We start from the raw sequence: 282,285 nt of genomic DNA on the forward strand, positions 1-282,285 counted from the left end.
AGAAAGTGATGGTGAGCCACTACCTTAAAGTACTGCAGTCCATGTTGTGTAAGTATACTCATGATGCTTTTAGGGTGGGAATTCCAGCCTTTTAACCCATTAACAGGGAACCGACAACATACTGTTCCAAGTCACGTTGGTATGTGACTTGCCTTAGAACTGATCACTTGTTAGTAGTTTTTCCGTGGGTCTGTTGCCCTGTCCTTTTAGGTAATAGAAGTTATGGTTGTGGAAGGTGCTGTTGAAGGAGCCTGCGTGAGTTACTCCAGTGTATCTTGCTGATGGTACGGACATCACAACAGGAGTTTCATTTTGTTTAAGAATAAAGGGGTGCCAATTTAAAATAAAGCAATACTCCAGTACTCAGCAATTTGTCTTTTCTCAACCTGCACTTCACTGTGTAGGCTTTATGAAATGTTTTGATATCGAAAGTAAATTAAGTGTCGCTTCAATGTCCCTTTCCTTGGGTGGAATTTTGTGGTGTTTAAGCTTGGCCGGCTTGGAGCATTAATTTTTTTGGAGGTGAGTATCACAGAAATAATCAGAGATAAAATCAGGGGCAGTACAGTGGCTCAGTGGTTCGCACTGCTGCCTCACAGCACCAGGGTCCCAGGTTCATTTCCAGCCTCGGGCAACTGCCTGTGTGGAGTTTGCACATTCTCCCCGTGTCTGTGTGGGTTTCCTCCGGGTGCTCCGGTTTCCTCCCACAGTTCAAAGATGTGTAGGTTAGGTGAATTGGCCATGCTAAATTGTCCATTGTGTTAGGTGCATTAGTCAAAGGGAAATGGGTCTGGTTGGGTTACTCTTCAGAGGGTCGGTGTGGACTGGTTGGGCCGAAGGGCCTGTTTCCACACTGTAGGGAATCTAACTGAAGAATCATCCAGTGAGGCTTTGTGGGTGGATGGTGACGCTATTGAGGTTGTACTCTAGGCCCCAAAATAGACAATGGGAATTAAAGGAACAAATATGCAAGGAGATTGGAGAGACTTGCAGGAACAAGAGAGTTGTCATAGTGGGGGAGTTTAATTTTCCTAACTATAGACTGGGACTGCCAGAGCATGAAGGGCTTAGATGGAGTGGAATTTGTTAAGGGCATTCAGGAAAGTTTCCTGAAGCAGTATATAGAGGGTCCTACTCAGGAACCGGCAAAACGTGACCTACTGATGGGAAATAGGGCAGGATCGGTGACAGAAGTGACAGTGGGGGAGCACTTTGAAAATACTTATGGAGAGGGACAAAACTGGTCCACAGGTTCAAGTTCTAAATTGGGGCAAGGCGAATTTTGATGTAATTAGACAGCAGCTTGCAGGGGTTGATTGGAGTAGTTTGTTTGCAGGCAAAGGGACCCCCGGCAACAGGGAGGCCTTTAAAAGTGAGATAGCTAGAGTTCAAGGGTCATATGCTCCTGTGAAAGTGAAAGGCAAGGTTGACAGGAATAGAGAACCTTGGATGACAAGCGATATTGAGGCTTTAACCAGAAAAAGAAGGAAGCATGGCTCAGGTACAGTCTGCTGGGATCAAGGGAATCCCTGGAGGTATATCGGGGATATAAGTGTTTACTGAAGAAGGAAATTCGGAGGGCAAAAAGGGAGATAGCCTTAGCTGAGAAGATTAGGGTGAGTCCAAAGGATTTCTTTAAGTATGTTAAAGGAAAAAGAATAACTAAAGAGAATAGGGCCCATCAAGGTCCAAAGTGGACGTGTGTGTTGAACTCCAGGAGATGGGTGAGGTCCTCAATGAATATTTCTCCTCTGTGTTTACCATGGAGAAAGACATGAAGACTTAGGAACTTGGGGAAGTTAGTGATCATATAACAAAGAAGATTGATGAGGGTAGAGCGATAGATGTGATCTATACGGACTTCAGTAAGGCATTAAACAAAGTTCCCCATGGGAGACTGATTAGCAAGGTTAGATCCCATGGAATACAGGGAGAACTAGCCATTTGGATACAGAACTGACTCAAAGGTAGAAGACAGAGGGTGGTGGTGGAGGGTTGCTTTTCAGACTGGAGGCCTGTGACCAGTGGAGTGCCACAAGGATCCGTGCTGGGTCCACTACTTTTCTTCATTTATATAAATGATTTGAATGTGAGTATAAGAGGTACAGTTAGTAAGTTTGCTGGAGGTGTGGTGGACAGCAGAATTGGAGGTGTAGTGGACAGCAAAGAAGGTTACCTCAGGTTACAATAGGGTATTGATCAGATGGACCAATGGGCTGAGAAGTGGTAGATTGAGTTTAATTTAGATAATTGCGAGATGCTGCATTTTGGGAAAGCAAATCTTAGCAGGACTTTTACACTTAATGGTAAGGTCCTAGGGAGTGTTGCTGAACAAAAAGACCTTGGAGTGCAGGTTCATAGCTCCTTGAAAGTGGAGTCTCAGGTAGATAGGATAGTGAAAAAGGCATTTGGAATGCTTTCCTTTATTGGTCGGAGTATTGAGTACAGGAGTTGGGAGGTCATGTTGCAACTGTACAGGACAGTGGTTAGGCCACTGTTGGAATATTGCATGTAATTCTGGTCTCCTTCCTTTCGAAAAGATTTACAAGGATGTTGCCAGGGTTGGAAGATTTGAGCTGTAGGGAGAGGTTGACTAGGCTAGGGCTGTTTTCCCTGGAGCATTGGAGGCTGAGGGGTGACCTTATAGAGGTTTACAAAATTATAAGGGGCATGGATAGGATAAATGGACAGTCTTTTCCCTGGAGCGGGAGAGTCCAGAACTAGAGGGCATTAGTTTAGGGTGAGAGGGGTAAGATATAAAAGAGACCTAAGATGCAACTTTTTCACTCAGAGGGTGGTACGTGTATGGAATAAGCTGCCAGAGGAAGCGGTGGAGGCTGGTACAATTGCAACATTTAAAAGGCATCTGGATGGGTATATGAATAGGAAGGGTTTGGAGGGATATTGGCCGGGTGCTGGCAGGTGGGACTAGATTGGGTTGGGATATCTGGTCGGCATGGACAGGTTGAACCGAAGGAGACCAGAACTGCACGCAATATTCCAACAGTGGCCTAACCAATGTCCTGTACAGCCGCAACATGGCTCCCAACTCCTGTACTCAATACTCTGACCAATAAAGGAAAGCATACTAAGTGCCTTCTTCACTATCCCATCTACCTGCGACTCCACTTTCAAGGAGCTATGAACCTGCACTCCAAGGTCTCTTTGTTCAGCAACACTCCCTAGGACCTTATCATTAAATGTATAAGTCCTGCGAAGATTTGCTTTCCCAAAATGCAGCACCTCGCGTTTATCAGAGTTGAAAAGCATAGAAGGTCAGCTAACATCCGAGGAGCAGGAGAGTGGATGTTTCAGGTGTAGCTCTTTATCAGGAATTAGGGAGAGGAAGAGGGACTAAGAGATCTCTAAGCCCATCCTCCCCTCCAAATTCCTGATGAAGGGCTTATGCCCAAAGCATCAACCGTCTTGCTCTTCAGATGCTGCCTGACCTGTTGTGCTTTTCCAATGCCACACTTTTTGACTATGATTAGTAAGATTGCAGATGGCACTAAAATAGGAGGCATCGTGGACAGTGAGGAAGGTTATCAGAAATTGCAGCAGGACCTTGACCAGATGGGCAAGTGGGCTGAGAAATGGCAAATGGAGTTTAATATAGATAAGTGTGAGGTCTTGCATTTTGGAAAGTTAAATCATGGTCAGAGTTTCATGGTGAATGGTAGGACCTTAAGGGGTGTCATGGAACAGAGGGACCTTGGAGTCCAGGTGTACACGTCTCTGAAAGTGGAGTCCCAGGTAGACAGGGCAGTGAAGGCTGCTTTTGGCACACTGGCCTTCATCAGTCAGGGCATTGAGTATAGAAGTTGGGAAGTTATGTTGCAGTTGTACAGGATGTTGGTGAGACTGCACTTGGAGTATTGGGTTCAGTTTTGGTCACCTTGCTATAGGACGGATGTTATTAAACTGGAAAAAGTGCAGAAGAAATTTACAAGGATGTTGCCAGGATTCAATGGTCTGAGTTATAGAGAGAGGTTGGACAAGCTAGGACTTTTTGCTTTTAAGTGTACGGGACTGTGCGGGGATCTTACAGAAATGTATAAGATCATGAGAGGCATGGACAGTGTGAATGCACAGTCTTTTTCCCAGGGTTGGGGAATCGAGGACTAGAAGGCATGAGTTTTAAGTTTAGAGGGGAAAGAGTAAAAGTGAACCTGAGGGGCAACTTTCTTACACAGAGGGTGGTACACATATGGAATGAGCTGCTAGCGGAAATGGTTGAGATGGATATATTAACAGCATTTAAAAGACATTTGGACAAATACATGAATAGGAGAGGATTAGAAGGATATGGGCCAAGCGTAGGGAAATGGGGTTAGCGTGGATGGATATTTTGACTGGCATGGACCAGTTTGGGCCAAAGGGCTTGTCTCCGTGCTGTAGGACTCTCTGACTTTATGACAAAAATCTTCTTTCCAGTGGAGGATGGAGCTTTAGTATAAAGTCCTCAGAAATGTGAAGGAGGGTTAAACTTCCAGAAACGGAGTATTGGGAACTCCTTTTTTATTGCTGTACATGCTCTTTATAAAGCAATCACTTCAGAAGTAAATGTAAATCTCCCATTAAATTATCCTCAAGCAAAAAGTATGTGCCTGCCAATTGAAGACGCATGTTGTTTTGTCACATGTATGCATCTAACTCTATTTAACCTCCTAAACAGTCTGATTCCCGCTACAATGGCACTTTTTGTTAAGAACTCTTTACTTACTGCTTTATATGTACCTATATTCTCTCAAGACCCTGCCACAGCTTCTCCACTCTTTCAGTTCCCTTCAGGTGTTCATGAGACACTGTCATCAACATTATGTCATTACGCATCATCAATATTATACACTCTGCTAATGTCTCATTACGCTAGATCTACCCTCAAGTTTTTATCCTGCTGATGAATGTCACCCTAAACTCTCTGACTTCACTGGTTTGACCTTAATGGTGCACAAGCATTCTATTTCCCTTTGTAATTACTGGGTATACCTGCATGCTAACAGTTTTGTGATTCATGTCATGTTCACCCAGATATTTCTGTAACACAGAAATATAACACAGCATTCTGCAGTCTCTCTCCAGTTGAATAATATTCTACCTTTTCAATTCATCCCACCAAACTAAGCAACTTCACATTTTTTCCACATTATGCATCATTTACCAAATTCTTGCCCCACACTTAACCCACGTGTAGACTTTTATCTTATTCTTTATAACTTACTTTGCCTTTGCCCCGACTTCCTCGTTAATGCGGTACATAATTTCAAAACTTTTTAATAAACGAGCATTCACAGAATGTTTACATATGTTATAAATGCGAATGCTCTCTGGGATGGCAAGTGGCTTAATACAACACAAAAGAAAATCCACTGATGTGATCGCAAAGTTTTAACCCACTGTAAGAAAAGTCAAATTTGAGCTCCAGCCTAACGAAGTCACCTTGCCCACCACATTTCCCACTTTGTAGGCTTCAGAACCTCACCCCCACCTTCTATGTTTTTTTTTATGTCAGTTGGCTAACCCTTTATGTAGAAGAAGCCCTTCCTGATGAAGGGCTTATGCTCAAAACGCCAATTCTCCTGCTCCTTGGATGCTGCCTGACCTGCTGCGCTTTTCCAGCAACACATTTTCAGCTCTGATCTCCAGCATCTGCAGTCCTCACTTTCTCCTAACCCTTTATGTAGGCTCATACACCATCCCAACACCCTGTGCCCTTATCTTCAAATCTTTTATGTGGAAATGTCATGTTTCCTTTCTGGTGGAGGGTTAATTAATTTATCACTTCTGCTTCTTATTCCTGTTTCTACTCCTTCAATGGGTTAGAAGCAATGGATTTCGAAGTGTGTCTCTTTAGCTCCATAGTCTGTGCCATTGTGTACTTTTGGTAATAGAGTGTCCAAATGAAGGTGGACAGCAACAGGACATCAGGAATGTAAGGCTGGAATGGTTCCAGAAAGGCAAAAGGGATCTTCTCCATATTATGACCTTTCACACTTCCCATGAGCATATCTCATTATATGTTCCTGAGAAGAATCATAGAGTTATACAGTACAGAACAGACCCTTTGGTCCAACTAATCCATACTGACCAGATATCCGAAACTAACCCACTCCCCTTTCCCAGCATTTAGCCCATAACCCTCTAAGCCCTTTAGAGGGGCAGAACAGTGGCTCAGTGGCTAACACTGTTGCATCATAGCGCCAGAGACCCGGGTTCAATTCCCGCCTCAGGTGATTCTCTGTGTGGAGTTTGCACATTCTCCCTGTGTCTGCGTGGGTTTCCTCTGGGTGCTCTGGTTTCCTCCCGCAATCCAAAAACGTGCAGATGAGGTGTAATGCTGCAAATGTGTTGCTGGTCAAAGCACAGCAGGTTAGGCAGCATCTCAGGAATAGAGAATTCGACGTTTCGAGCATGGGCTTATGCTCGAAACGTCGAATTCTCTATTCCTGAGATGCTGCCTAACCTGCTGTGCTTTGACCAGCAACACATTTGCAGCTGTGATCTCCAGCATCTGCAGACCTCATTTTTTACTAGATGAGGTGTAATGGCCTTGCTAAATTGCCCATAGTGTTGGGTGCATTTGTCAGGGGTAAATATAGGGTAGGGGAATGGGTCTGGGTGGGTTACTCTTCGGAGGGTCAGTGTGAACTTGTTGGGCGAAGGGCCTGTTTCCACACTGTAGGGAATCTAATCTCATCTACTCACGTACCCATCCAGTTGCCTTTTCAACTTAATTGTAATGATACAATTGTACAAAGTGAAGTTGTAACTATATTCACCATCTCTTCTGGCAGCTCATTCCATACACACACCATCCTCTGCATGAATAGTTGCCCCTCAGGTCCCTCTCACCTTAAACCTATGCAAATATTAACTTTGTTTCTCTCTCCATGAATGCTGTCAGACCTGCTGAGTTTCACCAGAATGTTTTTTGTTTCATATTTGCAGCATCTATGGTGTCTTGTTTTCATTTGTGTCGCCTGGAGTCCTTGGTTTGCCAGACTAACTGACACTTCCACATCCTTGTTGTTAGAAGGGTCATTTCAATCAGCAATGTCCTTATTATTCATGCCTCTCCTCTGCAGAATTAGATTTAGAATTAGGTTTTAGTGTGACATGTACAGGTATGCAGTGAAAAGTTTACAATGTCGCCTCTCATGGTGCCATTGGTCACAAAGCTGGTCCCTTTTATTTTCTAAAAGCCAATCCTTGGCTCAAGGAGGCTCTGCCTTGATTTTCTTTTCAGAGGGATAATAAACCAGGCCAGGCTCCGATCAGTCTAGCTTGGTACAGAGATGAAAAGGATTTTGAGAGGCCGTTTGTTTATATGTAAACAGATGAGACTTCAGGCCAAAGTGGTCATGTTTTAGAAGTGACCTGTATAATGAAAGGGGAGTGGTCATCTCTCTAGCTGGGCTGAGCAGTTTAGTTCAGTCTGAACTGGTGAGGAGTTCAACAGGGAGCTGTGTGGATACTCTCGCTCTCTCTCTATCTTTCTGCCCTTCAACTTCAGCCTGTAAGCATGTGTCCCATTTATACTGGATTTTAAAGGGAGTTTGCTTATTGGGTCTGTTGTGTATATTTGGAACAGCATAATTAGGTCTAGTTTGGATAGACTGAATTCTGTACGAGTTCTTTATTCTGTTACTTGCGTTTCATTGTGTAATTTTGTGAACAAAGTTTTGTTTGTTTTAAAATCTAATAGTCAACCTAGCTACCTCACTCCGGGTAATTTTCACTGTACACTTACCGAAACTAATTGCAAAGTTATGGTCTGGGGCTGCCTGTTTAAGAATGTTTTGACTGGTCTGGCCTAGTCCATAACAGATTGAGAGCTCTTCGCAGGATTTTAAACAGCTAATGGTATGTGCTAGTGTCTTTATTTCAGGTACAGGTTTGGTTGGGGAGACACAGCTTGGGATCGTAATGGCTCTTTCAGTTGCCAGTGACTTTGGAAGTGAATAAGACCATGTTGCAAGAATAAGCAGAGAAGCTGGAATTGGAACTGCCTGCTTCTGTGAGGAAAGGAGAGATAATTACAGCAGTAGCTCGGAATTTAAACTTGCCAGGGAAACCATCAGAATCTATAAAGATGGCAAGGATTCAATTGCAAATGAAGCAGCTTGGGTTAGAGGTGGGAGATAAGGAAAAGGGCAGCAGAAATGAAACAGTCTGAGTTACGATTAAAAGCAGAAGAGAGGGAAATAGAGAGAGCAACAGGACAGAGCGAAGGAGAGGGGGAAAGACAGAGAGCAGAGAAAGAAAAAGAGAGAGCTTTTGAACTTCAAAAACTGACACTTGGAAAGGAAAGTCAGTATAAAAGGCTGGAGATAAAGGCTGAGGATAGGCTTAGTGAGGAAGAGAGTGAGGAGGAGCAAGTCTCTGGTTGTCAGAAGCCGAGTGAGAAACTGTTTAAGTGTGTTCAAGCATTGCCTAACTTGGATGAGAAGGTTATAAAAGCCTTTTTCATCTCATTTGAAAAGGTGGCTAAACAAATGCAGTGGCCAATGGCAATGTGGGTTTTGTTGATCCAAACAAAACTTGTAGATCGGACTAACCAAAAGGCTTTGACAAAGGGTCAGTTAGACTCAAAATGTCAGCTCTTTTCTCTCCTTACAGATGCTGCCAGAACTGCTGAGATTTTTCAGCATTTTCTCTTTTGGTTTCAGATTCCAGCATCCACAGTAATTTGCTTTTATTTATTATAGATCGGGCTAGTGAGGTATTAACATCCCTATCAGAGGAGGTATCTGGGGAGTTTGAGGAGGTGGAAAAAGCCATTTTAAATCCATATGAGCTTGTACCAGACAATGTTTCAGGAATCGAAGGACCCAGGTCAAATCTATGTTGAGTTTGAAAGGATCAAACAGAGTAATTTCAATAGATGGATAAGTGTTTTAAAAATCGAGCAAACCTACAATGCCCTTAGAGAGGTAATTATTTTGGAGGAATTCAAAAATTCACTGCCTCAAGTAGTGAAAACTCATGTGGAAGAACAGAGAGTTAATATAGCAAGGTTAGCAGCTGAAGGGGCTGATGGTTATGAGCTGGTCCATAAAACACAGTTTGGCTTCCAGAATCGATTTCAGTTCATGAGGGATAGACATTGGGGCAAAGAGAAATCCTCAAGTGGAAGGGGAAAGGTAGATCTGAGTGAAGATCATAAGGATAACTGACCACAGGATGAAAAAGGAACTCTTGAGGTGGACAAACAAGTTAAAACTCTGTGGTGTTTTCATTGTAATTCGGTGGGCCACACAGAATCACAGTGTTGGTGGGCTAGGAGAAAGCCAGACGTAGGAAAACCAGAAAACCCTAGGAGTTTTGTTGGACTAGTAGCAAAAAGCACAAGGGAAGTTAGACGACTGCCTCAGAGTGTACACGATGATCAGAAGTTGATTGAGAAGGAAGTGCCAGATCTGCTTAAGAAATATACCTGCAAGGGTAAAGGTTATTCACATAGGCCAGGAGTAGCAGGTAAGGAGGTTACAATATTAAGGAACACAGGATAATCTCAGTCTGTAATGCTGAGGGATGAGGAGAATGTATTCCTGAGGGACTATTGCCAGAAAAGGTAATGGTAACAGGAATTCATGGTGAGACAAAAAAGCGCTCAGTTATGTAAAGTGAGGCTAGAGAGTCCAGAGAAGAGTGGAGAATTTGTGGAGGATTACTGGACAAACTCTCAGCTCCTTGCTATTTGTCCTTGCTAATGACATAGCTGATTCATCGGTAGGCATGCGGCCTACTCTAGTTGAAAAGCCAATGGAGACGCAGGCAACTGAAGATATGGAGTATGTTTATCCAGGAATTTTCCCTGATTGTTGATCACAAGATCACAGAGGCATAAGTTGAAGCAGGAGAGATCAAAAGGCACAGATGAGGAAGCTGACATAGCATTAACCAAGACCTTTTTTTGATCAGGTCAGTGGAATAGAGAAGGAGCAAATAGGTAAACATGTAAGTATATTTATCTATGTCAAGCTAGTTGAATTATAGCAGAAAGATGAGAATTTAAAACAGTTATATCAAAAGGCATTTGCAGAGAAAAGAAGTGGATGCATTCCTGTGTGTTATTACTTAACAAATGATGTCTTAATGAGGAAATGGAGAGCATCACACATTCAAGCAGATGAGAAATGGGCAGAGATTCATCAAATTGTTTGATGAGTGGTTCATGAGCTAGCACTTGGAGACCATTTAGGGGTGAGGAAAACACAGGCTAAAATACAAAGACATCTTTGCTGGCCTAGACTACACAAAGATGTAGCTGAATTTTGCCAGACATGTCATACATGTCAGCTAAATGGAAAACCACAGGCATTAATAAAACCTGTACCTTTAATACCTATTCCTGCATTCAAGGTAGCCTTCACTAGAGTCTTGATTGATTGCGTAGGTATCTGCTCTCAAACAAAAAGTGGGAATAAGTATTTATTAACAAACATGGATGTATCAACTAAATTTTCAGAGACAATCCTATTACGCAACATCATAGCAAAAAGGGTTGTAGAAGAATTACTTAATTTTTTTTACTGGATATGGACTACCAATAAAGATCCAGTCAGATCAAACATCAAACTTCATATCCAAACTATTCAAGGAGGTTACGGATAACTTGGGAATAAGGCAATTCAAATCTACTGCATACCTTCCAGACTCGCAGAGAGCACTAGAGAGATGGCATCAAACACTAAAGACCTTGTTGAGGGCTTATGGTCAGGATTATCTAGATGTTGGGATAAGGGAGTTCCATTTGTACTTTTTGTGATTGGAGATGCACTGAATGAATCGACCAAATTCAGTCCATTTGAATTAATTTTTGGGCATGAAGTAAGAGAACCGTTAAAATTGATTAAGGAGAAATTAATAAGTCAGAATTCAGAGATCACCCATTTGGACCATGTGTCAAATTTTAGAGAATGATTAAATAGAGCTGGAGAATTGGCTAGACAGCATTTAAAAGTATCACAGCATACAATGAAACAAGAAGTGGATAAGAAATCACAAATTCGCAATTTTGCAATTAGTAATAAGGTATTGGTGTTACTTCCAGTGACAGGTGAGCCTTTAAAAGCAAGGTTTAGGGGACCTTACCAAATTGAGAAGAAATTGAGTGAGGTGAACTACTTGATAAGGACTCCAGACAGGAAGGCACCTCACAGGGTGTGTCATGTGGATATGCTCAAAAGGTATTTTGATAGGGAAGGAAAGCAAGAGGAGAAGGGGTTAATGATTACAGCACAGAAGGAAGAGCCAAGTTCAGAGGATTCTGAATTGGACATTCCTCAAATCAAATTGGACAATGAGGAAGTTGTCAAAAGTTGGGATAAATTACTGAGTTATCTTCCACAAGAAAATCGAAATGACATGTAAGAGTTATTACGATCACATGGGGTGATATGCGGAAATAAACTGAGAAGTACTAACCTAATTGTGCATGATGTAGATATAGGAGATGCTGTTCCGATTAAGCAACATCCTTATAGGCATAACCCTCTAAAGTTGGCACAGGTCCAGAGGGAGATAGAGTGCATGCTCCAAGATGGCATAATACAGTGACTGGAGCTCACCCATAGTCACGGTGCCAAAGCCAGATGGTACCCAGTGGTTATGTGTGGACTATCGCAAAGTCAACGTCATTACAACGACTGATGCATATCCAATTCCATGGTTGGAGGACTGTGGGGAAAAAGTGGGACAAGCAATTTGCTTTTCTAAGTTGGACTTGTTCAGAAGCAACTGTCAAGTACCTCTGTCAGAGAGAGTAAAGGCACTTGCAGCTTTCGTAATGCCACATGGACTGTATCAGTTCAAAGTCATGCCATTTGGTATGAAAAACGCTCCAGCCACATTTCAGAGACTGACTAATAAGGTCATTGCCAGATTACCCAACTGTGTGGTGTAAATTGATGATCTGATGATTTTTAGTCGCTCATGGAAGGAACATTTACAGCCCATGTCACCTTCCTGGACCATGTTATTGGACATGGACAAATGGTCCCATGGGATATGAAAACAGAAGTAATTAGCAAATTTCCCACACTGTCAATGAAAAAAGCAGTACTACCATTTCTGGGGTTGAGTGGATTTTACAGACAGTTTCTGCCGAATTTAGCAGTTTGGCTGCTCCACTCACCAAACTGTTAAGAAAAGGGCAAGAAATTTTGGTGGACAGCAGACTGCCAAAACGCATTTGACAGCCTAAAAACTGTGTGAACCACTGCCCTGGTATTAGCCACACTGGATTACACAAAGCCTTTCAAGGTGGCTATCGATGTCAGTGATGTGGGTGTCGGTGCGGTGCTCCTGCAGGAAGACGACGAGGAGATAGAAAGACCCACTGGGCATTTTTCCAGGAAGTTAAACGTTCATCAACAGGAATATTCAATGGCAGAGAAAGAGACTTTAAGCGTGGTGTTAGCATTATAGCATTTCAGTGTTTATATTACCAGCAATGCATCTGAGGCAATCAAATACACTGATCACAACCCATTGACATTTGTAGAAAAAAATTAAGGACAAAAATGCCAGACTGTTTAGATGGAGTTGTTGTTGCAGCTGTTCAATTTGACAATTGTACATGTGGCAGGTCGCGAAAACGTGAATGCCGATGCGTTATTGTGACTCGAATGAGATACAGAGGCGTTCGGTGGTAGGTGTATCGCGGCCCGAATTTACACGGGGTTGTGCGTGTTTGCATGTTTATCGTTTGTCTAGTGTATGTGTGTGTTTGGATTACTAACTGGGTTTTGAAGGTTAACTATGAAACCACCTTGTGGTATTGATGGTTCTTTTTTTTTAAGTGGGGAGGTGTCACAAAGCTTTCTTTTTTTTTCCCTAAAAGCAATTTCTTGGCTGTAAGCATGCGCTCCTTTTATATTGGGTTTTAAAGGGAACGCTGCCTACTCCACCTTCACCATCTTTCACTAGGTGTTAGTTTGGGTAGTGTAGTGCAGACCATCCCTATACCCAAGATCCTCCCTGGGTTATGAAGGATTCCACTGAATCAGTAAAGGCACTGGAATTGCATCTCTTGCTCATTGGTTGTCCAGATTGACCAATCACAAGTGCTGTACCATTCATCTACATCCATTTGAGACCTCTTCTCAGGTGTGAGGAGACATCTTTAGTGGGTCACCCTTTTCTCTAAGTATTCATCCGGAAAGTCTGTGATACTGAGAATGCTCCAATATGTAGGCATCTTGGCTGTTTTCCTGGAAACCCTTCACAATGGTCGCAGATGAATTGTACATTGAGTGAATGGGAGCTTCTTTTGAAAATGAAGAGTGCTAGCTAGTATTCTATCTTCATATACTAGGTCTCACGATGCTTTTGCTGAAAAGTGAACACCCCTCAGTCAATCTTGAGCCACCTCCCAGCTTGGTTTCCACTTGTTTCGCTTGGTAGCATTTCCAAAGCATCATAGTCCCATGTGTTACTGATAAAATCCAAGCATTACTTAAGGATGGTTTTTACCTTAATTGGTGTCCCACCACCTCCGTGTCAGAAGTTCACTTTCCATTTATCCCACTGTTGGTAAAATCTGGAAGTAATATCACAATGTAAGACTTACTACAAAATGCTCTCTGAATCTATGCCACCCCCGCACCCAATTCACCCCACTTCAGATCTCACACTTAGTGGCCTAATGAACAATCTGGCCATGGTTTGTTTCAGTTCAATGTTCTGCCTACGATACTTAGGATGGATAAATAAATTTGCGGCTGAATAGGCTGTGATTTTTCTCCCTGGGGCATAGGAGATCGAGGAGTGATCTTATTGAGGTTTATAATATTGCGATGGACATAGATAAGGTGAGTAGGATAGGTCTTTCCTCTCAAGTAGGGGAGTTCAAAACAAGGTGACATTTTTAGCGTGAAAGGAGAAAGATTTAAAAAGGACATGACGGGCAATGTTTTTACACAGAGTGTGGCTTGTGTGTGGATGCAGACACAGTTACAATACATTTTAAAACTGTTTGGGTAAGTTCGTGAATAGGAAAGGTTTAGAGGGGTATGGGCCAAAGGCAGGCAGGAGGTAGTAATTTAGTTTGAGAACATGGGGGTCAGCATGGACTAGTTGGACCAAAATATCCAACTTTTGGGCGGCACAGTGGCACAGTGGTTAGCACTGCTGCCTCACAGCACCAGAGACCTGGGTTCAATTCCCGCCTCCGGCAACTGTCTGTGTGGAGTTTGCACGTTCTCCCCGTGTCTGTGTGGGTTTCCTCCCACAGTCCAAAGATGTGCAGGTCAGGTGAATTGGCCATGCTAAATTGCCCGTAGTGTTAGGTAAGGGATAAATGTAGGGGTATGGGTGGGTTGAGCTTCGGCGGGTCAGTGTGGACTTGTTGGGCCGAAGGGCCTGTTTCCACACTGTAAGTAATCTAATCTATTTCCAAGCTGTACAAATCTATGACTCTATAATCTATCCAATGTAGATTGAACATTTTACCTAAATCACTACTTAGATTTCCAATAGTGTTGTAGTACTTTATAAGATAATTTGACTTTCATCAGGGCCCCAAATCATTATTTGGATTGCATATATGTCAACATGTGGAGTTTGTGGATGCAGTAAACCAGAATAAATGCTAATAAAATCATCAATTTCAAACACCATCCAAGTAAATTATGAAGGGAAAGTTAGGATGCAGTGCAGCGTATTTTACTCAATTTTATAAGTCATAAACCTCGTTGGTAAAATATTGGCCTAATTAATCATTTATGGTATTCAGGATCAGACATAGAGAGAGATAGAAAATCGGAGTAGGGGTCAGCCATTTGGCCCTTCCAGTCTGTTATATCATTCAATATAATCATGGCTTACCACTCTGTTCCTGCATTCTCTCCATAACCCTTAGAGTCCTTTAACACTAAGAACTACCTTCTGACTCGATAACTATACCTAGCTCCTTCTCGAAAACATACAATGTTTTGGTCTCAACTGCTTTTGATGGGAACGAATTTCACAAGCTCACAACTCACTGAGTGAAGAAATTTCTCCTCATCTCAGTCCTAAATGGCCTTAGACTATGACTATTGGTTCAGGATTCTATGGACATTGCGAACATCCTTCTTGTGTTTACCCTATTTATTCATGTTAGAAATTAATAGGTTTCAATGAGATTACCCTCACTCTTCTAAACTCCAGTTAATATAATCCTAACCAATCCAGTCTCTCCTCATGCCTCAGTTCTTCCATCCCAGAGCTTAGTTTGGTAAATCTTAAATGCAACCTCCTCAATGCCAGAAAGTCCTTCCTCAGATAAGGAAAACAAACTGCACGCGATATTCCGGGTGTGGTATCAACAAGGTGCATTATAGACATTACAGTAAGACATTCCTGCTCTGCACTCAAATCCTCTCACTATGAAGGCCAAAACGTCAATTGCCTTCTTCACCACCTGCGGCACTTGCATGATTACTTTCGGTGGCTGGTACACAAGGACACCCAGATTTCCCAATCGCTTGTCATTCAGATGATAACCTGCCTCTCTGTTTTGCTCCCAAAGTTGGATAACTTCACATTTATCTACATTATACATTTGCCATGCATTTACTCACTTATCCAACTTGTCCAGACCATACTGAAGCATTTCTGCTTCCTCCTCACAGCTCATCCTCGTACCCAGCTTTGTTTTGTCTACACCCTTGAAAGATATTACACTCATTTCCCTCATGTAAGTCATTAAAATATGTTGCAAATAGCTGGGGTCCAAACACTGTTCCCTGTTGTATGTCACTAGTCACTGCTTGCTGCTTGAAAAGTGACCATTTTATTCTTATTCTGCTTCCTGTCTGCCAAAATAGTTCTCTATCCACTCAGTACACTATCCCCAATCTGACGCGTTATAACTTTACCTGCTTTGTTGAACGCCTTCAACAAAATAAATGACTACTAAAATGATAATATGAATTGTTATACAGTTTGAGTGACTAGTCTGCTAAACCAAATATTGTGTCGTTTTATTGGGGCAATTTGGTTATTAACCATTTGTAGAATGTACCTGGACTTTGAAGAAATATTGGATCAAATGCCTAAGTCAGACTTTGAAGAGAAACAACAAGTAATTCAAGGAGAATGCAGAAAATGGAAAGATGAACTACAAAGTTACTTTACAAAAGAAAGCAGAAGATATCTATAAAATGGCATAATTTAAGCTGTGGTACTTAGAAATTTTTAGCATTGAAGATTCTGAGCACAAAATTTAATTTAATTGACCAAAAATATTAATGTCAGGTTACTCAAAAGGATTTTAAAAACTTGAATGTACAATTCACCCACCCGAGAAACATAGCCAGGAATTATAGGCGCATTCCCTGTAATAGACAATAGGTGCAGGAGTAGGCCATTCTGTCCTTCGAGCCAGCACCACCATTCATTATGATCATGGCTGATCGTTCTCAATCAGTATCCTGTTCCTGCCTTACCCCCATAACCCTTGATTCCACTACCTTTAGAGCTCTATCCAACTCTTTCTTGAAAGTATCAGAGACTTGGCCTCCACAACCTTCTGGGGCAGAGCATTCCACACACCCACCACACTCTGGGTGAAGAAGTTTCTCCTCAATTCTATTCTAAGTGGCCTTTATTTTTAAACTTTGTCCTCTGGTTCGGGACTCACCTATCAGCAGAAACATGCTTCCTGCCTCCAGAGTGTCCAATCCTTTAAAAATCTTATACGTCTCAATCAGATCCCCTCTCAGCCTTCTAAAGTCAAGCCCAGTCGCTCCAATCTTTCAGCGTAAGATAGTCCCACTATTCTGGGAATTGACCACATGAACCTACACAGCACTCCCTCAATAGCCAGAATGTCTCTCCTCAAATTTGGAGAATATTCCAGGTGCGGTTTCACCAGGGTCCTATACAGCTGCAGAAGGGTCACTTTGCTTCTATACTCAATTCCTCTTGTTATGAAGGCCAGCATGCTATTAGCTTTCTTCACTGCCTGATGTACCTGATGCTTGCTTTCATTGACTGATGTACAAGAACACCTAAATCTCATTGTACTGCCCCTTTACCTAACTTGACTCCATTTAGGTAGTAATCTGCCTTCCTGTTCTTGCCACCAAAGTGGATAACCACACATTTATCCACATTAAACTGCATCTGCCATGCATCCGTCCACTCACCTAGCCTATCCAGGTCCCCCTGTATTCTCCTAACATCCTCCTCACATTTCACCCTGCCACCCAGCTTTGTGTCATCAGCAAATTTGCTAATATTACTTTTAATACCTTCATCTATATCATTAATGTACGTTGTAAAAAGCTGCGGTCCCAGCACTGATCCCTGCGGCACACCACTGGTCACCGCCTGCCATTCCAAAAGGGAGCCGTTTATCACAACTCTTTGTTTCCTGTCAGCCAACCAATTTTCAATCCATGTCAGTATTTTGCCCCTAATACCATGCGCCCTAATTTTGCTCACTAACCTCCTATGTGGGACTTTATCAAAGGCTTTCTGAAAGTCCAGGTATACTACATCTACTGGATCTCCCTTGTCCATCTTCAAAGTTACATCCTCAAAAAATTCCAGAAGATTAGTCAAGCATGATTTCCCCTTCATAAATCCATGCTGACTCTGACCTGTTACTGGTATCCAGATGTGTCGTAATTTCGTCCTTTATAATTGACTCCAGCATTTTTCCCACCACTGAGGTCAGACTAACTGGTCTATAATTCTCTGTTTTCTCTCTCCCTCCTTTCTTAAAAAGTGGGACAACATTAGTGGAAAATGATCACCAATGCATCCACGATTTCTAGAGCCATCTCCTTCAGTACTCTGGGATGTAGACCATCAGATCCCAGGGACTTATCAGCCTTCAGACCTAACAGTCTCTCCAACACCACTTCCTGCCTAATATAAATTCCCTTCAGTTCAGGTCCTTCAGCCACTATTACATCTGGGAGATTGCTCATGTCTTCCTCAGTGAAGACAGATCTAAAGTACCAATTCAACTCTTCTACCATTTCTTTGCTCCTCATAATAAATTCACCCGTTTCTGTCTTCAAGGGCCCAATTTTAGTCTTAACAATTTTTTTTCTTTTCACATACCTAAAAAAGCCTCTAATATTCTCCTTTATATTTTTGGACAATTTACCTTGGTACCTTATTTTTTCTTTGCGTATTTCCTTTTTAGTTATCCTCTGTTGTTCTTTAAAAGCTTCCCAGTCCGATTTCCCATTCATCTTTGTATGTTATACTTTTTCCTTTTATTTTTATATGGTCCTTACTTTCCCTCGTCCATTAATGTTAATTGATGGGAAACCAAAAAAGAAAAGGACTGAGATTTCCCAACATGCAGAAGCTACAGATGACTATGTTTAAAACTAATCCTTGTATATCTATACTGGTGATTGTTAAATGGAGGTCAGCATTGTTAACCCTAAGACAAACTTAAAAATCACTCTGCCCCACTAGTTACCTGGTGAAGAAGCAGTTCTCCAAAAGATAGTGCTTCCAAATAAACCTGTTGAACTGTCACCTGGTGTTGTGTGATTTTTAACTTTGCCCACAGCAGTCCAACACCAACACCTCCACACCAATACCAGGACAGTCAGTCCAAACATTCATAGGCCTTTGAATCCAATTTAAGTACCGGGATCTGCTCTCCAGGAATTACGGCCCTGCTGAGGTATGCCAGATTGAGAAAGTTCAGGTCAGAAGAAAAGAATGGAAACCCATTTTTCCAGTTTTCTGTTCTGTGTTGTTCCAGAATCCCCCGAGTATCAGAAGCAGCTGGTTTAAATGCACTGCTGGAGCACAGAGGGGCAAGAAAACTTGCCAAGGAAATTTAATGAACATATTGTTGGACATGTTAAGGCTGGATCAACAACCAATGAAGTGCACAGAATCAGTGCAAAGCTAGAAATGTTGGTTATCTCATAATATTACATGAATACTTGTTGATCTGAAATTCCTTTATCTGCTATTCTAGTGGAGGCATTAACCTACTTAAGTTGAAACAGCAGTCAAAGGAATTTCAGGGAAACACATTGAGCTATCAGGCCTCATTGGGTAAAGTCCAGAAATTATAAATAAAGTATTTGGAATTTAACTTCAGTTTTAATATATCAAAGTCAACCTTTGCACTTCCTCCATTTATTCAGCTTGCTCAAATGACATTTTTTGTTGCATCACCAGAAACTTGAAATATTAAATTAACCGTCAGATTAACAATGGAGGCCAGAATGCTCTCCCATAAAAATACATTGGGAGTTTCCTTGGAGATTTTCCCACTCCACCTTTATAACCTCAGTGGAAGCTTTAGCAAAACTCCCTTTCCACTTGAAACTCATAATGTCATAAAATCAGTGAGTCAATGCAAAACAAGGCCCATTTGATTTGTTCCAGACCCACATTAGAACTCTCCGTATAATCCAGATTGTAACCTTTCACTCCTAATCACCTGCTGCATAAAGAGATACGTCCTTATGTCACCTTTTGACTCTTTTGAATGTCACTTAAATGGTTTTTTCTTCTTCTTCGAGAGCCTTCTGCAATGGATACAATTATCTACTGTCTCCAGTCCTCTCATTGAGATAAATGTCTCTTTCAAATTCCTATCAGCCTTCTTTTAGGAAAATAACGCAACTATTCTGGAATACCCTTCAAACTAAAATTCCTCATCCTGGGAACTATTCTTCTAACTCCTTTCTGCACCGTCGTGAAAGCCATCATATTCTTCCAAAGGTAGTGTGCAATTCTGGTCTCCTTCCTATCAGAAAGTTGTTGTGAAACTTGAAAGGGTTCAGAAAGATTTACAAGGATATTGCCAGGGTTGGAGGATTTGAGCTATAGGGAGAAGCTGAATAGGCTGGGGCTGTTTTCCCTGGAGCGTTAGAGGCTAAGGGGTAACCTTATAGAGGTTTATAAAATCATGAGGGGCATGGGTGGGGTAAATAAGCAAAGTCTTTTCCCTGGGTTGGGGGGGTCCAGAACTAGAGGGCATAGGTTCAGGGGGAGAGGGGAAAGATATAAAAGAGACATAAGGGGCAACTTTTTCATGCAGAGGGTGGTGCGTGTATGGAATAAGTTGCCAGAGGACGTGGTGGAGGCTGGTACAATTGCAACATTTAAAAGGCATCTGGATGGGTATATGAATAGGAAGGGCTTGGAGGGATATGGGCCGGGTGCTGGCAGGTGGGACTAGATTGGGTTGGGATATCTGGTCAGCATGCACGGGTTGGACCGAAGGGTCTGTTTCCATTTTGTATATCTCTGTGACTCTATAAAAACACCACTCTTTCCTGTAGCATTTGTATCCCGGAACATTGAGCTGCTAGTCCTGCCCATCCCTGAGCCACGTTTCCGTAATTGCTATGATATCCCAGTCCCATGTTCCTAACCATGCCCTGAGTTCATCTGCCTTCCCTGTTAGACCCCTTGCATTGAAATAAATGCAGTTTAATTTATTATTCCTACCTTGTCCCTGCCGGCCCTGACTGTTTGACTCTCTTCAGTTTTCAACTGTACCAGTCACAGATTGATCTCTTTCCTCACAATCTCCCTGGGTCCCCCCCCCCAACCTTACTAGTTTAAATCCTCCCGAGCAGCTCTAGCAAATCTCCCCGCCAGTATATTAGTCCTCTTCCAATTTCGGTACAATCCGTCCTTCATGTAAAGGTCACTTCTACCCCAAAAAAGATTCCAATGATCCAAAAATGGGAATCCTTCTCCCATGCACCAGCTCCTCAGCCATGCATCCATCTGCTCTATCCTCCTATTCCTACCCTCACTAGCTCGTAGCACTTGGCGTAATCCAGATATTACTACTCTCAAGGACCTCCTTTTTAAATTCCTGCCTAACTCTTTGCAATCTCCTTTCAGAATCTCAACCTTTTCCCTTCCTATGTCGTTGGTTCCAATGTGGACGATGACCTCCTGCTGGCCTCTCTCCCCTGTGAGAACATTCTGCACCCTCTCTGAGACATCCTTGATCCTGGCACCAGAGAAGCAACATGGAGGAGAGTGAGATTTGTGTGAAGCATGCTAATATACGACATCATTTTGAGATCAAGAAAGAAGAGGTGTTGGGTCTCTAGAAGAGCATTGAGCTGGATACATCCCCAGGGCCTGATGGTATCTACCCCAGGTTATTAAGAGAGGCAAAAGAGGAAATTGCTGAGGACTTGACCAAGATATTTGTATCATTCTTAGCCGCTGGAGAGGTCCCGGAGGACTGCCGAGTACTTAATGTTGTTCCTCTATTCAAGAAGAGAAATGGGGAAAATCCAAGAACCTACGGACCGGTGAGTGTCAGATCAGTGGAGAGAATTCTTAGGGATAGGATTTACATGCATTTAGAAAAGCGTGGGCTAGTTAGGGACAGTCAGCATGGCTTTGTGGAGGGCAAGTCTTGAGTTGCTAACTTGATTGAACTTTTTGTGGAGGTGACAAAGATGATTGATGAGGGTAGAGCAACAGATGTTGTTTAGCAAGACTTTCAACAAGATCCCTCATGGAAGACTCATCCAGAAAATTAAGGTATATGGGATCCATGGTGATCTAGCCACCTGGATTCAGAATTGGCCTGTCCATAGAAGGCAAAGGGGAATAGTGGAAGCTTATAGAAGAAGGTCTCTAGCGAATGGAGTTCTGCAGGGATCTGTACTAGGAGCTCTGCTGTGATATATATAAATGACTGGATGAAAATGTAGATGGGTGGATTAATATGTTTGCAAAGATCGATGGAGTTGTGGATAGTGTAGAAGGCTGTTAAAGGATACAGCAGGATATAGATCAGTTGCAGATATGGGTGAAAAAATGGCAGGTGGAGTTTAATCCGGATAACTGTGAGGTGCTTCACTTTGGGAGATCAAATGTTAAGGAAAAGTAAGGAACAGTTACTGAACAGCATCAATGTACAGAGGTATCTTGGGGTTCAAGTTCATAGACCCCTGAAAGTGGCCACAAAGTAGATTGGGTGGTAAAGAAGGTTAAAAACAATGACTGCAGATGCTGGAAACCAGATTCTGGATTAGTGGTGCTGGAAGAGCACAGCAGTTCAAGCAGCATCCAAAGTGCAGCGAAATCGACGTTTCGGGCAAAAGCCCTTCATCAGGAATAAAGACAGTGAGCCTGAAGCGTGGAGAGATAAGCTAGAGGAGGGTGGGGGTGGGGGAAAGTAGCATAGAGTACAATGGGTGAGTGGGGGAGGGGATGAAGGTGATAGGTCAGGGAGGAGAGGGTGGAGTGGATAGGTGGAAAAGGAGCTAGGCAGGTCGGACAAGTGCGGACAAGTTATGGGGACAGTGCTGAGCTGGAAGTTTGGAGCTACGGTGAGGTGGGGGAAGGGGAAATGAGGAAACTGTTGAAGTCCACATTGATGCCCTGGGGTTGAAGTGTTCTGAGGCGGAAGATGAGGTGTTCTTCCTCCAGGCGTCTGGTGGTGAGGGAGCAGCGGTGAAGGAGGCCCAGGACCTCCATGTCCTCAGCAGAGTGGGAGGGGGAGTTGAAATGTTGGGCCACGGGGCAGTGTGGTTGATTGGTGCGGGTGTCCCGGAGATGTTCCCTAAAGCGCTCTGCTAGGAGATGTCCAGTCTCCCCAGTGTAGAGGAGACCGCATCGGGAGCAACGGATACAATAAATGATATTGGTGGATGTGCAGGTAAAACTTTGATGGATGTGGAAGGCTCCTTTAGGGCCTTGGATAGAGGTGAGGGAGGAGGTGTGGGCACAGGTTTTACAGTTCCTGCGGTGGTAGGGGTAAGTGCCAGGATGGGAGGGTGGGTTGTAGGGGGGCGTGGACCTGACCAGGTAGTCATGGAGGGAACGGTCTTTGTGGAAGGCGGAAAGGGGTGGAGAAGGAAATATATCCCTGGTGGTGGGGTCTGTTTGGAGGTGACGGAAATGTCGGCGGATGATTTGGTTTATGCAAAGGGTTATAGGGTGGAAGGTGAGCACCAGGGGTGTTCTGTCCTTGTTACGGTCGGAGGGGTGGGGTCTCAGGGCAGAGGTGCAGGATGTGGACGAGATACGTTGGAGGCCATCTTTAACCATGTGGGAAGGGAAATTGCGGTCTCTAAAGAAGGAGGCCATCTGGTGTGTGCTGTGGTGGAACTGGTCCTCCTGGGAGCAGATACGGCAGAGGCGGAGGAATTGGGAATATGGGATGGCATTTTTGCAGGAGGTGGGGTGTTAAAAGGTGTAATCCAGGTAGCTGTGGGAGTCGGTGGGTTTGTAAAAAATGTCAGTGTCAAGCGGTCGTCATTAATGGAGATGGAGAGTTCCAGGAAGGGGAGGGAAGTGTTAGAGATGGTCCAGGTAAATTTAAGGTCAGGGTGGAATGTGCTGGTGAAATTGATGAATTGCTCAACCTCCTCGTGGGAGCATGAGGTGGCGCCAATGCAGTCATCGATGTAGCAGAGGGAGAGGTGGGGAGTGGTGCCGGTGTAATTACGGAAGATCAACTGTTCTACGTAGCCAACAAAGAGACAGGCATAGCTGGGGCCCATACATGTGCCCATGGCTACCAAGGTGTATGGCATGTTTGTATTTATTACTCAGGGAATTGCGGAAACTTGAGGATGTTGTGTTGCAGCTTTCTAACACTTTGGTTAAGCCACACTTCAGAGTGTTGCATTCAATTCTGGTCACCACATTACAGGAAAGATGTGGAGGCTTTGGACAGAGGGCAGAAGAGGTTTAACAGGATGCTGCCTAGATTAGAGGGTATGAGCTATACGGAGAGGCTAGAAACACTCAGGTTGTTTTCTTTGGAGCAGCAGAGGTTGAGTGGAGACTTGATAGAAGTCTATTAAATTATGAGATGCATAGATAGGGTAGATGCTCATTCCACACTCAAACCACTCTCTGTGTAAAAAATCTTGCCCCTCACATCTCCTTTGAATTCTCCCCTTCGCACTTAAATGCATGCCACCCACCCCCTCCACCCCCCCTCCCAGTTTTAGACACATCATCTTTGGGAAAAAGAGTATGAGCATCAACCCTATCTATGCATCTTATAATTTTAAAGACTTCTATCATGTGTATTTTGCTTTAAATCCAGTTGTTTGATCAATCAAATTGCATTTGGAATGCAACACTTTACATTTGCTGTTCAAAAAAGGAAAATCGAGGATCCTGACTATCTTCAGAGTTTATTGAGGGGGGGGGGGGGTTGGTCTTGTCCATAACAATATGTATGATGTTGTTGATCTGAGAAGAATCAAGGCCTGGTAGAGACCTCAGGTGCCTCATTCCCATCGCCTTGTCATGACTGCTCATGGATGCGGCAATGGTTTGCAGGTCTGTCTGCATCTCTAGCATCACCAGCTGGTTGTCTGGATCATGCAATCCATGCCAACCACCAGGTTCTAGGTGGAGGAAGCTAAGAACATACTCAACAGAGTAACAACGAGTTCTAGATGGACTCAAGCAGTAACTGCACAAGGCTACACGTAGTCTTTGGCCATACCTTGAAATGTTCCCTGACCTTACTGTAGTTGTAGAAGATGTTGATGACAATGACTCTACAGCCTGGAGTTCAACAGTGGCATCGCCTTCCACACTCCCCCAGCTGTCAGTAGCATCAGCTGTCATAGGCCTAATCGTCAGTTTGTGATTTGAAGTTAATCAATTGCACACACACTAACATCAGAGAATTAGTGGCGGTGGAGGGGTATGAAGAATGTTGGTGGGAATGGTTGTGGGTGTGGAATGATGTGACACTACACCATCTGAAGTTCCAGTCTTCCCCACAGAGTTGGCTGACTGTCCCCTAATCTCTCAGGCTCTACATCATTTAGAATGACCCTGATTTGTACAAGGAAACATGAGTCTGAAACAAACCAAAAGCCATGAATCTTTCCTCATCTCAACCATGTTGGATGTGGGGCTCCTTGTGCTCACTGTAGGGCACATGACCCTGGGAGGCAGATGCCCTGTGCCTCTGACTCGTTCACTCACTCCCCTGTTATTAACCTGTTATTTCACCATGTACACTCACATGTCAACTCTGAGACCCCCCCCCCAACGCCCCCCCCCCACACCTAAGGGTACGAGGAGGTGATGACAGCATGGCTGCTGATCTCCCATGCAACAATTTGTTTGTGTAAGCTGGCCAGTCTCTTCTTGCCCTGCCAGCCTGCAGGGGAAGCTGCGTTGAGGCATCCCTGAACCTTTGGGCCACCCAGGACCATCCTGGGTGCTGCAGGTTCTCATTGAGCTCCTTGGGGTGTTAGCTGAGTCAGGCAGCAGGAGGAATCTTCAGGCCTGTAAGATAGGCCATGAGTTTTCTGAACATTTCGGCAGGTGGAGAGTCAGGCAGCAATCCATTAAGCAGATAGCAGTGAAAGTAGGGATGCCAACCTTTAAGATATGGTTCCATTAACTGCTTAGGCATTAACTGATGTCACCACTGAGTTTCAGTTCCCATCTCTGCTGTTTATTAGGTCAGGAGCCATACTTCTCTGAGTCATTCGGTCGTCACTTAGAGTCATAGAGATTTACAGCACGGAAACAGATCCTTCAGTCCAACTTGTCCATTCTGAGCAGATATCCTAACCTAATCTTGTCCCATTTTCCAGTACTTGGCCCATATCGCTCTATAGCCTTCCCATTTATGTACCCATCTATATGCCTTTTAAATGTTGTAATTGTACCAGCCTCCACCATTTCTTCTGGCAGCTCATTTCATACACGTACCACCCTCTGCGTGAAAACGTTGCTCCTTATGTTTCTTTTATATCTTTCCCCTCTCACCCTAAACCTACGCTCTCTAGTTCTGGACTCCCCCACGCTAAGAAAAAGACCTTTATCCTATTCATGTCTCTCATGATTTTATAAACCTCTGTACGGACACCTCTCAGCCTCCGATGCTCAAGGGAAAACAGCCCCAGTCTATTCAGCCTTTCCCTATAATTCAAACCCTCCAACCCTGGCAACATCCTTGTAAATCTTTTCTGAACCCTTTCAAGTTTCACAATATCCTTCTTATAGGAGGGAGACAAGAATTGCACACAGTACCCCAAAAGTGGCCTAACCAATGTCCTGTGCACCTGCAACATGACCGCTCAACTCCTATACTGAATGCTCTGACCAATAAAGGAAAGTGTACCAAATGCCTTCTTCACTATCCTATCTACCTGAGACTCCACTTTCAAGGAACTATGAATCTGCACTCCAAGGTCTCTTTGTTCAGTAATACTTTCAGGACCTTGCCATTAAGTGTATATGTCCTGCTCTGATTTGTCTTTCCAAAATGCAGCACCTTGCATTTATCGAAATTAAACTCCATCTGCTACTCCTCAGCCAATTGGCCCATCTGATCAAGATCTCGTTATAATCTGAGGTGGCATTTGTTGGCTGCCCAGGTGGAAGAAGTAACTACTTATAGTGTCATTGCCAGAGCTCAGCCCATCACTTCTGAAGATGTTCCTAATGAGGTGAAACTGACTGGGCTGTAGTTGCTGGGTAATCCTTGGACACATTTCAAACAAGAGTGAAAAGTGTGCATTTACCTAATCATCTAATTCCACCCTTGCATCGAAGAAGGATTGGAAGATTATACCTGGTACTTCCTTAGGTCTCTCACTCACCTTGATGGTGAGTTTGGATTGAACCTTAAATAGAAATTCCCTTACTAAGATGGCCCCCATATCAATTTTTAGCCCTTGAAGTCCCTCAATGAATTTCCTCTTCCTTTTCACCATGAGTTTGGCAGCATCTTCTTCCTTGGTAAAATGAGTAGCAAAATATTCATTTAATAGCTCAGTTATCCACACTGTTTCCCTTTTATCATCCCTAAGCATCCTACCCCTCATTTTACTATTGTTTTACTATTTATATACTTGTAAAATCTTTCTGATTTCTGTCTATATCTATTCTCATTAGAGTCACGTTGCCTAATCTATTTATGTTTTGCCTGGTATGTGGTCTTGTACTCACTTGCATTTACACGCTGACATTTGGCATATAATTTTTTAAAATTCATTTGTCTATCCCTTTTGTCATCCGGGGAGATCTGGCTTTGAATGCCCAACGTTCCTGTCAGAGGAATATGCCTCAACTGTACATGAATCACCTCCACTGTTTTAATAGCCGATATTTTGTGACAGTTTATCTGACAATCTTTGGTTCCAATTTACCTGAGCCAGATATGCATTCACCCACTGAAGGTTTCCTTTCTCAGGCTAAGTATTTTTACACTAGATTTCTCTTTGTCTTATGGTATACGATGACAAAATGAGGTTGGATTGCTCGAAATTAAATAATGTCTTTTGCTACAGCACTTGAAGAACCATCATTTCAACGAATTGTGCTGCTTTGTGAACTGAACAGCGCACAGCACATAGGGTTATCATTTCTGTAACTTTCTTTCTATTTATGACCTTTATCCTCCCAAGAATTGTCCCATCACATGTATCTTCTCTATCACAGCAGATACATAGAAACCTGTTCACTGTCACATTCTATGCTGCGACCTTGGTCCTTCAGTGAAATTGGGGTGCGTCTTTGTTTTAATTCATTCACGGGATATCACGGTCACTAGCTAACCCTAATTGTGTAGAGGGTGGTGAAGAGTCGACTATAATGCCGTGGGTCTGGAGTCAGACCAGGCTGTTTCTTTCCCTAAAAGTACAATAGTGACCCAATTGTATTTTCCCGACAATCATAAATGGTTATTTAGTCATCATTAGAGAATCAATTGCAGATTTTTACATTATTCAAGCCATGTCCAGTTCCCTTTTGACTATATCTAATGAATTGGCCCCAACAGCTTCTTGTGGGAGAGAATTCCATAAGTTCAAGACATCTGGTCAACACAGACTGTGCCCCTGATTCCCACCAACCCTCTCATCCCAAAGTCAATAAGCATGTTTTTAATGAATGGAAGACATAAATGCAATTTATCCTCCAAACAAGAAACAGCTGAAATATAAAAGTAGAAAATTTGTTTGGTATAAACTTGGGTGGAGATATATCTGTCCCCAGATTTCCAGAGGGAGGGTGTGAAATTGGGAAATTAGTAAAAGATTTACAACAACAGCTTTCGGTGATTTGTCCTCTGATTTTCCTTCTCTCTTGTTGGAGGAGTGCCTCTGCCTTTTCCCTTTAGCTTGTCACAGCGTAAATCAGACACTCGCCGCCAGGGAAATCAATTGTGACAATCCCCTTTTTTTTGAATTTTCCAAGTATTTGTCTACTTAGCCAGTCAGTCCAAGTCACCCTGCATCCTCCTAGCATCCCCCTCACAGCACACTGCCACCCAGCTTAGTGTCATCTGCAAATTTGGAGATATTGCATTCAATTCTTTCATCCAAATCAATAATGTATATTGTGACCAGCTGAGGTCCCAGCACTAAACCCTATGGCACCCCACTCATTTCTGCCTGCCATTCTGAAAAGGACCTGTTTATTCCAACTCTCTGGTTCCTGCCTGCCAACCAGTTCTTTATCCATTACCTCCAATACAATGAGCTTTATTTTTTATTACCAATCTCTTGTGTAGAACCTTGTCAAAAACCTTCTGAAAGTCCAAACGCACAACATCTAATGATTCACCCTTAACATCTACTAATTCGCCCTTAACATCTACTAATTTGCCCTTGTGTTTGATTGTTTTGTTTAGTTCAGCTGGAATTATCATTTAGTTGTCCTGTGATCCAGATTTGTAAAATTTCTTAAATAATAAATGGTGGTCTATCTTTATTAAATGTTTCTAAGATTATATTTTGCTAATAGTTTTAGAGCTGCTTATTTTGGCAACCCGGTATTATTTCATTGAAATATTTGTATGAAACCCAATGTTTCTGTAAGAAGGGGCCAGTTTGCTCAGTTGGCTACAGAGCAGTGCAGAAGAATGCCAACAGCACGGGATCTATTCCTTGTGCTGGTGGAGGTAGCTCTTAGGAATTGCCTTTTGCCTTTCCCATGATATCATGGCGTGACCTATGATTAATAACTTTTAGATTCCAAGGAGGCTGCAGGGAGAAAGAATTCTTATGGCCAACATTATAATTTATTTTGGCTAAACCTTCCAAACTCTCTCTTGCCTGTCTAAGGACAAGGTTTGTTTTTATGCTGTTTTTCTGCTGAATGTTCTATTCTTCTCCATGCAACCCTGGCCTACCTTCTCCAGCTATTGTTCATCACTAAATCCAGTGATTCATTGCAATTCTTGTCTTCATCTACTTGGGCTAAGCTGCCACTTATGGATAATTTATGGTATCAACTGTTGATCACATTTCTTCTTCAATTTACTTCAGAATACCAATGCCTAAAGCGAATAACAGGCACTATATATTTTTTTTTTGCTTGATACATAATCGAGTGAGTTAAAGCCATTGTAGATTTATGTGTTGTATTTATTTTTGAAGAAAAGGAATTAATGCATTTACAAAGAGAAGACTTTCTCAGTTGCTACTCAATCAATACAAACATCCAACAAGGTCCCAAGCTTAACTGATCCAAGTAAAAACATTATATTCTTAAAAGTACCAATCATTCCTACCTAGGATTCACAGATCACAATTATAAAATTTATCAATCAAATATTAGAAGATCTCCAATGATACTGCTCCTGGGTAAAGTGTAACCTCAAAAGAGCTGATACGATTTCCCTTTAATTAACTTTGAACACTTCGTTTAAAAGTATGAAACAGTACCAAGTGTTTTCATTTAAATTTTATTAAAAAAATCATGAAGACATGTCCAATTTCCATTTCTACACATGTTTGCTGTAGCTTCCAAATGGAGTATCACAGAATCCCTACAGTGCAAAAAGAGGCTGTTTGGCCCATCAAATCTGCACCAACCTTCCATAGAGCATCCCATTTGACCCACACAATACAAATAAGATCTATGATATTTGACTATTTCTTTCACAGTAGAAATGAAGTCAAGGGCACGAATCTAAATGGTCCAGTTTGATGGAACATACAAGCTTTATCTACATATAGAGTTGAACCTGAAGTGCAGCAGCCATTTGAATTAGAATCCTAGATCATGGAAACAGGCCTTTTGGCACACCATGTCTATGCTGACCAACAAAAACCAAGCTACATTAATTCCATTTACCTACATTTGGTCCATAGCTTACAATGTTCTGGAATTTAAATACCCAACCAGGAACATTTTTAAATGTTGTGAGAGGATCTGCCTCCACCACCCTTTCAGGCAGAATGTCCCATGTTTCGTTGGACGAAAAAAAAATCTTCCTCAGATCTCCTCTAAACCACTTGTTCCTCACCAAAAACTTCAGCCTTCTAGTCTTAGACATGTCTGCCATGGGGAAGAGATTCTCACAATCTACTCTGTCAATATTTTTCATAATTGTGTACATCTCCATCTAATCCTCATCAGCTTCCTCCTCTCCAATGAAAGTAAACACATGACATTTAATGAACACTATATGTGTGTGTGTGTGTGTATATATATATATATATATTATATATATATATCTGTCTGTGTCATGTATCTGAAAAAAAAGTGGTCATTAAATTCAAATACAAGAATCTTCTACCATTGCTATTTTTTATTCTTTTGCAGGATATAAATGCTGATGCCATTTAGTATTTTAGTTACCAGAAGAAGCTGGTGACAATGTTCTTGGACTGTTGGTTTGATATAATTGATATAACAGCTAATCTAAGCTCTAAGAGGCAGGTAGATAACCCAAACAGAATTGGCCATCAATAAACAGCCCAAAAAACACTCTGGGACCTTGTATCAGGTCCAGTCCAATTTAATGCAACAGAGACAACAAAATCGTACATAGCTGTTAGGTGCTGTCAGAGGGGAGGTGGATTACTCTTTGGAGGGTCGGTGTGGGCTGAAGGGCCCGTTTCCACACTGTAGAGAATCTAATCTAATCAAAAATTATTTGGTATATTCCATCTATTGAGGAATATTGTAAAGTTTATGCTACATTGCATCTATCCTACATTAACGTCTCTACTCATTTGCTAATTTGAGATTCCACAAATCTGTTTGCCAGATTCTGACACAGATTTCCCTCCCAAGTTGTGAAAGATGACATGAGAATTTGCGCTTTGAGGAATGAGCTGAACAAACATAATCCATGTTTTTAATTTTAATGTTCATTAATCAAGCTTTGGGGACTAAGATAAGTATTATAGAATGCAATTGTTTGAATTTTCTTTAGATCAATTTTATAAATGGACGGGCAGGTTACCTAATCTGTACCCTGATATTTTTCAAATTTTTATACAATGCCAGAGATTGCAAATTCTCTCCAGCTATCTAAAAATGGTTGTTTCCCTATTTCTGGCTTGATATTAACATTGAATATATTATCTTAAGTCATCCAGTACATGAGGATAGGGGAGAATGCAGATCAAAAGACTTCCTCCTTGGTCTGTCCTTTGGTCTGGTTTAAGACTGCCATCTACTGATTTAGGGTGAATAGAATTGGCTCAACAAATTGATTGCTATCTCACTCTTTGGCCTTGTATTCCCAGGTGTTCTTGGTGAGGGATCACACAATATCCAAGTGCACACTGAAAATATTCTCTAACCAGCCAGCAAATAATGAGGAGTATAGATAGAGTTAATGGTAGTTGTCTTTTCCCTAGGACGGAGAATTTCAATACTTGGTGGGACATACTTAAGGTGAGATGAGAGAGATTTAGAAAAAACATGAAGGGCAAATGTTTTACACAGAGGGTGGTCCGTTTGGGGAATAAGCATCCCGAGGAAGTAATGGATGGAGGTGCAATTATAATGTTTAAAAGATATTTGGATAAATACATGAAGGTTTGGAGAGACAGGGGCCAGATACAGGCAGGTGGGACTAGTTTAGTTTGGGGTTATGTTCGGTATGAGCTGGTTAGACCGAAATGTCTGTTTCTGTGCTGTATGATTCTATGACTCAATGACACAGTAAAGGGTTCCAGTATAACATTGTAATTTAACATATCTTAGTGTTGCTGAAGAAAGATATGTGTTGAGAAAGTTTTTCATTATGCTTTCATCAGGATAGAGTCTCCAGAAAACCAAATATCAAAGGGGACAACAATTTATAATGCATGAGAAAGGGGATGGTGATGGCTGTGTGATCTATAAATTACACTGCAAGTCCTTAGAAGGCAACTTCCAAAATCATAGGTGGATAAGGACAACAGATACCTGGAAACACCACCACCTACAACTTCCCCTCCAACTTTAGAAATTTATCACACTTCCTTCAGTGTTATTGAGTCAAAGTCTTGGAATTTCCTGCCTAGTAGTATTTTGCACATGGACTGCAACAATTCAAGAAGGCAATCTATCATCACATTTTCATGGGCATATAGCAATAAGCAAAAAATGCAGACCAGTGAGTTACTCATCCCTTGAGATTTTTAAAAAATTCTTTCATGGGATGTGGGCATCGCTGGCTAGGCCAGTATTCATTACCTAACCCTAATCGCTCAGAGGGCGGTTGAGAGTCAACCACATTGTTGTGGGTCTGGAATCTCATATAGGCCAGACCAGGTGAGAATGGCAGATTTTATTCCCCGAGGGACATTAGTGAACCAGATAGGTTTCTCTGACAATCAATGATGGTTTCACGGTCATCGTTGTTGCCTAACTCCGGATACTTTTTTCACTGAATTCAAATTCCACAATCTACCTTGGTGGGATTCGAGCACAGGTGCTGGAACACTAGCTGAATCTCTGGATTAACAGTCTACCGATAATACCATAGCATTGGCTCGTCCCATGAGTGAATAGAAAACAAAAACACCCACATCTTTTAAGGCGTAAGAGGAGGCTGTGCACAACACAGGTAGGCAGCCGTCCTTGAGGTCATTCCCACAGAAAACATTCAGGATCACAGTCTGTTACTGCCTTAAGAAACTCCTTAAATCTCACGTCTTCTTCATCCTGGAATCCGGCATGAAGGGGCAAGCTGAGAGTGTATTGCTGTAAAAGCATCCGAAGGAGCAGGAGAGTCGACATTTCAGGCAAGAGCCCTTCTTTGGAATGAGGCTTGTGGGTCAGGAGGCTGAGAGATAAATGGGAGGGAGGTAGGACTGGGGGAGAGGTAGCTGGGACTGCAATAGATAGAAGAAGTGGGGGAAACGGCGATGGGTCAGAGAGGAGGGTGGAGTAGATAGGTGGGAACGACGATGGGCAAGTCAAGAGGATGATGCCAAGTTAGAGGCTTGGGAATGGGATAAAGTAGGTGGAGGGGAAATGAGGAAACTGATGAAATCCAAATTAATCCCGTGTGGTTGCAGGATCCCAAGGCGGAAAATGAGGCATTCTTCCTCCAAGTGTTGGGTGGTAAGGGTTTGGCAATTGAGGCCCAGGAGCTGTATGCCCTTGACAGAGTGGGAGGGGGAGTTGAAGTGTTCAGTCATGGGGTGGTGGGGTTAGTTGGTGTGGGTGTCCCAGAGATGTTCTCTGAAATGATCAAGTCGGTGTCCGATACAGAGACCACATCAGGTGCAACGGATACAGTAGATGACATTGGTGGAGGTACAGGTAAATTTCTGTTGAACGTGGAAGGGTCCTTTGGGGCCTTAGATGAAGGTGAGGGAGTAGGTGTGGCTGCAGGGCGCTTTCAACTACCCCTCCTGCTCCACCAAGGACATGCAAGTCCTGGGCCTGCTCCACCACCAAACCCAAACCACCTGATGCCTGGAGGAAGAACGCCTCATCTTCCACCTTGGGACCCTCCAACCACATGGGACCAATGTGGATTTCACCAGTTTCTTCATTTCCCCTTCCCCCACCTTATCCCAGTCCCAAACCTCCAACTCGGCACTGTCCTCTTGACCTGTCCACTGTCTTTCCAATCGGTCTGCTCCACCCTCCTCTCTGACCTATCACCTTCTCTTCCACCTTCATCAATCTATTGCATTCTCATTTACCTTCCCCCCAACCCCAGGCTTCCCCCACCCATCCCAACTTCTTTTATCTCTCAGCTCCCCCCGGCCCACAAGCCTCATTCCTGATGAAGGGCTTATGCCCGAAACATCAATTCTGCTGCTTGGATGCTGCCTGACCTGCTGTGCTTTTCCAGCACCACACTCTTGACTCTGATTTGCAGCATCTGCAGTCCTCACTTTCTCCTGAAGGTGCAAGCTGTGATGAGAGGCCTTTTGCTTCCCTCCCACTCCTCATGTCCAAACCCACCCCAACCCCTCTCCTTCTGATTTCTGTTTTCACATACACAAGAGTAATTGCCTGGCTGGGCAATCTAATGTGGAGGAATTCTGATGAAGGGCTCTTGCCCGAAACATCGACTCTCCTGCTCCTCGGATGCTGCCTGACCTGCTGTGCTTTTCTAGCACTCTACTCTCGACTCATAAGGAGGGATGACAGATGCTAGAGACCTCTTAAGACTGAAACATTTGTGCTAACACTTGCAGCCACCAGCACAAACATTCACATTGCCAAGGTTAGTATCAAGTCAGGATTCGCACAGGATGAATCACCAGGTATAACTGGGCTGCTGCCAGAAACAAAGGACAACTCATTTCTAAGTTCCTCGAGGGCACATTCACAGAAGGAGACTCAGATGATGCCTTCAGTGAGATGATCTGCAGAGAATGCTGATGTGCAGGCAGAACAAGATACTTTGTGCATTCGCTGCCATTTTACTGTTTGTTGCTGGCATGCAACTAGATAGGAATGTAAGTTGTGAGCAGGACACAAAGAGACTGCAAAGGCAAAGCAGACAAGTTAAGTGACTGAACAGACAGATGGTGGATAGAGCATAAAATGGCCAAGTATTCACTTGCATAAATAGAAAAATAGTGTGTTTTTGAAAATCCATGTAACCTTTTACTGTTATGTTCAGGAAAAAAATGTATACAATGAAATAACAAGTTAGGATGAAGGTACACAAAGTAATTAGGAGGGCAGATGTCAAGTTGATTGTTATTGTTAAGGGGATTGGAATGTAAGGACATGGAAGTCTGCTGACATGTACAGGGTTTGAGCAAGACCACATCTGGAAAAAGCAGAGTAAGTCTCCATATTTCAGCAAGTAATGCTTTCCTTGGAGGTAGTTTACTGGATTGGTTGCTCATGCAATGAGACAGTTATCTTACAATGACTAGGCCAGTGTTTATTGCCTATTCCTAAGTCCCTTGTTAACATGATGGTGAGCTCCCTTCTTGACCTGTTGCAGCCCACGTGCTGTTGGCATAATCACAGACTCCATCACATTCTTTGTTTTGTGTGCTCCAGTCACTTCCTTCAGCATGCTAGATTAGGTGGTACACCCTAAATGAAATGTACTGTGAGACCCTCCCCAGAACAATCCAAGCATTAAAACCTCAGCTTCAGAAGACCCATTGTCTGTTTCATTATGACCGCAGTATGTTGAGCCTCGGTCAAAGAGTTGAGTAATGGCATCATCAGCACAGTTGCAGAAGATAGCCCTTGTCTCTCAACAACCATCCTTATAAGGTATCTTGTCCTTGAAACAAAGCAGGAGAGCTGTCAAGGATATAGGCATCATGGCAGCTTCCAGGGTGTCTGCATAGCTTTTGGAAATGCAACCTTGATGATCACAAATGACCTCCATGCGGATGGAATGGAAGCCTTTTCTGTTGATGAACTCAGCTACATTATGTAATGACCCTCTCAACGCTATGCATAGTCTAAAGCACCTGAATTTGGGGTAAAGCTAACCAAGTTGGCAGACCATAGTGTTCAGGCTGTAGCTTTGTCTTATCACAGGAAAAAGAAATAGAGCGGTGTGATCTGGCACAAGTTACATCAGTAACAGCCACAAGACATTCATAGTTTGTATTAGCGTTCATTAGCAGAGGGATTGAATTCAAGAGTCGTGAAGTGATGTTGCAGCTGTACAGGACTTTGGTTAGGCCACATTTGGAGTACTGTGTGCAGTTCTGGTCGCCTCACTTTAGGAAAGATGTGGAAGCTTTGGAGAGGGTGCCAAGAAGATTTACCAGGATGTTGCCTGGAATGAAGAATAGGTCGTACGAGGGTAGGTTGAGAGTTCTCGGCCTTTTCTCGTTGGAACGGCGAAGGATGAGGGGTGACTTGACAGAGGTTTATAAGATGATCAGAGGAATAGATAGACAGTCAGAAACTTTTTCCCCAGGTACAACAGAGTGTTACAAGGGGACATAAATTTAAGGTGAAGGGTGGAAGGTATAGGGGAGATGTCAGGGGTAGGTTCTTTACCCAGAGAGTGGTGGGGGCATGGAATGCGCTGCCCGTGGGAGTGGTAGAGTCAGAATCATTGGCGACCTTTAAGCGGCAATTGGATAGGTACATGGATGGGTGCTTAATCTAGGATAGATGTTCGGCACAACATCGTGGGCTGAAGGGCCTGTTCTGTGCTGTATTGTTCTATGTTCTATGTTCTATGTTCTACGTTTGAGGGTAGGAGGTCTGACACAGATCTCAGTGAATCCTCGGAGGTAGTCAGTTGCATAAAAGTTTAGCACAGCTGTCACCTTGACGACAAATAGGTTAGGATGACAACTCACCCTTTGAGTTTGCAAGGCCCCCTCCAGCAGTCCGTTCTGTGACAATGAGGAGGAGAAAGTGAGGACTGCAGATGCTGTAGATCAGGGTCAAAAAGTGTGGCGCTGGAAAAGCGCAGCAGGTCAGGCAACATCCAAGAAGCAGGAGAGTTGATGTTTCGGGGTTCCTGATGAAGGGCTTATGCCCGAAACGCCGACTCTCTTGCTTCTCGCATGCTGAGCTTTTCCAGCACCACACTTTTTGATTCTGTGACAATGTCAGTCTAACAGCTATACTGTGCCTTACTCATGTGGAGGAAATGGCATCGAGAATGTGAGATCGTAAAAGTCCCTGCACCTCCTTTACATCTTCAGAGGATTTTCAGTTGTGCCTTCTTCATTGGAGAATGATACTGGTCCTGGGCTTGCTGACAAAACTATTCTTCCTCGAGTTCTCTGTGACAGCTTAGCACCACAGTGGTGATGGTAATCCTTGTTGTGACTAGATCCATTGGGCACAGTTCCTGTGTGGGGAATATCAGAAACAGAACAGGCCATTAGTCATGTGAAGAGTCAGTATTATATCATGCACAAGTGACATTATAACTCTGTCCTCAGTAAGTAGGGCATGGAGGACTCTGCCAAGGACTTGGAATCTTTGTCATGGTCAACCCTATTCTGATGTATGCAGGAAATACAGTGGGTGATTGTAAGTATTGAAGGATTACTAAAACCTTGCCCCCACCCCTGTATCCACCACCAACCCCAACGTTACCTGAGACAGGCAGTATTGCAGTGAGCATGTTGGCAAATTGCAGTTCAAATTAGCTGCACACACATTTTTAAGGTCATTTGTGACTATTTCTGCTTCACAGAGATGACTCTGATCAAATTGTAACGACTATAGACATGGTCAACATTGCTCGCAGTCTGAATTCGTGTACAATGTAGTTGGTCACTGCATGCATTGCTAACGTCGGACCCAATGATTACAAATGGCTTTAGGCTGTACTGTGCCAATGCCTGATTAATAAAATTATCCCTTGAAGGGCCTTGCATCACTCACAAGTACAGGCCATGTGCTTAGACAGGCATAAATATTATTCCAGTTCTGGATATGAGTGGCAACTATGTTTTATTTCCATCACGCATTTGCAGTTTGGAAGATGATGTACAGGTAACATTTCACAACATGTATCTGGTAATCTAAGTGACACCCCCCTTCACGAAATCTTCAAATTCCTTTCTTCCTTGCACTCCCCGTTAGCCTCTATGTTAAACTTACTTATAGAACATAGAACATAGAATATTACAGCGCAGTACAGGCCCTTCGGCCCTCGGTGTTGCGTCGCCCTGTCATACTAATCTGAAGCCCATCTAACCTACACTATTCCATGGACGTCCATATGCCTGTCCAATGACGACTTAAATGCACTTCAACTTGGTGAATCTACTACCGCTACAGGCAAAGCATTCTATACCCTTACTACTCTCTGAGTAAAGAAACTACCTCTGACATCTGTCTTATACCTATCTCCCCTCACTTTAAAGTTGTGTCCCTTCATGTTTGCCGTTCCCATACTTGGAAAAAGGCTCTCCCTGTCCACCCTATCTCACCCTCTGATTATCTTGTATGTCTCTATTAAGCCACCTCTCAACCTTCTTCTCTCTAACGAGAACAGCTTCAAGGCCCTCAGCCTTTCCTCGTAAGACCTTCCCTCCATACCAGGCAATCTCCTCTGGTCCCTTTCCAAAGCTTCCACATCCTTCTTATAATGGGGTGACCAGAACTGTACACAATACTCCAAGTGTGGCCGTACCAGAGCTTTGTACAGCTGCAGCATAACCTCCTGGTTCTGGAACTCAATCCCTCTATTAATAAAGGCCAAAACACTGTATGCCTTTTTAACAACCCTGTCAATCTGGGTGGCAACTTTCAGGGATCTGTGTACATGGATACTGAGATCTCTCTGCTCATCTGCACTCCCAAGAATCTTACCATTAGCCCAGTACTTTGCATTCCAATTACTCCATCCAAAGTGTATCATCTCACACTTGTCCACATTAAACTCCATTTGCCACCTCTCAGCCCAGCTCTACATCCTATCTATTCATTCCTGATGAAGGGCTCTGGCCCGAAGCGTCGAATTTCCTGTTCCTTGGATGCTGCCTAACCTGTTGTGCTTTAACCAGCAACACATTTTCAGCTACATCCTATCTATGTCACTCTGCAACCTATTACATTCATTGTCACTATCCACAACTCCATCGACCTTAGTGTCGTCCACAAACTTACTAACCCACCCTTCTAAGTCCTCATCCAGGTCATTTATAAAAATGACGAACAGCAGTGGACCCAACACCGACCCTTGCGGTACGCCGCTAGTAACTGGACACCAAGATGAACATGTTCCATCAACTACAATCCTCTGTTTTCTTTCAGCAAGCCAATTACTGATCCAAACTGCTATATCTCCCACAATCCCATTCCTCCGCATTTTGTATAATAGCCTATTGTGGGGAACCTTATCGAACGCCTTGCTGAAATCCATATACACCACATCAACCGGTTTACTCTCATCTACCTGTTTGGTCACTTTGTCAAAAAAACTCAATAAGATTTGTTAGACACGACCTACCCTTCACAAAACCATGCTGACTGTCCCTGATCAGATTATTCTTTTCTAGATGGTTATAAATCCTATCTCTTATAACCATTTCCAACACTTTACCAACAACTGAAGTGAGACTCACTGGTCTGTAATTACCAGGGTTGTCTCTACTATCCTTTTTGAACAAGGGAACCACATTTGCCATCCTCCAGTCCTCAGGCACAATTCCTATAGACAATGATGATTTGAAGATCAATGCCAAAGGCTCGTCAATCTCTTCCCTTGCTTCCCAGAGGATCCTAAGATAGATCGTCCTAAGGGGACTTGTCTATTTTCACACTATGCAGTATTCCTAATATCTGTTCCTTGTGAACCTCAATATCTTCTAGTCTAGATGCAAGTATCTCTGTATTTTCCTTGCCAAAATTTTCATTTTCTGTAGTGAACACTGTCGAAAAATATTTAATTAGTGCTTCCCCTATCTCCTCTGACTCCACACACACAACTTCCCACTATTATCCTTGATTGACCCTAACTTAACTCTCGTCATTCTTTTATTCCTGACATACCTATGGAAAGCCTTAGGGTTAATCCTGATCCTATCCACCAACAACTTCTCATGTCCCCTCCTGGCTCTTCTGAGCTCTCTTTTTAGGTCTTTCCTGACTTCCTTGTAACCTTCAAGCGCTCTAACTTCAAGCACTCAAGCATTTTCACATTTTGTCCTAACATAAGCCTTCTTCTTCTTCTTGACCAGCCCCACCTTCCTCTTTCGTTTAAGCCTTTATCCCCCAACATTACTCCCTGAGCCCCTTGCCTACAGCTTAGCCCATCCCAACCATCATGTTGCACTGCATCCCTTCAAAGCTAGGGTGGTTGTGGTGGTCAATTATCCCCTTCCAACAGTATCCCAAATGCACATTATTATATCTTGAGTTGTCCGCTCTGCAACCCAATATGCTTCCTCCGATCTATTCAATTAATTTCCCCAACTTTTCTATCACAGCATTTCCCCAGATAACCTGCCTTGACTCTCATTAAATGGATCCACCCCACCGACTGACGTGTAATAATAGCTCCATATGATGACTGAACAGACCTCGAACCGATCTTTCTGTAACTCACTGCTCATCCACAGACTGATTGTACTAGATCTGCAGAACTGACTGTGGCCCATTTCCTGGACTGTTAGAATACAGAACCACTGACCTTGACTTCTCCAAGTTGCCAAATGACCTTATCCAAAATCCTGGACTAAGATCAGACTTGACTGCCCTTGACTGACTGTTGCGCCATCCCCTGACCAAGGTTTTGACTTGGCTACTCTCCTTAGACTTTGAGATATAGCTATTTGGTTGAAGTACATGCAGTGTAGTTGCTGCACAAGCTCCTGGCACTTGTAGGTGTGACATTAGCATGGTCCTGTCTATACAGTAACATGACCATCCCTTAACTGCTCATTGTTGACAAACATGATTAGCTGCCTGTCTTTGTGATATTGCTCAAAGACAAGTTAAGGCTGAAGCAATGTGAACCTAAACATCCTGACTGAAGCAGTAAAGCACATGAAGGTATACCAAAGAAGAGATGTTTAGATTAGATTAGACTTAGATTAGACTTACAGTGTGGAAACAGGCCCTTCGGCCCAACAAGTCCACACCGACCCGCCGAAGCGCAACCCACCCATACCCCTACATTTACCCCTTACCTAACACTACGGGCAATTTAGCATGGCCAATTCACCTGACCCGCACATCTTTGGACTGTGGGAGGAAACTGGAGCACCCGGAGGAAACCCACGCAGACACGGGGAGAATGTGCAAACTCCACACAGTCAGTCGCCTGAGTCGGGAATTGAACCCGGGTCTCAGGCGCTGTGAGGCAGCAGTGCTAACCACTGTGCCACCGTGCCGCCCCCCACATGCTTAATGTTGTGAGCATTAAAATAGGTGTAAACGGAGTGTAGGCTGAGAAAGCAAGAGAAGAGCCAAGAGGTAAGCTCCTCTCCAATTCATGAGATGTTGCGTATCCCTGTGCACAAAGTAATCTTGCCGCAGCATTATAGTTAAAGGTGTTAGTGCCCTCAAAGTGCAGCATTGAAATGGATAACTATATTCTAAGGGAGACTCATACTTGAAATGTAGCTGTCAGGGAGTATTGTTTGGATGATTACAACTTCTGCTGAATGAAACTTGTTTTTGTTGCTTTCTATGAAGGGTATCCAGTATATGAAGGGCATCCAGCCTTTCTATGAAGGGCTGGTTATTGCCTCCATTCCAAATGAATTGAGCATAGATGCTTTCGACTAGAGATAGTAATATACTTTCTGAGTTTTGAAAAATATTGAGTTGAATCTTCCCGACTCCTTAACAATTGAGCAATGATCAAGTCAGCTGGAAAATATGACCAGGTCTGTGGCTTAGCAGCAAGTCAGTCAGTGAACGACACTGAGATGAGTTTGGAAATTTGCCAAGGCGATGTGTCCTCCTTGGATAGGGATTGCAGGTGGTTGCTAGACATGGAGCATGTCCTCAGAATTTGGTGAATGCTGGCCAAGGTCTAGATCATGGTCATTTGGCAACTTGGGAGTGGTCAACGTCAGTGGTTCTATGTTGTAACAGTCCAGGGAATCGGCCAAAGTCAGTCCTGCAGATTTAGGACAATCAGTCTGCGGATGAGCAGTGGGTCACACAGAGATCAGTTAGGGGGTCTGTTCGGTTATAGAAACACTACAGTGTGGAAACAGGCCCTTCGGCCCAACAAGTCCACTCCGACCCCTTCCCCTATTACCCCACATCTACCCCTGACCAATGCACCTAATCTGGCATTGTGAGGCAGCAGTGCTAATGACTGAGCCACCGTGGCATCATCAGCTTGAGCTGTCATTACACGTCAGCTGGTGGGTGGATGCATTTTAATGAGAGTCAAGGCAGGTTATCCAGGGGAACTGCTGTGATAGAAATGTTGGGGAAACTAAGCATCCAGGCTTGGGCCAATAAGTGGCAAGTATTATTTTCACCACACAAGTGCCAGGCAAAGACTATGTCCAAGAAGAGAGAATATAAAATCCTCCCTTAATATTCAATGGCATTACCATTGCTGAATCTCCCAATTCTAAGATCCTAAGAGATGTAATTGACCAGAAACTGAAATGGACTAGCCATATAGACACGGAGGCTATCAGAGCAGGTCAGAGGCTGGTATTTCATTGATGAGCAATTCACCTCTAACTCTCCAATGCCTTTCCACTATCTAAGTGGTTCAAGTCAGGAGTGTAATGGAATGTTCTCCATTGGCCTGGATAGGAGCAGCTCCGACAATATTCAAGAAGCTAGACACCACAAACCATTTGATTGGCATACTATCCAACACCTTAAAGATTCACTGCCTTTAGTGATAGTAGTGCACACCATCTCCAAGATGTAAGGGGATGGACAATTCCAGATGTTGTGACAATTGAGAATCCCAAACTATTTATGAAAATCCTGATCATTTAGTTACTACATTTTTTTTGAGGAAAAATTACTACAACCAAAAGAATTATGTGGATGTAAATCCATTGGCTGTTTGGAGAGAGACCCTGGAATGTCTCACCTGATGAGGTGTCAAGGAGGCTTTAAAGAGATGAACCACTGACAATTGTAATCTCCTGGAAGTTATGTCATACTGTAGACATAATGGGAGATAGCAATCTGGGTGAGGGACATATTTTGTATTTCACACACTCAAGAATATATAAGAACAGGGTTAAAAGCTATTTCAACCTTCATCTGTGTTTACTAGTGAAAGAAAGTGTGCTAGTGATTAAAGTCTGGTTGAAGATTTGTAGCTCGGGTGTCCGTTGTTGTGGTTCTGTTCGCCGAGCTGGAAGTTTTTGCTGCAAACGTTTCGTTCCCTGGCTAGGGAACATCATCAGTGCAATTGGAGCCTCCTGTGAAGCGTTGCTTTGATGTTTCTTCCGGTATTTATAGTGGTTTGTTCTTGCCGCTTCCGGGTGTCAGTTTCAGCTGTAGTAGTTTGTATGTGGGGTCCAGGTCGATGTGTCTGTTGATGGATGTTCTTGCCGTTTCCAGGTGTGAATTTCAGCTGTAGTGGTTTGTATATGGGGTCCAGGTCTATGTGTCTGCTAATGGAGTTTGTGGATGAATGCCATGCCTCTAGGAATTCCCTGGCTGTTCCCTGTCTGGCTTGTCCTATGATGGTAGTGTTTTCCCAGTCAAATTCATGTTCCTGGTTGTCTGAGCGTATGGCTACTAGGGATAGCTGGTCGTGTCGTTTTGTGGCTAGCTGATGTTCATGGATGCGGATTGTTAGCTGTCTTTCTGTTTGTCCTATATAGTGTTTTGTGCAGTCCTTGCATGGTATTTTGTAAACCACGTTAGTTTGGCTCGTGCTGGCTATTGGGTCCTTTGTTCTAGTGAGTTGTTGTCTGAGTGTGGAAGTTGGCTTGTGTGCTGTTATGAGTCCTAAGGGTCGCAGTAGTCTGGCTGTCAGTTCTGAGACGCTCCTGACGTATGGTAGTGTGGCTAGTCCTTTTGGTTGTGGCATGTCCTCATTCCGTGGTCTATCTCTTAGGCATCTGGTGATAAAGTTGCGTGGGTATCCGTTCTTGGCGAATACCTTGTATAGGTGTTCCTCTTCCTCTTTTCGCAGTTCTGGTGTACTGCAGTGTGTTGTGGCTCTTTTGAATAGTGTCCTGATGCAGCTTCGTTTGTGTGTGTTGGGGTGGTTACTTTCATAGTTTAGGACTTGGTCTCTGTGTGTTGGTTTCCTGTGTACCCTTGTGGTGAATTCTCCGTTGGGTGTTCTCTCTACTAACACGTCTAGGAATGGGAGTTGGCTATCCTTTTCCTCTTCTCTCGTGAATCGTATTCCTGTGAGTGTGGCGTTGATGATTCGGTGTGTTTTTTCTATTTCTGTGTTTTTGATGATTACAAAGGTGTCATCGATATATCTGATCCAGAGTTTGGGTTGGATTTGTGGTAGGGCTGTATGTTCTAACCTTTGTATAACTGCCTCTGCTATGAGTCCCGAGATTGGTGATCCCATCGGTGTTCCGTTGATTTGTTCGTATATCTGATTGTTGAATGTAAAGTGTGCGGTGAGGCACAGGTCTAGTAGTTTAAGTATGCCGTCCTTGTTGATAGGTTCGGCCTCCTGTGTTCTGTTATGTATGTCCAGTAGGTTGGCTATTGTTTCTCTGGCTAGGGTTTTGTCAATTGATGTGAACAGTGCCGTCACGTCGAATGATACCATGGTTTCTTCTTTGTCTATGTGTGTATTCCTGATGATGTCCAAGAATTCCTTTGTTGATTGTATGGAGTGTTTGGATCCGCTGACTAGGTGTTTCAGTTTTTGGTGTAGTTCTTTGGCCAGTTTGTATGCTGGTGTCCCTGGTAGTGATACTATGGGTCTGAGTGGGATGTCTGGTTTGTGTACTTTGGGTAGTCCGTAGAATCTGGGGGTGTTGTTGCTTTCAGGTTTCATTCTTTGCTGGGAAAGAATGACTGGGAAAACACTACCATCATAGGACAAGCCAGACAGAGAACAGCCAGGGAATTCCTAGAGGCATGGCATTCATCCACAAACTCCATTAACAGACACATAGACCTGGACCCCATATACAAACCACTACAGCTGAAACTGACACCCGGAAACGGCAAGAACATCCATCAACAGACACATCGACCTGGACCCCACATACAAACTACTACAGCTGAAACTGACACCCGGAAGCGGCAAGAACAAACCACTATAAATACCGGAAGAAACATCAAAGCAGCGCTTCACAGGAGGATCCAACAGCACTGATGATGTTCCCTAGCCAGGGAACGAAACGTTTGCAGCAAAAACTTCCAGCTCGGCGAACAGAACCACAACAGTGTGCTAGTGAGTTGAGGTGACCCTATGTGGTAGCCCAGGTTTAAGGGTGAATGTCACAATCAAAGTCCCACCAGCAAAACAGAAATTTTATAAAGGAAACAGGACAAAAGAATTTCAATCAATCTACAAAATCAAACATCTTGAAATCAACTGTTCAACTGTTAGTGCTCCACTATCTTCTCTTCACAAAGGGCCCAGAGACTTCACTATATATTTTTTAACTTTCATCTGTTTTATCCCCACTTCTCATTCCTAATCTGTCTGTGTGTGCATTATTTTATTGCCCTTCTCACATTTAATAACTCCCTTTTTGTTAGCTCAAGAAAACTAGTTAGCTTGGTTCCTTTTAAAACAAAAATTCTTTTGGTATGAGGGCAAACATTCAAAAGGCGGAGGATGCATTGTAAATTATCCTATTTACAACTGAGGATGTGGATGAATAATGTTCATCTCTGCTCACCTGGGAGCGTGTAATTGGGATATTTCATCTGGAGCTGTAATAACCTGAGAACTTCACTCAGGGTCAGATTACAACAATGGTTATGCTTGGAGCACTATAACATGCAAGTTTCCCTCCAAGGCTCACATCACAATGACTTGGAACAATTTCATCTTTTCTTCACCATTATTACTCAAAGTCCAGGAGCTCTCTTCCTAACAGAGTACAGAGGAACCTCGGTTATCTGGCATTCGATCATCTGAATTTTGGATTACCCAAAAAAGATCGCAAGGTCCCAATGCTTGACTAAACTGTGTTTTCTGGCAATCGATTATCCGAACATTCAATTATCAGAACGAAAAACTCCTATCCATGTTGTTTGGTTAATTGAGGTTCCTCTGTACTGGGTCACATGGACTGGAGCTGTTCAGCTGGCTCACCAATACCAGAGTAATTAGCAGTGGAAACAAATGCTAGCCTTTACCAGCAACATCCACATCCCCCAAAAGAAGATTTTTAAAAACAAAACTCCTCCTTTAATCAATAAATTGCTGTTCACAACAACTTACTATTTAAAACATGCTTCTCATCTCCTTAGTTCTTCCGTCAATTATCCTACATGTCCGTCCTCCAGTCACTGCTACGGATCGGTTCCTCATGATCTGTTCGACCTGAACCACACATCCTTCTGAGCACTTCTATTAACCTTTCCAGCTTTGAGGAGGACAAGTTCAGATTCTTTAAATTAACTGATACCACTCTTGTAAATGACCCATTTAAATTTGAAGCAGAGTTAATACTGAACTATGGGGGTGGATCACATTTGCTTTCTTCTCCAAGTGAAAGCATTAATTGTGGTACAATGTCAACCAATGCAAAGCCACATCTGAAAAACGCTAAGGTGGCTGCTTAGTATTCCTGAACTTTGTATGAAATCTTTTTTCAATTACAGTGAACAGACACTTCAATTCATTACTCTCCCAACATTAAAAACTAGCCAACTGAGAGCTAGTATCCATCCAAGTTTGTGTGCACAGACCACCATTGTAGTTGACTTCAGCATGACTTGTAACAATGCTCAGAGGTATAACTCCAGAGGGCACATCAGCAACACCATTTTGACAAAGAATTAGTTAATACACTGACCCTCAAGTAAAAAGGAAATCTCATAGCATTGAACAAGACAGAAACGTAGCTACTGAGACTGAAAATGAGACGTATGCAGGGAAAGAGTGAAAGACACGGTCAAAGGGAAGCGAAGGGAAACCAAAAGGTAGAGATGGGGATGTGGCAAATTAGGAACAATTCAGTGTCAGAGGTTAAAGATAACAAATAACACAATGGTCCATAAAACATATAAAGAACTGGACAAGTCTCAAAAGCAGAATCATGGAGGAATCGGAAAGCGACACTAAAGATTTTGAACTGAATGCACTGAACGCAGCACCCCACAAAGGTCTGAAGGTAACGTCAGTTTGGTAGTTTCATGTCTACCATGGAATTCTCAGTTAGCTTGCCAGCAAGAAAGAGTGTTCTGAGGAGCCAACATTCGAACAACGCCGTAGATTATGGGGGTCGAATCGTATGAAATTTTGGTTAAGTGTCAATTTTGTTCAGTTTCATACAGCTTTCTTTCTGTGAGGCACAACAAGGTTTCATGCTATATCATTCCAAGTTAACATCAATACCTACCAAACACGCCCCTGCGGCACCCCTCTTGTTCAATGCAGGCCAGATTCTATGATTCTGCTGCAGACTGAAGATCTCAGCACTCACTGGATAGCCCAGAATAGGTCAGCATCCTGGCTCCAGCGGTACCTTTAAATCTTGGCTGAAGCCTCAACCAAGCACTGGCATTGCCCTTCCCTTCATTTACTGTAATGATCCAGTTGTTCTGAGCATAGGCTGCTCATGGAACATAGCTAACACTTTTGAGCACATTCAGCTCCATTTCTTAACCCTCTCTGTCTTGCCTGTCTTATCAGGCCACAAGCCTACCTGTCTTTAACCACATCCCACCCTACCACCCTCTCTAAGTCATCTCTATTCTAACCCTAATACCTACCACAGATAAAGATATAGTGGCACGGTGGCTATGGTGGTATGTTGGCTCAGTGGTTAGCACTGCTGTCTCGCATGCCAGGGACCCAGGTTCGGTTCCAGCCTTGGGTGACTGTCTGTGTGGAGTTTGCACATTCTCCCTGTGTCTGCGTGGGTTTCCTCTGGGTGCTCCAGCTTCCTCCCACAACCCAAAGATGTGCAGGTCAGGTGAATTGGCTGTGCTAAATTGCTCATAGTGTTTGGAGCATGAGTCAGAGGTTTGGGGAACGGGTCTAGGTGGGTAAAACTTTGGAGGGTCAGTGTGGACTTGTTAGGCTGAAGGGCCTGTTTCCATACTTTAGGGAATCTAATCTAAACAGCTTATCATTATTCAGTAGGTAACTGACACAGACAAGCATTTCCAAAGGTACATCTTGACATAAGTGCGTGGGGAGTACATAAGTAAATGAGGAGCAGAGGGATACAGATGCTTAGGAATTGGGTGATAGGTTAGACAGTGGAATTGGATCGGCTCAGGCTTGGAGGGCCGAAGGGCCTGTTCCTGGGCCGTAAATTTTCTTTGTTCTTTGATGAGCTTTTATTTGTAGTCATCGAAGCGAATACAAACACAGCTAATAGAGGGTCCTCACAATGCTAACAAAAAGCTGGCATATAATGACCAACAACTATTTTACAATACTTGATTGTCTGCTGCACCTGGTCTCATCAAGGACAAAAATACAAGGTAACAGGTTGGAAGATAGGAAATGAAATGTTGCAATAACCAATCTTTTACCAAGTGGCAGCCAGTGATTAGTGGGGTACCACAGCATTCAGGGCTTACACCCCAGCTATTCACAACATATATTAATGCTTTAAATGAGGAAATTAGGTGTAATATCTCCATTTTGCAGATGACACAAAGCTGAGTGGGAGGTGAAATGGGAGGAGGATGTAGAGATGCTTCAGTATGAATTGGACCAGTTGGGTGAGTGGACAAATGCACCACAGATGAAATTTGTTGGGGATAAATATAAGGTTATCCACTTTGTTGGGAGAAACAGGAAGGAAGATTTATTACATGAATGACAATAGATTTGGAAAAGTGGAGGTATGACAAGATCCAAGTGTCTTTATACACCAGTTGCCAAAAGCAAGCATGCAGGGGTAGCATGTACTGAAGAAGACAAATGCTTTGTTGGCCTTCATAGCAAAGGGATTTGCGTACGGGAGCAGGAATGTCTTGCTGCAATTGTACGGAGCTTTGGTTCGACATACTTGGAGTATTGTCTGCAGTTTTAGTCTCCTTATCTGAGGAAGGATATTGTTGTTACAGAGGAAGTGCAACAAAGATTTCCTAATCTGATTCCTGGAATGGGAGAACTGATGTATGAAGAAAGGCTGGATTGATTGGACTACATTTGTTGGAGTTCAGAAGAATGATGGAGAATCTCATATAAGTCTATAAAACTCTTACAGGACTAGACAGGATACACACAGGAAGAATGTTCCCGATGGCCAGGAAGTCCAGAGCCAGGGGCCACAGTCTAAGAATACAGGGTAGGCCATTTAGGGCTCAAATGAGGAGACATTTCTTCACCCAGAGACTCGTGAGCCTAAGTAATTCTCTGCCATAGAAAGGAATTGAGGCCAAAACATTGAATGTTTTCAAGAGGAGTGAGATATCGAGCTTAAAGAACCAAAGGGAATTGAGGAAGAAAGCAAGATCAGAGTTGGATCCATGATTATATTGAACGGGGAAGCAGTCTCGAAGAGACAAATGGCCTACTCCTGCCCCTGTTTTCTATATTTTTATGTTTCTATGCACCAGGTGTCGGCTTGTAGCAACCGACACAGCTCAGTTCTGTCATCGAGTCATAGAGTAATACAGCATAGAAACAGGCCCTTTAGCCCAAACTGGTCCATGCTGACCATAGTACCCACCCAGCTACTTCCAATTGCCTATATTTGGTCCATACTACTCTAAACCATTCCCATCCATGTATCTATCCAAATGTTTTTTAAATGTTGCTATTGTACCTGTCTCAACCACTTCCTCTGCAGCCCATTCCATGTAGACACCACTCGCTGGGTGAAGAACTTGCCCCTCAGGTCCTTCTTAAATCTTTCCACTCGCACCTTAAACCTGTGCCCTCTAGTTTTCAATTCCCTGTCCCTGGGAGAAAGACTATCTGCTTTCATCCTATCTACGCCCCTCATGATTTTATACACCTCAAAAAGGTCACCCCTCATTCTCCTATGTTCCAAGAAATAAGCTCTTATCCTGGCCAATCTCTCCCTATAACTCAGGCTGACTAGTCCTTGCAACATCCTCTTTGCACTCTTTCCAATGTCTCTATTTCTTTCCTATAACAGGGTAACCAAAACTCTCACAATACTCCAAGTGGGGCATCACCAATGACTTGTACAACTGTAGCATAACCATCCCAGTTCCCACACTCAATACCTCGACCAATGAAGGCCAGCGTGCTAAATGCCTTCTTCACCACTCTGTCTACCTGTGATGCCACTTTCATAGAACTATGTCCTTATACTCCTAGGTCCCTCTGCTCCACAACACTCCTCAGGATCTTACCATTTATTATATAAGTCCTACCTTGCTTTGACTTTCCAAAGTGCAGTTGCCAATCCTTAGCCCACTGCCCCATCTGATCAAGATCCCTCTGTAATTTTTGATAACTGTCTTCGCTATCAACAATACCTCCTTATTTTGTATCATCCGCAAACTTACTAATCATGCCTTGTACATTCACATTTCGATCAGTTATGGAAATAACAAATAACAGAGATCCCAGCACCAATCCCTGTGACACACCACTAATCACAGGCCTCCAGTCTGAGAAAAAACCTTCAACATTGCCTTATGCTTCCTACCATTGAGCTAATTTTGGATCCAATTAGCTGGCTCTCCCTGGATCCCACGCAACCTAACTTTCATGACTAAACTGCCACGTGGGACCTTGTCAAAAGCCTTACTAATGTCCATATTGACAATACCCTCTGTCATGCACAAGCAAAGCTTCCTGTAGCTCAATATCCTCAAAGTCCACTCATGTCAGACTGATCCCACTCACTCAGTTCCTCAGCATCCATTACACTACCTTATTGCCTACCCCATTGCACAGAGTACACCATGCTCAATGATGCAGTATATTCTCTCTGGACTAGGCTGGCGGTCCCTCACCAGTCCAGCAGCCCTATCATCTACTCAACTATGACCCTGGTTGAAGTATAGACGGCATTGTATCTGCCATTTGCATCCATTTGGAGTTTGCACAATGATGTCATCAGCCATAGTCAAAGCAGATGGCTATTGCCTCACTGTAACCAGCCTTGTAAGGCACTTTGACCCTGAAAAGCAAGTATATAAGAGTGGCCAAGGATATAGGATTTGTGGCAGCTTCCTCGTAGTGGCCACACATCTTCAGGAAGTGGCAACAGTGATTATTAATGGAATGAAAGGTGTTCCTATTAATGAACTCCACAGCATTGTGATAGGGCCTCTCAGTGTCATATGTGTACAGTCAGTGGTTCCCTGCACCTATGGAAAGCCCATTAAACTGACATTGACTCCATCCATCCTGGGAATTAGCCAAGATATTTTCTAATTGCAGGTCACTTCTAGCAGACAACAAGTGTTAGCAGAGATTGCAGCCCACGGTGGACACCCTCAGAACTAGGCTCCACCTCATTTCCAAGCATTCCATCACAGTCTCCACACAGCCTTTTACTTTGCACTTCCTAGACTGCCCATTTCAAATGGTCTTCCTCATGTAGAAACCCGGTACATAAAACACCTTCCACCTCTAAATTCCTGCTTTACCACCAAACCCTGGCACGACACTTTAATGATGACCCCCATGGACCTGTATGGTCTCCTCCTGGTGGAGGTTACTGCAACTAGATCCCCCTGCCCTTCTCCACTATCTTTGAATGCCCCTTTCCACCGTCACAAAGCACCTCTTCGCTCCCCCACCTCACCCTCACCAGCCTCCATTCTCCTCTCCACCACACAATGATTGCTATACAACTCCGTGACCAACTTTCACGGCACAGTGGCTCAGTGGTTAACATGGCTGCCTCACACGCCAGGGACCTGGGTTTGATTCCCACCTCGGGCAACTGTCTGTGTGGATTTTGCACATTCTCCCCATGTCTCCGTGAGTTTCCTCCGGATGCTCCGGTTTCCTCCCACAATCCAAAGATGTGCAGGTTAGGTGAATTGTCTGCGCTAAATTGTCCATAGTGTTCAGGGTAAATGTAGGGGAATGTGTCTGGGCATGTTACTCTTTGGAGGATCGGTGTGGACTTGTTGGGCCGAAGGGCCTGTTTCCATACTATAAGTAATCTAATCTAAACATCCCCAGGTAAGAACTTATCAGACCACTGTCCTTGCAGCTCCCAACTGATTGTACATGATTCCCCGACAACTTGTAATGGCCTTGGATATCAAGACAACTCCTGGGGCTGCTGTAGGATGTAACCCCTGACAAAGAGACTGCTCCAAGGAGAAAGTGAGGACGACAGATGCTGGAGATTGTTGTGGAAGAATCACTCAATGTTCTGTAAAACAATTACCAGGAGATGCAGAAAATCCTTCATGAAATTAAACTTTAATCTTGCAAAATCAAAGCTGTGGCAGCCAGAAAAATGTCTTCCCTGACTGCCCACAAGCCCTTTGTTCCTCTGCGGTTTATACAGTTGTTCTCCTTGCGTTTATCAGATAACATTAGCATAACCAATCATGCTGGCTTGCTTTGTCTTTCTGAACTAATCATCTTCTGCCCCATTGGTTCACTACATTACACTTAACCTATGACATTACAACACCATCGTCCTCAGTACTAGCTCATCTATCAATCTAGCCAATTGCAGTGCGCAACCATTATCTGTTCCTGGCGCTCCGTAATATGATCCTGTGCATGCATTACAACATTTAGTTAGTTACATAACTGCCAGAGTAACTTCCATAAGATCAGAGTCGAGAGTGTGGTGCTGGAAAAGCACAGCAGGTCAGGCAGCATCCTGTTCCTTGGATGCTGCCTGACCTGCTTTGTCTTTCCAGCACCACACTCAGAGACAGATGACCGACCGCAGTCCAGCTCCTTGACTCTGTCTTTGGTCGATGATATCAGTAGCCCCTGAATAACAGCAGCCCCTATTTAACTTGAGGGTGGGCTAACTTCCTTCCCACCCACTATATACTTTCAGACACGGCCAATAGTTTAAAAAAATCATATGGTGCATGTGCATCGCATGCTGCGGCTACCAAATTGATGTATCACTGTACCATAAAGCAACACGCCCATCATGTCCACCTCCTGGATGGATCACTAATAACAAGCATGCAAGCAAATACTCTGTGCATGCACTAAACAGGAAGTCCTTCACACTAAAGGCATGGAACGACAAGACCAGATAAGGCAGGGGTGCTGTGAGAATTAAACCAGACGGATTCACCTGGCATCAACTTCAGCACCAGAAAAGACAACGGCAGAGCCAGCCCTGTCAACTCTGTGAAATCTTCCTTGTCAAATTTTGGAGCTGGTGCCAAAATTGGGAGAGCTATCTCACAGAGTAGTCAAGCACCAACCTGACAAAGTCATAGTCAAGGAATCATCCCTTGCCAACAATATCCCAGATGCCACCATGACCATCCCTGGGTATGTCCTGTCCCATTGGCAGGATAGACCCAGCTGACGTGGCAGTGCAGTGGTATGCGGTCGAGAGGGAGTTGCCCTAGCAGTTCACTTCCAGTGGTGCCAGCATTACTGAAACCAGTCTTCAGCAAATTCGATTGACTCCGCATGATATTGAGAAATGGTTGGAGACACTGGATACTGCTAAGATTACAGGGCCTGACAACATTCCAGAAGAAGTACTGAAAGCTTTTTCTCCAAAATTTGCTGCTCCCCCAGCCAGGCTGGTCCAGTATAACTAAAACACTGGCATCTACCCAATGATATGGAACATTGCCCAGGTATGAACTGTACAGGCAAAGGAGAACAAAGCCAACCTAGCCAGTTACTGCCCCGTCAATCTACTCTCAATCATCAGTAAAGTGATGGAAGGTGTCATGAACAGTGCTATTAAGCAGCACCCACTCAGCAATAACCTGCTCAGTGACACCCAGTTTGTGTTCTCCCAGGGCCACTCAGCTCCTGACCCCATTACAGCCTTGGTTCAAACATGGACCAAAGAGCTGAATTCCAGAGACAAGACAAGAGTAACAAAGCCTTTGACATCAAGGCTGCATTCAGTTGAGTGTGGCACCAATAAGCCCTGGCAAAACTGGAATCAGTGGGCGTCAGGGGCCAAACTCTCTGCTGATTAGAGTCACACTTGGCACATAGGAAGATCATTGTGGTTGTAAAAGATCAATCATCTCAGCAGCAGGACATCTCTGCAGGAGTTTCATCAGGGTAATGTCCTGGGCCCAACTATCTTCAGCTGCCTCATCAATGATCTTCATCATAAGTTCAGATTAGGGGATGTTCGCCAATGATTGCATAATGTTCAGCACCATTCATGACTCCTCAGATACTAAAGCAGTCCATGGTCAAACGCAACAAGATCCGGACAATAGCCAGACTTAGGCTGCCAAGTAGCAAGTAACTTTCACGCTACACAACGCCACGCAATGACCACCGCCAGGAAGAGACAATCTAACCACCGCCCATTGACATTCAAAGGTGTTACCATCACTTAATCCCGTTATCAATATCCTTGGGTATATCATTGACCAGAAACTCAATGAACTTGCCACAAAACACGATGGTCACAGAGGTAGGTCAGAGACAAGGAATACTGCAACAAATAGCTCACCATCTGCCTCCTCAAAGCCTGTCCACCATCAATAAGGCACAAGTCAGGAGTGTGATGGAAAACTCGCCACTTGGCTGGATGAGTGCAGCCCCAACAACACTCAAGTAACTTAAAATCCCGACAGTGTGGAAACAGGCCCTTCGGCCCAGCAAATTGGCACTGACCCTCCAAAATGTGTCTCCCCCCAAACCCATACCCCATTACTCAACATTTATCCCTGACCCACGCATCCCTGAAAACTATGGGCACTTTAGCATGGCCAATTCCCCCCAACCTGCACATCGTTGTATTGTGGGAGGAAACCGGAGCACCCAGAGACACAGAGCAAATGTGCAAACTCCACACAGGCACAGGGACTGATAGAGAGAGAGGGGCCTGAGGGACCAGCGGCCAGATGAGGTTTGTCAAACATAGAGAGAGTTTGCAGTCCAGCCTCCACCATAACCTCTTCCATCCACTGGCACATTTTAAAGGAGTGAGCCATGACATCGAAGAACTAGGCAGCTAACAGCCGCTCCAACTCGCCAGGATTCACGAAAGATAAGCGTGACACCATCCAGGACAAAGTAGCACACTTGATTGGCACTACATCAATAAGCATTCACTCCCTTTCTCACCGATGCTCAGTAACTGCAATGTGTACTGTCTACCAGATGCACTGCAGAAATTCACCAAAGAGCCTGAGACAGCACCTTTCAAACTCATGAGCCCTTCCACCTAGAAGGATAAGGCAACAGATACATAGGAGCACGACCACTTTCAAGTACCCCTCCAAGCCATTCACAACCATAACTTGAAAATACATCACCGATCCTTCACTGTTGCTGCATCAAAACTGGGAATTCCCTCCCTGATGGCATTGTGGGTCAACCCACAGCAGGGGGACGGCAGTGGTCTCAGAAGGCAGCTCACCACCACCTTCCCAAGGGCAACTCGGGATGGGCAGTAAATGCTGGCCAGCCAGCGACACCAACATCCCACAAATGAATTTTTTAAAAGTATGTGTTAAGAGAGTAAATGTGCAGTCCGGAGATGTAGGCAGATCCAATCAGTGAGCCTGCTGCATGTCCCCGCACAAGGTGTGTATTGCAGTCACCTTTTGCTGCTGGTTGACAGTACACCCCAAAGTGCAGCTTTACATTGCACTAGCACCGGCAAGTGGATGTGAGAGGTATAATAGAACATAGAACATAGAACAATACAGCGCAGAACAGGCCCTTCGGCCCTCAATGTTGCGTCAACCTATGAATTATTCTCAGCTCGTCCTCCTGCACTATCCCATCATCTTCCATGTATTGTGGCATTTCTCAGGGGCTGGCCGTTGTCAGATGCGAATGTACATCTATTGTCATTGGGACGTTGTTGGCAAGTGTCCACAATGGCAGCCCAGAGAAGAAAGATATAGAAGTTGTAGACCAATCAGCCATTGAGTTTCTGTGTCATTCAGTGAGATCATGACTGATCTGATAACCCTCAACTCCACTTTCGTGCCATATCTCCACAACCCTCGATCCCCTTACCAATTAAAAATCTGTCCATCTCAACCTCTAAAGCACTTAAAATCCCAATGTTGGCAGCCCTCTGTCATGAAGAATTCCACAGATTCACCACTCTCTGTGAGAAGAACTTTCTCCTGTCATGACTGGTATTTTATACTGAGGTTTGGGCTCAGTGATTAGCACTGGATTCAATTCCAGCCTCGGGTGACTGTCTGTGTGGTATTCTCCTTGTGTCTGTATGGGTTTCCTCCCACAATCCAAAGATGTGCAGATTTAGGTGGATGGGTCATGTTAAATTGCCCGTAAAGACCAGGGATGTGTAGGCTAGATGGAGTAGCCATGGGAAATCCAGGGATTGGGTGGGATGCTTTTTGGTAAGTAGGTGTGGACTTGATGGACCAAATGGTCTGCTTCCATTCTGTAGGGGTTCTATGCTTATTCCCTCTGGTCCTACACTCTCCCAGAAAGGGAAACATCCTCTCAGTATCTACCCTGTTGTGCTCCCTAAGAATAGTTTATGTTTCAATATCAATCTTCCAAACTCCAATGAATACAAGCCAGGACTACTCACATACTCTTCACAAGAAAATCTTCCATCTATGGAAACCGTGATCCATCCCTGGATGGCCGCAATCCCAGTATATCTTTCCTTAGATAACAGAACTTTAACTGTTCGCACTATTTCAGGTCTTATATAGTGTCAACAAACCTCCCAACTTATATACTCCATGCCCTTTTGAAATAAAAACCGAAAGTCTGGATTGGCCTTCCCTCTGACCTGTTGAACCTAGATATTGGATTTTTGTGATTCTTCCAATGAGGGCACCCAAATCCCACTTTGCTGCAACTTTCTGCAGTCCTTCCCCATTTAAGTAATTTTAATTCTGCTTCATGGCAGGGTGCACAACCTCACGTTTTCCACCATTTTATTCCATATGCCAAGTTTTCATAAGCCTTACTCCATTCCACACCCACAGTCACCAGTTCAGATTCAGAGTACTGACTAGTGCAGGTCCCAGCACACTGCAAGGTAAGGGTTCACTTAAATCTGTTGCATAAGATCAAATGAGGTCAGACATGGGCAAGCTACAGAACAGCCCTGCATTACATGATTACAAATGTACACTACAAAATGCTTGATGCATTGGAAAGGTGGTCAGAAAGCTTATTTAATATAAAAAAGAATGGGCAAGTTCAGCACTACTTTGGCCCAAGGAGCTTAGACTATTAATTCCAATGTAAAAGTAATGGGGCAATGTATGAAACATCAGATGACTATGCTTGACATTCAATTGCTGCAAAAGCATCAGCCTGTGTGAAAGCAGTGGCTCTGCCTAGAAAAACATGAATTCGCAGAAGGAGCCTATTTGGCCTATTGTATCCATGTCAACTAAGAAAGAACTATCCAGTTTAATTCTAGCTTCCAAATCTTGGCCAAATTCTATAGATTATGACAATTAAAATGTACATGGTGATGTAAGGACATCAAGGAGTAAATATGGCTTCAAAGTGTTTTAGCAAAATTGGATTCAATGAGAATTAAGGGAGAAGTTCTTAACCAACACAAAAGGAGATATTTGTAGTTCTTAAACTACAATTGAAAGTGGAGTCGCAGGTGGATAGGATAGTGAAGAAGGCGTTTGGTATGCTTTCCTTTATTGGTCAGAGTATTGAGTACAGGAGTTGGGAGGTCATGTTACGGCTGTACAGGACATTGGTTAGGCCACTGTTGGAATATTGCATGCAATTCTGGTCTCTTTCCTATCGGAAAGATGTTGTGAAAATTGAAACGGTTCAGAAAAGATTTACAAGGGTGTTGCCAGGGTTGGAAGTTCTGAACTATAGGGAGAGGCTGAACAGGCCGGGGCTGTTTTCCCTGGTGCGCTGGAGGGTATGGGGTGACCTTATAGAGGTTTAAATATCATGAGGGGCATGGATAAGGTAAATGGACAAGGTCTTTTTCCTGGGGAGGGGGAGTCCAGAACTAGAGGGCATAGGTTTAGGGTGAGAGGGGAAAGATATAAAAGAGACCTAAGGGGCAACTTTTTCACACAGACGGTGGTGCGTGTATGGAATGAACTGCCTGGGGAAGTGGTGGAGGCTGGTACAATTACAACATTTAAAAGGCATCTAGATGGGGAGATGAACAGGAAGGGTTTAGAGGGATGTGGGCTGGGTGCTGACAGGTGGGACTAGATTGGGTTGGGATATCTGGTTGACATGGACAAGTTGGATCAAAGGGTCTGTTTCTGTGCTGCATGTCTCTATGACTTGATGACTCTACAATTATTTCTGAGGACATCATTGCAGGAGTTCATCAGGACCGGGTCCTGGGCCTAAACATCTTCTGCTGCTGCATCAATGACTGCACCCCCAACACAGGGTCAGGTTTGGAACTGTTCAGTGATGATTAAATAGTATTAAATACCATCCTCAAACCCCACAGCATTCCCAACTCCTCCAGCAAGATGTGGACACATTCAAGCTACTGCTAATAAATGGCAAGTAACAAGCACACCATACAAATGTCAGACAATGATCATCTCCAACAACAGAAATTTTAACCATCCATCCATTGATCAGCATCCGATCCACATCCAATGTGTTGACTTCAGAGCTACTCAAGACCATCTTTCTTGGATGTATATAGTCACATTCACTGAAAGTGAACAACCTTCCATGAACCATTCTGCAGCCACTAGAACAGCACTTCACAGTCACATTACAAGGACCAGGCACTGGGGCAATGTTTATGGGTGATTAGCTTAACATCTTTGTGCAATCTGGCATGATTTCCTTGATAAATTTGGCATGGAATATTTACAGTGTCATACAACATGGAAACAAGCCCATGGTCCAATCAATCCATGCCAACCAAAATCGCAAGGTAAACTAGTCCCACCTGTCTGTCCATTGCCTACATCTGTTCAAACATTTATTATTCATGTACTTATCCAAATGTCTTTTAAATATTGTAACTGTACCTGCATCCAACCCTTCCTCTGGATGTTTATTCCATACATGAACTGCCCTCTGTGTAAAAAAATTGCCTTCACATCTTTTTTAACTCTTTGTCCCCTCACCTTAAAATAATCATGTCTATCTTGAAATCTCCCCACCGTAGGGAAAAGACATCTGCCATTCACCTTATCTATACCCTTCGTCATTTTATAAACCTCTGTGGGATCATGTTTAAATAACAACCATACCAGTGAGTGACAAAATTAACCTCTTTTATTCAGCAATCTAAGCACAAGTTAGGAGCAGCAATAGAATCCCGAAATACAGTTCTTACAAGAACCCCTTTATACACAGTTTTGTATGTATTAAAATTGCATTGGCGAGTTTTGAGAAGATGTGAAGCTCAGGTTGAGGTTTTGGATGTAGGTTTGCTCGCTGAGCTGAAAGGTTCATTTCCAGATGTTTTGTTACCCTACTAGGTAACATCTTCGATGGGCCTCAGGCGAAGCAATGCTGAAAATTCCTGCTTTCTATTTATATGTTTGGGTTTCTTTGGGTTGGTGATGTCATTTCCTGTGGTGAAGTAAATTCCTGTTCCTTTTCTCAGGAGGTGGTAGATGGGATCTAAGTCAATGTGTTTGTTGATAGAGTTCCAGTTGGAATGCCATGCTTCTAGGAATTCTTGTGCATGTCTTTGTTTGGCTTGTCTTAGGATTCACCACAGGAAATGATTACTTCACTACAGGAAATAACATTGCCACAGGAAATGACATCACCGACCCAAAGAAACCCAAACTTATAAATAGAAAGCAGGAATTTTCATCATTGCTTTGCATGAGGTCCACTGAAGATGTTACTATAGTAGGGTATCGAAACGTCTGGAAATGAACCTTTCAGCTCAGCGAGCAAACTTACATCAAAAATGGCATTACTATGATGGTACATTTTTCTATCTCTAGTACACAAAGGTTTGAAGGGCTTCTGTGCTGGGAGAGAGGAGATGGGTTAAAACAAGAGCTAAGTGCTGCCTGATACTTCTGATGGGAGGTCTGTCTAGTCTGCTTGCATAATTAGAATGTGTTAGTCCTTTTGTCTTTTAAGTTAGTAAATACTAGTAAAAATGCTAGGCCTATATGCTCTAACTAAGTTAAAAATTGTATGTATACTTAATAAAACAATAAAGGATATTACACTGATTACTGCGGCTGGGTTGTTTACTATTTGCCAGTATGAGTTTCATTCATTCATGCAATTTCATGGCCCAGTTAAAAGGTATTTAACACGTACTTAATCTATTCAGGACCAGGAGATGGTTGGTAAGGATTGATTAATATTATAATGTTTTGTGGATACTAGATAGGGGTGGTATTGTTCTGTGTGAGATGGTTGATAAATGCTGATTAATATAATGCTCGTGGAGATTTGATGGGGATGGTATTGTTTTGTATGCTGCATTTATTCAGAGGTAAACACTGCTTATAGTGAGGGCTGATAAAATACAGTCATGGGTTTGAAAGGGTTGTTTTTAAATTCAGATACTACACAACTGAGGTTTTATGAATGAATGAATGAAACCGTGTTATTGTAAATTACAGGTTAGTAAAGGGTTATGAATGAATGAACAGGAACCTGGTATTAATGAATATAGCGAGCTGGTGAGTGCGTTCATAAAGATAGCTTATAACTCAATATCTCACAACACAATGTCTCACACCTCGATAAGGTCACCGCTCATATTCTGGTGAAAAGGGTCCAGCCCATCTAGCCTTTCCTTATGACTCAAGCCCTCCATTCCTGCCAAGATCCTGGTAAATCTCTTCTGAACCCTCTTCAACTTTATAATTTCCTTCCTATAACAGTTGTGCATGACCAGAACTGGACACAGTACTCCAGAAGAGGCCTCACCAAAGTTCTGTACAACTTCAACATAACATCCAAACTCTTATGTTCAAAGTTCTGAGCAATGAAAGCAAGTGTGCTAAACATCTTCTTAACCACCCGATCTATATGTGAAGCAAACTTCAAAAATTATGTACCTGAACCTCTAGGTTTCTCTGTTCCATACTACTTTTAATTGTATAAGTCGTGTCTTTGTTCGTTTTACCAAAATGCAATACCTCGCACTTGTCCAAATTAGGGGTGGCATGGTGGCTCAGTGGTTAGCACTGCTGCCTCACAGCACCAGGGAGCCGGGTTCGATTCCCAGCTCGGGTGACTGTTTGTGTGGAGTTTGTACATTCTCCCTGTGTCTGTGTGGGCTTGCTCCAGTTTTATTCCACAGTCCAAAGATGTGCAGGTTAGGTGAATTGGCTATGCTAAATTGCCCAAGTGCTAGGTGCATTAGACAGAGAGGAATGGGTGGGCTACTCTTCAGAGGGTCGGTATGGACTTGCTGGGCTGAAGGGCCTGTTTCCATACAGTAGGAAATCTAATCTAATCTAAACTCCATCTGCCACTCTCCAGCATATTTACCCATTTAATCAATATCTTTTTGCAATCTTAGATAACCTTCTTTACTGCCTGCTATACTACCAATTTTGGTGTCATTGGCAAACCTACTAATCATGCCTTCTATATTCTCATCTAAATCATATATATAAATGACAAATAAAAATGGACCCAGCACTGATCCCTGTGGAACACCACTGGTCACAATGATTTCTGTATTGTTGCGAAGAAGGTATTATGATGGTCAATGACAGAAATTAGTTAAGAAGTGTGGGACTTATAGTGAATGGAGAATTCAGATTGATTACTGGTATTGAACTTGAATTAGTTGTTTCTATATTGTTGAGGAAGCAAAGATTTTCAGCTTCCTTCCCCTTCTACCTCCTCTTTGTGCTTCTGAGTTCCTTAAACAAGGCCTGTTACAATCATGGCAAGCCTGCGCATCTTGAGGCATAATATGACAAGACTTGAGACATTAACGAAGCGAATGGTTATGAGGAAGTCTAGAACTATCCAAGAACCAGAATTATTGCTTCATTCCTTTTCTACAGGCTACACTTGTTTAAATACATTTTGAACCAGAATCATGTGCCGTGTCATCAGCATTGTTGCAAAGTAGCCACCTTTCGGTTGCTCCACAGAATAATGCAGCAGCATGAATACATTATGATAACTACCAGGGTACATTGTCTTTGGCCACACAACAGCAGAACGTTGAGACAATGAGGTACATTGGGTTACATGGAAGAGTTGACATGAGGTGCAAACTGAACGATGTGTGTATTGTCAATAATATCCTGCATTGTGGAGAAGTTGGGAACAATTGCAGACCCTCTTAATCATCCAACTGCTTCACTCTGGTAGCTCAAAACGAAATTATGTCTCTTTGAACAGAAAGTGTTTTTAACCATTCTTATGTGATAGTACACTGCAAACTGATAGATATTATTAATATCTGCCAAAAGCTACCTGAAAGGAGCCAAACATATTAAAGTTCATACCCATGGTTAGCTGCATGTCTGCTGTCCATGTGGCTTTTGCACAGTTCAGTTGATATGACTGATGCAGTTGAGAGATTTCAATGACAATCTCCTCACTGTTTCTGACTGAAACTCAGGTAGTAGAATTGCTCTCTGAAGACGTTGAATAGATACATCTTCCTGCTGAAATTCCTCCCACTGTCCTCTTCATCTTTCTTTGAGCATCTTGTGCACCCAAGACTGCAAACCACTGATTTGTGCAGAAGTCTTAAAATCAACTGTAAGTAACTCTGCACCTGCTACAATATTCTCTGTTGACCTCTAAAATTTGAATGCCGACAGAAAGCACCAAAGAAAATTGCAACAAGAATCGGAAGAAATAAACTAGCAACCAACCTGTAAGTTGTTGATGACTCATTACAAAATGTCGGTGGAGTGTAGGGTTTCTTTATGCTGCTATACATCGTGTTGTACGGTGAAAGGTTAAGAGAGGGTATCAGCTGAACAATGAAACTCCACAATGATACCGTTGGTACCAAATCATTGTCTCATCCTGTTGTCTGCTCAGTGGAATGCACTAATCTTTTTATTATATGGGTCCACGTGCTCTTCATATGAAAAGTGTGTGCATGCCAAGAACATCATTGAGGCTTGTGTATCTCCCTAAGAGTTTAAAGCATCCACAACAACAGTAATGATACTCCACCATAACATCAAAGAAAGCAAAGCATGAATTTCATTAAACAAATTTTTGAGTGGTATCAGCTTTCTTCTCAAATAGCAGAAAGTAACATTAATTGTCTGCTGTGTCAATCCACATGGGGTCCACTGTGTTATGACATTGGAATAATTCTTGGATCTGACCAGGCACAGGACATTTACATCTTATTATGTGGTTACTCCATTTGCTGATTACATGTTGGGCCAAATCCATCTGGTATTCTCCATTTCTTCCTGGAACTATTTTTCAACCACAACACACTTCATGCAAAGCATTTTATAATAATATACATACAGTGGATGGAACAATGGTGCTGAGCATTAAAGTATTAACACATGTGGCGCGTAAGTTTGAGTCTTGCTTTATTCAGTTGCCAAAATGAGCTGAGTCCAAAAGAGAATTGCTGAGTTGAAGATGAAGTGAATCCAGGTAAGCCAGGAAAGAGCGGGAGATTCATGCCTGGCTGTTCCTTGCCACCACCTTGAAGCCAACTCAAGAAAACTGGTGATGGGATATTTTGTGTTCTGCAAGAGCGTCAGGAAAAATAGATTTTAAGTAAAATTGGAACAAAGCAGGATATTTGCTAAACATACTCAACAAAAGGGAACTTTTGTTATTATAGTCTCGTTATGAAATTAGATATCACAAGGTGTTTCACATAGAACCTAATTAAACATTGGGCACATTGGACCTTCCAGCTGCAGCAAGGCCACCAATGGTAAAGCATCTAAGATTGAGAATTCTCAGGAGGCCAGAATTAGACTGACGCTGATTATCTTGGAGGGTGTGGAGCTGGACGAAATTCGAGCAATGGGGAAGCATAAGACCACGGAAGGAAAGATTTTAAAATATGGACAAGAATTTAAAATTTGGTGTTGCTTTACCGGACAAAAATTTCAGTGATTGAGTACAAGAGTGATAAATGAACGAGACATGGTGTAAGTTAGTTTTTGGATGACCAAGTCTACAGAGAGTAGATCTTTAGAAACTGGCCAGGGTTTTATGGAATAATCAAATCTAGAGAAAACAAAGATATGAATGAGGGGTCCAGCAGCAGAGCTGAAATAGGGTGGTGAGGTGGCAATAAGCAGTATTACTAAAGGCACAGATATATATAGTGTGAAACTTATTTCAACATCAAACGCAGCACCAAAGTTATGAACTTTCTGGTTTACTCGTTGCTGCTTGGAAGAGGGAGGGACTCAGTAGGTAAGAAATTGAGTTTGAAAAGGAGGCCAGACACATTGGCCATAACATGGTCTGAAGATGTGCAGGCTAGGTGTCTCCTCCACATTGGGGTGACAGGACACCTACTCACAGAACACTTCAGAGAACGTCTCCAGGACATCTGCACTGACCAACCCCATTGTCCCGTGGCCAAACATTTCAACTCCCCCTCCTACTCCGCTGAGGATATACAGGTCCTGGGCCTCCACCATTGTCAATATTCCAGCAATTGTAATGAAGGCATGTGTTCCAGACCTAGAATATAGAACATAGAACAGTACAGCATAGGAAGAGCCCCCTTGGCCATCGATGTTGTGCTGAGCATGACATCAAATTAAACTAATCCCTTCAGCCTGCCCTTGGTCCATATCCCTCCATGCCTTGCAAATTCATGTCCTTATCTAAAAGTCCCTTAAATGTTCCTATTCTATCTCCCTCCATCACCACCCCTGGCAACACGTTCCAGAGTCTTGCCACTCTGTAAAAAACTCATCCGTCACATCTCCTTTGAGATCCCTCTCAACTTAAATGAATGTCCCATTGCATTAGACATTTCAACTCTGGGAAAAAGATTCTGACCAGCAACCCTATCTATGTATCTCATAACATTACAGACATCTATTACATCACCCCTCAGCCTCCACCTCTCCAGAGAAAACAATCCAAATTTTTATAGCCTCTCCAGGCAGCATGCTGGTAAACCTCTTCTGCACCAGCATAGTTGCCAATTACTCAGGTAGGGTTTTAAACAGCCAATGCATTTCTGCCATCTTGTCAACAATGTGGAAAATGGCCCAGATATGTTCCGTACACAATAAAGAAATTAAACCCAACCTGTGCAATTACTCCCTCACCACTCGACACCAGGAGGAAGATTGCTTCATCTTCCACCTTGAGATCTTCCAATCACACAGGATCAATGTGGATTTCACCAGTTTCCCCATTTCCCCTCGCTCCACCTAATCCCAGATCCCAGCCCCCCAACTTTGCACCATCCTCACAACCTGTCCTACCTATCCATCTTCCTTCCCACCTATCCACTCCACCCTCCTCTCTGACCTATCACCATTACCCCACCTCCACCCACCTATTGCACTCTCAGCTACCTTGCCCCCAGCCCCACCCCCTCCCATTATCTCTCAGCCTCCCAGCCCATATGCCTCATGCGTGATGAAGGGCTCTAGCCCGAAGCGTCAATTCTCCTGTTCCTTGGATGCTGCCTGACCTGCTGTGCTTTTCCAGCACCACATTCTCGACTCTGATCTCCAGCATTTGCAGTCCGCACTTTCTCCTAAGTTGATTGGCCATGCTAAATTGTCCATAGTGTCCAGAGATATGCAGGCTGGAGGGATCAGCCATGGGAAATGCAGGTTATAGGGATAGTTTAGGTGTGTAGGTCTTGGTGGGATGCTCTTCAGAGGGTCAGTGTGGGTTTGATGGGCCAAATAGTCTGCTTCCACACTGTAGAAATTCTATGATTCTGTGATAAGTTTCCATGCTGTTGATCAGAGTGAGCAATGGCAAGAAAGATAAGAAGAATTAGAAGAAGAATAATCAAATTCTCACCTTAAGAATACACTCCATCATGTCACACGTGCATTGCTATTCTAAATGGGATAGTGTTGGAACATATCTAGCACCCCAAACTGGACATACATGAGCTACTGCCTGCCAGCAGTAGCAGAATCCTACTCCAACTCAATCTGTAACCTCATGGCATGGTATGTCCAGGATTCTACCATTACCATCAAGCCAGGAAACTAGACCTGATTCGATGAAGAGTGCAGAACATCTTTCCAGAAGCTACACTGGGCATAACTAAAAAGTAGGAGTTAACTTGTTGAAGCTACATGAATGGTGATGGACAATTAAACAACTCACTGCAGGAGAGATTCGAAACAATCTCTATCCGCAATAATGGGGGTGCCCAGCACACCACTGAAAAAGATAAAGCTGAACCATCTGCAATATTGTTCAGCCAGAAACACTGACTGGATGATCCATCTTGACCTCCCCAGCATCACAGGTGCCAGTCTTCAGTCAATTCACTTCACTCTACACGACATCAAGATACAGAGGGAGAGACTGGATACTGAAAAGGCTATGGGCCCTGTCAACATTCCAGCAATTGTAACAAAGGCATATGTTCCAGACCTAGAATATAGAACATAGAACAGTACAGCATGGGAACTGCCCCCTTGGCCATCGATGTTGTGCTGAGCATGACATCAAATTAAACTAACCCCTTCAGCCTGCCCTTGGTCCATATCCCTCCATGTCCTTATCTAAAAGTCCCTTAAATGTTCCTATTATATCTCCCTCCATCACCACCCCTGGCAACATGTTCCAGAATCTTGCCACTCTGTGTAAAAAACTCGCCTCTCACATCTCCTTTGAACTATCCCCTCTCATCTTAAATGAATATTCTGTAGCATTAGATATTTCAACTCTGGGAAAAAGATTCTGACCAGCAACCCTACCTATGTATCTCATGACATTACAGACATCTATTACATCTCCCCTCAGTCTCCAACTCTCCAGAAGTTATTGGAGGCTCTAGCTTCTCCTAATAGCTCTCCTAATCCAGGCAGCATCCTGGTAAACCTCTTCTGTACCAGCATAGTCGCCAATTACTCAGGCAGTGTTTAAACAGTCAACGCATCACTGAAATCTGGTCAACAATGTGGAAAATTGCCCAGATATGTTCCGTACACAACAAAGAAATTAAAACCAACCCATGCAGTTACTGGGCATCAGTCTACTCTTAATTAGAAGCAAAATGATTGAAGGTATCAACAACAGTATTATATGTCATCAGCATGTAGATAGGGTGGTTAATGAGGCATTTGGCATGCTTGCATTCATTGCTTAGATCTTTGATGAGTATAGGAGTTAGGACATCATGTTGAGGTTGCACAGGACATTGGTGAGGCCTGTTCTGGATAACTGTGTGCAGTTCTGGTGATCCTGCTATAAGAAGGACATGATTAAATTGAAGAGAGTTCAGAAAAGATTTACCGGGATGTTGCTGGGGATATTTGAGTTATGAAAATAGGCTGGAATTCTTTTTTAACTGGAACATACGAGGTTGAAGGATAAGCTTATAGAGGTTGATCAAATCATGAGGGTGGGAGAGGGCTTTTTCCCTGGGGTGGGAGAGTTCAAAACAAGGGGGCAGAGCTTTTAAGGTGAGAAGAGGAAGTTATTAAAAAGAAGCTTGAGGGGACACTTTTTTTTGACACAGGGTGTGGTTCATACGTGGAATGACCTGCCAGAGGAAGTGGTGAATGTAGGTACAGTTACAATATTTAAACAACATTTGGATAAGTAAACAAAAAGGAAAGGTTTGGAGGGATTTTGGCCAAATGCAGGACTAGTTTAGTTGGGAACGTGGTCACAGTAGACTAGTTAGATCAAAGGGTCTGTTTCCATGCTCTATGAGTCTACGAGTCCCTGACTCTCTCAAGCAGCACTTGCTTGTCAATAACCTATTCACTGATATTCATTCAGTTTTTCCACTCAGATCCTGATCTCACAACAGCCTTAGTTTAAGCATGAACAAAAAAGCAGAATTCCAGAGGTGAGGTGATTGTGACTGTCATTGGCATCAAGTCCACATTCAACCAATTGTGGAGTCAAGGAGAGTGAGCAAGATTGGGGTCAATGGGGACCAGGGATAGACTCTCTACTGGATACACACTTAGCTGGCAAAATCAAAGGTGGTCGTGGTTATTGGAGGTTATTCATCTAAACTGCAGAACATCTCTGAAGGTTTTCCTGAAGGTAGTGTCCGAGGACCAACTATTTTCAGTTGTTGCATCAGTAACCTTCCCTCCATCATAAGGTCAAAGTGGGACTGTTTGCTGATGATTTTTACAAAGTTCAGCACTGCTGGCAACTGTTTAGACGGAGAAGTAGTCTATGTGAAATTACAGTATGACCAAGATGATAGCCAGACGATACCCAGGCTTGGGCTGACCAGTGGTAAATAATATTTGTGCCATATAAGTGATAGGTTCCATCTCCAACAAGACAGAATCTAACCATCATCCCTTAACATTCAGTGGCATTAACATCACTGAATCCCCCACAATCAACATCCTAGGAATTACCATTGACCAGAAACTGAACTGACCTACCCATAGGAATGCACAGTGGCTCAGTGGTTAGCACTGCTGCCTCACAGCACCAGTAATCTGGGTTCAATTCAAACCTCGGTCAAATGTCTGTGTGGAGTTGCACATTCTCCCCGTGTCTGTCTAAGTTTCCTCCAGGTGCTCCAATTACTTTCCACAATCAAAAGATGTGCAGGTTAGGTTATTTGGCCATGCTAAACTGCCCATAGTGTTCAGGGATGTGTAGGTTAGGTGCATTAGGCAGGGGTAAATATAGGGTAGGGGGAGTGGGTCTGGGCAGGATAGTCTTCGGATGGGTCGGTGTGGACTTGTCGAACCAAAGGGCCTGTTTCCACACTGTAGGGATTCTATATAAATACAATGGCACAACAGCAGTTCAGAGTCCAGCATGTAACTCACCTCGTGACTCCTCAAAGTGTTCCTACCATCTGCAAGGCACAACTCCAGAATTTGGTGAAATATTTTCTGCTTACCTGGATGAGTTGGCAAGCTAAGTGTCTCGATCTGTGAGGGAAGGGGCTGCAAGATCCATAACATAAGACCCTTTAGAAGACACGCATACACAGATACATGCACTGTACATAACACAAACCTTCAAGTTCTCTGGCAATCCTCAGACTTGGCTGCCTCTGTAATGTCCACCTCCCTGCCCCAGATATTGCTGACCACTTAATTTGACAGCAACACTTTTGCACACAAAGGCTATGGATGTTTGACCAAGAGGGATAATATTGCCCTGTTCATCTTGTTTCTACATGGTGCAGCAAGCTCTCAAGAGATCCATCAAACCATAGAAAATAAGTGCAGGATTAGGCCACACTTTTCAGCTCTGATTCTCCAGCATCTGCAGTCCTCACTTTCTCCAAAATGAGTAGAAATGTGGAAGGTGTGGAGTAGAGGTGTGGGAGATTAGGGGGGCATCAAGAATGAAGGGTGAACAATGTTGCTGTGTGGCGCATCATTATCACACCTACAGCATGTGCTGGCAACTTAGTAGTCTGGCGCACTGACCTCTACACTGCTGAAGCCAAACGCGAACTCGAGGACACCTCTTCCTACTGCCCCCTCGACCATGACCCCACCCCCCCATCACCAAACCATCATCTCCCAGACCATACAGAACCTCATCACCTCAGGAGATCTCCCACCCACAGCTTCCAACCTCATAGTCCGGGATCCCCGCACTGCCCGGTTCTACCTCCTTCCCAAGATCCACAAACCTGCCCACCCCGACCCATTGTCTCAGCATGCTCCTGCCCCACTGAACTCATCTCTACCTACCTTGACACTGTCCTACCCCCCTAGTCCAGGAACTCCCCACATACATTCGAGACACCACCCACGTCCTCCACCTCCTCCAAGACTTCCATTTCCCCGGCCCCCAACGCCTCATCTTCACCATGGATATCCAATCCCTCTACACCTCCATCCGCCATGACCAGGGCCTCCAAGCCCTCTGTTTTTTCCTCTCCAGACGTCCCCAACAGTACCCTTCCACTGACACTCTCATTCGTTTGGCCGAACTGGTCCTCACCCTTAACAATTTCTCCTTTGAATCCTCCTATTTCCTCCAGACCCAAGGGGTAGCCATGGGCACACGTATGGGCCCCAGCTATGCCTGTCGCTTTGTTGGCTACGAAGAACAGTTGATCTTCCGTCATTACACCGGCACCACTCCCCACCTCTTCCTCCGCTACATTGATGACTGCATTGGCACCACCTCATGCTCCCGCGAGGATGTTGAGCAATTCATCAACTTCACCAACGCATTCCACCCTGACCTTAAATTTACCTGGACCATCTCTGACACCTCCCTCCCCTTCCTGGACCTCTCCATCTCCATTAATGACGACCGACTTGACACTGACATTTTTTACAAACCCACCAACTCCCACAGCTACCTAGATTACACCTCTTCCCGCCTTACCTCTTGCAAAAATGCCATCCCGTATTCCCAATTCCTCCGCCTCCGCCGTATCTGCTCTCAGGAGGACCAGTTCCACCACAGAACACACCAGATGGCCTCCTTCTTTAGAGACCGCAATTTCCCTTCCCACGTGGTTAAAGATACCCTCCAATACATCTCGTCCACATCCCGCACCTCTGCCTCAGACCCCACCCCTCCAACTGTAACAAGGACAGAACGCCCCTGGTGCTCACCTTCCACCCTACAAACCTTTGCATAAACCAAATCATCCGCCAACATTTCCACCACCTCCAAAAAGTCCCCACCACCAGGGATATATTTCCCTCCCCACCCCTTTCCACCTTCCACAAAGACCGTTCCCTCCGTGACTACCTGGTCAGGTCCACGCCACCCTACGACCCACCCTCCCATCTTGGCACTTTCCCCTGCCACCGCAGAACTGTAAAACCTGTGCCCACACCTCCTCCCTCACCTCTATCCAAGGCCCTAAAGGAGCCTTCCACATCTATCAAAGTTTTACCTGCACATCCACTAATATCATTTATTGTATCCGTTGCTCCCGATGCGGTCTCCTCTACATTGGGGAGACTGGGCAACCCCCAGCAGAGCGCTTTAGGGAACATCTACGGGACACCTACACCAATCAACCACACCACCCCGTAGCCCAACATTTCAACTCCCCCTCCCACTCTGCCGAGGACACGGAGGTCCTGGGCCTCCTTCACCGCCGTTCACTCACCACCAGACGCCTGGAGGAAGAACGCCTCATCTTCCACCTCGGAACACTTCAACCCCAGGACATCAATGTGGACTTCAACAGTTTCCTCATTTCCCTTTCCCCCACCTCACCCTAGATCCAAACTTCCAGTTCAGCGCTGTCCCCATGACTTGTCCGGACCTGTCCTACCGGCCTATCTCCTTTTCCACCTATCCACTCCACCTTCTCCTCCCTGACCTATCACCTTAATCCCCTCCCCCACTTACCCATTGTACTCCATGCTACTTTCTCCCCACCCCCACCCTCCTCTAGCTTATCTCTCCACGCTTCAGGCTCACTGCCTTTATTCCTGATGAAGGGCTTTTGCCCGAAACGTCGATTTCGCTGCTCGTTGGATGCTGCCTGAACTGCTGGGCTCTTCCAGCACCACTGATCCAGAACTTAAGTAACAAACACACTGCAAGTACTTCAAACAAACAGTCTTTACTGGAGTCAAGGGGGAGTGTGGTTAGTTACGGTATGCCACCACACTCAGTCAAAGGGGTTCATTCAATTCTTGTATCTGGGGTTGGCCATGGTCTGTAAGATGTTGAGTCCTACCAGAGTCCAGGGATCCATGTTCTGGCAGACTATGGATTATACCACAGTCTGTCCTGCAGGTCAAGTACAACTTGTCAGTATGTCAGCCAGGGTGCTGTGGAGTCCTCAGGCTGGGATTGAAAGAATCTTTCCTGTAATAAGACAAAGGAAGAGAGTGAATGCGATGACAGATGGAAGAGAAATTATTGGCGATGCATAAGCTGGAGAGTTGGTATGGTGCCCCTGGGCGTGAGCAAGATATGCAGAGGACAGGAAAGGTTCTGATTTGGGGTTGAGGTCTACTTTGAGAGGATCTAATGCATACAATTCTGCGAGTTGTAGGCCATATGCTTTGGTGAAAAGTATGTGCAATGGTGGAGTTAGAATGTATGGTAGCCCTCTGAGCAGGAGATAGCAGAGGCAACAGATTGGCACTTAAAGTTGTCCAAACGCAGAGATCATTAAACTTCTCCCTGTATTGCTGCACACTTTGTTTCATCCAGGACACTATAAGGACACAGCTCCAGCTCAGTTCAGGCTGGCTGAGTGTAATGAACTGGCCTGCTTGGCCAGTCAACAGAAAAAAGGACTTCTCTCCTCCCCACCAGCCCATCTCCTCAGGAATAACGCTGGAACATCACAGTGTGAGGGGCAATTCTTGGCTTATAGCATCTGAGGTGATGCACAACTGGGTTTTAAATATATCATGGGCATCACAAAGTTCCAGTAACAGTGAGTCCATCAGCTCTCCTGCCACATGATTCCACAAGATGGGTGCTGAAGAGGTTAGCTGTCTATTTAATGTGATGGAGAGTGGGAGATCGCTTGAGAAAGGTTGACCTGGGCTGCCATGATTCACACTCAAGAAAGCACTGTCAAAAAGTGGGAAGACTAAGTCCAACGACTTCAGTTTTCCTGGTGATGTGGAGGTGATGGCGTTTAACTTCACCTGATGAAGGAGGCAGCTCTGCAAAAGCTTGTGATTTCAAATAAACCTATTGGACTATAACTTCGGCTTTCCCAGTATTTAATGGGGGGGGGGGAGGGGGGTAGTCCAGTTAATTGAATATTGGATGTCAGATAAACAGAAAGAGGTAGTGATGAGGTAAGTTAACTATCCGCAATATCTACACAAAAACTAACACTGGTTTACAATGAGGTCATCAGGGAAGCATTAATACAATAAATAGGAAGGCCCAAGGATTAATCCCTGTGGTGTACCATTGATAACATTATATGAGCTGAAAATGTTTTGCTGGAAAAGCGCAGCAGGTCAGGCAGCATCCAAAGAGCAGGAGAATCGAGTTTCCGGCATGAGCCCTTCTTCAGGAATGAAGAAGCCCTGGAGAAGGGCTCATGCCCGAAACATCGATTGTCCTGCTCTTTGGATGCTGCCTGACCTGCTGCGCTTTTCCAGCAACACATTTTCAGCTCTGATCTCCAGCATCTGCAGTCCTCACTTTCTCCATAACATTACATGAGCAAGGTAGTCAGGATACGATTAAACAGACAAAAATGAATGAGATGAGGACTGTCCCACCGAATGATTGACATTGGAAAGGCATTGGAGGAGGCTGGTGTGGTCAGCCATGTTAAAGATTGCAGACAAGTGAGAAATACTATAAGGGAAATTTCATCATTAGCACAGCCGTTTGGGATGTCATTTGTAACTTTGACCAGGGCCTTTTCAGTACCGTGGCACCAGAGGAGACTTGGCTGGGGGCTCAAACATGGAATTCAGAATCAATGGACACAGTTTTAGGAGGCAACAACACTTCTAAGAAAAAGGGAAGAGAGATTTCCTTTGCAACAGTTTCCAAGCATGATCATGTCAAGAGTTATTTACTTGAGGAAAGGGATAATGATGAGATTTAAAGGAGAGAAGGACAACACCTAAGGAGATAGAACTGCGAACATTATCAGTTAGTATAGGACCAGGAAGGAACGTTGGGAGGTTGACACATTAGTTGACTGAAGGAGCAGATGGATCTCAGACCAAAACATGAGGGTAAGTAATGCGTCCATCTAAGTTTGTACATGGTTATGCTTTCCACGAATTTGTATGATCCTACACCTGGCCCCATTCTAGAAACATTTTGCAAATTCTAGCTCATATGTTCCTTCAACAGCAAGACCAATGATTTAGAACTTTAGATTTTACCTCCCAGCATGCCAAACCTGTTCCTCTATATTTACCATTTTTAAAAATATTACACTGCTGGCAGCATGACGCTGAATCAGAAATGTAGGCATGAACGCCAAGCTTATGCGCAAGGTTTTTTTTCTTGAAATTCTTGACAGTTCTTGAAATTACAAAACCTCAGTTGTGAAAATTGAAAATACCTATTTCTTTATAGTAGCCAGCTCAGAATTGGTCAACTTTTCTCAATAATTACATACACATTCATCTCTGTAGCCATCTAACTTTCATTATAGTTGTTATGTAACATTGACAGACTGAAATACTAATTTGAGGATTCTTGAAGGTATAGGTGATAGTGTGCAGATGAGTTTATTTTTCCTTTCAAACTAAGGTCAAATGAAGAAACAAATAGTTCCTTGTAAAATTGATCTGCAAACAAAAGATGGTGTGAGTTAGACAATGGAATACACTGCCTGAAAGTGTTTTGGAGGCAGATTCATTTGAGGCATTCTAGAGGGTATTGGATAATTAGATTAGATTATATTAGATTCCCTACAGGGTGGAAACAGGCACTTCGGTCCAACAAGTCCACACTGACCCTCCGAAGAGTAACCCACCCAGACTCATTTCCCTCTGACTACTGCAGCTAATTTAAGGTCAATTAGGTGGGCAATTTAACATGGCCAATTCACTTAACCTGCACATCTTTGGATTGTGGGAGGAAACCCACGCAAACACGGGGAGAGTATGCAAAACTCCACACAGACAGTTGCCTGAGGCTGGAATTGAACCTGGGACCCTAGCGCTGTGAAGCAGCAGTGCTAACCACTGACCACCCTACCGTCCCCATGGATAAAAATGATATGCAGAGATATGGAGAAAGGCTGGTGATTGGCACTAGGTAACAGAATGTTTCCTGATGATGGGCTTATGCTCGAAATGTTGAATTCCCTATTCCTGAGATGCTGCCTGGCCTGCTGTGCTTTGACCAGCAACACATTTTCAGCTCTGATCTCCAGCATCTGCAGACCTCATTTTTTACACTAGGTAACAGAATCAGTGCAGGCTGAATGACCCCCTTCTGCACCCTGTCATTTTCCGCGGTCACTCGGAGAAATCACATCAGTGCCAACTCACTCATGTCATACCTTGCCTGAGTGATAAGGTTTGACATCAGGTGCCAAAATGTTGGGTCCACTACTTTTCAACGTTTATATAAATGATTTGGGTGTGAGCATAAGAGGTACAGTTAGTAAGTTTGCAGATGACAGCAAAATTGGAGGTGTAGTGGACAGCAAAGAGGGTTACCTTGGATTACAACAGGACCTTGATCAGATGAGCCAGTGGGCTGAGGAGTGGCTGATGGAGTTTAAGTTTGATAAATGGTAGGCGCTGCGTTTTGGGAAAGCAAATCTTAGCAGGATAAAAAATGAGGTCTGCAGATGCTGGAGATCACAGCTGAAAATGTGTTGCTGGTTAAAGCACAGCAGGTTAGGCAGCATCCAAGGAATAGGAAATTCGACGTTTCGGGCATAAGCCCTTCATCAGGAATGAATGAAGGGCTTATGCCCGAAACATTGAATTTCCTATTCCTTGGATGCTGCCCAACCTGCTGTGCTCTAACCAGCAACACATTTTCAGCAAATCTTAGCAGGACTTGTACACTTAATGGTAAGGTCCTAGGGAGTGTTGCTGAACAAAGAGACCTTGGAGTGCAGGTTCATAGCTCCTTGAAAGTGGAGTCGCAGGTAGATAGGATAGTGAAGAAGGCATTTGGTATGCTTTCCTTTATTGGTGAGAGTATTGAGTACAGGAGTTGGGAGGTCATGTTGCGGCTGTACAGGACATTGGTTAGGCCACTGTTGGAATATTGCATGCAATTCTGTTCTCCTTCCTATCGGAAGGATATTGTGGAACTTGAAAGGGTTCAGAAAGGATTTACAAGGATGTTGCCATGGTTGAAGGATTTGAGCGATGGGGAGAGGTTGAACAGGCTGGGGCTGTTTTCTCTGTGGCGTTGGAAGCTGAGGGATGATGTTATAGAGATTTATAAAATCATGAGGGGCATGGATAGGGTAAATAGGCAAGATCTTTTCCCTGGGGTTGGAGCAGTCCAGAACTAGAGGGCATAGGTTTAGGGTGAGAGGAGAGAGATATAAAAAGAGACCTAAGGGGCAACGTTTTCACACAGAGGGTGGTACATGTATGGAATGAGCTGCCAGAGGAAGTTGTGGAGGGTGGTACAATTGCAACATTTAAAAGGCATTAGGATGGGTATATGAATAGGAAGGGTTTGGAGGGATATGAGCCAGGTGCTGGCAGGTGGGACTAGATTGGGTTGCGATATCTGGTCGGCATGGACAGGTTGGACCGAAGGGTCTGTTTCCATGTTGTACATTTCTATGACTCTATAAGTGAAGACAATTATGATCAGTTCGCTCAGTTCGCAAATGGCTTCCCAAAATTTGGTGTCAATGGCACGTACAGTACTGCAAAAATTTAACACTGGGGCCATATGTTGCTGAAGTGGAGCATCTTGTCTTTTATAGTCTGAGAGTTCTTCCCTCTATGGTCAACCCTAAAGGGGTTGCGATGTGACCAGGACACGAGAATTGACTGTGTAACTCAGCTTTGAAATACATAGTGGCGTACACCCATTTAAGAGGGCAGACCAGGGTTCTGCCAGAAACCTGTTGGTCTTCCAGGTCAAGGAGTTGACCCCAACTGAATGTTGCAGAGTGGCCCATTCCCAGGTCCAGGACGTAGTAATGTTTGGGGGACCAGTCTCCAAGGGGGAGTGGGGTTAGACCACTGTCTGAGGTCTCTATGCTGAAGGTAAATGGGAGTCTGTTCAGTTATCGGATTCTCCCAGCGTCTCAAATATATGTAAATATTACTACCGTCTGGCAGAGCCAAAAGTCCAATGGTTTTGATTTTGTTTACTTGATGTGTAACTGTTCAGAACGGATCCGCATTTGTGACAATGTGCACACACACAAAAAAATTATTTATCAGTGAAGTATAGTTTTGAAATAAAACAAACGCAGACAGTACATCAGTTTATTGTCTCATCTGAAATACGGCACCCGTTAGAGCAGTGCTGGGTTTTGGGGAAATTCTTTCCAGAGAGCACCAAAACCTTGTGCTGCCTTTTTTTTTGATCATGAGAAGGTCTACCAGAGCGCGAGTGAATTTCACACCAGTCTGACTTGGCATTAATTACAGTTTGCGTTATATATTCAGTTTCGGTTCACCTCCTTATTTACCCAGCACATGTACCCTCAATAAGGATCCCTGGAATGGTTTGGAGATTCCAATCGTTTTCACCACCTTAACAGCAAGGACTGCGCTTAAATTCTGTCTAACGGCGCTCCCTTTTCCATCTCATATCTCTATTAAAACACACAGATAAACTTCACACGTCCTACTGTCGGAACATCTAGTTGCTAGATCCATCCTGTCATAGTATAAGTAGCTGAAGTTACTCTCTCTCTCTGGTGAACTAACAGGGGAGCACACAGTACTGCGAACATCGCAGTGTACTAGGGAATACACTCCAGGATTATGCTGCACGACTGCTTTAATGAACGGAAACTTGGGGAAATCCTCAGCGCGAAGATGAGAAAGGAAGGGAGCGGGGAGTGAGGGAACATCTCATCGCTGCCTCACAGCGGGAACAACCTTTCTTTTCACCCAATCCGGGACGGGAGAAGGATTTCGGCAACACTTTGTCGCTGAAAGACTCGGGAGGTTGGACTGGAGTCGACAGAATTTAAACATCACTGGTCACAGGCCGGCAGGTTGATTTGAATCGGTGAGCTTTTATTGATAAAAACAAAAATATAAATCGCAATGCCATCTTAAACATGTCAAATGCAAAAAGTTCATTAAAATCCCGAAAACAAAATCACGCTGTCCAGCACCGAGTAAATCATCAGGATGAATAAAGTTAAAAAAAAATCACGCAGCATCAGGTTTATAAGGTCTAACAGGGTTTAACTGGAAGGTTCCAATTAAACCTGTTGGACTATAACCTGGTGTGGTGTGATTTTTAACTTTGTCCAGCCCAGTCCAACACCAGCATCTTCAGATGAATGATATTGTCACATGGACCCAGTTCATCTCTCTCTGTGCAGTTGGAGACATCACCCACTCCCTCACCGTCTGCCGTCCTGTTGCCACTCTCCCTCGGCACCGTCAAACGCCGCTTGAAATTCCCCATTGCTGGGACGACCTGAAAATCAGCGCCAGCTTTTATGTCTCCTCCATGAACCAGTGATGCATTCACAGATGGACCCTCTCCTTTAGATAGAGTGTGAGTGTGTGTGTGAGTGTGAGTTTGCCCCCAGGCAGGTTTATTTGGAAGCGCTGGCTCTCCCTCCCATCCTGAGAAAGGGACAGCTCTCCCATATGAACCCCCACCTTGGCTCACCCTGAGCCCGGCGCTGTGACTGACTGAGAATGTTGTGTGGCAAGTCCCTTTTTATTTTTGCGGGTGTTCACGGCAGGAGCGCGTTCCCGTGTGGGGTGGTGGGGGGCGCGCTGACGTCGCGGGCGCGCGGTTGTGATGGACTTGTTGGAAGGGGTGGGTGGGTGGGTGGGTGGGGGGAGCTGGGGGAAGAGGGTGGGAGATATCATGTGGGGAGAGACTGAGTCCGCCATCCACACGCTCGGGTTACCTGCTCACAGCGTGGCCAGCCCCCAGCGGGAGCGGGAGCGTACGCCAGACCCTCCAACCCTCTTCCTTTCACCCCCCTCCCACCATCTCCATTCAAACAGAAAGGGAGCTGGGGGGGGTTGGAAAGCAGTGCCCTTTCATTTTTGTGACGCCTCTTGCACACTGACATTTTCTGTTCTCAAGAAGTTCGCAGAGAGAGAGAGAGAGAGTGAAGGGATTTTCTGAGCGAGCCTGCAAGGTGAAGATGCACGCCGGGGTGTCCTTCACGCTTGTCCTGGTGCTAGCTGTGGCCGCCAACTCCCTGGACAGTGAGACCAGGCTGCGGGAGAGGAGTGAGACCTCCTCTCCAGTGAGGAGATGCCTGGACGGGGGAGCGCCGCGCCGCCTGAAGAAGAGAGACAGGAGGCTGTTGGCGCTGGACGCCCAGGGCTACATCTGTCACAAGCTGTACAGCCGCCTGTCCTGCTGCCGGAGGAATAGGCAGCTCCTGGACCCCGAGGTAACGCTCTTTCACGCCGGGGCTCTCCATAGAGTGCACGGTTTGCAAACCATGGATCGGTCCCACGCAGCGACTTCGGTTATCAATCACTCTACAGCAGAGCAAGCGAGTGACAGGGTTGGGGTTCAGGGATAACACTTCGACTGGAGTGTGTGTGTGTGTGTGAGGGCTCTGATCATAATCGCGCTGACAGGCTAAACTTAGAGAGTGCACGTGTTACGTTTTCAGGTGATGTTCTCGCCTGAAAATACTCCACTAAGATGTCAAGTGCTGATGAGGGACGCCTCAGGGTTCCTGTTCAAGCGTCTCTGGCCTCAACATAGTAAGAAATACCCCAGACTGAGTCGAATTTTTATGCTCGGTTCACGGTAGATTTCACTCTATTCTCATGTAAACAGCTTCTACGAATCAACATATGTGTCTGGGTGGTATCTTGCACTTTGTTTTGTAACAAAAAAGCCATATTGCATCATTTAATTTGCTCAAGTCATGCAAATAGAAAAAAATCAATAGGACAAAAAGGGGTCGACTTATCCTCCTCCCCACTAAACTGTTGCCCACACACAGAGTCCTGTTGCTTATAGCAAAAGAATAACAACAACACCATTGTGTTTGTTAGTTGGTTCACTAATGGGTGAAACTGGAGAACATCATTCTCCTTCAGTCTAAGTCTGTCCAAATCTTCATGCCCCTTTTGAGTGAGCAATTGTCCCACTATTCCTATTCTCAGATGAGTGAAAACGCCTTGATTGTAAGGTTTCAGCTGTAGATTTTTTTTAGTTCTACCAAATGTAGCTACATTTGAGAGGGGCAAGATAATGTGTTTGCATTGAAATTGCCGGCTTAACTGTCTGTGGAAGTGAATGAGTCAGTAGTGCTGAAGTTTTCCCCTCAATACTTTATGCATACATACAAATCTAAAAAGTGTTCTGAGTGTATTCTCAGAAGTGATGATGCCTCTTGATATATGTTTTCCTTAATTTTTCATCGCAAATGCCTCAAGTGTTTTCCGACCACATGGTTAAGTTAAGGAAGAACTTATTTGTAAATTTAGTCTGGCTGCCTTACAACTCCGTGCCCTTTCCACTTTTAGTGATTTGAGAGCCAAGTTCGCCCAGGGATCATTTTCAAGTGTGTTCCCCTCACACTGATCTGTTTGCTCGTACTATTGTACTAACAGTTCCTTTGTTATACAAATATAACTGAGCAACAAATTCATGCAGTGTTAACGCTGACTGTATGAAAGGATCAAATTAAGTCTTACTTCTGCTTTGAGTGATTTGACGATGAAAGAAGGACTGCACACATGTTTTACGTTAGTCAATAGCAATACTCATCATTCCGAAGCATGTTAGGATAATGTTTGAATTTTTGTAGCATTTCAATGCGTTATGTTTAATCACGTGCAGCTTGACGGTTTAATCTGTTACGCTTAATGAGAAAAAGAGGAAATGAGGCATTATTGGAGAAAGCAAGGTTTTACATTGTTTTCAATTTAAATGTTGCAACAACTTATTTAACAGCCAGAAAAAAAACAAGTACATAACAAGTAGGCTATTTCAAGAAACATATTTGTGTTGAATTGGTTTTGTCAGATTTCTGGTTTGTCGTTATGAGTGTGAGAATTTAAATATAATTAGCGATTAGTTTGAGTACTCAGCATTGCATAGACTGCGTTGCACAGTCCTCATGAGAACACAGTCCTGCAGAAACAAAGCAATTGATGAACGTGTCAGAACTTTGGTACACGCACTTAAGGTTCAGGGGAAATGTGCATTCCATGGGGGAAGAACCCCAATCACATTGGTAGATTGCTCTGTTTGTCTCCCTCAATCACTTGGTTCCCATCATCGTTCTGATTCTTGGTTTCAAAAAAAAAGAATCTTCTTAATTTATTTTTCTCCACAGATATTCTCAACAAAGACCCATCTCACAGCCAAGGTGGGTGGGATAATCTTGGGGCAGCAGCCATCCACATGACCACATTGACACAACTTTGCGGTTTCCAAAGTTGAGTGATGATACTGCAGGGGGGAGTTGAAAAGAGCCAGGGAATTTCGGTGTTTCCTCTTCAACAATTTCTGCACGGTGCACCATCTAATGGCCTTCCCAAGTAATGCTGGAAATGTGTTGCTGGTTAAAGCACAGCAGGTCAGGCAGCATCCAAGGAATAGGAAATTCGACGTTTTGGGCATAAGCCCTTCATCAGGAATGAGGAGAGTGTGCCAAGCAGGCTAAGATAAAAGGTAGGGAGGAGGGGTGATGGAGATGTGATAGGTGGAAGGAGGTCAAGGTGAGGGTGATAGGCCGGAGTGGGGTGGGCGCGGAGAGGTCAGGAAGAAGATTGCAGGTTAGGAGGGCGGTGCTGAGTTGAGGGAACCGACTGAGACAAGGTGGGGGGAGGGGAAATGAGGAAACTGGAGAAATCTGAGTTCATACCTTGTGGTTGGAGGGTTCCCAGGTGGAAGATGAGGCGCTCCTCCTCCAGCCGTCGTGTTGATATGTTCTGCCGGTGGAGGAGTCCAAGGACCTGCATGTCCTCGGTGGAGTGGGAGGGAGAGTTAAAGTGTTGAGCCACGGGGTGGTTGGGTTGGTTGGTCCGGGTGTCCCAGATGTTTTCTCTGAAGCGTTCCGCAAGTAAGCGGCCCGTCTCCCCAATATAGAGGAGGCCACATCGGGTGCAGCGGATGCAATAGATGATGTGTGTGGAGGTACAGGTGAACTTGTGGTGGATATGGAAGGATCCCTTGGGGCCTTGGAGGGAAGTGAGGGAGGAGGTGTGGGCGCAAGTTTTACATTTCCTGCGGTTGCAGGGGAAGTTGCCGGGAGTGGAGGTTGGGTTGGTGGGGGGTGTGGACCTGACGAGGGAGTCACGAAGGGAGTGGTCTTTGCGGAATGCTGATAGGGGACGGGAGGGAAATATATCCCTGGTGGTGGGGTCCGTTTAGAGCCGTCAGCTTCCCAAGTAATGGCAAACCTTACTGAACTGAGGCATAGGATTTGACAGGGAAACTTGAATCTCCTGAACTGGAATTTCATGTGCCATTCCTTCATGAAGAAAAATATGCAGTGAACGTACTTCATGTTGTTCAATGCAATCAATTTCAATGTATGTTATTGCTATGATTATGCAGTAGAAGGCCGTATAATGCAAGCATGTAATTAGTTATACCCACGTTGACTCTTTCATGTTCAGGACTATGATGCTTATTCTCAAACTAACATCTCTATGGGAGCAATCATTGCGCTACTTCATTCTGTATAATTGGAAGCCCTCACTGAACATTTGGAACACTTCAGTTTCCCTAAAAATGTTTCCAGCTATATTATACATTCACAGAGTCATACAACACGGACACAGATCCTTTGGTCCAGCCAGTCCATGCCGAACTTAATTCCAACTAAACTCGTTCCACCTACCTGCTCCTGGCCCATATCCCTCCAAACCTTCCTTTATCCATGCACTTCTCCGAATGCCTTTTAAAAGCTGCGATTGTGCCCACATCCACCACTTTCTCTGGAAGTTCATTCCATACACCCTCTGTGTAACAAAGTATTGCCCCTTCTGTTTTTATTAAATCTTTCTCCTCTCACCTTAAAAATGTGCCCCCGGTCTTGAAATCCCCACCTTCGGTAAAAGATGCCTACCATTAACCCCATCTATACTCCTAATGATTTTACAAACTTCTATAAGGTCACCTCTCAACCTCCTACACTCCAGTGAAATAAACTCCTAGCCTAGCAATCTTCCACACCTGGCAACATGCTCATAAATCTCTTCTGAACCCTCTCGAGTTTAATGATATCCATTCTATAACTGGGTGACCAGAACTGGACACAGTGTTCCAGCAGAGGCCTCACCAATGTCCTGTACAACTTTAACATGACTTCCCAACTCCTGTACTCAAAGGACTGAGCAATGCAGGCAAGCGTGCTAAATGCCTTTTAATCACCCTGTCTATATGTGATGCAAACTTCAAAGAATTATGTACCTGAACCCTCTCTCTACAACACTAGCCAAGGCCCTACCATTAATTGTATGAGTCCTACCCCTCTTTGTTCCTTCAAAGTCCAGTACCTCGCATTAATCCAGATTCAACTCCATCTGCCATTTTTCAGCCAATTAACCTAAGATCCTTCATAATCTTAGAAAATCTTCTTCACTGTTAACTATTCCGCCAATTTTCTTAGTGATAACCTAATTTCTGGCCAGTTATTCCAATAAGAAAACCTATCTTCTCATGAACCAATGTATTGACTGTGGGACTCAGATTTGTTCTGTCTGACAACATGTTGAAATAGCCTTGCAATAGATACAAGCCCCTGTCAGGCTTTCCACTAAGATATTATCAAATCTTACCCATTTGCAATAAGTAAAATCAGTCCTTACGCCTTGTTTATTTGAACCATCAGTGCACCTGTATGTCGATTTGAGTTTTCACCCACCTGTACTGAACTAACAAACTGTTTTTAAACAACCTTAAAAAGTCCACTGTATAAAAAGTCATGTGTTATTAAAAACTATTGGCTTCTGGTAGATTTAGAGATTCTTCAAAATATTTCTGGCGTTAAAGCTTTATACAACTGCATAACTGTCATGCTGGACATCCATGCTAAAAAAGAGCAGTTTAACAGTCTGCAGTTCATAATCACGTACATTGATCAGGGTGGCTATAGAACTGACGGTATGGATTTATTTTGGAACTTGGTAACAGACTGAAACTGTTCAGTTGCATAATTAAATATGGGACATATAATATAAATGAACAATAAATTTCACCTTTTTATCCTAATAACAGAATTCAAATCACAGTGCTTTGCATAATTTGTCATTAATATTAGAGTATTGCAATCTATTTGCATTTTTGGTCATTGATGTGTTCCAAATTTGTTCTTGTCATCTTTTGTACCCCAAGAAAACTACACAGATTCTAATTGACCCTTGAAAGCCTCTACCTATCACATAAGTTATATGCCAAAAGATAGTTAGTTCATGTGGTCCAGTTCTGCTTTTCTTTCCAAGAACCGTAAGCACCTTGTTTTCTTCTTCCTGCAATCATGGGGCTTTTAAAAGTTGAGCTTTGGTTGTGTAAGTTTACTGCCTTGACAGTTTTACTCTTCTCAACTTGCTTGGTGTAGGCATGCTTTGTGTGTGCCGCATTTGGTTTCTCTCAATATAAGTGAAAAGCTGCACAAAGCAGTTACTGAGGATGTAGATATTTTTTGTCCACCTTTGCAAGGGGTTTAGAAAGTGTTGTGTTGAGGGAATACTTCTGTGTTTTATATTTTTCTTTTCAACTAAGACTTGTATGAAAGGAATACTTTAAAAAATCTTTAATTGCCTTGAAATGCTGTGTCCTTTGAAAATTCACACCTTTAACCATCATTCCAGGTAAAATTTTTAAACTGATGTATCATTATAAATTGCAACTTTTAAAGTTCATTTTAGATAATAGTCTGATGTTTATTCTCTAATTGCAATTAGTTTATTCACTACAAGGTATGGTTTGTGCATACATCTCTTTTGATAAAAGGGTATTCACACAGTGCAATAAGACTAGTGATTTAATACATCTGCATCTTTTATCCTTATCACGTTTCCTTTCCTCACGTTATCTCAGAGTAATTTAAACTTTTGAGTCCTACTGGAAATTCTTTACAGCTTAAGACTAATTTTCTTTGCAACCTGATAGCCTAGTAGCCTTATGTTTGTACATCAGTTTCTTATTCAGATGACCATGAACTGCCTTACCAATCATGCAAAGTCTTTTTGTTCTGACTCTGTTCTGAACCATCACATGAAAAGAGAATAGTGACTTTGCAGATTACACAGAGTTGGTTACAGAATAGTGTTATAGATGCAAAAAAAATGCTTAGTTTTTGTTGGTAGAAAGCATCGACTGACTTGTAAAGTTGCTGTTGTTTCACTGTTAAAATCGTATGTGGAGGAATATATAAAGAATGAAGATAATGCTGCACACTCAACCTGGTAAAAACTATATAAAATAAATTCTTGTTTTCAATCTGCAGTTCAGTAGTTACTGATTTTCTGAGCTGAATGCTGTTTTCAGATCTATTACCAGATTCTACCTCATACAATTACTGCATTTTTGTTCTCAATCAGGATTACAATTTTTGGGCTCCAGAGGAGTGACTTGTGTTTTCTTGCAGTTGTAGATGAAATAGTGCAGAAGAAAGAAAGGTTTCATCGTTTTTTCTATCAATGTTACTGAAATATTTGCAAGTGTGTGAAGAAGGTCTGTCATGGAGTGATAATTCAGCTAATAACATTGCTCAACCTCCAATTATGGTGGTGAACACATTCCAGTAGCAGCAGTGATGATGTAAGCTGAATGGTACATAAAAGAAGATTCACTAGTGATATAATCCAAATGGATCACTGCACTAGAAGGGAACTTGAGTTAGAGATGTGATTATTCTCTGATCCATGCTACTTTTAAGCATAACTTTGTACTAGGAGCGTGGATTAGTGAACATATCTATAGATTTTGAACAACTCCAAAGAGGTTAACCAATTAAGGAAAAACAATAGCTCCCATTATCAAAACTCCATCTTTTTCAACAGAAAAGTACTGGTAGCATAGTGCTATTATCATATGTGGAACATACAATCAGTGAAGTTGAAGATGAGAACTACATGGTATGAAGTTCCAGGACTGAGATTGTTTTGTGGAGGACAAGTGAGGCTGGGGGCACCTGTGAAGCTTTATCAAGATAGAAACTGTATTAAACATGATTCGTTTCACTTGGTTCAACTTGTACAAACAAATAAACTTCAGTTTTATGCATGTTTTAATTAGAGTTTGAAATGTATCCTTTGAAGTACTTCACATGATTTATTTGTACTTTCACTCACTAGACAATGGTAACGAGTTCTACTATGCATGCAACAGATGCAAAGAGCCAGTCATTGCATGCTTGTATTGCCCTGTGTGCACTCCCATTGTTTTCAATAAGAGAGAGCATCAGGGGTGTGTTATAATGATGGCTCTATCTATCTCTTCACGGATATGTACTCTGCAGACCTCACACAGAGAAAAATGTGAAAGTTCCACTGTGTGGAAACAGCGTGAAATAAACAGAAAAAAAATACTGTATTTCATTTCAGATAATTTATATAATCCTATTGCCTAATCTATTGTTTAGTTTATATGTGACTCAAAACACATTCCAGAAATTGTAAAAGTGATTGCAGTGATTAGCATCTTCAGCACCAAAAGCCTCTGTAAAAAATAGCTTTCAGTAGTGCAATTAGGATATGTGATGGCCTGAAGAGAAGCCAATAGTTGACAACTGCCGAGCAGGATTAGAATAATATTGGCCGATTTTAATATGCTGCTAGATAATTCATTATGCCTTTTTAAAGAAAAAGCTACAAAAACAAAATGTATAAATCTAGCTTTACAATTTTCAGGGCATGATCGAAACAAGTTTTTAAAGAAGCAGTATTTACCTTTAGATGATTCTGTTAAGAATGTTACAGTTTGTCTCTCTACTGTCTGCCAAATGAAACTTTAAATATGACAGACTTGGACTAAAATTGTGCAACATCAGATTAGGGAAGGCAATTGTGAAAGGAAGGTGGCTTTATTTTCTTATGTCACTACAAACAAACTAAAAATGTGAATGTGCCAGTAAAATCCCTTTTCATAGAATGCCTATGACTGTTCAGTGGTAGGGGGGGATGTGCATTAAATTATTGACATGCTTATTACATTGTTTAATTTAAGAATGCAAGCTGCAAGTTAGTAGCCAGTTTAACATGTTAACTGGGAAAACAGGATCACTTGCATTGCAAAGAGAGTTCAGATTATCAGGCATCCAGGAAAGAAAAGGTTGTGGTTTTAGCAATTTCAGTATAGTTATAAACAAAAACATGTAATCTGCTAACACTTCACTTGTAATTTAATTTAGCTGTATATTTTCTATTGAAAATAACTTGAGTAAATTTATAGTTCTGTGGAGCTGAACAATGTATTTTATGACCATTATTATTTCTTTTGAGTTTTATAATCACACTTCAGAACATTGCAGACCAAAAGGGCATCAGCAGAACTCCCACTGAGAATTCCTGTAGTGGGGGGTTTTGGGGTAGGATTGTAAGATAATGGAAAACATACATATTGTTGTGGCCTGAATAAAGCTTTTCTAATTTGCTGTGACATTTGGAATTTTTCATGTTGATGCTTCCTAGTTTATCTTTTGAAACTTTTATTACACTCATAACAGTTTTTATGTAAGAAAAAAAGTACAGTCAAGAATTTAGAAAGCATTTATTAATTTATCAAGTAGGTTTAAAATCAAGGAAAGATTATAATTTATCTATATTTGTAAGAGAATACAATAATTGTCCTAGGTAAAGCAGGTATTCTCTCCAAGTCAGTGTTGGTTTTCATTTTAAGTCAGTTTGCTTACATCTTTCTGCTATTTGATTTTCAGGTATTTTCTGTTACAAACAACACAGAGTGTGCAAGATTGCTGGAGGAAATAAAGTGTGCTGAATGTTCACCATATGCACAGAATTTATTTCACATATCTGACCGAGAAGGCACATCAGCTAATGAGCTAACTTTTCCCATGTTGTGCAGAGATTATTGTGAACAACTCTACTTTGCCTGCAGAAGCCACATAGCAGGTAATAAAGGCTGCAAGACATCTGTATGAACCCCTGAATTCACATAAATCCTCATACCTTGTTGATTCATGATGAATCAGTGTGGGGGGTATCCATAGCAGAGCCATGTTTCTCTGTTATGCAATGAAAAGTGGTGGTCATGGGTACAATTAAATAAAATTAATGCTTGCTGAAAAGTCATTATTTCAGAACTGGTGACAGATGCTGCTGCCACCTCGTTTGGGACTGGAACATTTGAGAGAAGTGTTGGCCCCCCCTTTACTCACAATTAAAAGCATCTTTATTAAAACAGTGAAAACTTTTTTCAATACGATTCCAGCATGATGGGGGGGGGTGGTGAATGACATTTCATTCTGCATCTCATTCTGTGATAGAGATGAATTCTATGGTAATGAAGCTTACCTTTTTAATATTGTACACAGTATTTGAACTTCAGCACAAGACTTTCTTTGAAGAAAAGCTTCTAAAAGCACCTCTTGCTGTGGTTTCACAGATATTCCAAAGTTTCCTGGAAAATGAAAATATTATTATTTTATCCACAAACTACCGATTTCTTTCCTACAGCTTCCTGCGTACAGCTGGTTTTTGCTCTTTATCACATTCCCTGAAGACTGAGCTGGGATTAGGGGGTGGGATTTTCCAAGCCTGCATGCGAGGCAGTCATAACATTGGATTTTGGTGGATATTATGCACAAACACTAATACATTGGGGACTTTTTGTACTTTTTCTTCCCCGCACTCAAAATTAACTAATCCCTGACCCTGGTGACCTTAGCCTCCCTGTTTTTGGGGAATTGCTACTTAATTTTTAAAAAATGCAGTTGAACTGAGCTAAAGAGTTAATTGGAATGTCTTCAGCAGCACAGGAGCTGGTACCAGAGGAACCTTTCTTTTCAGATCAACATATGTGGTGATGAATGACAAATTTATTTTTCTACAAAGTTTGTGTATATGTAAAACTGCTGAAGTGCATCAAGATGTCAAGTGCTTTGGGTGACCACCCAGGTTGTCTTGGAAGATAACCAGATGAAAGCATAACTTCAGCACTGGGACATGGATGGGGCTCAGGGGTGTGCATAAGTGAACTAGCAGCCTGTTTTTCAGACAAGTGAGACGATTTTCCTATGTTAGACAGATGCTTACAATCAGCATGTGGCACCACTTGCTGTTGCAGAGGTCGGTGCTAATTGAAAGCTTTTGTTTTGATACCAAAAATAGAAAACAAATTTTGTTGACAGAGTGGTCATTGACAAGCACCCTAATTGTATTTGCTTAGAGTACCCAATTAGAATTAAGTTTCCAGAGAATTATGCACCGGGATCTAATCAAATCCAAGAAATTCATCCAAAATGACGATTTTCTTTTAAAGTTTGAACATGATTGTATCCACAATATTAGTAACACTGAAAACAATTTTTTAATTTCAAAGAAGTTATTTGACTTCAAATCAGCAGATATATAATTACAAGTGTATATACATTACTCTAAAAATGTTGAGGTTTTGTCTTCTCATTTGGATGGTTTAGATTATATTTTCATTGTTATAATAGTTGAAATCACAGAGAATAATTACAGAGTGTCATGCAGTTATGCACCACAGACAAGTGCTGTTTACAACGCACAGCTAATTAATGAAACCTGAATCTTTAGATTTATAGTATGTAAGTTAAGTCCCTTTAGTTGTGGGTGGCCTAGTATTTTACTCTGTTAAAACACTAGTGTTCTTGGCCAAAAAATGGTAGGATATTGTTTCTCTACTGTTATTTCCCACAACAGTTATCGATGGCAACTCTTTGTGTGATAAATTCCCAGCATGGATAGACTGTGAGGAAGGAAAGATAATTGGAGGAGAAATCTGTGTGTTTTGTTGTGAACTTTATTCTGGAATGGCTTGCCCTGTCCATAGTGCTGGGCGATGGTGTATTGAACAGCTGAGAGATGACATTGAATGCACGTTAAAAAATGGAGCGATGAAATAGGTGCAATGAAAGAATGCTGAGGATTGGTCGCCGACTTTACTCATCAGTTGTGAAGTAATGTACATTCTGCAAATTAAAATTCAAATTGAGACAAAGTAGATAAACCAAAATTTAAGTCATTCCAAAGACCTTTTTGACACTCTCATGATTTGATAACTTATTGAAAGATAAATTTGGTGTCAGTCTTATTCTCTATTTGATGTATCAATGTTTAATAACACATAAAACATTAGAGTTGGTCTGACTTGTTTTCTCATCATAACCCATAACAGGCAAAATAGATAAAGATGATGAACTGTACACATGTCACACTTTGTGTGTGGTGCATCCGTGATTTATTTGCCTTACATCTATCATAATATGAAAACAGCAAAGCTGGAAACAACAATATTGTTATCTGTTTAGAGAGTGCTATGAAACTAAGTGCGTCATGATATCAGAATTTGTTTAAAACTGACATGCCCATGACTTTGCTACAGTTTCCTATTTGCTTCTGTTTTAAAGTATAGATGAAGTTTCCTCAGTTGATTTGGTTATTGTGAGATCATCCTGGAGCTTGGAGTGTAATGGCAGTTTGTTGACAGAATAAAGCATAAATAGTTAGTTTCAGATTTAAAGAAACAATGCATTTCACCACAAACTGAAATAAAACTTAGAGTTTTAGTATGTTCAAAGTTATGTATTATCACATTGTGTTTATGTGCCTAAAGTAACGCCTTGATTTTACTTTAGTTTTTTTGAAAAGCAAAATAATTTGTTGTTAATCAGTATTTTAACACTTGCCTTCTGTGTGTATCAAGATAATGAAGATGACAATTCTTTTTTAAAATATAATTTTCAAAGCAAGACAATATATTGTTTCTTTCTTGATTCTTTCTTGCGGAAGAAACGTTGCTCATGCAAGCACTTAATAACGTGACTACCAGTAATTTATTTAACATTTGTTTTCCAGGACTATTCCAAACCACTTCAGATGAGTTCTGCAATATGTATTCAGCAAAAGAGAATGGGATATGCTTTCCAGACTTTCCCAGGAAACAACTACAAGGGCCAGTTTCCAATTACTTAAACCAGATGGATGAATATCACAAAATGGAACACATCAACAGGTTCAATAAGATAACTGTTACTTGATTTAGAAGGATTCAGTAGCTGTACTCATGACACTGAATCAATGACATGTCAGCATACATGATACTGCTGTGCCACCAGTTTGTTTGCTATTTAATATTCAAACATTGTTGTAGTTTATTAGCACCATAAGTAATGTTGGGGTAGGGTCTTCCAAGCCCATATTGAGCTGTTTGAATGGAAGATGGGGCAGATTCATTGGGAAGAGGTGAATATTTATTCCCTGATGGCAGGCTAAGCTTCTGGTTTTAAGTTCCCAGGAACGTTCAGGTGGATCAGTTTTCCCAGCTTTCATGCTTGGGAACTCGTTTTGCATTCATTAGTATGTCCTAAAACCCTGGTCCTCTGCAATTACATTTATGGGTGCAATTTTCTTGTTGAGGAACAGGAAACGTGTGTGTTGTATAAACTGACTGTCTATACCAAACCTGTACCTGATGAGGTACACTGCACCCTTCTAGATCTGGTGAGTATAGCACTTAGGAGAAAGTGAGGACTGCAGATGCTGGAGATCAGAGCTGAAAAATGTGTTGCTGGAAAAGCGCAGCAGGTCAGGCAGCATCCAAGGAGCAGGAGATTCGACGTTTCGGGCATGAGCCCTTCTTCAGGAATGAGGAAAGTGTGCCAAGCAGGCTAAGATAAAAGGTAGGGAGGAGGGACTTGGGGGAGGGGCGTTGGAAATGCGATAGATGGAAGGAGGTTAAGGTGAGGGTGATAGGCCAGAGTAGGGGTGGGGCGGAGAGATCAGGAGCTGCTTGGCACACTTTCCTCATTCCTGAAGAAGGGCTCATGTCCGAAACGTCGATTCTCTTGCTCCTTGGATGCTGCCTGACCTGCCGCGCTTTTCCAGCAACACATTTTCAGCTCTGATCTCCACCATCTGCAGTCCTCACTTTCTTCTCGAATACAGGACTGCCTGCCTGCCAAACAACCAATGCAACATGAAAGGGCTAAGAAATTCCACCATTAACAGTTCTGATCTAAGAGCTGGCAATCCTGTAATATCCAGCTGTGAATATTGGTGGACACATAAGATGACAATAGGAAGAGGAGGTGATTATACAAATGTCCCTTCCAGCACTGGGGGGGGGCACAGCTCACTCATACAAAAGAAAAGTCTGAAAGATTTATATGCATCTTCAGCCAGAATTATCAAGTGGATGATTCATTTTGGTCTTCTGGTGAGATCACAGATGACAATCTTCAACCAATGTCATTAGCTCCACATGCTATCAAGAAATGGCTGAAGGCACTGGATACTGCAAAACCTGTTATGGTACAGTTACAGCATTGGCATCTACCTGACTATGTGAAAAAAATGCCAATTACTGCTCATTAATCTACTTTCGATCGTCAGGAAGCTCCCGCAAGATGTTGCACTATCACTGTCAAATGGGATGTACTCAGCATGAACCTGGTCACTGTTCAGCTTCTGCCAGGATCACTCAACTCTGATCTCAATGTGGCTTTGGTCGAGTCGTAGGCGACAGAGTTGACCTCCAGAAGTGAAGGTGACTGCTCTCGCCACCAAAGCTGCATTTGAATGAATATGGCATCAAGGAGCCCAAGACAAACAGAAGTTTATGGGAATCAGTGAGTGAGTGGGGGAGAAGTCTCTGTCTTTGTGACTTCAGCTAGCAAAGGAAGATGACTGTATAAGATAACTCAATCCTGGAGCAACATTGCAGGAGTTATTCAGGATAGTGTCCTTGATCCAGTCATTTGCGGTTACGACATTAATGATCTTCCCTCTATCTTGATGTCAGAAGTGGACATGTTCGCTGATGATTGTACAAAGTTTAGCATCATTTCAAGATTTTTCTCATACTGGAGCAACTGATGGCCACATACAGCAAGACGTGGAGAACACCCATACTTGGGCTGATAATTAACAAGTAACATTTGTGCCACATGTACCAGACAATAGCCATCTCAATAAGGAAGAATCTAACCATTTTGCCTCGATATTAAATGTCACTATCCTCACTGGATCTCCCAAAATCAACATCCTGATATCATGGTATAACTATATCAGAATATAACAGATGTGCGTTGGGAGCTTTCCAGGTCTTTACTTGATGCCAGAACTGTCAGAGAATATTTCAGTAGCAGTATTGTGAACTTGCTGTTAAGTTGAGCGTGATGTCTCATGATATAATCACATATCAGATGTAACGTCACCAGCTTTTAAGCAACATATAACAAACCTGTTCATCAAATTGAGACTCCCTTATGTGGGCCTCCTTCTCCAAATGGATCAATTGGTTCGACTAATACCAGCAGGAAGGATTGGTAGCTGTGAAACTGCCATATTATAAATGGTGCTAGTGGTGATTTTTGAAGCCATAAGAAATAGAAGCAGAAATAGCACATTCCGATTATTGAGTCCACCCTGATATTCAACGAGATTATAAACGGAAATTGCTGGAATAATTCAGCAGCTCTTTCAGCATCTGTGGGGAGAAATCAGAGTTAACGTTTCAGGTCGAGTGATCCTTCTGCAGCGCTGAAGGGACACTAGACCCGAAATGTTAAGTCTGATTTCTGTCCACAGAGGGTGCCAGACCTGCTGGGTTTTTCTAGCAATTTATGTTTTTTATTTCTGATTTTCAGCATCTGCAGTTGTAGAGTCATAGAGATGTACAGCACAGAAACAGACCCTTCGGTCCAACTCGTCTATGCCAACCAGATATCCCAACCCAATCTAGTCCCACCTGCCAGCACTCTATTCCTTCATATACCCATCCAGATGCCTTTTAAATGTTGCAGTTGTACCAGCCTCCACCACTTCCTCTGGCAGCTCATTCCATACACGTATCATGCTCTGCTTGAAAAAGTTGCCCCTTAGGTCTCTTTTATAGTTCTTTCTTTTTTCAATGAAATCATGATTAACTTAATAACCCTCTAACTCCATTTACATGTGTTTTCCCTATAACCCCTCATTCTCTTGCTAATTAAATATCTGTCTGGAATATATTTAACAACCCAGATTCTACAACCTGTAGGGGAATGGGTCTGGGTGGGTTGCGCTTCGGTGGGTCAGTGTGGATTTGTTGGGCCGAAGGGCCTGTTTCCACACTGTAAGTAATCTGTAATCTGTAAATCTGTAAGTAATCTGTAAATCTGTAACCTTCTTGTTAAAGAATTCCAGAAATGCTGTACTCTCCAAGAGAATAGATTTCTCCTTGTCTCTGTCTTAAATAGGCAACTCCTTGTTCTGAGATTAGGCCTTCTGCTCTTAGACTGTTCAGGAAGGGGAACTAGCATCTCTGCATTTACCCTATCAAGTCCTCTAAGAACTTTGTATGTTTCAATAAATTCACCTTTCATTCTTCTTAACTCTAAAGAGTTCTTAACTTCTCCTTATAAGACAGTCCCTCCATATATCATATCAGCTCAGTGAACCTTTTCTGGACTGCTTCCAATGCCGTGCATCCTTCCTTAGATAAAGGATCCAAAACTGTTCACAGTATTTCAGATGTAGTCTGACTCGTGCCTTTTATAGTTTTAGCACAATCCCCCCCCAACCTTTTATATAATCCATTCCATTTGAAATAAAGATCATTATTCCATTTGTCTTCCCTAATAGTTTGCGAAATGGTGTGCTAGCAGAACCATTGAGAGGGAGAAGGGAGGACTTGGGGATTCGACGAGAAATGGCAAGAGAAACTAGTGAGGGTGAGATAGAGAAGATTCACTGAGAACGAAGGGAAGAGTGGTGGTGGTTCGATGGGTGGGTGGAATTCAACCAGGGCTGGCGAAAAGAGAGGAACGTACGGAGGGTTAGATTTGGGGGAGGAAAGATTAAGTCGAAGAACTGAAGAAAACGGCAGATGTTAAGAGTTTGCTGTAAGTTGTGAGTAAGGAAAGTCATCAGATGTAAAAGGTTCAGTAATTTTGGAGCATTGCTGTGTTTTGATTATGGTAATGGTGTAATTGGAACAGTTTGCTTAATTTATTGCTGAGTCAAATGCATATTATATTTGAATACCTTTTTTATAGGCCTAATGAAGACCCATCCTTTCAGCTTTGTATTGAATCATGCGGTTTGTATTCTGTATGATTGAACTATCATATGAGGGTTGTATTTGCACTGGAGTACAGAGTAATGTGATATGAAAGCGGCTGCTCCAGCAGTCTATTTTAAACAGCGATCTTCTTTATTGTGAACGTTTTGAAGTTTGCTAATGTGGCATGGCGCCCTTTTACACCACAAATGTGGTGCTCTGATGGTTTGTGGCAAAGATCAGTCTTAAGGTCCTCATAACTCACACTGAGTTCTCCAAGTTGCTAGTTATAGAGAAGAAAGTTAAAAATGGACAAAGGGAACATTGTGCAACATTGGAGAGAAAAACATGTTGAGTTATGACAATGATGCACCCATGCTAATATATAGTGTGGTCAGGTTTATGGTAATAAGATTGGATATTTACTTAGAAGTAGGGAGGAAGTGTTAGTCTGAGGTCAGAAAGCCAAGGACAATGTGTTTTTCACAGGATCAGCCAGACTTGGGGAGATGAAAGAAGATTGCAATCCAAAACTGATCAAGATTTGAATGACTGAGGATTAGGCTCGTAAAAAGATTGAAATCTGGAGACCGGGAGGTAGGGAACAGGGGGAAATTCGAGGATAGAGGTTTACTGAAGGCTGGACAAGGAGAGATTTGGAGGATTGAAGCTTCCACAGAGGAGATTGGAGGTCCTGAAGAGGAGTATTGAAGGGAATTGGGAAACAGGTTGGAACGCATATACTGGACCTGGGCATCCTGAGACGCAGAAGAGTCTCCCAGTCAGGCTTGCAGTGGTTATGTTTGAGGCATGCAGGAACATTATAATGTTTAAAGTTTAAACTCACCTCCTGCAAGCGGGTAGGTCCCTGCCTGTTAAAACCAGAAGTAGGCAGTTTAAGGTTGAGCTTTATACTTTTAATAATTTAACATCCTTCTCCGCCTATCAGTTTTGGAGGGACAGTATTCCTCTTTATTATGAATCAGTAGTGGGCGAAGTAAGGAGGGGACAATGGGCAATGTGAAGCAGGAACATAAGTTTAACAAGAGGTTAAAACTTTGAACAAAAATTTCCATTTAGTCTGGCCCAGAGCTATATGCATTATTCTAGCTGTCGTATTCTTGATATGCTTCATATAACTTCAGCATCTCTATGTTGATATTTATGCCTTGGTTAATAAATGGAAGTATCCCATACACCATCTTAACAAGCTTATCTACCTGTCCTGCTACCTTCAAGGATCTGTGCACGTACACCTCAAGGCCTGCCTGTTCTCCTATATCTCTCAGTATGCCACCATTTATTATTTATTATCTAGTCTCATTTCTCCTCCCCAAACGCATTGCCTCCCTCTTCTATTTAATTTCGTTTGCCACTTTTCTGCCAACTTAACCAATACATTGATAATCTTTCCACCATCTTGTTTCCTCACTATCAACAATTGGATCAATTTTTGCATCATAGACATATCTTTCAAGTTATGTCTGAATAATTGACACACAAACACACACACACACACGCACCCCCACGCACACACAAAAACACACACGCACACACAAAATCACCCACACACACACACACAAACACACACACACACACACACACACACACACACACACACGAAGGTACTTAATACTAAGTCTTGTAGAACTTCACAGGAAATTGCCTTTCAACCACAAAACCCCATTCCAATCAATAACCCCTTGCTTCCTGAGCCTATTACTTTGAATCAGCATGTCACTTGTGCCTGAATTTCATGGTCATTTATTTTTCTGGCCGTTCAGCCATGTAAAACCTTATTAAAAGTCTCACTAAAATTCATATAGGCTACATCAGATGTGTTATTCTCATCAACTCTTGTCAATATCTCAAATAATTTAATCAGATAAATCCACCATGACCTTCCCTTAATTAATCCATGCCAACTGTCCTCAACTTATCCATGCCTTTCTAAGTATTGGGTTACACTGGCTCTCAATGTTTTATGGTAATGTTCCCATCACTGACTGGTTTGTAGGTAACATTTAAAGAATAGTGCACCATTTAGCAATCTTACAACACCGTGCTGCTAGCCAGAGAAAATTGGGAAATGATGGTCAAAGCCTTTGTGACTTCCTCCCTCTCTTTTAACTTTCATTTCATTTGAGCCTGATGATTTGTCAACTTTCAATATTATTCCCTTTCCTTGTATCTTTGTCCCAACCAATATTTCACATGCATCTTCCATTATTACAGTATCTGCATCCTCACCTATGTCTTCTTTCCCTGTGTCCCGATTACTTGTTGGTCACTAACAAACCCCGTAACCATTCCTTAGTTATCAATGTGCTCTTTATGCATTTACAAAATATGTGTGTGTTATCCTTGACTTTATATACTAATATTTTCCTTGCTTTACAAACTATATTAATTTCCTTCCTCCATTTTCCATACTTCTGCAGGTTCCTTACCTTTCCTTCCTTACCCTATCTTTATGTTGCTTGGCATTTGCATTTGATTTACAAACATAAACACTTGTTTCTTCTGGAACATATTTTTCTGAATCTTCACTATCACTTCCTTGAATGCTTCCATGACAGTGATTAAGCTAGTACCATTCAACTTTTATTAAGCCATATGTCAGTTTAGTAAAATTATCCTTACCTTGAGAATTTTATATGAGGTCTGTCCCTGTCTTTTTCCATAACTAACCTAAATCTAACTGCATTACAATAACTATGAACAAAATGCTCTCCTACTGATGCACCATCCACCCATCCGGCTTCAGTCCCTAAAAACAAATCCAAAACTATCCTCTTGCTTTTGGGCTTGCTACATGCTAACTAAGAAAAAAAAAGATTTTCTTGAATGGAGTTAACAGTTCTATGCTCTCCAAACACTTTTGATACTGATTTTATTCCAGTTGAATATTTGGGTAGTTGAAATGCCTGGATGTAGCTTTGCTCGCTGAGCTGGAAGGTTCGTTTTCAGACGTTTCATCACCATACTAGGTAACATCATTAGTGAGCCTCCAGATGAAGCACTGGTGGTATGGCCCGCTTCCTATTTGTGTTTAGGTTTGTGATGTCATTTCCTATGGTGATGTCATTTCCGGTTCTTTTTCTCAGAGGGTGGTAAATGGGATCCAAGTCAATGTGCTTGTTGATTGCGTTCCGGTTGAAATGCCATGCTTCTAGGAATTCTCGTACATGTTTCTGTTTGGCTGGTCCTAGGATGAATGTGTTGTCCCAGTTGAAGTGGTGTCTTTCTTCGTCTGTATGTAAGGATACTAGTGAGAGTGGGTCGTGTCTTTTTGCGGCTAGCTGGTGTTCATGTATCCTGGTGGCTAGTTTTCTGCCTGTTTGTACAATGTAGTGTTTGTTACAGTTCTTGCTAGGTATTTTGTAAATGACATTAGTCGAAATCCCTATATTACTGCCCTTTTGTTTCAGCAATATGCCATCATACTTACTGTCTGATCTCCCCCTGAACTGTTTGGAGAATCTGTAATAACCGGTTAGGAATGGGATTGCCCCTCTTCTTCAGTTCAACATAATTGCTTCATTTAGTGCTTTTTATAGCTGCTGTTACTTAACCAACATTCCATTCATCCTTGCATCCTTTGTCATTATTCCTGACCCTATCTGAAAACATTGTAATGAGTAATCTTGAGCTGCCTGTTCTCCCTTCCTTTAGAAAAAGGTATTGAAGGATTAAAACAAAAAACATATTCCGTTTAGGAACAGCATCACCCATAGAGAGGTTAGACTTTTGTCCAAAATCAAGCCTTCATTTGGAAGCTGAACGTAGCTTTTATATAATATGTAAGTAGAACAAATGATACTTTTAAATATATTTTCAATGTTCCGTGTTTAAGATTGAATGAGTATTTTAAGATCTGTGGCCGAACTTTACAAGTTTGCTGAATAATTTATATGGTAATTTTTTTCTTTTGTGGTTACTATTTTTTAGACAAAATATGTTCAGTTATCAGGAATAATTAAAAATGTATTACTTGTTTAGAAAACATAAAAGAAACTGTTACTGCCTGCAAGAAACGATTAGTGGACTGAGACAGCCAACAGGGTTAGTGCACTGTGGAGATGGATCGCAGAGACTCTTCATCTTGGAAAAAGAAGGCTTTGTGAAGATTTACACTCCAGATGGAGAATTACTGAAGGATGCATTTCTTGACATCCACAAACAGGTCCAAAGTGGAATAAAGGTTGGCAATTTCTCCATAAATTCTGTTCATCATGCTAATGTATGCATTATTATAAATTGAAGACTGAAGCAAAAAGTAATTCCTTGTTGCCATTGTCCACCTTGAACATCAATATGTCTATTTTAGATCTTGCTAAACTTCGTGAAATGTCTCCTTTTTAGATGCTAAGATACATACAAAAATCAACATGGTCAAGGGTTTCTGATGCTTAATACCTGAGTCTCACAGGCAAGAACATTTAACTTTTGTTTTTTGGAGGAATAGTTCAGAAACCACAGTTTGTCTTTGCCCTGTTATGCTAGGGAGACGAAAATCAGGCTTTTAAAAACCGTCCTGTTGAAAGTATGCTGCATAAGAATCCTACAGACGGTGATGAATTGGCGATACTCACCATGGTAGAATTGCATATTGATATTAATTGTCAAAAATCTCAAGTGAATAACTGCTACCTCAGCATGTTGAGACCTGGTCCTTCACCATATTTCTATTAGAGGTTTTAAATTTCCTGTTTTTCTTTTTCCTTGTTCTTGTTCTGTTCTCCCACAGTTGGTATCATTATTGCACAGTCGATTTGGAATTAAAGATGGCTAAGTTTTGTTTTTGTGCTTGAGTGACTTGCAGGCTCTGCCTGAGATACAGGATGACTCCCCATCCTACATGTTCTCTTTTGTGCTGCTGTCCCAGTGCCCCCGATGACCTTTCAACCTGCCCCCATTTTCAATAAAACCCCGTTACATATCTACTGATGTCTCCAATTTATCATCAGAGCCCTGACTTTGTGAATTGCCTTGTTGCCATATACTCGCCATCGCTCACCCACCAATCCAATGTAGAGGCCACAGTGATAGTCACTTGTGAAAGGCACCCTTCCCAGACCTTCCCATTCTCTTCTAAGTTCATTGAGATCCCATTCTTCTCTCTTGTATTGGTCTCAATTAAGTGCAACTGTAGAGTTGAGCTTCCCACTTTCCCAGAACTCCATGGACTACCCCTTGATAAGGCCCTGACCATTATTAACCAAGCCACCAAGCCTGACTGTGGCCCATCTCACTAGATTGACTTGGCAGCACAGTGCTGAATAAGTCCACAGATTCATATCTCAGAGCACCTCCGTGCAGGTACCTGTCATCCCCAGCTTAGTTACTCATGACCTATAGGACTGATGATGCGAAGGCACAGATCTCCAGTCTCTGTTAAGACCAAGTAGTTGACTGACTGGGCCAAGTCCTGGACTGCAATCACACAATTACCTTAACTGACTGTGGCAATATCCCCTGTTTGACCATTGTACCCTTCGATCCCACTATGGACTGCAATCATACAATTACCCTAACTGACTGTGGCAATATCCCCTGTTTGACCATGGTCCCCTTTGATCCTACTATGGACTGCTCCCCTTTGATTTTCAGAAATGACATTGGTTTGAAGCACATTTAGTGAGCAAAACACTCACATGCTGCAGGTGTCACATTAATGTAGTATGACGCCATGCAGTAACATGTTTGCTTCTTGTTCATTACTTCACTATTCCCATCCGTGACAAGCTGTCTGCCTCTCCCTTGGCACCAAAACGTAATGCTTGCCACAGAAGCTGACAGTTACCAAGTAAGCACAAGGTAAGTGGGTGCTTGGGAATGAAGCCAAGAGCCATAAGACACACCCTGTCCAGATGTATATGTGTCACTGCATGCAAAGTATCCTGGCAGAAGCATCCAAGTTGTAGGTGTCCCTGAGCTCCATGGTCAAATCCTGATGGGCTGAAGTGGGTGAAATTTGGACAGAAATCAGGCAGGATGATGCGCTGAGTCTAAACATCACATACAAAGAAACTTCTACTTTGTTTTCCTCATACTTCATAGTGATCTCTTAAACACTATCAAAGTATTTTCTAGTTTAAAGAATTTCTCTCAAAGGTCCTGGGCCTTCTTGCTGGAGTGAAAATATTCCAAGTATCTGAAGGCTCTCTTTGCAACTAATTGCCCATTCCTAAGATCGGTGAATCAAAGTTGTGTGGTCACTATGTATAAATAATGCACTCAGTATTCCTCAATATGGACTAATCAATGTTTTGTACAGCATTTTAATTACTTATTCTTTTGTTGTGTCCTGCTGGTTATAAAAGCCTATCGACTTTTTTTTGAACACCTTATTTGACTGAACTTGTGCATTTGAGTGCCTCGTTCATTCTTATATGTATGCCCTTTAGCACCCTCCTTCAAAAATATGTATGCTGCATATTCTTTCTGCCGTATTTGGTGTATTAAGTGGTGTCTACTAAATGTCTGCAAATTCTACTCACCTGTCTTTTTTTCTTCCTGAAGTTTTTACATTCTGTTGGTCTGGTTAAACCTTGTGTAATGAACAAAATTCAGGATGATGTTCCTGACGTTCAAGTCTTAAGGAGAAAGTGAGATCTGCAGATACTGGAGATCAGAGCTGAAAATGTGTTGCTGGAAAAGCACAGCAGGTCAGGCAGCATCCAAGGAACAGGAGATTCGACGTTTCGGGCATAAGCCCTAAAGAAGGGCTTATGCCCGAAACGTCGAATCTCCTGTTCCTTGGATGCTGCCTGACCTGCTGTGCTTTTCCAGTAACACATTTTCAGTTCAAGTCTTAAGCCCAAGTCATCCGTCAATACACTACAAAACAATTGCATTTAGTATTGACATTTGGGAGCAAACTATTTCCAATTCAACTCCATTTTTACTAACTGGTTTTCTATCAAAATTGCTGCATTTCTTCTTGTATAAAATGTCTATAGTTTACGAGTAAGCCTTCTGACACACCTTCAAGCACACTAAATGATAGCTTTTAGATTAGATTCCCTCCAGTATGGAAGCAGACCATTTGGCTCTGCAGGTCCACGCCGACCCTCTGGAGAGTAATCGACCCCCCTACATTTATTTCTGACTAATGCACCTAACACTGTGGGCAGTTTAGCACGGCCAATTCACCTGACCTGCACATTTTTGGATCATGGGAGGAAACCCACACAGACATGGGGAGAATGTGCACACTCCACGCAGAGTCAACCAAGGTGGGAATCGAACCCAGATCCCTGGCGCTGTGAGGCACCACCATGCCACCTTTAGTATGGTGCTCCACTACATTCCCTTTATCCAGTCAGTCATTTCAAAAATCTACTTATTGTGAAAAATGATTTCAGTTTTACAAATGATGTCTTTGTTTATCTGATAATAATTAGTAAGCATTTAAAATAAATCATGGATTATTAGTTCTAAAAGTTTGCCACAAGCTAAGTTTTTCAAATAAATCATCTTTTGGTTAAATTGCATAACTGCTCTTAACCATTTCTGAACTTCTTTTGAAAATTTGCAAAAATCCTTCTTGTTTCCTGCTGAGCTCTCTCTCCAAGTACTTTTACACTGCAGTGTTGATGTTTCACCCCAAACTGGCCCCAAAAGTGCAGTATAAAACTAGCTTTAGTATGGCTAAGGTTTGCAAAATCCCCTAGGAAAATTGAACTTGTGGAAAATGCACAATGTACATTATACTACTATGTGAAAAAGCTAATGCAAACCCATCGAATGGGGTACATTTTCAACCCGTTGCCCACATTTTAAGGATTAGGTTGAGTTAATAGAGTTCAATCAGTAATCCACCATCCCTGCTATTCAGCAGCTAGTGAACAAAACTCTTTCCACGCATTGCCTACATATGCACGAGTTTTCCCTTTCCCAGCTCTAGCAGTGTGAATGAGTTGGATAAGCATGACTCACTGCACGAAATTATGTTGCAAATGAAATCACTTTTTTCACCCTTGTAATAGGAAATGGATATCTGAACATTGATTTGTAGCTTAACAATTTAAAGCTATTTGAACTTTTTGCCAATTTTAATAAGTCATTTCCTTGCACCTTAATGTTCCATTTGGAACAGGAATGGTCAACTTATTGAATTACCACAACAGACTATACATCTGTAAGCATTCTGTGTTGGAACACTTCTATATTGCTCAACTTAAATAATTTGTTAGTTTCTTTTCAAATTTAATGAAACCCTTTCTCTCTTCGGTTTATATTTATTTTCTTTCAGATTATGTGGAAACCATTTTAGCAATAAAACTAAAGTAAGCAAGAATCAGGCCTGCCCCTCCAAACACAGATCAGAGATGAGCACATGGGCTACCCAGTCCTAAGATGATCTGGTTACAAGTTCTCTGGGGCTTGACCCCAGTGTTTTGTTAAGTAAAAGCCTTCATGTCTTGGGCAGTCCCAGCTACCCCCCCATACTCCATCTATGTAATCTCATCCAACTTGCATCTCTCACTAAACACTGTGGCCTCTTATAGCCCAATGACAATTTAGTGCCAACTCATGCCTCCCACCAACCAGAGAAGCAAACAAACTGCAAGTGCTGGAATCCAGCAGGAAGCTGGGAGAAGACAGCAAACCAGGCAGCATCAGGAGGTGGAGAAGTCAACGTTTTGGTTATTAACACATAACCACCCATTTCCCTTACATTCTCCAGGCCAACTTACCTAGAGTTCATCATAGGTAGACCTCAAGGACTATGCTGAGATGAAATAAAACAAAATGCTAAACATCTGCTAAAATTCTAAACAACTTCAGTATATAAAACAAAAACACTTGTTCATTTATGTTCACATATTTAATCCCTGATAAGAACAAATATTTATTTTCATTATCCCACAAGGACAGCTAATCCTTTAATAACCTGTTTGAGCTGTCAATCAAACTATGAACTTGTGATAATGCCATGTTATGGAAGCACTTAAGCAATATTAATGCTACAATGATAGGGTTCTATTCACAAACCTTAAGTGCTACTTGTTATTTAACTCTGAAACATGGGGTCTGTTTTTGTCACTCAATGGTTTTAAATGGCAACTGATTCAAGTAGCTTGACGCTGTGACAGTTCCTTATCTACCCTTCATGAGCATTTATATCTACTCTTAAAAAAGATTAAGGATACGGCCCATGCTCCAGTGAAAATGGGATTTCTGCTGAAATGGATGTCCTACCATGACCCACTGCCACCTCTATACTGCCAAAAATAAGAGAGGTGTTGGAAATATGGTCTTATCTAGATTTCAATGTCCACTACCAAGAATAGCTGCACAGAAACACTAATGATTGAACTGGTCACATCCTAACAGGCATACTGCCACATTGGTTCTGCAGTAGGTGGTGGGAGAACCAACAAGATGGAAAAATATACTTGACCTCATCCTCATCAGTCCTCCGGCTGCAGATGCATCTGTCCATGACTATACCTGTTAGGGTGACCAGCACACAATCCTGGTGGAGATAAAGTCACATTGATAATACCTTCCATTGTACTGTATGGCACTGCCATTATGCAAATAGGACAGAATTTGAAGAAATCTAGTGGGCGGCACGGTGGCACAGTGGTTAGCACTACTGCCTCACAGCGCCAGAGACCCGGGTTCAATTCCCGACTCAGGCGACTGACTGTGTGGAGTTTGCACGTTCTCCCCGTGTCTGCGTGGGTTTCCTCCGGGTGCTCCGGTTTCCTCCCACAGTCCAACGATGTGCGGGTCAGGTGAATTGGCCATGCTAAAATTGCCCGTAGTGTTAGGTAAGGGGTAATGTAGGGGTATGGGTGGGTTTCGCTTCGGCGGGTCGGTGTGGACTTGTTGGGCCGAAGGGCCTGTTTCCACACTGTAAGTCTAATCTAATCTAAGACTGGGCATCCATGGAGTATTGTGGAGCACCAACAGCAGAAGAATTGTACTCCAACAAAATCCACAACCTCGTGGCCAGGCATATTCCCCACTCAACCATCACTATCAAGTCAGGGGATCAACCCCGGTTCAATGGAGAATGCAGGAGGGCATGCCAGGAGCAGCACCAGGCATAGCTGAAAATGGCATGTCAACCTGGTGAAGTGATCGAACAGGATGATGCCAAGCAGCATAAGAGCAAGTGATAGACATACCGAACCGATCCCACAACCAACAGATCGGATCTGAACTCTGCCACATCCAATCATGAATGGTAGTGGGCAATTAAACAACTCACTGGATGAAGAGGTTCCACAAATATCCCAATCCTCATTGATGGAGGAGCCCACGGATCCCTGCAAAATATAAGGCTGAGGCACTCGCAGCATTCTTCAGCCAGAAGTGCCGAGTGGTTGATCCATTTTGGCCTCCTCCAGTGGTCCCCTGCATTCCAGATATCAGTCTTCACCAATTTCAAATCACTCCACATGATATTAAGAATCTGATAGTGCAAAGAACAATGGGCCCTGTCAACACTCCGGCAGGAGTACTGAAGACTTGCTGCTCCCCTAGTTAAGAGGGGGAAAGTAAGGACTGGAGACCTGAGTTGAAGAGTATGGTGCTAGAAAAGCACCAGCAGTCAGGCAACATCTGAGGAACTGGAGAATCGTCGTTTTAAACATAAGCTGACAAAGAGTTTATATTCGAAACGGCGATTCTCCTGCTCCTCGAATGCTGCCTGATCGGCTGTGCTTTTCCAGCTCTCCTTGCTAAGCTCTTCCAGTTCTGAGACAACACTGGCATCTGGCAATCTGGAAGGTTACCCAGCTATGTACTGTACAGAAAAAGCAGGACAATCCAATCCAAAACAATTACCACCCCATCAGTTTACGCTTGATCATCAGTAAAATGATAGAAAGTGTCATCAGCAATGCTATCCAGCATCATCTGCTCACCGATAACCTGCTCGGTCAGGTCTAATTTGGATTCCACCAAAGCCCACACAGCTCCTGACTTTTTTACAGCCTTGATTCAAACATAGCCAAAAGAACTGAAACTAACAACCAGATAAGGGGAAAGTTATGATCCTTGACACCAAGGCTGCATTTGACTGAGTGTGGAATCAAGGAGCCCTAGACAAAAATCAATGGGAATCGGGGGCAAACTCCCCAGTGGCTGGAGTCATACCTGGCACAAAGGAAGATGGTTGGTATTGTTGGAGGTCAGTCATTCCAGGACACCTCAGCAAAAGTTCCTCAGGATAGTGTCCAACGCCCAAACATCTTCAGCTGCCTCATCAATGATCGTCCCTTCATCATAAGGTCAGAAGTGGGGATGTTCGCTGATGATTACACAATGTTCAGCACCATTCCTGACTCCTCAGGTACTGAAGCAGTCCACGTTCAAATGCAGCATGGTCTGGACGTTATCCAGGTTTGGGCTAATAAGTGACAAGTAACATTTGCATCGCACAAATGCCATACAATGACCATCTCCAATGGAACATTCCGGTAATCATTCTAAAGACTTATACGTAATGTAACCACTGCCCCTTGGCATTTAATGGCGTTACCATCACTGAATCCCCCACTATCAATACCTTGGGAGTTACCATTGATTGGGAACTCAACTGGACTCCTGGCTACAAGAACAGGTCAGAGGCGAGGAATACTCACCTGGGTAACTCACCTTCTGCCTTCCCAAAGACTGTCCACCATCTACAAGGCACAAGGCAGTAGTGTGATGGAATACTCCTCACTTGCTTGGATGAGTGCAGCTCCAACGACACTCAAGCAGCTTAGCATCATGCAGGACAAAGCAGCCTGCTTGATTGGCAATACATTCACAAGCACCCAGTCTCTTTCCCCCAGTGATGCTCAGTAGCTGTAGTATGCACTATCTACAGGATGTACTGCAGAAATTCACCAAAGATTCTTTGTTAGTTCTTTCCAAACCCACGACCATCCCGAAGGAAAAGGGAACACCACTACCTGCAAGTTCTCCTCCAAGCCACTCACCATCCTGACTTGGAAATAGATCACCATATCTTTCTCTGTTGCTGCATCAAAATCTACTTTATCTTCCTTAAGGGCACATGGATCTACCCACAGCACATGGATCTACTCACAGCACATGGATCAACCCACAGCACATGGATCTACTCACAGTATATGGATTACAATCGTTCAATAAGGTAGCCCACCACCACCTTCTGAAGGGTGCAAGAAACAGACAATAAATGGCCAGCCAGGGCCACTCATGTCCCAGGAGTGAATAAATAAAATATTACATTTCATATTTGCTGTAAGTTTTCTTTAATGTAGTATTCCAACATGCTGTAGCATTCTTATTTTCTAACGTGAAGATTGACATGGTGGACACAATGGTGGACTGATTCCATCTGTCAAACGAAATACATTCAGAGGCTGAACAAGCAATTGATGGGCAGAGCATCTGGCTGAGTCATTAGAAGGTGAGAGTTCGAAGAAGAAACAATTATGGATTCAGAAATGCAGTTTCTTGCAGGAAAATATTATTGAAACAGAAAAAAAAATTGACGATTTCCAATGTGATTGCGTTCTCCTTGAGAAGGACAAAAATTGTTCGGAGAACAAATACCAAACACAATGGTGCTGACAGTATTTATCTCGTATATCTAAATTAAACTCCACCCCTCTTTCCTTAGCCCACTGTCGTGTTGACCATAAACCTATTAAACTCTCAGGTGTCCTTTACTGTTTATTATATCACCAATTTTGGTTTCATCTGCAACCTTCGTCATCATGCCTCCTAATTTCTCATTCAAATCTGAAATTAAAGGTCTGAAAAGAACAATGGATAAATTGTTAATAATGCCAAAAAGAAAATGGTTTGAAAATTAATGAGTGGTCCAGACAGCCAATAACCCAAAGCAACAGTTGAAATCTTCACATTGAGCAGGGTGGAGATCTGGCCTTAAGAAGACAAGGTTGAAATAAACATAAATTGTTCTTTTTTTAGATTAGATTAGATTACTTACAGTGTGGAAACAGGCCCTTCGGCCCAACAAGTCCACACCGACCCGCCGAAGCGCAACCCACCCATACCCCTACATTTATCCCTTACCCAACACTATGGGCAATTTAGCATGGCCAATTCACCTGACCCACACATCTTTGGACTGTGGGAGGAAACCGGAGCACCCGGAGGAAACCCACGCAGACACGGGGAGAACGTGCAAACTCCACACAGACAGTTGCCTGAGGCGGGAATTGAACCCAGGTCTCTGGCGCTGTGAGGCAGCAGTGCTAACCACTGTGCCACCGTGCCGCCCTATTCTTCTTCAGTTCTTTATTCCCAACTTCTTCCACATTGTCTTTCCCGATTCACAAATTTCCATTTAACTTTTATACCCATTCCTGTCCAAATCTAGGGCAGTAGATAGGGAAATGCCAGAAAGAAAAACTTACTTCTGATATACTGCAAATATATAAAAATGAATTCAAACACCATTCAAAGAAAATGGGAGTAAACAGCTTCAGGCTAAATTGGGACTTTAATCTTGTCATTCAGTTAAAGAGAAGGAGGATCTCATTACCTGAGCTTTCATTTTTACTTGAGAGTTGTATAGAAAAGAAATTTCCTTATCTAGTCACTTAAAAGGGAAGAGAAAAGTCATCAAATAGGTACAATCCAGCCAGCCACTGTCTTCTCAAAGTCACTTGCAAATTCAAGATCCAGTTACTACTTCTTTATCGTCAGACAGAGGATCTCAACCAGAAAGAAATTTATAATAATTGTCCATCCTTCATAGGTAGCCAGCAACGACAATCAATTTTCATTACAACTTAGAAAGGAATGGATTTTATGTATTAAAGTCACAAAGGTATACAGCACTGAAACAGGCCCTTCAGGCAAAGTAGTCCATGCTGGCCCGGTTTGTTAAACTGAACTAGTCCCATTTGCCTATGTTAGGTCCATAACCTTTCCTATCCATGTACCTGTCTAAATATCTTTTGAATGTTACAATTGTACCTGTGTCTACCATGTTCTCTGGCAGGTTGTTCCATATGCACACCACCCTCTTTGTGAAAAGGTTGTCCCTCAAGTCCCTTTTAAATCTTTCCCTTCTTTTCTTTAACCTACACCCTCTAGTTTTGGACTCCCTTACCCCCAGGGAAAGATCTTGGCTATTCATCTTATAATTTTGTGAACCTCTATGAGGTCATCCCTCGGGCTGCTATGCTTCATGGAAAACATCCTAGCCAATCCAGCTTCTCCTTATAACTCAAACCTTCCAGTCTTGGTAATAACCTTGTAAACCTTTTTTCGCATAATTACAGTTTAACAACATCCTTCCTATAGCAGGACAACCAGAATTGTATGTAATATTCCAAACATGACCTTACCAGTATATTGTACAGCTATAACATGACATCCCAACTCCTGTACTTGGTGACCAATGAAGACAAACATGCCAAATGCCTTCTTCACCGCCATGTCTACCTGTGGCAGCATTTTCAAGGAACTCTGTGCCTCCACCCCCTGGTCTCTCTGCTCGACAATACCCCCAGGGCCCTATCATTAACTGTGTATGTCCTGCCCTGATTTGTTTTATCAAAATGCAACACCTCACATTTATCTAAATTGAATTCCATCTTGACGTTCCTCAGCCCACTGGCCCCATTGTTCTCTGAGATAACCTTCTTCACTAACCACTGTACTACCAACTTTAGTATCATCTGCAAATTTATGAACCATACCTCCTATATTCTCATCCAAATAGATTATATAAATGACAGTAACAGTGGGTCCAGCACCAATCGTTACTCACAGGCCTCCAGTCTAAAAATAACCTCTACTGTCATCCTCTGTCCACTACCATCAAGCTAATTTTGCATCCAATTCGCTAATGTTTCCTGGATCCCATGTGCTCTAACCTTACTCACCAGTCTGGAATGTGGTACCTTATCAAAAGCCTTGCTAAAGTCCATGTAGACAACATCATCCTTCTTGGTAATCATAATCTTTTACATGTTTTTGATTTTTAAAGGTGTTTTCATTCTTCTATTTCAGTTCTTTCTTTTTGAACTGTTTTTAACTAGAGTAAATCACTTATGTCAGCAAGTCCACTTGCAGTGAGGGATTCCTTACTTCTGCTGAAGTGAACCTCCTATTAATGCTTTCCAAATGCAATTAAGAGTGAGGTCCAGTGTGGACATAACGTTATTATTGAATCAGTGGGCATATTGAGTCAGTGGGCAGTAGGCCGTGACAAGTAGTTTAGCAACAAAGTGGACTTGAAGGTGCAAGCTGATCGGTTAGGCACACGCAACTGGGTAAGGACTGAGGCAGCCAAGTCAGAGAGGGAGCCACCAAGCTGGAAAGGTGTTTTGATCAGGATGCGATGGTGGATGGTGGTGAGATAGTGGCAGATGTTATTGGTTGGGGGGGTGAGCATGTGTCAGTGATTGGTGGAGGTTTGTGCTTATCAAAGCATGGGGTGGTGAGGAGCACACTTTCAGGAATTAGTAAAGCATAATTTAAAAGTTTAACTTGTTGGTTGTGACCTGCTCTGGTTTCTTGACAGACCCCCTATGTGGCCACGTGTAGACTTGATTTTCATGAGTGGAGATGGTGCCTTGGGGCAAAGCAAACTTGAGCAGTAGGTGTGTGAAGTAAGTGCTAGTTTATAATTTGCAAACTACCTATCACTGTTTCAGACACCCACAGTGTCTAATGAATCTTTTGCCCTTTGTCAATATGGTGGACCATGTTGCTCCAGTTCATAATGAGATTGTGTTTTCTGCCCATTTTATTATAGGCTTAGGACTCTGTTTAGCTCTGAGAAAGGGGGTATTGCTGAGTTAGGTCTTTATTTCAATTCAGTATAAAAACCTTCTTAGAATCTTAGAAATTGAACAGAAAGAAGGAAGTCCATTCTGTCTGCATTGCCATCTAGCTTAATCGCATTTTCCAGCTCATGGCCCATATTTTGTAAAATACAGCATTTGAGTCCTTTTCCACTAATCGTTTAAATGTTATGATGGTTTCTGCTCTAACATCCTTTCGCGAGTGAGTTCCAGATCCCATCACCCTCTAGATGAGAAGATTGCCAATCGGATCCACATTGCATAATCTACCTCCTACCTGAATTCTACATTCCTTGGTTACAGAGCTGTCTTCAGATAGGAATCAGGTCTTTGTATCCACTCTATCTAACCCCCTAAAAATTCTATTCGCATCATTCAGGTCTTCCCTCAACCTTTTCTGTTCTGAAGACGACAACTCTAGCCTATTCAATTGTTCTTTATGACCAAAATTCCCCAGTCAAGACAATGTCCTTATATTTCTCCAGTGAATCCTCTTGAGTGCAATCACATCATTAGGTCATCACTTTGCTAAAACATGCTTTTTCTGAAAGGGTTAAGAGAAGTGAATGTTTTTTTTTCAAGTTTGCAACGTTAAGCAAAGAAGTTTGGACAGGACTTCTTTAATTGAGGAAATTGGGTGCAGACAGATACTAAGCCATCCCAGAGTAAAGGGCCTTGGCTTGCTTTTACAGGAAGGAGACGGGAAAATAATGCTTACTGATTTCACAAGCTCAGACTAGAGGAGAGGCACCTTCCCCCAGGGCCTGACAAGAACAACTTACCACCCATGCATAAACCCTGCGGCCAATTTAGCCTTTAAAATGTGACCATGGTAAGGATCCTACACAATGCAAGTTTGAGCTGACTCCATTTATCAGAGGAATAGGCACAATAACCTCATTCAATACTGATGAATAATCTCACTTGGCAGGTGAGAAATTCGCTAAATTGTCACCCTGAAGTAATGGGGATCGTCCTTCTGAGGTTGAACTGAGGTATATTTCACAGGCAAAGTGGAAACTCTGCATTTGTTCCATGTGACTTGACAGCATTTGACTTAAAACTGAAATCTGTGTTTGTAATAGGAAATGGCCATCTTAGCACCTCTTAAAGGAACATATGAAATACAAACTGCAAGCAATGGAGGTCCAAAGCAAAAGCTGACAACTCACTCTGGCAAAGATTAAACAGATTTAGAAATCTATAAATTACCGCTTCCAACATGAATACATTTAAGACCATTAGTGTATGCTGTTTAGTCCCTTGAGCCTGCTCTGACATTTCTCACGTCCAGTTTCCTGGTAATTAGATTAGATTCCCTACAGTGTGGAAACAGGCCCTTTGACCCAACAAGTCCACACCGACCCTCTAAAGAGCAACCCACCCAGACCCATTCCCCAACCTACTACTACAGGCAATTTAGCATGGCCAATTCACCTAACCTGCACATCTCTGTGACTGTGGGAGGAAACCAGAGCAAACCTGCACAGACATGGGGAGAATGTGCAAACTTTGCACAGAGGGTTGACCGTGGCAGGAATTGAACCTGGTGCTATGAGCCAGCAGTGCTAACCACTGAGCCACCGTGTCTCCCATATACTGATCAAGAATCTATCTCTTAAATATACATAATGACTCTGCCCCCACAGCTCTCTGTGGCAAGGAATTGCAAGGAGATGCCTATCCCTGAGATTGCACCTCATCTCAATCATAAATTGGCACCCCTTTATTGTGAGACTATGCCATCTGGTTCTGGACTCTCCTATGAGGGGAAACATTCTCTCAACATTTATCCTGTCAAGTCCCTTAAGAATCCTATGTGTTTCAATGAGATCACCTCTCATTCTTTTAAACTCCAGTGAGTAGAGTGCCATGCTGTATAGCCTTTGCTCAGAAGACCATCCCTCCATGCTGGAGAGAGATCTCTGAGCTGAACTACCTCCAATGAAAGAATATCTTCCCTGAGATAACTGGGCTAAAACTACTCATAGTAGAAGCTTTACAGTTATTGGACATTTATTTGTCCATTGTTTTAATGGCTGCTTTACTGTCATTTATAGACGTCATTTCAAACTGTATAAGCAGTTTTTATTTTAAATATATATTCTTTAGAAAGAAGTACAGATGAACTTTATACTTAATCCTTGTGATGACATTTGGAACTGTTTGTGGTTATTGAATTATAGCACTTTCTAAAAATCTGGTGCTCCCCTACAGTAGGAAATAATCCGAAACATAAAAGTGCTTCATTTGAAGTGATGCATTTGATTGCAGGAGCCTACAATCAATTACTATCTGTTGTCAAACAAAATTATCCAGAAACAGGACAGTACACAGCATATTTAAACTAATGCAGGTACTGAGTGTATGTTGACTTACACAGTAAGTGTATGTATTGGCATTACCTCATTTTTGTCCAAACACTCAATGAAGTCATTTTTATGCATGTTAAAGTTCAGATCTGCATTCATTTAGTTTGGGTTGTGAAATACAATTTAACAAAACACAACAGAACTGCTCTTTACTTGTCTTCCAATTTTTTTTTGATGATTTCTCTACTGAATGAAAACTCACTTCTCTCAGTGCAGTTACTGAGCAGGCTATCAATGGGCTATTAAATGTCACATCCTCAAATGCATGATCATAGTACTAAGTGAAAATTAGAATCCCAATGGTGTGGAAACAGGCCCTTCGACCCAATAAGTCCACACTAGCCCTCTGAAGAGTAATCCACCCAAACCCATTCTCCTACATTTACCCTGACTAGTGCACCTAATCTACACAACCCTGAACACTATGGGCAATTTAGCATGGCCAATTCACCTAACCTGCACATCTTTGGACTGTGGGAGGAAACTGGAACACCCAGAGGAACCCCGCACGGACACAAGGAGAATGGGAAAACTTCACACAGACAGTTGCCCGAGACTGGAATTGAACCGTCCTTGGTACTGTGAGGCAGCAATGCTAGCCACTGAGCCACCCTGTAAAGATATTGTACAGATGAAATAGCAGAAATGCATCAAACAGTAGATTATAGAAGTACAGGAAGTTACTTAGTTGTTTCAGTTCAGAAATCCATGCGGTGTTGTGAACAAGTTTCTGTGCATCTTATTATCAAAGAAGAAGGACAGTACTAGAGGAGGTCCAGAGAAATTGAAAGCCAGAGAGGGAGTCAGTAGTCTCCAATACTCCACAAAGACAGGAGGCTGACTGTGTGTGACAACACTATCTTGACTTCAGTGGGGAGCAACACATTGAAGAGTGTGTGGACTGAATTCTTCCGACTTCAAAATCTTTAATGGTGGTGGTGTTTACTTCTGATTCCACAACCTAGTTGTGTGTACGGTGGGACTTTGGTCTGATCTTCTGGGAAGTATCCTGGTTCCTAGATCACAGTGCATTTCGGCGTGATTCCAGGTTAGCAATTTAGCAATGCATTTGAGGATGTGACATTTAATAGCCCATTGGTAGCCTGCTCAGTAACTGCACTGAGAGAAGTGAGTTTTCATTCAGCAGAGAAATCATCAAAAGATAATCGCCAGACATGAGGAGTTGCACCATGACTCACTGACACCAGCCTAGAGACCATTTTGCAGGAACCAAATAATATTTCCCAGGAACTGAGTAGTCCGGTTAACCTAACCAAGAAGGTTAACATAACATCGATGAGCATGTCTCAAGTTATTGTGTCATCTTCAGGACCTGGGTCCTGTGCAGGAAGTGATTTAAGAACTTCTCGTGGGCTGATAAAGTGAGTATAGTACACTGGAATTATTGAGTGGCAAACATCTTCATTGGAAGGCAGAAAGCAACATTTCTTTCATCAACACAGTGAGATGTTTTAGCACATTCCTTTAGAAGAATTCATACATTTAGACAATACTCATACACAGAGATTAGATGCTGCCCTTGCTCTCCTCATTCTGTCGTGAAGTCTATGAAATGTCATTGTATCTTCAAACCACTGGACTGAAAAGTTGTTGGGGTGGGGTGATCAAGGCAACAGAAATTGACTTTGAGCAATTAATGTCCTGTGAATGGTAACTTTGGTTGTCAGAAGGCTATAGTTGTATCTCTGTATTGATGGCATTAGCCATGTCTTGAGTTGGTAACTGTTTTCATACAGAGGTCATTCATGCAGGGCATCTGGTGACCTTAACAGATGAGGCACATGATATAACCTTGGAATACAAGAGTTGTGGCTGCTGCCTGGAAGCGTGGTGACATTTGCAGCATTCTTTTGTGGTGGGTCTTGTACCAGATATGTTTTGAAGGATTAGAACCCCTTTCTGTTGTCTGATAACCTTACTGGTCATATGTAGCCTTGATGTTCCAATGAGTCCTGTCTGTCACACCCTTCACATGAGGAAATCCTGGTACAGAAACAAAGCTGACAGCTCCTGTGAACCTGAATGGCAGCATTAACCAGATGCAACATTGTTACTGCCAATAGTAATGTATCCTTTTACTACAGGGTCCTTTCGGATACACTGTAGCATCTTGATGCACAATGATGCCAGTGGTGTGGGTTCAGCCCTTATACTGACAGTGATCGTTCATGAAGAACTCCCTCCTTAACTTGCGCCACATTTGTGAAATGGTGCCCCTCGAGCTTTATACAAACAGTTGACTATCTTTACTAGAGAGAGATGCTTATTGTCCTAAAAATGATCTCTCAGTTAATAATAGATCTTTGCATAGGTCAATTGGTTCTCTTCCCATTAAGTTACATTACTTAAGCCAACAGATGTATCAGTCCAATATGATTTAAATTTAGCACCAGGATGTAGCAGTACTGGGAGAGAGTGAGAGGGTTTTATGAAAGATGTACTCGCATGATACAAGATACATCAGGAGCACCCAAGTGATTCATCAGTAGGAATAAGTGCAATTCTTTGAATGTCCAAATGAATATGGCTATACTAAAGGATTGTACCTATGACCACAGAGGCTTCCAGGAATTGTACATGATAGCCATACCTTAAGAGAATGAGAGGATTTCCTCCTTGTTCTAAGATGAAAAGTTGAATCCTCAGATTCTCTGAGATAGAGATTATCTTCTCAAAATATGTTTTGACACTGTTAATTGTTTCCAATTAGTTATTTCTCACTAACTCCTCTAAAATTTTCTCTTTTCCCTAGTAAAGAGCTTACAAAAATGTTTATTTGACTAACAAGGAACCTTAGTTTTTCGATGTGGCTGCTCAACTAATAGCATACAATTACGGAAAGCAAACTAGAGACATATGGAAGATATAGACTGCACGGAAATAGATGGTGATGTCTTGCAAAATGTCCAGATTACAAAGGAGGAAGTGCTGGATGTCTTGAAACGGTTAAAGGTGGATAAATCCCCACGTCCTGGTCCGGTGTACCCGAGAACTCTGTGGGAAGCTAGAGAAGTGATTGCTGGGCCTCTTGCTGAGATATTTGTATCATCGATAGTCACAGGTGAGGTGCTGGAAGACTGGAGGTTGGCAAACGTGGTGCCACTGTTTAATAAGGGTGGTAAAGACAAGCCAGGAACTATAGACCGGTGAGCCTGACCTCGGTGGTGGGCAAGTTGTTGGAGGGAATCCTAAGGTACAGGATGTACATGTATTTGGAAAGGCAAGTACTGATTCGGGATAGTCAACATGGCTTTGTGTGTGGGAAATCATGTCTCACAAACTTGATTGAATTTTTTGAAGAAGTAACAAAGAAGATTGATGAGGGCAGAGCAGTAGATGTGATCTATATGGACTTCAGTAAGGCGGTCGACAAGGTTCCCCATGGGAGACTGATTAGCAAGGTTAGATCTCATGGAATACAGGGAGAACTAGCCATTTGGATACAGAACTGGCTCAAAGGTAGAAGACAGAGGGTGGTGGTGGAGGGTTGTTTTTCTGACTGGAGGCCTGTGACCAGTGGAGTGCCACAAGGATCGGTGCTGGGCTCTACTTTTTTTCATTTACATAAATGATTTGGATGCAAGCATAAGAGGTACAGTTAGTAAGTTTGCAGATGACACCAAAATTGGAGGTTTAGTGGACTGCGAAGAGGGTTATTTCAGATTACAACAGGATCTGGACCAGATGGGCCAATGGGCTGAGAATTGGCAGATGGAGTTTAATTCAGATAAATGCGAGATGCTGCATTTTGGGAAAGCAAATCTTAGCAGGACTTATGCACTTAATGGTAAGGTCCTAGGGAGTGTTGCTGAACAAAGAGACCTTGGAGTGCAGGTTCGTAACTCCTTGAAAGTGGAGTCGCAGGTAGAGAGGATAGTGAAGAAGGCGTTTGGTATGCTTTCCTTTATTAGTCAGAGTATTGAGTACAGAAGTTGGGAGGTCATGTTGCAGCTGTTCAGGACATTGGTTAGGCCACTGTTGGAATATTGCATGCAGTTCTGGTCTCCTTCCTATCGGAAAGATGTTGTGAAACTTGAAAGGGTTCAGAAAAGATCTGCAAGGATTTTGCCAGGGTTGGAGGATCTGAGCTACAGGGAGAGACTGAACAGGCTGGGGCTGTTTTCCTTGGAGTGTCGGAGGCTGAGGGGTGACCTTATAGAGGTTCGCAAAATTATGAAGGGCATGGATAGGGTAAATAGACAAAGTCTTTTCCCTGGAGTCCAGAACTAGAGGGCATACATTTAGGGTGAGAGGGGAAAGATATAAAAGAGACCTAAGGGGCAACCTTTTCACGCAGAGGGTGGTATGTGTATGGAATGAGCTGCCAGAGGTGGAGGCTGGTAGATTTAAGAGGCATTTGGATGGGGATATGAATAGGAAGGGTTTGGAAGGATATAGGCCAGCTGCTGGCAGGTGGGACTAGATTGGGTTGGGATATCTGGTCAGGTTGGACTGAAGGGTCTGTTTCCATGCTGTACATCTCTGTGACTCTATGACATGGAGAAATTCTACAAATTCACTTGGATATAATTAAGAGGTGAAGTTACCATAGTCCCACTGGACTATCAGATTGCTGTCTCATCAGAGACAGACAGCATCTGGTGAGTTTAACCCAAGTGTAACCAGGCCTCAGGCAAGGTATGAGAGTAAAAGTCAAGACCTTCATGGTTGAGGTTACCATGAAGGTCTTGCCTTCTCAATTTCAGTGTCTCTCCAATAGGAGAGCTGTGGCCCTCTGGGACTGTGGTGACTTAACTTTATCTCATGTAATTATGACAGATTTTTCTTCAGTGACTACATTCTCTGAAATTCAGAAGGTTCTAATAGGAATGTCTCTAAGGGTAAATTATAAAAGTTATTTTCACTTGGCAAAGCAGTGGATCACTAGTGTCCAGTCTGATCTTGAGTGAGATTCAATTTCCAATCCTAGCCCCTAAGCAAAACAATTTTCTAAGCTCCTAGGCTTGACTATTTTAATTTTCTTAGATGTGGGAACTTTTATTGAATTCTATTTAAAGTTCAATTCAAATTCTGCAACTCACATCCTATCATGTAGAAATTAACATTTATTCTTCACTTTAGTTCCAGCCAATTTCCATTGCCTGGCTAAATGTGAATTTAAGAACTATGTCCTCATTTACAAATACTTCCTCTGCATCATTGCATTCTATGGTTGTGCAGTTTTCTCAAGGTTTAGTTCCTCTATCCTTCTAAATCTGTATTTGGGTCTGAGTTCTAAAATTCAAAATAAAGCATCAATTATTAAAAGGGAAACAAATGCAATAAATGCAGAAGACATTATTCAGGTACTTGCTTTTGTTAGTCTGCACAAACTATAGAATAGTTTAATCAAATATCTAAATACATAATAGCTGTCTTGAAATGCCTTATACAGGACTAGGTTAAAAATAACAGTCTGTATTTACAAGGACTTTTAAATACTGTAAATATATTTGTCATGTATCCATGCAATTTTTTTTTCATTCATGGAAATCAATTTTTAAACAAAAAACAAAATAAAAAGAGAAGTACAGCACAGGAACAGGTCCTTCGGCCCCCTATGCCTGTGTGGATCATCATGCCTGAACTAAACTAAATAACAAGCTTCTGTCCTTATTCAGTCTATATCCCTCTAATCCCTCGCTATCCATGTAACCATTCAGGTGCTTCTCAAGTGTCACCAGTGTGCCTGCTTCCACCATCTCTTTGGTAGTGCATTCCAGATTCAGACCACTCTCTGCATGAAAATCTTCCCTTTCACATCTCCACATCTCCCTTCAGTCTTCTCCCTCTCACCCTTGAACCTGTGTTCTCTTGTAACTGAAACCTCAACCCTGGGAAAGAGCCTCCGACTATCCACCCTATCTATGCCTCACATAATTGTGTAGATATCCATCAGGTCTCCTCTCAGCCGCTGTCTTTCCAGTGAAAACAATCCTAGTCTTTTTAACCTTTCCTCATAGCCAGTGCCCTCAAGACCAGGCAACATCCTGGTGAACCTTCTCTGCACTCTCTCCAAAGCTTCGACGTGGCTTAGTGGTTAGCACTGCTGCCTCACAAGACCAGGGTCCCAGGTTTGATTCCAGCCTCAGGTAACTGTCTGTGTGGAGTTTGCACATTCTCCCTGTGTCTGTGCGGGTCTCCATCCAAAGATGTGCCGTTTAGGTGAATTGACCGTGCTAAATTGTTAAATAGGGGAATGGTTCACTCTTTGGAGGGTCAGTATAGACTTGTTGGGCTGAAGAGCCTGTTTCCATACTGTAGGGAATCTAATCTAACCTCTGGGCTGCTATGGAAAACCATCTGACCTCTTCATTGTATTCCCACCTATGTGAGAGTTAAATTTGAGTATGCTAGCTTTTTAATGACGGAACGTGATTTCAGAAAAATAAAATAATTTTCTTTAAAAATCTTTAATATCTTAGATATTTCAATTGAGTTAGTTCTTACAGATTTTTTTCACTATTTTGCACTGAGTTACTTTGTTACAACATAGACTGCTCCAGTGCGGAGGCAACACAACAATCTCTTCATCAGGTAGTCGGATTGTTTGTGGTTGAAATAATCATGATAGCAGTTACAAATAGCTCTAAACTCCAAGTGTTGTAAAGCAGTGCCTCATTTGGAGATTGTTGTTGATACATACTATGGATCAAAATTGTGCAAAGTCTCTTATCAGTGAAAGAGGATGTTAATTCCAAAACTTTACATCAACAAAATGTTATCTTGTCGCTAAGTTATGGGCGATTAATCTAAGTTCCAGGAGTCAGAAGATTTTGTTTTATCATGTTATGTGCACATGCTTAGATGTTAATGTACCATGTTTCCCTCAATAGAGTCCCAAGGTGCCAGTTAGCTCAACTTGTTCCAAAATAATGCTCCCTTTGCAAATCCTGTTCAGTGTGGGTGTTCCATGACATTCCAAACCACACATCCTCAGTGGTGAAGCAGTGCTTTCCAGTTTCTTAAAAGTTGTTTTTAATGTCCATCAGCGTGCATGGATTTGAAATTGTTATATTGAACACTTCCTGTGTACGTTGTTCAAAGATGAGTAAAGCATTGCATGTAGTTTGAATATATGAATCACTTGGAGATTTAATGTGTAATATAACTGTACCATAGACTAAAAGACTTTGATTTAAATTGCAGCCCCAGCTGGACTCACACTTGAGCTTCTCTCAGGCGGCAAATTGCTGCTCTAAGACCAAGCAGCAGTTAGCAAAATAGCCAACGTCAAATAGAACGAAGGCTTTCTTTTCATTCTCTTTATACCAACTTCCCTCCTCCTTCTTTTCTGCAGTCGCTTTACTGGAGTATTGTTTCACGAGACTGAGTGCACTCTGGTATCCTGCCTCTGGAACAATTCATTGTACGCATACCTTTCTCTACCCCAGAAAATAGTTCCACATTTACCTATATCAGGCTTCGGATCTGTTCACTCCCAAACTGTTTCTGCTTTCATGAATTCTTCTGTATCCTTCGAACATTTACCTTTCCTTCATTTGAGGAGATGTCCAATGATTTTATGCTTGTTTTATACGTGTCCATAATAACGATGTATAATGAAAATTAGAAGTTCCGGCTGAAGCATATGAAGGCACAGTGGTTAGCGCTGCTGCCTCACAGCACCAGGGACCCAGGTTTTATTCCAGCCTCAGGCAACTGTCCGTGTGGAGTTTGCACATTCTCCCCGTGTCTGTGTAGGTTTCCTCCGGGTGCTCCGGTTTCCTCCGGGTGCTCCGGTTTCCTCCCACAGTCCAAAAATGTGCAGGTTAGGTGAGTTGGCCACGCTAAATCGCCCGTAGTGTTAGGTGAAGGGGTAAATGTAGAGGAATGGGACTAGGTGGGTTGCTCTTTGGAGGGTCGGTGTGGACTTGTTGGGCCGAAGGGCCTGTTTCCACACTGTAAGTAATCTAATCATAATGTTATACACTGCTATCGGGTCAGCCTGCAACCTCTGACACTGCAGTGAAAATAATCCAAGTTTGTCCAACGTCTCCTTAAAACAAATACACTCCAATCCAGGCAACTACCTGGTAAACCTCTTTTGCACCCTCTCCAAAGCCTCCATATCCTTCCTGAAATAACTCCACCAAGGCTGGTATTCTGTCACCAAATCACCCTTGGTTTAAACACGGAGAGTCCTTGACACTGGTCCAGTTCTCTGAAAGTGAGCAGGATGTCTGACATTCCTGTTCTACTTTCTTTTCCCCTTATTACCCCCACACTGCTGCCTAACTGCGGTAATGCTTATATTTTCCCCATGTTGTGCGTGTGCAGGTGTGAGACACAGTGAAAGACACAAGGTGTACAAATCTTTATTCAGTTTCCACCACCAGGAAGAAAGGAAACACCTGAGTGGCCAGTGACAAGCACTGCCCTTCACATCAGAGGGCAATGCTGTGTGATCAAACAGTGAAGGGGAGGGCAGGGAGTAAATCAAAATAGAGTTGGAGGGGGATGTAAAGCACTCCACTCCCTGCGGCGCCCACCTCTCCCTGAACAGCTCAAGGGTGTTGGTCGACACCGCATGCTCCTTCTGCACAGACACCCGGCCCTAACGTAACCGCGGAAGAGGGGCAGGCAGTCGGCCCTAATGACCCCCTCCACGGCCCAGTTCCTGGGCCTGTTTATGGCCAATTTGGCCAGAACACTTCTGTTCCTACCAGTCAACCAGAGCTCGCTGATTGGACCAGATTAACAGCCCCAATCAGGTAATTCATATTCAATGACACCCACCTAGCCGACTTTGTTACAATCACTACACTTCCTAAAGTATGGTGACCGGAACTGCACAATACTTCAAATGTAGTCTAACTATAGTTTTATTCAGCTGCTAATATTTATGCTAAATCCCCAAGGCAAGGACCTTTACCACCTTATCCATGTGTGTTGTCACTTTCAGGGAGCTATGTATATCAATGGTTTTATGTGATGTTTTTTGCTCATGTAACAATCAGGATGCTCAAAGTAATTATCTTCCCTTAACAAAGTTTTGCATCAACTTGTTATTATAAATTCCTGTCTACGTTTAATATTATGTAAATTTTCAAACCAATAGTTATTATAAGGAGAAAGTGAGGACTGCAAATGCTGGAGATCAAAGTTGAGAGTGTGGTGCTGGAAAAGCACAGCAGGTCAGGCAGCATCCGAGGAGCAGGAGAGTTGACATTTTGGGCATAAGCCCCTCATCAAGAATATAGTTATTGTAAGGCAGCAAAGAGAGTGTCAAGCTATGTCACCTACGGTCATACCATGACCCTTCAACCAGGGCAAGGAATGTCAAGGTCTCCATTCTGGTTAACTTTATTGTTATAGAGTCATTTTAGATTGCACAATGAAATGTTAGCAACATCAGTTGAAAACGATCTTATGAGTGTCTATCTTGTTTACTATCACAGGCTGTAGTTCATGCAAGTATGAACCAGATAAAAGTCAACATTCATACTTCCTATAATAAAGGCAAAATACTGTGGATGCTAGAAATTAAATTTGTTTTTTAAAAAAAGAGCTAGAAAAACTCAAGGGGTCTTGTATTATCTGTGGAGATATAAATGAGGTTAATGTCCCATATTACTCTTCAGTAAAATAAAATTACTCCCAAAAATGATGCAGAACGGAGTCAAATGTTAATCTGTTTCTGTCTCCACAATTGCTGCCAGGATATTACTCCAGTACTTTGTTTTTATTCCATTCATCCTGTGCCAGTTCTACGTACCTTTAATTCCAATCAGCTTCTGAATTCACAGGATTTTGTCGTGATGACAAAAACATATCTCCTCTCTAGATGTAGCTGATGAATCCTGTCAAAAATCGGGATACAAGATAGATTTGACATGCAAGAGTCAAGCAGAAAATTGAAATATTTAAGGCTGGACTATCTGAGAGGGATTTTGCAGTGCACCTTTTTCAATGAACTAGATTTTCACAACCGAGACAGATAACTCAAGTCAGGATATTTCCCAACTCAGCAATTTCACGGCCCCTGTTAGAGCCAATTCTTTGTTCTGGAGTGAAGCAAGTAGAATGGAGTCAGGCCAGTCAACCCCAGAAGCAGATCCTGGGCAACTATATGGGTGGGTTAATGCCAAGGCGGGCTGGATGGAAGGATCCTGGGATTTCATTCCAGTTGTTTCATAAGGTGTCAGGCCTTTTAGCCCTCATTTCTCAACACCAACCGCCCCACCAACCATGGCTCCTCCATACCAGTTGAAAAGAGACTGCTGAACTTAAGTTTCATTCCTGTATGAGGAATGATCATGGAGGCCTTGCTGAGGACTGAACCATTTTGCTGTGTGCCAGGTAACTAGTTAGTGGTGTGCCACCAACAAGGGAACTGGAAGACTGAGTAGTGGTGGAGTAAGCACAGTGACATCGTGAGAGCAGAGGCTATTACCATGGGGTAATCACTGTCCTAGAACTGTGCCTCACCATTCCTATGGCTCTGTGTGAGTTCAGATGCCTGCATCTGGGTTCTCTCCCCACATTTTTAAAAGTCTGCAGAGTGATTCTAATTCCATGCAAATCCTATTAAACGTTTTTAGATTTGTGAGCATGTGCTTCCTGCTATTTAATTGCTATACCGAGAGACCGGATCTCACCAACATCTGACCCTTTGGAACTGGAGGAACAGGAAACAAAGAAATACTGACATATATGTAATGCAACATGAATACAGTGACTACAAGAACAGGTCAGAGGTTAGGAATACTATATTGAGTAACTGTCCTCCTGACTATTCAGAGCCTGACCCCAAAATCTGCACATGTGCAATTCAAAATGGCGCATAGCTCACATGTCAGTGTCATAGAGTCATAGAGATATACGACATGGAAACAGATCCTTCAATCCAGTCAGCAAACAGAACCTTGTTTCAAAATCCATCTGCCTCCATGATCATTCTGAAATTTGCATTTGCTAAAAATAATGTGTCAAACTCATTCATCGCAGAAGTCAGAAGGGAATTACAGCACAATATTTGAAGAAACTCTCCACACAGGTCTTCTCCAGTATTGCCACATGACAGGGCTACAATTTAAACTCTGCCTCTGACAACTAGCACAGCATTCTCCAATGAAAAGGACGCTCAGGTAATTTCGGCCTCCTCCGGTTACTTCATTTTATCTCATGTTGCATGATCACCTGCATGAAGGAAGCAACTGTAAACCTTAGCGACGGCCTTGTGAGCTGTTTTGAGAATATGACTTTAATGATGGAATATTTCATGTGTATAATCTGGGACATGAGGTTTGCTGTGGGCCTGAGCTAGAGGTGGAGATTATCTAAATTGGCGGAGAAGGAAGAAGTGTGTTGTTGTAGCTTTGGGGGTGTGAAGAGAGGGAGAAGTATGAATGTTGTAATTAAGGAGGCTGCAGGTGTTGCAAATATGACAAGAGAATAGTTGAAAGACGAGATTCCTGGCATTACAATGCTGATGAGGTCATTAAACTGTTTCTGGCATTGCAGCCATAAGCTCCTGGCGTTGACCTCCTCAATGACCTGTTCCCACTGAGAGTAGGAGTGCTGCCTGGGGGTGTATCTGAATGCTGTCCTGTCTGGAACAGGACCTCCATCACATCTGAGTAACTGGATGTCCTCTCTGAATCTCCTGCAGCTATTTTTTAACTTAAAAAAACCTGTAAGTTTCTCAATAACTTTAGTGCCCAAACCTTTTAAGTGGTGTCAGATAGACCTGATTTCCTGCCTCCTCAAAAATATGCATCCAATAAGCAGAGCTGGTACATGATATCGAACAATGAACACTCATTTCAAGCCATCTGTTTTCCAATGGCACATGCAGAAGGCAGTTACATTTCCAGGCTCATATTTTGTAAATAATTGTCAGTTTTAATTTTGCTTCTTGGAACTAATAAGAACAAATTTTTGCTATGACATTTAAGACAAAATACAGATTCTTTAAATGCTTAAAATAGGGAACCATGGTGATAGAGTTTTCCATTGTGCCCTCCCAAGGCTTTCACATAATAGAGGTGATCATTTCTCTTTGTGTTAATTGACATAATCTTTATTAATTATATAAAGCTCTGATTAGACTTCATTTAGAGCACTATATAATTCTGGGCACCAAATCTCAGGATGAATACATTGACATGGAGGGACTGTAGCTCATATTTACCAGAATGATACTGAGATTGAAAGGGTTAAACTAAAAAGTTACATATACTCAACATGCATTCCCTTCTGTCAATGATTAAGGGGTCATATAGTTGAGATGTTATTGATTATTAAAGAAATAATAGGTTGGATGAAAACTACTTGGGCACCAAAAAATTAAAATCAGTGGATATCAGGAACCAAACGGAAGGTTGTTCGATGACACCTCTGTGAAGTAACTTGAGATTCTTGGCTACATGAAAGGGACTGTACAAACTGAAGTTGTTGTAATTGGATCCTTCAAAATGTAAAGTTCCCAAATTTTTGCTCAGCACAGATATGAGAAGTTATGGAGTAAATGGAATTGAATTGCAGATCAGCCATGATCAATAGCAGAATGGCAGAATTGATTGATTCATGAGGCTTAATCAATGTTTTCTATTCCTACCTTCATAATTGTTACAAATCACTGAAAGCTGCATATTTAGTTCGTTTTAATATTTAATTGTATTGGAAATGGTAAGTATTTATTTAAAGTAAGAAGATCCTGAAACGTTCTTACATAATGGTACTAAAACTATACTAAAAATATAATTCAGTCTATTCATTATCCTGATAAGATCATTGAATTTGGTTTGGCTGCTGTTCTGATTGCAAATTTGTAAATTATGGTTATTATATTTTCTGTTTGAGGTGTAAGTAATTAAACTGCAAGATGTAAAAAGTTGGTCATAACATTTCAGCACAAAACTGTGATGTTGGTGGATAAAACAAAATATTGTACTTGCAGAATCCCTGAATTTAGAAAAGTCTTTACCCATTCTTTGTCCTTTGTCATCAATATTTTCGCATAGAATTCTATTTGAAATGTGCTGCATAGCAGCTGTAATCCCTCTTTCATTGGTAGAATAATTAATGTCTGCTGTTCAATGTGTCCCTTCCATATAATATGTTCCTTGTCATGTAATGCTGAAAAGTTTTAAAAGAGAGTTTTCTGTCTCTATGATTTGTTCTGTTTTAGTGATGGAGGTCATCTTAGAAAACTGGTAATACTAACTATTGGTCTGCAAGTATATTATAGTTTGAAGGAAGTTTTCACAGTATCCCAGTGCTAAGAGGTATCTTAAATCTGCAATTTTGTGAAAAGCAGCGAGAAATCTTAATTTGTTGCAAGTAATACCCAATGTACAGGCAAAGAAGTTCAGTGCTTGTAACAGCAGGTTACCTCGGCTTAGTTTATGTCTCAGGAGAGTTTGTCTTGGCTACTGCTTCTAGTATAAGTAAATCTCTATTATGTAATGATCAGATTAGCTGTTTATTTTAATATCATGTTTCTAATGTGCTTATTGGAAAGCCTCAAGCAAGAGTCTTGACTGTCTCGTTGCAAACCCATGATGAGTGGATGTGTTTTAGCCAAGCTTGAGTTTTTTTTTCAACTTCTTTTTACAATGAACTTGGGGCTGGAAGCAGAGAATAGAAAATCACGTTGATGCACTCCTTTAGAACAAGCAATGGACAGACATTCCCAAAATTAAATGGAAATTTTATGTATTTTGGCCTTAAGAAAGATATCAACAGTTTTGGGCGGAGAAGCAGAGGTGGTCCCAGATGCAAGTACAGGCAAAATACAAGGAACAGTACAGCACAGGAACTGGCCCTTCAGCCCATCAAGCCTGCACTGTCACATGATGCCTTTCTAAACTAAAAACCTTGCGATCTGTATCCCTCTATTCTTTGCCTATTCATGTATCTCTTAGGATGTCTCTGAAAAAATTGCTATTTTATCTGTTTCTACCATCTCCTCTGGCATCACATTCCAAAAAAAAAGATTTGCCTCGGACCACTCTTTTAAACTTGCTCTCTTTTACCTTCAACCTATGCCCCTAGTAATTGAAAAATTCTGACAATCCCTGCCTCTCATACGTTTGTAAACCAATATCAGGTCACCCCTCAGCTTCTGATGTTCTTGTGAAAACAAAGCGAGTTTGTCCAATCCCTCCTCGTTGCTAATCAGGCATTATTCTGGTAAACCTTTCCTCCAAGGCCTCCACATCCTTATGGTAGTGAGGTGACCAAAACGGTATGCAATATTCCAAATGTGGCCAAACTAACGTTCACTACAGTTGTAACATGACTGGCCAGTTTTCACCATGTGCCCCAAGCAATGAAATCAAGCATGCCTTATGCCTTCTTGACCACCTTATCCACTTGTGTTGCCATTTTCAAGGAACTATGGATCTGTATGCCTAGATCCCTCTGTATGTTAATGCTTCTCAGGGTTCTGCAATTTACTGTATACTTCCCTTCTCTGTTAGACCTTCCAAAATGCATCACTTCACACTCGTTCACATTAAATTACATCTGCCATTTCTCCATCCAACTTTCCAGCCTATCTATCATCCTTTTGTATCTTCTGGTAATCCTCCTCACTTTCCTGAGCTCCACAAACCTTCGTGTCGTCCACAAACGTGTGTATATATACAAACAGTAGGGTACCTGTTTAGTTTTTTGCCTTTATTTCTAATTGCTGTTAAATAAATGTGTAGTGGGAACCTTCTTTTATAGCAACTGAGTTTCAAGTTCTTTAAAACAGAATTTCAGAAATGCATCAAACAACATTTAGATTTGTTACCAGTATAATATACAACAAATTCAATTTCTTTCATTGTTCCTTTGATTAGAAATTCATATGTAGGACTCTTTTGGTGCTGTGATAAAGACAGCTCAACAATAGAGATGAACAAGGAGTATGCCCTTTTCAGTTTATCACAGTTGCAAAATTGTTGTTTTCAAATGGTCAGATGGTACAGTAACAAAAACAAATTTATTGGTGGTAGACCTTTGAGATCAATTGAGATGACTATCAATTGACTGTTTATCGTACACTACAATCCATAATGCATAAACTGAAAGAAAATATCACCCCATTTGTAATGAGATGGATTTTTAAAGAAATACGCAAGTAACCTTTAATGCAATATGCTAAACACCGGGTCATTTGCATTCCATGCATATCTCCATTGTCCAGTACACAGCTCCAAGTGAAAAATGGCTATTAATTATTATAGACGAAAAGAAGCAGACCACCATAGATGTGACAACTGATGTAACTGCCTCAAGGGTTAAGAAAAGTTCATATAACTAAACAATCAATTTAATTGCTTTTGGAGTGCAGTGCCAAGGCAAGAGGTTCACAGCTCACCCTGTGGTATTGGATGCTTTAAGAATATTAACAGCAGGAAAAGCTGCTGCTAGTGTTGGACTCATTTGTCTTCTTTAGTATATAAACAAGTTAATAGCTGAACAAAGAATTCTTCCGAGCATTTAGACTTGTCTTCATGGCAATCTAAAGATTACGCACACAAATCACTTTACAATGGTGCAGTAAGAGGTTTTTATATGCAATGCATTGCTCATGTCAGCAGTGACAAATGCCTGATTCTAACTTGGAGAGTTATTTAAATGGAAATATTTTATAATCCTTTTTGTGTGTAATAGTCAATGTGAGAAAGAAAAGAGAGAGTTTATAAACAAATTATCTCCACCAGAAAAGATCCTCTCCACTGGTTTCCAGTTGAAACAAATGGAGAACATATTTAAAATTACAATCTTTCTTTTAATTTAACCACAGGGTGGAGATGAAAGAGGACTGTTAAGCCTTGCATTCCATCCCAAATATAAGAAAAATGGAAAGCTCTATGCATCTTATACCACCAACCAAGAACGATGGGCCATTGGACCACACGACCACATCCTTCGAGTAGTCGAATACACTGTTTCCAGGTAGTCCAAAAACAATATGAGAAATTTTTGCTCCAAATGTCACACCAATATTAATTACTGAACACATGGAACAAGGCTCCATTTGCTGTAAATGACAATATAAATGCCATGATACCTGTATATAGAAAGGTGATGCTATTTATTAGTTCATCAAAACAGTAACATAAGAACTTATACTGCTTAACTTCTAAGATTCTTTAAACTGCTAATTACTGTATTTGTTGGTGAAGATAGCCAAATGCAAGAACCAAGTTACTTGGTTATAGTTAGTTTATTTCACACTGGAGCAAGTTCTGACATTAAATTATGCACCTCAATTCTGCACATCACGATAAAAGGAAGTTCACATTTTCTCATATACAGTTGATTCAGTGTTCATAACTGTTTTAATTTAATTGTGGTTAGTTTTATAAATGTTTGACTATGTTATGAAATGGGTGGAAATGTTGTTCTATTTTATAGATATGTTTAAGAACTCCATTTAAATAGTCCAGCTGAACATTAAAACATTGCTGCCATTAGGACAGCCCTTTTAATTCAGACCATTACAAAGGACTATCACTATTTGGGATATTCCAACGTGTATCTGTTAACTTTAATAAATCTTTTGGAATCTGACTCTGTGAGAAGCTAGAATCAATACCGGTTTAGTCATGTCATTAACTAAAGGTGAATCACCTTTAAGCCAAACTGGAACATTCAAACTGTGGGATTCAGTAAACCTTCAGGAAATATCCTTGATATAATAATCAATTATCTCACTATTCATTATACAAGAAGGAATATTAAAATTAAAATAAAAACGCTAAGTTCTGAGTAAAGAATTTTGAATGTATTTAATTAAGTTGCCTAAATTGATACATTCTTGTCCCTTTGAGTAATGAGGATAGTTGTCAGCCTTGACTTGGTAGTCACACTCTTCCAGCTGAGTCAGAAGGTTGTGAGTTCAAGTACCACTCTGGAGCTTTAAGCAGATATTCTGGCTGATCGTTCAATTCAGTGGTGAGGGAGTACAGTACCAGCAGAGGTGCTGCCGTTTGGATAAGAGCCAAGGCACTTCTTGCTTCTCAAATGGGCATCCCATGCATTATAGAAGAAAATGAAGGAATGTTTACCCAGTATTCTGACAGTATCTGTCTTCCCAACAAAACGAGTGGAACAGATTATTTGAACATTAATTTAGTTGCTGCTTATGGGATGTTGCTGTCACCATCTTGAGTGTCATGTGACTCTACCACTGAATACACTTCAAAAATATGTTTAACTAGTTGTAAAGGATTTTGGTGCGTTCTAAGGTCACGAAAGTCTCTATAAAATGCAAGTTCTTCCTTTAATGTATTTTTCAAAGGAATGTAATTACGTATCGCTATAAAAGACAGTGTTTTCTTGCACTCAACAGACAATTCTCAAGAATGCCAATGTAAAGGGAAAACAGCATTTATACTGTATGACAAAGCTAATTAGTTGACAAGTGAACTCTGGTTCGGAGAGGAATCGTCACGGAAAATGCACCATTTAATGATGCCAAGTTTTATTTAAATTTTAAACCAGGCTGGCTAACTCAAGATATTGCCCTAAGAAATGAACCTGAGAATGGCAGTCATGTATCTTTTTGAGTTGGAAGAGATGCAGTCTGCGTTCATTCTCTTTGCATGCAAAGCACAGAGCCCTGTGCATTAATGCTTTAAGCTAACAGTAGATACCCACAGATGCACCACACTATGAACATGACTGACAAGTCTGACTTGTTATTGAAAAGTGTAGTGCTGGAAAGGCACAGCGGGCCAGGCAGGAATCCTGAAGAAGGGCTTATGCCTGAAACGCCGATTCTCCTGCTCCTCGGATGCTGTCTGGCCTGCTGCGCTTTTCCAGCACTACACTTTTCAACTCTGGTCTCCAGCATCTGCAGTCCTCACTTTCTCCTCCAAGACTGACTTGTTGCCAGCACACCTCTTCATGCATTCAGAATTACTTAGCAGGATTATTCGCTATAGCGATTATTTGCTATAACTAATCAGAGCCCACTTTCCTATGAATCAACACTCTCATACAATTAAAAGCTGATTTTCTTTTACATTACCATTTCTTGCAAATTGTCCTGATTGAGTGCAAAGTGAAAAATATTGACAAAATGTCTTTTTTTCAGCGAACTAGAGGGCATAGGTTCAGGGGAGAGGGGAAAGATATAAAAGACAGCTAAGGGGCAACTTTTTCACACAGAGTGTGGTACATGTATGGAATGAACTGCCAGAGGAAGTGGTGGAGGCTGGTATAATTGCACCATTTAAGAGGCATTTGGATGGGGAGAAGAATAGAAAGGGTTTGGAGGGATATGGGCTGGGTGCTGGCAGGTGGGACTAGATTGGGTTGGGATATCTGTCGGCATGGACGGGTTGGACCGAAGGGTCTGTTTCCATGCTGTACATCTCTGTGACTCTAATAATCATGTTGTGTGCTACCAAATGACTTACTGAATGTAATTGCATTAGTAAACATAATTTTAACTTGTTACACAGAAAAAATGCAAATCAAGTGGATACAAGAACAGCAAAGGTATTGATTGAAGTAGCAGAGTTACACCGAAAGCATTTGGGTGGACAGCTCTTGTTTGGACCTGATGGTTTTTTGTACATCTTCCTTGGAGATGGAATGATTACTCTTGATGACATGGAAGAGATGGATGGGTTAAGGTAAGTAGATGATAAAATATCAAACTGTAAAATAATATTCAATAATTACAAATTAACTTGTCAAAACACTTGCAATGAAGGATTTTATGTTTAATGTCCAAGTTGACATGACAAGTATCATTTGGTAATGCCAAACAGCATAATATAGATTTCTTTGATTTTTTTCATTATTTCAGTTATTATAGAAAATAAGAATTGGAATACAAAAAGAGAGGGCAGTGGAAAAATTAAAATGGAGGTACTCACAAGAGAAAAATTACCCATTTCATTCTTTTTATTCATTCATCGGATGTTGGCATTACTAGTCTGGCCAACATTTCTTGCCATCCCCAATTGTCCAGAGGGCAGTTAAAAGTCAACCACATTGCTGTGGGTCTGTTTATGTGTAGGTCATATGTAGGTCAGACCAGGTAAGAATGGCAGATTTCCTTCCATAAAAGACATTAGTGAACCTGATGGGTTTTTCCTGACAATTGATAATGGTTCGAGAGTGTGGTGCTGGAAAAGCACAGCAGGTCAGGCAGCATTTGAGGAGCAGGACAATTGACTTTCCGGGCATAAGCCCTTCATCAGGAATGACCCTCACTCCTGATGAAGGGCTTATGCCCGAAAAGTTGATTCTCCTGCTCCTCGGATGCTGCCTGACTTGCTGTGCTTGTCCAGCACCACACTTTTTGACATTGACATGAAACCTTTGTCAATTAGGAGAAAGTGAGGAACTGCAGATGCTGGAGATCAGAGCCAAGAGTGTGGTGCTTGTAAAGCATAGCTGGGCAGGTTGCATCCAAGGAGCAGGAGAATCGATGTTTCGGGCATAAGCTCTTCATCAGGAATAGTTTCATAGTCATCATTAGACTCTTATTTCTCCGTTATTATTGAATTTAAATCCCACCATCTGCCTTGGTGGGATTTGAATGCAGGTTACAAGAACATTAGCTGGATCTCTGGATTAATAGTCTAGCAATAATACTACTATGCTATCATCTACCATGTGAAATAGAATTTATCCAAGGTTGTTCAGGGACGTAATAGTGGAAACTGTGAAGCCTCTTCTAATAATCCTTGGATATTGGTGCGAGAGGACTGAAGGAGTGCCAAAGTTACATCTAATTTATATTTTAAAAAAATGATTGAAACAGGCAATTACAGACAGGTCAGCTTAAATCGATTGGGAAACGAGATATTTGGAAGTGGGTCAGGAACCCATTTGTTTCAGCAGGGGAACTGATTTCTGCAGGACCTCACTGGATACTGGCCTCAAAGTACACAAACAGCCTTTTTACCATCACCTCTGTCTTCAGCCATTTAACCAAGTTTGGATCCTACTTGCCAAGTTATCTGAAGTCCCATGTGCTTTATCTTTTTTTTAATCAGTTTTCCATGTGAGACCTTGTCAAAAGCTTTTCTGAATTCCATATCAACACATCAATTGTACAACCTTCAGCTATACACCTGGTCACCTCTTTGAGACATTCAGATAAGTTTGTTAGGCATGACTGCCCTCTGAAAAAGCCATGCTGATTATCCCTGGGGTGGCATAGTGGCTAGCACTGCTGCCTCACAGAACCAGGGACCCTGGTTCAATTCCAGCCTTGGGTGACTGTCTGTGTGGAGTTTGCACATTCTCCCTCTGTCTGTGCGGGTTTCCTCCGGGTGCTCCGGTTTCCTCCCACAATCCAAAGGTGAATTGACTGTGCTAAAGTGCCATGTTAGGAGTAAGTGTAGGGTGGGTCACTGTTTGGAGGGCCAGTGTGGACTTGTTGGGCAGAAGGGCCTGTTTTCGTACTGTAGGGAATCTAATCTAAACTTTGCCTTTCCAAGTAGGTATTAATTTTCTCTAATTGTTTCCCTCCCACTGATGTCAGACCACTGGTCTGTAGTTCCCTGATTTATCTCTACCACCCTTTTTGAAAGATGGAAACACATTAGCTGTCATCGAGTCATTTGGCTTATCCCCTGAGGCCCTTATAATTTCCTCACTCATCCTCCACATCACCCAGGAATATAACTCATCTGGACCTGGAGATTTATCCACTTTTCACACCGCTAAAATCTCCAATACTTCCTCAATTCCTATGTCAAACTGCTCAAAAACCTCAGTCCTTCTTCCAGAATTCTGTACCCCAACACGTTCCTTCTCCAAGGTGAAGACGGTTTTGAAAACTTTGTTTAGACCCCTACCAATGTTCTCTGACTCCACACACACATTGTACTCTTGGACCCTAATGGGACACGCTGCTTCCTTGGTTATCCTCCTTCCCATGATATACTTAGAATATTTTAGGATTCTCCTTAATCTCACCCACCAGTGTTTTTTTTCATGCTCCACTTTGCTCTCCTAATTGTTTTCTTAAGTTCTGCACTTACTTCACAAAGGCATCCATTGATTGATTCCCTTAAAGCCCTTTTTTCCCTTCTTATTCAGTCTTGAATATTCCGAGACATCCAGAGGTCTTTGGGCTTGTTGCTCCTACATTTCACCTTAAAGGGAACATATTGGGCCTGTCCTCTCGCCAGTTCCATTTTTAATGCACCTTCACTGTTCTGATGAAGAGATACCGTGAAGTAGCTATTCCAAGTCTACTGTGGCCAGATCCATCCTTATTTTAATAAAATCTGACTGCCTAATCTAAATTCCATTTTTTTGCGGACCATCTTTTTCCTTTTTCGTCACAAATTTAAAACATATCGTGTTGTGGTCACTATCACTAAAATGAACCCAGGTCCAGCTTCATTCACCAGCGTGTACCATCCCTTGATGGACTTTCTACATAGAATCGTAGAATCCCTACAGTGTGGAGACAGGCCCTTCGGCCCAACAAGTCCATGCAGACCAGATATCCTAAATAAGTCTAGTCCTATTTGCCAGCACTTGGCGCACATCCCTCTAAACCCTTCCTATTCATGTGCCCATCCATATGCCTTTTAAAAATTGTAATTGTACCAGCCTCCACCACTTCCTCTGGCAGCTCATTCCATACACGCACCACTATTTGCATAAAAAAGTTGCCCCTTAGACCCCTTTTATACCTTCCCCGTCTCACCCTAAACCTATGCCCTCTAGTTCTGGACTCCCCGACCCCATGGAAAATACCTTGTCTATTTACCCTATCTATGCCCCTCATGATTTTATAAATCGTGCCCTTAACCCATCTGTATTATCTATAATTCTGGTAGCATTAAGGTAGAGGCCATCCAGCGTCACCTAACTCTCCTGAAATTCCTCTTGCTGAACTCCCTGTACCTTAGTTCCTTTACTAAAGTAGACCATGTCCCTATTGCACTCTCTACTGTGTGGCAGGAGCCTTACAAGTGTCGGTATTGTGTAGGAGAAAGTGAGGACTGTAGATGCTGGAGATCAGAGTCGAGAGTTACTGTGTACTTGTGCCACTTGTAGCATGTTACAAGTGTTATAGGAGACAGACAAAAAAGTGGGGTTGAGACCACAACCAAATCGTGCACAGAGTCATAGAGTCACAAAGATATACAACATGGAATCAGACCCTTTGGTCTAATTCATCCATGCATACTAGATATCCTAAATTAATCAAGTCCCATTTGGCAGCACCCGGCCCATATCCTTCTAAACCCTTCCTATTCATATACCCATCCTGTTGCCTTTTAAATGTTGGGTTGGACCAGCCTCCACCACATCCTCTGGCAGCTCACGCACCACCCTCTGTGTGAAAAAGTTGCTCCTTAGGCCCCTTTTTAAATCTTCCCCTCTCACCCTAAACCTATGCCCTTTGGAGTTGGATGAATTTTGGATTCCCTTTCTCTGGGAAAAATACCTTGACTATCCATGCCTCTCATGATTTTATAAACCTCTGTGAGGTCACCTCTCAGCCACCGACACTCCACGGAAAATAGCCCCAGCCTTTTCGGCCTCTCCCTATAGTTCAAGCCCTCCAATCCCAGCAACATTCTTATAATTCTTTTCTGAACGCTTTCAAGCTCCACAACATCTTTCCTATAGCAGGGAGGTCAGAGCTTATTGCATGACAGAGCAGGCACTGTGGGGCTCAGTGGCCTATCCTAGCTGTGCCTATGTCCTAAATGTCATTGTTTGGATCAGGGTTTTAATGAGGGCAGGAGCTATGTGATCCTGGCAAAACCTAAACTTAACATTAATTATCAGGCTATCACTGAGCAAGTGCAGTAGATCGCACAGTTGGCTGGCTGGGTTAGATTTGTGCTACTTTTCGTAGACAGAATATACCTGGGCAATTTTCCACCTTGCTGATCAATGAGTGTTGTGACTGTAGTGGAACAGCTTGGCTTGGGGCATGAGTTGTTCCAGAGCAATGATCTTCAGTATTTTTGTTGACATGTTGTTTTCAGTATCCAGTGCATTCAGTCATTTCTTGTTATCGCGAGGACTGAATTGAATCAATCAAATAGAGGCTAGTCTCTATGATGCTGGGGACCTCTGGAGGAGGCTAACATGGAACATCTCAACACTTCTGTCTGAAGATAGTTACATAGGATTCAGCCTTCTCCTCCATTATTGAGACTAGAAATATGTGGAGCCTTCTCCTCCATAATGGAATAACTACAGAGCTGAGATCTGACCTGTTGGTTATAGAATTGCTTAACTGTCTGTGGAATACTCTTTATGCTCTTTGGCATGTAAGTAGACTTGTAGCTTCACCAAGTTGACACCTCTGTTTTAGGTATGCTCCTAGTAAGCCTTCCTGCAATCTTGAGGAGCTTCTGGACAATATCAATAATTTCTACCAATACTACACTAGGGTACTGCATAGTGTTGGATTGCCAGAGCACTTTCAGATGGAGACTTTAATCAAAGCAGAATCTGACTCATTATATCTCATCCAACATCCTGGATCGACATGACTAGGGTAGGAATAGGTCCAGTCAAAGGTAGTAGTGGGAAGTTGTGCGTGGAGGCTGAAGAGATTGGAGAGATACTAAATGAATACTTTTCGTCAGTATTCACTCAGGAACAGGACATTGTTGCCAATGTGAATATTGAGTCACAATTAATTAGAATGGATGGCTTTGAGGTATGTAGGGAAGAGGTGTTGGAAATTCTGGAAAGGGTGAAAAATAGATAAGTCCCCTGGGCCTGATGGCATTTATCCTAGGATTCTCTGGAAAGCAAGGGAGGAGATTGCAGAGCTTTTGGCCTTGATTTTTATGTCCTCGTTGTCTACAGGAATAGTGCCAGATGACTGGAGGATAGGAAATGTGATTCCCTTGTTCAAGAAGGGGAGTAGGGATAACCCTAGTAACTATAGGCCGGTGAGTCTCACTTCTGTTGTAGGCAAAGTCATAGAGAGAATTGTAAGGGATAGGATTTATGAACATCTGGATAGGAATAATGTGATCAAGGATAGTCAGCATGGTTTTGTGAAGGGCAGGTCGTGCCTCACAAACCTTATTGAATTCTTTGAGAAGGTAACTAAGGAGGTGGACGAGGGTAAAGCGGTAGATGTGGTGTACATGGATTTTAGTAAGGTGCTTGATAAGGTTCCCCATGGTAGGCTACTGCAAAAAATACGGAGGTATGGCATTGAGGGTGCGTTAGAGGTTTGGATTAGGAATTGGCTGGCTGGAAGAAGACAGAGGGTAGTAGTTGATGGTAAAGGTTCATCTTGGAGTGCAGTTACTAGCGGTGTTCCGCAAGGATCTGTTTTGGGACCATTGCTGTTTGTCATTTTTATAAATGACCTGGAGGAGGGGCTAGAAGGTTGGGTGAGCAAGTTTGCGGATGATACGAAAGTCGGTGGAGTTGTTGACAGTGAGGAAGGATGTGGCAGGTTACAGCGGGATATAGATAAGCTGCAGAGCTGGGCAGAAAGGTGGCAAATGGAGTTCAATGTAGGTAAGTGTAAAGTGATTCACTTTGGTAAGAGTAACAAGAAGATGGGGTACTGGGCTAATGTTCAGATACTTGGTAGTGTGGATGAGCAGAGGGATCTCGGTGTCCATGTACACAGATCTCTGAAAGTTGCCACCCAGGTAAATAGTGCTGTGAAGAAGGCATATGGCGTACTGGCTTTTATTGGTAGAGGAATTGAGTTCTGGAGTCCTGAGGTCATGTTGCAGTTGTATAAGACTCTGGTGCGGCCGCATCTGGAGTATTGTGTGCAGTTTTGGTCGCCATACTATAGAAAGGATGTGGAGGCACTGGAACGGGTGCAGAGGAGGTTTACCAGGATGTTGCCTGGTATGGTAGGAAGATCGTATGAGGAAAGGCTGAGGCACTTGGGGCTGTTTTCATTGGAGAAAAGAAGGTTTAGGGGTGACTTGATAGAGGTGTACAAGATGATTAGGGGTTTAGATAAGGTTGGCAATGAGAACCTTTTTCCACGTATGGAGTCAGTTATTACGAGGGGGCATAGCTTTAAATTAAGGGGAGGTAGGTATAAGACAGATGTTAGGGGTAGATTCTTTACTCAGCGAGTCGTGAGTTCATGGAATGCCCTGCCAGTAACAGTGGTGGACTCTCCCTCTTTATGGGCATTTAAACGGGCATTGGATAGGCATATGGAGGATAGTGGGCTAGTGTAGGTTAGGTGGGCTTGAGTTGGCGCAACATCGAGGGCCGAAGGGCCTGTACTGCACTGTATTTTTCTATGTTCGATGTTCTATGACAATTTGGTCAGTCATCTACACTTGCTATTTGTGGTGCGTTACTTTCTACAATTTGTTTGACATATTTGCCTATGCAACGGTGACTTCATTTCAGAAATAATTAATTTGTTGCACTCTGCACTTGAGGATGTGATACAGCAATGTGTAAATCTAAGATCTTTATTTAGCAACTCCCAGTGGCAGTACAAAACCTTCTCGATTAGCCAGATAATTGATGCTATATTTGCATACATTGGAAAGATTCAATACTATGCCTAAATAAATCAGGTAGCACAAGCTGGAGGAGGGTTTGAAATAGAGTACGTAGCCATATACCAGATTATGTGTAATTAGATTAGATTCCCTACAGTGTGGAAACAGGCCCTTCGGCCCAACAAGTCCACACCGACCCTCTGAGGAGTAACCCACCCAGACCCATTTCCCTCTGATTAAAGCACCTAACACTACGGGCAATTTAGCATGGCCACTTCACCTGATCTGCACATCTTTGGACCGTGGGAGGAAACCAGAGCACCCGGAGGAAACCCACGCAGACACGGGGAGAATGTGCAATAGGGCTGCGCGTAATGTCTACTTGACTGCAAGATTTGACTCATACAGTTAACAATATTAACACTTACTGTTATGTAATTAACACTCATCAGAGATTTAATTGCGTAATGATATTGTCCTGAACTTCCTCAAGATTGCAGGAACGCTTACTAGGAGCAGCATCAGGCATACCTCAAACAGAGGTGTCAACAATTACACTTTGCATTTTCCCCTCGGGAGAAGTCACAGACAATTTCCAAGCAATCTTTCTCCAGATAACTCTAAGTCACCAGAAAGTAGAAGTAGTTCTGCAATATTCATTTAATATAATTATTTTTCTCAAGCTGAGGTAGTAGCCCAAATCAACTTCCCTGCCAGTTAACTTACCCTGCGTAGGAATACCTCAGTTTGATTAGGGACCTCTACCTAGAAGGCATATTAAAGTCAGAAATGCTCATGTGTGAAGGATTGTTGGTGCTGAACAATCATTTAGTTTAAGAAAACAAAATTTTAAGGAAGAACTCTCTCCAACTGGGAGGTCTCCATGTTTGGCCCAATATCTGCTGCTTGGCAAAGTGCCAAAAATGACAATATTCGAATTTGAGTATTGCATTACTGTTCATTCTCATTTATTTACCGAAGTTTATGCTTTTCTTACATTTGCTGCATAACCTTTCCAGTGATTTTACAGGCTCTGTGCTTCGAATTGATGTAGATACTGCCACCTGCAATGCTCCTTATGCTATACCCAGAAGCAATCCCTACTTTAACAGCACCAATCAACCACCAGAAATATTTGCACATGGACTTCATAATCCAGGGAGGTAAGCGTGCTTAAAGATACCATAGATCAACTCAAAAGTCACAGTTATTCAAACAGAAGCATCAGTTCTTTGCTTTATTGGTTACAAAGTCAAGTGTCAATTGACACAAATTCCTCAACGCTCATAAAACAAAAGGATAGATAAAAAAAGGTTCAATTAAAAGGTAGCATGTTATTTATGATTTTATATATTTATTGACTTCTTGATCCAAACATAGGAAGAGTTCTACTGAGGAAGCGGATATGTGGACATCAGAATTATAAACTAATAAACATTAGAAACATTAGAGCTATAAGAAACTGTGAATATATTCTATAGTTTGATATATGGTTCTTTAATTTTACTTCGACTGGAGTAGGTTGAAGTAAGCATTCAATGCATTTAGATGTGTCCCTTGAACCATGATAAAAACATCACCAAAGGATTGCCGTGCCATGAACAACTTATTCTTTTGACAATAGATAGATAATTTGTTTTAAGACTGTTTTTGCATTAATCGCATGGATGTGCCTGCAAAAGTCAAGTTCTTAATGTTGGCATCTGTCTGGAGCTCACTCTGAATGCTAAGTGGTAACTGGTATCCAGGTTTTGTCCAATGTGGGCAAATTGTCTTCAAGATTATGAAAGCAGCCTTGAAATTTAAAGCAGTCGTACCTGAGTTGCCCAATACTTCACCATAACTGCCCTAAGGTTTGTCTGCTTTCTGGAAGTAAACAAAACTTGGACCTGTGGGATGTCAGTGTCTGGATCCATGTAGGCTTTTTAGAAGAATGAATCCAGGAGGAAGGGAGAAATAAAGAAAATACTGATACATTTTGTTTTTATGTTTTAACTGGTTTAAGAGATCCTAGGTTACTTGATGAATTAGAGATGGACATGCATTCCCGAAAGTATTTACCTTACTAGTTGTGAACCTTGCGTAACTTCAGGGGCTGCATTTTCTCAAAGATCAGGATCTGAATCAGGCACGTGTGCAATTAAATGCTTGTTTATAGCAATCATTTTAAGGCGGGGCGTAAGAGAGAAAGAGAGTTGAAGAGGTCTGGGGCATCCACCGCAGAAGAACTCTGTGACTGTCAGCATGATTACTGATAGCAGGGCGAATGCCCTACCAATAGGTTTGGGTGCTGCTGCAGCAGAGAGTACAAGGGCACCTGAAGATGGAGATGAGATACCTACTGAGTATTGAAAATTAACAAAGGTCTACTGTTGTGTAGATGATCAGGTTGCAGGAGAGCCCTTTCACTGGAACATTCTGTACTGTCTTCATACACACTGGACCATGAAGAGGAGGGACTGATGGCATTCTGGATTGTTTCTATTTCTGTTCGGCTTCATATTCATTGAAGCAGGGGGGAGGCCAGTCTGATCTCAAGAAATTGCCACTGGCCCCAAGAATTGCCTCAAAATGGTGCCTGTCTTGATGGGGAATTTTGTCAACTTCCTTGGCAGCCCCTTGAAAACTCGCTGAAAGGCAGGCAAGTGTAATGGGGCCAATCCCGGTGCACAATTTACCCACTCGTATCAATAAAAGTCATCCAGGACAAAATTCATCTCACTCTTGCAAGGGCAGAAGTGAGTAGTGCTATGGAAGCCGAAGTCTTTACGATAGAGAGAATACCCAATCAAAAAATTGCATTTCCATTCAAACTACTGCAGAGCTTGTGAACAGTCTGACTTAATCTGAGGCACTGGATGTGGAAGGGTAGAACTAGCGCCAAGGGGTGTTGTGTTAGTTGAGGCAGCAATGCCTTCAGTCTTTCCAGTTTAGCTGGAGAATATCGCAGCTTATCCAGGATTGGATGGCAAATGATCAGTTTGACAACGCAGCAACAGTGGCAAGGTTAACCCCTATAGTTGAAGAATGGCTCTTTTGGTGAATTGTGGAGACTTGCTGCAACTCTTTACCAACAACAAGCAATGCCTTTAAAAGAGGAGGAAAGCAAACCAAACTGAGTTGATGAGAAAAGGGCAGTGCTGGCTTAGGGGAAAGCTTCAGTGCTTGATGAGGTTGACAGAATGGTGAACGTTATGTTCTTTGTGTTGAGATTTAACCAAACGCTTTGTATTTAAAATTAAGTTCTCCATTGCCTTTCAGCTTTCTTAGATTGGATATAAAGGAGAAGATGTCTTTTTGAACTAAATACATTCATGCATTCTAACACATCCAACACCTTCTCTACTGTGATATGGACTGTCCCCACGATATCACCACTAACTTCCCCAGGTTCGCAAGTCTTCATGTCTTTCTCCACGGTAAACACAGAGGAGAAATATTAATTGAGGACCTCGCCCATCTCGTGCGATTCCACACACACATATCCATTTTGGACCTTGACCAGTCCTATTCTCTGTCTAGTAATTCTTTTTCTTTCAATATACTTAAAGAACCTCTTTGGATTCACTCTAATCTTCTCAGCCAAGGCTATCGCATGCCACCTTCTGATTTCCATCTGCAGTAAACTCCTGTATACCTCCAGGGATTCCCTTGATCCCAGCTGCCTGTACCTTAGCCATCCCACCATTTTTCTGGTCAAAGCCTCAATGTCTCTTATCATCCAGAGTTCCCTATTTCTGCCAACCTTGCCCCTCACCTTCAGAGGAACATATATACCTTAAAGTCTAGATATCTTGCTTTAAAAGTCTCCCACTTGCCAGAGGTCCCTTTGCCTGCAGTCAATCCTGCGAGCTCATCAAAATTCACCCTGCCCCAGTTTAGAACTTGAACCTGTGGACAGTTTCGTCCCTCCTCCATAACTATTTTAAAATTAATAGAACTATGGTTACTGGGGCCAAAGTGCTCCCCCATTGTCACCTCAGTCATCTGTCTGCCCTATTTCCCAAGAGTCAGTTAAGATTTGAGAGCAGGGTTGTAGACGTAGTCTCTCTGGATTTCAGTAAGGCTTTTGATAAGGTTCCACAATATAGGCTGCTGTGGGAGGTTAGATTGCGTGGATTCCACAGAGAGCTGACAAATTGGATGCACATTGGCTTGATGGTAGGAAGCAGAGGGTAATAGTGGAAGGATGCTTGTTGGACTGGAGGCCTGTGACTAGTGGAGTGTCTCAGGGATCAGTGTTGGACACATTGCTGTTTGTTATCTATATCAGTGATCTGGATGAAAAGGTACAAGGAATGATTAGTAAGTTGCAGATGACACTAAAATAGGTAGTATCATGGACAGTGAGGAAGGTTATCAGAAATTGCAGCAGGACCTTGATCAGCTGGGGAAGTAGGCCAAGAAATGGCAAATGGAGTTTAGTATAAATAAGTGTGAGGTCTTACATTTTGGAAAATCAAATCGAACTAGGAGCTTCCTGGTAAATAGTAGGACCCTAAGAAGTGTCGTGGAACAGAGGGACCTTGGAGTCCAGGTGCATGGTTCTCTGAAAGTGGAGTCCCAGGAAGACAGGGCAGTGAAGAAGGCTTTTGGCACACTGGCCTTCATCAGTCAGGGCACTGAGTAAAGAAGTTGGGAAGTTTTGTTGCATTTGTACAGTACATTGGTGAGGCTGCACTTGGAGTATTGTGTTCAGTTTTGGTCACCTTGCTATAGGAAGGATGTTATTAAACTGGAAAGAGTACAAAAGAAATTTACAGGGACGTTGCCAGCACTCAAGGGTCAGAATTATAAGGAGTTGTTGGACAAGCTAGGATTTTTTTTCTTTAGAGTGTAGGAGACTGAGGGGGGGATCTTATAGAAGTGTATAAGATTATGAGAGGCATGGTTAGGGTGAATGCAGTCAGTTTTTTTTTTCCCAGGGTTCGGGAATCGAGGGCTAGAGGGCATCAATTTAACACCTATGAAATGAGCTGAGGTGGATACATTAACAACATTCAAAAGCATTTGGACAAATACATGGATAAGAAAGATTTAGAAGGATATGGGTCAAGTGCAGGAAATGGGATTAACATTGATGGATATTTTGGTTGGCATGGACCAGTTTAGGCCAAAAGGCCTGTCTCTATGGTGTAGGACTCTATGACCCTAAATAGGATTGTAATTCACCATGAATAGTTTCTGGTAGTCAGCTTGATGTTATTTCTGTCATTCCCTGTTCCTAGAATGAGTTCTACCTGAAGAAAGTTTTCATTTTCATCATATTTTTGAGCTGAAAACAATCTTCAAAGATGTCCATGTAATGTCAGAAAAGGAAATGGGCTAGCTAAGTGGCTTCATTCTTCAAAAAAAGAACTGTTGTTTTCTCCGGTTCAACCATAGAGTGTGTCTTGCATTGCTAGAGTTTTAACAAATTGGGGCATACATATTATTTTCCAATAGTTTCAACATAAAATGGAACTTTCTCTTCAGAAGTCCTAAGTTGGTTGGCTAGAACAGTTCAACCCTCATCAAGACTAATAAGTGCCATTCTGAAGTTTCATGTCAGTGACCAGAGAACACACATATCCATGACAGACTGGTGTCAGAACTCCTGCAGCTCTGCACCTTGGCACAGTGCAGCCTGAGGGAATTTCTTAATTTGGGGAAACAGGTTGTCATAAAATGTCTAAAAAATTTTAGGAGAAATGATAATGCTTCTAAAGAGAAGAAAATTGTGACCAGTACTGCAATGTTGAATTACTAAATTACACCAGGGTTGATTTTATTTTAATAATTTGGGATGCCACTACTAAAACAATTTGCAGGGTACATCGATATTCCTTTCTCCATTAACTTATTTAATAATGTATTGACTTGTTTAGGTGTACAGTGGATCAACATCTCACAGGCTCTAATGGCAATCTGACCATTCTGTGTTCAGAGTCAAATATTTGGAATAAGTCATCAGGAAGGATAATCAAAATAACAAGGGGAAAGGATTATGGTAATTATGAAACTCAAAATATGCTTGTTGGTGCATACATTGTTGTTTTGAGTAGCTACACCAATAAGTATGGCATGGTTTAAAATTACTAAAAAGGCTTTATTGGTGTTACTACTAACTCACAGTTGTATTATCCTTACAACAGTATCCCACGTAAAAGTAAAGCAAATATTTTCTTAATCTATTACATAGAGCTGACATTTCCTGTAATAAATTAATGATCAGATTGCTTTTTCTGAAGAAACAGAACCTCCAGCAGTTGAATACAAATCTTCTAGTCGCAACCCTTTAGTAGGTGGCTTTATCTACAGAGGATGTCAGTCAAGAAGGCTTTTTGGAAACTATATCTTCGGGGATCGAAATGGGTATGTTTTCAAATTTTCCATATAATTAACAAATCAATCATTTTGTGCTTCTTTGCCAATGTGTTATATGCTTACAAAGATGAAAAAAAATCAAAATTTTAGTTAAGTTTTCTGAAGCTTCTCTACAACAAATTTGTACGTCATAAACAAAATCTTGGATTTGAGGCTGTGAACACAAACTCACTGGATTTATACGAGCAGATAATATAGACCACTTCACTGCATTGCCTTTTCAACACGATCAGTTGGATTTTTACAAAAATAAATTTATCCAAAATTTTATTTAAAAATCCATATATTTTTAAATACTCACTAATTTGATGTAACTTACAAAATATAAAAACTGCTTCGAATTGGGAAATATGAATGAATTGTCTGAATTGATAATTAGTCTAGAAATTCCAATATTAATATGTTATTTAATTTTATACTGGATTCAATAATTCTTAATACCAAACTGCTGATTGTAATATTTATTCCACTCAAAGCCATGAATTGTAAGCTTTGATGCAGGTATTGTTAAATTGTTTGGTTTCTCTCGCTTGTAGGATCAGATTTTATTTTCTTTAGTCAAGCAACAAATTGTAAGCAATGCTAATAATGGTAAAATTATTGAAATAAGAAATCTAATTTTTTTTATTCATTATGGAATGTGAGTGTTGTTATCCTGATTACACTGGAGAGAGTGATGGTGAACTGCTTTCATTCTTGGGGCTTAAGGGCACCCACAGTGCTATTAGTAAGAAAATTCCAGAATTTTCACCCAGTTACAGTGAAATGGTGACATAATGCCAAGTCAGGATTATGTGGCAATTTGGAATGGACCGTGCACGCTGTAGTGATCCTGTGCATCTGCTGCCCATGATCACCTAGGTGGTAGAGGTTGCAGATTTTGTGAGGTGTTATTGGAGGAGCGGTGATGAATTATTACAGTGCATCTTGTAGATGGAACACAATGCTGTCATCGTTCATCAGTGGTGACAGGAGTGCATGCAGATGGAGTCGAATGGAGTGCCACTCAAGTGAACTGTTTTGTCCTGAATGGTGTCAAGCTTCTTGAGTGTTACTGGAGCTGAATTTATCCAGGCAAATGGAGAGTATTTCATCATACTCCTTGTAATTATGGACAGGCATTGGAAGATAGGAGGTGAATTACTTGCTGTGAAATTCCTAGCCTGTGAACTGCTCTTCGAGCCTTCTTATTTCTAGGGCTGGGCTAATTCAGTTTCAGGTCATTGGTCAACTCCATGATGTTCATAATGAGGGGACTCAGTGATGCTAATCCAATGGGAGATGTTTAGATTTATTGTTGTTGGAGATAGTTCCCTGGTACTTATGCGGCTTGATGTTACTGGCCACTTATCAGCCCAAGCCTGTATGTTGTCCAGATTTTGTTGCATATTAAGATAGACTATTTCAGCATCTGGGGTGTCACACTGGTGCTGAATGTGGCATAATCGTTAGCAAACATCCCCAATTCTGATGTGTGTTGGAGGGAAGGTCTTTGATGAAATAGCTGAAACAGATGGTCGTTTACCACAACCCTGAGGAACTTCTGAAGTGATGTACTGGAAATGAAATGATTGACCCAGCAACAACCATAATCACCTTCCTCTGCTAGGTTTGTCTCCAACCAATGTGTTTGAATTTTATACCCAATTTTAAGAGGGAAAAGAGTAGGTCAAAGATTATATTTATTTTAAAACTTAGAAAAAGGCAGCTATATGGAAAAAAAACTGAGTCTGGCTTATGTCAACTGGGATATTACAAGAGAGATCAGTAGAGATGGAGTAGCAGATAATTAAAGGGATGTTTCAGAATATTCAGAATAAATCCATTCCTATTATAAAGAAAAATTTTCAGAGGAAGACCAACCATCCATGGTTAACTAAATAAGTTAGAGAGTATCAAACTTAAGGAAAAAGCATATAATTGCACAAAGGTGAGCAGTAGGTCATATGACTGGTCAGAATACAGAGGAAGGCAGGGAATGACTCAAAGGTTAAGCAGAACAAATAAATGAGAGCATGAGAGGAAGCTAGCTAGAAATATAGAAACAGCACAAATTTCTCTAGGTATCTAAAAAGTGAAAGAAAGTAAAGTAAATGCTGGTCCTCTACAGGATGAAGAATGTGGAGTTAATAGTAAATAATAAAGACATGGTGGATGTAATGAATAAATATTTTACTTTGGTTTTCATGATAGAAGATACAAAAACTATCCCAGTAATAACTGTAAATCTAGGCATTGAAGGAAGAGAGGAACTTGGTGAAGTTGTAATCATGAGGGAAGCAATACTGAATAAACTGAAGGAGCTGTGGGTTGATAAGTCTCTAGATCCTGATGAATTTCATCTTAGAGTCTTAAAATAGGTGGCTGATGAGGTATTGATGTATTAGTGTTAATATTTCAAAGTTTATTAGATTCCGGAAAGATTCAATTGCAATGGAAGATAGCTAGTATACCCCTCCATTCAAGAAGGGAGGGAAGTAGAAAACAGGAAACTATGGGCCAGTTAGTCAGTTGTGGAGACGATATTAGAATCAATCATTAAGGAAGTAATAACTGGGTTCTTGGACAAACCCTAAGGTAATCAGGAACAGTCAGCATGATGTTGTGAAAAGAAAATGACAAATTTATTGGAATTCTTTGAATAAGTAACATGGTCCGTGGATAAAGGGGAGCTCGTTGGTGCATGTGCAGTTTTGCAGAAAACAGTTGACAAGGATTCACACAAGATTAATGCACAGTGTAAGAGGTCACAGTATAAAAGGTAACATATTAGCCCGATAGAAGATTGGTTGACTGACAGAAACAGTATATATAACTATCAAAGATTAGTTTTCACATTGACAAGATGTGACAAATAGGGCTCCGTGCTGGGTGCTCAACATTTTATAATTTATATCAATGGCTTAGACAAGGGAATGAAGACATGATGGCTAAAATTGCAGATGATAGGAAAGTGTGTTGTGAAGATGACATAAGAACGATCCAGACAGATATAATAGGTTAACTGAGTGGGTAAAAATCTGGCTTGGGGAGTACAATACAGCTAAATGCAAAGCTCTTCAAAATAAACAAAAGGGTGAAGTATTGTTTAAACTGAGAATAACTCCGGAATTTCAAAATGTCGAGGGATCCAGGTGTTGCATAAGTCACGAAAGGTTAGCATTTGGTACAGCTCATAATCAGGAAGGATAATGGGATGCTCGTCTTTACTATAAGAGGGATTGAACATAAAAGTAGCCATGCAATGCTTCAGTTATCCAGACATTGATAAGACCATATCTCAAAAATAGTATGCAGTTTTGTTCTCTCTATTTAAGGGAGAATGTAAAAGAATGGAAATGATTAAGAGGAGTTTGCTAGATTGATACCCTTACTGAGCAGATTGTCTTATGACAAAATATTGGACAGGATGGACTTATTTTCACTACAGTTCAGGAGGGTAGGGGGTGATTTGATTAGAATTTAAAAGATCCTGAATAGTCTTGACAAAGTAGATGTGGAAAGGATATTTCCTTTTGTGAATGTGTCCAGAATTAGGGTATACTCTTAAAATTAGCAGTTGCCCCTTTGGGAAAGATAAAGGGAAGTCTGTTTCTTCATAGAGTTGTGCAACGTTGAAACTGTAGATCGTGGAGATGGAATTGTTGAATGTTTTTAAGGTGGAGGTAGATAGATTCTTGTTGGGCAAGAGAATTCAAGATTAATGGTAGAATGGAATTTGGAACACAATCTAATTCATGAAGGACTGAATGGTCTACTCTGCTCCTAATTTGTGTGTTATTCCTTTGCAAGTGGAAAGGACAATGCTATCAACAGCCCCTTCTACCACTTTGCCGATGATTAAAAGTAACTTGATGAACAGGAAATTGGCTGGATTGGATTTGTCCTGCTTTTTGTTCACAAGACATGCCTGGGCAATTTTCCACATTGTTGGTTAGAGGCAATGTTGTAGCTGGAACAGCTTGGATCATGCGGTTCTGCATGTTTTCTGTACTAATGTAGAATGTTGTCAGAGCCCATCGCTTTTGCAGTATCAAGCACCTTGAGCCATTCTCACTGTCATATGGAATGAATCAAATTGGTTGAAAACTGGCACCTGTGATACAACGGACGTCAGGAAGAGGCCAAGGTGAATCATCCACTCAGCCAACAATTTTTCAGAATGCTTCAGGCTTTTCAATTGATGTGCTGGGCCCCCCTTATTTAAGGAAATGGAGATATTTTGGAACCTCTTCCTAAAGAGGGTTCTTCAATTGACCACCACCATTCACGACTGGATGTGGCAGGACTGCAAAATTTAGAACTGATCTGGTGATTGTGGGATAATGTTTTGCTGTCTGTTGCATGCTGCTTCCATTTTGAGGTATGCAAGTAGTCCTGTGTTGTAGTTTCAGGATGGCACCTCATTTTTAAATATGCATGCTCCGTTAATGCTGCTCCAGGCATGCTGTCTTATCCTCTCATTGAATCTCCTGGCTTGTCAGGTATGGTAGATGAGTTCCACAATGAGGTGAGAGTTTGTGGTTGGATATAATTCTGCTGTTGCTGTGGCCACAACACCTTATAGATGCCTAGATTTCCGGTTCTAGACCTGTTTGAAGTCTGTCCTATTTTTAGCATAGTGTTAGTTCCACACAGCAGAATGGCAAGTATCCTCAATGTGAAGACAGGACTTTCTTTCCACAAGGATCGTGCAGTGATTCCGACTGAAATGGTCATGGACAGATGCATCTACAACAGATAGATAGATGATGTGATCAAATAAATGATCAAGCAGCCAAGTCTGTTAAGACTTTGCCAGTTTTGTCGGTAGTGATGCTTCTGATCCACTCTTTGTGACAGTTATTAAAGTCCAGCATTCGGAGTACATTCTGCATGCTTGCCACCCTCAGTGTTTCCTCCAAGTAGTGTTCAACAGGAAGCAGAACAGACACATTAGCTGAGGAGGCGACAGTAGATACTGATCAGCAGGAGGTTTGCTTTTACAAGATCATGTGAGATTTCATAAAGGTAAAAATCACACAGCACCAGGTTACAGTCCAACAGGTTGAATTGGAAGCACACTAGCTTTCGGAGCGTCGCTCCTTCACCAGGTGGTTGTGGAGTATACAATTGTAAGACACAGGATTTATAGCAAAAGTTTACATTGTGATGTAACTGAAATTATACATTGAACAATACCTTGATTGTTTATTGAGTCATCTGTTAGAATACCATGATAGTTTCATTTCTTTCGTATGTAAATCACAAAACTTTTTTTAAAAGTTACATTCTCAGGTTAACTGTAACAATTGGTGTCAGCGCAAATAAGATGTTGAAGGTGTTAGCCCCCTATGTTTTCTGTCTGTGCCATAATGTTTAGATTGATTCGAATCTAAAAAGTGAGTTAACAGAGTCATATATAGATCCATGCACTTTTTGAGCAAAGTACAATGTAACTCTGTAAACGTATATGTATATGTGTGCATGTGGGTTTGTGTGTGTGTCTGTCTATCTGGGTGGTGGGTTGTGAGTGTGAGAGAGAATGTATATCATGGTCATTCTAACAGACGAAAGGCTCAACAAACAATCAGGGCATTTTTCAATGTATAATTTCAGTTACATCACACTGTAAACTTCTGCTATAAATTCTGTGTCTTACAATTGTGTCCTCCACAACCAAGGAGCGGTGCTCAGAAAGCTAGTGCTTCCAATTAAACCTGGTGTTGTGTAATTTTTAACTTTGTACAGCCCATCCAACACCGGCATCTCCAAATCATGTGAGATTTCATATTATCCAGAGAACTCCTAGGGCAACTCTTTCCCAACTATATATGAGTAGGACAGGAAATACCTGGGAATGGTGAAGGTTGTATCTGAAAAACTGTCTTAATGGTATGATTCCAAGTGTATGACTATGTAAGGCTGTTCCTTGACTGATCTATGGGATAGCCCCCAAATCTTCATAGAGAGGACTTTGCAAGGACTTTGCAAGAGCTCCATTTGCTCTTCCCATTTCCAGTACTTTTGTCAGTATCTGGTAATCCATCTGAATCCATTCCTTTCTCTTGGCTTTGTAGTCATTTGATGGCTATGTCAGAGGTTAGTTAAGAGTCACCCAGATTTCTGTTGGTCTGGCGACACACATAAACTAGTCTGGGTAAGGATAGGATTTTTCCACCCCTGAAGGACTTCAGTTAACTAGATTGGTTTTTATAGCAATTGTCAGTGGTTACATGGTTGCCATTAGGCTAGTGTTTACTTCTAGATTTTAATCTATTCAAATTTCAAAACTTGAACCCTTGTTCACAGTTTGTCAACATAGGATTCCAGATTACTAGTCCAGTAGCATTACCACAATGCCACCAACTCCCCACATAGCATCAGCATCTCCTCACTAATGGTTTCCATCTTCAAAGTTCTGATCACTGTTGAAATTATCTAAGATTTGCTTTTGAAATTTGTAGATTCAAGTCTCATTTCCAGCTGTCTACTGTTAGGCATCAGCTCTGCTCTCTTAAAGATCTTAAATCATTTTTAACATAATGTGATAAATCTGTGTTTTTACTGTTTGAATTTACTATTGTACATTATAGAAAGCTGCAGTGATGCTTTAAGATCTTTAACATAAGTAAGACTACATGGAGTGATGTCTTTTTACAAAACATAAATCATATATGTCAAACAAAAATAGAAATTGCTGGAGAAATTCGTCAGGTCTGTAGATAGAGAAACAGAATTAATGTTTCAGTGTCCAGTGACTCTTTTTCAAAATAGAAATGTCATAAATAGGTTCAACTTCAGTGCTTTGTATCTAGGTGGAACAGATTAATAACACCTTGAAGATCACTGCATGTGTCCAAGCTGAGGTCAAATATGCTACTTGCAATGAGAAATGTATTTGTACCATGAGTGTGCTTACTGGCTTACCATAGTCATGTGACCTCTACATCTGTTGTAAGTGCTGTGTGGCAGCCATTAAACAGCCATCACAAGTAACAGGTTAAAGTGATGCAGATGAAAATATGTGAATTTGCGTAGTTTTGAGAGAGGCAACTGTTAAAGAGCAAGTAAGGAAAAAGAGAAATACAACAGTCTACTACTTTCAACTCCTGGCCAAGTATAAATGAATGGGCATTTTCACTCCTCTGAAAGTAAAAGGTGATATAAGGCAGAGATGGGAATTGTGAAACACCAACAGAATTAAGTTTTAGGAAATTGAGCATGTAGGGAGTTGCAACCTAGCCATCAATGATGGAGAAAGTGTGCGACAAGTTATACTTGAGAGAGAGATTTTGCAGGCTTTCAAGACACACTTTCAACTCTTCTGAATGTCACATATGAATGGTATTTGTTCAGTATCATAAGGCAATGGAAACAGGAAACTACGAATTAGCGTGTGTCTGCATAGGTGCATCTAACTGAATCTTTTCAGCTTGGAGAACTGAAAAATGATTTCATCAAAGATAGGACTGTCTCAGGCATAAGAGATCCTGCCATGACAGCACATCTGCTGAGGGAGGAGAAACATGCTCTCAGAAAGCTGTCGGCTTGTGCAGAAGCTCGGAGGTTATCAATCATCAGCTGGAATGTGTTAATGAAAGAATGGACATGGTTCTTCATTATACTGAGACATAATCCGTGGGAAATCAACACAACAGATTTGGAGAAAGGAAGAAACATTTGCAGAAAAGCCAAGAATCTTTAAGACCAGAGGACAGGATATAACAATTGTGAAGGACATCCTTCAAAAGAAAAGACAGCATATCCACTGTGGGAAAGTAATACTCTAGCTGCAAGAAACTGAATGACTTTCCATGCAAATCTTTAGCTAGAGAAAAAAAAGGAAACCTATGATGATAGCTGCTGTAGAGATGTCAAACAATGATTCTGATAAACCACTTTCCATTTTACGAGAATTTGGCGTGGTTTGGTCTGAAGGTGATCATTAGTTTCTGACTGTTGGAATGCTGACTGTAGAAGGAGAACAACAAGTGAACATGAAGTGTCAAATGGGCGCCAGTGCAACATCATGAGTTTCACACACCTGTCTAAAGTGACTCATAATGGCTACACATGAACGAAGCATTCAAAAGAAAAATTAAAGTTATGTCATGGAACAATATTTGTGTGAAGGGGGCAAATTAGGCTAAGAGCTCAATGCAGTGGGAAGAATGAAAACCTGAAGTTATAGATAGTAGATGTTAAACAAAATCCACTTATTCCCAGCTGAAGCAAACATAATGATTAGACTGTTAACCCTACATATACCAGAAAAGGTTTGCAGCATTTCACCAATCACTAAAACATTGACTGATGAACATATCCCAGATTACAAAGATATTTTTGTAGGTCATGTATAGCATTCTGGTGAGTATCATCTCAAAGTGAGTACACGTGGGAGACCAATGCAGCGTCTGCCAAGGAGTTCCAGCTGCCCTCAAGTCAAGCCCATTTATAACATTATTGCAGCAAGGACAGCTAGTTGTATTTTACACCCAAGAGTGTGGTGCTGGAAAAGCACAGCCGGGCAGGCAGTATCCGAGGAGCAGGAAAATGGACATCGACTCTCCTGCTCCACGGATGCTGCCTGACTGGCTGTGCTTTTCCAGCACCACACTCTTGGTTCTAATCTCCAGCATCTGCAGTCCTCACTTTTGCCTAATTGCATTTTACATCCAGGGCATTGTCGCAAATTGAATGGCACAACACTAGGAAAGAGAGAGAGCATCTGGTGTTTACGTCTGCTTGTGAGCATTTTAATCCATACCTGTTTGGAGAGAGAAAGTAACAGTGGACTTCAGCTACAAACCAATACAAAGCATCTTCCTCAAACTGCCTCTAACAGTTCCAAAGCAAGTGCAAAGGATTTTATTTTTCTTGCAGAGATCCATTTGAATATGACATAAAATCAAGGGAAACAGATAGATGTTGTTGCTATTCTGTGGCGAATAATGTCCCCTTTGAAGAACTAATAGCTAAGACAGAATGTGAAATCTTGCAGATGGAAAGAAAAGCAAAAACTCACCATGGTCTAGAACTTATCAACTCTGCATCTTCCTCAAATCAAGTAAACAGTGCAAAATAATGCAACTGTCCAAATGCTGCAGAAACTAATGATGAAAAGAGAAATTATCAACGACACACTTGTTGCGATAAGAGAGTATTGGCATAGAGAAACAAAACGATAGCCCAAGATGGCATCTTGGTACAAAAGAAATAGTCATTATCCCTGAGGACAGGTAATGACAAAAGAGATGTCAAAACGTGTACATGTAAGTCGTCAATGAATTGAATCTAAACTGAGGAAGAGAGAAAAAAAGTGTTCATCTGGACAAACATGAGCAATGAGATTCAAGACTACATCAGAAAATGTGATACTTGTCAAGCTGCTTATAATACATCACATCTGAGATAGACCATGGATCATTGAAATATATCTCTTCACTCTTGCGGCAACTGGTTATCTTGTCACCATCAACTATTCAGACGACTAGGTCTTAGTTCAGCTGACATTACTGACTGACTACCAATAAGACTGTAGAATGCCTGAGGACATACTTAGTCATTAACTGTATTCCACATGTTGTGGTGAGTGACAATGGCCATCCATTGTGAAGAATTCAGCCACTTCACAAAGGATTGGGAACTTCAATGCCAGGCATCATCTCCACACTATCCCCAGTCAGAAGGAAAGGTTGAGGCAGCTGTGAAGATCGGGAAAGGCAGCATAAAGAAACAGAGAAAATCCAGCAGAGACTTTTATAAGGTAATCATTGAGTGGAGAAATACTACTGAAGGCATGGAAAAATATCCAGTCCAAAGATTAATGCCACACAGCATCTTCCACTAGCCACCAAACCACAAAAGCCAGAAGTTGTATTGGGCACGAGTGACAAAGTCAAGATAAAATTTTAGAAAGTCAAATTTCACTTCAAAGAACGGCCATGTCATTAGCAGATGGAGGTGGGGACTGCAGATGCTGGAGATTAGGGTCAAGATTAGAGTGATGCTGGAAAAGCACAGCAGGACAGGCAGCTTCCGAGGAGCGGGAAAATCGATGTTTCGGGCAAAAGCCTTTCGTCAGGTGTCTTTCCTGATAAAAGGACTTTTGCCCAAAACTTTAATTTTCTTGCTCCTCGAAGCTACCTGACCTGCTGTGCTTTTCCAGCACCACTCTAATCTTGACTCTAATGTCAATACCAGAGCTGAGCAGTGGAGTGGCAGTCAAAGTATGAACATACAGTGCTCTCAACAAAATTAACACAGTGGCAACATGGAACCAGTGTAGAAGAATTATCAGCTTCATGATGCATGAGAAACTGAACAAGCATATACATCATGACAATGTGGATATCTGCATACAGAGATGCTATACCTTCACTACAGTCAGCTGATCAAAAAGAGCTCTCACCACCTAACAGAGTATAGGTTAACATCCAGTCGTAGAGTTCAGCTGTTCCTGAGCAATAGGAAAGATTAGTTACTACGACAACAATGTTCAGCATAGGAGCAAAATTCACTCTAAAAGAAGGAATCTCAGAATCACAGAAGGATTAGCGTGCAGAAAAAGGCCATTTGGCCCATCATACCTTCACCAGCTTGTTAAATGAACATCATTTACTTTTTCCTTTTTGCTCATACTCTTATAAGTTATTTTTAATCAAATAATCATCCAATGCCCTCTTCAAGGCCTCAATCTAACCTCCCTCCACCACACTTTCAGGCAGTGCATTCCATATCTACATCACTCGTAACATAATCTGGGACCTATGACCTACGCTGGATCTTCATGTGTTATTGTGGTACGAACAGATAGAGTAAACATGAACACTGACCATTAGTAAGAGGCAATGAGCAGTCTATGTGGCATCCCTTAAAGCGACAACAATGGATTATCTCAAAAATCAAGTATCTTTTCTTAAAGATTGCTGTGGGGTCGAATGCTCCTTCCCATCCTATCTGCCTACAGATAAAACTTTATTGATACAAGCTTCCATTTATACATGGTGAGAAATGTAAGCACCTAAAGCATGAATTTGAAAATTTCCCAATGGGTCAGCAAGAATTTATGATGAGATACATTTTCTTTTCTCTAGGTGGATGTGAGAATAACTTTGAAAATTTAGATTTGTGAAGCTGTACTCAAATTATTAGCATTTTGGAGCTCAATGTAATCGTAAGTGAAATTTTAAGTGGATGGAAACTATTTTTGTTGATGTTTTCAATTAAGTTTTAAGACTCTCAGCATTTATTTTACTCTACATTAATGCGTGCACTTAAACAGTTAAGGTAAGCTGCAGCTGGCTATTGACATAGACAACAACACATTGTATATCCTGTATGGAGGTGAAGTTAGATACCATCATGGCACCGTTACATGTGGAATTAAACAGAATCATAGAATCCCTACAGTTTGGAAGGAGCCAGACGGTCCACACTGACCCTCCAAAGAGCATCCCATCCAGATCCAGCCCCTACCCTATCCCTGTAACCTTATCTTTCCCATGGCTAATCCACCTAACCTATGCATCCCTGGACACTATGGGCAATTTAGCATGGCCAGTTCACCTAACCCGTACACCTTTGGACTGTGGGAGGAAACTGGAGCACCCAGAGAAAACCCATGCAAACACGGGGAGAATGTGCAAATTCCACACAGGCAGTCGGCCAAGGGTGGAACAAGTAGATGTTTTGCCAAGTCAATAACATTAATGCCACCATGAGACTTTATATATAGCGCCCGGTCACCAGTACCATCGAAGTATTTTCAAAAGGTCTTTTTTCTTTTCCTTTCAGTTGAACCAAGTTTTTTCATTTGGGATGGGAGGGAGCAGTGGAGTCTGTTGGCCTGGAAGGTTTGGTCAGGTGACCCTGGGGTCATTTAGATCACATTTTGTGAGTCTTCTTACCAGAGGCTGATGGATCCTTCTTGGCCAGAACTTCTAGGGTGTCAGAAGGCCCCAGCTACATATGGTGTATCTTGAGGAGTGACTTTTGACAGGCTTGTTGGTTCCTCCTCTAGCTGGGTGTCTCCCACCTCCGGCTGTCTTCGTATGAGGAAGGGGCATCTGGACTGTGCACCATTTTCTTTGTTCTTGCCGTGTCTTCAGTCATGAGGACCATTGGCTGGGGATCATGGAGTTCAGGTGTGCGCACATATCTGGCAGACTCTGAGGACACTGTCCCCGGCACTTCATTGCTGCCATCAACCTGTCTGTGGAAACTCCCAATCATATGTTTGAGAAAGCTCAGTCCGCATAGCTTAGCTACATGCCTGCAACCTCTGGGCTATGAGGGCCATTCCCTCCCACATTCCTGTCTGCTCCTCCTGTTCATCCCTGTACCTTTGGACAAAGTGTCTGATTATGATAAACACAAGGTCCTTTCCTGCCTAGGACTGAGCATGTATTTGATGTCCAGTGGTCCTCCAAGTGCCAACAACATCAGACATTTCTTCCTTGCCAACTGTGCAGCTGTTGCACTGAAGTGTTTACCAGCTGAAAGTCCCAAACTTTGTAAGCATGATGTTCCCACCAAGGTGATAGTATCTCAGTTGGCCCTTATTCTGGGCTGTTGCTCCTGGAATGAGAGAAAGGGAGGAATTGAATGAGATGAAAGGGAGCGGCACAGCTGTTTCTGCCAGTACAGGTGTATGAAAGGTGGATGGATGCCCCGGGTGAGTGAGTAGGCAGCACAGATGCTATGCGGGGCTAATATGTGGGAGGTTGGGAGGGAATGAGTGCAAGTGAGGAAAGATGTTGCATGCAGTAGTGAAGGAGTCTTGCTGGGAGTGGGTGAAGATAAGGCGAGAGATCTCACTAGGCCTCGCAGAGGGAAATTTGATGATGCTGACACTTGCCAAATATGTAAGGTTCTGCCTTTAGTGCCTTTTATTGTGTGGTACTATGTGCCACAATGAGTTTGGGTTAAAGTCAGACTCGTTGTGGAGAAGGCAAAGTTCAGAGCAGTCTTCATGCAAACTAACGCTATTTCTTAAACATTAATTCTAAATAATGCAAGGCATGGGAATTATAGATATGAGGAGGATGTTGAGGAGAATTTCTTTCTAATCATTCTGCAGTCTATGGAACATTTGATCTGATTTCCTTCCCATACAGTAGAGAAGTGTGCTGATCTGTTGATTTGATTTGATGTTCAACTATTTAAAACTGAATTCTGCTTTCCGTGTCTGCCATTTCACTCAAATTGATCACATTATCAAATAGATCTGAAAGCTTAAAGTTTTGGAAGAATTGGTGAATTTTGTTGCATGGGTTGATATTGATGGACTCTTGAAGTTGATTCTTTTCCTGATCTGGCGGAATATTATTAGAGTTTTGACCTCCCCTTCCCCACATTGGTTTTGTTATCATGTGGTATTCTTAGCTGTTTAAAATTGCTGTTGAGTCTTTGTAGTTGTAAAGACTGTTGTAGAATTAGAATTAGATTTATTCTCATGTGTATTTAATTTACAAAAGAATAAAAATACAGTGATATTGTCGCCAGCACAGAAAGTACCAAGGTATAAACCTTAAGTACAAAAAATAACGAAAAAGACTTACACTACATTACAGATATACATAGGTAAGCATAAATTGGGGAAAAAGGAAATGAAGCTAAAAAGATAGATATTACAGTCCTTCTCTAAGAGCTTCCACGTGGTCTGACTAGGCTCCATCAATTCCCAACCAGTAGCTATCTTCGGTCCAGACCACTGGATGCCCCTGGTCTGCTTGGGGATGTTGGCCGCACCTGCTATGCTCCAGCTCACTGGCAGAACAGGAAAAAGACAGAAGAGTACAAAAAACACAAGAGAGAAAAATAAAGGAATGGCTGGAACAGACGAGTTCCATCTAGAGTATCCTACACCACCACCATCTTGGATTCAAAAGTTGTATTGCTGCTGTAGTATTAAAACATAAAGCTGTTAACGTTTCTGCAGTTTTCAAATAAAGGCCAGGTTTCTTTACTGTGACGGAGTCTTCATCGAGATGAATGGGGATATTCCTTTTTCAAAACGACGAAACAATTTCTGAAAGATCTGTTGGTGAACTTTTCAAAGTAGATTCACTCAATAAGATTCAATGGTCTTTGTTGACTGTGTCAAAGATGGCTGCCAATCTTTTTTAATTGTTTCAATGGTCTGGGGTTTTCCTGCAGGAAATTTCTGTTCAGGAATGTTTCTTTACAGCAGCTGTTCTGTTCTGTGGCTTCTGGTTGAGAGCTGATCTTAAAGGTGTACTGATAACACCTTGAGATGTTATTTTTCTCTTCTGCATACAATCATATCTGTTTCTTGTCTTTACTACTGCTGTTATTTTCTAAGCAATGTATCCTTTCTTTGCTAGATTTTTTTTATTATGTAGTTTAATTCCACACTGAGTTTGGGTTCAAGAGAGAGTAGTTGAGGTTTGGACTTTGAAGTGATATCGTTTATTGTATAATAATACCAAATACTGTTGCATACGGTAATCGTAGATATACCGGACATATATTTATACTAGGTATCTATCTTCCTGATGTATTCATGTATTTCTGATTTATGAGCCTTCTAAATGTTCTAACTCCGCCAACACTGTAGTATTTGTACACAGTAATGTGAAGCTCCATGACATTGTTGCAAAGTTGCTCCAGGGTCCTGAAACTTGTAAAGTACTTTAAAGGCTGACAGTGGCAGTGAGTTTTGAATCCAAAGCAGCATGCAAAGAGGCGGAGCATTAACAAAATGATCGCATGTTGCATGCACTATCAGTCTAGTCTGCTGTACATCATCGATGTCTGAACCGTTGGACAATCCAGCAAATGGCAAGAGAAAACAAAAGCAGACATTGCTGGAAAAAATCAGCAGGTCTGGCAGCATCTGTGGAGAGAAATCAGAGTTAACATTTCAGGTCCACTGACTTTTCAGAACTTTTTTTTCTGAGTGCAGGTAAAAACCAAAAGGGACAGGTCTGAGTGGGAGGGGAGAGAGAGTCAGAGGTGGCTGAAGGAGTCTATGGGACGGGTAGAGGCCTCTTGTCTGGAGAAATGTGCACGGAGGTGAAGGCGATGGAAGAAGGGTTCAAAGTCATGTCATGCCCAAAATTCTTTAAGATGGGAGGTGTAAGACCTTTGCTGAGTACAGAACGTTCAGTATCAGAGAGCAGAAGGCCTGAAGAGATAGTAAATGGGAGGTGGGATTGGGAGAGGGGGTGGAATTAGAGCAAAGGGAAGGGGAGGAAGGTTCCAGAGGGGTGTGAGCATCTCTGAGTTGTTACTCCTTGTGTTCGTTAATGCCTGAAAAGAAAAGAAAGAGTCTCTTGTTAGAACGTCGAATATGCCAGAGATTGAAGTGGAACTGGGAGGCAGGGCAGCTCTGAGTCAGTGTGAGGTGGTGGTGATGAAGAGAGAATGAAATTGTACATATGGCAACACATGTGGATCCCAGGATGCAGCAAGAACAGCTGTCAGAGGAACATCAAACATCATGGAGATATCCTGATCTTGGGTGGATTCAAAACATTCAGGATGAAACTTGAGTTGGAATCCACGTGGGGTGAGTTTAAGCTGGAGAAAGTCACTGGGGAATGTGAAGTAACTGTGGAAATGGGTTTTTGGCAGATACCGTGTCAAACGTTAGGAGTGGCAGCAACATTAACAATGGTGAACAAGAAAAATGATTGGAACAGAAATCCTGTCAGGGAAAGGGACAGAACATCTTCAAGGTGGGCATACCTGGAAGAGACATGGCAGTGAGTTAAACACGAAACAAAAGAACTGCGGATGCTGGAAATCAGGATCAGAAATTGCTGGAAAACCTCAGCAGGTCTGGCAGCATCAAAGGAGAGAAGTCAGAGCTAACATTCTTTTGGGTCCAGTGACCCCTCAGGCGTATGAAAACATTGGGAGAACAAGGATTACAAATGACAGTTAAACAGATTCGGCTGCATTGTAATCAGGCATAGCATATTTCACTCCCTCCTACAGAACTTTCATTCTGTCTCAACAGCTTTATTGCAGCTGATGCTCCAGCCCACCAGATTACCACCAAGACAATGAAAACAAACACTCAGTGCCTTCACATAGCAAAATAAGAGGGGTACCACAAAATGAGAGAGAACTGGAAGACCAGAGGGGAGAGTAAAGAGCAACAGCAAAGCAGCACTGAGTGAGATTATAGCAAGACCGGCAGGGAGGAAAGAAGATCAACAGCAGAGCAGCACCAAGAGTCGGAATACTGTAAGACTAGCCGAGAGAATAAGAGAGTGGTGACAACACACTGGAAGTACAGCCAGTTAGGTGGGGAGGATAAAAGGATGAAGGTTCCTAGTTTCCAAAATGAAAACCATGTTTGAAAGAGAATCAAACTGACATTACAGGGAGGCATGTCAATGATTGGTTAGTGAATACATTTTGCTCATATCTCCTAACTAGTGCATTTATTAATTAAAGAATTTAATCAGGGTAATTATAATAGCGAATTTAGAAGAGTATAACGCAGACTGGTCTAGAGGAATTAGTTAATGTCAAAATATTAAACAAAGTGCTAATTTATTGAAGTGGTAATGCAGGATTTATTTTCGACCAGGCATGGGCATCTGAGGCCTGTTGCATGCAATTCCTGCACGCTATCAGGAAACATCAGGCTTCTTCATATGTCTTGGGTATGAATGAGGAAGTGTCCCCTGCAGATTCAGCTCAAACACTGGATATTTGAGCTGGAGCAGCACAGCAACTTAGGTCCATATCCTCAAGAAGGATGACTACATCTGCATCTTTTATTTCAGGAAACGGGCCTTCCGCAGGGAGTAAGAGTTCAGGATAATGGTTGGGTAGTCATCGAAAAGAGGGTGAAGGGTCAGGAAGTATAGGCCTCCAGGCAGTGAAAGGGATGGAGAGAAGGTGAAATCTGCAAGGAAATTGCAGAGATATGCAAAATTGATAGTGTGGCAAAACATTACCCTTAACCCAATGAATATTTGTAATTAAAGAACAGAAGAAAATTCTGAAATGTATGTATGAGAATTTATTTGATTGGTATTTTCTCAACACAATTAGAAAGGAGTCATTACTAGATCTGGTTCTGAGTTGTTCAAGTGTATCTAGTGTTGTTGGGTAAACACATAGGGCTAAGAGTAATTATTATATCAGAAGGTTTAGAATAGTAATTTGGAAAACCAAGGAACAATCCAAAGTATCTTAAGTTGGAATAGAGCAAATGTCAATGGGAAAGGTTGAAGCCAGGGAAAAATCAAACCAAATATTGCCAGAGGCAACTGGAATGGAAGAAGAGGTGCTCTTCATGGAAGAGTTGATTGCTGTTGTGGTGTGCCTTCTTCTTAGGTGAGAGGCAGATGCCTTATGGCTGCAGGACATTGGCATCAGAGGGATGTGTTCCCTGCCGATATTTTTCAATAGCAGTGCAGAAAAGCATAACGAGTATAAAATTTGTTCCGGCCACAGTTTGAGTATTGTGCTGCAGTTCTGCAATCCTCATTGTCAGAGGGATGTGATTGCTCTGCAGAGGACATTTATGAGGACGTTGCCTGGGCTGGACAGTTTTAGGTATGAGGAGAGATTGGATAGATTGGGGTCGTTTCCCTTGGAGCAGAGAAGACTGGAAGTGGGGGAGACATGATTGAGATGTGCAAAATTATGAGGGCATAAACAATGCAGACAGGAAGAAACTTTTTCTTTTGGTGGAAGATCAGTGACAATCACAGGACATAGATTTAAGGTGAGGGGTAGGAGGTTTAGAGGGGATGCGAGGATCATTTTGAGGAATAGTTATGGTGTGGGTTTCCACTGGGTGTTCCGGTTTCCTCTCACAATCCAAAGATGTGCAGGTCAGGTGGACTGGCCATGCTAAATTGCTCATAGTGTTCAGAGATGTGTAGGTTAGACACATGAGTCAGGGGTAAATGTAAGAGGAATGGGTCTAGGTGGGATACTCTTCAGAGAGTCGGTGTGGACTTGGGCCGGAGGGTCTGTTTTCCCCACTGTAGGGATTTGAATTTTGGAACTCGCTGCCTATAAGAATGATAGAGGCAGAAACCGTCATAACATTTAACTTGTGATGCCGAAGCATACAAAACTATGGACCTAGTGTTGGAAAATGGAATTGGAATAGTTAGGTTGATGTTTTTGACCAGCACAGACTCAGTGGGCTATTGGGCCTTTTCCTGTGCTATGTACATCTTTGAGAGTATGACTCATATCATGGTAAACAAATCACCAGGCACTTAGGAGTTGAGGATAACCCTCATGACATTATGAAAAGAACACCTTGCTTGACTTATCACAATGAATTTTTGGTAAAGTAATTAGAAAGGTTAATGAAGGGAATAATTTGAATGTTGCCTGTATGGATTTTAAAGTGCTTGACAAGATACTACATAACTGTTAACAAAATGGAAGCTTATGGAAACAGAGGATCAGTGTCAAATAGAATGGACAGCACAGTGGCTCAGTGGTTAGCACTGTTGCCTCACAGCGCCAGGGACCCAGTTTGATTCCAGCCTCAGGTGACTGTCTGTGTTGGAGTTTGTATGTTCTCTGTGTGGGTTTCCTCTGGGAGCTCTGGTTTCCTCCCACAGTCCAAAGCTGTGCAGGCCGGGTGAATTGGCCATGTTAAATTGACCCGTAGCGTTAGGTATATTAGTCATGGGTAAATATAGCGTAGACGAAAAGGTTTGAGTGGGTTACTCTTCAGAGGGTCAATGTGAAGGGACTGTTTCCATACCAGAGGGAATCTAGTCTAGAAACTTTGAAAAGGCTTAAGAACTGAAAATAGTAAGTTGTGATCAATGGTTATTTTTCAGACAGCATCATGGCAGACAATAGTGTTTCTCAAGAGTGCATGTCAGAATCATATTTTGTTGCTGGATATAAATTACTTGTAAATTGAAATGCATGGTAAAATTTCAAAATTTATTGGTGATACCAATCTTGGAGGACTGGAAGTGGCAAACAGTGAGGATGATACTAATTGACGGCAATAGCTACAGACCAGCAGAGGGAACAGGGAGAGGCCAAATGGATTTAAATGCACAGTCCACAGAATATACAGGAACAGAGGGACCTGGAGAACTATGTACATGGATCTTTGCAGGACATATTCAGGGAATTGATAGTATAGCATGTAGGCACTTATATTTCATTAACAGAAGGATTCAATATAAAAGCAAGGAAGTGATAATGACCTGGAACTCACTACACACAAGGAAGCAGAGTCAGTCAGTGATTTCAAAAGGAAATTTGATAGGCACTTGAAAGAAGTAAACTTTGAGCACTACAAGGTTAGAGCAGGTGCATGGAATTAACTGGATTGCTCCATGGAGAGCTGGCATGGACTTGATGGGCCAAATTACATTCTTCTACGTCATAAATGAAATGTGAAAATATTTACTATGGTTTCAAATCACTTGCCCTATTCAGAAGCTGCACATTTATTTCCAGCTGTTAGAAATGTTTTGCTATCCTTTATAAACCAGGATAAAACGTGGCCTTCCCACTGACAGAATCTGCAACATTTGGCTCAGCATATCATGAACAGTGAAGGAACTACCAGATTCTTCTCAACTTTTTAACTTAATCATCAGATGAGGTCTTGCTGGCTGGGCTAGCATGTAATGCCTATTCCTAATTGCTCTTGAACCACTATGTGTCAACCCACAATGCCATTAGAAAGGCAATTCCAGGATTGTAATCCAGTAACAGTGAAGCAATATCCCAGTCAGGATGGTGAGTGGCTTGCAGGTGATGATATTCCCATGGATCTGCTGCCATTATCCTTCTAGATGGAAGGGTTCATCAGTTTGGAAGGTGCTATCTAAGGATCTTTGACAAATTCCTGCAGTGCATCTTGTATATAGTACACATTTCCACTAGTTAGTGGAATGAGTGGATGCTTGTGGATGTGGTGCCAACAAGTGGGCTGCTTTGTCCTGGATGGTGTCAAGTTACACTCATCCAGGCAAGTGGGGAGTATTCCATCACACTCCTGACATCTGCCTTGTAGATGATACACAGATTTTTGGAGTTCAGGAGGTGAGTTACTCACCACAGTATTCCTAGCCTCTCACCTGCTCTTGTGAGTCCAGTTGAGTTTCTGGTCAATGGTAAGTCCCAGAATGTTAAAATTGAGGGGTCCTGTTATGGTAACGCCATTAAATGTCAAGGGGCAGTTGCTATATTGTTTCTAACTGAAGATGATCACTCCCTGACATTGGTATGGCATGAATGTTACTTGGGTATCATTCAGGTCTTGTGGCATTTGAAAATGGACTGCTTCAGTATCTAAGGATTTACAAATTGTGCTGAACTTTGTGCAGTCATCAGCAAACACCATCACTTCTGACGTTATAACAGAAGGAAGGTCATTGATGAAGCAACTGATGAAGTTGGGCCTAGGACACTCTCCTGAGGAACTCCTGCAGATACGTCCTGGAACTGAGATGACTGACCTCCAACAACCACGACCATCTTCCTGATCATCAAGTATGATTCCAACCAGCAAAGAGTTTTTCCCTGATTCCATTTGTTAGGGCTTCATGATGACACACTCAGCAAACACAGCCTTGATGTCAAGGGCTATGACTCTGTTGTTACCACTGGAATTCAATTCTTTTGTCCATGTTGTAATGGGGTCAAAAGCTGGATTACCCTGGCAGAGCTCAAACTGGGCATCAGTGGGCAAGTTATTCCTTAGGAGGTGCTGTTTGATAGCACTGTTGATGACACCTTCCATCACTTTATTGATTATTGAGAGTTAATTGATGGGCTAGGTTGGATTTGTCCTGTTTGTGTATCAGACTATTCCACACTATCAGCTAGATGCTAGTTTGTAGCTGAACTGGAACAGCATGGCTAAAGTTCCAGGACGTTCAGGAGCATAGGTCTTCCGTACTACTGCTGGAATGTTGTTGGGATCCATAGTCTTAGCAAAAGCCAGTGGCTCAAACTATTTCTTGATATCACATAGAGTGAATTGAATTCACCTGTGATGCTGGGGACCAGTGGAGGAGACCAAAAGAGATTATCCGCTCATTACTTTTGGCTGAAGATTTTTGCAGATGCTTCAGCCTTATCTTTGGCGCTAATTTGCTGAGCCTTTCTATCATTGAGAATGTGGATATTTTTGAGCAGCTCCCTGAACTGTGTTGTTTAATTGTCCACCACCGTTCGTGATCAGATGTGGCAGGATTTGATCCGTCGGTTGTGGGATCGCTTGGCATGCACACAAAACAAATGCAGCAAAAATCTTATACCATTGAAGCCGTATAAACCCAGCTGGGATTGGGTTTCCTAAATGTCCTTTAGGAAATCAAATCTTCTGTTTTATATATCTAACCCAAGTGTGTCTATAGTTCCACATCATCTTGTAATCCTTACCAGAAAATAAATGTAACTTATTGGATAGAATTTATCCAGGCACCAAATGGCATAGACATTGGTGAGAAAATTTTGGGAATAAAATGGGATCAGCAGTGAGGAGCCCCTGCTTTCAAACGCAAGTCCTAATTTTTAAATAAATGTTGCATGGTAAGATGAAATTCTCACATGTGAACAGCATGGGACCTACTCACATACATTAACATCCTCATTATCACATCATCTTGCTTCATTAACATGCAGTTTCCCATTATTTTTAACCTGCGAAATAGAAACTAAATGGCAATTCCAGACAGGAAAGAGTGGTCACCTGGCATCTTCAGCTCCTCCATCAGTCACCAACATCTTTGAGCATGGGCAGGAGCGACCACATTCAAACACTAATCAGCAAAACGGGATGCTAACGACCCTCATGTCTGGGACATAAAATGAACTGTGCAGGGCAGCAGACTTCCAGTGCTGGACTAGCAGCATGGCTGAACTTTAAAGATTGCACCAATGACCAGCACTTCTGCCTGTGGGAGAATATGACAAGTGGGGCACCGAAGTGGCATGGTAATGAGGCGAGTTTGGGAAGACAATGCTAAAATACTCACTAGGGCTTACAGATAAAAACCGTTCATGGAGTCATCTTGCTGATTTCTGGTAGATTCAGCCCAGTGTTTCTAGGAAACCCACAACCACCTCTCAACATAAATTAGAATGATTTTCCATACCAGTGAAGAACCTTGTAAAGCTAAATTATTAAATACCCAGCCGCATAATTATACAAGTTGAAAACTATGTTTGATGAATGAAGTTGGTTTTGCAACTTGTTTTCAGCACAATTATCCTGGAAACAGCTGGACTACTCATCATTTAATTATTCTTCAACGATGAAGGTATTAAGCAGAGTGAGAATATTGGTGGTAACTGCAAAGGTGATGTCTTCATGTATTTGGACAATGCAAACACATTGGCCTGTCTCTATGGCTTAGGTTTGGAAGAATTGAAAAAGACAAGGATCTACAGCTATGCTATTATCTTAACGTGTAATAATAGTTCACTCAACATAAAGTTATGGCCAGCTTCCTTATCACTTGGCAATTTTTATCTCCTCAATGTTTAGCTCAGAATTGCAGACTTTGCTGTCTTTCAAGAGCGAGTGAGGCTCCTACTTTTTATTTACGTGTTGCGTTTTGTAGGTTAAATTACATTCATTTATTTGTTCACTGGATGTGGGCATCACTGCTAGGACCAATATTCATTGCTAATTATTGTGGAGAAGGGGCTGATGAGTTTAACAGTTGCAGTCTGTGGGGAATAGGTATACACAGAGTGCTGTTAGGAAGGGAATTGGAGTATTTTGATCTAGTAACAGAGAAGAACAACCAAATTGTTCCAAGTCAAATTGGTCTGTCGCTTGGAGGGGAACTTGCAGATGGTAATGTTCCCAAGAGCATGCTTCTATACAATAGATGTTATGGGTTTAGAATGTGGTATGAGAGCCTTAGTGAGTTATTGCAGTATATCTTGTAGTTGATACATATGTTTGCACTTTTCTGAATGGCATTGAGCTTCTCGATTGTTGTTGGAGCTGTACTCATTCAGTCAAATGGGGAGTAATCCTTGACCTGTGCCTTGTAGGTGGTAGACAGGAACTGGGAGAGATGAGGCAAGTTGCTTGCTCAGAATTTCCAGCCTCTGACCTGCTCTTGTGGTCTTTACATGACTGTTCCAATTCAGCTTCTGGTCAATGATAATCCCCAGGATTTGGATTGTAGTCAATTCAAAAATGACAAAACCATAACATGTCGGGGGAGATGATTGCATTCTCTCATTGGAAAAGGTTATTGCCTGACAGTTATGTGGTGGGAATATTACTTTCCACTTAGCAGCCCAAGCCTGAATATTCTCCAAGCCTTACTGCGTAAGTCCATGGATTGCTATCCTATCTGTGCAACACCACATATAATTTCACAATCATCAGCGACCGGACACTTCTGACTTTATGGTGTAGCTGAAGTTGGTTGGGGCTAGGACAATAATCTGAGGAACTCTCACACTGATATCCTGGAGCTGAGATGATTGACCCCCCACAATCTTCCCTTATATTAGGTATGACTCAATAAACTCGTGGAGACCTGCCCCACTTCCCCCAGTTCCCATATACTCCAACTTCACTAGCACTCCTTGATCCTGCATTTGGTCAAATGTGACCTTGGTTTTAAGGGTAGTCATTCTCATCTCACCTCGAGTTCAGTTTTATTGTTTATGTTTGAAACAATCCTAAAATCAGGTCAGACGCTAAGTGGTCATGGCAGAACCCAAACCATTGATGTTGCCCCTACTATCAGAGGGGTGAATATCCAAGTTGAGACAATATCCTTTTGTCTTTTGTGCACTTTGGAAGTTGTATTTATTCTTCATTTCAGTCAGGTAACGTCACTATTTGCTATCCAATTCTCAGCTTCTCTGAATTACAATCATTATTGGAATATCAACCTCAAGAAGACTCAAGTTGTTTACCAAATCATCCCAGGGCAAGTTCCAGCTCATCCCTTCATTTTGATCAATGGAGAAATCCTCCCAAAACTTCATGTAGCTGAAGACCCACCTCTTATCTAAGGCTGACATTGACACAGATATTCAACACCTCATCCAATCTACAAGCCCCACCTAAAAATGAGAGTCTTCAATGATTGTGACATCATGTCATTACATATAAGGCGACATATAAGGATGTCATTACATCCTCGCGATTCTTCTGTATGTCAGCAAAACTTGGACTATGTATAGACACCACTTCAAGGCTCCTGAGAAGTACCATCGACTCTGGTTGTAAGTTTGCTCGCTGAGCTGGAAGGTTTGTTTTCAGATGTTTCATCACCATGCTAGGTAACATCATCAGTGAGCCTCCATTGAAGCGGTGGTGTTCTGTCCCACTTTCTGATCATGTGTTTTGGTCTGGTGTGGTGGGTGATATCACCTCCGGTTCTATTTCTGAGAGGTTGGTAAATGGGGTCCAAATCAATGTGTTTGTTAATGGAGTTCCGGTTTGAATGCCAGACCTCTAGGAATTCCTGTGCGTGTGTTGTTGAGCCTGTCCCAGGATGGATGTATTGTCCCAGTTGAACTGGTGTCCCTCTTCGTCTGTGTGTATGGGTACTAAGTGATAGTTGGTCATGTCTTTTGGTGGCTAGTTGGTGCTCATGTATCCTGGTGGCTAGGTTCCTGCCCGTCTGTCCAATGTAAAGTTTGTTGCAGACACACCACAACAGACCACGACACAAATAGAAAGCAGGACAGAACGCCATCGCTTCAACGGAGGCTCACTGATTATGTAACCTAACATGGTGACAAAACGTCTGAGAACAAACCTTCCAGCTCAGCGAGCAAACTTACATCCAGAACTTCAACTTGAACTACTAAGCTTCACAAAAATCACAAAAACTCTGTTTGAGACCGACTCTCCGCATCAGCTGGGGGGGGGGGGAGTGACCCTACTAACGTCAGCATCCTTGAAGGAGTCAGTCGCACCAGCATTGGGGCCATAATCACCTGAACCTAATTCCACTGGGACCAATGCTTAGGAGTTCTGACTGCCAAAGCAAATCTTCTTCACCAAGCTCAAGAAACGTTTATGACAAGAGGATGATGAAAGAAGTGTAACAGTGACTCCCTGAAGGCTTCCCTCAGGAAATGCAATGTAGTTGTCAACACATCGGAGACTCTCTTTCAGAAAGAACCAATTGGAGAAACCTCCTGTATGGACGGTCACAATTTCCTGAGAACATCCTTTGGCAAGAGGAAGTATGAAAAAGGAGAAAGGAATGCCAGTGATCTCAACATCTAGGACTTATTCCTCCTCCCCGAAACAGCTGCCAGATTTGTGATTGGAGATGCAACTCTAGAATTGGGATCATCAGTTACACGAGGACTCACAGAACCCAAAACCAGTTACACGGAATTTCATAAGTGGCCAATCGTACTCAGTAATGAGTGATTGCTGATGACAACAGTAACTGTAAATTCGTACAAGGAAATTCACAGAGAAAACCCTTTCTGAAACTCACTGAAGTTGACATTTAGCCAGATTTTATGAAAATTCAGCCCACTGTTTCTCTTTCCACATATGTTGCCAGACCTGCTGGGTGTCTCCATTATTTTCTGCCTCTGTTTGAAGAATGTCTATCTTGGATAATGAGTTTTAATAGTTTGGCATTCCGAAGCCTCATTGGGAAGTTTAAGGCCAATTGTCCCTTAAGCAAAAGTTGAGAAGACCCCCTGCCATTGAACACTGCAATTTTGTCCCTTCCCTACAGGATGTACTTACTGCTTCTCTGAGTGAAACTGCAAATTTAAATCCAATTAATACAGATGTTTATATTGTACAGCAACCTTCATGGTTATTTACAACTGGATTCATTATTCCGAAATTTGCTGGCTATAAAGACCTTACATCAGATAGAGAAAAATACTTTTCAAATTACACAGTTGATTCCAAATCTAGGTAATGGACACATAGCAACAATAGCTGAATGAATAGTGTACCTACAGCCAAGTGCTTTTAATATTTTCTATTTACTTCTGCTGGAAGTTTTGACTCTTCTGGTTGAATGGAGGAGGGGAACTATTTAATGGACATTGAGGACAATGCTCTGGATTGTTCACTCATTGTGGAACTAACGAAATTATCATTTGAAATCTGTTGAATGAAAATTAGGCAAATCCTTCAATAGATAAACCGTTTCTCCATCTGATTACTGCCCAAGTGCTGCAAGTTAAAATAATCTTGTTGATACAACTCATCATCATTTCATTAACCTTGCTGGTAACTTAGTTGGAGCGGAGTTACCACTGGTCTAGAATTTGGAATGAGTTACCACTCACCTAGATTTACTCTCAGTTTGCTGAGTCCATTTGATGGAATAAATGTTTGCTTAATGTTCCGTTGTATGTATTTTGGATTATGTAGTTGGAAATGTTATGCATTTTGCTTTCATAACTCTATTCCTTTTCCCAAGCATGTGCTCTAAAGGTTGTAAGTTGTTCAAAGGATTTGAGAGTCCTTTTTTATACTTTCAGCCTTGTGCCAGTATAAAAGTGATATTGATCTCATAACTGTATAATGTTGCCAATATAAACCGTTCGGAACTATAAAAGCTGTTCAGAAAGTATTAGAAAAACTTACCACCCAAGAGCAAGATTTTGGATGGTTTTAACCAACATTGTTTAGGTAAGAACACCTGTGAAATTTAAATTGGCAGAAAGTTTCATCTCCAGCTGTCCATGTAATTGTTTCTGATGCAGTTGGCAGGTCGACAAAACAGGTTGTATTGCAATGCACAAGTGAAATTTAAGATGCCATTTAAATGCATATGAACCAAATTGCTACATATCTCCTGGTTGAAGCTATATTTTTCAATGTTTTGATTACCATAGCAATGCACATGACGATTTAAATCTTAAAATAGTATATTTTGCGTATGCATTTATATTTGAATGCTGATTGAAAAGCTGATCTATAAAGTAAAACCGATATAAAGATAAATTAGCATTGTGTTAGCTGGCTTAATCAAGATTCTCTGGTTCAGATTCTTAATTATGGTTCATGTCTTCATTCTTCACAAGAGTGTTTGGAATTGGACTGAGATTTAGATTCCTCTAATTATTGTAGATATTAGCAAATGTAATCAGTATACATTCTAGGTCTGATTAAAATTTTAACACCTAACAAGTGTTATTTTACTTGCAGGGGTGTTTTAATGGCCTTCTAAATACCTGTTTGGGTGGCTAAACTAGTTTGGATATCATATATGTTATAAAGTAATTTTAAAAATCTTGCTTTATTTCAAAAACCTAGGAGGGGCTGTGGATCTAAGTATTTTTTGTATATTTTTATATGAGTAATGATCAATCTTTTCCATAATTTCAGGCAACTGATGAGCCTTCAGAAAAACCCTATGAACAAAATGTGGCAGGAACGAACCTTGTGCCTTGGCACTAGTACTGCCTGTGAAAACTCTCTTAGTGGTCATATCTCAGGAACGGTTTTGGGATTTGGAGAAGATGAATTAGGTAATCAACCCAATGTTTGCGATGACTATTGCTGCTAAAGCATCTGCTTGTGCTGACTAGAGATATATTTAATTGGATAAACAGAATTTTTAGGTTACACATTAGAGTATTAATTTACTTTTTGCAAGTGCACATTATATAAAAATAATTAATTCCTTTGTAATTCACCATCTCACACCAATTTCCTGTGATGCTCTGCATCATGATCCAACCTCCATGGTAGTAAAGCAACACCAAATGGTTCAGATACCATGGCTCATATGTTTTATGACGTGTTATGAATGCAATTGTTAAGTTGCAGATTTACAAATTTTTTTGGTTCCTGCTACACAGCATGCTCCATATAATATACACTTGCATCCTCTGTAATATTCCTTTCAAACTTGAAAAATAATACCTTCATCAAAAGAAATGACCTTAGAACACAATTTATTTAAGGCATACGATTAATGAGTGACTATATCTGTTGCCCTTATCCAAATCTATATCAGTTCCTGTTCACCCATTTTTTTTCCATGCTCACTAACTCATATTGACTCCTAAGAGATCTCAATTTCAAAGTTTTCAGTCTTGTATTCTCATTTCTCCATTCTTACCTCTAACCTCACATATTACTAAAATCAACTTATGTTGCTAGCTGGCAACTTCTGAATGAATGAATGATTTATTGTCATGTGTATTTTACAGTAAGAATACAGGAAAATATTGTGAAAAGCTTCCATTTGGCACCATTATTCAGTGCCATTTTGAATAGTTTAAGAATAAGGGGAAAAAAGCAAGACATAGCTTTTGTCTGATAACATTCCTGATAAGGACCAGAGATGCTTTACAATGTTAAAGGAGCTGGAATCGATATGGATGCAGGTTATTGTCAAAGTGTTGGTAGGAGAGAAAATGGAAAAAGTCATTTTGGAATCAACATGATTCAAGAATATTAGACTTCAGAATGGAAGTTTGAAATGTATGCTAAAGATATGAAACAAGAACAGGAAGTGCTGGAGAAATGAGGCAGGTCTGGCAGCATCTGCAGAGAGAAAAACAGAGTTAAGTTTCGAGTCCCATGACCCTTCATCAGAACAGTTCCATCCACAACTGCTGTCAGAACTGTTGAGTTCCTCCAGCACTTCCTGTTTTTGTTTCAGTTCTGCAGTTTGCTGAACATCCACTATTGATAATTGATCAGACAGTGTCGTCCATTGCTGTGACATGGCAGGGAGATCACTTTTGGGAGTCTAATCTACAGATGATCATTTAAAGAGGCATTAAACACTTAAAAGTGCTCAATGCTCATGGACGGCAGTGTGTAGTTAAAATAATATATAAAGTACAGAATATTTTTGCAAAGATTGCTGAGTATTGTACCCTGCTTGCCACACTATTTTGGTCATGGCAGCGAAAATTTAGGAATGGTGTAGAAAATACCCACCAAAGTATAGAAAGATACTCCAATGTCACACATTGACAAGTATGTGTCAAATGATTGGATTTGCACCCAGAACCTCTGAGGACAATATATACTTGTGCATTCAAGAAGGGTGGGAAACAGAAATCAGGTAGCCAAAGGCCAGTTAGTCTTAATATCTGTCATTGGGAAAGTGCTCGAATCCATTATTCAGGAGGAATTAGAAAGCTTAACACAATCAAACAGAGTCAGCATGGTTTTGTGATAATGAAGTCAGATTTGACAAGTGTGATAATAAGTAGAGTTGATAAATGAAAACCAGTAGCTATAGTATACTTGGATTTGCAGAGGGTATTCACTAAAGCGAAATCCAAAAAAGTAAAACACGCATGCTGCGGTGATGTATTAGAATGCATTGAGAATTGATTAACGCGCTGAAGACAGACAGTTGGAATTGATAGGTCTTTTACAGGTTGGAAAATCACAGCAGTGCACTGCCATAAGGATCAGTCCGATGGAATCAATTATTTACTACCTATATTAGTGACTTGTGAGGAGGGGGAGCTGAGTGTAATGTCATTTAATTTTGCTGATGACACCAAAATAGATGAGGGAGTGTGTTATGATGAGGATAAATGAATCTGCAAGGGGCTACAGTTAGGTGGAGTGGCTGGGCGTAAACTTGGCACACGAGGTTAAACATAGGTAAGCACGAAGTTAAGCACTTTGATAGAAAGAATCAAAAGTAGACTACAATTCTAATGGAGAAAGAGTCCAAAAATACAGTGGAGAGCATTCTGCATGTTCTTCTGCAGAAAGCAAATGGAATTTTGGCATTTGAAGCTTAAAAAATAGATAGGTCTTGTTGCAACTGTTGCTGAGATCACACCTAGGGTTCTTGGGTACAGTTTTGAAAGGATGTACTCATGTTGGATAGTTTTACAGAGGTTTATTAGCTGGTTCCTGAGATGAAAGAACTTATCTTTTAGAAGAATGAGTGGTTGTCTTATTGAAATATAGAAAATTCGAAGAGGAGCTGGACAGGGTAGATGTTGAGAAGATGTTTCACTTGTGGGGAAAATCTTGAGCTCGGGGACACCGTTACAGAACAAGGGGACTCTCATTTAAAATTGATATGTGAAGGAATTGCTTTTCCAGATGGTACTGAAGATCTGCTATTCTGTACCCTGGAAAGTTGTGGAGGATAGATCATTGAAAGCATTTGAAGAGATAGATAGATTTTTGAAAGATAGCGATCTCAGGGCTATGATGGGCTGGCAGGAAAGAAGAGAGGAGGCCTGGGCAAATCGACCATGATCTTGCTGAAGGGCGTGGCAGCCTGATGGGCTGGACGACACATTTCTGCTCTCTGCTCTTGCTTCTTCTGTCCTAAAGCATAGTGTAGGCAAGTGGTGACTTAAAAATGACGGCTGTGGAGTGCCCATGTGCTTCATTGTGTGGAATGTGTTGGTGTAAAGCGATGGGACTATTGATCTAGACCGCCAGGATAATAACCTGGGGAGGTGGGTTCAAGATAACCATGGAGGAGAAAGTGAGGTCTGCAGATGCTGGAGATCAGAGCTGAAAATAGGTTGCTGGAAAAACGCAGCAGGTCAGGCAGCATCCAAGGAACAGGAAATTCGACGTTTCGGGCATAAGCCCTTCTTCAGGAAGGGCTTCTTCCTGATGAAGGGCTTATGCCCGAAACGTCGAATTTCCTGTTCCTTGGATGCTGCCTGACCTGCTGCGCTTTTCCAGCAACACATTTTCAGCTCAAGATAACCATGGCCAATGTGAAATTGGAATTCAACAAAAATCTAGAATTTTATGCTGCTGTGATGGCATCCATGTAACAATTATCGATTCTCGTTCACTGACATTCTTTAGGAAAGGGAATCTGACCTACACGTGTGATTGACGCTTAACTGCACTCTGGCCAATTAAGGATGGTCCATAGATTATGTCCTAGCAAGTGATGTTGACACGCCATGAATGAATTTTTGAAAATACAAAGCAGAATGACTTCAACTAACAAAATGACACCCAGCCATGCTAAACAATGGAAGGCCATAGGCAATGCTACAGCCGTTCTCTGTGGCTCCAAATAGAATCCCATGTCGGGACTAAGAGCCCTTAGTCAAAAGATCCTATCTGCAGCAAAGCAGCTGAGATAAGTGGTTCAAGCAGAAAATCCTGTTCCTGTCAGTGACATGACTGCTTCTGCAACACACTTTGTTTATGCATTGCAAGCATATTATCGTAGAATGGATTTATTGTATTTTTGGCGCCTTCCTTAATTTCCACATTTTTTTATTTGAAGGTACAGTAAGATAGTATTGCAAACATATCTATTCTGGAACAAGATCAAATTTAATGGAGCTTGTCAGTGCTTGGCAGCTTTTTAAAAGTTTTATGGAGTGGTGAATCATCGCATCTGTATCCACTGAAAGTAATTGGCCAGTCTGATTTCACAGATTATTCCTGTTGAAGGGGTAGAGAAAGTGGTATTCCTTAGGTTCAGTGATCTCACTTTATAATTGTGGGCATGTAATGTTTTAGTTCTAAGAATAAATATTCATTAATTAATATCAGATAAGAATTTTAGATAATAAACAGCACTTAATAATAAACAGTGTGAGGACATAATGGTCGTTACTCTTCATTTCCCCCTCATCCTCCTTGCAAAACTTGCTTATAGATCTCACCCCATATATCTAATATCTCTCAATCTTGTAGTAACTGCAGCAAGATTTATGTAAATAAAGACAAAACAAATTAAATCACCTTTAAAGCAAGTTTTCTGAAAGCCTGCCCTTAGTATGTAATTAACATATAATGAGCATAGCTGGACTCCAGTGTTTAATTTACAAGGAGATATACAATCTAAGGTTGTGTTCCTGGAATTTCAGATGTCAGTTGATGGTTTGATTGGAGTTTTCAAGTTATTCATAGGAATAGATAAACTTACTACAGGAAAACTATCTTTGGCAGTTGAAGAGTCTGGGACAGAGTCTAAGGATGCAAGCTAGTCCTGTCAGGAGAGAAAATAGGGGGAGAACTTAATCAGGAAGGCCCAAATACCAAATGAAAAAATAAAAATGTGCCCTTACTCTGGTAAGCGGGCAGCTGGTACACATAATTTAATGTTAATGTTAGAAGGTAGACAACCATCCCCCGCAACCTGAAAGATCACGAGGCAGAGTAGCAGGAATTAGCAAAACGTATCATCAAGCAATTGCTGTGTAGCTCCAAGGGGCCTAGAAAAGGCCACTAAAATGAGTAAAGTGGTTCTGTAAGCAGGGAGCAAGTTAGCTAGGGAACAATATTTTTGAGTATGGAAGGATATTGTCAAGGTCTCAAACCTGAAAGATCGTTAAGATGTATGAGCCAAAGTATTTGACCCATCAGTTAGTTCACGACTGATCTGATAACTTTCAGCTCCTCTTTTCTGCCTTTTCCCCATAACACTTCATTTCTGATTTTAAAAATCTGCCTGTCTCAGTGTTGAACATGCCTCATGACCCAGCCTCTGCGGTAAAGAATTCAACAGATTCACAACCTCCTGAGAGGAGAATTTCCTCCTTATCCCTGTCTTAAATAAGGTCAGAGAGACCAGGTTGCAGTCCAACAGGTTTATTTGAAATCACAAGCTTTCAGAGTCCTGCTCCGAAACCTGATTTCATCTGATGAAGGAGCTTGTGATTTAAAATAAACCTCTTGGACTACAACCTGATGTCATGTGACTTCTGACCTTGTCTACCCCAGTCTAATACTGGCACCTCTAGATTTGTCTTAAATAGGTGATCCTTTACTGGGAGAATTTGTCCCTGGTGTTTGAGTTTCCCACAGGGGAAACCATTTCTCTGTATCCAGCCTGTTAAGCCCCCTAACAATCTTGTTAGTTTCCATAAAGTCTCTTACCATTCTTCATAACTCCATTGAATACAGACTAAACCTACTTAACTTCTTTTCATAAGACAGTCCCCCTATATCTAGAATTAACCCACACTGAAGCTTCTCTGAACTGCCTGCAGTGCCTGCGTATTTTCCTATATATAAAGGAACCAGAACTCTACAGTATTCCAGGTCTTGTCTAACCCGTACCTTGTATAGGTCTCCCAAGACTTCCCTATTTTTGTGTTCCATTCCCTTTGAAATAATGGCCAACAGTCCATTTGCCTTCCCTGTTATTTGCTGAACTCGCATGATAGCTTTTTTGTGATTTGTGTCCAAGCACTCCCTGCTCTAGTTTCCTGCAGTCTTTGTCTGTTTAAAAAATATTTAGATGTCATCTTCGAAACTTAAAAATCTTTTATTCCATCATTCAGTCCCTCATGATTCTGTATTATGTCCTGGGATCCACACCACTCTCACACCTCTCCAATCAAATCCTGTATCCCATTCACCACCATCCCCCCCCCCCCCCCCCCCCCCCCCAACTGATTACTCTCTCACCTCTCCTGATCTTTTCCCTTTAGCTCAGTGTTCACCAGACACAGTCACTCGCGTATGATCTGAATGGGCCACCTCAACTAATGCACCACATCTTAACAAGCTCTAAATCAGATTACACACATTTCCTATTTGTTGTTGGTTTAATTCTGATTTTATTTGGATAAATTGTGATTTAGTGAGTATTTGTGGCCTGTAATTGTAAAGATGTTCCTGTCACTGGAAACCAAGAATCCCAGATCAGTTCTGATTTAATCTCTTAAACTCAAACCACCATTTGGAAGCTGATGTTTTGGCTCCCATCTGATTAGCCAGCCCACCCGTTAGAGATCCCAGTTCTGGTGGCACTATTAAGTTCTTCTGTAGGATATATTCCACACACAGAAACAGTAGTGGAAGTTTGAACTCTCTTCTACAACAGCAATTGATGCTGGATCAGTTGTAAATTTTAAATAAGAAGGATGGGTTTTTATTATCCTGGGCTAAAACAGGTATGTGACATTAGGTCACAGATAATCCGTAATCTCATATAATGGTGGAACTGGTTTAAGGGACTAAATAGTTGACTCGTATGTTCCTACAGTTGACTTTGAGTCACTGTAAAAAAATGTGTATGTGTTGACTTGATTTGACATCTTTGATTACAGAAAGATAAGTGGCTTTTGAATGAAAAGAAAATTAATAATCATGAACTTTCTTAATGGATATGAATAATGCATTAATAAACAATAACATACAGACTGCCTGAAGGCAATGAGTTTGAAAACTTTCTAATTTGGTGTTTGCAGGTGAGGTGTACATTTTGGCAAGCAGCAAGAGTGTGACAGAAGCACATAGTGGAAAGGTTTACAAATTGATTGACCCAAAAAGGTACAGCCCTTATGTATTCATGGACCACATATGCAGTTTATACACCACATGGTATCAATCGGTGTCATTATATTAGCAGCTGATATAAAGAATGAGTGAAAATGACACAGAGAGCACCATCAAGCTATTCAATTATGGAGTAAAAGATCATCTAGTATCTGCATTTTGTTAACCATTAAATCTTAGGCATAAGTGAAGCTTATGTCATTGTACCTGCCATAGGAAAGCCTCAGAATTTGAGAACACGCCTTGAAATGTTTATGCATTTCACTTTAACCACATAATTACAGAAAATTTAGGGAGGATTAAAAGGAGTTCCTGTTTTTGGTAGCACCTGATATTCAATCTTTGTTTTATAACATTGTTGTTGAATTTGCTTGTTTCAAAAGTCATTAGAGCAGAATTAATGCCAGTTTGATTGGTTACTGTTATGAATCCATAAAACAATGAAGATAAAATCTGGTTGTTATTGCTTTTACTGACGTAGATCATCATAAAAAATAGTGGTCCAGATGTCAAGGTTACTTTTGAATTTACACTCTAATATAGAATATGATGCATGTTGAACAATCTGAGGAGATCCTGTCTCCCATGCTAACTAATTTAAAATGTTTTAGAACCATCAGCTCAGAACAGCTAAGTTTATTTTCATCATTTTTATAGTTTTATTGTAGATCATTATTATCTCCTGTCATCCTTAATGTACTTTTGAGATCATTGGTTTACCAACACTGGTTTAAAGGGTGGCACGGTGGCACAGTGGTTAGCACTGCTGCCTCACAGCACTAGAGACCTGGGTTCAATTCCTGACTCAGGCGACTGTCTGTGTTGAGTTTGCACCTTCTCCCTATATCTGCGTGGGTTTCCTCCGGGTGCTGCGGTTTCCTCCCACAATCCAAAAATGTGCAGGTTAGCTGAATTGGCCATGTCAAATTGCCCGTAGTGTTAGGTGAAGGGGTAATGGGCCTGGGTGGGTTGCTCTTTGGAGGGTTGGTGTGGACTTGTTGGGCCAAAGGGCCTGTTTCCACACTGTAAGTAATCTAAACAGGAGATGTCTGGTCTCAGTTTTGCACTGTTTGTGATTGACCACATTAGGTATAGCTTTCATTGCTGTTAGATTTCATAGAATTGTGGAATCCCTACAGTTTGGCCCATCAAGTCTCACTGACCCACCAAACAGCATCTCACCCAGACCCACCCTATCCATCTAACCCTGCATGTCCCATGGCCAGTCCACCTAATCTGCACATCTTTGGATTGTAGGAGGGAACCAGAGCTCCTGGAGGAAAACCACACTCATATTGGAAAACGTGCAAACTCCACACAGACACTCATTCAAGGATAGAACCAAACCCGGGTCCCTGGCGCTGTGAGGCAGCAGTGCTAATTACTGAGCCATCATCCGCCCCAAGATTAGTACCTTACATTGATGACAGTGATGGTAGACTTCAAGAATTTGCGTACACATTTGGGGTTAGATTTTTATCCAGTGCAGAGGTGTATTTTGATCTCCAAATAGCCACACTTTATCCCCACTCCATTTTCTGTAGGAGCATTCTGGAACATTTTGAAAGAAACGTGAGGAGTGTTTTTACACTTTCAAATGTCACAATTGGGTTGTGCATTTCACGTAAATGTGTTGCACGCAATATTCCAAACGTGGCCTAACCAGTGTCCTGTACAGCCGCAAATGACCTCTCAAGTCCTATACTCTATGCTCTGTTCAATAAAGGAAAACATATCGAGCACCTTCTTCACTGTCCTAATCACCGGCGACTCCACTTTCAAGGAACTATGAGCCTGTACTCCAAGGTCTCTTCATTCAGCAACATTCCCCAGGACCTTACCATAAAGTGTATATGTCCTGCTCTGATTTGCCTTTCCAAAATGCAGCACTTCACACTTATCTAAATTAAACTCCATCTGCCACTCCTCAGCCTATTGGCCCATCTGATTAAGATCTCTTTGTTCTCTGAGGTAACCTTCTTTGCTGTCCACAACACCTCCAATTTTGGTGAAAAATCCCACAACGCCAAGTTATATTCCAACAGGTTTATTTGGAGGCACTAGCTTTCAGAGCACTGCTCCTTCATCAGATAGTTGTCCAATTTTGGTGTCATCAACAAATTTACTAACTATACCTCCCATGTTCACATCCAAATTATTTACATAAATGATGAAAAGTAGTGGACCCAGCACCAATCCTTGTGGCACATGACTGGTCACAGCCTCCAGTCTGAAAAACAACTCTCCACCACTACCCTCAGTCACCTACCTTCAAGCCAGTTCTGTATCCAAATGGCTAGTTCTCACTGTTTTCCATGTGACCTACCTTGCTAATCAGTCTACCATGAGGAATCTTGTCGAACGCCTTACTGAAGTCCATATAGATCATGTCCACTGCTCTGCCTTCATCAATCCTCTTCATTACTTTGCAAAAAACTCAATCAAATTTGTGAGACATGATTTCCCACGCACAAAGCCAAGTTGACTATCCCTAATCACTCCTTGCCTTTCCAAATCCATGTAAATTCTGTCCCTCACTGATGTCAGGCTCACCGATATGTAATTCCCTGGCTTTTCCTTACCACCTTTCTTAAATAGTGGCACCACGTTAACCAACCTCCAGTCTTCCAGCACATCACCTGTGACTATCGATGATACAAATATCTCAGCACGACACCCAACAATCACTTCCCTAGATTCTTACAGAATTCTAGGGCACACCTGATCAGGTCCTTGGGATTTATCCACTTTTATGTGTTTTAAGACATCCAGCACCTCCTCCTCTGTAATATGGACATTTTTTAGGATGTCACCATCTCTTTTTCCCACATTCTGTATCTTCTATGTCCTTCTCCACAGTAAACACTGATGTAAAATACTCATTTAGTATCTCCTCTGTCTCCTGTGGTTCCACCCATAGGCTGCCTTCCTGATCTTTGAGGGGCCCTAATCACTCCCTAGTTACCCTTTTGTCCTTATTATATTTATAAAATCCCTTTGGATTCTCCTTAACCCTATTTGCCAAAGTTATCTCATGCCCCATTTTTGCCTTCGTGATTTCCTTCTTAAGTATACTCCTGCTACCTTTATACTCTGCTTAGGATTCACTCGATCTCTGCTGTCCAAATCTGACATATGCTTCTGTCTTTTTCTTAACCAAAACCTCAATTTTTCTCATCATCCAGCGTTCACTGCATCCACCAACCTTGCATTTCACCCTAAGAGACCTTGGAGTGCAGGTTAATAGTTCCTTGAAAGTGGAGTCGCAGGTAGATAGGATAGTGAAGAAGGTGTCTGGTATGTTTTCCTTTATTGAACAGATAATTGAGTATAAGAGTTGGAAGGTTGTGTTGTGGCTGTACAGGACATTGGTTAGGCCACTTTGGAATATTGTGTGTAATTCTGGTCACCTTCCTATCGGAAGGATGTTGTGAAGCTTGAAAGTGTCCAGAAAAGATTTACAAGGATGTTGCCAGGGTTGGAGGATTTGAGTTATAGGGAAAGGCTGAATAGGCTGGGTCTGTTTTCCCTGGAGTGTCGGAGGCTGAGGGGTGACCTTATAAAGGTTTATAAAATTATGACGGGCTTGGATAGGGTAAATAGACAAGGTCTTTTGCTTGGCTTGTGGGAGTCCAGAACTAGAAGGCATAGGTTTAGGGTGAGAGGGGAAAAATTTAAAAGGAACCTAAGGGACAACTTTTTCATGCAGAGTGTGGTGTGTGTATAGAATGAGCTGTCAGAGGAACTGGTGGAGGCTGGTACAATTACAACATTTAAAAGTTATCTGGATGGATATATGAATAGGAAGGGTTTGGAGGGATTGAGTGCTTGAGAATGGGAGTAGATTAGGTTAGGATATCTAGTCAGCATGGACAAGTTGGATCAAAAGATCTGTTTCCGTGCTGTTCATTTTTATGACTCTATGTCTCTCTGCGTTGTTAGTGTCACAATTGCCCATAGGGATCCAGTCTTTAAGGGTAAGTTGATGCTTGTATGAACCAGTATTCTGTATTTGTTCTGTTGTATTATAGTGCTTTTTCAATGGAGAGTGCACCATAAGGCAATGAAAAATGTTACAATGTGCCCTATCAAGCTGTCCCTTCATGTTTTCTGCTCAGTCTTAAATGGCTCTAACTGGTGTAAAATAATTAGTTTTGATACTTACAAACGTCTAACCACTTTCTCCCTCACATCAGTTGGAAGAGACTTTGCTTTGAAATTGAAGTGAGCACCTCCTGTTCTTTCCATTCAGGAGAGTATTATTGATGGGAAAGGCTTGGTCATTATCAGTGCACGGCTCAGTTTCGAATGCTAATGCTTTTGTGGAGCAATATGTGTTCTTTCTGTTCATCTGAGAATGAATGACAGTTTCAAGCACCTGTATTAACAAAATTCATTCAGTGCGATTTCTGGTTGACACAGTTAATTAGCCCCACCCCTCTCCTTGCCTCACTCCTAAAACGTCAATTTTCCTGCTCCTCGGATGCTGCCTGACCTGCTGTGCTTTTCCAGCACCACTCTAATCTCGACAGTTAATAGGATTACAAATAATGCAACTTCTGTTTAAGTAGCGGAATGCATGTTTTCTGTATCCTTTTATTAAATGATGAGAGATTCATTGTTTCCCATAATTGTTTTTCCATTCAAATTACATGGAACCCAAGGACTGGGCAAGAGGCTATAGGGGAGACACAAGGTTGCTGGGGTGGAATAGATGATCTGAGGAGCCATGGGATGGCATTATGGATCGAGGGAATGCAAATGGTGAGGGCTGAGGTTTAAGGTCTTTAGGGTCTTTAAACCCTGTGGCAAGCTGAGGAATCAAAGTAGGATGATGCTCTTTCGCCCACCTCCAAATCCACACTTATCCTACTCTCCAACATGGCCCACTAGTTGCACTGTGAACCTGACAACTGTGTGAATAAAAATGGCAGGTGCGCAGTTTGTGTGTTATGGAAATGTGCAGTTAGGTTTTTCTACATCCAGCAGTAGGTTTGCATTTAGTTGCATGTTTTAATGTAGTTCTAGTGGTAAGTTTTTCATAAAGTACTTCATAAAATACATGATTTAGAATTGGGTGGTTAATACATGTACAATTGTCTCAACCCAGATATTGATAAAAACTGTTTTCAAAGTAAAAATCATGAGGCAGAGAGGCGATGAGTCACATTTCTAATATACCTATTTCACTTTGTGTATATTCAGAAATTCAACTATTTATAGTCACGAAGATATATATACTCTGTGAGAGTAGGCTTTGATTTCTTTACTTCACTCTGCCTGAAGAAGCATATGGTCAAAAGTCAACAACACCAGGCTATAGTCCAACAGATTTATTTGAAATTATAAGCTTTCGGAGCTCAGGTCTTTCCTCAGATGTGGTATGATAGAGAGGTATAAGACATAATATTTATGAGCAAAATGTTAACAACTTCAAAACTAGCTTTCCTATTTGAATCCTTTAATCAGTTAGGAGGTAGACTGCTGATTAAAATGCAAAATCCAGCTTCCTTTCAAGTCTTTGTCACTAGATAATTAAAGATTTTATCAAGGTGTTAGAGGTAATATCCCAGGATAGACCATGGACTTTAGGTGTGAGGTCCCACTGCGAATCTGTCCGATGTTTTAAGCTGAGGTCAGTTTTTTTTTGACAGAATGCAATAAATGAATGAAATAATTCCTCCTAGTCTGTGTGTATGGGTGGGGGTGACAGAGAGTGTGTGTGTGTGCATGTGTGTGAGTGATAGAGTGTGTGTGCGTTTGTGAGTGAAAGAGTGTGTGAGAGAGTGTGTGGGAGAGAGTGTGTGTGAGTGAGGATGTGTGGAAGAATCTGTGTGTGTTTGTGTGAGTGTGTCTGAGTGTGCGTGTGAAAGAGAGTATGCACGTGTGAGAGAGAATGCATGCGTGTGTGAGAGAGTGTGTGTGCGCGCATGTGTGAGTGAGAGTGTACGGTGTAATGAGGTTGCCTGTAGTGTGACCTGAACCCAAGATCACAGTTGAAGCCGTCCTCATCGATACGGAACTTAGCTATCAGCCTCTGCCCAGCGATTTTGCGTTGTTGCATATCTCAAAGTCTGTCTTGGAGGACACTCACCCGAAGATCGGAGGTTGAATGTCCTGGACCGCCAAAGTGTTCCCCCACTAGGAGGCAACCCTACTGTCTGTTGATTATTGCGCGATATCCATTCATCTGTTGTTGTAGTGTCAGCATAGCCTTGCCAATGTATCATGCCTTGGGGCTTCCTTGCCTGCATTGTATAAGATAGACAACATTGGCCCAGTCACATGAGTCCCTGCCACGTACATAGTGGGTGGTGTTCCCACGTGTGATGGTAGTATCCATGTCAATGGTCTGACATGTCTTGATGTTGTGGTCATGTTGACTGTACCCATGAGGGTACCGTACCCCTCACCCGTGATCTTGGATTCATGTCATGTTACAGGTAAATCCTACCACACTACATACTCCCACACACAGACTCACTACACGCACACGTGCACACACACACAGACCCTCTCCCACACACAAACACAGAAAGCAAGCCACACAGCTGCAACAGGTAATCGGGTAGGTGAATGGATTATAGACCCTTATTTCAAGGGTTTTAGAGTGTAAGAGTAGGGTAAGTCTTCCTGTAAGTGTTGAGAGCATACCTGGAACACTGTAGCAATCATGGTCCTCTTATTTAAGGAAATATTATTTCATTTAGAGGCATGTCAGAGAATGTTCACGCAAGTGATCTCTGGAATGGAGGGATTGTCTCATAAGCAAAGGCTAAGCGATTTGGGATTATACTCACTGGAGTTTAGAAAAATGAAAGGTGATGTCATTGAAAAATACAGGCTTTTTAATGGGTTGGCAGGATAAATGCTGATAGGATGTTTTCCCCTCATGTGAGAGTCAAGGACCAAAGGGCATATTCTGAGTATACAGGTGCGCCAATTTAAGATTGTGATGAGGAGCAATTTCTTCATCTCAGAGGCTTGAGAGTTATACAACATGAAGACAGATCCTTTGGTCCATCTCATCCATGCTGACCAGCTATCCTAACTGATCTAGTCCCATTTGATAGCATTTGGCCCACATCCCTCTAAACCCTTTCAATACACGTATTCATCCAGATTCTTTTTTTAAATGTTGAAATTGTACCAGCCTCAACTAGTTCCTCTGGCTGAAGTGGGTATAGTAGATGCTGGAGATTAGAGTGGTGCTGGAAAAAGTGAGGACTGCAGATGCTGGAGATCAGGGCTGAAAAATGTGTTGCTGGAAAAGCGCAGCAGGTCAGGCCGCATCAAAGGAGCAGGAGAATCGACGTTTCGGGCACAAGTCCTTCATCAGGAATGCCACTTCCTCTGGCAGATTGTTCTCTACATGCGCCACCCACTGCATGAAAAATTGCCCCTTGGGTCCCTTTTAAATCTTTTCCCTCTCACCTTAAACCTATCTAGTTTTGGATTCCCCCTATCCTGAGAAAAAAACGTTAGCTATTCACCCTGTCCATGCCCTTCATGATTTTATAAAGTCACCTTTCAGTTTCCGACGTTCCAGGGGAAAAAGCCCCAGCCTATCCAGCCTCTCCCTGTGGCTTAAACCCGACAATCCTAGCAACATTCTTTCTGAACCCTTTCAAGTTTAACGACATCTTTCCTATGGCAGGGAGACCAGAGTTGAACGCAGTATTCTAAAGGTGGCCTAATCAAGGTCTGGTACAGTGCAACATGACATCCCATCTCCAATACTCAAGGGCTATGAGGCCAAAGTCCTTGTGAAATAAATCAATTCTTGATCAGTGGGGAAACACAGGAATACAGATATGGGGAATGTTAAATCAACCAGCCATCATCCTTTTGAATGGAAGAACAGAACAAGGAACCAAATAGTTTACCCCTATTCCTATTTCTTATGATCTTGCTAACCAATGGCACCACACACCCTCCATGCCAACCAATGTAACTGTACCCAGCCAATTGTCCTTTATAGCCATTACACCAACTTATTGTCATCTCATTTCCAACCACGCTCATCAGCCATCACTCTTATCCCTTACATCCTCCATGACAATGCATCCATTATCCACACTGACAGAGCTCAGGATCCATGCTGAGATGAAATACAGTAAAGTTCTAATTGTCTATTGATGAATTCATTATTTTGAAAGCAGAACTGATTTTTGAACCTCACTATATTTAAATTGCATCAACGATTTGATTTGTTAAAACAAAACAATTACTCGTTATCTTAGCCTCATGCCCAAGACCTGGAGTTTTCACTCAAACTGTGAGTTGCCAGGCATCCACTGAGGTTGTGAAATCAGACATGCAGAACCATCCTATAATTATTGCACTCAGACTTATGACATCAGAATAGAAAGGCTTATGGTAACAGGCAGGGTGAAATAGCAGGCAGATCTTTTCTTTAAAACTGCAGATGTTTTTTTTTATTTAAAGACCAAGAGATTAAAATGCCTTTATAGCTTGACAGTTCCAAGGAATTTAAATGCCATGACTGTTTGTCAGTTGCGATGAATGTAGCAACTTCTGATGCCAATCGATTCTAATTTTAACAATTCCAGAGGGCACCCTTGACTTCCAAGAGGGTAACTCTCCAAAAGGTTTCCTATCTCTGCAAAGGACTCCAGTGAATTTAGACCTTCTCAAGAAAAGTGTGAGACCACAGATGTGTTTTCAACATTCCTGTGTAGAAAACTGGGTTTGTTTGAAGGCAGCAACACTTTAACACGTGCAAGTGCCTCACAAACCATGGAAATAAAATCTACAACTGCCCAACCTCTCCATAAGCAAAAGAAATCAGCTTTGGGGGCAGGGTTTCTGTAATCAGGATAGTTAAGCTGGAGACCCATTCTGAACTTAGAAAAAAAAATTATGCCATAATGTACTAACAGCAATATTATCCAGATCTTAGTTGCATAGAGTGAACAGAGACTAAACGCTCCGCTATAACTCTGGATCTCTTAATTATTAACTGCCAACACGGATTTGATTTTTAACCCCAATTTTGCATTCCTGCATATCCCTGATAATCTATCTACCCGTGTCTTAAAACATTTAAATATTTTGCATTCACTGCATTTTGAGGAAGAGAATTTCAACGTTTTGAACCCTCTGAGGGAAAGGTTTTTGCTCAAAGGGTCATAGAGTCTGACAGCACGGAGACAGGCCCTTTGGCCCAGACTGGTCCATACTGACCAAAATGTCCATCCACGCTAACCCCATTTCCCTGCGCTTGGCCCATATCCTTCTAAACATTTTCTATCCATGTATTTGTCCAAATGCCTTTTAAATGTTGTTAGTGTACCCACCTCAACCACTTCTGCTGGCAGCTCATTCCATATGTGCACCATCCTCTATGTAAAATAGAGGTTCGCTTTTATTCTTTCCTCTCTAACCTTAAATTGATGCCCTCTAGTCCTCGATTTCCCAACCTTGAGAAAAAGACTGACTGCATTCACCATAACCATGCCTCTCACCATCTTATACACTTCTCTAAGGTCCCCCCCTCAGTCTCCTAATGCTCTAAATAAAAAGCCCTAGCTTGTCCAACATCTCCCAATAACTCAGATCCTTGAGTCCTGACAATGTCCTTATAAATTTCCTCTGTACTCTTTCCAGTTTAATAACATCCTTCCCATAGCAAGGTGACCAAAGCTGAACACAGTATTCCAAGTGCAGCCTTACCACCATCCTGTACAACCGCATCCCAACTTCCCAACTTCTATACCCAATGCCCTGACTGATGAAGGCCAGTGTGTAAAAAGCCTTCTTCATCACTGCCCAGTCTACCTGTGACTCTCCTTTCAGAGCATCATGCACCTGAACTCCAAGATCCCTCTGTTCCACTACACTCCTTAAGGGCCTATCATTCACCAAGAAACTCCTACCTTGCTTCGACTTTCCAAAATGCAAGACCTCACACTTATCTATGTTAAACTCCATTTGCCATTTCTGGGCCCACTTTTCCAGCTGATCACAATCCTGCTGCAATTTCTGATAACCTTCCTCACTGTCCATGATGCCACCTATTTTAGTGTCATCTGCAAACTTGCTAATCATGCCTTGTACATTCTCATCCAAATCATTGATATAGATAACAAACAGCATCAACCCCCGAGGCATTCCACTAGTCACAGGCCTCCAGTCCGACAGTCATCCTTCCACTATTACCTTCCGCTTCCTAACATCAGCTAATTGTGTATCCAATTTGCCAGCTCCCCCAGATTCCATACAATCTAACCTTCCAGAGGAGCCTAACATGTGGAACCTTATCAAAGGCCTTACTGAAATCCAAAGAGACTATGTCTACTGCCCTGCTCTTGTCAACCTTCCTGATCACTTCAAAAAAGAACTCTAACAAATTTGTGAGGTATGATCTCCCAAGCACAAAGCCAAGCTATTTCTAATCAAACCCTGTCTTTCCAAAAGCATGTATATCTTATCTTTCAGAATCTTCTCAAGTAACTTACCTACCACAGATGTTAGGCTTACTGGCCTGTAGTTCCCACGCTTTCCTTTGCAGCCCTTCTTGAATAAGGGCGCAACATTTGCCTCCCCTCCCCCCTCAGTCTTCCGGGACCTCACCCATGGCTAACGATGGTGCAAAAATATCAGGTAGGGCCCCTGGAATTTCTTTTCTAGCCTCTTGCAGTGATCTTGAATGTATCTGGTCAGGACCAGGAGATTTATCCATCCTCATACATACTAACACATCTAACATTTCCTGTGACATGGACTGTCCCCAAGGTATGGGAACTTGAGGAAGTTAGTGGTCAAGTCTTCATGTCCTTCTCCACAGTAAACACAGAGGAGAAATATTCATTGGGACCTCGCCCATCTCCTGCAGCTCTACATATACATGTCCTTAAGGGGTCCTATTCTCTCTCTAATTATTCTTTTTCCTTTAATATACTTAACCAACCTTTTGGATTCACCCTAATCTTCTCAGCCAAGGCTATCTCATACTTCCTTTCGCCCTCCTGATTTCATTCTTTAATAAACTCCTGTATCCCCTATATACATCCAGAGATTCCCTTGATCCCAGCTGTCTGTACCTGAGCCATACCTCCTTTTATCTAGTCATAGCCTTAATATCTCTTGTCATCCAGGGTTCCCTATTCTTGTCAACCTTGCCTTTCACCCTCACAGAAACATATCGACCTTGAATTCTAGCTATCTGATTTTTAAAGGCCTCCCACTTGCCGGAGGTCCCTTAGCCTGCAAACAAGCTATTGCAATCAACCCCTGCAAGCTCCTGTCTAATTCCATCAAAATTCACCTTATCCCAGTTTTGTCTTAAATGGGCAATCATTTATTTTTAAACCATGACCCCAAATTGAGATTCTCCACAAGAAGCAGCATACTTTCTACATCCACCGTGTTAACTGCCCTCAGGCTCTTATATGTTTCCATAAAGTCACTCCTAACACTTCTAAACTCCAGAGGATGCAGAGCTAATAAGGTAATCAGTTCACTCCCGGTATTAGTCTAGTAAACTTTCTCTGAACTGCTTCTAGCATTAACGTCCTTTTGTAAGTATAGTGAGTAATACTGTACAAAGTGCACTAAACGTACCTTCACCAATGCACTGTGTAACTGAAACAACCTTGTTACTCTCACATTGAATTACCCTTTTAATAAAGAATAACATTTGATTAGCTTTCCTCATTAGTGATATAGCTGCGTACTAGACTTATGCAGTTCATGCATTAGTATACCCAAATCTCTCCGCAGCTCAAAGTTCCACAACATCTCATCATTTACATAATATGTTTCTTTTCTTTCTGCCAAAATGGATAAGTTCACTCCATTCCGTATGATACCATTTGCCAGATCTTTGCCCAATCACGTAATTTGTCTATATCCCTTCATATAGGCTCCTTTTGTTCTCTTCACAACCACTTTCCTACCTATCTTTGTGTCACATTTAGCTACATCCAAAATATTTACATAAATACTGAAGAGTTGACGCTTCAGCACTGACCCCTGTAGCACATCATCTGTGACATCCTGCCAGCCTGAAAATGACCCATTTATTCCCACTCTCTGTTTCCTGTTAATCAGGCAATCTTTTATCCATGCCAACATGTTATCCCCAACAACTGAGCTTTTATTTTCTGCAATAACCATTTGATGTGACACTTTATAAAATGCTTTCTGGAAACTTAAGTACAATACATCTACCGGTTCCTCTTTATCAAAAGTCCAAGTTACTTCTTCAAAGAACTCCATTAAATTAGTTAAACACAACTTACCTTTGACAAAAGCATATCGGCTTTGCCTGATTAACTTATCCAAGTGCCCAATAAGAATATAAGAACCAGGAGCAGGAGTAGGCCATCTGGCCCATTGAGCCTGCTCTGCCATTCAATAAGATCATGGCTAATCTTTTTGTGGACTCAGCTTCACTTACTCGCCTGCTCACCTTAATTCCTTTACTGTTCAAAAATCAATCTCACTTTGCCTTAACATTATTCAATGAGGAAGCCTCAGCTGCTTCACTGGGCAGGGAATTCCACAGATTCACAACCCGTTGGGTGAAGAAGTGCCTCCTTAAATCAGTCGTAAATTTTCCCTATTACTGATGTTAAGTTAATTAGCTTGTACTTTCCTGATATCTGCCTTGTTCCCTTTTTGAATACAGGAGTTACATTAGCAATTTTCCAATCTAAAGGAAACTTCCCCAAATTCAGTGAATTTTGGAACATTAAAACCAACATTAGCTACTTCTTTTAAGACCCTAAGATGAAATCCATCAGGACCTGGGGACTTGACAACTCAAAGATTCAATGATTTATTCAGTGCTGCTTCCATGGTAATTGTAATGTTCTTGATTTCCTCCGTCCTTTTAATTCCTGATATACAGGTATTTCCGGGATGCTTATGTCCTGTTTATTCAGTTTCCCTGTCATCTATTTATCCTCCATTTCTAATCATTTTCTATCGGACCAACACTAAGTTTGTTAACGTTTTTCTATAAGTACCTGAAAAACTTCTCTGATCTGTTTTTATATTTTTGCCTAACTTTCTATTGTATTCTAATTTTTTCTCTCCTTATTAATCTTTTAGTAATACTTTGCTGTTTTTCATATCCTGTCTAATTTTCTGATCTGCCACCTATCTTTGTGCAATTATGTGTCTTTTCTTTGAGTTTAATACTATCTTTGACTTGGTTAGTTAACCGCAGATTACAGGTCCCTTAGAATGTTCATTAAGTGTTGGAATGTATCTATTCTGCGCTTTATGTAATATTCCCTTAAATGGTTGGCACTGCATTTCTATTGTTCTGTCCCTTAACCTAAATTGCTAGTCCACTTTAATGAGCTCTGCTTTCTTGCCTTCACAATTGCTCATGTTTAAATTGATATTTGTAGTTTTGGATCCATACTTTTCTCCCTTAAATTGTATGTCAATTTCAATCATATTGTGGTCAGTGCTACCCAGGAGGTGTTTCCACTAGGAGGTCAGTATATGTCCTAAATCCTTGCTAAAAGTCAGGTCCAGTATAGCTCGCTGTTTGGTTGGTGCCACAGCATGCTAGTCTAGAAATAAAAGTCCGAAAAACATTCATTGATTTCTTCATCTTGACTACTCTTCCCTACCTGATTTTTCTGAACAGGATGCTCGTTAAAATCTGCCATGATAATCACTATACCCTTTTGACATGCTCCCATTATTTCTTCCATGATACATGTCCTGTCCTACCATGTTAAAAATCACACAACACCAGGTTATGGTCCAACAGGTTTTATTGGAAGCACACTAGCTTTCAGAGCGACGTTCCTTCATCAGGTGATAGTCTATACTATAACCTGGTGTTGTGTGATTTTTAACTTTGTACACCCCACCCCAGTCCAACACCGGCATCTCTAAATCATGTCCTACCATGTCATTACCACTAGGGGGCCAGTACGCAGCTCCCACAAATTACCTCTTGTCTTTATCATTCCTCATCTCTTTCCAGACTGCTTCTATATCCTGGTTTCCTGAATTTAGGTTATCCCCCTCTATTGTGCTAATATTTTCTTCACTAAAACCACTCCAAAATTCTTGTCCTTCCTAAATATCACATGCCTTTCAATATTTACATCACCATCCAGATCATCCGACAGCACATGTCGCTACTTATTAATCTCGACTTGCACTACTGCCGGTCACTGAGGCCAAAGCATGGTCAAGGGATGGAGCCGACCTCCCTGAAGCAAACCAGTGTTATGGGGAAGAGGCAGCTTTCCATCTAGCTAGTGAACACTTGCCAATACATGCACAGCCACAATATTAGCTGGTAGCTTGAGCCCTGTGTCAAAAATATTTGAAAACTGTTCAGTGTATATTTCTAGTTCGCAGTCTTCTCTATCTCTATCTCTTTTCTCTTCTCTCTCTCACCCATATTGACAACTCCTGCCTCTGTTAGCAGGATTTTCAGTGATGGAGGGTCTCCTATTAGCCCTCCAGCATCATAAGCCCATTTGCCTTTCTCAGTTATTCAGCTAACACTGATCATGGTCACCAATTGTCACTGGCACTTGGCTTCGACTGCTTCAGTATTGAATAAGTTGCAGGTGAAGGCAAACATCGCAATTATCAGGAAGCACATCATTTCTAAGCGTATGATGGAGGGATGGTCACCGATGAAACAAGTGAAGCTAGTTGGTCTGAGGACACTGCTGTGAGAAACCATGCAGTAATTTTCAAGATCTAGACATGTTTTAGGAAATAAGAACTTAGTAGCTCATTCAGCTGTTTAAACCCTTTACAGCTGACTTCTCATGCTTCCTTAACAGAACCTCTTTCTTACCCTACATATGTTGTTGGACCATGACAACTGGATCCTTCCCCTTTAACTCCAGCTTCCTCTCCAAACCAAGAGAATATCCTTAACCCTGGCACTAAGCAGGCAACATAGCTTTTGGAATACATGCTGTCAATTGCAGAGAATGGTACTCCCCATCTACGACTATAGCATTCCTTTTTGTTCCTCAACTTGAATGGTCCCATGAACCACAGTACTCTGGTCAGTTTGCTCATCCTCTCTGTAGTACCCAGTATTATCGATACAGGCTGCAAAGATCTTGTGCTTGTTAGATGTGTGTAATGGCTGAAGCTCCTCCAGTGTTTTTTGCTAAATCCTTATCCTTCTTCACATATAGTCACACACCTTTTTTTCTGACCATGGACTAAATCTGAAGTATCTAATACATGTGACTGCCTACTAGAAAAAAAAATCCATGTGACTGATTTCATGCCTAATACTTTGCAATGCCTAACGTTTCCAGGATTCTACACAGGTATCCACTGCTAATCACGTGCTCTAGGTCTAAAGCATCACCGGCATACTTTCTCTATGGTATGATATTTAATTATTTGGGCTTTCAGGTTTTGAAATATTACCCAAACATTATTTATAGTTAAAGTTTATGACATTACTAATATGCTATAAATTTAGTTCAATATTATTATCTCCTTGGTTTTAGCTTAAATTATTGTCCTAGTTTAAAATAAAAAAGATCAAGAAAGTTCATCTATCTGCATACTCAATTAATACCTTTAAACCCCAACTCCTAGGTTGTCTCTTGTTTACTCTTTTAGACCACTCCTTCGTGAAATGACATAACTATTATTTCCCTCAGTCACTGAGTTCCCCAGTATTCTGTGGAATCTGACCTCCCTGTTTGTCTCTCTGTGCATTTAAAAATCTCTTTATTTCTATTTTCTTCAATTTTACTCGAGCTGCTTAATGCCACTCTTTGTCAAATGCTAACTTGACATCAAAGGTGTCTCACTTCTCGATTTCAACAGTTGTGCCCATCCTTGTTGAAGTAGACCAAGAGCTGAATTTCCCTGGCAGAACTCAAACTAACCATCATTTACGGGGTTATAAGTGGGTAAAATAACACTTGATAGCAATGTTGCTGACACCTTTCATCACTTCCTTGATTTTTGAGAATAAACCAAAAGGGTGACAATTAACTAGACTGGATTTGTCTTGCTTACTGGGGAAAAGGCACCTCATGCAATTTGCTAAACTGTACGGTAAATGTTAGTGCTGCAGCTACATTGAAACAATTTGGTTACATGTAGTTTGTTCTGGAGCTAAGTTTCAACACTACAGTGAGAATATTGTCAGGGCACATAGACTTTGTTGTATTCCATGTGTTCAACAATTCACATTGAGTGAATCAAGTTGTCTGAAGACTAACATCTATAATATGGGCACCTACAGAGGAGGCTGAGATGTATCATTCAATCAGTTCCTTCACATTGCAACCAGTAACTACATTTCAGAAGTACTGCATTGACTGAAGTGCTTGGGAAGTCATAAAAGTACTATACAAATATTTATTTCCATTTAGGGATTTATGTGTGCACACTCATAAATGCATTGAAAATCATAAATGGACAGAATTAAGTTCAAAGGTTCTTTGGTCATGGGGCATCAAAAAGCATAGAGACATACAGCAAGGAAACAGAACCTTCAGTCCAACGTGTCCATGTTAACCAGGGTTCCTATGATCTATTCCCATTTGCCTGTGTTTGGCCAATATCCCTGTAAATCTTTCCTATTCATATCCCCATCCTTTTCAATGTTGTAATTGTACCCACCTCTACCACTTCCTCTGGCAGCTCATTCCATATACACATCACCCTCTGTGAAAAGGTTGCTGCTCAGGTTCCCTTTTAAATCTTTCCTGTCTCACTTTAGACTTACGCCTTCTAGTTTTGGACTCCCCTAGCCTGGGGAAAATCCCCTTCCTGGGGATTTCAGAAGATGTGTGGGGATCTAGCGTCAGTTGGAATTGCCCTTTGCAATGGCAATAGAACCGGGGATAATTAAGCAGGAAGGGGGTTGGAGTGGGTTTGGACGGTGAGGAAGGGTGATTTCAGGACTGAGTGAAGAGGAACACTGACCCTAGGGAGAAAACAGTAAGTGGACCTCTGGAATATGCAGGCTGATTTATTGGCGTCTAACTCTTGTTGTCTTGCCCACAGTAATGCTGCTAAAAGTCCATGTAAATTGCTACATGAACTCCTTTATTTACAGTTTGATCTATACCCAACTTCTTCCAAAACCTGTTAGATTTGCTATGTCCATTGTACAAAGACACTGAAGATCCCTTTGTTCATCTGATTTCCCAATCCATCACCATTTCAATAATTCTTTCAAATTCAATTGTTCCTACTAAAGAGAACAACTTCACAGTTATTCATGTTAAACTGTAACTGCCATGTATTTGTCCACTCATTCGACCTGTATAAACCACCCTGAAACCTCTTTACATCCTCCTCATCAATTACACTCGTATCTAGTTCCGTGTTATCAGTAACACAAATGCACCAGTTGCTCCTGTGGTTGGTAAATGTGATTAATATTGTGTTAGAATTCCTAATGAGACCAGGAGTTGCTTCATTTCATCAAAAACTTTATGCTGGGCAACCTTCCAGCACCATTGTTGACCCTGGTGTCAGAACTGTCTCAGAGCTCATTAACCTAGACCAACTGAGGGGAGGGAAGAGAGAGTGACAGCCCTCGATATCATGGCTACATTTGTCCAAGTGTGGTCTCAAGGAGCCCTAGCAAAACTGGAATCAGTGGATATCGGGGGCAAATTCTTCGCCAGTTGGAGTCATACCTGCTGCATAGGTTGTGGTTGTTGAAGGTCAGTCATCTCAGCTCCAAGACATCTCTGCAGGAGTTCCTCAGGATAGTGTCCTAGACCCAACAATCTTCAGCTGCTTTATCAATGACTTTGTCTCCATTATAAGGTCAGAAGTGAGAATATTTACTGATAATTGAACAATGTTCAGCACCATTCATTACTCTTCAGATGCTGAAGCAGTCCATGTGCAAATGGAACAGATCTGGACAATATCCAGACTTGGGCTGGCAACTAGCAAATAAGGAGCAAACTACTGCAGATGCTGCAATTTGTACCTACAACAAAAAATACTGAAAATCTCAGTGGCTCAGGCAGCATCTATGGAGATAGAGCAAGCTAACATGTTGAGTCTAGATGACTCTTCATCAGAGCACCAAGTGGCAAGTAACATTCTCATCGCACAAATGCCAGGCAATGACCATCTCCAAAAGAGACGATCTAATCACCATCCCTTGAAATTCAATGGTGTTACCATCATTGAATTCCTCATTACCACACCCTGGGGATTACCATTGACCAGAAACTCAACTGGACTCACCACATAAACACAGTGGCTACAAGTGCAGGTCATAGGCAAGTAATACTGTGGCAAGTAACTCACCTCCTGACTTTCCAAAGCCCGTCCATCATTTACAGGTCAGGAATGTGATGGAATACTCCCCACTTGCCTGGATGGGTGCAACTCCAACAACACTCAAGAAGCTTGACATTATCCTGGTCAAAGCAGCCCGCTTGATTGGCACCACATGAATAAAACATCCTCCACCACTTAATGCTATACTACATGTGTTTTTCAAATGCAAAGTTTTCTCACTGTGAATTAAAAACTATCACAGAATTGAAATCTCATGGCATCCAAGGTCATGAGTCAAATGCTGAAAGATTAGAATAGATGAATGTTTGATATCAAATCTGGACAACATCGGCCAAAGGACTTTTTTCCATGCTGTAAAGACCCAATGATTCAAAAATAACAAGCAGCGTTAATACTTATCATGTGGAAAAATCTGAACCAAACTTGTGAGACAAAGCCATTTTTTGAATTGGTTCATAAGGAGCTATAATGCAAAATGCTTCCTGATAAAACTTGAACTCTGCTGCCTGTGTTCTGACTCACATGGAGTCCTAATCACCAATCACTGCAACACTGTTGATTTTCATTGGCTCCCAGTCTAACCACATCGATGTTTAAAATTCTTATTCTTGTTTTCAGTTCTTTCCTTGACTCTTGCCTCTGCCTATCCCTGAAATCTTCTCGAGCCCGACATCTGTCCAAGATTTTTGTGCTCTTCCAATCAGATTTCTTGTGCTTCCCAATTTCCTTTGCTCCATTATTAATGTTTTTCCCTTCAGATACCCAGGCCTGAATTTCTGGAATATCCTCCATAAATCTCTAACATTTCTTTCCCTCCTTTAAGATGCTCCACTCCACCTTTTTCTGATCAACCCTTTGGGCACCTGTACCAATATCTCCTTTTGTGCCTCTGTGTCAAATTTTATTTAACAATGCCCCTGTGAACCATTTTGGGATATTTGCCATGTTAAAAGCTTTATGTAGATGCAAATTGGATAATTAAAAGATTGCATAAGTAAGTAAACCATCATCGTTTAATCTTAGTCATGAAGAAGTTTATATATCCTTCAAACCAAAGAAATTATTATTAGTTCAGAACACAGTTACAGCTAGATCAATGTTGTGCTGTTGCTATCATGTCTGCAAACTTAACAAATCTTTTCACATTAGGTTCAGTGATTTAGTTTCTTGAACTGAGTTAGTTGCGCCTGTTACAGTATTTGTATCTGATTTCAAGGAACTGACTCGTCTGACCTTGGTTTTATGATCATGTTGTCCAAACTAGCGGGGTGGTCTTGAGCTGAAATATCTTGAAGGTTACACTGGGACCTCACAATGCACCAGCCGACTATGATGGGTTAAGGGGTGATGTGATTAACACAATGTGCAGCATCGACTGAATGAAAGTGACTCCTGTTTTTGAATGTTTACTCAGTCATTTTCCCCAGTGGACGACCGGTTGGAGTACTCCCAATTGTGTCTGCCTTTTAAGTTGTAGTAAAATATACTATTTTGTCATGACTGTTTTAAGGCATCTTTTATGTTGTATATAACATTTGGCTATTCACTCTTTCTTGTGAATTAACATCATTCTTTGCAAGGAATTACATACTAAAATTAGCACAGTGTTTTGTTTAATTTGGCCAGTGAGCATAATATTGCCATAGATTGCTTATCTCAATTACCCAGCCACACGCATGAACCATTCCCTTAAGAGCTTTAATAATTTGTGTGCATTTCAACTTTTCAAACTGTTCAACCAACTTTAGAGAACAGTAGTAAATTCTCTGTGCCCTCTTCTGTGATAGATGTTACGCTGATAAATTCCCTTGATGCCTGTTGACCCAGCTGTTTGTTCAAGTACGTGTGCAACAGGTGTTGTTTTCAAGGCCACCCTGACAGTAATACAAACTGTTTAGTAGTTGTACTGACCTCTGAGCTATTGTCATTGATGCAAAGAACACTGGGTGTCATTTTTCAAATGTTTTCAGAGCTGTTAAAGGCTATGGGTCAGAAAATGTCGGTACAGTACTAAGCTTATGTTTGTTTCAATCACAACGTTCTGACACCAGATGAAATGCGATAATGCATTATTCTTTCAATTTTCTTTTGATACAGAAATTCAAAAAGAAAGAAAGTTGCTTGTTTAAAAATCTTTTCCAGTACCTTACCTAAACAAGATTAGTGTTGGTGTAATTGTTCAAATTACTTACAGTGACTACTTTCCTAAGCTTGGGCATTTGTTCAATATTTTCTCAATAAGTGTTGATTAATGCCATTCCCATTGAGTACAAATGGGCTATTTGAGCATAGACTAGGCAGAACAGTGAGGTAAACATTAACAATTCACCTCTGGTGTTCAAATCCAGTCTAGATTGATCAGATGAATGTCTGTTTGCTATCTAATAAGGGTCCTAATTAAAATTATAGTCGCCTGTCTAAATCCAGTCTCTACTGGGTATAAGCCAATAGTATGTAGAGGTATTAATTTGGCCCTAATTTGGAAATGTTTGATTTGTGTAGCAGTACATTGTGCCAAATTCTGGATTTGTCTTGGATATTCTCAGGCGCAACAGTGTTGGTCACTACAATAAATCGATCCAAGTGCCTTAGACTTAGAAAAGTGCCTAAACTGACCAGTATATAATTTTAAAATTGCTTAAACTAGAAGTATAACATTCTTAGTCATTTGTAATGCAATGAGCAGGTTATATCTTTCAAGCTTCTATCCTTGTGATTCTCCAATCTTTCACAACTGGACTAGAACACCCAGTGAGACAAGACCATAGACAAATAATTAAACTCTATTGCATTACAGCAAGTTCAAAAACTAAATTTTGCCTGGATTCACCAGCCAACGAATCTCCTTGCGAAAAGAGAAATAAGGAATTGGATTTTAACCCCACCCTCTCCCCCAGCCAACTAATGTGCAATTAAGAATCTAACAGTGCTAACCTAATTAAGAAACTCCCCCGCCCGACCCACCACCGCAAAATATTGTACCACCACTTTTTTGCCTCCTCCCTGCACCTTCCTACCTCTTCCTAGGATGCCTAATCTCTCCATGTTCATAATTCCCGGACTTGCCTGAGACCAGTGTCTATGCTGCCTTCTTCATGGGATAGTTTGAAATCCTAGCGGTGTCAGCTATTTAGTTCTAGCATTGTTGGATCACAAGAACTGCCAGTTAATCAGATTAATCAGCAGCTGGCAAGGATAGGGCTTTCTTCACTGAGAGGTGGGGGTCCCACAGTGAGTTTAAGGTTTCCCACCACAAAATATAGATGCAAGGTCAGCACTCTTAAAGCTCCAGCACCCTTACCCTGGTGAAATTCAGCAAAATAAAACAATATGTCTGGTAATTGAATCCCTATCTCATAATTGTCCTTCAGACCAGCATTGCATTTGAAAGGAGCTAATTACCCCTGAAGAAGCCAGGTTTCTTCCCCAGACTTAGCAAGCTGGTGAATTTTTTTGCCTAGGTGTCTTTTTTGACCTTTTCCAACAGGATGGCAATCTTTTTAATTCCTTCTGCAATCAGTGGTTCCCTGGTTAGCCTTTCATGAAAACCAGCAATCTCATTCCCTTAAATTTAAGCAAAAATGGTGAAAGTGCTCAGCTAGTTAACGCTATGACCAGACCCCAGGCAATTTGCCCAAGTTAATCCAGTTCCAGATGAATACCCCACATCGTTAAGCTCACAGGTGCAGAGAAACTAAATGGCTTTGCTTCATTGTTCACCCATCCTCTCAGTTAGTTGCAACATGGCTAATTTAAAATGGATGCCTTTATAGATTATAGATGCCTGTCTCCCAGACCAAATGAATTTGTTTTAAAAGGAGCTAATTTAATAAGGCTTTCTTGATTTAGCAAAGAAGTGAGTTTATTAATGACTAAATGTGTAAAGGAAGAGTAATAACACACTGAGATGAGAAATAAGAAGTGAGTCCAAAAACAGATAAAAGTTAAAAGATCAGCTATTTAGTTCTAGTATTGTTGGATCACAAGAACTGCCAGTTAATCAGATTTTTTTTTGGTAAAGAAGTTGATAGTGGAACACTGATAGTTGACCAGTCAATTAGTTTTGCACTGAGTTGGAATTTTTTTGTCCTATTTCCTTTCCTTGTGAGCCAACGCCTCAGCAACCTCTACTTGGATGCACCTCATCCAGTTTAGGCGTCTTATAAATTTTAAGTCCAGACAGCCTCTGATACCTCCTCTTCATAAATTTTAAATACTTCAGTGTCTGAATGATCTCTTCTTTCACCAGGATCTTGATAGCGTCTTCTTTATTAAACTCAGAAGTTTAAGTTCATTTCATACCTCAGTAATGCTCCTCATGAACCACACTTGCCTTTTTAATTCTACTTTACTGATGATTTGGAACCATAGAGTCATAGAGATGTACAGCACACAAACAGACTCTTTGGTCCAACCCGTCCGTGCCGACCAGATATCCCAACACAATCTAGTCCCACCTGCCAACACCTGGCCCATATCCCTCCAAATCCTTCCGATTCATATGCCCATCTAGATGCCTTTTAAATGTTGCAATTGTACCAATCTCCACCACTTCCTCTGGCAGCTCATTCCATACACGTACCACCTACTGAGTGAAAAAGTTGCCCCTTAGGTCTCTTAGATATCTTTCCCCTCTCACCCTAAACCTATGCCCTCTAGTTCTGGACTCCCCCACCTCAGGGAAAATACTCTGTCTATTTATCCTATCCATGCCCCTCATAATTTTATAGACCACTATAAGGTCACCCCTCAGCCTTCAATGCTCCAGGGAAAACAGCCCCAGCCTGTTCAGCCTCTTCCTACAGCTCAAATCTTCCAACCCTGGCAAAATCCTTGCAGATCTTTTCTGAACCCTTTCAAGTTTCACAACATCTTTCCGATAGGAAGGAGACCAGAATTGCATGCAATATTCCAACAGTGGCCTAACCAATGTCCTGTACAGCCACAACATGACCTCCCAGCCCCTGTACTCAATATTCTGACCACTAAAGGAAAGCATACCAAACGCCTTCTTCACTATCCTATCTACTGCGATTCCACTTTCAAAGAGCTATGAACCTGCACTCCAAAGTCTTTCTGTTGAGCAACACTCCCTAGGACCTTACATTAAGTGTATAAGTCCTGCTAAGATTTGCTTTCCCAAAATGCAGCACCTCACATTTATCTAAATTAAACTTCATCTGCCACTTCTCAGCCCATTGGCCCATCTGGTCAAGATCCCGTTATACTCTGAGGTAACCTTCTTTGTTGTCCACAATACCTCCAATTTTGGTGTCATCAGCAAACTTATGAACTATACCTCTTATGCTCACATCCAAATCATTTGTATAAATGACGAAAAGTAGTGGATCCAGCACCGATCCTTATGACACTCCACTGGTCACAGGCCTCCAGTCTGAAAAACAACCCTCCACCACCACCCTCTGTCTTCTTTCTTCGAGCCAGTTCTGTATCCAAATGGCTAGTTCTCCCTGTATTCCATGAGATCGAACCTTGCTAACCAGTCTCCCATGGGGAACCTTGTCAAACGCCCTACTGAAGTCCATGTAGATCACGTCCATCACTATGCCCTCGTCAATCCTCTTTATTACTACTTCAAAAAAATCAATCAAGTTTGTGAGACATGATTTCCCATGCACAAAGCCATGTTGAATATCCCTAATCAGTTCTTGGCTTTCCAAATAAATGTACATCCTGTCCCTCAGGATTCCCTCCAATAACTTGCCCACCACTGACATCAGGCTCACTGGTCTGTAGTTCCCTGGCTTGTCTTTACCACCTTTCTTAAACAGTGGCACCACGTTAGCCAACCTTCAGTCTTCCGGGACCTCACCTGTTACTATCGCTGGTACAAATAACTCAGTAAGAGGCCCAGCAATCACTTCCCTAACTTCCAACAGAGTCCTAGGGTACATCTGATCAGGTCCTGGGGATTTATACACTTTTATGCGTTTCAAGACATCCAGCACTTCCTGCTCTGCAATATGGACATTTTTCAAGATGTCACCATCTATTTCCCTACAGTCTATATCTTCCATGTCCTTCTCCACAGTAAAAAACTTATGCAAAATACTGCTCCATTTCCTCCAGCTCCACACAAAGGCCGCCTTCCTGACCATTAATTGGCCCTATTCTCTCCCTAGTTACGCTTTTGTCCTTAATATATTTATTAAAACCCACTGGATTCTCCTTAACTCTATTTGACAAATCTATCTCATGTCTTCTGATTTCCCTCTTAAGTATACTCCTATTGCCTTTATACACTTCTAAGGATTCACTCGATCTATCCTGTCTCTACCTGACATATGCTTCCTTCTTTTTCTTAACCAAACCCTCAATTTCTTTAGTTATCCATCATTCCCTATACCTACCAGTCTTTCCTTTCACATGAACAAGAATATACTTTCTCTGGATTCTCGTTATCTCATTTCTGAAGGCTTCCCATTTTCCAGCCGTCCCTTTACCTGCAAACATCTGCCCCCAATCAGCTTTTGAAAGTTCTTGCCTCATACTGTCAAAATTTGCCTTTGTCCAATTTAGAACTTCAACTTTTAGATCTGGTCTATCCTTTTCCATCACTATTTTAAAACTAATAGAACTATGGTTGCTGGCCCCAAAGTGCTCCCTCACTGACACCTCAGTCACCTGCCCTGCCTTATTTCCCAAGAGTAGGTCAAGTTTTGCACCTTCTCTATTAGGTACATCCACATACTGAATCAGAACATTTTCTTGTACACACTTGACAAATTCCTCTCCATCTAAACCCTTAACACTATGACAGTCCCAGTCTATGTTTGGAAAGTTAAAATGCCCTACCATAACCACCCTATTATTCTTACAGATAACTGAGATCTCCTTACAAATTTGCTTCTTAATTTCCATCTGACTATTAGGGAGTCTATAATACAATCCCAATAAGGTGATCATCCCTTTCTTATTTCTCAGTTCCACCCAGATAACTTCCCTGGATGTATTTCTGGGAATATCCCTTATCAAAAATGCACCCCCCCCCCCCCCCTTGCCTCCCTTTCTATCCTTTCTGTAGCATTTGTATCCTGGAACATTAAGCTGCCAGTCCTGCCCATCCCTGAGCAATGTTTCTGTAATTGCTATGATATCCCAGTCCCATGTTCCTAACCATGCCCTACGTTCATCTGCCTTCCCTGTTAGGCCCCTTGTATTGAAATAAATGCAGTTTAATTTATTAGTCCTACCTTGCCCCTGCCTGCCCTGACTATTTGACACACTTCTGTTCTCAATTGTACCAGTCTCAGATTGATCTCTTTCCTCACTATCTCCCTGGGTCCCACCCCTGCACCTTACTAGTTTAAATCCTCATGAGCAGCTCTAGCAAATCCCCCTGCCAGTATATTACTCCCCTTCCAATTTAGGTGCAATCCATCCTTCTTGTACAGGTCACTTCTACCCCAAAACAACTTCCAACAATCCAAAAATATGAATCCTTCTCCTGTACACCAGCTCCTCAGCCATGCATTCATCTGCTCTATCCTCTTATTCCTGTTCTCACTAGCTCATAGCACCCGTAATAATCCAGATATTCTTACTCTCGAGGACCTCCTTTTTAAATTCCTGCCTAATTCTCTGTAATCTCCCTTCAGAATCTCAACCTTTTCCCTTCCTATGTCGTTGTTTCCAATGCGCACACTGCCTCCTGCTGGTCCCTCTCCCCATTGAGAACATTCTGCACCCTCTCTGAGACATCCTTGATCCTAGCACCAGGGAAGCAACACACCATTTTGATTTTTCACTGCTGGCCACAGAAACATCTGTCTGTACCTCAGATTAGAGAGTCCCCTAACACAATCGATAGCTTGGAACCTCTCATTACATTAGAGCCAGTCTCAATACCAGAAACCTATCTGTTCATACTACATTCCCCTGAGAATCCATCACCCCCTACATTTTCCAAAACAGCATACTTGTTTGAAATGGGGATTGCAGAAGACTCTTACACTACCTGCCTACCTCTCTTACCTTTCCTGGAGTTAACCCATCTATGTGACTGTATCTGAGACTTCCCCCCCCCCTTCCTATAACTGCCATCCATCACATCCCCTTGCTCCTGTAAATTTCTCATTGTCTCTAATTGCTGCTCCAACTGATCCATTCGATCTGATAGGATTCGCAACCAACGGCATTTATTGCAGATATATTCTGCAGTAACCCGTAAACTCTCTCTAAACTCCCACATCCGACAAGAAGAGCATATCACTCTAATAAAAGGAAGTGAGGACTGCAGATGCTGGAGATCAGAGCTTAAAAATGTGTTGCTGGAAAAGCGCAGCCCTTCCTGAAGAAGGGCTTATGCCCGAAATGTCGATTCTCCTGCTCCTTTGATGCTGCCTCACTTGCTGCGCTTTTCCAGCAACACATTTTTACACTCTATCACTCTACTAAAGGCCATTTTTACATCTTTCAACCTACAGACTCAGAAAATAGAACTGTCTTATTCTTATACAAAATACTGCTCCAGGTTATATTAATACTTATAGCTTATATTTTAAGTTTATTCAAGAGACATAGCTCAATAAAACATAATCAAGAAACAACCCACTGTACTCACTACTGCAGACTTATTTTAAGGTCGCGCTTAAAATCCACTTTTCTCCTTCTGTGCTGTGACTGCTCCCAGACAGGTTCCTCCGAGATCAGTTGTGAAGTTCACTGTTTTTTAATTTTCCCAGATGGCACTCCAGTGTCCAGCGACTCATGAATTCAACAGCAAAGGCAGTAACTACTAACTCTATCAGTTAGCAATGTGGGTTTGTCTCTCTCTCTCTCTCTCTCTCTCTCACACACACACACTGTCTCCCCCCCCCCCCCTCTCTCCTGCACTGACCTCACCATGTGCTTCCTTAGTCTGTTCTTCTCCCTTTTAAAAGTGCTGTTGTTTTGACTTTTTTTCTCCAAAGTTCCAAAACAATGCAACAGCATATAAAACAGTAATTGCTGCGCCTGGAATTTGAGGAATTCACTTCCAACACCTAAAATACATCAAAAAAGGAGAAGCTGTTATATCCAGAAATTTTTCCCGTCCTCCATCTTGGATTACCCAGAATCCTTATATGTTATAAAAGACTGTAGCATTCCTTTTCACGTCAGTTAATTTTCATACTCTTTCTTGGCATCTTTTGGTTGTTCTCTCATCTCTCTGAATCTATCACATTCAGCCTAGCTCTAGGTTGTATAAATCCTTATGATATTGGTTTTATATTTGTGCTATATTGTAAGTATTGTGAGCACAGATTTTCTTTTTCATCTAAATCCCTATTTCATTTATCACCCAGGGAGCTACAAATTTATTTGCTTTACTTTTCCTATTTGTTAGAATATGCCTTGACTGTGTCCTATCTCTTTATGAAAGGCTAACCATTATTTAGTAACCATTTTTCCTGCCAGCCTTTGACTCCAATTTATCAGCTATCTCAGAGCCAGGGAGATGGAATGGAAGCAACTCATCCAGACTTCCATAAAAAGAGAATATATCATGATAAAAGAGCATCCAGTGATTCACAACAGTTTTATATCTATTAAATTCACTGGGCAGGATTCCGTGCCTCCCCTTTCGCAAGTTTGATATCAGGTGACATGTAATAAATCAAGAGGGTGGTGAGTCAGAATTCTGCTTCCTTCCCATCTTCACCCCAGTAAAGTCCATAAGTAATGTCCACTTAAGGGTTCCATTGCATTGCTAATGGTATTGATCGAGTCATGAGTGAGGAAGGAGCTCAGCATGCAGGTGGGGGAGCACATGAAAAAAAATATGTAGTGTTACTAATGGATTCTTCTGGAGGTGATGGGATTTTTGCTGAGTCACTTCGTTGTCTTTGCTGTCAAACCACTTTCCCCATGTGAGCAACGCAAACCCTTGATATCATTCACTCTGACCTGGGATCCACAATGGGCCTTGCCTCAAGTGTGTATCATGACCAGCAGCAGCTACCATATGATGTTGGGGTAGAACTGGGTCATTTGGCCCAGTGAGTCGGCTTATCCATTCAAGGAGATCATGCCGATATATTAATTCTCAAAGCCATTTTCCTGCCTTATTCCCATAACCTTTGGTCCTTTACTCGTTAAAAATCTAACTGAACTGGGAATATACTTAACAACTCTGCCTCAACAGTTCTTTGCAGTTAAGTTTTCCACAGATTGACTACCTTCTCTGCCTTAAATAGGTGACCACATATCCTTGGATTATTCTGGTTCTACACTCTTGCACAAGGGAAGCAACCTTTCCCCTAAGAATATATGCTTCAGTAAGACTCCTGTCATTCTTCTAAACTCCATTGAGTACAAGTCCAACCTACTCGATCTCTTCTTGTAAGAAAGTTCACGCATATCCAGAATCAAACCAGTGAACCTTCTCTGGTCTACTCCAATGCCACTATACCTTTCCTTCGATAACAGAACGAAATATTCACAGTATTGTAGCTGTCATGTGACGACATTTAAGCCTGTATCACATTTAAGCCTCTAAACTTAATAGTAAGCATTGTACTCCGCTTGCTGGAGCACATCAGGTCATTGATCAGAGATGGAGCCACATTAAATGAGATCACCCATGGCTGCTCAGGTTATCAGCAGTCTCTGTCCATACCTTCTTGCTTTGATGAGCTGGTGTGGGAGCCATTTTGGCCTGGAGCAGTGCCTCCAGGGAGGCATCAATGAAACTGGGTGGGACCCCTCCTTCTGTAATGTCACTTTTGTCACCATCTCTACCATTGGCAGGACTCCTTTGCCGTTTCTTCTGGGACTGTTTACATGTTGCAAGTTTGATGTATCGTACCTGGATCTTAACAAGGCATCTGACAAGGGTCCATATGGCAGACTGGTCAATAAATTAAAAGCTAATGTGGTCTAAGAGGAAATAAGAAGTAGGATCTAAAATTGATTCAGTGGCAGTAAGTTATTGTTGTAATTGGAAGGCTGTTTTGTGGAGGGTTTTGCAAGGCTGAATTCTGGGCCCCTTGCCATTGATGATTAGATCTATAAGAGGCCTGATTCAGAAGTTTGCACATAGTGTGAAAATTGGTCATCAGATTAATAATGAGGAAGAAAGCCATTGACTAAAGGAAGATAACAATGATTGGTCAGGTGGATGGAAAATGACAAAATGGAATTTCATCTGGGGAAATATAAGGTAATGCATTTGGAAAAGACAACGAAAGTTAAAAAATAAGTTGGATACTGAGAAGTGTAAAGGAACAGAAGGATCATGAATTGCATGTCTACAGGTCCGAAATTTAGTCACACTAAAAGAAAAGGTCACCATGGCGATAGGGATATTGTCCTTTGTAGCTAAGGCCTAGAGTATTAGGGTTACTTCTTTCAATTCTTGAAGTATGAAGAACAAGAGTTAGTCTGTTAAATGTATTTAAAGTTAAGCAGCAAAAGATATCTGGGTAAAAGTGTTTAGATCTAGAAATATCACTGTATGAAAGCACACAAAATTAATATATTTGAAATAAATTGCTTAAACTCTTAAGTTGAAATGGCAGACAAAATAAGGTCTTGCAAATGTAGTGTCTCTTTGTGAATCTTGAACAGTGTAATTTCTAGGCTCTGATGTTTTCTATTTAAATTATGATTTTATTATTGAAATTAAATTTTACATTTAAAACATAGTAAGCACACTATTGGTTGATCCAAGTGATTGAATTGTCTGCGTCAACATAATCTAACAAACCAGTGGAGGTATAACACAGCTCACTTTTCAGCCAAATAGCATAAATGTTTGGCATTTCTTTATTTTAAAATAGAGCTAATGTTCCAGAAGAATGTAAGAGATCAGTGCAGCCTCCACAGCCAGTAGCATCAGAATGCTCCCATCTCTGTAGGAATGGACATTGTACTCCAACAGGAAAATGCTGCTGTAGTCCAGGCTGGGAGGGAGAGTTCTGCAGAGTGGGTAAGTAGGTTCTCTTACATTTTTGAAAAAAATGTAATATATTATAGACCGAAAGAATGGCGTAATGCTATAAAACAAACTTTTATATCTGAACAATTTGTAAGCAAAAATTAAGTCAGTTACATTATTAGTGTTCCGCAATAATTACGTATCATTTATTTGAATCAAACCATTTATATTCTGGCATTTTTTTAAAAATCACATAACCATACTCAGTGAAAGAACACATGAGTAACACCTATGTCCTTCTGGATTTTCATCCAGTGCATGTATCTTTTATTCAGTTTCTTTAGGAAACCTACATGATCACCTCACTTCTTGGTGTCAGACTACTGACGCAAAGCAGCAAACAGAGCCTGATAGTCATTGACTTCAGTTTTATTACATAGGTTTAACGTAAAATTCTAAAGCATCATTTTGTTCAGCAAAAATTTGTAGTCACTGTCAGAAGGTTTCTCCAACTGATGGCCACAACTGAGGTAGTTTCTTCAGCTATGTGAATTATCACATTTTCCAATGAAGACCTGAAAGAAATGGGATTTTGAGAAAAATGAAAGAAAAATCCTTTCAATGCAAAGTTAGGAAGTATTGATGAAGGGTTTATGCTCGAAACATCTACTCTCCTGCTCCTCAGAAGGCTGTGATTTTCCAGTGCCACACTTTTTGACTCTGATCTCCAGCATCTGCAGTCCTCACTTTCTCCTTAGGATACAGGAGTTGGGAAGTCATATTGAGGTTGTACAGGACATTGGTGAGGCCTCTTCTGGAAAACTGTGTCCAGTTCTGGTCACCCAGTTATAGGAAGGATATCATTAAGCTGGAGAGGGTTCAGAAAAGATTTATCACGATGTTGCTGGGTAGATACGGTTTGAGTTATAAGAAAGGCTGGATAGGCTGGGACTTTTTTTCACTGGAGTGTAGGATGTTGAGAGGCAACATTGTAGAAGTTTATAAAATAATGAGGGGTACAGATAGGGCTAATGGTAGTTGTCTTTTCCCTTGGTTGGGAGATTTCAAAACTATGGGGCACATTTTTAAGATGAGATGAGAGAGATATAAAAAAGACATGAAGCGCAAACCTTTTACACAGAGGGTGGTTTGTTTGTGAAATGAACTTCCTGACTAAGGGGTGGCTATGGGTACAATTACAATATTTAAAATACATTTGCATGAGAACATGAATGGGAAATATTTGGATGGATATGGGCCAGGAGTAGGTGGGTGGGACTAGTTTAGTTTGGGATTATGTTTGGCATGGACTGGTTGGACTAAAGGGCCTGTTTCCATGCTATGTGACTCTATGACTGAACCCTGTGGCACCCCACTAGTTGCATCTTGCCAACCAGAAAAAAAGATCTATTTATCCCAACTTGCTGCTTTCTATTGGTTAGCCAATCTTTTGTCCAAGCAAATAAATTACCCCAACACTACGTGATCGTACCTTGTGTATTAATCTTTTTGTGCAGCACCTTATCAAATACCTTTGAAAGTCTAGATATACTGCTTCTACAAGATTCCTATTATTCACTTTGTATGTTACATTTTCAACGATCTCTAACAAATTAGTCAAGCATGATTGCCCCTTATAAACAATACATTGCATTGTGTTTTGACTTTCCAAATGTCCTTTTATTATTTCCTTAATGACGGATGCTAATAATTCCCCAATGGCAGATGTTAAACTAAATGGTCTATAGTTTCCTACTTTCTGCTTCCCTCCTATTTAAAAAGAGTATTATATTTGCATTTTTTCCAATGCAGTGGAACCTTTCCTGCATTGAGCAAATTTTGAAACAGTATAACCATTGTCTTTGCTATTCTGCTTTCCCCAATATTAATTCCCCAGTTTCATTGTCAAACAGACCAATATGTGCTTCAGCTGCTCCCACCCTTTTTATATACTTATATAAGCTTTTGATATCCACTTATATATTGCACGAGCATTCTTTCATAATCTTTAGTCTGTCACTAGCCTTTGTATATGGTATGCCTTAGTTTTTGCTCTTGTTATCTTTAACTTCCTTGCTTAGCCATGGATATTTGAAGGGTTCCTGCCCGAAACGTTGATTTTCCTGCTCCTCAGATGCTGCCTGACCTGCTGTGTTTTTCCAGCACTACTCTAATCTTGACTCTAATCTCCAGCATCCGCAGTCCTCACTTTCACCATGGATATTTTCCCCCTCTTCCAATCTTTCTTCCTCTCTCGAATATATTTTAGTTGGAAGGAATTAAGTATTTCCTCAAACATCTGTTACTACTCATCAACTGTTCTGCCTTTTAGTCTTCCTGTCCACTACTACATGGCCAAATCTGCCTATGTAATTGCCTTAGTTTCACTCCAGAACATTAGTGTGGGACACCAGTTTCTTGCACTCAAACTGAATTTGAAATCCTAGCACGTTATGATCACTCTTGCCAAGAGGACCTTTTACTCTGAGACCATTAATTATTCCCACTTCATTTCACAACACTAAATCCAGAATAGCCTGGTCCCTGGTTGGTTCCCAACATATTGCTCCAAAAAACAATCTCTATCGCATTCAATGAACTCCTTCTCAATGCAATCCTTGCCAATTTGAGTAATGTTGTCGAAATGCATATTAAAATCACCGTTGATTATTGTCATATCTTTCTCACGAGCCCATAGTACTTCCGAGTTTATATCGTGTCCCACTGTAGAACTGCTGTTTATTGATGCAACGTTGACCATAATCTGCATCAAGTTAAATTTTCTGGGTTAAGGTGCCCAACTGAGTACACTCATTGCTAAAGCAATGTCCTTCCATTGTTGAAGAGCATAAAAATCCTTTTTTTTCATATTATCAAGGCATTGTAAGAGACAAAGTGGTTCATCTTTTAGATTTATTCCTCTAGTTGGGTTTATTCTGGTGAACTCTGGTAAAAACAGTTCCTACTAATATCCCACATCCCTTCAAAAGTTATGGAAGCCATAATTCTGAAATAATACAGGAAAATAGCACAATATAGTGTATTGTGCAAGTCTCAATTTCGATTCAGCACTTTGAAGATAAGAAACTAGGAGACTCTCATCTGGACCTTTCCCAGCACATCCCATTAAGATTACCTCAAGGTTGATTTGTAACAAAATACGTTTCTTTAAGCATGTGAAAATATTTAAGTGGCTGGGCACCTAATTCATAATCTGAGTTTACCTGAAAGTTCTGGAACTCATGCCAGCAGCCCTCTGCGCCTACAGATTTTGTATTAATTGTAATTAATAGTGTAATAGTCTAAATAATGTAATTCATCTGAAATGTTATAGTTAACAAGGTAGCTTCAGGCTGGGCAGTTGCCTGTTCATGGAATCAAATGCCTAGAAGTTTGACCAGGTAGTGCCTTTTTACCAGGCACCAATGTGCTTGCTAAAGCCCGCACTATAGTGAGCAGGAGGTGTGTGCACAATGTCATCATATATGACTCATGCCTGAAATAGGCATTAAGTGCTTTACCAATGCAAATATGGGCCGAATGCCGATTTGATTCCCACCCGAGAAAAGTTAAAACTGACTTCAGTCGGCAAATATCTTGGAGTCGCCTATTAGCTGTGTATCAGTCAGGAAGCTTTTTGAAACGAGCTCACCAAAATGTGCAGATATGAAGAGTCAAGAAGTCTCAGGTAACTGCCACTTGACCGTAATTCTGCCTCCAATCCTACCATAATTTCATCTGTACCCAAATTCCGCCCCCCACTCTGACATCCAGTCTTTTTATCCCAGGGTTGTCCAACCTTCTTGCATTGAGGGTGAAGGGAGTGGCAATTCATTTTCTGTTTCACTGGATTAGGGGAGTACATTTCAGAAAGCTGAGGTTTTGAACAGCAGTAAGTATAAATTTCAGTGAAACATTTCCGTAACAATAAGTGAACAATTTGAAATGAACTGGATTAATCATGTAAGTTCCATGGCAAGTTCCATCAAGAACAGATCAAACGCAAGGATTCTGCAATGAGTAACTCATCTCTGACTCTCCCAAGCCTGTCTACCATCTAAAGGCAAAAATAAGGAATGTGATAGAGTACTCCCCACTTGCCTGGATGAGTGTAGATCCAATGACACTCCAACAACATTGACTCCATCCAGTTCAAAGCAGCCTGCTAGCTTGGCATCATACCCATTAACATCCATTCTGCCCACTGATGATCAAAAGCAGCCATGTCTACTATCTTCAAGATGCACTTCAGAAATTCACCAAGGCTGTTTAAACAGCACCTTCCAAATCTGAGACCACTGTCATCTGGAAGGTAAAACTAGAGAGCATGGATTTAAGGTGAGAGGAGAAAGATTTAAAAGGGACCTGAGGGACATCATTTTCACACAGAGGATGGTGCGAATATGGAACAAGCTGCCAAAGGAAGTGGTAGAGGTGAGTACAATTACAAAATTTAAAAGACATTTGGATAGGTACATGGATAGGAAAGGTTTTGAGGGATATGGGCTAAATGCAGAAAAATGGGACGGGAATTAGTTCAGCTATATGAGTTCATGATTCTAATGACAAGAGCAACAGATACAAGGGAACACTATGACCCTCAAGTTCCCCTCCGAGCCACCATCCAGACTTGGAAACATACCACCATTCCTTCAGTGTCACTTGGTCAGAGTTCTGGACCACCTACCTAGAGGCATGTGGGTGTACCTACACTGTATAGACTGCAGTGGTTCAAGCTCACCACCAGCTTCCCATGGGTAACTAGGGATAGTCTATGAAAGTGGCTGACTCAGCAATGCCCACAATCCATGAGTAATTCGTTTTAAATGAATAACTAATAAAAATAGCCATTTCAATGTACCAAGTAGCAGAGCAGAGAGAGGATAATTGTGTTGTGGCATTGTTACTGAACTTATAAACCAGAGACCCAGACTAATGCTCCAGATATATGAAATTCAAATGTTTAAAGAGAAAAACTATTCTAATAGCTAACTAATAATGTTTTTAAGTTGAGAACAGCTAAAGTACTTTTGATCACCAAGTAAGTGATTAGGACCAGGGCAAGCAAAGGAGTTGGGTTTAACTAACACTGATCTTGATTTGCATCTGGTTACATGTATTCCAAGGTAGGATTTACATGAAAATAGGGCCAGGCCCTTGCTCTTCCACTCAGTCAGCCAGCCATTTGCTCACTCTCCCAGCCAATCTCTCGTTTACTCACCCAATCAACCACTTATTCATTCATCCAGGCAATCACTCACTCACTGATTAGATTAGATTAGATTCCCTACAGTTTGAAAACAGGCCCTTAGGCCCAACAAGTCTACACCAACTCTCCGAACATTAAACCACCCAGACCTATCTTTGCACCTAAAATTTAGCATGACCAATTCACCTGAACCTGCACATCTTTGGATTGTGGAAGGAAACAGGAGCAAACCCATGCAGACACAGGGAGAATGTGCAAACTCCACACAGACAGTCGCCCGAGGTCAGAATCAAACCCAGGTCCCTGGTGCTGTGAGGCAACAGTGCTAACCACTGAGCCACACCCAGCCACTCACCCAACTAAACAACCATTCACTAACCATACTTCCAAACTGTGCCACTGCTGCAATTGCTTCTATTCATGATAATGCTGTCCCCATCCGTCCCTGGTCATCATTGGGACCAAAGGCATAGCCTGTCATCCTTGTCAGCAGTCTCCTCTCTGGCCCTTTACAGGGCCATTAAATCCGTGAATTTATTTCCTTATGGTGGGAAGGAAATACAAAGCTAGTGCCACCTTTGGAAATAATTCTATCTGTGGGCTATAACAGTGCTCTCCATCACTCACAGCTGGGACGACGAAAAAGAAAATGGTGCTCAAGTGACAGTGTTGTTTTGCTATTCCTGTTGAAGGGCTTATGCCTGAAACGTTGACTCTGCTGCTCCTCAGATAATGTGCTTTTCCGGCACAACACTTTTCGACTCTGATCTCCAGCATCTGCAGTCCTCACTTTCTCCTTGTTTTGTTAAGGCACACAGGCCTGACATTCATTTTACCCTCCTTTCCTATGATGGTTCAATTCACATCCCACTCGACTCTTCCATGGCACTCCGACTCTCAATCTACCTCATAAGCCATCAAAACCATAATCCTGGCTGCCATTTCCCTCCTCCGCAAGTAGTGTCTCCTCGTTCCCATTCCACACCTTTCCTCCAGGCTTTGTGCTGAATGGAAGCAGTTGTGTTGTGTTGCTAGTCCAGTCACAGACCATTCCTATCCCACATTTGCTGCTGATATACTCACGAGTAAACCTATCAGTAGCAAACTTAGAAGTGAAATGGTCCATGATTGGAAGAACAGTTATTTTCAAAATCATCCAGTTACATTTAGCAGGGTTTTGAACATTGGTGAGGTGGGCCACAAAAGACACCTTGACAGGCCACATCGTAGCCCACAGGCTGACTGTTGGACAGGCATGTTCTATTCTATCGTCTTCAATCTCTCTTTTTCTCACTGTCCAAGCCCTTTAAGGCACCAATGGTGATAGTGCCTTTGGGATCACTACTCTGAAACAAGAATACTGATTAGGGATAGTCAACATGTCTTTGTGCGTGGGAAATCATGTCTCACAAACTTGATTGAGTTTTTTGAAGAAGCAACAAAGAGGATTGATGAGGGCAGAGCAGTAGATGTGATCTATATGGATTTCAGTAAGGCGTTCGACAAGATTCCCCATGGGAGACTCATTAGCAAGATTAGATCTCATGGATTACAGGGAGAACTAGCCATTTGGATTCAGAACTGGCTCAAAGGTAGAAGACAGAGGGTGGTGATGGAGGGTTGTTTTTCAGACTGGAGGCCTGTGATCCAGTGGAGTGCCACAAGGATCGGTGCTGGGTCCTCTATTTTTTGTCATTTACATAAATGATTTGGATGCGAGCATAAGAGGTACAGTTACTAAGTTTTCAGATTATACCAAAATTGGAGGTGTTGTGGACAGTGAAGAGGATTAACAGGATCTTGACTAGATGGGCCAATGGGCTGAGAAGTAGCAGATGGCGTTTAATTCAGACAAATGCAAGGTGCTGCACTTTGGGAAAGCAAATCTTAGTAGGACTTATACACTTAATGGTAAGGTCCTAGGGATGGTTGCAGAATGAAGAGACCTTGGAGTGCAGGTTCATAGCTCCTTGAAAGTGAAGTCGCAGGTAGATAGGATAGTGAAGAAGGCATTTGGTATGCTTTCCTTTATTGGTCAGTGTATTGAGTACAGGATTTAGGAGGCCATATTGTGGCTGTACAGGATATTGGTTAGGCCACTGTTGGAATATTGCGTGCAATTCTGGTCTCCTTCCGATCATAAAGAAGTTGTAAACTTGAAAGGGTTCAGAAAAGATTTACAAGGATGTTGCCAGGGTTGGAGGATCTGAGCTATAGGGAGAGGCTGAACAGGCTGGGGCTATTTTCCCTGGAGCGTCTGAGGCTGAGGGGTGACCTTATAGAGTTTTACAAAATTATGAGGGGCATGGATAGGGTAAATAGACAAAGTCTTTTCCTTGGGGTAGGGGAGTCCAGAATTAGAGGGCATAGGTTTAGGGTGAGAGTAGAAAGATATAAAAGAGACCTAAGGGGCAACCTTTTCACACAGAGGGTGGTACATGTATGGAATGAGCTGCCAGAGGAAGTGGTACAATTGCAACATTTAAGAGGCATTTGGATGGGTATATGAACAGGAAGGATTTGGAGGGATATGGGCTGGGTGCTGGCAGGTGGGACTAGATTGGGTTGGGATATCTGGTCGGCATGGACGGGTTGGTCCGAAGGGTCTGTTTCCATGCTGTACAAGACTATGACTATGACTCTATAACTAATTTGCACCGCAATTTCTATGTCATGCAACAAAATATCATACAATGTACAAAATCATACAGAGATTTCCTTGTGCCGAATATTTGATAGAGCTATCAAATTAGTTACATTCCACTGTCTTTTCTCATAGCCGTGCCTTCACTTTTTTTACTTTTCAGTTTTCCCATTGATTTTATGTTGTCCATTTAGAGATCTGCTTAGATTAGCGGTTCTAAGGTCAAATTGTTTATTTGGCAAGCTTATGGGCTTCTGGAGACAATCCAACTTTGTAATGTGTGTTTATAAATGTTTAACTGTGTTTACGTAGCTGCTCTCAAGAGTCAAATTGTTTAATTGAGGATTTATGGGCTCTTGGATGAAATCCAGCTTTTAGAATAGAACTGGTGAATTCATATGTTTATAAAGTGGCTTATGCATGGTGGTTTGGTTGGAGGGGAATGGAAGTAGGATGGAGCTTGGTGTGTTGTTTAGATTAGGGTTCTGTGGGGTGGTTGAGTGAGAAGGTTGGGTGATGATTGGTTGCAAGGGAGGGGCCATTAGGTGAGTAAAGAGATTTTGGTGTGGGTGATGCGTGGTTTAATGAGTAGATAAGCACTTGAAGAAGTTGGGGGAGGGGAATGGGAAATTGCAATCAAATTTTACAATTATGTAGAGTTACTTTTAAAATGCATGTACATGAGGCCTTACCAATGTTCACTACTAATTCGTCAGACGATCCAGGCTGATAAATTTGGAACCAGATGGGAACTGCGGCAGGAATTCTTAATTTGTCTGCATTGGAATCAGCCCACCTCCACTGCTACTTTAGGTCTGCCTACTAGACCTGTCTTCAAGACAAATTAAGCCCCTAATCTCCAGAATATATTACTTCCTGGCAGGCTAACGATGGAAGTGGTTTCCAATAGGGAAGTCAACCACCTTGAATTCCAGCCTGTACAATGAAAATCTGACCTTGGAAATTGAAACCCCTACCAAATGTATTAGAATCAGCAAGATATCCAAATAGAGCTCTTTGCAAGTTAAGATATTTGAACCACTTGTAAAATGAAATCAGATAGCAAACCTTAAGGTAAAGTTACGAACCTTGTTCTTATTGAACTAGATCTTGCGGTCAGTGACAATGCAGATGCTTTGGCAGTTTCCCCACTGTGCTTTTGTTTGGAGACTTGCTGAAATTGGACATCTGACATTGGACAGCATGACATCCCTGAGTAGCACAAGAAATAGGGATGCTCTTCCTCCAATCAGTTTGAACAGTCTATTTATTTGGAAATTACATGTAGAAGATCATATGAAGAGTGAAAAACAAGAAAAAAATGGGATGACAGGAAAAAATGAGACATGCAGAAAAGTTTTCTTTTAAAAATACCAAATTTTCTTCCAACTGTGTGAGACTGCACATTTTCAAGTTTATGTTTACAGTGCTAGAGAGGTTATTGGTAGAATTTGCCAGACCATTAAAAGCAATGGTTTTAGTGTTAGGTGCATTAGTCAGAGGGGAATGGGTCTGGGGGTTACTCTTTGGAGGGTCGGTGTGGACTGGTTGGGCCAAAGGGCCTGTTTCCACAACGTAGTGGAATCTAATCTAATCTAGTCTTCCTTCAGTAGCCCTAGCAGGGGTTTGTGATCTGCTCCTCTGACAAATTTCTATCCTTAAAAGGTAGTGGTGGAGCTTTCTCACACCAAAGATGACCGCCAAACCTTCCTTCTCTATCTGGGCATATTTGCATTCAGCCAAGTCTGGGAAGCATCCGCTATTGGGCATTACTGTCTGATGGGCTCCTGGTGAGCCACCACTACCCTGATACTGTACAGGGAGGCATCACATGTCAGCAGTACCTCCCACTTCCAATCGTAGTGGGCCACACCTTACCCAACAATAGCTCTTTTCTCACTTCCCTAAAGACTATTTCTTGGCTACATGATGATTTCCGAGGTTGACTCATTTTCAAAAGCAAGTGTAAAGGTGCCAGGATGGAGGCCAGGTTACGTATAAATTCTCAGTAATAATTCACTAACCCAGTGAAAGACCCAAGCTCCGGTATAAGGAGAAAGTGAGGTCTGCAGATGCTGGAGATCAGAGTTGAGAGTGTGTTGCTGGAAAAGCACAGCAGGTCAGGCAGCATCTGAGAAGCAGGAGAATTGACATTTTGGGCGGAGCCTTTCATCAGGAAAGGCTCCTGCCAGAAATGTAGATTTTCCTGCTCCTCGGATGCTGCCTGACCTGCTATGCTTTTCCAGCAACACACTCTCGACTCAAGCTCCTGGGAGCCAGAGTTCCTTTGATTGCCCTCACTTTATTATCGAATGGGTGTAACTTGGTTTTGTCAACTTTGTAATCCAGGTAGGTAACTTGAAATACACATTTTGTTTCCCTTCTGAGATACATGCATGCCTGGGAGAAACATTTAAGCACAATGTCCAAGTTCTCCAAGTGCTCATTATTGGTCTTCCCTGTTATTAGTATGTCATCCAGATAAATGGCACCCTGGGGTAGTCCTTGTAAAATATTCTCCGTTGTCGGCTGGAAAAGGGTGCAAGCTGATGATATCCCAAGTGGCAGCCTTGTATATTGACATAAACCCTTATGGGTATTAATTGTAGCATAATTCTGGGACTCCTCATTGAGTTACAATTGTCGGTAGGTGTGGCTCATGTGCAGCTTTGTAAAGGACAGCCGCTGCCAACTTTGCATTCAAGTTCTCTCTGCAAGGGACCAGGTATTTATCCAGATGGGAGAAGCAGGTTACCTTTAGTTTAAAATTCCCACAAAGACAAACTGAGACATCAGACTTCACAATTGGTATGACCAGTGTTACCCATTTTGCAAATTGCACTGGTTTGATAATCCCACAGAAATTACTGCACAAAGGCCACTATCCCATCACCAAGTCACCCTTTAAACTGTACAAAACATACAGTGAATAATAAACAGCATCTTACAAGAGTTGGCAATTTACATTGGAGTAGGGGCAGCATAGCCAACCCCAAACCCCACCGTACATCCAGTTCACAGGGAAATGCGGATGAACCCCAAATTCCACCAAAGAGAAACAGTCGACACAAATACATACAGAACAGTCCAATCCAACCAAAGAATAAATAGTACAAACCATGCAGACACCCCCGGTAAACCAGCATCTCCTGGTTATAGTGATCAGCCAGGGCATTTCTGATTGGCCCAGGTTAACATCCCCAATCAAGGATCTTGTAGTCAACAAGACCAAGCTGGTTCCAATCACTACCCTCGGACAGCAGCATTTCAGCATGAACATTAACATGCATAAGTAGCTGTTCGAAGATATTGACCAATTTATTCCATTATAACTGAGAGCTGAAAGCCACACAACTGTCCTTGATGCAGAATCTGGCCCAATGTGACACCTGGATCCCAGACAACTTATTATCTCATTCACTACACACACCTTCTTAATATGACATGAACAACAGGGACTTAAGCAAGGAGATAGATATCAAGAACTGAGAATTCCTCCACCTCACATGTCAAAGGAAGTGAGCTGATGGTGAGCTCAGCAGGCTAGAAGGCCCACCTTGTCCTATCGCCCTAGTCTCAGGTTGGAGATCCTTGTTCTCAAATACTCTTTCCTCAGTCAGCCAAAACCTGAGCTGGAACTATGGAGGCAATGATGAATTTTGTCGTCTATTTATATATTATGGCCAGCACAGTGACTCAGTGGCTAGCACTGCTGCCTCACAATGCAAGGGACTTGAGTTCAATTCCATCCTTGGACAACTGTCTGTGTGAAGTCTGCGTGTTCCCTCTGGGTGCTCCGGTCTCCTTCCAAGTCCAAATGTTACAAAGTAGATGTCGAATCCATCTGCTAATTAAAACAAAAATACCCAGAGAAGCTTGCCTTGCCTCGTAATCGGTTAAAAATGTGAGTGCGTGAAAGATAACCCCTGACTTCCACTGTTTGAAGAAAAAAAAACAATTTATTTTCCTAACTCTTAACAGTGAACACTAAACAAAAACTATCAACAAATCCAAACACATTTTTCCTAATCACTATCTGACCTCAATTCTATTAAAATGCTGCTCCAGTAACACAATTACTAAACATTAAATTAACTTAATCTCTCAAAGTCCAATCAGTCTCTTACACTGTTTCCTCCTGTCTCTCCAAAACTGCTGTTTCTTTCCGTCTCTCCGATTCTGCTGTTTCCTTCTGTCTCTCTGAAACTGCTGTTTCCTTCCGTCTCTCCGTTATCAGTGAACAGGAACATAGTACTGTGAGAATTGGTTGAAGAAGAACCATAGTCTTGTGTGTATTCAGTGAAAGACGCATTATCACATAAGCTTTAGAGGAGTCACCAATTACTAAGAGATTTCTGCATATGGGAAGTGAACAACTGAGTTAAGCTGGAGTTACTATGTGTCAACAGTTGAGTTAATTTGGAAGGTTTATGGTTTGGTTTGATGGTGGCCTTGTTTGAACAGTTTCCCATCTGGTAACTTATTACCATACCTGTCGGTAATTCATTTGAAGGTAGTATGCAATATTTCAGTAGGATAGAAAAAGGTTTGGTGCAATGGTACAGCCATCATTGAATCCAGATTTCACAGAGATAGGTTCTCCATAGCGCCATTGATGATAATCATGACTTGCGTGTCATCGTGGAGTAGACTTTGAATGATGGCAAATTTCTGAGGGCAGCAAAATTTTGGGTTGCTTCATAAACCTTCACATTTGAAAGTTAAAAGTTTTTATGAGGTTGAAAAGGCCAAATAGGAGTGTTTGGTACAATTTTAATAATAAACTGCGGATGCTGGAGACCTGAAAAAAGTAAAAACAGAAATTGCTGGAGAAATTCAACGAGTCTGGCAGGATATTTGGTGAGAAATTAGAGTTAACATTTTGAGTCTGATGCCCCAAATTCAGAACCATGGACAATAAATGCCGGCCTAGCCAGTGGTGCCTATATCCTGTGAATGACCAAAAAAAAGTACTTCTTTTTTGAGATGGCCGTTAAGAGGTTGTGCAGCCATGCCAATAGTGCATTTCTGCCATGCTTCAGAATTTTTGGCAGGGATCTCATTTAATCTGGAGTCATTGTTGCTTCTCAGCTGCTCACTGCTTTACTGCAGACCTGAAAGAAGTGAAGGGCTTTCAAATCAAAATTGGAGTCTCAGTTGAGGAGTTCTTCAAACTGTTCTCTCCAGTGAGCATTGACTGTCTCTCTGTCTTTGGGGAGATCCCCTCAAAGCTTGTGTCTTAAAGTATCCTTGAATGCTTGAATCATTATCCTGATAGCATTGAAGAAATAGCACGTGTCGTTGATGCCCTTGAGCTGTTGGAGCTTTTCCTCTCTTTCTACTTAGCATCGGTCCTTTGTGTTTCAGGATTTCTGATATAAGATAGCCTTGAGAGCTGCTTTTCTCTTCAGGTGTGGTGAAGTTCCCAGTTTGCGAAAGGATTGTGCCTCAGAAACTCAGAGCTGTCATGGTGCAGAAGGAAACCATTTCACCAATTGTATCTGCAGCAGTTCGTTGAACATTTTAACCTAATGCCATTCTCCTGTCTTTTCTGTGTAATCCTGCACATTGTTCCTGTTTAAATAATCATACAATGCCATCTTGAAAACAAAGAAATGAATCTGCCTCCATCACATTCCCAGGCGTTGCATTCTATACACTATGCATACTTGCCGTGGCGGGGAGAGAGAGAATTCTCACCTTGTATTTGCTTCCTTTGCCAAACACATCAAAACTGCGCTTTCTAGTTCTTGATACTTTTATAAGTAAGAACAGATTCACAATTGAAATGTGTCATCCTTAGAAAGCTTCCTGTACATCTCTTTTGTCCTTCCTCCATATTCCTCCGATAATGTGGTGCCCAGAACTGTACATAGTATTCCAAACTGAAGTCTAACTATCATCCTGGGTAAATTCATCAGAACCACTCTGCCTTTTGCACTTACCAGCAATTATACATTGTGTCTCCTGTTTTTGCTTTTGTCTATTCCTCATCCAAGTCTGTGAGCATGTCTCCATTTTTAACGTAATAGCACTCTGAAACATATTCAGCCTCAGCTTTCTTAGGAGCTGCCTGTACTAATTTGTTTAATTTAAACCTTTTTTGCTTCAATTAATGAAGACGTGCCAAATACCTCCTTTGAATTATCCTGGAAATTACCTGACTTGTATTTGTAACTGTTCCTTCTCTTTAACCTCCCTCAGGCTTTCGGTGATTATAACCAAAGCCATAACCTTCACTCCAGCCAAATCTTGGTGTAGGAGTAAGTTTAGTCCATCATTGGTAATTTCTTAACTACCCACACAATCAGTGGTCTGGATAACAGGTCACACTCCAAGTGCACTTTGCACAATGGAATGAGGATATACTCTGTACTGATCCTGTTCACTAACAATTTAGCTTTCAATGAACTCCCTGGAGGGAAAATTGGATTCTTCTTAAGCAAATGAGTTTGTGTAGTTCCAAAACTTTCAATATAGTTATGTGTTTAGCTTTCTCATTGGAAGAGAAGGTGGCTATCTTTCCTTGTAACAAAGTCTTTCATATGTCTTAACTATCCTTTTCACCTTTCCTGCCCATAACAGTTTTTACTGCTAGTTACCTGGTCTTAGTTGAAGCTAAGGGTAATTTTCCCTTCGAGTTTTCTTTTTGGACTTGTTCTTTCAAACCCCAATATGTTCTACTGGCTTCCCTTGCAAAATCCAGCATTCTGAACAAAGATGGCCCACTTTATTGCAATGAAAACACTTTGATTTTTCTCCTCCAATCTCACCATATTCCCATCTGAACTGAGGAGGATCTTGGGGCATTCCAAGCAGTCCTTTCTTTATCCTGTCTACCTCCCCTTGCTCTCCCATTCTCTATATTCTTGAGTTTAAGGGGTGAAGGGAAAAAGGTTTAACTTTATGGATCCCCTAATAAATGTCAGTCATTACTGCTGCCTGTTTAGCAGTTGCAACATGGGTTCTTATTACAGAAGGTACTGAGTTCCTAAATCTTCAAAGAGAATGATCTCTCTGAGAACTTCATGTGGTTTCAACTCCTAATATTCGTATGCACTTGTCAAATTGCTTACCCGTTTCGAACTCGCCATAAGCTTGACTAGGCTGTTTCCTTAAATTTCAAAACTTTTGTCTGTACGTTTCTGTAACTGATGCATGTGCGCCCAGTGTAGTTTATTTTTTAACCATTTCATAAGCCATAGAAACCTACTCTGACAATGAACCATAAATTCCAATACTTTATCAGTCAACTTGCTCTGCATGTACTATTGACAGTTATCCTTTGGCAGATCGCTATAATCATCAAATGACATGAAGAATGCCTCCAAATATTTTAACTCAAACTTTGATAGCGCCTATACAACGGTAAATATTGTTGCATTTACATGGATTTTAGATCATCCCCATCAGAGGCTTCTTCAGGCTGACAGGACTCCTTTTGTAAAGGCATAGTTTTAAGCTTCTGTTCAATTTCTTTCCCTTTTACAGTCTCTTTAATGTCTAGTTACATCCTTCTTATTTCAATTTCAGTTTGAATTCATTTTGATTCCGTCTCACGTTCCTTTTTTTTGTTCTGCTCTCTGCTTGTCTTTTTCTGTCCTTTGGAAATCGCTCTCCACTTCCTGCTCCAGGCCAGCTGCTTTTGCTTCCCCATTCTGAAAATGATTTAACTGTACTCAATATGAACAGATTCTGATGGTCCACTATTTGGAATACCTGGTCTCTCTCTCTCTTTCTATTAAACTCAAATGCAGTGCTCGATCTTTATTTGTGCCTTCTTAGGCAATTCTGGTTCTAATTTATCTGCCAGTTCCAATCAGTCTGATTGTGTGACTTGTTGTATGTTTGTTAGGAACATATCTTCCTCTTGCAGGATAGCTTTAGCAGTTTCTAATTGCAGTGACTGTAAGGAGGTCAGCCAGTTTGACCTCATAGAATATGAGTTCCCTGACTTGGGCTGTTAATCTGTTCCAATCAGAGAGCTCTGGCTGATAGATATAAATAGGGGTGTCAGAGGTTCTGTTCACTCTGAGAGCTGGCTCTGAGAGAGCTGAATCAGTATCAAGGACTCGCCACTTGTATATAAAGGGCAAGTTAATGACGGGATACTGGCCCCTGTAGAGTTAATGCAATCATATTTTTAGTAGTATCGAACCAAGTGTTTCTTTTTATCTCTTTGTCACACACTAACTCCACATTCAATCTTACGTTGACTTGGTTCCAAAACATCCCACCCACCAGTTCCCAAACTTTATCACAGATTCCTGGTCTGGTGTGCTGCAAAGCCAGCCCCACTTTTCTTGGTGTCATCACTAATGTGAATAGATTTAAGTCAAACGACCCAAAATCCCCAATTTACTAGACTGACGAACTCAATCATCAGTCAGGTAAAAGAGGAGAAAATCAGAGCTATACACTTCAATAGCACCAGTCTGAACCACAGCAATTGAAGAGCTGTTTCTTTCAATATCTTCTTTTTCATTTTTTTATTACTGTTGTTCACACACTCTCTCTTCCATTCACTGGTTAGGAATTAATGCTTTCATTACTCCTCCATCAGGGGATTTACAAAGAAACAGGACAGCTCATTGTTACTGGAGATTTTTACTACCCTGACGAGAGAGAGGGAGAGACAGACACACAGATTTTTTTTATGCTTTCCCTTTGCAGGCTAGATGCACTGATCCCACACAAGCTGCGATTATGAACCTAACAAGACATTGTTGTCAAACAGTTCGTCCCTTTACTCAACCCATTGGCTCTGCAGTGTCTGTTCTTGATCTCACCATTCTAAGGGGAAGCAACATTGCATATAGCTCAGAGCGTGCTCCCTTGACTTTAAAACTGTATCTGGTGGTGGTACCCTGCTGGAGGTAGTGGAAATAGCAGCTCATGACCCTTTTTTTGATGTGGATGCTGTTTGGATGGCAAGTGAGGACGAAGGAGATTCTATCGCTGTTGTGGGAGGGAAGAGAAGGGTGAGGTCCAAAATGCAGGAGGTGGGTCAGACACAGATGAGCTCCTTGTCAACCATAGTCATGGGGAATCCTTGGTTGAGGAAGAAGATGGACATTTCAGTGGCCCCCTTATAGAATCTGGCATCATCAGAATTGTTGCAACAGAGACAGAAACTAGGAAAATAGAAATTGAATCTAAGAGAGTGTCCTTACAGGAAGCAGAATGTGAGAGGATATGTAGTCAAGGTGGTTCACGGTGGATTTATAGTGGATATTGGTGGCCATCCTTTTCCCAGAAATATAAACAGATGTCAAGAAGGGAGGATCTTGTTTCATTTGGTGATCTCCCCAAACAGCCTCATAGTTTCTTCATCAGACACAGCCTGCTTCTGCCTCCTTCCAAAAATACACAAACAGGAGTGCCCAGACACACCCATTATTTCTGCTTGCTCCTGCCCTCCAGGTCTCATGTCTTCCTACCTTGACTTTTCCTCCTTTGTCCAGTCTCTTCCCGCTTACATCTGCAATTCTTTTGTCGCTTTACATCAGATTCAGAATTTCCAGACTGGGGGGCACCGGCCACCTCTTCTTCACCATGGACATATATTCCCTTTACACATCCATTCCCCCATCAGGGTGGTATCAGAGCTCTCCGGCTTTGGCAACAAAGGCCTGAATAGTCCCCATCTATCACCACCGTCCTCTACCTGGCCAGACTCAGACTCACCTTGAACAATTAACTCCTCTGATTTTCTTCAGATCAAAGATATGGTCATGAACACCCACACGGGCCCCAGTTATGCTCATCTCTTTGTGGAACATGCCTTGTTTCAGTCCTTTTCTGGCCCCCATTTTCAACTCTTTCTCCTGTTCATCAATGACATCATCGGTGCTGCTTCCCTCTGTCATCCAGAATTGGAAAACTTTTATCAATTTCACTTCCAATTTCCACTGTGCTCCCACCTTCATCTGTTCCATCTTAGGGCCCTCAGCCATGTCCATCCCATCTTCCACATTTTAGCCCTCACCCCTTCTCTTCCCTCCCACAACAGAGATGGCCCTTGTTTGCCATCCACCCAGCATCCACATCCAAAGGATCATTAGCGCCATTTCCACTATCTCCAGCAGGATGCCACCACCAGAGAGATATTCCCCTCCCCTTTCTTGTCAGCTTTTAGGCGTGAGTGTTACTTCCAAGACACCTTGGTCCAGTCCTCCTCTACTCCCAACACTCAGCATACTCCATGGCACCTTCCTATGCAATCGCTGAAAGTATAATACCTGCCTATTCACATCCTCCCTCCTCCTCACTACCCAAAAGCCACAGACACACCTTCCAGGTAAAGCAGTGATACTACTGTATTCGGTGTTCACAATATGGTCTCTGGATAGACAAAATGCACACTGAGTGACCAATTTGCAGGATATCTATGTCTCTCCTCAAAAATGACCTTGAGCATCCTGTTACCTGACACTTCAACACACCACCATGTTCCCTGGCCAATATCTTTGTCTCAGGCTTGCTGCAGTGCTCCGGCAAAGCTCAGCACAAGCTGGAAGAACTTCCTGCCATTTTCCACTTGGGAATCCTGTAACCCTCCGGGCTGCATACCAAGTTCAATTAGTTTAGAGCCTAAGCACCTTCTCCCAAGTCCTCGCCCCAACCCCTACACACCTGAGATTGTCATCGTATGGGCTGCTATCACAGACATGTGATGGTAGTCAAGCAATCAAACATTTCCTTTACCAAACAGAAATATTGCTGATCTGGACTTGAAATTTTCTGTACAATCTGGCTCAGACCAGGAGTTCAGCATAGTTTGCCTTTACAGCAATATCCTTCTAAATCACGCACATTATATTATTACCTATTTCCAATGAATAACAAAAATAAATTCCAGTTTCATGTAAAGTATAATATCACTTTGCATAATATAACTATTTTTGTCTGTATGTGTACATAACCATGCTGTGTATAAAGACAATTAATCTTTAGCAAATTGAAGTTTTTTTTGTGTACTAAAGATTTTTTGTTTCTTTAACAGCAAAATGTGATCCAGTATGCCAGCATGGTGGCGTATGTGTGCGGCCTAATATGTGCTTATGTAAAGAAAGCTACACTGGACCTCAGTGCGAACTAGTGGATCGAAACATTCAAGGAGTGGCAAGGGCAGGTATTATTCAACTTCCAGTATAATATGTATATGTCTTTAAGCCAATAACTTGCATCAAATTGTTTGACTGGTTAACAGGATGTATCTGTAATAAAAGGAATTGTTGGAGCAACAGGTGAAACCAGCTACTTTAGGCTACTACTAAGTAGCAGCAACAGGAGTGGTGCATTCCACTGACAGGATGCTGACAAAGATGTTCTGCCTATCTCACAAATCAGTAATGTGGGAATGAATTTCAGTGCCAGTGTGATGCCAAGTATGTAGTTCAAAAAACTGGTGGATCATATCAAACAGAGTGCCCTTTCGGATGTGTGCAACAGCCAAGGACTAACCACACCCAACCAGCTTGCACATGCAAAACTCACATCAAGGTGTTGAACATGAAAGTCAAGAGTGTGGTGCTGGAAAAACACAACCAGTCTGGCATCATCCGAGGAGCAGGGGGAGAATCGACGTTTCAGGCATAAGCCCTTCATCAGGAATCAGGCTCTCATGTTGAACATGAAATGTGATCCTACAATTGGGTGACATTTGCCAGATAGTCATGAATTATGACGATGACCAACTTAAGATAGTCAAGTTCACAGTGTGGTACAGAAGCGTGTACTGGAAGCTACGTCTATTGATACATAAGTGCCTCATTCAGGCAGAAAGTACATGTACATGCACTGAACCTGTTTCAGCTGAACAAATAGATGACTGTCATTCTCTTGTTAATTATCAGGGCAATGCCCTGAACAATCAGAGTCATTTAAACTAAGTCTGGCTGTAAAGTATCAATCAGCACTGATGGGTGCATTCTCCTTGGCAATTCCTCCATCAATTGTCTCACGCAATTTATATGTTGGTTTTCACCTTAAATTGGTAATCTTGCAAAGCATCCTAATGATTGCAAGGCAAAAAGCTTTGACAAAACGTCTTTTTCCAACAATGCAGCACTGAATCCTAGTGGTTACGAATCAAAATCTTACTTAAAGTAGCCACACAAATGCTGTATCAAAGACTGGAACTTCTGAGGGGAGTAACTTACCTCCTGACCTAGCACAGACTGTCCACCATCTGTAAGCCAGAATGAGGAGCACTATGGTATTCTATCCACTGGCCTGAATGAGTGCAGCTCCAACAACACTAAAGTAAGTCAACACTCTGCCAAGACAAAGCAACCCACTGAATGGACATCTCATTCACCATCGTAAACATTCATCTGGCACCTCCACAGAGGCAGCAATGTACACCATCTCCAAGATGCACTATAGTTTTCAACAAGACTGTTTACACCCATGATCTGTAACACTTAGAAGGACAATGACAACACAGGAATCCCTCTGTGTGCAAGTTTCTCTCACAAGCTACACACCACCCTGACTTGGAACTATATCAACATTCCTTCACTAGTTAAGTTATACTTTGTGTTTTCAATGCAGAATAACTCCTGTTATTCTAATTATAGTAAACCATCATTGTTATGTCCTATGCATTGTACTTCTGATTGTTCAGTTACCACAGAAGAACTATACCGAGGTTGAAAACACAAAACTGTGCTGTACATCAGTTGCAGCTAAATGACTAGTATCCATAATACGGGATGAAATTACTAAGGATTTGAGGTAACATGAATTATTCAGGACCAGTCAGTGTGACTTTCCATAAGGCTGTTATGTTTGACAAACTTTATAATTCTTTCATGCAATAAAGAAAATGAAGTGAAAATGATTTACCTGGGATAGCTTTTCTTCACAATCAGGATAGTAATCTTGGCTGAATTTGTTTACAGCATTCAGGCAAATTTGATTCTATTGAGAAGTTACCATATTAAAATGATAATAGAACTGGACTCTGAGGTTAACTCTGGTTTTCTCTCTATGGATGCTGCTAGACCTGCTGAGTCTCTCCAGCACTTCCTATTTTTGGTTTAAATTTCAAGCATCTACTGTTTTTTAGTCTTTATCATCATTTTGGAGATCTGTTTTTACAACTCTTTACATTCTTAGCTGTAAAAATTGAAATGCTCCATTTTTCAATGTTCTCTTCATAACGAATCTACAGTGCAACTGTTTCAGTGCTTTTTCTTCCCATGATATGATGTAAACTGGAATGAACTTCCTGAGGAAGTGGTGGATGTGGGCATAGTTACAACTTTTAAAAGACACTTAGTTAATACATGAATGGGGGGGGGTTGGAGGGATATGGGCCAGGAGTAGGCAGGCGAGACTAGTTTAGTTTGGGATTTGTGTACAGCATGGACTGGTTGGACTGAGGGGTCTGTTTCCGGGTTTGACTCTACAATGGAATGCCAAAACTTCAAAACAGCATTTAACTCAAATCTACAGTTTTGAACAATTTCATCACTAATAATTTGCTTTTAGACTTTATATCTCTGATTTAAAGACCAAAGATACTGTATAATAATATGGATTTTGCTACCATCGTAAACAGCCTGCCTATCTACATATCAAGATCTTTCAGCTACTGTGCTGCAGTGTATGTTTTTTAGATTAGATTTCCTACAGCATGGAAACCAGTCTACACCGACCCTCCGAAGAGTAACCCACCCAGATCCATTTCCCTCTGACTAATATACCTAACACTACGGGCAATTTAGCATGGCCAATTCACCTGACCTGCACATCTTTGGACTGTGGGAGGAAACCAGAGCACCCGGAGGAAACCCACACAGACACGGGAAGAATGTGCAAACTCCACACAGACAGTCACCTCAGACTGGAATCGAACCTGGGACCCTGCTGCTGTGAGGCAGCAGTGCTAATCGCTGAGACACCGTGCCACCCCTAAATTTTCATTCTAATTTAATTCTTCCAGCATTTTGAAAATTGTGTTGTACAGGTCGTTCTGCTATAATGCATTATTCATTAATGCAAATTGGCTATAACGCGATTGATGAATTGGGGACACTGTTTCTCAAGCTCGAATTTTTAAAATGCATTCCAGAGGTTATGAATCCGCAATTTATGATTTTCCAAATTTCAGAGATTCAAGAATGGACCCAGAAAATTGTATGTTAGCAAATGTAACAACATTATTTAGGAAAGGATACTATAAGCCAAGTAAACCTGATGTCAATCAGAATTAAAATACTGGAATCTATTATTAAGGAAGCCTTAATGTGTTTAATCATAGTTTAATGAGACATGGTTACCATAGTTTTACAAAAGGAAAATTGTGTTGACAAACTCATTGAAATTTTTGGTGAGGATGTAGCTAATTGGTTAGATAAAGGGGAGCCAGAAGTTATTATTTACCTTTCCAAAGGTATTTGATAATGTACCACACAAAGGTTTTACATGCTTAAATAAGGGACGATGGAGTTGGAGGTAATATATTCACGTGGATGGATTGGTTACTGGATAGGAAGCGAAAAACAAGGACAAAATAATATTTTTTTCAAGTTTGGAGGTTTTAAATGGTGAGGATTAATGTGAGGGTTTCAAGTGTTGACAATTTACATTAATCACTTGGACGACGAGGCCAAGAGTAATGCTGACAATACAAAACAAAATGGGAATGCATGCTGTGAGGATGACTCAAGGAGTCAAGAGGTTTCTACAGGTTAAGTGAGTAGGCAACAAGATGATATATAGATACAATGTGGAGAGGTGGATATTCACTTTATTGGTAAGAACAAGTAAAACATTGAGTGGCATGGTGGCTCAGTGGTTAGCACTGCTGCCTCACAGCACCAGGGACCTAGGTTCAATTCCAGCCTTGGGCAACTGTCTGTGTGGAGTTTGCACATTCTCCCCGTGTCTGTGTGGGTTTCCTCCGGGTGCTCCGGTTTCCTCCCACAGTCCAAAGATGTACAGGTTGGGTGAATTGGCCATGCTAAATTGCCCGTAGTGTTAGGTGCATGAGGTAGGGGAATAGGTCTGGGTGGGTTATTCTTCAGAGGGTCGGTGTGGACTTGTTGGGCCAAAGGGCCTGTTTCCTCCCTGTAGGGAATCTAAATATTCTTTTTAAAAATGCATGGCATGTTAAATGTTGATGTTCAAAGATACTTGGATGTACACGTAAGAAAACTGCAATTCTAGCATGGAGATACAGCAAGCCATTAATAAATCAACTGGCATATTAACGTTTATTTCAAGAGTCAGAAAACAAGAATCAGGAAAATTTGTTACAGTTGCATTGAACTCTGGAGAGGCCTTTGGTTTTGATCTCTAAAAGAGTATACTTGGAGATGGTAAAACAAAAATGAATTAGATTGGTTTCTAGGATGGTGGGGTTCTGCTATGAGATGGGGCAGTAAAATAAAAAATTAAGTGAACCCATACTTTCTAGGTTTTAGAGGAATGGGGTGTAATCTCATTCAGACACATGTTTCTGACAGACTGTGACAGGGTAGACATTGAAAGATAGTTCTGAAGCTAGAGAATCTAGAAGACAAGGGCACAGCCTCAGGATTATGGGGCAATCATTTCGGCCTTAGATGAGGAGAAATTTCTTCACTGAAAAATAAGAGTTATGAATCCTTGGAATGATGGATGCTCTAATGTTTTGTTTATTCAAGACTGGTTTAGAAAATTTGTTGCTGTCAGGGAGTTAAGAGATACGGGAGGTAGCTGAGGAATTGGAGATGAGATTGAGGAACTGTCATCATCATATTGAATGGTAGAATGGGCTTGAAGGGTAATTTGGTCTATTGGTTCTAGCATTTCTAGTCTATGTTGTATATCCAACTCAGTAATGAAAACTTAAAAGAATTGAGGTTACAGAATAGATCCCTGGCATACACTGCTAGTCCTGTTCCACCACCATGTAACTGTCTTCTACCTTCCAACTAATTTCCAACCCTATTCAAAAGTCAACTTCCATTACCATGTACTCTCATTTTTGTAAGAAATCTGATGTAAAATGTTTATAGAAACTTAGAATTTTTCAGGAAAATCCATAAATGCTCTCATATCTGCATTTGGAGCAATCTCCTGAAAAAAAGTCAAGTTAATTAATCAGAATGACACAGCTTTAACAAAGCTGTGCTGTCTCTTTCTAATTGACTCATAATTGTTCAAGAGCTTTAGTCACTCTGTCCTTAAGGTAAGGTTTTAACTGTAGTCACCTGATAACCTGAAATGTCGACTTTCCTTCTCCTGTGATGCTGCTTGACCTGCTGTGCTTTTTCCAGCTCCATTCTTTATCCACTCTGTCTCTCCAGCATCTGCAGTTCTCACTATCTCGAACAGCAAAATTTGTGATTCAAGAAAACCGAAAAGCTAAAGCTTCTTCAATTTCTTCGCCTGTTTCTTTTAAATCCCTGTAACGGAAGCAGCAGGTCCTGAAGACTTTTAGTTTATTCTTCATGTTTTTTCCATTAGAATTTGTTTTGTTTATTTTGAATGCAAGATACATCTCCCTTGATGTTGTTAACTGATTAGTTTTACAATTAAACCCTTCCACAGTATCAAATGTCTGAAATGTCCATTTAAATGGAGTTTGAATTGAACATTAGTGTTTTTTTCAGAGCTGCAACAAGAATTTATCATAAAAGTTGAATTGTTTAGTTCATCATTAATAAGTTGGATTCTTTAACTACTTCCTTTGGCAATGTATTCAGATTTACTTTTTCATTATTTTCCTCGGCAGCAGTTTGCCAGCAGCCCAGAAAACATGGGAACTGTAACACCCCTGTAAGACGGTGGTTCTTTAATGCGGATACCAGACAGTGCGAACAGTTTCTCTATCGAGGTTGCCAGGGTAACAAAAACAGATTCAGCTCATATGAAGAGTGCATAAAAACCTGCTTACCAAGAAACCATCAAGGCACAGGACTGATACAAGGGATAGATAAATAAACTCTTGGCCAGCCATCTTTTAGTTTCTTCCACACTGAGAAAAAGAACAAATGTATTTCAAGATAAATTTTACTTTTTGATGTATATTTTACATGGGACTAAAAGATTTTAAAATTCAAAAATGGGAAGACAGGTTAATTCAGGTTTTTGTTGTCTAACCTTAAATTTATTTTAAATGATGTGTAATATCTGAAATGAGATTTTAGAAACGGTGATATCTAAGAAAAATGGTCAGGAACATGCGTAAGCTCATTACTGGTATGTCACTCGTCGGATTCTAATTGGTGTACGTAGATTTTAAAAAAAGACATTTAAATGTATAATTTCTTTTAAAATCTAATATATTGTTTATGTAAATGCATGCTTAATGTCCTCATGAATACAGTAATTTACTGTGACTATTGAGCTGAGAAATTGTATTTTTAAACATAACCTGTTACGTACTGTATTGCATTTGTTATAATACTATATGTAAACAGCAACAAATATGCTAAAGTATATTTTTAAATACAGTAGCTGCAAAAACACGACCACTGACAGTTCTCTTGAACTGATACAGCTCTTTTCATGGGCCCACATTTAAATGTTCATTAAGCTGTAATCCAGTGGTGAAAGGGGAGTTATTAATGTCAGTTTAACACAGGAGTCATTGGGGCCTAGTACTGTTACATTTGTCAAGGCCAATAGTCAACAGGTTATTATAAGTGTGTTATTGACACTTGGAGGTAAGCTTCTCTTTCTGCTGCTGGAGAGATAGATTTTATTTTTTTTTAAATTTCTCCCTGAACTCATCCATTTCTCTTACCAGCAGGTCCCTAAAACTTTTGCATTTGAAGAAAATATCCTAAGGTCTACTCTGTGCCAGGTTTATAACAAGAGTTATGCTCCTTGACACCTGCCCCTCCCCCACCCCACCATACCTGTTGGAAATTACCATGTATGTTCAGCACTTAAATGCAACAATTTAACTGTGAACTTCAATACAGGACACGAGGTGAAACAAGTTAATATGTGGTTAGGTGAGGCGTTTGCTGGAAATAGTTATGCAAAGAATTATTAAATATTTTGTTCAAATATCATCTTTATATCATCGATCTTAATAACTACAATATTGCACTTTTTCAGTGTCCCTCATCAATTTCACACTTTCATATCTGGACAACAGATTTAAGTACAGCAGTAGTTAATAGATTTAGTACTACATTAATATATACCTGACTTTAAATAATTTGGTTTTGAGAAGAATTGCTTCTTAGAGAAATGTTGCAATAATTCACAGCAGTTATAAAAATAATTTAACATCCAGAAGAAAGCAGCTGCAACGTTCAGTGTTCAACAATAGGCAAAAGGTAAAGTCTGTTTTGTGGTTTAACATTGTTCATCAACACTGGACTTCTGCTTCAGGAATTAGTGAAGTACAATTTTGTAAGTTTTCAACAATCAAATAGATGTTTGGGAAAGTCTGCTTTTTTAGTTAACAGCCCAGATCTCCCAAAGATCAGTTACTCCACATCAACAACTCCCAACTCTATCCAACTCCACATCTGTTTTGGGATCTCTGGACACCTCTTTCCCAGGAATGCAGAGCACAGAGTCACCCTCAGGACTCCATCACAGCAAGCTAAAGTCGGGGAGGAAAGACAGAACAAGTCCCCTTTTATCGACGAAAATAAAGCAAACAAAACAGCAGGTGCTGAAGATCTGAAACAGACAAATGCAGAAATTTCTGGAGAAACTCAGCAGATCTGGCAGCATCTATGAAGAGAAAACAGTTAACATTTCGAATCCTGTGACCCTTCTTCAGAACTCAAAGGAGCCAGGAAAATATGGCATTTATGCTGATGAAGGATGGGGGTTGAGGGGGGGGAACAGTGAGAAGATAGGTGGGGAGGGAGCACAGAGAGAGAGAGAAAACAAAACAATAGGTAGTATTATGGCCCAGACCAAATCCCCTCAAAATATATTAAGAAGATTGTTTAGATTCTAACTTGTTCTTATTGAAAAGGTAAGTGTAAGGCATCACATTCCATATGCAATTCAATTAGTAAAATAAACTACAGTTGAAATACAGAAAAAAAATTGGCTTAACTGTAACTCTATCAAAATGCGCAACAAAATAATATACATATTAACTACTACTGTTCCAATATTGTAACATCCTATAAACACACACTTGGCAAATTCAGTAAAAAGAATTGTCTCACATGCAATTTTCTTTTAGATTAGATTACTTACAGTGTGGAAACAGGCCCTTCGGCCCAACAAGTCCACACCGACCCGCCGAAGCGCAACCCACCCATACCCCTACATATACCCCTTACCTAACACTACGGGCAATTTAGCATGGCCAATTCACCTAACCTGCACATCTTTGGACTGTGGGAGGAAACCGGAGCACCTGGAGGAAACCCACGCAGACACGGGGAGAACGTGCAAACTCCACACAGTCAGTTGCCTGAGGCGGGAATTGAACCCAGGTCCCTGGCACTGTGAGGCAGCAGTGCTAACCACTGTGCCACCGTGCCGCCCTCTCGCAGCATAAAGAGAACCTGAGTTTTTAGCTATAATAGAGAAAGTATTAAGAGCATCTAAGTCCAGCTTCAAGATGCCAGCAACTGCAGAAAGCTAAAACTAAACATTCTGGTTATATGGGAGCTTCACCCAACCCATTCAGGCTGCTGCTATTGTTCCAACTTTAAAAAAAAATCCAGGTCCTCACAAGTTGTTTCTTTTATTGGCATTGAGCAGGCTTGCCTTTCACCTCTGCCTTAACCTTTCTTCATAAAAAAGCCAGGACAATATGCATGTCTTAAAGCTCTTGTATCATCAGACCTTCCTCCCTTAAAAGAAAACGTCAATACACAAAGATAGCTTCATTTTTAAAAACTTTTCATCTTACGTTATTATTGCACTACAATATATATACATATACTGACTCTAAGCATGCAAGTATTCACTACTACAGTGGTTAGCACTGCTGCCTCACAGCGCCTGAGACCCGGGTTCAATTCCCGACTCAGGCGACTGACTGTTTGGAGTTTGCACGTTCTCCCCGCGTCTGCGTGGGTTTCCTCCGGGTGCTCCGGTTTCCTCCCACAGTCCAAAGATGTGCGGGTCAGGTGAATTGGATATGCTAAATTGCCCGTAGTGTTAGGTAAGGGGTAAATGTAGGGGTATGGGTGGGTTGCGCTTCAGCGGGTCGGTGTGGACTTGTTGGGCCGAAGGGCCTGTTTCCACACTGTAAGTAATCTAATCAAATCTAATTTCAGTATGTTTTCCCACCACCTAACGTCACTGTTTACCTTCATCAAAGTTTCAACAATGCATCAGCAATTACGTTCTCTCATTCTGCCATGGGTGTAATTTTTAAATGGGTGCAATAACAACCTCCATTCAAACAGTGTGGATTTTTTATCCTTAAATTTTCCAAAAGCTTTACAGAGTTATGATCAGTATATGCAATTGTCTCAGACAATACACTACTGACAATGTCGCAGTACCAATACCAAATCTAAGGTCTCCACAATTGTGAAATATATCTGTTGATGATTATTTAATTTTCTGGAAAACATACCCATTGGGTCTTCCTATCTTTTTGTCATCACCTTGCAAGAGTGCAGCAGCAATAGCCACCTTGAATGATTTTGCATAACCAGGTGTGGCTAACACTGGGGCATGGTTTATACACTCTTCAGGCTTTCAAGTGCCTTTAGCATCACTGCATCAACTGAACATTTTTGCACTTCTTCAGAAAGTCAGTTGGTGGAGCAACCACACTGTTAAAATTCCGTTTGTTTCAAACTTCTGGTAAAAAAACACTCAATCCCACGAATTGAAGTCCTTACCACTTTGTCAATGGTATGGGAAACTCCCCAGTAATCTTTGTTTTCATATCCTGTGGACCATCTGTCTATATCCAATAACATGGCCCATGGCATGGGTGTTGGCTAACAGCCAGGTTTATCACCAAGTCAACCTCCTGAAGTCGATTCTGATAGATGCTCCAAATGTTCCTTCCATATGTAACCAAAATCCACCAGATCATCGATGTACACCACACAATTTTTTAAAATCCTGGAATGATTTTATTAGTTAGTCTTTGAAATGTGGCTGGCACACTTTTCATACCAGGTAACATGACTTCAAACTACTACAGTCCCTTCAGTGTCATGAAAGCCAAAATTTTCTTCATTGTTATGGATAAAGGTGTCCGCTGTTACGGATAAAGATTGCTTGTCCCAGCTTCTCATGTGGTCTTCCAAATGTGGAATAGGGTATGTATCAGATTTTGTGACTGCTTTAACTTTGCAATAGTCCACACATAATCATTGGGTAACAACACTGTTACTATGAGTGAGTGCATTCACTGCAACTCACTTTGATTATATTGTCTTTGAGAATGTGTTGAATCTCATTTTGAACCTGTGCCAACTTCCGAGAGTTATGTCTATAAGGATGTTCCTTAGTTGGATCAGCATTTCCTGCCTCTAAATCACACATAATTAGATTATTATTTCTCAGCTTATTCCCACGTATCTCCCCATGCAATAGTAATAACTCTTTCAGGCCATTTTGACTTTTCTCTGGAAGGTAACTCAATAATTTATCCCAATTTTTGACAACTCCAGCGTTGTCCAATCTAATTTGAGGAACGTCCCATTCAGAATCCTCTGAATTTGGTTCCTCACTTTATGTTGTAACCAATAACATGTTCTCCTTTTGCTTTTTTTCTCTATCAAAATACCACTTGAGCATATTCAAATGACACACTCTGGAGTCCTTATCAAATAGTTCACCTCATTCAATCTCCTTTTGATTTGATAAGGTCCACTAAGCCTTGCTTTTAAAGGTTCACCTATTACTGGAAGTAACACTAACACTTTATCTCCGTGAGCAAAATTGCGAGCTTTTGATTTCTTGTCTGCTTCCTGTTTCACCATATACTGTAATATCTTTAAATGCTCTCTAGCCAACTCTCCCCACGATATTTAATCTTTCCCTAAGATTTCACACTTAGTTCAAATGAGTCGTCTCTAATCTCTGACTCACCAGTTTCTCCTTAATTACTTTCAGGCATCCTCTCACTCATGCTCAAAAACTAGTTCAAATTTAGTTGATTAGGAGCATCCCTAATTGCAAAAAGTACAAATGCAGTTCCTTTATCCCAATTCTCTGGATAGTCTTGACTATTAGCCCTCATATGGTTTTAAAGTTTGACTCCACTGTTCTAATGCTCCCTGTAATTCTGGGTAGCATGTAGTGGATTTGAATTATTTTATTCCTAAGCTATCCATAACTTCATTGAATAATTTTGATGTAAAACTTGATTGTTGAACCTTTGGATTTCTGTGGATAATCCATATTTAGTAAAAGATTTGAGTAAATTCTTCTACAATCCTATTAGCTACGATATTGCATAATGGAATGGCCTCTGGAAATCTAAAAGATACATCCATTATGGTCAACAAATACTGATTTCCACTCTTCATTTTAGGGAGAGGACCTACGCAATCAATTGTGAGACTTGTAAGAGATTCCTGAAATGCGGGAATGGGTTGTACCACTGCCTGAGGTTTTCCAGTTACCTGACATGCATGACATGTCCGGCAAAATTGAACCACATCATTGTGCAGTGCAGGCCAATAAAAATGTTTTTGTATTTGGATTTGCGGTTTCCTTACTCCCAAATGACCTCCTTCTGGTAATTCATGTGTTACCTGCAAGACCTCCTTTCTTTAACCCACTGGCAATACAAGTTGATAAACTTTTGCCCATTTCTATTCTGCCCAAATATGTGATGGTCTCCATTTCCTCATCAACGCTTCATTTTTAAGATAGAAACGTTCTGAGATACACTCAGTTTCTTCTTCTGTGCACGGTGGTTCAGTGGTTAGCACTGCTGCCTCACAGCACCAGGGGCCCAGGTTCGATTCACACCTCAGGCAATTGTCTGTGTGGAGTTTGCACATTCTCCCCGTGTCTGCGTGGGTTTGCTCCGGGTGCTCCGGTTTCCTCCCACAGTCCAAAGATGTGCAGGTCAGATGAATCGGCCATGCTAAATTGCCCATTGTGTTAGGTGCATTAGTCAGAGGGAAATGGGACTGGGTAGTTTATTCTTCGGAGGGTCGGTGTGGACTTGGGCCAAAGGGCTTGGTTCCACACTGTAGGGAATCTAATCTAATCATCATAGCTGCTTTAGTTTTTACTCTCTGTTGTGGTTCAGCTAATTTCTCTGAACGAAAAATATCCATTTTGTCCTCCACCTGTTCTTGTTTTTCCTCAACATTTGATCAAACATAGATTCTGAACTTCAACTTCCTTATCTTTATGCTTTGGTTTCTCCTCCTGTTTCCACCATGGGCTTTGTGACCTGTGACCACACAGTTAGAAAAAATCCCAGGGTATACTTCTTGTAACACCTCAGTTGCCTGATTTCCCACTGGCTCTTCAACCACAGCAAGGATCATTCCCACTTGTGATCTAGCTGTAATATTATTCCCGAGGATAAGCAGTATTTCTAGACCAAAAAGTTTCTGTCTTACTCCTATCACCACTTTTCACCAGACTCTCCAACCTCACTTTATATAATGGAACAATGGTCTTCTCACGATGAATTTCACATTTTTTCTGGGATATTCCTTCTGAATTGCATATCTCCTCATCTCTCACCATCAAAGATTGATTTGATCCTATCTCTTAAAATCTTACTTTCTTTACATACTCCTCCTGGCATACGTGAGTAAACCGTACCCACACAAGTAAATTCTTTGAAGAGATCTGGCACATTTTTCTCATCTAACCCCTGATCAGGTTATATATTCTTTTGCAGCTTTTTAGCTTCCATTGTGCTTTGCTGTACGACTTCAACAAAACTCACTGGATTATCTAATTTTTCACATCTATCCTCTCAGTGCTATTTTGTAAACCACCAACACTGCGACTTCATGTGGCCTACTTTATTACACAGAAAACATTTGTTACTGCACTTGCCTCCTTATGGGTTTCCTTTTTACCCTGTGGTAAACTATCATTCCTATCTTAAATGAGGTCTCGTTTTCTTTTACCACCTGAGGATTTCTCATTTCCCTAATTTCTATCCTTCATGGATTGAAACTGATGTCAGAAGCCAAACTTTAATTTATGGACTAACTCATCATAATCATCTGCCATTTCAGCTGCTAATCTTGCTGTCATAACTCTCTGCTCTTCCACATGAGTTCTCACTACTTCAGGAAGTGAACTTTTGAATTCCTCCAAGATAATTGTCTCTCTAAGTTAATATATATGTTTGATCTAGTTTCAATGCCCTTATTCCTGATGAAGGGCTTATGCCCAAAACGTCAATTCTCCTGCTCCTCGGATGCTGCCTGACCTGCTGTGATTTTCCAGCAACACACTCCCAGATCAAAATTACTTTGTTTGATCCTTTCAAAATTCTATGTACGTTTGACCAGGTTCCCTCCTTAGATTCCTAAAACATGATTCTGAGACTAGCTCATATGCACTTAGGATGGCATCTTTCAACTCAATTTACTTCCCAGATACTTCCTCTGATATTGATGTAAATATCTCACTAATTATTTCCCCCCTTCCTCACCAACTCAGGCAGTCCAACCTTCAAAGTGTTTGCCAATTCAGAAAGATTTGCCTTGGTCACTATCTAAAAAACATCTTAAGTAACTTATTCCACCCCCAGGAAATTTTTAGCAACTGAAGCAGCCATTACTACACAAGGATCATCCTATTTAAACCAACTGAGTACAACACCTGAAATTTTTTAAAAAATACTCACCACTGCTTTTGAGTCCGATAATCCTAAACCCAATTTGGAATTAAAGATTTTGATCCCAAAAGGACCCCCAATTTGTTATGGGTCAGATCAAACTCCCCTCAAAATATATTAAGGAGTTATTTTAGACCTTTTTTTTCTTGTCGTAAAGATAAGCTCGAGGTGTAGCATTCCAGATGCAATTTTATTGGTCAAACTACCTGACCTAAAGGAAAACAGATTTTATTTTTATATAACAATTAAAATACAGGCAAAATAAAAATATTGAAATGCAACAAAATAATATATAAATATTAACTACTACCACTTAACTATTCCAACATTGTAACATCCCATAAAAACCCTTGGCAAAAGCAATTTCAGTAAAATAGATTATCTCATATACAATTCTAGCAGCAGAAGCAGAACCCCAGAGTTTAGTTGTAACTGAGAGAGAAATAAGAGCTTCCATATCCAGCTCCAGGACCCCAGCAATTGCAGAAAGCTATAACTAAAACTTCTGGTTCTATGGGAGCTTGACCCCACCCATTCAGGCTGCTTCTCTTGTTCCAACTTTAAAGAAAAATCCCAAGGTTTCACAAGCTGTGTACTTTATTGGCGTTGAGTGGACTGCCTTTCACCTCTGTCTCAACCTTCCTTCACAAAAAACACCAGGACAAAATACATCTCTTCAAGCCATAGTATTGTCACAGCATAAAAAGGAATTGTTGATAGTAGGCCAGGGAAGAAAAGGAGCTAGACAGGTAATAGTAGGGACTCAGAGTAGTTCAAAATGGGTTGGCCACGCTTAACCCATTTCATGACAGGATCTGGGGTTGTTGGGGTCGGTAGTACACAATGAACAGGGTGTTCATGCTGCGGAATGTTGAAACTCAATGTTGAATTTTGGAGGCCTAAGTGGAAAGATGAGATGTTCCTTTTTAATGGCACTAGCTGTCAATTGGTACACTTAAAGGTACAATTTTAATGTCAGTGAATGTGAGTGGATGCGTGAATATGTGGGTAGGGTGGCAAGGTGGATAAGTAAGTCAGGAGTCGGTGGTTGAAGTGGTAGGGTGAGAGGCAGATGAGATGGCAGACAATAAGTTGTAAATCTAGAGAACAGAATATTCAAACTATCATTTTAAGCATCAGTCACAACTAAGCAGGTTAAATGGAATCATTGTTTAAGATTCAAATATTTTACACCAATGTGATTCATTTTTTTAATAGAAGTGTTTGAAGAATTGTTAATTAGGAAAAATAAAAACTTCTGGTGAAGCAAATGCTGAAATGAACAAATCATAGCAAAATATTAAAGCTTTAAAAATGTACAAATATGTGGACAATTTTGGTGAAATCAGCATCACAGTGGCAGCAAGTAGTGTGCCGTTCCACCTGTGTAGCTCCAAACTGCAAATAAAGAGTAAATATAATTGCAAAAAATATGTACCACCTCCTAAATACCTCTGTTGACTGGAATAAATGCTGCTCAGTTTCAAACTAATGTAAACCATGAGTGACAAATGAACTACAGTCAGTGGCTCAAATGAGAAGACACTGAATGGCATGATATTGAACAGATAAGTCATAAAGATTCAAAGCTACATTCCCAATGTGATGAACTTAGGGGAAGATGATGGCATAGTAGTCATTAGACTAATACTTTACAAATGCAGACAAATGTTGTGGAAAAATGGGCTCAATTTCAATTATGAAAAACATCTGGAATATAAATCTAGTCTCAGGAGCAGGAACCATGAAATTACTACAGTAAAAATCTAACTGGTTCATTAATGTGGGAGAGATGATGGCCTATTGGTATTATGACTCAATTGTTAATCCAGCAACCCAGGTTATGTTCTGGGACCCAGGTCTGAATACTGCCATGGCAGATGGTGGCATTTGAATTCAATTTTTTAAAAATTGGAATTCAGATTCTAATGATCATCATGTCAACTGTTGGGAAGAACCCAACTGGTTTAGTAATGTCCGTTAGGAAAGGAAACCACTGTCCTTACCTGGTCTGGCTTACGTGGCACTCCAGACCTAGAGCAGTATTGTTGATTCTCAACTGCCTTCTGAAATGTCCTGGGAGGCCAGTTGGTTCATGGGCAATTAAGGATGGCAACACGTTAGGAAACGTTTCAATAGGGTAGTAGAATTTTTCAGCTGTCTTTTGCAAATGTTAGGAGAGAGTGAGGACTGCAGATGCTGGAGATCAGAGTCTAAAAGTGTGGCGCTGGAAAAGCACAGCCAGTCAGGCAGCATCCAGGGAGCAAGAGAGTCGATGTTTAAACACGAGCTCTTCATCAGGAATGGTTAAGAGTTTATGCTGAAAACAACGACTCTCCTGCTTCTCGGATGCTGCCTGACTGGCTGTGCTTTTCCAGAGCCACACTTTCACAAATGGTAATTGATGCTGCTTTTTATTGTTTACTTTAAATCTGAATGATGTATTTTGTTCACCACAGGCAAACACATGGAGTCAGGTCATAGATAACCATTATCTTGTAAGTGTTGAAGAAGGCCTGAGGGGCTAAATAGCTGATTCCTTTTCTTACTTTCCTGTGTCTTCTTCAATGGGTGCTATACCAAATTCCCAAAACAAAATGTGATTATGCGGTTGGTTGTGGTGACAGACAGACTAACATCAAACCCAACAATTCGGATAAGTGGTGACTGATTTCAAGAACAGTATGAGAAGGACTACAAAGAATCAGACAGTCAATTATACCAAGTAGCTTTCAATGATCTTCCCATTAGTCAGGCATGATGTTGGTAATTGTAAAGATTAGTATTTCTTGTATTGGTCCTAAGATTGAAAAGGCTTCCACTATTCACCACCTGGTTCACATATGGGAAATGTTTCATCTATAATCTTGTTGGTGACCAATCTAAATTCGGCTGGAGAAATCTGTTTCCAGTGATTCACATTCTGTTTGTGCCAATAATCAGTGGGTAATTCTGCAGATTTTAAAAATATTTTATTAAGCACAGCTGTAAACAACAAAGCAGTAAATCACCATGAGAATTACGTTATGGTTAATTTGTCACTTCACAGAAAGTTGAAAGTTTGTTAGAAATGGGAATAATATATAGAATCAGAGAGATTATGTACTTAATTTTTTTTTCAGTCAGCTGTCTCATATCTCAAAAGTAACAAGGAACAGTGGTTGGCAAACTTGGCTTAGTAATCAGATTCGGGAAAAAGAGAGGGTTGATAAGGAGCCTGACAGTGAAAATGTTCTATCCTTTTGGACAACTTCCAAATTATTTGGATATGTCATTCAATGCTCCACTACTTCAACAAAACTAAGTCACCAGTAATCTGCAGGAAGAAAGCGAGCAAATTGCAAAATTTTGTCCTTGTAGAAGGCGAAGAATAAAAGATCTTTTCTCCACCAAAAATGTCAAGCAGAATGTGATGTGGTTTCACTAAAACATTCTGATGTTTCCCACATCCTTTCTAGACATTCCAAGACAAGTCAGAAAACTACCAGTTGGCACTGAGAAAGAAGATTAGAGCATGATTATATGAATATGTCTTACAAAAGTATGTGGACTTTTGCAAACTGGAATGTGCCTTGAAGATTCTGAATGGATATCATTTGAATTTTTTTATAATATTGTATGAATGATTAATTGTTAATAAACCTTATTAATCCAATTTTTAAATGTGTCATTTTTTGAATGGAGAAAAATGTGGGCCTTGATTATCAGACTCTATAATGTCAGGATAAACATTTCAACCAATAAAGGAGTGAGACTCAAAAGGAACAGTGGGACATCGATTATGTAGGTTGGTACACTCACTGTAGTGAATAAGGAGATGAGCTGGCATGCCATCAATACCCCATGCAATGTATATTATCACAAGGTGCATATCAGGGAGCTGTCCTTTGAAGCCACAAAGAGTTAACATTTCGGGTCCGATGGCACTTCTTCAGAACTGATGATAGCTAGGAAAAGGATGGTGATCATTCAGAAATTGGGATGGGGGAGAGTCAACAATAGGTGGAAATGGAGCCCAAAGGGTGAGGAAAACAGTGAACAGAGAAAGGAGTGGTTCTTGGTCAGTCTGGTAACTGATAATGGGGACTATGAGTAGCTGGCAATGGGTAACAGCCCATGTCATGACAACGCCTGGTGTGTGGGGCTGTCGGGATGTGGTGAGAACAGCAGCCTGAGGAATGTTCAACATCATGGACATACCTGTGATCCAGGTGGATTCAAACCATGAAAGATGAAACTTGGGTTAGCCAGCACGGTGACTCAGTGGTTAGCACTGCTGCCTCACAGTGCCATGGACCCAGGTTTGATTTCAGCCTCGGGCAACTATGTGGAGTTTGCACATTCTCCCCGTGTCTGTGCGGGTTTCCTCTGGGTGCTCCAGTTTCTTCCCATCTGTGTAAAACTTGAAAGCATTTTGTAACCTACCAGAATGAACTTTATTTTTCACCATATTCAGGCTTCCTCTCCGTACATACCAATGAGGTAAACAATTGTAGTCCTGTTTCCTCCTCTTACTAATTTGCTGAGTTGTCTGATATCGGTCATCCTTCTCTATTGCACAATATCACCATTAATTAACAAAGCCACTCTTCACCTTTTCCTAGTTCCCAATAAAACCAGAAGACACAGGAGAGCAATTCAACCACTCAGCCCATCAAGTCTGCTCTGTCATTCAATCATGGCTGATATATTCCTCCTGCCTATTCCCCATAAACTTTCATCCCCTTACTAATCAAGGACCTATCTATCTCTGTCTTAAATATACTCAATGACCTGGCCTCCACAGCCTTCTTTGGCAATGAGTTCTACAGATTAACTACGCTCTTCCTGAAGAAATTTCTCCTCCTGTCAGTTCTAACGGGTTGTCCCTATACTCTGGGGCTGTGCCCTTTCATCCAACTCTCTCCTACTAATGGATACATCTTCTTCACTTCCTAAATCTCTTGTACCCTTCAAAGTTCAGACACCACTTTAAGCTATCCTGCAGCCCTGTTTCTGTAATGGTTATCAGATCATATTTATTTATTTCTAAATGCACAATGAGGTCATCTATTTTATCTCAAATGCCATGATCATTCAATTGTATAGTCTTTAGTTTTGTTCATTGTTTTATAACGTTTAGACGCATCTGTTGGTTTACTCTTACACATATACACTCTGTCCCTTCCTGTTATAGATCATTAAGGGCTGCTACAGTAAGGAGATTATACCTGAGGGAGACATAAAATGAGTAGCAAACCAGGTTTACATGGTAAGTTCTAGTAAGTCCTTCTTGGGCTTATATATGAATAAGATTCATGGTCCAACTTAGAATTAACAATCACCAAGTAAGATCAAATGCCTTGTTAAACTAAAAACCAAAAGATCTGTAAATTAGAAACAAAAATAGATGTTGTTGAACAAGCTCCGTTCTGAGGATTACACGAGTTGGAGAACCGTGAAGCCCCTCTTTGAGTCTCCAGCAGACTGATGGGAAACAGTCAAGGGGAACATCAAGAGGTTGTTTATCCTCAAAGGTGTGCAGAAGGTGAGAGAGAGGCAGGGAAAACTGTCAAAACTTCAGAAAGGTATGCAGAACCTGCTCCAGCTGCAGACGATGGGGGTCAATGTCATGGAGGACCTCCAGGTGGTGAAAGGCCAGCAAGCCTTGCTCTTTGCCTCAGGGGCCTCCAAGATAATCTTCCAGTCCAGGGTCCAGTCATGGAGCAGGACGGGACGTGCTCACATTTCTTCTTCCAGAAGGTGTACAAGGAGAGCTCCGTGCTCAGCAGCCTGAAGGAGGACAATGCCTCAGTAACATCATCTCAGTCTGACATCACGAGGATCAGCAAATCCTTCTATGCCAGTCTATATCACACGAAGCCCACAGGCAGTGTGGCCTCCCAGTCGTTCCTGTCCAATATCATGGAGGTCATAGACAACAGGACACGGGAAAGGCTGGACCAGCCATTATCTCTGGATGAGCTGACCAAGGCCTTTGAGTCCTTTGTAAAGAATAAAACTCCCGGAAGTGATGGCTTACCAGTTGAGTTCTGTTCTGCTCTGTGGGACTTGATTGGCCAGGGCTGCTAGAGGTATTCGACATTATCCTCCTGGCAGGTACCATGAGCGAATCCATAAGGAAAGGTATCATCACCCTCATCTAAAAGCGAAAGGGGGAGCGGGAGGAAATTAAAAATTGGTGATCAATCTCACTGTTAAATACAGACTACAAAATCCTGTCAAAGGTCATCACCAACTGGGTCAGGTCTGTTCTGGGATCAGTCATTCAGCCCAAGCAAACCTGTGCTGTTCTGGGCAGGACGATCACTGAGAGTCTCGTGCTCCTCGGGGATACAATTGCCTATGTGCAGGACACAGGGGTGGACACCTGCCTCATCAGCCTGGACCAGGAGAAAGCCTTTGACAGGATATCACACACGTACATCAGAGATGTTCTCTCCAAAATGGGCTTTGGGGAGGGAATCTTCAATTGGACCCGACTGCTCTACACCAACATCGTTATTGCCATCTTAATCAACGGGTGGGAATCAGACAGCTTTCCAGTCAGATCTGGAGTCAGGCAGGACTGGCCACTCTCCTGCCTTGCTTGTGTGTTGTAAAGACTCTTTTGCTGAGTCCATCAGAAAGGATGTGAACCTGAGAGGGATGACTATTCCTGACAGCAGGGGCTTACTGATTAAGGTCTCCCTGTACATAGATGACATCGCTGTTTTCTGTTCAGATCCACTGTCTTTGCAGACTCCTGTGCATCTGCGACCAGTTTGAATGGGCCTCAGGAGCCAAGTTAAACCGAAGCAAGAGCTCTTTGAAAACTGGGACGATCAGTCCTCTAGCTCCTTCACCCTCAGGAGGGACTACATGAAGATGCTGGGTGTTTGGGTCGGAGGGGCTAGGGAATGCGCCAAGTCTTGGGAGGAACATGTCACTAAAGTGAGGCAGAAACTGGGCGGATGGTCACTCTCCATTGCAGGTAAAAGCCTGGTCATCAGACATGTGGTACTCTCGGTTGTTGTATGGTGCAGGTTTGGCCTATTCCCCGAACCTGCGCCAGTGGGCCGTCTTTCACTTAATTTAGAGGTCGAAGATGCACCCTGCTCAAAGGGACACCATGAATAAAGATCTGGACAAAGGGTGAAAACACATACCCAACACTACCCTCGTCCTGATCGCCACCTTTGTGTGTGGCTGCATCAAGCTGTGCGTAGACCCTCGGTACATAAACACCAAGTGTCATTACAGACTGAGGTTCTATCTGTCCCCAGTGTTGCAAAGGATGGGCCCGGCCTTGCTGCTGCAGAACGCTCCGAGTAGTTGGACCATTCCATATCACCTGCCCTTCGTAGAGAAATCTGTGAAGGAAAACACCTTTGACCAGAGGTCCATCAGGAAGTGGTCAGCACATTGCATCCTCGAGACCCTTCGGGAAAAGGAGAGGGCAGATCCTGTTGAACTGTTCCCTGGGCAGACTGCCTCATCAACAGAACATTCCAACAAGCACCAGGTCATTGCTTGCTGGGTGGTGAGAAGGGCACTGCCTGTGGGATCCTTAATGCACGCCCAGACTCTCTGCCGCACCGCACACTGCCCTCGAAGCAGCTGTGGAGGGGACGAGACTGTCACACACCTCCTTCTGGAATGTGCCTCCGCAAAGAAAGTCTGGAGAGGAATGCAGTGGTGTTTGTCAAGGTTCGTACTGAGCAGCTCCCTGATGCATGCTTCTGTGGTCTATGGCCTTTCCCCCAGGACACACACGGAGACAAACATCAACTGTGCCTGGAGGATCATCAACTCGATGAATGGCACACTCTGGGTCTACCCGAAACTTGCTGGTATTCCAGTAGAAGGAGCTGACCCTGACTGAGTGTTGCAGACTGGCACATTCCAAGGTCCAGGATTACGTGCTGAGAGACATGGTAAAGCTGCTGCCAAGGCATAGTGGGGAAAGACCACTATGTAAGGTCCTTCTGCCGAAGAGTAACAGGGGTCCATTCAGTAACTATACCTTGCTGTCACCTCAGCTAAATGCCAAGAGGTTGACTGTAAATATAGAGAATTGTGAATTTCAAGGCTTAATTTGTTCTCTGTAAGTAAATAGAGTATAGATCTGAACGGCATCATTAACCACACATGTACCCAAAGATTTCCTTCTACGGATAAAGTATATTTTTGCAATAAAAAATAACTCCAGCTTAGAGCTGACTAGCTGGAGTCTGATTTTCAGACACTGCAACATATCATGGAGTGGGAAAGTTACCTGTGTTTCAGGAGATAGTGGCTCCATAGGTTAAGTACTTCACATCTGGTCAGTGGTAACAGAGAGGACCATGTGATTATAAGTGATGCAGGTAGGAGGATCCTAAATTTAATACTGGAGGAGCCTTGGCTCTTGACCTTGTGCCCTGTATGGATGAGGAAAAGGACTGCAGGGCATATGAGCAAACTGACCATTGCGGCAATTCACGCGATAGGGGGAGCAAAGCAGAACAGTGATAATGGTGGGGAATTTTGTAATTAGGAGTACAGATAGCATACTTTATAAACAGGAGTAAGAATCCCACATGGTGTGTGTCTATCAGGTGCTATTGTGAGGGACACCTTGAACCAGCTTGAAACAATGTTGGAATAGGAGGGGGAAATAATGTTGTTGTCTATGTTGGGACTAATAACATAGGCAGGAGGTCTTATTTGGGGAATATCAGGAACTAAAATGAGTGAAGCAAGAAAGAGGGCCCAGTTCATAGGGCACTGGCATCAGTTTTGGGACAGGATTTGAACTGATCTGGACCAATGTCTGAGCAGAGAGACTAAATAGTGTCGGCACAAGGCCTTTAAACAAGTAAATATTGATGGAGGCTAGGGTAGAGTCAATACAGTTTCAAAATCAAGTAACAGGACAGTGAGTAAAAAAACTGTCAGAATGCTTACTTCCGACAGGGAACTGCAAAACTACGGGACATTTTATTATGGTAACAGCCCAATATAAATAAATAAATAAATAAAACTCTGTCAGAGAAAAGTGCCCAATGCAGAAACAATCAATCAATGGTTCTCTTCTCTTAGTTTAATGATGCACTGCTTTAAATGATTTGTGTAAGATTTCCATTGGTACTGGGTGAAAGGTAACTCTCTGTCTGACAACAATTCTATCTCTACATCCCTCCCTTTTTCGGGGGAAGATAGTGGGCACAATGGTAAATGTTACTGGCCTGAATATTTAGGCTAATTATCTGGGGTCATGAGGTCAAGCCCATCAATTAAACCAGAAAAAAGAAATAATAAACAGACATGGATAGACAGGGACAGCAGGGACAGGAATGATTGTTGCAGGTTCCAGGATTTAGATGTTTCAGTAAGAACAGAGAAGGTGGTAAAAGAGGGGGAGGTGTGGCATTGTTAGTCAAGGACAGTATTACAGTGGCAGAAAGGATGTTTGATGAGGACCCGTCTACTGAAGTAGTATGGGCTGAGGTTAGAAACAGGAAAGGAGAGGTCACCCTGTTGGGAACTTTCTATAGATCACTGAAAAGTTCCAGAGATGTAGTGGAAAGGATTGCAAAGATGATTCTGGATAGGAGTGAAAGTAACAGGGTAGTTGTTATGGGGGACTGGAAATGCTGTAGTTTGAGTACTTTAGATGGATCAGTTTTTGTCCAATGTGTGCAGGAGGGCTTCCTGACACAATATGTAGACAGGCCAACAAGAGGCAAGGCCACATTGGATTTGGTACTGGGAAATGAACCAGGCCAGATGTTAGATTTGGAGGTAGGTGAGCACTTGGTGATAGTGACCACAATTCAGTTATGGTTACTTTAGCGATGGAAAGGGATAACAATATACCACAGGGCAAGAGTTATAGCTGGGGGGAAGGGAATTATGATGTGATTAGGCAAGATTTAGGATGCATAAAATGGAGAAGAAAACTGCAGGAGATGGGCACAGTTGAAATGTGGAGTTTGTTCAAGGAACAGCCATTGCATGTCCTTGATAAGTATGTACCTGTCAGACAGAAAGAAAGTGGTCGAGCGAGGGAACTGTGATTTACTGAAGAAGTTGAATCTTTTGTCAAGAGAAAGAAACAGGCTTATGTGAGGCTCAGTTAGGGTGCTTGAGAGTTACAAGCTAGCCAGGAAGGACCTAAAGAGAGAGCTGAGAAGAGCCAGGAGGGGGCATGAGAAGTCTTTAGCAGGTAGGATCAAGGAAAACGCTAAAGCTTTCTATAGGTATGTCAGGAATAAAAGAATGACTCGGGTAAGATTAGGGCCAGTCAAGGACAGTAGTGGGAAGTTGTGTATTGAGTCCAAGGAGATAGGAGAGGTGCGAAATGAATATTTTTCATCAGTATTCACTCTGGAAAAAGACAATATTTTCGAGGAGAATACTGAGATACGGGCTATTAAACTAGATGGGATTGTGGTTCACAGGGAGGAGGTGTTCGCAATTCTGGAGAGTGTGAAAATAGATTAGTCCCCTGGGCCAGATTGGATTTATCCTCAGATTCTCTGGGAAGCCAGGGAGGAGATTGCAGTAAATGATCTAAAACTGTAATAGATATTGTGTACAAAGCCCCTGGTATGAACTCTGAAGTGCTAGATTGTATAAATGCACAAATGATTCTATTTATTATAACGATTAGATTCCCTACAATGTGGAAACAGGCCCTTCGGTCCAACAAGTCCACACCAACCCTCCGAAGAGCAACCCACCCAGACCCATTCGCCTACATTTTTACTCCTGACTAATGCATCTATCACTACAGGCAATTTAGCATGGCCAACTCACCTAACCTGCACATCTTTGGACTGTGGGAGAAAACCAGGGGACCCGGAGGAAACCCATGCAGACACGGGGAGAATGTGCAACCTCCATACAGACAGTTGCCCGAGGTTGGAATTGATCCCCATTCCCTGGTGCTGTGAGGCAGCAGTTCTAACCACTGAGCCACCATGTCACCCTATAAGTCGGTCAAGTATGTAGCAAAGCCAGAGTAGTACTAATGGGGGATTTTAACTTTTGATAGATTAGGAGAAGCAGACAAGCATTTATCAGAAAAGGTAGTGAATTTATAGAATGTGTCCAGGATAGTTTCCTGCAGCAATATGTCCCGGATGCAACAAGGAGAAAAGCAATATCGAATTTCGTAATGAGTAATGAACTGGATTTAATTAATAACCTAATTGTGCATGGGCATGTATCAAATCGTGACTATAATATGATCGAGTTCAATATAGTGTTTGAAAGCAAAAAACATGAATTGGCTACTAGAGTTTTAGATTTTGATAAGGCCAAGTATAAGGTGCAACAGAAACAGCCCACAATAAACTAGGAAAATCTGCTAATGGGCAAAACAACTAAAGAATAGTGGAAGGTGTGTAAAGAAACATTCAGCACTATACAAAGCCCCTGAGAGGGAAAAGCTCCTCTATTACAGGGAAAAAAAACAGCCATAGGCAATGAAAGAGATAAGGGACAGCACAGAACTGAAAAAAAAGGACTTACAAAAATGCAAAAAAACTGGCACAAGTCCTGCTGAATGGGAACCATACAAAGACCAATAATGGGTCATAAATCAGCTTATAAGAGCTATTTGAAGTGATTATGAAAGGAAACTTGCAAGGGACATCAAAATCAGTAAGAAGCAATTTCATTATTACACAAATGGAAAGCAGGGAGTCAGGCCCACTAAAGACTGAATGTGGGGATATTGCCAATATTACTTTGCCTCAGTACTTATAGTAAGAAGGATAACTTGCTAGAAATCCTAAAGAAATTAATAGTGGATCAGGGACAGGGACAGGGCTCAATAAAATCAATGCAAGTAAAACATGGTTACTTAATGGAATTTAACAGAGACAAATTCCAGGATCTGATGGTTTTTTAACTGAGGGTCTTGAAGGAAATAGGGGAGCATATTGTAGATGCCCTAATTATAAGCTTTCAGAGTTACCTAGATACAGGCGTTGTCTCTCTGGACTGGAAAATTTGCACGTATTCCTCCACCTTTTAAGAAGGGCAAGAGAGGAAAACCAGAGAATTACAGATGGTGGTGGAATTATTGGAGTCTATAATCAAAGAATCGATAACCAACTCAACACCTTGAACATTTTCAGTTAAGCAGGGAGAGCCAGCATGGATTCATGACAGGTAGGTTACGCCTGACAAGCCTCATTGCATTTTTTGAAGTGAAGACCAAAGTTCCAGACCAGGGGAATGTCCACAAATGTTGTTTACATAGATTTCCAGAAGGCGCTTGATCAAGTCACACATAACGGGTTGTTAACCAAAGTAGAAATCCATGGAATTGAGGGCAAATTCCTGAATGGCTGGGAGATTATTTGAGTGGCAGGAGACAGGAAGTAGGGATAATGGGTCGGTACTCAAATTGGCAAGATGTGTCCCACAAAGATCTGTGCTCGAGCCTCAGTTATTCACATTGTTTATTAATGACTTGTGTAATGGCAAAGAAATATATGCAAATTTGGTGATGAACGCTAATGAACGCTAATAGATAGAGTAGACAGTCAGAAACTTTTTCCCTGGGTACAACAGAGTGTTACAAGGGGACATAAATTTAAGGTGAAGGCTGGAAGGTAGAGGGGAGATGTCAGGGGTGGGTTCTTTACCCAGAGAGTGGTGGGGGCATGGAATGCGCTGCCCGTGGGAGTGGTAGAGTCAGAATCATTGGCGACCTTTAAGCGGCAATTGGATAGGTACATGGATGGGTGCTTAATCTAGGATAGATGTTCGGCACAACATCGTGGGCCGAAGGGCCTGTTCTGTGCTGTATTGTTCTATGTTCTATGACACCAAGTTAAATGGCATGGTAGACAGTGTAGGTGATAGAATAAAATTATAAAGGGATATTGATAGACTCAGGGCAAAACTGTAACAGATGATGTTCAACGTAAGCAAGTGTAGGGTTATCCATTTTGGACTGAGAAAAAATTTAGAAAGTTAAGGGTGAACTGATTGAGGTCTTCAAGATATTAACAGGAAAAGATAGGATAGATAGAGATAAACTATTTTCATGCGTTGGAGATTCTAGAATGTGGGGACATAGTCTGAGAATTAGGGCCAGATTGTTCAGGAAAGCTGTTAGGAAGCACTTCTACACACAAATGGTGGGAGCTGTTTGGAACAGTTCTACAAATGGCAGTCGTTGCTGGATCAGTTGTTAATTTTAAATTTGAGAGAGATAATTTTTTGTTAAATAAGTGTGTTAAGAGATATGGACCAAACGAGTTTTGAGAAGATTTGTACTTCAGGTTGAGGTTCTGGATGTAGGTTTGCTCGCTGAGCTGGAAGGTTTGTTTTCAGATGTTTCGTCACCATACTAAGTAACATAATCAGTGAGCCTCTGGTGAAGCGCTGGTGCTAGTGACCCGCTTTCTATGTATAGAGGAACCTCGGTTATCCGAACAAGATAGGCGGGCTCTATTTCGGTCGCATAATTGATTATTCAGTTAATCGATTCAATGCCTCTCCTCTGGGGCTTGGAGTTTTCTGAAGTTTCCTTTTTCCTCGCTCTGCCCGCCTTGCTCCCTCTCTGTGTTTCTCAGCTGACACACAGTTGCATGTAAGGGACCTGCAGCATTCCTGGCGCCTCCTGCCCCCCTCAAGCAGTTCAATGGGATTGACACAGCGAGCACTTGCTGAGACCGCTCCCCGTTCAGGAGACTAGGCAGTGGCACACCATGCGCAAGCCCCCATCTGCCCCCACAACACCATCCAATCCTGCCCTCCCCACCCAATCCTGTCCAATCCTGCTCCCATCTGCCCCCGACAACCCTGCTCCCCGTCCACCACCCCATCCGACCCGGCCAGCCTGCCCCCCCAGCGCACACACCCACTGCCCCCTGTCCACACCCCCAACCCCCGTCCGACCCAGCTGTCCTGCTCGGCCACCGCTTCCTCTCCCACCCCTTCCGGGGCAGCGGGACTGGACACCAGCAATAAGACTGTTGCTGCCTTTAGGGGGTGAGTGTCCAAATAGCACTCACTCACTCTCTCTTTCTCACACACACACACACGGCGTACGCGTGAAGCCACACAACATTTTACTGCAACTTTTTGACAAGTTCCACCTCTGCCCTGTACAGGACAATGTTGGAGAGATTGGGGAAGGGGATTTAGGATACGCCCCTGTGTATAACTCCAGGGAAAGTGTGGGGAGGGAGAGAGAGAGGGCAGGAGGTCAGTCATTTGGAGACGGTGCCTGGGCTCCCACTGATGTCCAGGACTGTTCTCGGCAGCATTTCAGTAAGCCGAGTTCATTTTTAATCATTGTAAACAAAAGATGCGATCAGTGTTGTTTCTAATCGGGACCTTGAGATCTTCTTCAGATAATCTGAAAGTTGGACAATTGATATTCGGATAATCGAGGTTCCTCTGTATGTGTTTAGGTTTCTTTGGGTTGGTAATATCACTTCCTGTGATGATGTCATTTCCTGTTCTTTTTCTCAGCGGGTGATTAATGGGGTTCAAGTCAATGTGTTTGTTGATGGAGTTCTGGTATGAATACCATGCTTCTAGGAGTTCTCATGCGTGTCTCTGTGGGCCAAATATGGGCCAAAGATAGGTATATTGAATTAGGCCACAGCTCAGCTATGATCTCATTGAATGATAGAACAAATTCAAGGGGCTAGATGGCCTACCCCCTGTTGCTAAGCTAATAACTGTCGCTAATCACTCGTCACAGCCTCTACACAAGAGATGGGACTTTTCAAATTACAAGGTCAGTAAGGGGCACATAGTGAGACATAGTCCAAATAAGTAGCAAATTAAGTTCATATGGACATTTGATACACAGAGAAAAGAGGTGCTTTAAGTGAAGTTCATTGTAACTGGTAATATATGTTAGATACTGGATATTAGAACTGGTAAAATTTGTCAATTGCTGCAAGGTTTGTTAAGGCCAAGCACAAATAGTTCTGCTTTCTCGCAGAAGTTGCATTCTGGTGCGACATCATGTTATAGAAGATCACGCAATCAAAGTAATGTGGTCTATGGGAAAAACAATGTTGGGGACTCCAGTTTTGTCAACCTGTCCATTTCTGGTCAGTTAGGGGAGGTGATGGCCTAGTGGTACTATCGCTTGACTATTAATCCAGAAAACCAGAATGACGTTTTACCCATGAAATCATTGTCAATTGTCGGAAAAACCCATCTGGTTCCCTAATGTCCTTCAGGGAAGGAAATCTGCCATCCTCACCTGGTCAGGACAACATGTGACACCAGAGCCACAGCAATGTGGTTGACTCCCACCTGCCCTCTGAAATGTCCTAGCAAATCACTCAGTTATTGAAACTCACAACAAAGAAATGAAACCAGACAGACCACCTGGCATCAAGCTTGGAAATTCATAGCAGGGGGACTGCAGCGGTTCAAGAAGGCAGCTCACCACCACCTTCTCAAGGGCAACCAGGGATGGGCTATCAATGCTGGCTCAGCCAGTGACACTCAAGTCCCACAAATGAAAAAAATAGTTACAGAAATGGCAAGTTGTTATACAAGCAAAATTTCCCAACATACTGTCGCATTCCCAGCTTCTTGTGAAACAAAATGGGACTTCGCATAAAAGGTTCACAATTCACAAATTACATGACAGACAAATTGCATTTATGAAATGTGCATTATAGGAGAACTACCAGTAAAATAAAGTTAATATAAGTAAATCAAAACAAACTTAAGTTAACACAAGTTGAGCGAGTTAATAGGATTAGGCAGTAGAGTCTTGTAGGATGCATACCCTGCAGTATGTTGGAAGTCATGGACACTACTGATGGACTAGATGACCACACATTCAAGACGTGTCACCAGCTGCAGAAACCTGAGCTTCAAATTTCAGAGTTCAAGCGGTGGCTGGAATCACTGTCATGTACTGGTGAGGCAGAGACAAAAATGCACATTCATAGAAGTAGTCAAACTGCAGACTAGAAACATGGGTCAAAAGGCAATTGGTAACTGTCAGGCACTCCAAGAGAACCATGCAGGTAGTGCAGGAATACCCTGATGACCAGCTTCCCGTCATGTTGCTGAAGAGTGTGATGGTTCCCCTGAGGAGTGCAGTTAGAGCCAAATCTGTGGCTCCACGGATGACACAACCCCTCTTCAGGAGGAAGAAAAGGGGAAGAACAGTATTTTTTGGAGATATTTGTCCGGGAAATAGTAATTCCAGGATGGTATGTTGCCTCTCTGCAGCCACAAGTCAGGATCTGTATCAGTACGAATGACAGTGGTAGGAAGATGGATTTATCCTCAAAGCAGATTTCATAGAGCTAGGAAAGAGATTGCAAAGCAGGATTCTAAAGAAGTTACTTCACAATTACTTCCAGTCTGTTGTGCTAGTGAGCATAGAAATAGGATAATTTAAAAATTGAACAGCTGGGTGGAAAACTGTTGTATGATGAAGGCATTAGACTTTGAGGCAGTTGAACTATTTCTAGGGCAGCTGGGCTTGTACTGAATGGATAGGCTGCATCTTATCATCACAGGAAGATTCACCTGTGCTGTTGGGGAGAGTTTAAACTAGCTTGGCCAAGAGATTGGGTAGATTTGAAAGAAGCAAAACTAGTAGCAGCAAAAAAAACAAATATGTGAACTGAAATATGAAAAAAGAAGGAAAGGCAAACATCAAATAGGATCAGACAGAGATGAATGTTTTAAAAATTGCAGAATCAAGGGCAACCTAAGTACATGCAGCACAGAATTGTTATAGCGCAGAAGGAGGCCATGCAGCCTGTCATCTCCTGTGCTTGCTCCTTCAGCTATTTAACTTCATGCCAATATCCTATCTTTTCTCAGTAACGCTGCACATTGTTCTTATTTAAATAACCACACAATGTCCGCTTGAATGCCTCGATTTAACCAGCCACCACCACACTTCCAGATAGTGCATTCAATGGATGCAGGTTTGCTCGCTGAGCTGGAAGGTTCATTTTCAGACGTTTTGTCACATGGAAAAAGCTTCGTCCAGAAGCTCAATGATGATGTTACCTAGTATGGTGACGAAATGTCTGAAAATGAACATTCCAGCTCAGTGAGCAAACCTACATCCAGAATCTCAACCTGAGCTACAAATTTTCTCAAAACCCGCTAGTGCATTCAACATCCTAACCTTGTGTGAAAATGTTTCTCCCCACCCCATATTTGCTTTTTTGCAAATCATTGTCAAACTGTGTTCTTGGTTTGGAAATCATATTTCCATTCTTTCATGATTGCCATATATTCTATGCAAACAATGATTTAAAGAGGAAAAAAAATTCTTATTACTTTAACTTTCTTAACGATATTTTTAAATGAACAATCTTTACAAGTTTTATATATGAATGAAACTATTTAAATTGTCACAAGCTGTTTAGGCGTATCCATGTAATCATAAAAATTAGCAAGGAGAGGAAAATATGGTCCAATCCTTAGTTATAAGGTTGTGAATATCCTCAACAGGTTCAGGCCATATCAGCAACTGTTATAAAACTCCACTTGTAAGTTCTGTTGGATGTTGCATTACAACCATAACAACATACCAGTTAAACGACTTACAACACCCACAGCTGAGGGAATTCAAATGCACACCTCTGGGAACAATCAAAACTGGACTTGAGACCAACTGAAGAAATACAGAGATTTAAGAAATAGGAAAACTAACACGATTTCCTTCTCCAGTCTAGCTTTTGGCGTTGTTTCAACAAGTTCAAATATCAAAACAGCTGCAGATTAACCATAAGCATCAAACACATACTCAAAACTATGCAGCCAAGGATGCAGCCTCATCATATTGGCACTCTGGGACAGCTGCACTTTGCTAGTATGGCATGCAAGTAAAATGATGACCCGACCTCGCACGGGTTCACAAGGTCAGCTACTTTAAATTGTTCAAACCTTAGGCTAGAAGCAGATAACATGTTTAAAGTGCGGATAAAAGATCAGGTGCTGGAGTTGCCGTGCGAGTTACGGGGAGAGATCTTCACAAAAAATGGCCTTCCACGTTGCCCAATTGTTTCATTTCCAGTGCTCAGACTGTTAAGTGAGTCATATGTTTTAGAAATTTAGAAGAGTAACAGATTTTACGCAGTGTAAAAGCCGTTAACAAGAGACATGTATTAATATCGCAATCGTTTTGTACTTTTGCAACAAGTTATAAAGATCGAGTACGCTTAAGCAACAAAATATTTTGAAGTCTTCCCTTTAACTGCAGACACACACACATACGCATTTATATATTCTATATATGAAGGCTTAAAGTTTCTTAGCAGGAGAAAATGGTCCATCAATTAACACCAATCAGTTTTCTTCAAGTGACTGACCTCAACTACTCTGTCTTCCTATATTGATCTAGAAGTGAGTGTTTATGGTAATAAGAATACTCGTGCTTAATGTGTTATATAATATTCTTTTGCTTCTCTCCAGGACCACAAATAGTAGTATTACTCTTCGACATTTTAAGCATGTTATCTGGCATGTTTGTAGGAAATTCCTGCATGGACTCTTTTAGCAAATCATTAACCTATAGCTGACAGTTATTTGATATTAAAGTGCAAACCTGGACATAAATTAATCGGAAGAAAAATCTCCACCCCTATTTGCCTTCTCAATTCCCTTCTATCTCTAAGGCCTTTTCTGATAATCTGATCTCAGGGCCCACAAATCTCTGCATGAAGGGTAAATCTGACCCACTTCATCATTTCAAATGATCTGCTGTGCAGCTTTTAATTGAAAACCTGCTGACCTACTCATGAGGGATGAAGGTGGCATTAAAACAGTCAAACAATTATGGAGCAGCTCACGTCAAGCTTCGATCTGAGCATGTGGACACACACCTCATGTTCCCACCAGGGCTGCTCTCCACTTCCTGTCAGGACCATGAGGTATTGCTGATTCATGAGGTCACTTCTGAGAAAAACAAGTTTCCTGAAAGCTGGAAATATATACCAGCCGATTCCATTCTCGTTGACAGATTTGATTGGCATTCCTAACTCGTTACCAGAAGGTCACCTATTTGTGCCAGCACATTCTTTCAGAGGTAAGAATTTCTCAAATACAGCATTACCTCTCTGAACACAGGACTCAGTTTTCCAGGTCTTCAAGTCTGGTAATTATATCTTGGCTTTCTCTTCCTTTGTTCTGAATCCAACCAATGAATCAGGCCTGTACCTATGCATGCACCTGTATTGTTCCAAATACTAGTTAAGGAATCCATTATGTCAGGGGTCTTGATGGAAAGGTAGTGGAGTCTCAGCAGGGGCATTCGCACAGAATAGATGATCCAGGTTGATGTCAGTATAAAAGGATGGTGTAGCAAAACGTTCACCAAAGACCAACCCAAGCAACCAGAAAACAAAAAGTGAAATCTTTCATTTGGAGCAGCAATGGCTCAGCATATTAGGCTGCTGGACAATGGCCTGCTACATCACTTGAGACAAGGGCATTTTTGGCACAAAGCATGTAGTTAACCAGGGAGCAGGTGCTCAACACCATTGATGTTAGAACAGGGCCTTCCTTAGGATATTTTTTTCCATTTATTCTTCCAAAGGATGCGGGTATTGCAGTCTCAGCCAGCATTTATTACTCATCCCTAACTGTCGTTGAGAAAGTGATGGTCAGTTGTCTTCTTAACCACTGAAATCCATCTGGTGTTGGTTCATTTATGGTGCAATGGGAAGCAAGTTCCAGGATTTTGACTAATGGCAGTGAAGGAATGATGATACAGTTCTGAATCAGGATGATGTGTGACTTGGATGGGAACTTCATGGTGGTATTTCCATGCATATGCTGCCCTTAAGTGGTGGAGGTTTGCTGGTTTGGAAAGTGTTGTTGGAGGGAACTTTGTTAGGCCCTTCATTGCTTCTTGTAGATGTTACACGCCGCTGCCACTTACATCAATAGATTAGATTCTCTACAGTATGGAGACAGGCCCTTCAGCCCAACAAGTCCACACTGACCCTCCGGAGAGTAACCCACCCAGACCCACTTCCCCACCTTACATTTACCCCTGACTAATGCACCTAATACTATGGACAGTTTAGCATGACCAATTCACCTGACCTGCACATCTTTGGATTGTAGGAGGAAACCGGAGCACCTGGAGGAAACCCATGCAGACACGGGGAGAATGTGCAAACTCCACACAGTTGCCTGAGGCTGGAATCGAATCCGGGTCCCTGGTACTGTGAGGCAGCAGTGCTAACCACTGAGCCACCGTGCCGCCCCACTGGTACAGGAAAGTGACTGTTCAAAGTGACGGATACGGTGTCAGTCGAGTGAACTACTTTCTCCTCAATAGTGTCAAGCGTTTTGAGTATTGTTGGAGCTGCAGTCATCCTGCAACTGCAGTAAGTGGGGAGTACAATGGAATGAAGAAGAGTCATATCAGTCTTGAAACATTAACATTGTTTCTCTCTCCACATATACTGACTGACCCATCGGGTTTTTCTAGAAGTCCATGTTTTCACTTCTTCAGTAGTACTGTTTCAGTTCTACTCTGGTGGTTTCTTGAGAGCATGTGGAGTGAATTGATTTGACTCAAGATTGGCATTTGTGATGCTGGGTATCTCAGGGCATGGCTGAGATAAGTCATTGAGATGATTGCAAACGCTTCATTCTTGTTTTCTGCACTGATATGCTGGGCTTCCCCCATCAGTGACATTATTTGTGGAGCTTTGGGCTGCTGTGAGTTGTTTATTTGCCTAACACCATTCTTGATTGGGTGTAGCAGGGCTGCTGAATTTAGGTCTGATCCATTAGTTGTGGGATCATTTATCTCCATCTGGCACATGCTGCTTCCACTGTTTGGCATCTGTTGGCATCAGGGAGGAGACAGTGAGGTCTGCAGATGCTGGAGATCAGGGTTGAGATTGTGTTGCTGGAAAAGCACAGCAGGTCAGGCAGCCTCCGAGAAGCAGGATTGGCATCAGTCCTCTGCTGTAGCTTTGCCAGCACCAGTCTGGGTGCTGCTCCTGGCATACCCTTCTGCCCTCTTTATTGAAGCAAGGTTCATGACAATTGTAGACTGTTTCTCCACAAAGGCTGCATTGTCACTTTTATCAATATCATTACAGTTGGATATGTCTGTGACAGGTAGATTGGTGAGTTTGAGGTCCGGTAGATCTTTCCCTTTGTTCGTGCTATCACCACCCACCACAGGCCTAGTCTAGCAGCTGGCCCTTTAGGATCCATCAAGCTCCGTCAGTAACTACTGAGCCAGTCTTTGTGATGAACACTGGAGTCGTCCAACCTGAGTGCATTCTGTGCCCCTGCCGCCCTCAGAGCAAACTCAGTGATGGTAATGGTGGTGTCGGAACATGGTCATACTTCGCGAATCATATCTTATAACATCAGATTGTTGCTGGAATATGTTATGGGACAGCCAATTTTGGTTCAAACCCTTGACATTGGTAAGGTGGACTTTGCAGGGTCAATAGGTACGTGTGTGCCATCGTCATTTCCTTGGACAATGCCAGATAGTCTGTCTGATTTAATTGCTTTCGAAAGTGTGTTGCTGGAAAAGCACAGCAGGTCATGCAGCATCCGAGGAGCAGGATAATTGACGTTTTGGGCATAAGCCCTTCATCAGGAATGATGTCATCATTCCTGATGAAGGGCCTATGCCCAAAACGTCGACTTTCCTTCTCCTCGGATGTTGCCTGACCTGTGCGCTTTTCCAGCAACACACTCTCATCTCTGATCTCCACCATCCACAGTCCTCACTTTATTCCATTTTAATTGCTTTGTCTGAGCTTTTGAGCAGGTTGGCACAACAATGTGGCTTACAAGGCCATTTCAAAAGGCTTTTAAGAATCATATGTAACCACACTAGGTGAAGATGGCAGATTTCTTTCCTTAAAGGGACCCAGTTGTGTTTTTAGAATAATTGATAACGGTTGCATGTTATTAAACTAAAATTTCATGATCCGCTTTGGTGAGTTTCAAACACACGTCCCAGAACATCAGCCTGAGCTCAAGATTATTTGTCCAAATAAGCATCGTTTTTCCTTAGTTTGATCTTCTTTGACTGTTCTGTGATGCTACACTAAGATTAAAATTGCTGCTAAATCTCTCTTGGTATAACTTTGGATCTTTTGTTTTTATTAGCATCTAGTTTGCATCTATGTTGTGACAGCTAATTAATGATGAACATTAATTTAAAAGTCTGCCAATGGCTATGTAACTCAAATTTAAACAAAAATATTTAAAAGTCAGAGTATGTCTGTGGCATATGTTTCATGTTAAAATATCGCCTGAGACACCTGTAATCAAATTGCCAGTTCCCAATTTCAGTCAATTCACTTTATTTACAACTTCGAATGATGTGATAGAGAGCACATATTCAAATTTGCTGAAGACACAAAGGTAAGGTGGTATTGCAAGCAGTATAGACGGCATAATTACATATCACAGCTATGATCAGATTATGATTAAACTGTAGCATGGATTTCAATGTAGCTAATTGTGATTTCATCTACTTTATGTTTAAAAAGCACACTCTAAAAGGTACAAGCAAGAAAGAGTGTAAGTTTGAAGCAACTTGAGGATCCAAGTACATAAGTCATTAAAATGTCAGGGACAAATACAGAAAATAACTAAAAAGGACAATGGAATGCTGCATTTTATACTAAAAGAACTAAAGTACAAGGGCACCAAACTCAATCTTCAGCTGTACAGAGCCACAGCTAGATCACGGCTGATGTACTGTGGCCTACTTTAAGCACTTCCGCTTATGAAGGACATGTTGACTTTGGAGGCAGTGCAGCACAGATTCATGAGAAGGAATACTCAATTCCAAAGGTTAAGTTGTGAAGTACAGCCTCTCTTATTGCTTGGCACTTGCATGGTATAAATGTTACTTGCTGCTTAGCAGCCCCGAGCCTGAATGTTTCCAGGCCTAGCTGCAGCAAGACAGGACTGCTTCAGTGTCTGAGTAGTTCTGAATGGGTCTGAAGAGGCTGCAGATGGCTGGGTCACAGCGTCAAATGTCTCCCCTATTATATCAAGAGCAGTCCCTTTCAATTTGAAACAATCTTCAACCAGAAGTACCAAGGACATGATCTATCTCTGCATCCTCTTTAGAATGCCAACCATCATAGATGCCAGACTACAGCCTATTCAATTTACTCCATTTGATATTGAGAAATGTTTGATTGCATTAGATACAGTTATGTGTCCTGATAACTCTTGTTCCACAAGTCACTACCCAAACTGTTCCAGTATAGCTACAACACAGACATCCACACAACAATATGAAAAATTTCCCAAGTATGTCTTTTCCAATTAAGTACAAACTCGACCACCCATCAGCAAGCATTTAAAACTGCAGGCAGCACAAGTCATCATCCTGCTAAATTCCAATAAATGGGCACAGGTTAGGAGTGACACACAATCCTTACTTCTGTTTGCAGGTCATACACATACAAACAATAGCTGGTTAGACAATGGAGATATTTGCCAGCACTTTCATCTGCAATTTCATAGAAGGAAAAGATTGGATGGAGGGGTAAAGGGATAATACTATTCTTTGCAGCAATTCCTAGTAAAGTACGAGTGCAGACCTCCAGCTGGAGTCAAAGTATTTGACCTGAATATGTGTCTATTAATAAAGGATTCACAAAATGGTGTAGACTGTGAAAGGCTGACGTGTGACAGTTATAACCATTAGCTAGACCCTACAAAGAAGTGATTCTGTAGCATTCATTGATACAGTAATGTATGAGGAAGTTGATGGGTTTTCAGTTTTTACTTACGTATAGTTTAATATTCAGATCTAAAACTGTGACTGACACAGCTACTGTCAATGGGTAATTAGCAAGTTGTAATTGAGAAAACACACTGCCTTCCATTTATTGATACAGCAACTGTAGCTCTCTTACAATGGCAGCTGGAATGAGTATATCCAGAAGTACCACCACAAAGCTGAACTATTTTAAAACAACTGCTTCAGGTGGAAAAAATACATAATACATATAAGTTAAGGTATTAATCATAATGAGTGAACCATCTTAGCTTAAAACTATAGCAACATTATTCAGTTGTGAAAACATCACTATGTTGTTAATTTAATGAAAAGTGATTTGTGACACAATTAGTGTTGCATTCAGCTGAATTTGACCATTACTACCTATTAATACCTCTTACAAATTCAACTTTCTTATTTGTCTCCTATTCTTATTTAATTTAAATTTATTCCTCCTTCTGCCTTGCTGCACCACACCAACTTTCAGCTCATAGGATAGAAAGGTTACCTGGTGACAGGACTATAGATAATACTAAAGTATTCTGACAGGCTGAGAGAAAGATTTACTCTTCGCAAATACTTAAAACTGTATCCAGTAACAGTTAGAAAGTTTCAGCAATTTTATGGGCTGCTTTCAGTGTCAGGCATGGAGGAACCATTAGAAATAAACAACGACCAAGGCTCATATTATTCATTCCCTCCCACCCAGATAATAGCATGGTATATCTCGATAATGAAGTTGTTGACTAATCATTGCAGTCCATCTCAAAACGTTAATCAAAAACAGACTGGACAAAATATGACCAGAAATCAGGCAAATATGACCAGAAATCAGGTTTCTCCGTGAGCCCAAGCAAGATTTCCTATTCCCCAAAACTCGTCTCCCTTCGCTTCTATAGCACCTTTTTTTACCTATCTTCACCAGAGGTGGAAGTACTTGCCACTGATGGGACTTCCTGGGATTTCCCAGTGCTGGTATCATTAGTCAAGCAGTGCACATTGTGGGTGGGGAACCAAAAACAAACACATCTGAGGGCATGACAAGTATAGTACACACTCATAAATGTACTGCTACTTAAGAACCAAGTAAACCTCGTGCTATTATTGCATGCTATCTAAGGAAGTGTTACTCTGCGCCAATGCTCACTGTAGCCTATGGAGTCATGCCAAACATTGTACTACACTATCTCTTGTTGGAAGTCAGGATAATTGTGACGATCAATGGTCACCTCCCCTCTCCTGCAGTAACCCGTGTCTTCCAATTCCTGATCGGCTCCCCTCTTTATGTGTTGAGTTGCCCCCATGCACAATTATTATCCCCTCTACATCCCAGCATCCTGCCTCCAATCCCCACAATTAATTTTCCCAAACTTCCTACCACATCAGTGTCTCCTGACAACACCCCATGACTTTCTTTAAGCGGACCCCCAGGACTTACTGTGGTCCATCCCCTCATCTTGACTGATGACGAACCAGACCCTTGTCTGATCCGTGTGCAGCTTCCTAAGTGACTTACAGTGAATCCCTGGACTGGTTGCACTGGACCCACAGAACTGACTATGACCATGGAATGTAGTGGTATGACCCTTGACCTGGGACAGCCCAAATCGTCGACTGACTGTATCCAAGTGCCTGGACTGATATCAGACAATGCCCTTGAGTTATGGGGCCTTGGCCTGACTGAAGATTACTTCCCAGTCAGCTTTGAGACATGGCCATTTGGTTATTCCTATGAAGTGTTTGCGACATAAACTACTGGCACATGGTGAGTGTGTAACATTGATGTAGCATGGCACCATACAGCAAGATACCCACACTCTTAACTGACCATTGCTGACAATCATGGAGGGCTGCGCAAGATAAGATGTAAGGGCTGTGAGCCTTTAAGCTCTGTTTGAGGGGGCAAAGGGCAAACGGTTCAGGCAGAGATTTGGTGAGGATCCATGTAGACCCAAAGTGAGTAAGCATGCCTGAGAAATCAGTGAATGCTGTCTAAGATGTAGGCCCAGAGGAGGGAGCAGCAAGCAGGGGTTTCCAGATACTGCTTCTGACTTTCATATTGTGAACTGTCACAGCCTAGTCTCTATTTGTAGGTGGGAGAATGGGAGTGCCGCTATCAATGACGCAAGATCCAGTAATAAAAACATATATGCAAATCGATACAAATAGATTCTCATCTCACTATTCAAAATCTAATTGGAGAATTGAATTTTTTGCTCTAATTTCTGCTGGCCTCACTCTATCTTTCCAACTGACTCAACAATACTTAATGTCAATGTTGTAAACAATTTTGATTTGCTGCAGCTCTTCTCAAATTTGTCAGAAGATGGCACTGCATTCCCACCAAGAGCAATTCACCACTTATTCTTGGGATCACCACTAATAAGATAAAGCTCTCAGGTGTCAAGTGAAGCAGTTGAGTTTGCATCTAAATTATCCCAATGTCAGTGACATTTCTTTCACTTTCTAGAGTATTTCAAAAACCCAATGAAAGTTGCTCATGTCAAGAAAGCAATACCAATAAGTCACATTATTTCCCATTAAAATTTATAGAGGCATACAGATTTTAACACCATCATTTTCATCAGTTAATTTGAATCCATTTCCTTTCACCATTATCTCTCTGCCAGTCCAGACAGGAAGCAGCACAGATTTATTCAGTTGGCAATGTAGATAACTTTCCAGCAAGTATTATCATTTAAAACATTATTTATTTTTTGGCTATCCTCTCTTAAATCCGAACCGTTGGGCTGAATCTTACATTCGTTGGCTATATCTGAGTTGGAGGGATTTCTGCTGTGATGCAAATTTTTTTGCTATATCTTACCAAACTCATTAACTACACACCCTGTCTCCATATACGATTCTGTCGTGTACAATTCCAGTCCCATCTCACCAGGTGCATTCCCACACTTGCCATTCTAGGAAATCCTAACCAGCATGCCTTGCACTTGCAACATCCTTAAAAGGCAGTTGAGCACCTGGACAAGCACTGTCAGTCCAGAGCTACTCTGCACAGATCCGGACATTTGCCCTGGAGGTAGCTGACAGGGAGAGATCGTCATCCCTCAGGGAGGGGACCTGGAGGTCCTGTTGGATGGGGTGTGCAGAGCTAGGACTTCCTCCTAGACCATAACACTATAACATATAGGATCAGAAATAGGCCATTTGGCCTTTCGGATCAGAGCTGCCACTCAATCATGGCTGATATTTTCTCAACTCCATTCCGCTGCCTGCTCCCCATTAGTTTTGTTCTCCTGACTAATCAAGAACCAATCTCTGACTTAAATACACTCAGTGACGTAGCCATCACATCCTTCTGCAGCATCGAGTTCCACAGATTTACCATCCTTGACTGAAGAAATTCCTCCTCATCTCAGTTATAGAGGGTCATCCCTTCAGTCTGAGGCTGTACTCTTGAGTCCTAGTCTCTCCTACTCGTGGAAACATCTTCTCCATGTCCACTCTATCCAGTCCTCTCAGTATTCTGTAAGTTTCAATTAGACTCCCCCTTATCCTTTTAAATTCCATCGCGTACAGACCCAAAGTCCTCTATGAGTCCTCATATCATAAGCCCTTCATCCCTGGGATCACTCTTCTAAACCCCTTTCAAGGCCAGCTCATCTTTCCTCAGATATGGGGCCCAAAACTGCTCATAATATTGCAAATGCAGTCTCATCAGAGCCTGAAACAGCTTCAACGGTACATCCCTGTTCTTGTATTCTCACTCTCTCAAAATGAATAACATTGTATTTGCCGATACAATTGCCAATTGAACCTGCATGGTAACCTTCAGAGAATTCTGAATTAGGACTCTTGTTCCTTTGAGTTTCAAGTTTCCAAAGCTTTTCCCCCACATAGAAAATAAACTAGGCCTTTAATTTTGCTAGTAAAAAGTAAGGTCTGCAGATGCTGGAGATCAGAGCTGAAAATGTGTTGCTGGTTAAAGCACGGCAGGGTAGGCAGCATCCAAGGAACAGGAAATTCGACATTTCGGGCCAGAGCCCTTCATCAGGAAGAATTTAATTTTGCTACCAAAGTGGATAACCTCACACTTTCCCACCTTGTATTCCATCTGCCACTTTTTTGCCCACTCTCCTAGCCTGTCCATGTCCTTCTGCAGCCTCCCCTCCTCCCCAACACCACCTGTCCTTGCACCTACCTTTGCGTCACCTACAACCGTAGCAACAGTGCCCTCAGTTCCTACATCCAGATCGTTAATATATAATGTGAACAGTTGTGGTCCCAACATGACCCCTGCAGAACTCCACTGAACACTGGCTGCTATCCTTAAAAAGAGCTCTCTATCACCATTCTCTGTCTTCTGTCTGTCAGCAAATCCTCTAACTATGCCTGTTACGATACAGAGGCAAACCCTCTGTTAATTAAACCAAACACCCTGAAAGGTTAGTCTCACCTCATAATCTGTTAAAATATGAGTGACACAGAACTTCCAAATTCCACTATTTAAAGAAAATAACATCAATTTATTTTTTAACTCTTAAAGTGAGCATTAAACAACTATTCACAATTCTATCCTCATTTGATCTTAACTGTTATTATCTGCCTCCAACTCCAAAACAATATGTTGTTCCAATAAAACACTTACTAAAATCACGTCAACTTGTTTTCAAAACTACACAGCGGCTGTCATCTTCTGTGTCTTTCTTCTTCCAGCTTAAGATCTCCCTGGGTCATCTTATTTCTTTTTACTGCAAGTATGTTTCATATGAAAAGGTACCTTTGATAGAGGGTGTTTCCTAATTTCTCAGCGAGCAAATGTTAGTTCTCCATGCATTTCTGTTTCTTGCTGTCTGATCAATTTTCAGAATGTGCACATGTTGTACCCCCCAATATTAGATTGTCTCATTGGTTCGGTGTTACCAAAACAATAAATTCAAACTCAACTGGGATTTGGTATTCTGGGGCATAATTTAAACAGATTGGTTTAATTTGAATTGTGGCCAAAACAGCAACTAAAACTCAGGTATCCATTTCACAGCCAAATGTTACATGTTTTCAATTTTCCAGTATACTCTGGGACTGCCTTCTAGTGCTTGTAATCTCTCAGTTCAGAAAAGCATTCTCTCTCTCTCTCTTAAAGATACAATACACACCTTCAACTTCATAACAATTACAATACCTTGCCATTAACACTGTGGACTCATCTCATTCAGCAACCTCCTATGTGGCACCTTGTCAAAAGTCTTCTAGAAATCCAAATACATCATGTCTACTGGCTCTCATAGAACATAGAATATAGAGCATTACTGCGCAGTACAGGCCCTTCGGCTCTCGATGTTGCACCGACCTGTGAAACTAATTTAAAGGCTCATTTAACCTACACTATTGCATTATCATCTATGTGTTTATCCAATGACCATTTAAATGCCCTTAATGTTGGCGAGTCCACTACTATTGCAGGCAGGGCATTCCACCCATATTACTGTCTGAGTAAAGAACCCATCTTATACATCTGTTCTATATCTATCACCCCTCAATTTAAAGCTATGTCTCCTTGTGCTAACCATCACCATCTGAGGAAAAAGGCTCTCACTGTCTATCCTATCTAATCCTCTGATCATCTTGTATGCCTCTATTAAGTCATCTCTTAACCTTATTCTCTCTAATGAATACAGCCTCAAGTCCCTTGGCCTTTCCTCATAAGACCTCCCTTCCATACCAGGCAACATCCTGGTAAATCTCCTCTGCATCCTTTCCAATGCTTCCACATCCTTCCTATAATGCGGTGACCAGAACTGTACACAATACTCTAAGTGCGGCAACACCAGAGTTTTGTACAGCTGCAACATGACCTCATGGCTCCGAAACTCAATCCCTCTACCAATAAAAGCTAACACACCTGTATGCCTTCCTAAAACCCTATCAACCTGGGTGGCAAAATTCAGGGATCTATGTACATGGAGACCTAGATCTCTCTGCTCATCTCCACTGCCAAGAATCTTACTATTAGCCCAGTACTCTGTATTCCTGTTGCTCCTTCCAAAGTGAATCACCTCACACTTTTCTGCATTAAACTCCATTTGCCACCTCTCAGCCCAGCTCTGCAGCTTATCTGTGTCCTTCTGTAAGCTGCAACATCCTTCCACACTGTCCACAGCTCCACTGACTTTAGTGTCATCCGCAAATTTACAAACCCATCCTTCTATGCCCTCATCCAGGTCATTTATAAAAATTACAAAAGCAATGGCCCCAAAACCGATCCTTGCGGTACACCACTAATAACTGAACTCCAGGATGAATATTTTCCATCAACCGCCACCCTCTCTTCTTACAGCTAGCCAATTTCTGATCCAAACACTAAATCACCATCAATCTCATGCCTCTGTATTTTCTGTAATAGCCTACCATTCGGAACCTTATCAAAAGCTTTACAGAAATGTATACACAACACGTCAACTGCTTTACCTTCATCCACCTGTTTGGTCACCATCTCAAAGAACTCTATAAGGTTTGTGAGGCACGATCTACCCCTCACAAAACCATGCTGACTATCCCTAATCAAATTATTCCTTTCTAGATGATTATAAATCCTCTCTCTTATAACCTTTTCCAACACTTTACCCACAACCAATGTAAGGTTCACTGATCTATAATTACCAGGGTTGTCTCTACTCCCCTTTCTGAACAAGGGGACTACATTTGCTAGCCTCCAGTCTTCTGGCACTAATGCTGTTGACAATGATGACATAAAGATCAAAGCTAAAGGCTCTGCAATCTCCTCCCTGGCTTCCCAGAGAATCTGAGGATAAATCCAATCCGGCCCAGGGGACTAATCTATTTTCACACTCTCCAGAATTGCGAACACCTCCTCCTTATGAACCTCAATCCTATTTAGTCTAGTAGCCTGTATCGCAGTATTCTCCTTGAAAATATTGTGTTTTTCCTGTGTGAATACTGATGAAAAGTATTCATTTAACACCTCTCCTATCTCTTCGGACTCCATGCACAACTTTCCACTACTGTCCTTGACTGGCCCTAATCTTAACCTAGTCATTCTTTTATTCCTGACATACCTATAGAATGCTTTAGGGTTTTTCTTGATTCTACCTGACAAAGACTTCTCATGGCCCCTCCTGGCTCTTCTCAGCTCTCTCTTTAGGTCCTTCCTGGCTAACTTGTGCCCTGACTGAGTCTTCACATCTCATCTTATATAATATATTTTTATTAAGAAAAAATAGATTTTTTAAATATTACAACAAATACAAAACAATGCAATTCAGAACAGTACAAAAATAGTACAAAACTAAACCCAAACAATAAAAAAATTCCCCAACCCATCCTCCTATACGAATTTATAAACATATATAGAGAAGTCTAAAATTTTTAAAAACCTAAACTAGCTATTTAACTAACTAAATAAATACCTAACAACAAACAAATAAGTAGTAATAACTCAGCTTAGCCAAACAAAACACTCATACAATCACAGTTCCTCCTCTGTGGATATTGGCCTCATGAAACACAATCGTTACGGCTATATAAAAGCCCTTGTTAGTGTGGTAGATAAATCTGTGTCCAGGTATTTCAAAAAGGGTTGCCATGTCTTGTAAAAATTCTCAGTCTTGTGGTGTACCATATTTGTGAGAAAACCCAGGGGAGTATGCTCCATAACAATCTTCCGCCAACCCAACAGGCCTGGGAGGGTTTTCTGATATCCAACCTAGCAAGATATTCTTCCTTGCACAGAATGTAAGAATATTGAAAGGTTTTGCATTATGCGAATCTGCAGGAAATACAATGGGTAGGCCCAAAAGGAAATAGGGTCCTTCTCACCCCTACACCTAAAATCGTCTCCATTGTACCCACCACAGCGCTCCAATATGCTTGAAGCCTGTCACAAGACCAAAGACAATGGGTAAGAGAATCCGTACAGACCTTGCACTCGAGGCATGCTGAAGATACAAACAGTCTGGGGCTAAGTAGACCCTGTGGAGAATCTTCAACTGTAAAGCATGGGTCCTATTGCAAATTGATATCTTCCTTGCATTCTCCCAAATATCCTCCCATGCCTCTGAAGAAACTTCAACACCCAGCTCTCTTTCCCACATCTTGCAGAGTCAATCAGACTCATCTGAGGTGGAACCCCCCAATTGGTGATATAGAGTACTGACAGAAAGTATACTCCTAGCCCTTAGTACCCCTCTTTCTATGTTAGATTTGTAGGGATCAGTCAAAAGTGTGGCCCTTTTTTGAATAAAATCCCTAACTTGAAAAAAACGAAAGAGGTCTCTATTAGGTAACTCGTACTTCCGTACTAACTGATCAAAGTGCATCATTACATCTCCCTCAAATAAATCACCCATGCAAGATATACCTCTAGCTGCCCAACATTTAAATCCTGAATCTATCATACCTGGTTGAAAACTCGGCATACCCACTAAAGGTGTAAACAAAGATGTTTTGCGAATATTACCTTCCCTCTGCCGAATTGCCCTCCATGCTTTAACTGTATTGATGACTATTGGGTTAAGGCAATATTCCCTAACTGTCCTCACCTTGTCCAAAAACAAGTAAGGGGACACCTTGCCTGGGAGACTTCGATATCTAACCATATTGAAAGAGGGTCCCCACAAACCCAATCAATTACTTAGGTCAAAAGCAAGCTTAATTGGTAATTTTTAATGTCCGGAAGGTCTACTCTCCCCAATCTGTGAGGCAACTGCAGTTTGGCTAATTTAATGAAGGGCCGTTTACAGTGCCAGATAAAGGAGCTGAACCAACTGTTCAGTCTCCTGAGTGTTTGTTTATTGAAAATCAGGGGGCGCATCCGTATAGGGTAAAGCAAATGAGGGAAAATATTCATCTTAATAAGCGCTATCTGACCCAACCATGAGACTGGAAGTGCCTCCCATCTTTCGAGATCTTGTTTAATTTTTTCAAATAATTGAGTAAAATTGGCTTTGAACAGCCAATGCAGAACTGAAGTAATGAATATGCCCAAATACAGAAAACCCCCCCTGTGACCACCTAAATGGGAATCTATAGTCACTCTCAAGAGCCAACTCTTTCGTAAGACCACCCACAGGCATAGACTCTGATTTAGTAAAATTAATCTTATACCCTGAAAAAGCGCCAAACGCGTGAATGCATTTTATCAGGCAAGGCACTGAGACTGCAGGATTTGCAAGAAAATTAGAACATCATCTGCATACAGCGAGATCTTATGTAATTTTGACCCTACTTTTGGAGCTGATATATTGAGATCCCCATGAATGGCCTCTGCCAATGGTTCAATCACCAACGTAAAAAGTAATGGTGAAAGGGGACAGCCCTGCCGGCTGCCCCTAGAAATATTCAAATTGCTTGATCGTACCCCGTTGGTAATGACTGCAATGAAAGGTACACTGTAGAGAACCTTTACCCATCCTATGAAAACTTCAGCCAGACCAAACCGGTTTAGAGTATAGAAAAGGTACGGCCACTCAACTCGGTCAAATGCCTTCTCTGCATCTAAAGAATACCAATCCCTGTATTGACTGCTGTTGGCATGCTTGAATTACGTTAAGCAGCCTCCTAACGTTATTGGAGGATCTGCGACCCTTTATGAAGCCTGTCTGATCCTCTTTAATAATAGAGGGTAACACAGTCTCCAGCCTTAACACAAGAGCCTTAGAGAGGATCTTAAAGTCCACATTTAAGAGTGAGATGGGCCTATATGAAGCACAGTCTTCCGGATCCTTCCCTTTTTAAAGGATAAGTGAAATATTGGCCTCTCTCAGAGATGGTGGGAGACAAACATGACTGTATAAATCATTAAACATATTCAGCATCGGGCCTGACAGTATGCTTATAAATTCCATCAGGATCGGGCGCCTTTCCACTCTGAAGCTGCCTCACAGCTTCCTGCTCTTCTTGCTCTGATAATGGGGCATTGAGAAAGGACTGTTGTTCGGGAGCCACACCCGGGAGCTTCAGATCTCTAAAAAAGGATTCCATTTTGGCCTGCCCCTCCTCACAATTCTCAGACTGATATAACTTAGAGTAGAATCTCTGGAACACATGTTAGGTTCTCAGACCCTTCCCTAATTGCTGTAATGGTTTGTGGGGCACTTCTCTTTCTGGCAAGGTATGCTGAGTATTTGCCTGGCTTGTCACCATGCTCGTATAACCTTTGCTTTGCAAAAGCCAGCTCCTTCTTTGCCGTCTGCATGAGCATGGTATTTAGTGAAGACCGCAGTGCCATAATCCTCTGTAGTTTGACCAACGAGGGTCTGTCAAAATAGGCCTTCTCGGCTGCCTTCAACCATGCTTCAAGGAGACGTTGCTGCTCACCCTTCTGCCGCTTCCTACTTATGGAATATGAAATAACTAACCCTCTGGCATAAGCTTTGGCAGTTTCCCAGAGAACAGATGAGCTATCAACCGAGCTTATGTTGATGTCTAGGAATTCCCAAAATTCCCTAGAGAAATACTCCACAAACTTGCTGTCCATGACAATAAAGGGGTCCATTCGCCAGTACCTTGCATCCACTGTAACATCCTTAATTTTAACCATGAGGTACACTGGAGCATGATCAGGGATGGCAGTATTACCAATCGTACAGGATGCCACCAGATCCAGGGTTACCGCAGGGGTCAGGAAAAAAAAATCAATCCTCGTGTGACATCTGTGCGGATTGGAGAAAAAAGTGAAATCCCTACCTGTACGGTGGAGACACCTTCAGACATCCACCAATCCAAATTCCCTACATAAACTGTTTAGTTTGTGCAGAGGGTATCGAGGGACCTTTAGGCAACCTGTCTACTGTGGGGTCCATGAGGCAGTTAAAATCTCCCTCTATAATGATGTGCCGAGACTTGAGACTTATCAGATTAGAAAAAGCATCTATCAAGAATTTAAGAGTATGAGCTGGGGGACAATAAACATTTAAAATGCCATATTCTTCCCCATTTATCAGGGCTTTAAGAATTACAAACCTCCCCGTATGTGTCTTTAATACATTCCAACAATTTAAATGAGAGATTTTTCCTTACCAATATAGCCATTCCCCTACTTCTGGTATTAAGTGATGAAAAATAAACTTGGTCAAAGCAATTCTGCTGTAATTTCAGATGCTCCTTGTCATCCAAATGTGTCTCCTGTAACAAAGCAATATCCACCTTCTCCTTTCTAAGACTCAAGAGTACCTTCTTCTTCTTAATTGGTGAGTGACCTCCCTTGATATTCCAGGTACACCATTTAATCAAATCATTAGCCATAATCTTCTGCAATTACATTTAAATTCCAGAGAGGAGGAACCCAAACCACAAATTGCTGAGCCTTAGTGTCGCATGGTCCACCAAATATAAAAACCACATAAACTAAAACCATTATATTTAACAAACATACAAAATTATTAAAAATAAAAAACAACAAAACCCAGAAAACCAACCAACATATAAAGTGCCAATAGTGCTGAGTAGGGGAACTACCCCCTGCCCGGAGGAGGCAACTACCCATCCCGAACTGCCCATAAATAGGCATCTAACCATCTCAACCACCTTCACTTCTCCCAGCTAGAGCCGCATCGCAAGCACAAGCTAAAAAGAATAAACACCCCATAGAATATCAATATGAATAAAAAACATTCTTTTATAAAAAAAAGGACAATAAATACCCCACCCATCCTTTGGTATGTCCTAACTTAGAAATTTAAAATGTACATCTTAACCATCGCCAGATATAGTTTGAACCAAATTATTATCAATAGAGGGAAAATAAAGTGAAAAACAAAGCTCCAACCAGATTTCCTCCACTTCGTTTACAGAATGATAAACGCATACCCAAGCAACAATATTTATACATACTACAATTGTTTAAGTTAGGTTAGTTTGTCCACAAAGTCTCTTGCCTTCTCTAATGTGTCAAAGAGATGCATGGATCCATCTAAGGTGATCCGAAGCACTGCCGGATATCTCAGGGAGTACTGAATCCCAAGCTCCTTCAATCTTCTCTTGACACCAGTATACGATTTTCGTTTCTGGATCACTGCCGCTGAAAAGTCCTGAAACAACATGATCTTAGACTCTTCATAAATTAGGGCCTTTGGATCCTTCCCCTGGAGTCTGGAAGCCTCCATGACACTCTCCTTATCCCGGTAATGATGGAACTGCAACAGGAAAGGACAAGGGCGTTGACCCAGACCCGACCTCCGTGCTGTGACCCAGTGAGTCCTCTCTATCTTCAATCCTCTCATGCCAGTCTCCAAGTCAAGGAATTTCGGAAGCCAATCTTCAACAAATTCCAAGGGCGCTCACCTTCCTTACCCTCAGGCAGACCGAAGATCCAAATGTTTTTTCTCCTGCCCCTGTTTTCAAGATCATCCACTTGGTCACACAAATTACAAGCCTGCGTTTTCAGGGCTTGGATCTCTTCCTTGAATGAACTGGCATCAGCTTCCACCACTGTGACCCTGTGCTCCACCTCATCCGTCCTCTTCTCCAGGTCTCCCAGCTGCTGCTCATGTTTCTGCAGCATGAGAGAGACTGGAGCCAGCTTCTCTTTAATCTGTTTCCCCAGCATCTCGCAAGGTTTTGAGAGCTGGTTCACCAGGTCCTGGAGAGTAATAGGCTCTGAGGCTGCTGCAGGCTGAGCTGCAGGCCTGGCCTCAGATGCTCCTCGTCCCTTTTTAGGCATATCTGGAAAGCTGAAAATACAGGTAAGTCAATTTTTAAATGTTTCTTGGGGCTCCACAATCTTTCCAACGCCCCAAGAAATCCTGATGACCTGGGTTGGGTGGGTTAAAGGACTGTCCTGCTCCTGCTGCGATGTGATGCTCTGCAGTGTGATCTTCTCAGATCGCCGCCATCTTAGCTCCTCTACATTTCATCTTTACATATGCCTCCTTCTTCCTCTTGACAAGAGATTCAACTTCTTTAGTAAACCATAGTTCCCTCGCTCAACCATTTCCTCCCTGCCTGACAGGTTCATACTTATCAGGGATACACAGTAGCTGTTCCTTAAATAAGCTCCACATTTCAATTGTGCCCATCCCCTGCAGTTTCCTTCCCCATCCTATGCATCCTAAATCTTGCCTACTCTCATCATAATTTCCTTTCCCCAGCTGTAACTTTTGTCCTGCCGTATATACCTATCCCTTTCCATCGCAAAAGTAAATGTAACCGAATTGTGATCGCTGTCACCAAAGTGCTCAGCTACCTCCAAATGTAACACCTTGCATGGTTCATTACCCAGTACCAAATCCAGTGCAGCCTCGCCTCTTGTTGGCCTATCTACATATTGTGTCAGGAAACCTTCCTGCATACATTGGACAAAAACTGACCCGTCTAAAGTATTCAAGCTACAGTGTTTCCAGTCAATATTTGGAAAGTTAAACTCCCCCATAATAATTACCCTGTTCCTATCCAGAATTATCTTTGTTATCCTTTCCTCTACATCTTTGAAACTATTTGGAGGCCTAGAGAAAACTCTCAACAGAGTGACCTCTCCTTTCCTGTTTCTAACCTCAGCCCATACTACCTCAGTAGCTGAGTCCTCAAACATCCTTTCTGCCACCATAATACTGTCCTTGACTAACAATGCCACACATTCCCCCTCTATTATCATCTTCTCTGTTCTTACTGAAACATCTAAACCCCAGAACCTGCAACCACCATTCCTGTCTCTGCTCTATCCATGCCTCTGAAATGGCCACAACATCAAAGTCCCAGGTACCAACCCATGCTGCAAGTTCACCCACCTTATTCCAGATGCTCCTGGCATTGAAGTAGACACACTTCAAACCACCTTCCTGCTTGCCAGTACACTCCTGTGACCTTGAAACTATATTCATGACCTCACTACTCTCAACCTCCTGGACACTGGAACTACAACTCGGGTTCCCATCCCCCTGCTGAATTAGTTTAAATCCTCCTGAGAGCATTAGTAAACTTCCCCCCTCCCCCACCCCGGACATTGGTACCCCTCTGGTTCAGGTGTAGACCATCCCGTATGTAGAGATCCCACCTACCCCAGAATGAGCTCCAATTATCCAGGTATCCGAATGCCCTCCCCCCCTCACCCCCCGCACCATCCCTATAGACACACGTTCAACTGCTCTCTCTCCCTATTGCTTGACTCGCTAGCACATGGCACGGGTAACAAACCAGAGAAAACAACTCTTGTTTGTTCTAGCTCCAAGCTTCCACCCTCGCTCCTTAAATTTCTGCCTTACATCCTCATCCTTTTTCCTCTGTTTGACAAAGCCATGATGACTCAGCTGTATTTTACCATGCACTTCTGAGTATTCCACATTTTCATCCTTAATAATAAACTCCAAAGCTTACCAACAATCAAGGTTAGGTTAACTGACCATCATTTCCTGCCTTGTGCCTCCTAGCCTTCTTAAACAGAGGGGTTACATTAACCCTTTTCCAGTTCTCTGGAACTCTTGCTGACTTCAGTGTTTCCCGAAAGATTACCACCAACACCTCTATAATCTCCTTGGCTGTATCCTTCAGAACCCTGGGATGAAGTCCATTCAGACCGGGTTATTTATCCATCTTCAGACCTCTCAGCTTCTCCGGCACCTTCACCCTAGTGATGAGCTTTACACTCATCTTTTCCACTAACTCCCTTGAAGTTCTAGTATGCTACTGGTATCCATCACGAAGACTGGTGCCTATTCAGTATCTATTCAGTTTCTTCACCACTTCTTTATTCCCTATTACAACTTCTCCAGCCTCATTTTCCAGTGGTCCAATATCCACTCTTGCCTATCTCTTACCTTTCATATATCTAAAAAAAATCTTCTTTTAAATTACTTCCCAGCTTTCCTTCATATTACATTGTATCCCCCCTTATTGCTTTTTCAGTTATCCACTGTTGATTTTCAAAGGCTTCCAATCCTCCGGCTTCCCAGTAATCTTCACCGCATTGTGTGTTTATTCTTTTGCTTGTATGCTGTTCCTGACATCCTTTGTCAGCCATGGTTGCCTCATCCTCCTTTTATTCTGTTTCTTCTTCTTTGGGATGAATTTCTGTTCTGCCTGCCAAATTGCCCTTGGAAACCGTTGCCATGGCTGCTCCACCATCTTCCCTTCTAGGCTCCCCTTCCAATCTACTCTGGCCAGCTTTACCTTTACTCAATTGTAACAGCATTACATCAGATTCCAGCTTCTCCCTCTCAAACTGCAGGTTGAATTCTATCATATAATGATCACTGCCCCCCCCCCCCCCCAGGGATTCCTTCACCTTTAGTACCCTAATCAAGTCTACCTCATTACACACCACCAAATCCAGAATTGCCTGTTCCCTAGTGAGAAAGTGAGGACTGCAGATGCTGGAGATCAGAGTCGAGAGTGTGGTGCTGGAAAAGCACAGCAGGTCAGGCAGCATCCGAAGAGCAGAAGAATCGACGTTTCAGGCAAGAGCCCTTCATCAGGAATGAGGCTTGTGTGCCAAAGGGGTAGAGAGATAAATGGGAGGGGAGGGTGGAGCTGGGGGGGGGGAAGTAGCTGAGATCTACCGTACTCTCAGCTACCTTCCCCTGAGGCCCACCACCCTTCCATTTATCTCTCTCTACCGCCCCCCCTCCAAAAAAAACTTAGAAGCCTCATTCCTGATGAAGGGCTTATGCTCAAAACATCGATTCTCATGTTCCTTGGATGCTGCCTGACCATCTGTGCTTTTCCAGCACCACACTTTGTTCCCTAGTGCGCTCTACAATATGCTGTTCCAAAAAAAACTATCTCATAGATATTGTACAAATTCCTTTTCTTGAGATCCGCTACCAACCAGGTGTTTCCACCTACATATTGAAATCCCCCATGATTATTGTAATAGAGCTTTTCTTACATGCCTTTTTTTTATCTCTTGATCTATTTTCTTCCCCACATCCTGACTATTACTATGAGGCCTATACACAACTCCCACCAGGGCCTTTTCTCCTTTGCGGTTCCACAACGCTGCCCATACAAATTCTACACCTTCCAACCCTTTATCATTTCTTGTTATTGAATCAATTTTATTTCTTAGTAACAAGATGACCCCAGCCCCTCTGTCCATCTGCCTGTCCTCTCGATAGCATGCGTATCCTTGAATAAGTTCCCAACCCTGATCCCCTTGCAATCATGATCTGTGATACCCATAACATCACACATGCCAATTTCAATCTGCACTACAAGCTCATTTAACTCATAAGTATACACCCATCCCCAGCAGTTGAGACCACCACACCAGAACATGTCGATCTTGTCTAAGGTTGCCACCAAGATCAATGTAGTCCGAGCCACATGGAGAAACCCCCAGCTCTAGGATAGTTGGCCAGTGTGTTTTTCCACTCTGCCATCATCTTCTCACATTCACTCTATCTTTGCTACTGTATCCACCTCTCACCAAGGCTCATGCTCTACTGTTCTCATTATTACCCAAAACATCTCCCCTCACTCACTGTCACCCACCACAAACCGCAACACCTGCAGCCCTTACATATTCTCTGCGCTGCCTACTCACTCACTCAGGATCCAAGGAACAGGAAATTCGACGTTTCGGGCCAGAGCCCTTCATCAGTCATTCCTGATGAAGGGCTCTGGCCCGAAACATCGAATTTCCTGTTCCTTGGATGCTGCCTAACCTGCTGTGCTTTAACCAGCAACACATTTTCAGCTCCGATCTCCAGCATCTGCAGACCTCACATTTTACTCACTCACTCAGAACACCTCTCCACCTGTACCAACAGCAATAGCTGTCCCACTGACTTTCATCTCCCTTAATACTTCCTCTCCCTCATTCCAGGAGCTCAGCGGACAACTGAGTGGCAATACTCAAACTGAGTAGTGGGCTGCTCAACATGCAGCTCCTCACTCCTTATGTGGCAACCCTCCTGACTCTGATTGTCCAGAGTGGCTAAATGATCAATACCAAATCCCTGGATTGGTATTAGAGATTGCTCTTGACTGACAGTGGCAGGATTCCCTGAGTAAAGGCTATCCTCTTTGATTTGACTGAGGACTCCTGACATTTGTGGCAAACTTCCTTGCTTTCTATCTGTGCGAAATGGCACAACAAGACAGAAGTAACATGAGTCTGGTATAGCAGGCTGAGGAGGCAAGGCAAGGCAGGGATGTTGTGAGCATTCAGATAAGCTCAGAGTGAGTATGTGTTAAGACAGCGAATGCAGAGTCCACAGATGGAGCCTGATCCAATCCGTGAGCTGGGCGTGTGTCCCTGAGCACATACTGTCCTTGAAGTAACACTACAATGATAGTTGCTGATGCAGCATGGAAGTACAGAA

The 282,285-nt window shown here is 41.8% G+C and overlaps 1 protein-coding gene across 5 annotated transcripts; it reads left to right on the forward strand.

The window, feature by feature from the left end:
* The first annotated feature begins 77,108 nt into the window (after window positions 1–77,108).
* On the forward strand, window positions 77,109–234,619 carry hhip (hedgehog interacting protein). 5 transcript variants are annotated; one of them, XM_060827011.1, is made up of 15 exons: window positions 77,109–77,380; window positions 78,431–78,743; window positions 87,204–87,399; window positions 90,331–90,487; window positions 98,519–98,720; window positions 128,440–128,591; window positions 131,108–131,281; window positions 139,111–139,254; window positions 143,959–144,080; window positions 144,322–144,445; window positions 171,729–171,871; window positions 178,514–178,595; window positions 208,649–208,797; window positions 227,605–227,733; window positions 233,332–234,619. In XM_060827011.1, exons 2-15 carry the CDS (start codon window positions 78,489–78,491, stop codon window positions 233,538–233,540), a joined length of 2,238 nt encoding a protein of 745 aa, XP_060682994.1. In that variant the 5' UTR covers window positions 77,109–77,380; window positions 78,431–78,488; the 3' UTR covers window positions 233,541–234,619. The 5 variants fall into 5 exon arrangements, with proteins under 5 accessions (XP_060682994.1, XP_060682993.1, XP_060682995.1 ...); XM_060827010.1 differs by lacking the exon at window positions 77,109–77,380 and having other exon boundaries at window positions 78,222–78,743; XM_060827012.1 differs by lacking the exon at window positions 77,109–77,380 and having other exon boundaries at window positions 78,222–78,743; window positions 233,335–234,619.
* Window positions 234,620–282,285: the final 47,666 nt, after the last annotated feature.

This window comes from Hemiscyllium ocellatum, chromosome 1, assembly GCF_020745735.1.
Source record: "Hemiscyllium ocellatum isolate sHemOce1 chromosome 1, sHemOce1.pat.X.cur, whole genome shotgun sequence".
In the NCBI taxonomy this organism is placed as follows: Eukaryota; Metazoa; Chordata; class Chondrichthyes; order Orectolobiformes; family Hemiscylliidae; genus Hemiscyllium; species Hemiscyllium ocellatum.

Coding starts and splice junctions, on each gene's coding strand:
- hhip (XM_060827011.1), top strand. CDS start 78,489: ATGCACGCCGGGGTGTCCTTCACGCTTGTCCTGGTGCTAGCTGTGGCC. Junction 78,744..87,203: donor GGCAGCTCCTGGACCCCGAG/GTAACGCTCTTT, acceptor TTTGATTTTCAG/GTATTTTCTGTTACAAACAA. Junction 144,446..171,728: donor ATCTTCGGGGATCGAAATGG/GTATGTTTTCAA, acceptor CCATAATTTCAG/GCAACTGATGAGCCTTCAGA.